General features: G+C 38.0%; 14 protein-coding genes and 1 long non-coding RNA gene across 25 annotated transcripts in view; 6 read left to right on the forward strand and 9 right to left on the reverse strand.

The window, feature by feature from the left end:
* Positions 1-12,538: 12,538 nt before the first annotated feature.
* Positions 12,539-42,179, forward strand: LOC143737026 (uncharacterized). Its single transcript, XM_077227930.1, has 5 exons — positions 12,539-12,626; positions 14,074-14,439; positions 40,041-40,160; positions 40,316-40,406; positions 41,375-42,179. Exons 1-5 carry the CDS (start codon positions 12,584-12,586, stop codon positions 41,751-41,753), a joined length of 999 nt encoding a protein of 332 aa, XP_077084045.1. The 5' UTR covers positions 12,539-12,583; the 3' UTR covers positions 41,754-42,179.
* Positions 42,131-47,323, reverse strand: rasl12 (RAS-like, family 12). Its single transcript, XM_077227931.1, has 6 exons — positions 47,106-47,323; positions 46,890-47,002; positions 46,395-46,451; positions 45,563-45,636; positions 45,200-45,390; positions 42,131-42,828 (listed from the first exon to the last, which is right to left on the reverse strand). The coding sequence occupies exons 2-6, from the start codon at positions 46,999-47,001 to the stop codon at positions 42,495-42,497; spliced, it is 768 nt and encodes a 255-aa protein (XP_077084046.1). The 5' UTR covers position 47,002; positions 47,106-47,323; the 3' UTR covers positions 42,131-42,494.
* A 1,242-nt stretch (positions 47,324-48,565) lies between these two features.
* kbtbd13a (kelch repeat and BTB domain containing 13a) lies at positions 48,566-50,702 on the forward strand. Its single transcript, XM_077227265.1, has one exon. The coding sequence runs from the start codon at positions 48,653-48,655 to the stop codon at positions 50,177-50,179; it is 1,527 nt and encodes a 508-aa protein (XP_077083380.1). The 5' UTR covers positions 48,566-48,652; the 3' UTR covers positions 50,180-50,702.
* Positions 50,703-56,960: 6,258 nt separating this feature from the next.
* On the reverse strand, positions 56,961-70,679 carry ubap1lb (ubiquitin associated protein 1-like b). Of its 2 annotated transcripts, none has more exons than XM_077227932.1 (6): positions 70,092-70,679; positions 67,277-67,419; positions 63,604-64,188; positions 60,942-61,139; positions 57,851-57,952; positions 56,961-57,395 (listed from the first exon to the last, which is right to left on the reverse strand). In XM_077227932.1, exons 2-6 carry the CDS (start codon positions 67,406-67,408, stop codon positions 57,261-57,263), a joined length of 1,152 nt encoding a protein of 383 aa, XP_077084047.1. In that variant the 5' UTR covers positions 67,409-67,419; positions 70,092-70,679; the 3' UTR covers positions 56,961-57,260. The 2 variants fall into 2 exon arrangements, with proteins under 2 accessions (XP_077084047.1, XP_077084048.1); XM_077227933.1 differs by lacking the exon at positions 70,092-70,679 and adding an exon at positions 69,048-69,161.
* Positions 70,680-70,718: 39 nt separating this feature from the next.
* Positions 70,719-74,221, reverse strand: pdcd7 (programmed cell death 7). Its single transcript, XM_077227934.1, has 5 exons — positions 73,182-74,221; positions 72,262-72,400; positions 71,935-72,165; positions 71,303-71,390; positions 70,719-71,208 (listed from the first exon to the last, which is right to left on the reverse strand). Exons 1-5 carry the CDS (start codon positions 74,139-74,141, stop codon positions 71,088-71,090), a joined length of 1,539 nt encoding a protein of 512 aa, XP_077084049.1. The 5' UTR covers positions 74,142-74,221; the 3' UTR covers positions 70,719-71,087.
* A 1,278-nt stretch (positions 74,222-75,499) lies between these two features.
* On the reverse strand, positions 75,500-93,840 carry clpxa (caseinolytic mitochondrial matrix peptidase chaperone subunit Xa). 2 transcript variants are annotated; one of them, XM_077227936.1, is made up of 14 exons: positions 93,306-93,840; positions 92,501-92,652; positions 92,236-92,353; positions 91,559-91,713; positions 91,281-91,443; positions 90,603-90,644; positions 83,394-83,570; positions 82,999-83,163; positions 82,806-82,894; positions 82,275-82,439; positions 80,663-80,965; positions 77,695-77,787; positions 77,471-77,577; positions 75,500-76,557 (listed from the first exon to the last, which is right to left on the reverse strand). In XM_077227936.1, exons 1-14 carry the CDS (start codon positions 93,358-93,360, stop codon positions 76,467-76,469), a joined length of 1,875 nt encoding a protein of 624 aa, XP_077084051.1. In that variant the 5' UTR covers positions 93,361-93,840; the 3' UTR covers positions 75,500-76,466. The 2 variants fall into 2 exon arrangements, with proteins under 2 accessions (XP_077084051.1, XP_077084052.1); XM_077227937.1 differs by lacking the exon at positions 90,603-90,644 and having other exon boundaries at positions 93,306-93,660.
* A 386-nt stretch (positions 93,841-94,226) lies between these two features.
* On the forward strand, positions 94,227-101,406 carry spg21 (SPG21 abhydrolase domain containing, maspardin). Of its 2 annotated transcripts, none has more exons than XM_077228061.1 (9): positions 94,227-94,337; positions 94,790-94,854; positions 95,067-95,228; positions 95,414-95,494; positions 95,573-95,718; positions 95,804-95,912; positions 97,915-98,022; positions 98,115-98,255; positions 100,164-101,406. In XM_077228061.1, the coding sequence occupies exons 2-9, from the start codon at positions 94,792-94,794 to the stop codon at positions 100,287-100,289; spliced, it is 936 nt and encodes a 311-aa protein (XP_077084176.1). In that variant the 5' UTR covers positions 94,227-94,337; positions 94,790-94,791; the 3' UTR covers positions 100,290-101,406. The 2 variants fall into 2 exon arrangements, with proteins under 2 accessions (XP_077084176.1, XP_077084175.1); XM_077228060.1 differs by lacking the exon at positions 94,227-94,337 and adding an exon at positions 94,364-94,419.
* Positions 101,407-102,167: 761 nt separating this feature from the next.
* ankdd1a (ankyrin repeat and death domain containing 1A) lies at positions 102,168-120,092 on the reverse strand. Of its 4 annotated transcripts, XR_013203614.1 has the most exons (16): positions 119,908-120,092; positions 119,275-119,378; positions 118,690-118,788; positions 116,817-116,915; positions 116,519-116,623; positions 114,015-114,113; positions 112,144-112,242; positions 111,969-112,067; positions 111,757-111,855; positions 111,044-111,142; positions 110,843-110,941; positions 110,649-110,744; positions 110,347-110,548; positions 109,442-109,573; positions 104,909-105,329; positions 102,168-103,430 (listed from the first exon to the last, which is right to left on the reverse strand). XR_013203614.1 is itself a non-coding variant. In XM_077228028.1 (15 exons), exons 1-15 carry the CDS (start codon positions 119,945-119,947, stop codon positions 105,237-105,239), a joined length of 1,557 nt encoding a protein of 518 aa, XP_077084143.1. In that variant the 5' UTR covers positions 119,948-120,092; the 3' UTR covers positions 102,168-105,236. The 4 variants fall into 4 exon arrangements, 3 of the variants coding, with proteins under 3 accessions (XP_077084143.1, XP_077084145.1, XP_077084146.1); XM_077228028.1 differs by having other exon boundaries at positions 102,168-105,325; positions 110,649-110,741; XM_077228030.1 differs by having other exon boundaries at positions 102,168-105,325.
* Positions 120,093-122,480: 2,388 nt separating this feature from the next.
* plekho2 (pleckstrin homology domain containing, family O member 2) lies at positions 122,481-139,561 on the reverse strand. Its single transcript, XM_077227938.1, has 6 exons — positions 139,238-139,561; positions 133,393-133,542; positions 131,551-131,673; positions 128,804-128,908; positions 128,503-128,601; positions 122,481-126,897 (listed from the first exon to the last, which is right to left on the reverse strand). The coding sequence occupies exons 1-6, from the start codon at positions 139,244-139,246 to the stop codon at positions 125,266-125,268; spliced, it is 2,118 nt and encodes a 705-aa protein (XP_077084053.1). The 5' UTR covers positions 139,247-139,561; the 3' UTR covers positions 122,481-125,265.
* Positions 139,562-142,873: 3,312 nt separating this feature from the next.
* arih1l (ariadne homolog, ubiquitin-conjugating enzyme E2 binding protein, 1 like) lies at positions 142,874-155,171 on the reverse strand. The gene is made up of 14 exons (XM_077227939.1): positions 154,742-155,171; positions 153,218-153,285; positions 152,081-152,225; positions 151,848-151,940; positions 151,702-151,757; positions 151,546-151,612; positions 149,749-149,855; positions 149,375-149,417; positions 149,178-149,249; positions 148,559-148,689; positions 148,420-148,477; positions 147,945-148,205; positions 147,639-147,751; positions 142,874-145,236 (listed from the first exon to the last, which is right to left on the reverse strand). Exons 1-14 carry the CDS (start codon positions 155,045-155,047, stop codon positions 145,152-145,154), a joined length of 1,605 nt encoding a protein of 534 aa, XP_077084054.1. The 5' UTR covers positions 155,048-155,171; the 3' UTR covers positions 142,874-145,151.
* Positions 155,172-157,961: 2,790 nt separating this feature from the next.
* dagla (diacylglycerol lipase, alpha) lies at positions 157,962-205,148 on the reverse strand. Of its 3 annotated transcripts, none has more exons than XM_077227993.1 (20): positions 204,431-205,148; positions 188,914-189,015; positions 187,402-187,613; positions 186,554-186,655; positions 184,467-184,605; positions 177,775-177,862; positions 177,537-177,671; positions 177,350-177,427; positions 177,146-177,270; positions 174,826-174,979; positions 174,590-174,673; positions 173,112-173,189; positions 172,952-173,032; positions 172,018-172,160; positions 169,844-169,912; positions 169,699-169,771; positions 167,474-167,682; positions 166,587-166,713; positions 161,616-161,779; positions 157,962-160,883 (listed from the first exon to the last, which is right to left on the reverse strand). In XM_077227993.1, exons 2-20 carry the CDS (start codon positions 189,006-189,008, stop codon positions 159,758-159,760), a joined length of 3,282 nt encoding a protein of 1,093 aa, XP_077084108.1. In that variant the 5' UTR covers positions 189,009-189,015; positions 204,431-205,148; the 3' UTR covers positions 157,962-159,757. The 3 variants fall into 3 exon arrangements, with proteins under 3 accessions (XP_077084108.1, XP_077084109.1, XP_077084110.1); XM_077227994.1 differs by having other exon boundaries at positions 157,962-160,715; positions 204,431-204,960; XM_077227995.1 differs by lacking the exons at positions 157,962-160,883; positions 161,616-161,779 and adding an exon at positions 162,330-164,606.
* A 2,210-nt stretch (positions 205,149-207,358) lies between these two features.
* On the forward strand, positions 207,359-210,330 carry LOC143737034 (uncharacterized). The gene is made up of 2 exons (XR_013203610.1): positions 207,359-207,523; positions 208,748-210,330. It is a non-coding gene; the product is annotated as an uncharacterized LOC143737034 (long non-coding RNA).
* A 3,217-nt stretch (positions 210,331-213,547) lies between these two features.
* Positions 213,548-214,875, forward strand: polr2l (RNA polymerase II, I and III subunit L). Of its 3 annotated transcripts, none has more exons than XM_077227940.1 (3): positions 213,548-213,658; positions 214,368-214,479; positions 214,565-214,875. In XM_077227940.1, exons 2-3 carry the CDS (start codon positions 214,385-214,387, stop codon positions 214,671-214,673), a joined length of 204 nt encoding a protein of 67 aa, XP_077084055.1. In that variant the 5' UTR covers positions 213,548-213,658; positions 214,368-214,384; the 3' UTR covers positions 214,674-214,875. The 3 variants fall into 3 exon arrangements, with proteins under 3 accessions (XP_077084055.1, XP_077084056.1, XP_077084057.1); XM_077227941.1 differs by having other exon boundaries at positions 213,550-213,795; XM_077227942.1 differs by lacking the exon at positions 213,548-213,658 and adding an exon at positions 213,909-213,933.
* An 861-nt stretch (positions 214,876-215,736) lies between these two features.
* sdhaf2 (succinate dehydrogenase complex assembly factor 2) lies at positions 215,737-218,594 on the forward strand. Its single transcript, XM_077227943.1, has 4 exons — positions 215,737-215,952; positions 216,441-216,652; positions 217,868-217,977; positions 218,162-218,594. The coding sequence occupies exons 1-4, from the start codon at positions 215,773-215,775 to the stop codon at positions 218,287-218,289; spliced, it is 630 nt and encodes a 209-aa protein (XP_077084058.1). The 5' UTR covers positions 215,737-215,772; the 3' UTR covers positions 218,290-218,594.
* Positions 218,595-235,205: 16,611 nt separating this feature from the next.
* Positions 235,206-288,358, reverse strand: part of syt7b (synaptotagmin VIIb) — a 136,094-nt gene continuing 82,941 nt past the window's right edge. The window contains exons 5-11 of the mRNA XM_077228082.1: positions 272,730-272,849; positions 245,010-245,127; positions 241,379-241,646; positions 240,274-240,443; positions 238,818-238,932; positions 238,264-238,463; positions 235,206-238,004 (exon numbers count right to left, since the gene is read on the reverse strand). Of these exons, the coding sequence (XP_077084197.1) occupies positions 237,900-238,004; positions 238,264-238,463; positions 238,818-238,932; positions 240,274-240,443; positions 241,379-241,646; positions 245,010-245,127; positions 272,730-272,849 (1,096 nt within the window). The 3' untranslated portion in view covers positions 235,206-237,899. The remainder of the gene's footprint in view (positions 238,005-238,263; positions 238,464-238,817; positions 238,933-240,273; positions 240,444-241,378; positions 241,647-245,009; positions 245,128-272,729; positions 272,850-288,358) is intronic.

Raw genomic sequence — 288,358 nt, forward strand, 5'->3', positions numbered from 1 at the left:
TGTGATTTTCCCCAAAACAAAATTGCAAAATGTTGAACTTAGGTATTTGTTTAGTGTTTAAACGGAATTTTAATGGTGATGGGGTGTTCAAAAGTGCAAACATGGACTACAACTGAAGCTTCCCACTCGTATTTACAACATTGTGGTAGCGTTCATGTGCGTTCAACTCGTAAATACGATATTTACGAGATGATTTGAACGCACCAACAGTAGGCCTACTCGTAAAAGATTATAGTCAAAAACTACACAGATGACCTACTGCTTCAGGTGAGATTCTGCATTAGCCTAAGATGGATACTTTATTATCCAATGAGGCTGAATGGCAGTGAAGCGATGTAACTGACACTGGTTGGTCACATGATAATGACAGCATGGTGGATGTAGTAGTAGCAGCCTACATCCAGATTACATTCATACTACAAATTCATATACTTATTAGTTACACTATGAGTGACACAAGTTATGGCCATACATATTAAAAAAAAGCAGTGTTCGAAGGTAGACTATTTGAAAGTATTTAAATTGTGTAAATTGGCTGGCGATACTACTATTTTCCTCAAAAATGAGAGGTGTTAATTGTATTAAAGAGTTTTCCTTATCTTAAAATAAATCGCATGTAATTTAACAGAATTACATGATATTCCGATTAAACAGCCTACATAGGAGTTACTATACACAAAGATGAGAATGAACAGTGTTCTCAATTTCAAGCCTATTAACAAAACTAAAGCAAGGTTTAAAATCTGGCTTCAAAGAGATTTATCCTGGTGTCTTACTATCCAAAGCAGATGGGATAGAGATCTGTGTCTTTAGCTTTAGTTCCCTTTCGAGAGGTCTCTCCTATTGCGTAAGTAGCTTACGCTATGGGAAAACTCCTTTTCTCGAGAAAAGTGAGAATTGAAGTCTTTATGTAAAACGCATTGCAGCTGCACAGCTGACAGCAATGAACGAAGGAAGCTCGGTCATTGGCTGTGCTGCGGCAACTTGCTCGAACCAATGACGGGGCGACTCTGAATGCGCGACCAATGAGCGCGCTTCGCGCCCGCGCGCGTCAGAGCCTGCCAAGATGGGCGTGGCCAAGAGCTATTTATTGGGCGCCCCGTCATGAGAGTTCTTTAGATTTAATCTCCTTCAGCGAACACCTTCTTCGCTGGATCCTCCGGATTATTGAAGCCTTCGCCGCCGTCGAAAAGCATACCAGCGGGATTGATACGAGGACGTCGGCACCTTCAGCCGCCTTCGAACGCCATCCTACTGAGCCATCCGGCGTGCTACACACGCAAGTATCTTTACATCTGTTCGCCCCGCGACACTTGTAAAAGAGCAATTTTCTGAGGCGTTGTTTCAAATGCATTCCTGCGCGTCGTGCAGAGACCTTCTCCCGGACGGGGATCGTCACATCATCTGCGCTCGCTGCCTGGGCCGGGACCACGCAGAAGCTGCTTTGACCAAGGGCGGATGCCCGGAAAGTGATGACCTGGGTCTCTCCGCACTGCGGGCTCGCCTCGCCGCTTTCGCCGTGAGCGAGCCCATCGCCCCCACCCCTCTGTTTGAGCCGCGCACTAAGAAAAAGCGCCGCTCACAGAGGCTTCCTGAACCGGAGCTCAGTGACGTCCCGCCGAGCCAGTCTCCGCGTGCTTCACCGCCGCTCTTACCTAGAGAGCGGTGGGCCTTGTGACTTTCAGCGCGTCCGAGGACGATGGGGGAATGGATGACAGCTTGTCCATCGACGCTGCATCGGACGACTGGCCGGGCTCCACTCTCGACCCCGCCCCGTCGACGCTAGCTAGCACGAGCGGGGGCTCCACCATGGATACGGAGATTATCCGCGTCCTCTCGAAGGCCGTAGAGGACCTCGGGCTCGATTGGTCTTATCCCAAAGAACCAACCCGAAGCCGACTGGATGAGTGGTTTCTGCAGGGGCGCCAGCAGGCCCCTCGGCAAAGGCCTTCTCCCTTCTTCCCGGAGGTTCATGACGAACTCACCAAGTCATGGAAAGCCCCCCACTCTGCGCGTCTGAAGCCTTCTTTTTCTTTGTCGCTCTCCTCTGTGGACGGCGCGAAGGAAAGAGGCTACGAGGGAACGCCGCTCCTCGAGGAGGCCGTGGCCAATCATCTCTGCCCGCCCTCCACCACCGGATGGAAAGCCAAAGCTTCCCACCCATCGAAGCCCTGCCGCACTACTTCTGCTCTCGCCGGTCGCGCCTACGCCGCCGCCGGCCAAGCTGCATCAGCGCTTCACTCAATGGCGGTACTTCAAGTGTTCCAAGCTAAGCTTCTCCGCTCTATGGACGAGTCTGGCCCCGAACCCGAAGCCTTTAAGGACCTAAGCAGCGCAACTGATATAGCTCTGCGAGCCACGAAGGCCACCGCCCAGTCTATTGGCCGCGCCATGGCCAATTTGACTGTTCTCGAGCGCCATCTGTGGCTGACTCTGAGATTGTGCTGAACCCTGAGCCTCGAAAGCCGTCCTAGCCACAGGAATGAGAAGAGAGAGTGCGTGTCTCGCAAAAGCTGGACCACTCTCTCTGCAAAAGCTCAAACATTACCCAGTCCCCTTACAGGCGGCTGGAAATGTCCATACAGCAGTCAATGGGCCAGTCACAGAGCTCGCTCACCTGCAAACAAACGCCGTTTTTACGGCGACGCACAGAAAACACAAAAAGAGTCTTTTTCTGCCTGTGTCACTAAGGGTTCACATGCCCACAAAGTGTGCATTCCCAGATACTGTAAAAACAGTGCCAAATTCATTCCCAGCTCAGGCTGCGCGCCCCATGAATGTAGATCACGTGCCTACGGTCATGTACGCACCACTACACACAAGCACTGTTCACACAGTTATGAATTCATCCCCAGTAAAAGCGGGAAACATTATAAAAGTGACGCGTGTGCCTACCACTGTTTATGCACCCCCACTTATAAACACTGTCCTTACAGTGTCAAACACAACCCCAGCTCAGGCTGCGAGTTTTACAGACATAGCGCGCGCTGTTGTACGCACACACGCGCCCATTCACTCAGCTGCTCAGCGCGCGCCCGCGCCTCTGAGAGCTACGAGCTCAGGCGATTCGCTGGCCGGGTCCCTACGTCACAGCGGCCCGCCCCTAGCCTGTATTCAGCCCATATCTGTACACGCAGCGGCATGGGAAAACATTCCAGATATGCCGAAATGGGTATTGAATATAGTAAAGCACGGATACTCGCTCCAGTTCGCTCGCAGACCACCACGTTTTACGACTGTGGTTGAGACGAAAGTGAGAAAGGAGTGTTCACAGGTTCTACGCACCGAGGTGCGCAAACTAATAGAAAAAGGGCGCTGTGGAAACTGTTCCCCCCTCTATGAGCGAGGCAGGTTTTTACAGCCGCTATTTTCTCGTCCCGAAAAAGGATGGTGGTCTCCGCCCCATCCTAGATCTCAGACACCTGAACAAAGCACTAATGATTCGCTCGTTCAGAATGTTAACAACCAAGCATATCCTCGCGCAAGTACGCCCAGGAGATTGGTTTCTCTCAGTGGATCTGAAAGATGCTTACTTTCACATTCCAATAGCGCCTCATCACAGGCCGTTTCTGAGATTCGCTTTCGAGGGACAGTCTTACCAGTACACAGTACTTCCGTTCGGCCTGTCCCTGGCTCCCTGTACATTCACGAAATGTATGGACGCAGCACTTTCCCCCTTGAGACGAAGGGGAGTGCGAATACTGAATTATCTCGACGATTGGCTGGTCCTAGCACAATCAGAGAGTCAGTTAATAACACACAGATCTTGGATTATCAGCCGTTTAGAATGCCTGGGTCTAAGAATCAATTTTGCAAAAAGCATACTATCTCCCAGCCAGTCTCTCATCAGAGCGCGCGCTCACCATCCGGCGCCTTGCAACATCATTCAGGGCGGGCGCGCGCGCCCCGTCAAGCGGTTTCAGAGGATGCTCGGTCTCATGGCCTCAGCATCGTCCGTACTCCAGCTAGGATTGTTGCATATGCGCCCTCTCCAACGCTGGCTCAAGAGCCGCGTCCCTACTCACGCGTGGCATTCGGGCCACTTTTTAATCAGAGCGAACCACGGCTGTATAAAAGCCCTGACGCACTGGAAAGCTGCCGACTGGTACCAGTCAGGCGTGAGTCTGGGTGTGAACACAAGGAGAAAGATGATAACGACAGATGCCTCCAAAATAGGTTGGGGGGCCCTTTACGAGGGCAGGCCTGTCTCCGGCGTTTGGTCAAACCCGGAGAAGCGCCTACACATAAACTGTCTGGAGATGAAAGCGGTCGCTTTGGCTCTCAGAGCCCTGCTTCCACATCTAAAAAACGAACACGTCCTGGTCCGAACGGACAACATGACGGTAGTGTTGTACATAAATCGCCAGGGTGGACTCAGGTCGAGCTCCATGCATTCAATGGCCAGGAGACTCATTTTATGGTCCCAGCACAACTTGCGCTCGCTGAGAGCAGCGCATGTGCCAGGCGCCCTGAACCAGGGGGCAGACATGCTATCCAGAGACAAGATTCTCCCAGGAGAATGGGCTCTCAACCCGCTGACGATTCAATGGTTATGGAAAACCTTTGGCAAAGCGGAGATCGACCTCTTCGCCTCCAAGGAGAACGCGCACTGCTCTCTTTTCTTCACGAAGAGCACGGACGCGCTCGCCCAGAGCTGGCCGAGCCGCCCCTTATATGCCTTTCCCCCGATCGCGATGCTGCCACAGGTCATCAGTCGGGTCAGAGAGGAGAAAAACGCAGTGCTTCTGATAGCCCCACTCTGGAAGAACCAAACATGGTTTCCAGATCTGATGCAAATGCAATCTGCACCACGGCCGATTCCACTGAGGCCAGTCCTCCTCAGTCAGGCCAGCGGGATGATATTTCATCCCCGCCCCGATCTGTGGGCCCTTCATGCATGGCCCCTCAACGGGTTCCCAGGAACCTCACGAGCGGAGCGCTAAAAACCATCGCTGAGGCGCGGGCGCCCTCCACGAGACGCTTATATGCCCAGAAATGGAAAGTGTTCAGTGACTGATGTAATGCCAAGGGCCTGAACCCTGAGACATGCGAGATTACGAACGTACTCGCTTTTCTACAAGGGCTTCTGGAGGCGGGCCGCACCCCCTCCACGCTCAAAGTATATGTGGCGGCCATCACAGCGTCACACAACCCTGTAATGGAACGTCCATTGGGAAGAAACGACCTAATTATTCGTTTCCTAAGTGGCGCTAGGAGGATGAACCCTTCACGCCCCCCCTCAGTGCCGATCTGGGACCTAGCTACTGTCCTAGACGCTCTTAAAGGGCCCCCGTTCGAACCACTCCGAACCGTGCACCTTAAACAGCTCTCGCTCAAGACTGCGCTCTTGCTGGCACTCGCCTCGGTCAAGAGAGTGGGCGACCTGCACGCGCTTTCGACAAGCGCTGCCTCCCTAGAATTCGGACCTAACGACTGCAGGGTCGTCCTTAGACCGAAACATGGGTATATTCCTAAAGTGCTCACCACTCCCTTCAGAGCAGACGAACACGACGCTAATCTACTCTGCCCCGTTTGGGCTCTCAGAGTGTATTTGGAGCGTTCTGCCCTATTCAGACAGACAGAACAACTGTTTGTATGCTTTGGCGGCCGTACGAAAGGTTCCGCCGTTTCAAAGCAGAGAATCTCTCACTGGATAGTTGAGGCTATAGCGCTGGCTTATGAAGCTAAGGGACTTCAATGCCCCTGGGGAGTCAAAGCACACTCCACCAGGAGTGTGGCTTCTTCCTGGGCATGGTCGAGCGGGATACCGATCGAGGATATTTGTGTGGCGGCAGGCTGGGCCTCACCGTCCACATTTATCAGGTTCTACAACCTACAGGTCCCGACATTGCATTCCAATGTACTATCAGCATGATACTAGTTGAACTACGAGTTCGTATCTAGATTATGTATGTGCTTGTGTCACACTGAGCGCCTTCTAGCCGCTCTGTATTTTTCCCACATATAAAGCTCGCCTCTGCCAGCTAGTTGGATGATAACTTTGCTTTTCAGCTCAGGCACCTGCCTCTGGCTATCATAAGGCGAAGTTCAGCACGCACGGCGTTTTGCATGGTGTTCCCATAGCGTAAACTACTTACGCAATAGGAGAGACCTCTCGAAAGGGAACGACTCGGTTACTAACGTAGGGCGCGAAGCGCGCTCATTGGTCGCGCATTCAGAGTCGCCCCGTCATTGGTTCGAGCAAGTTGCCGCAGCACAGCCAATGACTGAGCTTCCTTCGTTCATTGCTGTCAGCTGTGCAGCTGCAATGCGTTTTACATAAAGACTTCAATATTCTCGAGAAAAGGAGTTTTCCCATAGCGTAAGCTACTTACGCAATACTCGTTCTCTCCTCTCAGGGAACCGAGGTTACGTTAGTAACCGAGTCGATATGCCATCTATGTTATGCGGATGAAAGATGAACCCAATCGCAGACAGCAAATAATACAAACAGGGGTTTATTAATGACAAAAACAGAAAACAAAACCCACGATGGGGCAAAACAAGACAGGATATACTAGACTAAGACAGGATAGACTAGACTAAGACTCAGACAATAAACTAACAACTAAGACAGGAACAAACACTTCTCTTAAACAAGACTTCCAACAAGTTACTCACAACTAGATTCACACAACGCATGTCACATCAAACAATGAACCGGCACAAGACAGCTAACACAAGGGGATTAAATAAGGAACACTAATGACGAGGACCGGTGAAACTGACTAGACAATGACAAGACAAGGGGAACAAGGGGCGGAGTTACATAAGAGACAACACAAGCACATGGCCCAAACAAAAGGCCATGTGCTTGTACACAAACTCACAGCAGGCGAGGAGGATTCTGGGCAGGAAGACTCCGATGCTGACTCCCACGACGGGTGCCTTCTACGCTTACCATGAAGACTGATGGACGCTAGGTGGAAGGTGTCTCAGGAGTCGCGGCGGGACTGGCCTGGTTCCCCTGCGAAACAACGGCCAAAACACGGCCCTCAACCACCGACTGTAGCCGGAGCCGAGAGGACATGCTGTCTGCTGGGTTCTTTCTTGGCCGGTTCATTCTGTTATGCGGATGAAGGATGAACCCAATCGCAGACAGCAAATAATACACACAGGGGTTTATTAATGACAGAAAACAAAACTCACGATGGGGCAAAACAAGACAGGATAAACTAGACTAGGACTCAGACAATAAACTAACTACTAAGTAGTGATGTGACATTTGAACCGAGGCGTCGGAGCTTGTGTCGAGAAAAAATGGGCGTGCCAGATGAAGCAGCGATTCGAGGCTTGTGTTGTTAACGTGAAAATCACGTGACTAATGACAAACGAGGCCTCGGTTTGTGTGGATACGTCATCGGTTCGGTCTGAGTGTCGCTTCCGGATAAAGGGGATTCGAAACTCGCGCCACCTTGTGGGTGTTGTCAGGAGTTCTAGAAGCAGTAGTAGTAGTGTCAGAGTCAGAGAGGCAGAGAACTCTCATTGTCATTGTCATTATTGTGTGTCATTATAGCCCTAACACATCATATATGTGTTAGGGCTGTATATTATTACATTATATCAGGTCAGAATACTTATAGTATATTGTTATTATTAATTATAGTAGCTATATTATAGTCTTGTTATATTAATTAGATAAGATTATTGGATTGCTTTGGATTTTTGGATCTGGACTGGACTGCTTTTTGTTTTGGATCGCCCTTTTGGATTTGTTTGCTTTTTGCGACTCTTCCTTTTTTCCTGGTAATCAAGAAAGAGGAGATCCTCCCCGTCTGGCTTCAACAGAAGCATCAGTATCCTCATACCAGCTGGCACTGGCTTTTTTATGTTCCCCTGCATCCTCTGTTCCTTGTGAAAGGATCTTTTCCAAGGCTGGAGAGGTTCTGTCCAAGAAGAGGAATTGTCTAAACCCCAACACACTTGAAAAAATTCTGTTTCTCAATAAAAATCTATTGTAATCCTTCCTTTACCCACCCCAAACTGCAGTGTTGCAGTTTGCTCCTCTAAATCCCCAGTCCCATAAACACAACACTGCAACTAAAACTAGTAACAGTTCACTGCACAAACCTCCCAGAAACAATTCTTAACTTTTCCCACCCCAGACTATTCTGTTGCAGTTTACTTTATTACACTCCCTCCACCATAAGCACTGCACTCAACATAGTCTCACTTTTGTTGTTCATACTGTCACTATCTAAACAATTTATGAATAATTAATTAACTGTGTGTGACAGTTGTCTCTGCACAAGTAAATTCAGACAGATAAAGATAGGCCAATATTTTATTCTATACCCAGGCAATGGACAAATGTCTGCTCAGGTATTTTTATTATTGTTAATGAAAGGTTACAGACATTAACAGTGAGAAGAAAATAAATAAATAAATAAATAATTTAGGGGGGGGTATAGGACATCATAAGTCTGCTCAGGTCATTGGTTCATAATTTATTTACTCGTCTGCTATTTCTTTGCACAGTAGCTAGGTGTCACTAGTGAGCAATGCTGAATGAAGCTTCAAGTAATGAAACTTTGGGTGAAGCAATGGGCTGTGAGGTCTCAGTGGTTCAGGAAGCCTCATTTTGCCATCACTTCTACTAAGACAGGAACAAACACTTCTCTTAAACAAGACTTCCAACAAGTTACTCACAACTAGATTCACACAACATATATGAACCAGCACAAGACAGCAAACACAAGGGGATTAAATAGGGAACACTAATGACAAGGACAGGTGAAACTGACTAGACAATGACAAGACAAGGGGAACAAGGGGCGGAGTTACATAAGAGACAACACAAGCACATGGCCCAAACAAAAGGCCATGTGCTTGTACACAAAACATGGGTCTGTCATGATCCTGCCACAAGACGAAAAATCAAGGACATGATGGCAGAATCATGACAATCTAATGTGTACAAAGAATTAGACAAAATGTTATTAATTTTTTTTATGGAGGAATATATGAGAAAGGACATTTTATGTAAACAAAACAACAAAGGTGGATTATCTGTGCTTGTTTTGAAATTTTAAACAATACATTCAAGGTTAATTGGTTAATTAAATTCATGAAAGAAAATGATAGTGTGTGTTTGATATGTTTGGTGGTATCTTTTGTTGAAATGTGATTTTAAAATTGATAAACTGCCTGTGAAATTATAGCTAAATTCCATACACGCTTTATTGGCCTGAATACTGGTGTTTAAGCACAATTTTTCCACAAATAAATATATTATTTGGAATAATAGATGCATTCAATATAAAAAAATTGATCTCTCTTCTATAATAGTTGGTATGAAAATAATAGTATATTAGTTAGACATCTTTTATAAACTCAAATGGTAATTATATTTTTTATACATTTTGTGGAAGTGATTCTTCTGAGGCAATATGTTAAAGACAGCAAGTTTCTAGGAGACATTGATATTCTGAAACACATTCTAATAAACATATTAGGAATATATTTACAGGTGAAACAGCTATACTCATAAAAGCTCATTGTGGACCAGTGTTTTTAGAAATATAAACTGGAATAAAGCTTGTGAAGCATACTGTTTAAATAATAAAGTAAAAGAGGTTACATTTAAAATTGTACACGGTACAATCAGCTAAAAGTGTGTTAGAGAGGTAGATATTGATTATTCATGTGATTTTGGTTCTATAGAAAAATATTCTACTATCCATCTGTTTTGTAATTATATAGGCTACAAATGTGGAAATGTGGAGATGTGGAAAATTTCATTAGAAGGAAAACAAATGTTACAATTAAATTAGATAGTTTTGATGTATTATTCCAATGAAAGTAATAATAATAATTTAACTTTTATTGTACACCTATTATTATTTTGGGAAAATGTTATATACACAAGAAAAAATGGTCAGGATCTAAGCCAAATTGTATTCATTTTATTCAGGAGACTAAGGATTATTGCACCAGCGTGGAGGACATTGTCAATATAAGGAAGCAAGAAAGACTCATATCTTTAATGAATATATAGTTTTTTTTAAATTAATTAATTAAGCAATTAATGGTTTGTACACCCTAGCATGTTTTTTTTTTTTTTTGGATTTTTTAAAAATATAGTAAGTACACACTTATTCAAAATATCTCAAAACGTAATAAAATCTTAAACTCATAAGCCTAGTGCTAGGGTCCCGTTTGGGAAAGGGCCTGTGTGTGTGTGTGTGTGTGTGTGTGTGTGTGTGTGTGTGTGTGTGTGTGTGTGTGTGTGTGTGTGTGTGTGTGTGTGTGTGTGTGTGTGTGTGTGTGTGTATTACGTTACCTGATTCAGCCAATGGCAGCACGGAGCAAAAGTTAAGCAAACAATTCTTCACTTTAATACAAGTTACAGAAAGAAAGAAAGAAAGAAAGAAAGAAAGAAAGAAAGAAAGAAAGAAAGAAAGAAAGAAAGAAAGAAAGAAATAAAGAAAGAAAGAAAGAAAGAAAGAAAGAAAGAAAGAAAGAAAGAAAGAAAGAAAGATTTTATTTATAAATCTTAAAATGTATTTCTGGGTTAAAGTGACTCAAAATAATGCATGTCAAAATCAAAACAAATTGAAGATAGCTTAATTACTTTACTCTTAATGGAATAGTTTATTTTACATAAATCTATTATTACATTTTGTGCTCACATTTATTTAAATTGAAAGATAATCTATTGCATTGATTATATTGTCATTGTTTCACTTATACATTATGTACTGGTATTACTACTTTATGAACTGTGATTACATTATAAGTTGCTTGTTCATAATATAATACATTTCTCACACAATAACCTATATCATTATGTGTAAAATCATTATTACATTGGAAAATCGTTATGAGCTCAAGACATAAAAAAATGTTGGACCAAGAAGGAAAACATTCTTACTATAAAGATACTACTGTAACGAATGGCGTTTATCGCTTCACCTCTGCAACAATGAAAGTGACACCTAGTTCATTCACCCTGAACAGCTCCAATCATTTGCTATAAGGAAATAAAACCCACCTCTCTGTCTACTCTAGCAAACATAGAGACATGTGACAGATACTTGACCGACAAGTCAAAGACTGCGTCCCTCTCATTTGTATTCTGCTGCGCTAACATGGCAAGGCTGGAGCAAGGCTATACAAACACTGAGAGAGAAAAAAACTCTGGTACAGAATGACCTTACAGAACACAACCAATCATAAACAGTGTCTCGAATGACTTTTACTTTGGTTAATTCATTTATTGCCTGTATGTATCTCAAAATAGCCTAGTTCGAATGCTGTATTTCCTGGCTGTAGCATGTCCTATTTCAGTCCAAGATTTGTACAAAATAAACAATAAACTAAATATACATACACTCAATAACTTCAGCTTCACCTAATTATGTAAATAATATTTGCTGCTCACTAACTCCCAAGTCATCATCATCATCTGAAACGCTCACCTCTGACTTCATAAATAAATCTAACTGCACTATAAAATGGAGAGGAATTGCAGTGTATCTCCTCCCATTTGAACTTTGGAAACTCTCTGCCGTAGTAAAGCGTTCCCAAGATGTATAGTCATTCTTTCTGTTTTGTCCCACATCTGCCTCTGGAGCTGCAGTGCACTTCAGGTGAGTTGAATTTATACATGTCCCCATTAATAAGCATAGTTCATACAGAAGCTCTGTGATCTAAGTAAGCCATTGGGTTATTCGTGTCTTGATAAAATTGCTGATAAGAATCACTATTGTGATGCATCTGGTCTTTTTTGTTACAATATGCTTATTATAGCCTGTTAACTGTCAGTGTCCCAGTAGCAGACACTTTTTTTATTGCATGTTTTCCTATAACATAACAGTAAACATCTTAAATTAGTTATAATTCAAAAGCATTCAAACTCAACATTCACAAATTTAGAACTCAACTTAGTTAGACATAGAGCTTTGATTGTCTCAATTTTAGAGTCCGAATTATTAAGTAAAATATAGATTTTGCATCAAATTAAAAAAATAATAATTTAGTATAGTTGCTTTCAGAAAACCTTTTTACACTTCATTTTTTGAAGTACTTCTGCAATAATCTGAGTGTCTTCTCAAAAAAGAGACCATTCCAAAGCATTCGTGAATTACAACCATTTACGTTCAGAGCTATGCTCAAATATGATATTGTACATATTTAACATTATGACTTCTAATTGATTTTCTGTAAAAAAAAAATGCATAAAACTACAAAGTAAAGGACACAAAAAAGTAATAAAAAAATAAAATGTATAATTGCAACTTTATCTATCTTGATTAAGGTGGTAAAAACAAAACTAGCTGGAATGAAAATATGATTTAAGGATTTTACAGTTTTAAAAGATTAAACAGCAGAAAGAAAATATTTCAACATTGAGGTGCGGTTCGACATCTGTTTTTTTGTCAAGGCATGATATCTCATTCTCTCATTAGGAACGTTTTAAATATTGCACAATGGCATCTTTGAGGTATTGTGTGTGTATGTGGGGGGAGGAATTCTCCCGAAACTTGATAAGTTGTTTTTGGATATGTTTGGAAGTATTAACACATGTCCTGGACCTCTGCATTGTGTTTTGTGTTTAAGCAGACTCAGTATTACAGGAGCGATGCTGCTGTTGCTGTGGATAGCGTTATTTCTCACATGGCCTGGTATAACACACTCTTAACCTCTAATATTCTGAATCGTACAAATCCTGCCAGAAATATGTCCAGAGCTGCGTCTTCCAAAAGCATTATAAACCTGATTGTAGAGACCTGGGGACAATATTTCAACAATCTATAGGCTTACAACACTTCTGAGAAATGCATTAAAAAAATATATAAATAATAAAAAATAAAAAAAATAATAAAAAAAAATATATATACAGTATATTGGTAAAACTTTACAATAAAGTTTCATTTGTTAACATTAGGACACTACATTAGTTAACATGAACCAACAATAAAGAATACTTTACTACATACTACTGCACCATTTATTAATCTTAGTTAATGCTAATCTCAACATTTACAAATGAATTTTCAAATTCAAAAGTTGTGTCTGATTAGTTAATGCACTATGAACTAACATGAACATTAATATTTTTTTATTAACTAACATTAACAAAGGTAAAAATACTTATGTTAGCCACAAGTATAATACTTTATGTTGGCCAATGCATTTAACTAAAGTTAGCAAATGAGCAGAGCCGTGGCGAGGCCAGAAATCTCTGAGTGGGTGAGTGGACCTTGGTGAAATAGGTGGACCTCTAATTTGTGTGTGTACACACGCAAACACGCAAGCAAGCAAGCATGCACGCACGCACGCACACACACACACACACACACACACACACACGCACACACACACACACACACGCACGCACACACACGCGCACACACGCACACACACGCAAACCCACCCACCCACTCAGTCAGGACCATAGTTGTCTGGGACAAAAACAATAGGAGCTTTAGAGCTTTTAAATAAAAAAACTTGAATACTGCTAGAATATTTAACTGGAATACTTAATAATAATTAGACCTATTGTTGAATTAAATAGCTACAAAACAGACCCGAAATGCCATATGGTACTCAAATCATTTAATATGTTCATTAAGTAAGAACCTTCCAAACAAAGCGATGCTCTAGGATGAATCGGACTTTCCAAAACTATATGTGTGAGAGAGAGGACTGTTTAAGACGAATCGATTCAATAGAATTAATCATATTTGCCAACGCTATATACGCTATTTAGTTTACCTCTGCTTGTTCGACAGTATACAAATATGACATTAAAAACAGAGATCGCTGCGTTTTCGAACTAATCGTTGGAAAAGTTGGAAAGCAGAGCTCCTCTCAAAGCTATTCTTATATAAGTGCAAAACCCTTTAAAACAGGCTTTATTCACTTATTGGGGTTAAATGTGACCTTGACCTATTTTTGAGAAATTCAGGGTGAACTATAGATCATATAATCTCACAAAAATAATATATTATTGGTTCAATTTTCTATCACGTGCGAGACAAAATTCCCATTCATTCTCTTTTTCCAGATATAAAAGCATGATTTGTATGATTTAATCACAATGTCTCACAGATATAATCTTTTTTCAAGGCACATTCAGCTTCACGATCCACAACATTAAGGAAGACCTGTGTCTAGAGGACTCAGCTGAAGGAGGAGTTGAGTTAAAGACATGTAGTCTGGACTCAGTCCTGCAGCAGTGGATGTGGACCGATCACTGGTTCCTAATGAACACAGGCACCCTGAGGTGTCTCTCTTCCATCCACAGCGACCCAGTCCAGACTGTCAGCTGTGATTCTGGTCAACATGTCAAATGGCAGTGCAAAGTTCAACAGCTCACCAGCCTGAAAAATGCCCTGGCGTCGAGCTCAGAGAGAGGAAATCTCAAACTCAACAGGGGTGAACACAACATCTGGAAATCTCTGGATGCGGCTGTCATCTGCCAGAACAAACTGAGTGAGTAGAAGCCGAAAAAACATCTGAATTATTTGATTCTTTTTTTGAATTATGTGTCTACGTTGTCACGTTCATTTTATCTGGGTTGACAGACATACACTCCCAAATCTGCATTTATTTGATAAAAAATATTAATATATTATTAATAATAATTAATTAATTCATATTAAGAATATAATAAGAATTTGTTCATAATTTTTCAGCATCATTACTCCAGTCTTCAGTGTCACATGATCCTTCAAAAATCATTCTAATATGCTGATTTGCTGCTCAAGAAACAATTCTGATTATTATCAATGTTGAAAACCTCTGTTGCTTAATATTTCAAACCATTAAATATTTTTCATTATGTGATGAATAGAAAGTTCAAAGGAACAACATTTATTTAGAAATATTTTGTAATATTACAATTGTCTTTACTGTCACTTTTGATTGATGTATCATTGATCAATATATATATATATATATATATATATATATATATATATATATATAGGCCTATTGTCACATGCCTGTCCTGTCTTGTGTTGCACATGGGTGTTTTGTTATTGTGGGCCATGTGCTCTTGTCCTTGTCTGATCCCTCCCCCTCGTTACCTGATTATTGTTTGAGTTCTTCCACCTGTCCCCTCTTGATTTGTTCCCTTCTTAAGTCTCCTCTTGTTTGCAGTCTTTGTCGGATCGTTGTCTAATGTTTTGTATACGTCTCCTGGTTTCCCGTGACCTCCGGTATGTTTGATTTTGAAGTTGTTGTTTTGTTTTACATTATGTTTTTCCCCCTTGTGGGTTTTTGTTTTACTTTATGTTTCTTTTATTAAATAAATCACTATTCTTTTGCAATTGAGTCCTCACCTAGTTTTCTTTAGTTGTCACGTGACATAACTGTAACCCGTGTCGTGGCAAGTGTGTTACCCTCACTCTCCTCAGTAAAAGACACAGAGGGAAGTGAAAGAAGACACTGCTTCAATCTATGGACCAGCGATCAGAAGACCAGAATTCGCTCAAGAGACTGTGTTAGCAGCAAAGAAGCACAGGGACACACTGTTTGAGTTAGAAAAACAGGTACGATATATTTAAAAGGAATAACAAGCAATTAAGGGAAAAAAAAGAAAATGTTCAAAAAGACAATAAAATTAAATTATTACCACATCACATAAAAGAAAATAAACCAGAAATAAATAAACTCTTATTTGAATCCTAATTGTAACCTTTTATTCTTTCTTTTTATCTACTATAATTTATACTTTCTATTTAGTTTTAAATCTAATTTCACCTAATTAGCTTTTATTTTGGTATAAGTAAGATATAAGGTTTCTTTAGTTATTTGAATTATTCCTAATTTGACTTATTTATATTAAGAATACTTTTCTCCTCTGGTCTGATTTAAATGTAACTTTTCAATTTCAACCTTTCAAATTACCTTTCAGTTCACTCTTATTACCCAAAAATAGAAATTATGAACACTTAATAGACAAATCAAAAGAAATAAATCACAATAGAATTGAAACAAAATAACAATAAAGAAAATAAATCACCGTCCAATTATCTCAGTGTTCACAGAAATCTCAATGTGATATGAGATTTTATCTCAGTTCTCAGCTCCAGTTCGATGTTCCTTCACGAGATCCTTCTTCCGCAACTCAAGTTAACTCACAGTTCAATAGCAACAGGAAGAGAAAACCTGTACTCAATCCTACCACAATATTCACAGTTCGATTCGCAGTTCGATCCTTATTTGGGCATGGCTCGCCAGTTCCTGCTTGCACCAACTCTCGAACTTTCGCTGTGAAGCAGGGACATCTCACGTGCAGCTTTCTCGATTCTCGTTCAGCATCCAAACTCAGCAAATAGAAAATATCAGACAAAACCAAAAGAAAATCCAGAAAGGATATAAAAAGAAATGGAAAGCCCAAGGGGGGGAAAGAAAAAAAACCCAACCTTGAAAAAACAAGGCCAAAAGTACAATTAGGCACTTTTCTCAAAAATACACATATTACCACACTTAATATCAATATATTCAACTATTAACATTTCAAACTTCACTTTTCATATAATGTTAACACATTAACTTCTCATTTATTTTCAAAAAACAGGATTTCAAATGACGCGCTAGGCCACATCTGCTCAATTTTCACGTGCGTCACACTCATCCGTTAGCTCAAACTCAGTTATTCGACGAAAACTACAAATTTACATTTCACAAATCATCAAAAATAACTTCTCCCTTTATAATATCACTTATTTAACACATTTATGAAGAAATCTTCTATTATTTTTCCCTTTTTTTACAGAAGGTTGACTCTTACATAAATTTAGCTAAATATAACACACATATTTGGCATTTGAACACATTTTATCGGATATTTATACATAAGAACCTTGGTAATAACAATAAAACGAAAACTTCACTTACCAAGAGTACTTCTAATATCAATTAGAAAAAGTTCGCGGCAGCTCTCTCAGCTTTAGGCCCGTACTTCAATGCACGTACAAAAGCTAGTTTCACTTTTACTCAAAATCAATCAATCACAGCATCAAGTTCTGTTTCTATTTCTCAAAATCTTTATGTTCTATATCTCTAAATTTCTCTAAACAAACTACTAGCTCGCTCAGTCTAATTCTTTCTCTTCTCAGATCGCGCTCAGTGCTTCTTTCTCCGTGCTTCTCTCGGAAAAAAAAATGATCATTGCATCATCTCTCGACTCCGATGACTCCACCCACTAAGGCGGCCAACTCTGATTCGTCTATTAGGACCAATCATTGTCTCATTTAATCAAATCACTCTTCTCTAATTTATGTATTCTTGTTTTCTCTTTTCTTTACAGATATTTAATAAAATAACTGTTTATTCACATAAGTGTCAGTTTCTTTCTTTTCTATTTCAAAAAATAAAACATCTTTAGTAACCTGGGTTACACCCTCCCCTCTTGAATACATGCACGTCCCGCTGCATCTACACATTTTTGGGATTGAATCAAAACCACAGGTACATCAACAGAAGAAGCGTTTACTTCCTCTAAGGCAGTACTGAATGCCACACTTAGACCTTGCAACAGAGATTGAATCACTACGGTAAGTGGGTTCCCTAACTGGGGATATTCAAGCCTTTTTGCAGGTTTTCGCTCTCTCTGCGAACGTCTGGGAATAGTTCCTTCTTCAAACTCTGTGTCGTTCTCTCGTTCACTTTGATCAAGTTCAACATCTCCAGCTTCAATCAAAACTGGACTCTCTTCATTTCTGTTCTCACCTTCACAACCAATTTCTGTTTCAGCTCCCTGGGAAGGAAACTCAGAACAGGGATCAATTTCTGGATCTTCTCTCACTGGAATCTCTAAATCAACACGAACAGGTTCTATCTCAACAGAAGGAGCTTCTGCTTCTCCAGATTCAGGTAAGTTCTCTCTCACAGGTTCATCCACAGTTAAGTCAACAGGGACGTTACAAGGATTTCGACAAGGCAAGTGCTCGGGGCTCACCAAAACTCGGGTTTCAAAATCAATTGTATCCCTAAATGCAGGATTAATGAATCGATCAGTGTCAGACTCATATTCACACTCAGATTCTGGCTCTTGTGAATCATTATCATCTGCACAGGCTCTAGTTCTGGGCCTGCGACCCCTTTGCTTAGGCTGTTTCTCATGTTGACTCGGCTGCAAAAATCCACAAGGTAACAACAAGTCACGATGTAATGTCCTGAGGGGACCACTCTGCCCAACTGGTCGGACAGTGTACACCGGTAAATCTCCCGCTCTCCTAACTACTTCTTGAACTCCTTGCTCCCACTTGTCTGCGAGCTTGTGCTTTCCTCGCAGCCTAACATTGCGCACAAGAACTCTGTCACCCTCTTCCAAGGTTGAATCAACCACACGTTTATCAAACCTTCCCTTGTTGCGCTTTGCTATCTTAGCAGAATTCTTCTTAGCTATTTCATAGCTCTCTCGCAACCGTTCTTTCAAATCTTTAACGTACTGAGAGTGAGATTTAGCTGGAGATTCTGCTGGCAATCCAAAAGCTAAATCTACAGGCAAACGAGGAAGACGTCCAAACATAAGCTCGTAAGGAGCATACCCTGTTGTATCATTACGCGTACAATTGTATGCATGTACCAAGGGCTTTACAAACTCCTTCCACCTAGACTTCTTCTCATTCTCTAGCGTTCCCAACATTTGGAGAAGCGTCCGGTTAAAACGCTCTACCGGGTTACCCCTGGGGTGATAAGGCGTAGTACGAATCTTGTGAATACCCGCTACATGACACAACTCTTTTATTGTACGGGATTCAAAATCGGGTCCTTGGTCACTATGTAGCTTTTCGGGAAACCCATAATGTACCAGGAAATTTTCCCACAGACACTTCGCAACTGTACGAGCCGTTTGATTCTGGGTCGGTACTGCTACGGCGTATTTCGTGAAATGATCCGTAATAACCAATATGTTACTGGTATTACTGCGGTCTGGCTCTAATGACAAGAAGTCCATACAGACCAATTCCAAGGGTCTACTGGTTTGAATGTTAACCAGGGGAGCGGCTCTGTCTGGAGGTCTTTTTCTACGCACGCAACGTTCACACGTCTTGATCTTCTTCTCCACGGCTTGGGACATTCTTGGCCAAAAGAATCTGGACCTCACTAAGTCTAAAGTCCTCTCAATACCTAAGTGCCCCATATCATCGTGAAGACTACGCAACACCATGTCTCTTAGTCCAACTGGCAACACTAACTGATAGTGAGAGACTCCGTTCTCTTGCTTCTTCCTATACAACACTCCGTTCTTCAACTCAAATCGACTCCATTCTCTCAACCACAATGCTAAATCAGATGGCTGACCCCTCAGAGTACCTGGCTTAGTTCCATTTCTCATCCACTCAACTATCACCTTGAGCTCTGGATCCTTCTCTTGCCATTCTGCCAATGCTGCCTCCGAGAGATTGGGAAGAACAGGCAACCCATGCTCAGTCTCATGTTGCAACTCCTTCGGCAAAGCATTAACACAATGAGCGAGAGACTCAACTAATGTAATAGAAGGGTGTGTCAAACTGAGACTTTCAGGTGAACTAATCACCTGATGCCTTTCACATATAGCTTTCACTACATCAGCCATGAGAACATCAGACTTGTTTTCAGGATCTGCAAGGTGATGAAGCGTAAACTTCTCAATTCTTTCTCGTTCTTTCTGAGAGACCAAATCATCTAAAGGCTCACCATGTGGACGCCGGGAAAGACCGTCCGCATCCTGATTCTGGCTCCCAGCCCTATATTGGAGCTTGAAAGTGTAGGTCGACAAACTAGACAGCCAACGGTAGCTGGTAGCATCAAGTTTCGCAGATGTTAAAACGTACGTCAAAGGATTACTGTCTGTTACAACAGTGAAGTCTGTACCATACAAATAATCACTAAACTTAGCTGTGACAGCCCACTTCAATGCAAGAAATTCCAACTTATGGGCCGGATATTTAGCCTCACTTTTTGTCAATCCCCTACTGGCGAACGCTATCACTCGCATCTGCCCGTCCTGCTCCTGGTACAATGCCGCACCCAGCCCCGTAGTACTAGCATCAGTGTGAAGCGTATACGGAAGTCTGGGGTCAGCAAAGCCCAGGACAGGAGCAGAGGTCAACTTTGAAATAACATCATCAAACGCATTCTGACATGCATCCGTCCATCGATCACCAAACTGCTCTTTCGTGTTAAAATACTCGCCCCCCTCTCGTTTCCCACTGCGGCCCCTGCGAAGTGGAGGGTACCCCTCAGTGAGTCCCGTAAGAGGTTTGACTATTTTCGAGTAGTCACTCACGAACCTCCTATAGTACCCTGCGAAGCCTAAGAAAGCTCTTAACTCTTTCAAGTTGGTAGGTCTCGGCCAAGTCTTTAAAGCTTCGACCTTAACTGGGTCGGTCTTTACTCCGTCCTTTGAAACAACATGCCCCAAATACTTGACTGATGTCTGAAAGAAACGGCATTTTTCAGGCGCTAGCTTTAACCCGTACTCCTTAAGCCGGTTTAGGACCTGTACCAACCGCGACTCATGTTCTTCTAAAGTCTTTGAAAAGACAATCAAGTCATCAATGAAAACTAAGACCTGCTTCCTATGGAGATCACCCATACACCGCTCCATTAACCTCTGGAATGTACTAGGCGCATTTGTGATTCCCTGAGGCATCCTATTGAATTCCCAGAAGCCTAGGGGACATACGAAAGCAGTCTTACACTTATCAGCTTCATCCATTTCGATCTGGTAGAATCCAGACTTCAGATCAAGTACCGAGAACCATTTGGAACCAGTAAGCACAGAAAAGACCTCCTCTAGATTAGGTAGCGCGTAAGCATCCTTAATCGTTTGAGAGTTCAACTTCCGAAAGTCGATGCAGAGCCGAACCGAACCATCTTTCTTCCGGACCACCACTATGGGCGAAGAAAAGGAAGACTCGGACTCGCGAATGACTCCGGCAGAAATCAATTCCTGAAGATGCTTTCGAACGGCATCGATGTCTTGAGGGTGAATTGGACGCGCCCTATGCTTAAAGGGTGTCTCATCTGTCAATCTAATCTGGTGCTTCACTTGACTTGTACAACCGAAGTCAAGATCATGCAAAGAGAAAACTTCAGGCATGGAATTTAGCCGGTTCGAAATTCGCTCTTTCCAATGTGAAGGCAAAGGAGAATCTCCAAAGTCAAAGGTAAGGTTGGCAGAGGTAGGTGCTGATGACTCTACTCCGCAATAACTCTTGGTGCTCTCTATCACTTTCTCTACAGCGTGGATCTCTGCAAGTATAGCTTTAGGAGGAATCGTTATATCAGTCCGAGTGTCATTCTTGAGCAGAACTGACAGCTGGGAGGATCGTCTGGATGGCAAAGTGTGTACACAACTCGCCACCGAAAGACCGCTGAACGCTGGGGTTGAAGGCGGTTCAAGAGCTATCAATTTCTCTAAGCAAGGTTCCCGAAGCTGAACATAACCATTCAAGACTACTGTGTTCCCGGCAGGCACAACCTCGGGTATACTTCCCATCAACTTCACATGTCCTAACGGTTCACTGCCAGCTTGTCTCCATCTCGCTTCAAGAACTCTAAGCACTGCTTGATACCCGTGAAAGTCTGAACAAGGATTGTTCTGTTTCTCGTTGATACAGTGACCATAAAGCACATCCAATGAGTTGGTACCTACTAGAACTTGCGACAGACTCTTGAGATCCGGAACTACCAAAGCTAAGGTAGGGATTTCAACTTCTGCACCCACAAACTCTTTCGGAAACTTCAAGACCAACTCTATGTACCCTAGATATGGAACTGCTTGTCCATTGGCCCCTTCTACCTCTAGTAGGTTTCCCAATGACTTCAACGAATGATCAGACAGATGCGACTTGTAAAACGACTGAGGAATGGTAGTAACCTGAGATCCTGTGTCTAGGAGACAACTAACTACTTTACCCCCAATAACAATCTGCGCTGTGCACTTTACTCCTACTAACCCCTCTGGCAGGTTCCTTAATGGTGATCTATTCTGGTTACTCGTGACGGCCGCTTGTCTATAATAGAGGATGACACGGGAGTGGATTTTCACTCCTGTCCCGTCCCACTCCCGTAGAAAGAAATCTTGTCCCGTCCCACTCCCAGACCAAAGTTTAAAAAATAATCCCATCCCATCCCGCTCCTGGTAAATTGACTCCCAATCCCATCCCGCTCCTGTTTAAACTGACTCCCGCTCCTGTACCGCTCCCATATACGGCAATTTTCGCTTGATGAACGAAGCGATGCTTGCCTGATTCTTTCCTGAATTTGCCTTGCAAGTGTGCTTCTTCCGACCGCTCGTCCCTGAATCACTTGCGTACTTGACTAAGACTAAGCATGTCTTACAAGCAGCGTACATTGTGCTATCACCGTCACATTCTACTCTCATAAACTTAATTAATATTTCAGACTTTCCGACCAGTTCTGTGAACTTAATAGACATGTCATTACTTCTGACTTTGCGCTGTAAATCATTTTTTGCCACATCGACTTCTCCGCGGCTGTTAGCTCCCTCCATCACTGCTCTTTGAATTTCGGCAGTAAGCCGTGACAAAAAGCACTGATGGCTTCTGGGACGGCTGGGTCGTGTAGTTATTTTTTAATTGCGTTACATTGTAGGCGTATTAAAAGGAAACTACAAAATGATGCATTTACTTTTTTCTTTTTTTGTCGTCTTTGCTATTGGTTGATTCCCGCTCCCGTCTGCTCCCGTTAACCATTTATCCTGTACCGTCCAAATCCCGTGATTGATAGCAAAGATGACTCCCATCCTGCAGGAATCCCACGGGAATCCCGTGACCCGTGGGATTCCCGAAAAAATGTCAGCCTCTAGTCTATAACACTTAGGGCGGTTCAAATTACACCTCGTCTCTGTATGCCCCGCTACAGAGACGTCCCTTGGTTTAAAGACAAGGAAGAATTCCCTTGCAGAGAGTCCCACTGGGCCTGCTGCTCTCTCAACTTACGACGCTTTTCTTCAACTCTCAAGGGGTTTGCTGGATTATCACAGGCAACAGCCAAATGACCATTCTCTCCGCATCGGAAGCAATATCCGGGACGAGGCCGATTGGTCATTGGTTGGGCCCTTCTAACATCTCGACCAGTATCTGTCTCTATTAAACTCTGAGGCGGAAAAACTCGAGGACTAGCAGTCACATGGGAGTGATCTCTAAAATTTCTCTGAGCAACATTCTGAGCTTGCAGTTCAGCTACCTGTCGTCGTAGGTTAGCGACTTCTAAGCTGTCTGAATCTTCACGTTTTGCTTCTTGAGTCATGGAAACTCGCATAGCGGCTATCTGAGCACGCAACTCTTCCACTACTTTTCTCAAAGCATCAAATTCTGTTTTCTCAGAACATCCGCTCTGGCGTTTCTGATCTGAATTTCCACCTAAAGTAACAAGTTGGGCCTGAGCTTCTGCAAGTTGCTTTCTTAGAGAATCTGTTTCAGAACTACTAGCATTTGGTGCTTCATGAGAATACACTGCCACTTGCTGGGTGGCAGCTCGAGGTTTCGGGTAAACAACAGGAGTTTTTGGCAACCCAAGGTGCTTTTTCATTCTTTCTTCTTTGGAAGTACGTTTACTCTCTTCTGTTCGAATTAACACAACCAACTCAGCGAAAGTGAGTGGCTGGGCTCCGCTTTTCCCTAACTGAAGGCTGTCAATGAGACCATTGTCCCAACATCCCCTTACAAATTGCTTCAAAAGACAACGGTCATGATCTTTCTCCGCGATGCCTCCCCTCTTAATCGTTGAACTCAGAAGAACTTGCAACCGGTGTAAGAAATCTGATGACTTTTCACCTTGGTTCTGCAAGGTGCCCATAAACTTGGCCAACAGTTCGTCACCATCCTCTACAGAACCATACACTGATTCTAGCAACTCAAGGTACACCGCAGGCAAAGCGGGAGGTCGTACATGCTTCACTACGTCTGCGGCAGGGGACAACAAGCTATCTAGGATCCTACGTACTCTTTGCAAATCGGAAATAGCCGGATCACTTAGCAGGAGTTCTACACTTACTCGCCAGGTGTCAAAGTCAGGTTCATTTGGAGGACGCGGGCACCTCCCTGAGAAATTCCTAAGACGGACTGACGTTTGCTGTAACATCGTAGCATCAGCCGACTTCACTATGTGCTCTACAACCATCTTCTGAACACCTGGTGGGTCTACAATGTTCATGGGGAAACCAGAACGAGTAGTCACTGTAACACCATCAACGGTGGTTTCTGGAAAGGCCATAGGGCCCGTCTGTCTCTTGATTGGGTTTTTGAATTCTAAATCTCGCATTTCTACTGTTTCTGCTTTCCTAGAATCATCACAGCTCACATTTCGCACTCTCTCTGGAGTACAGTTGGTAGAGTGAACTTCCTGGAGTTCATTCAACTCCTCCTGAAACACATTTGAAAGAGGTTTCTCACTGGTCGTCTGGTTACGGACACTAGCCAAAGCTCGTACTTGGAACATGACGCTTGGATTCGAAAGACTTCCCAAAGTTATGGGTAACATTGGCGCTAAGTCCAGCATTGCAGAGCTGTGAGCATATTCTACAACGGCATGCTGATGGAACTCAGACGTTTGATCGTCAATTATCAAATTACGTTTAACCGAGCCATACCTTTGCAAGAAAATACTCAGCTCATCATCCGTTTCGGTCAACGTGAGACCTTTGACAAGAAGCGCATTTGCTACGTCCACACTCTCTCTCTCAATGATTTCCATCGTCACAATGTAAGATCAACACTCTGAGAAAATTTCGGTTACTAATTAGCTCGTTTCCTACTACTATCCTTGTTGCTAAGCAACAGTCTCCTTGCTGGCTCGCCAACTTTCTGTAACCCGTGTCGTGGCAAGTGTGTTACCCTCACTCTCCTCAGTAAAAGACACAGAGGGAAGTGAAAGAAGACACTGCTTCAATCTATGGACCAGCGATCAGAAGACCAGAATTCGCTCAAGAGACTGTGTTAGCAGCAAAGAAGCACAGGGACACACTGTTTGAGTTAGAAAAACAGGTACGATATATTTAAAAGGAATAACAAGCAATTAAGGGAAAAAAAAGAAAATGTTCAAAAAGACAATAAAATTAAATTATTACCACATCACATAAAAGAAAATAAACCAGAAATAAATAAACTCTTATTTGAATCCTAATTGTAACCTTTTATTCTTTCTTTTTATCTACTATAATTTATACTTTCTATTTAGTTTTAAATCTAATTTCACCTAATTAGCTTTTATTTTGGTATAAGTAAGATATAAGGTTTCTTTAGTTATTTGAATTATTCCTAATTTGACTTATTTATATTAAGAATACTTTTCTCCTCTGGTCTGATTTAAATGTAACTTTTCAATTTCAACCTTTCAAATTACCTTTCAGTTCACTCTTATTACCCAAAAATAGAAATTATGAACACTTAATAGACAAATCAAAAGAAATAAATCACAATAGAATTGAAACAAAATAACAATAAAGAAAATAAATCACCGTCCAATTATCTCAGTGTTCACAGAAATCTCAATGTGATATGAGATTTTATCTCAGTTCTCAGCTCCAGTTCGATGTTCCTTCACGAGATCCTTCTTCCGCAACTCAAGTTAACTCACAGTTCAATAGCAACAGGAAGAGAAAACCTGTACTCAATCCTACCACAATATTCACAGTTCGATTCGCAGTTCGATCCTTATTTGGGCATGGCTCGCCAGTTCCTGCTTGCACCAACTCTCGAACTTTCGCTGTGAAGCAGGGACATCTCACGTGCAGCTTTCTCGATTCTCGTTCAGCATCCAAACTCAGCAAATAGAAAATATCAGACAAAACCAAAAGAAAATCCAGAAAGGATATAAAAAGAAATGGAAAGCCCAAGGGGGGGAAAGAAAAAAAACCCAACCTTGAAAAAACAAGGCCAAAAGTACAATTAGGCACTTTTCTCAAAAATACACATATTACCACACTTAATATCAATATATTCAACTATTAACATTTCAAACTTCACTTTTCATATAATGTTAACACATTAACTTCTCATTTATTTTCAAAAAACAGGATTTCAAATGACGCGCTAGGCCACATCTGCTCAATTTTCACGTGCGTCACACTCATCCGTTAGCTCAAACTCAGTTATTCGACGAAAACTACAAATTTACATTTCACAAATCATCAAAAATAACTTCTCCCTTTATAATATCACTTATTTAACACATTTATGAAGAAATCTTCTATTATTTTTCCCTTTTTTTACAGAAGGTTGACTCTTACATAAATTTAGCTAAATATAACACACATATTTGGCATTTGAACACATTTTATCGGATATTTATACATAAGAACCTTGGTAATAACAATAAAACGAAAACTTCACTTACCAAGAGTACTTCTAATATCAATTAGAAAAAGTTCGCGGCAGCTCTCTCAGCTTTAGGCCCGTACTTCAATGCACGTACAAAAGCTAGTTTCACTTTTACTCAAAATCAATCAATCACAGCATCAAGTTCTGTTTCTATTTCTCAAAATCTTTATGTTCTATATCTCTAAATTTCTCTAAACAAACTACTAGCTCGCTCAGTCTAATTCTTTCTCTTCTCAGATCGCGCTCAGTGCTTCTTTCTCCGTGCTTCTCTCGGAAAAAAAAATGATCATTGCATCATCTCTCGACTCCGATGACTCCACCCACTAAGGCGGCCAACTCTGATTCGTCTATTAGGACCAATCATTGTCTCATTTAATCAAATCACTCTTCTCTAATTTATGTATTCTTGTTTTCTCTTTTCTTTACAGATATTTAATAAAATAACTGTTTATTCACATAAGTGTCAGTTTCTTTCTTTTCTATTTCAAAAAATAAAACATCTTTAGTAACCTGGGTTACACCCTCCCCTCTTGAATACATGCACGTCCCGCTGCATCTACACATTTTTGGGATTGAATCAAAACCACAGGTACATCAACAGAAGAAGCGTTTACTTCCTCTAAGGCAGTACTGAATGCCACACTTAGACCTTGCAACAGAGATTGAATCACTACGGTAAGTGGGTTCCCTAACTGGGGATATTCAAGCCTTTTTGCAGGTTTTCGCTCTCTCTGCGAACGTCTGGGAATAGTTCCTTCTTCAAACTCTGTGTCGTTCTCTCGTTCACTTTGATCAAGTTCAACATCTCCAGCTTCAATCAAAACTGGACTCTCTTCATTTCTGTTCTCACCTTCACAACCAATTTCTGTTTCAGCTCCCTGGGAAGGAAACTCAGAACAGGGATCAATTTCTGGATCTTCTCTCACTGGAATCTCTAAATCAACACGAACAGGTTCTATCTCAACAGAAGGAGCTTCTGCTTCTCCAGATTCAGGTAAGTTCTCTCTCACAGGTTCATCCACAGTTAAGTCAACAGGGACGTTACAAGGATTTCGACAAGGCAAGTGCTCGGGGCTCACCAAAACTCGGGTTTCAAAATCAATTGTATCCCTAAATGCAGGATTAATGAATCGATCAGTGTCAGACTCATATTCACACTCAGATTCTGGCTCTTGTGAATCATTATCATCTGCACAGGCTCTAGTTCTGGGCCTGCGACCCCTTTGCTTAGGCTGTTTCTCATGTTGACTCGGCTGCAAAAATCCACAAGGTAACAACAAGTCACGATGTAATGTCCTGAGGGGACCACTCTGCCCAACTGGTCGGACAGTGTACACCGGTAAATCTCCCGCTCTCCTAACTACTTCTTGAACTCCTTGCTCCCACTTGTCTGCGAGCTTGTGCTTTCCTCGCAGCCTAACATTGCGCACAAGAACTCTGTCACCCTCTTCCAAGGTTGAATCAACCACACGTTTATCAAACCTTCCCTTGTTGCGCTTTGCTATCTTAGCAGAATTCTTCTTAGCTATTTCATAGCTCTCTCGCAACCGTTCTTTCAAATCTTTAACGTACTGAGAGTGAGATTTAGCTGGAGATTCTGCTGGCAATCCAAAAGCTAAATCTACAGGCAAACGAGGAAGACGTCCAAACATAAGCTCGTAAGGAGCATACCCTGTTGTATCATTACGCGTACAATTGTATGCATGTACCAAGGGCTTTACAAACTCCTTCCACCTAGACTTCTTCTCATTCTCTAGCGTTCCCAACATTTGGAGAAGCGTCCGGTTAAAACGCTCTACCGGGTTACCCCTGGGGTGATAAGGCGTAGTACGAATCTTGTGAATACCCGCTACATGACACAACTCTTTTATTGTACGGGATTCAAAATCGGGTCCTTGGTCACTATGTAGCTTTTCGGGAAACCCATAATGTACCAGGAAATTTTCCCACAGACACTTCGCAACTGTACGAGCCGTTTGATTCTGGGTCGGTACTGCTACGGCGTATTTCGTGAAATGATCCGTAATAACCAATATGTTACTGGTATTACTGCGGTCTGGCTCTAATGACAAGAAGTCCATACAGACCAATTCCAAGGGTCTACTGGTTTGAATGTTAACCAGGGGAGCGGCTCTGTCTGGAGGTCTTTTTCTACGCACGCAACGTTCACACGTCTTGATCTTCTTCTCCACGGCTTGGGACATTCTTGGCCAAAAGAATCTGGACCTCACTAAGTCTAAAGTCCTCTCAATACCTAAGTGCCCCATATCATCGTGAAGACTACGCAACACCATGTCTCTTAGTCCAACTGGCAACACTAACTGATAGTGAGAGACTCCGTTCTCTTGCTTCTTCCTATACAACACTCCGTTCTTCAACTCAAATCGACTCCATTCTCTCAACCACAATGCTAAATCAGATGGCTGACCCCTCAGAGTACCTGGCTTAGTTCCATTTCTCATCCACTCAACTATCACCTTGAGCTCTGGATCCTTCTCTTGCCATTCTGCCAATGCTGCCTCCGAGAGATTGGGAAGAACAGGCAACCCATGCTCAGTCTCATGTTGCAACTCCTTCGGCAAAGCATTAACACAATGAGCGAGAGACTCAACTAATGTAATAGAAGGGTGTGTCAAACTGAGACTTTCAGGTGAACTAATCACCTGATGCCTTTCACATATAGCTTTCACTACATCAGCCATGAGAACATCAGACTTGTTTTCAGGATCTGCAAGGTGATGAAGCGTAAACTTCTCAATTCTTTCTCGTTCTTTCTGAGAGACCAAATCATCTAAAGGCTCACCATGTGGACGCCGGGAAAGACCGTCCGCATCCTGATTCTGGCTCCCAGCCCTATATTGGAGCTTGAAAGTGTAGGTCGACAAACTAGACAGCCAACGGTAGCTGGTAGCATCAAGTTTCGCAGATGTTAAAACGTACGTCAAAGGATTACTGTCTGTTACAACAGTGAAGTCTGTACCATACAAATAATCACTAAACTTAGCTGTGACAGCCCACTTCAATGCAAGAAATTCCAACTTATGGGCCGGATATTTAGCCTCACTTTTTGTCAATCCCCTACTGGCGAACGCTATCACTCGCATCTGCCCGTCCTGCTCCTGGTACAATGCCGCACCCAGCCCCGTAGTACTAGCATCAGTGTGAAGCGTATACGGAAGTCTGGGGTCAGCAAAGCCCAGGACAGGAGCAGAGGTCAACTTTGAAATAACATCATCAAACGCATTCTGACATGCATCCGTCCATCGATCACCAAACTGCTCTTTCGTGTTAAAATACTCGCCCCCCTCTCGTTTCCCACTGCGGCCCCTGCGAAGTGGAGGGTACCCCTCAGTGAGTCCCGTAAGAGGTTTGACTATTTTCGAGTAGTCACTCACGAACCTCCTATAGTACCCTGCGAAGCCTAAGAAAGCTCTTAACTCTTTCAAGTTGGTAGGTCTCGGCCAAGTCTTTAAAGCTTCGACCTTAACTGGGTCGGTCTTTACTCCGTCCTTTGAAACAACATGCCCCAAATACTTGACTGATGTCTGAAAGAAACGGCATTTTTCAGGCGCTAGCTTTAACCCGTACTCCTTAAGCCGGTTTAGGACCTGTACCAACCGCGACTCATGTTCTTCTAAAGTCTTTGAAAAGACAATCAAGTCATCAATGAAAACTAAGACCTGCTTCCTATGGAGATCACCCATACACCGCTCCATTAACCTCTGGAATGTACTAGGCGCATTTGTGATTCCCTGAGGCATCCTATTGAATTCCCAGAAGCCTAGGGGACATACGAAAGCAGTCTTACACTTATCAGCTTCATCCATTTCGATCTGGTAGAATCCAGACTTCAGATCAAGTACCGAGAACCATTTGGAACCAGTAAGCACAGAAAAGACCTCCTCTAGATTAGGTAGCGCGTAAGCATCCTTAATCGTTTGAGAGTTCAACTTCCGAAAGTCGATGCAGAGCCGAACCGAACCATCTTTCTTCCGGACCACCACTATGGGCGAAGAAAAGGAAGACTCGGACTCGCGAATGACTCCGGCAGAAATCAATTCCTGAAGATGCTTTCGAACGGCATCGATGTCTTGAGGGTGAATTGGACGCGCCCTATGCTTAAAGGGTGTCTCATCTGTCAATCTAATCTGGTGCTTCACTTGACTTGTACAACCGAAGTCAAGATCATGCAAAGAGAAAACTTCAGGCATGGAATTTAGCCGGTTCGAAATTCGCTCTTTCCAATGTGAAGGCAAAGGAGAATCTCCAAAGTCAAAGGTAAGGTTGGCAGAGGTAGGTGCTGATGACTCTACTCCGCAATAACTCTTGGTGCTCTCTATCACTTTCTCTACAGCGTGGATCTCTGCAAGTATAGCTTTAGGAGGAATCGTTATATCAGTCCGAGTGTCATTCTTGAGCAGAACTGACAGCTGGGAGGATCGTCTGGATGGCAAAGTGTGTACACAACTCGCCACCGAAAGACCGCTGAACGCTGGGGTTGAAGGCGGTTCAAGAGCTATCAATTTCTCTAAGCAAGGTTCCCGAAGCTGAACATAACCATTCAAGACTACTGTGTTCCCGGCAGGCACAACCTCGGGTATACTTCCCATCAACTTCACATGTCCTAACGGTTCACTGCCAGCTTGTCTCCATCTCGCTTCAAGAACTCTAAGCACTGCTTGATACCCGTGAAAGTCTGAACAAGGATTGTTCTGTTTCTCGTTGATACAGTGACCATAAAGCACATCCAATGAGTTGGTACCTACTAGAACTTGCGACAGACTCTTGAGATCCGGAACTACCAAAGCTAAGGTAGGGATTTCAACTTCTGCACCCACAAACTCTTTCGGAAACTTCAAGACCAACTCTATGTACCCTAGATATGGAACTGCTTGTCCATTGGCCCCTTCTACCTCTAGTAGGTTTCCCAATGACTTCAACGAATGATCAGACAGATGCGACTTGTAAAACGACTGAGGAATGGTAGTAACCTGAGATCCTGTGTCTAGGAGACAACTAACTACTTTACCCCCAATAACAATCTGCGCTGTGCACTTTACTCCTACTAACCCCTCTGGCAGGTTCCTTAATGGTGATCTATTCTGGTTACTCGTGACGGCCGCTTGTCTATAATAGAGGATGACACGGGAGTGGATTTTCACTCCTGTCCCGTCCCACTCCCGTAGAAAGAAATCTTGTCCCGTCCCACTCCCAGACCAAAGTTTAAAAAATAATCCCATCCCATCCCGCTCCTGGTAAATTGACTCCCAATCCCATCCCGCTCCTGTTTAAACTGACTCCCGCTCCTGTACCGCTCCCATATACGGCAATTTTCGCTTGATGAACGAAGCGATGCTTGCCTGATTCTTTCCTGAATTTGCCTTGCAAGTGTGCTTCTTCCGACCGCTCGTCCCTGAATCACTTGCGTACTTGACTAAGACTAAGCATGTCTTACAAGCAGCGTACATTGTGCTATCACCGTCACATTCTACTCTCATAAACTTAATTAATATTTCAGACTTTCCGACCAGTTCTGTGAACTTAATAGACATGTCATTACTTCTGACTTTGCGCTGTAAATCATTTTTTGCCACATCGACTTCTCCGCGGCTGTTAGCTCCCTCCATCACTGCTCTTTGAATTTCGGCAGTAAGCCGTGACAAAAAGCACTGATGGCTTCTGGGACGGCTGGGTCGTGTAGTTATTTTTTAATTGCGTTACATTGTAGGCGTATTAAAAGGAAACTACAAAATGATGCATTTACTTTTTTCTTTTTTTGTCGTCTTTGCTATTGGTTGATTCCCGCTCCCGTCTGCTCCCGTTAACCATTTATCCTGTACCGTCCAAATCCCGTGATTGATAGCAAAGATGACTCCCATCCTGCAGGAATCCCACGGGAATCCCGTGACCCGTGGGATTCCCGAAAAAATGTCAGCCTCTAGTCTATAACACTTAGGGCGGTTCAAATTACACCTCGTCTCTGTATGCCCCGCTACAGAGACGTCCCTTGGTTTAAAGACAAGGAAGAATTCCCTTGCAGAGAGTCCCACTGGGCCTGCTGCTCTCTCAACTTACGACGCTTTTCTTCAACTCTCAAGGGGTTTGCTGGATTATCACAGGCAACAGCCAAATGACCATTCTCTCCGCATCGGAAGCAATATCCGGGACGAGGCCGATTGGTCATTGGTTGGGCCCTTCTAACATCTCGACCAGTATCTGTCTCTATTAAACTCTGAGGCGGAAAAACTCGAGGACTAGCAGTCACATGGGAGTGATCTCTAAAATTTCTCTGAGCAACATTCTGAGCTTGCAGTTCAGCTACCTGTCGTCGTAGGTTAGCGACTTCTAAGCTGTCTGAATCTTCACGTTTTGCTTCTTGAGTCATGGAAACTCGCATAGCGGCTATCTGAGCACGCAACTCTTCCACTACTTTTCTCAAAGCATCAAATTCTGTTTTCTCAGAACATCCGCTCTGGCGTTTCTGATCTGAATTTCCACCTAAAGTAACAAGTTGGGCCTGAGCTTCTGCAAGTTGCTTTCTTAGAGAATCTGTTTCAGAACTACTAGCATTTGGTGCTTCATGAGAATACACTGCCACTTGCTGGGTGGCAGCTCGAGGTTTCGGGTAAACAACAGGAGTTTTTGGCAACCCAAGGTGCTTTTTCATTCTTTCTTCTTTGGAAGTACGTTTACTCTCTTCTGTTCGAATTAACACAACCAACTCAGCGAAAGTGAGTGGCTGGGCTCCGCTTTTCCCTAACTGAAGGCTGTCAATGAGACCATTGTCCCAACATCCCCTTACAAATTGCTTCAAAAGACAACGGTCATGATCTTTCTCCGCGATGCCTCCCCTCTTAATCGTTGAACTCAGAAGAACTTGCAACCGGTGTAAGAAATCTGATGACTTTTCACCTTGGTTCTGCAAGGTGCCCATAAACTTGGCCAACAGTTCGTCACCATCCTCTACAGAACCATACACTGATTCTAGCAACTCAAGGTACACCGCAGGCAAAGCGGGAGGTCGTACATGCTTCACTACGTCTGCGGCAGGGGACAACAAGCTATCTAGGATCCTACGTACTCTTTGCAAATCGGAAATAGCCGGATCACTTAGCAGGAGTTCTACACTTACTCGCCAGGTGTCAAAGTCAGGTTCATTTGGAGGACGCGGGCACCTCCCTGAGAAATTCCTAAGACGGACTGACGTTTGCTGTAACATCGTAGCATCAGCCGACTTCACTATGTGCTCTACAACCATCTTCTGAACACCTGGTGGGTCTACAATGTTCATGGGGAAACCAGAACGAGTAGTCACTGTAACACCATCAACGGTGGTTTCTGGAAAGGCCATAGGGCCCGTCTGTCTCTTGATTGGGTTTTTGAATTCTAAATCTCGCATTTCTACTGTTTCTGCTTTCCTAGAATCATCACAGCTCACATTTCGCACTCTCTCTGGAGTACAGTTGGTAGAGTGAACTTCCTGGAGTTCATTCAACTCCTCCTGAAACACATTTGAAAGAGGTTTCTCACTGGTCGTCTGGTTACGGACACTAGCCAAAGCTCGTACTTGGAACATGACGCTTGGATTCGAAAGACTTCCCAAAGTTATGGGTAACATTGGCGCTAAGTCCAGCATTGCAGAGCTGTGAGCATATTCTACAACGGCATGCTGATGGAACTCAGACGTTTGATCGTCAATTATCAAATTACGTTTAACCGAGCCATACCTTTGCAAGAAAATACTCAGCTCATCATCCGTTTCGGTCAACGTGAGACCTTTGACAAGAAGCGCATTTGCTACGTCCACACTCTCTCTCTCAATGATTTCCATCGTCACAATGTAAGATCAACACTCTGAGAAAATTTCGGTTACTAATTAGCTCGTTTCCTACTACTATCCTTGTTGCTAAGCAACAGTCTCCTTGCTGGCTCGCCAACTTTCTGTAACCCGTGTCGTGGCAAGTGTGTTACCCTCACTCTCCTCAGTAAAAGACACAGAGGGAAGTGAAAGAAGACACTGCTTCAATCTATGGACCAGCGATCAGAAGACCAGAATTCGCTCAAGAGACTGTGTTAGCAGCAAAGAAGCACAGGGACACACTGTTTGAGTTAGAAAAACAGGTACGATATATTTAAAAGGAATAACAAGCAATTAAGGGAAAAAAAAGAAAATGTTCAAAAAGACAATAAAATTAAATTATTACCACATCACATAAAAGAAAATAAACCAGAAATAAATAAACTCTTATTTGAATCCTAATTGTAACCTTTTATTCTTTCTTTTTATCTACTATAATTTATACTTTCTATTTAGTTTTAAATCTAATTTCACCTAATTAGCTTTTATTTTGGTATAAGTAAGATATAAGGTTTCTTTAGTTATTTGAATTATTCCTAATTTGACTTATTTATATTAAGAATACTTTTCTCCTCTGGTCTGATTTAAATGTAACTTTTCAATTTCAACCTTTCAAATTACCTTTCAGTTCACTCTTATTACCCAAAAATAGAAATTATGAACACTTAATAGACAAATCAAAAGAAATAAATCACAATAGAATTGAAACAAAATAACAATAAAGAAAATAAATCACCGTCCAATTATCTCAGTGTTCACAGAAATCTCAATGTGATATGAGATTTTATCTCAGTTCTCAGCTCCAGTTCGATGTTCCTTCACGAGATCCTTCTTCCGCAACTCAAGTTAACTCACAGTTCAATAGCAACAGGAAGAGAAAACCTGTACTCAATCCTACCACAATATTCACAGTTCGATTCGCAGTTCGATCCTTATTTGGGCATGGCTCGCCAGTTCCTGCTTGCACCAACTCTCGAACTTTCGCTGTGAAGCAGGGACATCTCACGTGCAGCTTTCTCGATTCTCGTTCAGCATCCAAACTCAGCAAATAGAAAATATCAGACAAAACCAAAAGAAAATCCAGAAAGGATATAAAAAGAAATGGAAAGCCCAAGGGGGGGAAAGAAAAAAAACCCAACCTTGAAAAAACAAGGCCAAAAGTACAATTAGGCACTTTTCTCAAAAATACACATATTACCACACTTAATATCAATATATTCAACTATTAACATTTCAAACTTCACTTTTCATATAATGTTAACACATTAACTTCTCATTTATTTTCAAAAAACAGGATTTCAAATGACGCGCTAGGCCACATCTGCTCAATTTTCACGTGCGTCACACTCATCCGTTAGCTCAAACTCAGTTATTCGACGAAAACTACAAATTTACATTTCACAAATCATCAAAAATAACTTCTCCCTTTATAATATCACTTATTTAACACATTTATGAAGAAATCTTCTATTATTTTTCCCTTTTTTTACAGAAGGTTGACTCTTACATAAATTTAGCTAAATATAACACACATATTTGGCATTTGAACACATTTTATCGGATATTTATACATAAGAACCTTGGTAATAACAATAAAACGAAAACTTCACTTACCAAGAGTACTTCTAATATCAATTAGAAAAAGTTCGCGGCAGCTCTCTCAGCTTTAGGCCCGTACTTCAATGCACGTACAAAAGCTAGTTTCACTTTTACTCAAAATCAATCAATCACAGCATCAAGTTCTGTTTCTATTTCTCAAAATCTTTATGTTCTATATCTCTAAATTTCTCTAAACAAACTACTAGCTCGCTCAGTCTAATTCTTTCTCTTCTCAGATCGCGCTCAGTGCTTCTTTCTCCGTGCTTCTCTCGGAAAAAAAAATGATCATTGCATCATCTCTCGACTCCGATGACTCCACCCACTAAGGCGGCCAACTCTGATTCGTCTATTAGGACCAATCATTGTCTCATTTAATCAAATCACTCTTCTCTAATTTATGTATTCTTGTTTTCTCTTTTCTTTACAGATATTTAATAAAATAACTGTTTATTCACATAAGTGTCAGTTTCTTTCTTTTCTATTTCAAAAAATAAAACATCTTTAGTAACCTGGGTTACATAACGATCCGACCAAATGAGGACTCAGCGGAGAAGAGGGGCCATGCCAGGGACTGTTCACGCTCCGTTTGCCCAGCGAGAGACTGTTCACGTCACGTCTGCCCAGCGAGAGACTGTTCACGTCACGTCTGCCCAGCGAGAGACTGTTCACGTCACGTCTGCCCAGCGAGAGATTGTTCACGTCACGTCTGCCCAGCGAGAGACTGTTCACGTCACGTCTGCCCAGCGAGAGACTGTTCACGTCACGTCTGCCCAGCGAGAGACTGTTCACGTCACGTCTGCCCAGCGAGAGACTGTTCACGTCACGTCTGCCCAGCGAGAGACTGTTCACGTCACGTCTGCCCAGCGAGAGACTGTTCACGTCACGTCTGCCCAGTCAGAGACTGAGCACGTCCAGTCTGCCCAGTCAGAGACTGAGCACGTCCAGTCTGCCCAGTCAGAGACTGAGCACGTCCAGTCTGCCCAGTCAGAGACTGAGCACGTCCAGTCTGCCCAGTCAGAGACTGAGCACGTCCAGTCTGCCCAGTCAGAGACTGAGCACGTCCAGTCTGCCCAGTCAGAGACTGAGCACGTCCAGTCTGCCCAGTCAGAGACTGAGCACGTCCAGTCTGCCCAGTCAGAGACTGAGCACGTCCAGTCTGCCCAGTCAGAGACTGAGCACGTCCAGTCTGCCCAGTCAGAGACTGAGCACGTCCAGTCTGCCCAGTCAGAGACTGAGCACGTCCAGTCTGCCCAGTCAGAGACTGAGCACGTCCAGTCTGCCCAGTCAGAGACTGAGCACGTCCAGTCTGCCCAGTCAGAGACTGAGCACGTCCAGTCTGCCCAGTCAGAGACTGAGCACGTCCAGTCTGCCCAGTCAGAGACTGAGCACGTCCAGTCTGCCCAGTCAGAGACTGAGCACGTCCAGTCTGCCCAGTCAGAGACTGAGCACGTCCAGTCTGCCCAGTCAGAGACTGAGCACGTCCAGTCTGCCCAGTCAGAGACTGAGCACGTCCAGTCTGCCCAGTCAGAGACTGAGCACGTCCAGTCTGCCCAGTCAGAGACCGAGCACGTCCAGTCTGCCCAGTCAGAGACCGAGCACGTCCAGTCTGCCCAGTCAGAGACCGATCCGGAAATGCCCATTTGTGTGGCCGCCAAGGCACTTACGGACTATCTGGAGCGTCTGGCTCGGATCCTGGACATGCCCGTGTCTGCTGTTCCAGAGCCGGAGCCAGTGTCTCCTGTTCCAGAGCCGGAGCCAGTATCTGCTGTTCCAGAGCCGGAGGCAGAGCCAGTGCCTGTTCCAGAGCCGGAGGCAGAGCCAGTGCCTGTTCCAGAGCCGGAGGCAGAGCCAATGCCTGTTCCGGAGCCAGAGGCAGAACCAATGCCTGTTCCGGAGCCGGAGACAGAGCCAGTGCCCGTTCCAGAGCCGGAGGCAGAGCCAATGCCTGTTCCGGAGCCAGAGGCAGAGTCAATGCCTGTTCTGGAGCCGGAGACAGAGCCAGTGCCCGTTCCAGAGCCGGCGGTGGAGCCAGTGTCTGCTGTTCCAGAGCCGGAGCCAGTGTCTGCTGTTCCAGAGCCGGAGACAGAGCCAGTGCTTGTTCCAGAGCCAAGGCCTGTTCCAGAGCTGGAGCCAATGTCTGTTCCAGAGCCAGCGCCTGTTCCAGCGCCAGAGCCAGTGTTTGTTTCTGTGTTTGTGTTTGTTCTTGTGACTGTTACAGTTCTTGTGTCTGTTCCTGAGCAGGTGTCTGTTGTTCCTGAGCCGGAGGCAGAGCCAAGGCCTGTTCCAGAGCTGGAGCGAATGTCTATTCCAGAGCCAGTGTCTGCTGTACCTGAGCCGGTGTCTGCTGTACCTGAGCCGGTGTCTGCTGTACCTGAGCCGGTGTCTGCTGTACCTGAGCCGGTGTCTGCTGTACCTGAGCCGGTGTCTGCTGTACCTGAGCCGGTGTCTGCTGTACCTGAGCCGGTGTCTGCTGTACCTGAGCCGGTGTCTGCTGTACCTGAGCCGGTGTCTGCTGTACCTGAGCCGGTGTCTGCTGTTCCTGAGCCGGTGTCTGCTGTTCCTGAGCCGGTATCTGCTGTTCCTGAGCCCGAGCCACCGTGGTGGCCACCCGAGGGGTCTTCGCCGCCCTGGCCGCCCGATGGGGGGTCTTCACCGCCCTGGCCGCCCGATGGGGGGTCTTCACCGCCCTGGCCGCCCGATGGGGGGTCTTCACCGCCCTGGCCGCCCGATGGGGGGTCTTCACCGCCCTGGCCGCCCGATGGGGGGTCTTCACCGCCCTGGCCGCCCGATGGGGGGTCTTCACCGCCCTGGGCGCCCGAAGGGGGGTCTTCACCGCCCTGGCCGCCCGATGGGGGGTCTTCACCGCCCTGGCCGCCCGATGGGGGGTCTTCACCGCCCTGGCCGCCCGATGGGTCGTCTGCTTCGCCCTGGCCGCCCGATGGGTCGTCTGCTTCGCCCTGGCCGCCCGATGGGTCGTCTGCTTCGCCCTGGCCGCCCGATGGGTCGTCTGCTTCGCCCTGGCCGCCCGAAGGACTGTCTGCTTCGCCCTGGCCGCCCGAAGGACTGTCTGCTTCGCCCTGGCCGCCCGATGGGTCGTCTGCTTCGCCCTGGCCGCCCGATGGACTGTCTGCTTCGCCCTGGCCGCCCGATGGACTGTCTGCTTCGCCCTGGCCGCCCGATGGACTGTCTGCTTCGCCCTGGCCGCCCGATGGACTGTGTGCTTCGCCCGGGCCGCCCGATGGACTGTGTGCTTCGCCCTGGCCGCCCGATGGACTGTGTGCTTCGCCCTGGCCGCCCGATGGACTGTGTGCTTCGCCCTGGCCGCCCGATGGACTGTGTGCTTCGCCCTGGCCTCCCAGGACTAAGCGTTCTGTCCCTCCCGTCCGGCCCTGGTCTGTCCCTCCCGTCCCGCCCTGGTCTGTCCCTCCCGTCCCGCCCTGGTCTGTCCCTCCCGTCCCGCCCTGGTCTCTCCCTCCCGTCCCGCCCTGGTCTCTCCCTCCCGTCCCGCCCTGGTCTCTCCCTCCCGTCCCGCCCTGGTCTGTCCCTCCCGTCCCGCCCGTCCCGCCCTGGTGTTTCCCTCCCGTCCCGCCCTGCCCTGGTCTTATGGAGCGTCTGGTAGCCGCTCCGTAGGGAGGGGGTAATGTCACATGCCTGTCCTGTCTTGTGTTGCACATGGGTGTTTTGTTATTGTGGGCCATGTGCTCTTGTCCTTGTCTGATCCCTCCCCCTCGTTACCTGATTATTGTTTGAGTTCTTCCACCTGTCCCCTCTTGATTTGTTCCCTTCTTAAGTCTCCTCTTGTTTGCAGTCTTTGTCGGATCGTTGTCTAATGTTTTGTATACGTCTCCTGTTTTCCCGTGACCTCCGGTATGTTTGATTTTGAAGTTGTTGTTTTGTTTTACATTATGTTTTTCCCCCTTGTGGGTTTTTGTTTTACTTTATGTTTCTTTTATTAAATAAATCACTATTCTTTTGCAATTGAGTCCTCACCTAGTTTTCTTTAGTTGTCACGTGACACCTATAGTATTATTAAATGTATATAATTTCAGTAAGTCAAAGAAAATTCAATTGTGTTATTTAATATTTATTTATTTATTGCATTATAGTAATGTGAACTATATAGGGAATGTGCTTGACAATAATGTCACAATTTCTGGCTTCACAATCATAAGAGTGTAAAGCAATTTCTGCCACATTTTAGAATATGAAAAGAAACTCCACTGACCTTCCTCGCTCCGACTCTTTATTGTCTCATGCTAAAATATAAATCTCATCTTCACTCATTCTCACAGGACCCAGAAGAGACAGTGATTTAGAGGTCGACGAGTTTGACTTTGCTGAAGGGCCGCCTGCACAGGGAATGACAGAGGCACAGATGAAGTTTTTACAGTGGTATTACCGCACAGAAGACCGTGAGTGTCCCAAGCTTGCACTTAAAGTCTTTCTAGTTTCTCACGTTTACAGAATTTAATTTCCCCATCCATGAAATGGCTTAAGTGCACACATGGTTGTGACGGTATCAGATTAATACTCATAGACTGTCCAATACCCTTTTCTTGTTTAACAGCAACATCATGGAAGTTTGGCATGATGGCATTTGCTTTTCTGGGTCTTCTGATTGGTGCTATGCTGTTGGTCATGGGCATGATGGCTAATAGGTTAGTACAAACTAGCATTACGACCACAGGTAACAAACAGCAGTCTTATAGCAACCAAATTATGAGCACAGGACGTCTTCAGAATATATATGTATATGTGTGTGTGTGTGTGTGTGTGTATTATGGGGGGCAAATAGGAAATTATTATATGTAAATCTCAATATATAGATACAAATCTGAATATATAGTTATACGCATGAATATATAAATCTAAATCTGAATATATAGTTATAACTCTGAATATAGTTACAAATCTGAAAATATAAATTAGTATATAGTTATAAGTCTAAATATATATATATATTTATATATATATATATATATTCAGAGTTATAACTACTGTATATCCAGTTATAACTATATAATCGGATTTGCATTTATATAATCAGAATTATAATTATAAATTCTGAATTTATAAATATTCCGTTATAACTATATATTCAGATTTTCATTTATATATTCAAAGTTATAACTATATATTCAGAATTTATAAATATATATTCAGAGTTATAACTATATATATTGAGATTTACATTTACATATTCAGTTATAACTATGTATTCAGACTTTACATTTATATATTCAAGTTTCATGACTATATATTCAGATTTACATTTATATATTCAGATTTTAACTATATATTCGTATTTATATATTCAGATTTGTAACTATATATTCGCATTTACATTTATATATTCAGATTTACAACTATATATTCAGATTTACATGTATATATTCAGGCTTATAACTATATATTTAGATTAGTATCTATATATTCAGATTTACAAATAATTATTTCCTGTTTGGCCCCCAATATATATATATATATATATATATATATATATATATATATATATATATATATATATATATATATACATACACACTGTACATACATACATATATGCATACAGTATATTTATATATATATGGAATATTTTTCCATAACTTTCATGTCTCCCATACAGGAACAGGAAGCAAATAGCCAAGTACAAAGCAGCCACAAAAATCACAGAGTTGAACCCTGAAATGGAGAGGTTGGAGGTCATTGTCACTGATAAGGTTACACAGGTCAAAGAGGAGAAAAGCCTTTCCACCTCATCCGAACACATCACAACACACAATAGCCAAAGAGATTGGGAAGAGCCTTCAACCAACAGCAAAGCCTCAGAGGAAATGAAGCCTGGAGAAATTGTGGTTACCTGGAAGGACGGGAACGTGTCTACTTTGTATCCTGAACCGGTATCGGAGGGGGAAGGTGAACAGGACGTCCACAACACAGATGAGGAGACTCTGTCCCAAAACTCCCCCCAAGTGATAACTTCATCTGAGGCGATTGCATTTTAATATAGTCCTACTGTTTGTGTATTACTCAAATTATTCCCTAGTCCAAAATATATGCTTATAGCCTTGGGTCAAAAAATCAGTGTCAATATATGTACACATAATTTTATATAGTTTTATAGGGTATATTTCAAAAGGCAAATTGTACTAGTTATAACAAAATTAATAATGATAAAGTTTTGTGTGAAAATGCAAAAGAATTGGTCATGAGCTGAAACTTGAAAATTACTGATTTTTTCCCCAAACCATAATAGTGTACCATACAAACCTCTATTATATGAATTAGATCAAATATTTAATCTGTATATTTTCTTTGCAGCCCATACAAAGCATAGTAAGTTATTCTCTTCTATCTCCCTTGATGAGATGCAACATAATAAACGTTGTAATTATGTGTTTAATCAATATTAAAACTTTTTTTTTACAGTTTAATGTTTTATGTTCTGCTGTGTGAAAAAAAAACATGTCCTCATGAATCCTTAAAATCCTGTAAATATCCAAATATCCTGTAAAATACAAGTATACTAGTGGTGCAAAAAGCACCTAAATTATAACAGAAACATCAGAAGTGCTAACAAAGATTAATTGGAGCTCTGATTGGCTATATTTAATACATTGTCCATTCTCATACAATTCTGCATTCTCAAGTATGTGAGAGACGTTGTTCAGGTCCTGTTACATAACATCCAGACAAGCGTCCCCTCTTGTAGATCCTCTCCAGTGTCAGAAGAGGGCAGCATCACATCAAAAGATCTTAAAGCCCTTGAGCAGTGTAAGCGTGGGGGCTCTGCGTTTGCTTTGAGCTCTGGAGGACTTCACCGTAACCAGCTTTGCGGTGGCTGGAGTGGGCAGCTCTTTATAGCAGGCGGTGAGGGGAGGAGCAGAGGACAGGCTGATCGCGGACTTGTCTTCGCTGATGAAGAGCGGACGGATACTCCTATCTGTCTCTCGCCTCACTTCCCGAACGACTTCGTAAAAGATGTGCTGAATGGAAAGGAAGTCCAAGCAGGCGGAAACTTCAAAGAACCGGCAGCCGAACCGCGAGGCCAGGGCCGCACCGTCTGCCTTGCTCACCTGTCTGAGAGAGAGAGAGAGAGAGAGAGAGAGAGAGAGAGAGAGAGAGAGAGAGAGAGAGAGAGAGAGAGAGAGAGAGAGAGAGAGAGAGAGAGAGAGAGAGAGAGAGAGAGATTATTGCACAAATGTTTAAATCTTAAATGTACCTCTTACTAAAATCAAAAATAAATTCTGAATAATAATATAGGCTAGCCTATATAGGATCCTTTTCATGAATCCTGAGGGAAAATAAATGTTTTAAAAATGTATTAAATTATTGTAAATAATAATAAGTGTAGTTAAATGAGTCAATAAAATCGGCTAATAATATAATACATACATGTAAAAGAACAATTCAACTAAATATATTTAAAAAAAATATTTAAATAACAGATTAATTAAATAGATTTTTTCTTTACACAACTACCATTAAAAAGTTTGGAGTCAGAATGATTTTTTTAGAAATAAATAGGTACAGTATATTTAGCAACAACGCATTAAATTGATGAAAATCGCCACTTAAGACATAACGTTACAAAAGATTTCCATTTCAAATAAATGCTGTTGTTTTAAACTTTCTATTTATCAAAGAATCGTAAAACAAATGATAAGTTTCCACAAAAAAATCTAGCAGCACAACTGTTTTCAACATTGATAATAATACTAAGAAATGTTTCTTGAGCAGCAAATCAGCATATTAGAATGATTTCTGAAGGATCATGTGACACTGAGGACTGGAGTAATGATGTTGAAAACGTTGCGTTGCATCACAGGAATAAAGATCTAAAATCTAAATAAAAAGTGTTTTTGATAACTGCACCCTAAGGAACAAAGGGTTAAAGAAAGTCTCTATGGTAATAGGAATGGGACGGCAGAAAAAAACTGAGGATGAGCAGTTAAAACATGTATTTAAAGCATGGCTGACAAAGAAGCACACATAAATCTGTAGTTACATAAATAGATTTGATTGAGTCCAGCTGTTATGTGGTCATTTTATGCACTGTGTTTGCATAATGAAAGGAAAATAAAAAGGCAATAAATGGTCGTTTCCTGGACCAATCGAATCCTTACTTAAACATTTTAGGATCATGAAAGATTGAAATCTAAATAACTTGCGGTAGTACAGGGCATAATTGCTGTAATTTAGCTAGTCACAGGTCATATGTTCTTCCAGTTAAACTAACAAAATGACATTCGTACAAATATGTAAATGCACTATTTTACTATGTTTGGTTACTGTTTTGACTAACACCCACTCTGACACAGGAAATTTGGCTGTTTAAGATTTGTGCTTAAAGGGGTCAATTGACATTTTCAACTTTCAATAATGTGTAATGTTGCTGCATGAAAAAGGTCTGCAAAGTTACAAAACACAAAGTCACTCAAAGGGGAGTTATTCTCTATATCCGTATGCACTGTTTCTGAACTCACTGAAACGCCTCCATTGTAGTCTTTAGTTTTCTTCCGAAATGTACATGTCAAAACATTCCTAGTTTACATAATTCCTGCCCAAGACACACGCAAAAAAGAGGCAGAGGCCTGGCTGAGTTGCATTAGTGGTGTGTTGGAAATCGCGGGTATGGTAATAGACATTTCCAAAACATGTTCAAAGCGGTTGACCAATCACTCACAACATACTGCTCCAGACGACCAATAAGAGCAGATTGCGCTTTTCAAAAGAAGAGACTTCGTATAGACAGGAACTAACAGGGGGTTACCAAAAGACTGGGAAGAGAGGTGCTGAAACTATGTGAAAAAAAATGTGTTTTTTTGAAAAAGTAGACCCCAAAATAAAATAAATAAAAAGTCATTGTGGCTGTCTGAAATCGCCCCCTATGCCCTAAAATAGGGCACTATTTGAGGGGACAGCCATTTGTAGTGGTGTCCGAAACCATTATCAATGTTATCAAGTGCACTAATTCGATTCCATAATGCACCGCAATAATGAGTGTACAACTGATTAACAACCAACGGCTAGAGAATACCCATAATGCACTGTGAGGGTTGTGCAGAATGATTTCCCGCGTCTCGCCAGAAGATGGCGGTGCAGCTGAATCATCCATCCATCAATTTTCTAAACAGTCCAATGTGGGTAAAGTGTAATACCATACAGGTATAAATTCCTTTTTAATTGATTATTAAATTGTTTAATTAAGGTAACTTGTTTCCAAACAGAGTTCAAGATAAATCTTTTCATTACTACTGGAGCTGCCAGTTTGCTAAGGTTTAAATGATTATTAAACAGCAAGCACAAACTACGCTAAAGCGGCAGCCCTTCTGGGTCACTCAGTGTCAGAATTCACTCACTCTTCGACTATATTAGTGGAGTAATGTAGGGAATAGTAAATGAGGGTATATGAGGGTATGAGTTTGAACAGGAAGGATGTTTAATTCACCTGTATCTCTCCATGTCCACTTTGTTGCCTAGAAGAATGACAGGAGTGTCTGGCTGCAGGCCTTTTGAGTAAAGGGTCACAGTCTCTATGTACTGTTGGCAGGCCTGAAAGCTATTCCGGTTGTCAATGCTGTAGACAATGATGAAGGCATTGGCCCAGCTTAAAAAGCGCTCACAGTTGACTGGTCCATCCTGATTTAAATAAAGACAGATTTGTTCGCATACTGTAAAGTTGCCAAGGTTATGCAACAAACTTCCATTACATGAAAGTAAAACACCAAGGATTATGAGGAGATAATCAAATATCAGGTGGCAATCTATATAAAGCAGAATATTCTCAAAAGAGACAAATGGACATGATTACCTGATCAGCCGTGTCCATCACTTTGACTATAACTGGCTGCTGGTCCACAACTTCTTCAGAAGAGTAAGTATCTTCTGAAAATGTAATGTGTAAAAGAAGATAGTGTTTTTTTTTTTTTAAAGAAACTAACCAACAGAACTGGTATTCACTAAAACATGAAAAATTTCACACCAGCTCAAGTTACATGATAGTTGCATAATGTGTTTTGTCTTAAAGTTTTTCCATCCAGTTCTTCGCTAAATAAAACAGGACATTTCTGTTCCTGCCATCCGTGTGCATTTTATACATTTTATTATTTTACGTAATGATTTCATGAAATTATTAAATTTTAACAATATGTAATTATTGTTTAATATTATTTACATTATACACAAATTATTAAAAATTTGAAAAAAACAAAATGGTGTTAGAAAAAGACTTAAGACTTAAAGTGGTTTGGAAAAGCCTGCAAGTCTTAAAATGTTGAATGCTAAAACCTGTCATTTTAGTAACATTAAAGCTGTCAGGACAAGGACTTTTATGTCTCACATTTTACAATCACCCATCTGGGTTCCTATTGGTTATATCTATATGAAACTAAAGTTATCAATAATGCTTCGGTAAGATAAATTATCTGTTTGATTGATAAATCACTTTCAAATAGTGTTGTGTTAAGACCAGGACCATAACCACTATAGACGTAGAGAGGTACACGTCCCCTCCAGATGTTCAATCACTCATTATTGTACTCAGTGTTTTCTAATTTGACCGTTTATTAAACTTTTACCCGTGATCCCCTCAATATTTGGTTACATTCTTGGTGACAACAGTAAGAGCTGCATGGGAAACTCACCAAGGTTTGGGTCATATTCACTGATGAAGCGCTTTGTGAGGAATTTCACAGTAAGTGCTGCGGGGGGACAGACAAACTTCCTGTAAGTCTAAGTTCAGAAATATTTTCAATTACATAACAGAGCATCCCAACATGACGACGGAAAAGTTCTGCTGTTTCAGTGTCGTCTTAAAACTAAATCTCTATATGTTATCCAGGTAAACATATACAATATATTTTTTTAAACATTCATTAATAAAATAAATCAGATCAGTAATTTCAATTATTTCAATCTGAGAGATATGAAAATATATATGGGGAAATAGAAATACAAATTCAAAACGATTTACAGTGCAATCAAGGCACATTATATCAGTATAACTCTTCCCTAAAAATTGAAGACACCTTGATTTTGCAAACAAATCTACCAGAAACAAAGTGTCATGACAATTTCAGTGTGCATTTGTGATTATGAACATGACGAAGATATTCCCCTGCAATGTATGTTTATCATACCTGACTTTCCAGATCCCATAGCTCCCAAAATCACTATGTTACACTCCAAGGGCTCATTCTCAGGAACTGTGACAATGTTGCACGTTCTTGCTTTACCAAACATCAGAGACATCCTGAAGAAGTGATAAGATAGACGAATGAACACATGAAAAAGAAGATCCGAATCACGCAGTCCTACACACGGTATACATGTGCTTTGATCTTCTGAGTTCATACCTGGATGATGCTGACGTCTGATTTCTCACCAGCGAAACAGCTGGCTCGCCTTTTACTTCAATATAAACGACATGTCTACAAACACGCACAACAACATTTGTCCAAAATTGGAAGCGTCTTTTCTTATTTTCTCTGTGCTTTGTTTGGAAGTCTCTTGCAGCCGAAGAGGATTTTGCGAGACGGGAATGAACAGTGAAATAAATAATGCAGGAATATTTTGGTTCGGTGGGCTGGAGCACATGACGGGCTGGATGTATCCAGTGAATCCGCCTCCCATGAACATAAAAATAATCTTCAAAGATCACACTGTAGGCAACAGCAATTGTAAAATTCGCGTTTGGTTAATCAGTTCCACTCCCTTTAACAGTGTGCGAATTACTCAATTAATTTTTCAGGGAAAACTTTTTTGACGTCGAGGTTGACTACCTAGCAACGACTTAAAGACGTTTAAAACAAAAAACACGCTTTTGTGATGTTTAAATCTAAAACGAAATGATATAATAATTTGTTATGTCAAACGTTATTTCAAAAAAGAAAGACAAGAGCTCGCTACTGTTGCCATGATGTAGACAAGGGTATTTTTTGTCGGCCTCATTCATTTTGTCATTGCTCAAATAAACGGTACCGTTTTATATTTTAAAAAGTAGCCTACTAAAAATACCCAAATGTAAGAAATTAATTGATGAAAAATTATGATTAATTGTTTGCTGACGACGTTCAAACGGGTTTGTCAATTTGCTTCATAGTAATCGATCACGAGAGACGATGTTCGACGTCACTGTTTCTTAAGGTTCACAACATTCTTCAAATTATAAATGGGAATTATCATTGTTAAACACAAACACACAATGTATGGCAATTTAGAGTTTTAGGGCATTTAAATTGCTTTAAGGATTGAAATATCTTTCAATTAATTTGTAGGCTGCTATTTTTATAAGAATTATATGCTATTTGGGCTTGTGTCCACATATGGTAAAAGTAAGATAAATAGCGATCCTTTACTCAAAGATGTATAATTTGGAGTCACTGGCAATTAAACTCGTCTACTAGCCTGTATCTGCTAGCTTGTGTTTTGAAATGAGCATCCCCCAGTAGGCCTACCCATAGTTCTGCTTGGTTTTATTTTATATTTTAAGCAGTCCCATGTTCACCTGGAATGCTGACCCGCAACAAAGAGTGACCCTTACAGGCATACCATTGTTACAGCTTTGGGCAGTTCATCTGTTCATCAAAGAGAGAAGATGAAATTTTCTGCCTGCTTTTCATGCCTGCCAAGAACAAAAGGTAATAAATAACCATGATGACGGCTGCCCTCTATGGTGGTGGCTATCTGCCATTGCTTTCAAGCAGCATAATGCTACCATACTTTTCACCTCTATGTATAGCTGATTCTATTCTTGTAGTTGTTAGTAATACAAACAGTGCACACTCGAGTCAATTGCATCTGCTTCAACACTGTCACTTTAGGACACATCATGGAGAGTCAATGGTGCTGTGAATGTCTTCACAGACAGGTTTGACTGTGTGGGCATTTCTCTGGAGTTCAGATGAAAATGAGAGGAGGTAACCTGATGGAGACAAGCAGCTGTGCTGGCTCAGAGATCGACGTTCGGAAGGCGGTTTACCAGCCAATGGGTTTCATGGAAAAAACAGTGAAAGTGAAATTTGCCGAAAGTGTTTTTACGGTGGACAGAAGCCTCCTGGAGGAGCATTGTGAATACTTTCGAGCGCTTTTCCAGTCTGGCATGAAGGAATGCCAGGATGATGAATTTTTTCTTCAGGTGCCGAGCGCTCGTGGATTCCTGATCGCCCTCCGTGTGATACATAGTGAAAGACCCATGCTGAGCGGTGATGAAATTGTTGACGCCATCGAGTGTACTGCGTTCCTTCACGTAGAGCTTCTAACTGAGCACCTCATAAACATTATCACTTCAGACAACTGCCTTCTTATGTATCACACAGCGGCGACCTTTGGGTTATTGAAGCTCTTCAGGAGTGCAGCTTTGTTCATTCGAGACATTTATGAAGACCTAAAAGAAGATGTGAAGGGCTTGCCAGAGGATTTGATTGAATATATAGAGCCTCTTGTTCCTAGTACGTACATCATGGTTGGTAGTCATTCGCCCACCATCAAGCTGTTGCAGGACTTCATGAGGACTGTTTGTTATCTTGATGAGGACGAGAAAGACTGGAAGGTTCTCACCCATTTGCCTCTCAATGCCAGCACCACCATGGCAGGGGTTACGGTTTTAGAGAACAAGCTCTACATTGTTGGAGGAGTCTATGATATTACCAATAAAGTTGTGCAGTCTGGTTTCTGCTATGATGTATCTACTGACACTTGGAGCACATTTTCCAGCCCTCGGCAACTTCGCTACAACTGCACCCTTGTTAGCCATGTGGGCGACCTTTTTGTCATTGGTGGAGAGTATGAAAAGAGCATAATGTCCTCTGTGGAGAGGTACAAAGTCTCTTCGGACACCTGGAGCTTTGCTGCCAATCTGCCAAGACCTGCATCCACCGTCGCTTGCGCCAAAGCCATGAGAAGACTTTTCATATGCCTCTGGAGACCTAAAGATGCTACTGAGATTTATGAGTACATAGCCAACAAGGATGAATGGATGTTAATCACAACACTTGTTCGGCATCAAAGTTACGGTCATTGCATGGTGGGCCACAGGGACAATTTGTACGTCATGAGGAACGGGCCATCTGATGATTTTTTGAGATGCATGATGGACTGTTACAATCTGACCTCAGGTCAGTGGACGGCCATGCCCGGGCAGTACGAGAACAGTAAGGGGGCTTTGTTTACCGCGGTAGTGCGAGGGGACTCTGTGTTCACGGTGAATCGCAGAGCGACAGTGGAATATGCCATTGAGGACAACAAATGGAGGACAAAAAAAGAAATGACAGGGTTTCCAAGAATCGGCTCCATGTGGACTTTCCTCTTGAGACTGCCAAAGAAAAGCAGAGAGCTTTTACAAAAGAAAAATAATGGAGCTGAGATCTCATCTGACCTCAGCTCAAGTGTTTCTGTACCCATGTTGCCAACTATTTTCAGTGGAAAGTAGCTAATGGCTGCAAAAGCTGCGAAATGTCTCTAGATGATGTCACGCACCAACTGTCGGCACTTTGCAACTGTTTTCTCTCCTAATCAGTGCTGCTTACTGTATTTTAACAATATATAGCCGAATGTCCCATAAAGCTGTTCTCATTTACATATTTTTTTGTCATACAAAGGAACACGTGCAACACTGGTCTGTTCTTTGTGTTGATAATTAAGTTTCCTGGATTCTTTGATATATTGCAACCTTTTAAAGAGAAATCTTTGTAACATTATTTGTTTAATGATCAATTTAATGGGTCTTTGCTGAATAAAAGTATTAATTTCTGTAAAAAAAATACTGACCCCAAACTTTTGAGTATAAAGTGTACATATTTGGATTAAATACATGATGTCATGTTGTCAGTATTTCTAATTCTGTATAAATTCTATATGAATTCACACCAAACAAACCACATCCTTACACTCTATGGTTGTTTGTAGCATCAAGCCTCTCTTTCCTTCAATAAAAGGTTGATCAAATCAGTTCATTCGATTAGTCAACTAATGCTTAATTTGTGTTAAATGTGAGTAACATTTAATTTCTCAAACACTGCCGAACAATAGAGAACCATTTGAAGGCAAATGTGATTTGATCGATGGGATAGCCCTATATAAATATATAGCCCTATAATCTTCACCATTGTTTTATACATGACTGATGGTCATTAAAGTGCATGTTGCCATGGTTCCGTAAGACCAAAATATAGAAACATTTCCTGTTTTATATCAAACAAGCCATCTGTAAAACTCAATCCCTGGTGTATCCATACCAGAAGCGCCAGGGTCAGACAAGGCCGCAAGGAAAAGTGCAGAACCTTGAAGACTGTGAAAGAAAGTTTAAGATCAGCTGGGAGGCAAAGGAGAAACACGATCATCACAAATGATGCTTTATTCATACAATCATTTATGACCTCAAAAACTGTAGCCGTGTGGAGACTCTGACTGCTCAAACCAGAGATGGGGGACTCGAGTCACATGACCTGACTCGAGTCGCAAATTTAAGGACTTGAGACTTGCTTGACTAAATTAAGAAAATTACTTGACTTGACTTTGACTTGAGATCAAATGACTCGAGACTTGACTTGACTTGAACTGTATGACTCGAAAATGACTTCATACACATTTTTATATAAATCATCGCAACATAGCCTATATTGATGAACAAAATTAAAGCAACGGAACCATTGACGCCAGTCATCAGATTCTGCGCGATTGCGTGACGCACAGAGCACAGAAAAAACATAGGCTACACCTTAGTGAGCGCGCTAAATACAAAAACATCTCCCAGCATCGTTTCTTTTTGGATATAAACACTAGAAATTGACCATATTCATACAAGACGATTTGCTCTACGCATAATAACTGGCAAGGGATATCGGATACGACCATCACAACCTCCTCGAACTTCATTCACCACGTCTAAAAGTAAGCTATGGCTTGTTTAACCTGTTTGTTATAGTTAATTTGACTAACGTTAAATCTAGAGAGAATAGTGGTTAAAACAGCATGCCTCTTTATAAAATATTATGTTTTCAAATATAGCTTAAGGCTGTCAAAATGATAATTAATGGTGGCATATGTTTTGTATAACGTGCATAAATTCACGCAGACATTTGCAACACAGTTTCTTTCAAATCATGCTTTAAAGCCAAATATGTCGCTCTTTCCAATGACGAAAAACAGCATAGAAAACTGTTTTAGCGTGTTTTATGTTTCTCTTGAAGCAGAGTCAGATGTTATAAGGGGGTTGGGGGGCAAAATGTGAGCAGAATTAATATGCACCCACAATTCAAGATGTGGAAAAAATGTCCCTATATGAGTTATTTTTATATTTATAACATATGATATTAAAAAATATTTCCAGAATATTGGCGTGATTGCAAATGTGATATTGATTTTATACAACAGTCCAGTAAACAAAGGGTGAATATTGTGGTGTGACATTTTAGACGTAATATTGTAAATATTCTCTGTTTTTGCTCTATTTCTCCAATGACAGTAGTTTCAAACAAGCCACAGAAAAAGAGTAAATCCAGGGTTTTTGTGATTGAGTGACCTAATGGCTTATTTCCGGAATGAATTTGCCGCTTTGAACGAATCCGTTGAAAGAATGCTTCTATGACTCGTACAGTAAGACGTTGATTTGGCGCCACCTATTGGCGGTTTTAATTTCATAATTAAAAAAATATAATTTATTATTTTTTAGCATCTAATTTTTTCTATATTAAAATGATTATATTTAAATAATTAATCTCATAACATTATTTATGATGTTGTAATTGCAGTATAAATGCATTGATAGAAAAAAAATGGTTAGAACATAGTTAAAAAAATGCCCCTGGAAATCAATTTAAGGGGTCAAATATGGGCTATTAATGGGAAAGTTAATGTCTGGGTGATATTAAATAAAAAAAAATATGTAAGCAAAGTTAAACATATGACATTTACTATAAAACCAATATAATTAATGCATCACACTTGTGAATTTGCCTTCAAATGTTTTATCTTCAACATTTTTCGTATAATTGTTATTATAATCATAATAATTCCAAATTTTGATAATCATAAATACATGCTGTAATAAATTATACGAATATTATTAATATTACGATATAAATGTATAAGAAAGGTAATCAAGGTAATCAAAAATAAATAAGGCTGAGGCCAATATAAACTTTTTTTCTGTTTGGTATTGTAACTTGACTTGGACTTGACTTGACCCTTAGCAGGACACGACTTGACTTGCTTGAAGTGAACCATTGACTTGACTTGACTTGACTTGGTTGCGTGTACATGCGACTTAGACTTGTTTGAGACTTGATGGTATGGGACTTGAGACTTACTTGTGACTTGAACATGTGTGACTTACTCCCACCCACCTCTGGCTCAAACACTCAGATTATATCCAGACATTCCTTCATGCTTTCGTAACTATTGTAGAAGCTCCACTCATTACATGGGAACCTGAAGACACACTGATAACTAATCATGTTACCACAATGAAAACACTGTGTCCAACCTTTGGCAGCCGAACAACAGAATGTATAGATCTTGGCAGGACGTCGCTATTCACTCATGGTGTCTGGCTGCAGCTGTTTAACATTGAAGGTAACATTTTACAGGAGCATTGCCATTTGATAATGTTCACAAATACCAAAGTGAAACTAACAGATGAAAGCATGTGTTGACCTCACACAGATTTATAAATATCTTTCTGAAACGTGCATGGGTATTGTTGTTTAGATTTGTTTTTTCTTCCAAACATTTGACTGAAATTTCATATTGAGTTGTCATTTTTTTGTTTACAGTGGTAATCTGTAAAGTGTTTACTGATGCCATTGTTGGAACTCAGCAACAATCTGAACACACTGAACCACTTAAATAATTGTCCGACACATACATAAGACATTTAATATTTATATTCATTGCATAAGGGATTCCCAAACGTGGGTTCATGAGTTGATGAAAAGCTATTCATTAATTAAATCATAAAATAACAGTAAAGTTAAACCCAAAGTTTTCAGCATTCAAGTAAACACAGACTGAAAGGTCTCCTTGCAGTTTTCCACCAAAATAAAAGCTCAACGGTTTAATTTAGTATTTTAAAATATTTAATGATCACATATTCATGTTATTTTAAGGTACAATTTTAATTACAATAGTATATTTGCCTTAATTTAGAGCAGATAAATGCATAAATAGATAAATAATAATGCAAAAACAATTATTTTATTTATTTTTTTCTTCTTAATTCTATCATTTCTTAGGAGTTTATCATACTGCAGTTCAAATCATATTCCTAATATATGCCAAAATAATCACAATATATTTTTGACCAAATTGTGCCTAGACTGTAAATAAATAAATAGCCTAAATAAAAACACCTACAAAAAGATGAAATATTTATTTGTTTTCCTGCATGTCATTTGACCATTAACAACATTAAAAGAACCGTAAAAAAATTAAATCTATTGTTAAATTGAAATACTAACTTAAAATCTCATGGGGTATACAGTCATGGTCAAAATTCTTGGCACCCTGGGTCAATATAAACAAAGGAACCTGTAAAATGTAACAATTTGCAAAAATGTAACCTATCATATAAGTAAAATAATTGAAAATATGAGGAAAATCACTAAATGTTTCTGTATTTGCTGTATTCTGTATTTTTCTCCAATAGATACATGTTGGCCACAATTAACGGCCCCCTTTGTTTCAATACTTTTTGGTCACGGCTGAAGCTTTATTTTGTCATCGGTGACACATTTTTGTGTTGATTTTGATGTTCTTTTTGTTTTTTTTGGTGGACCATTGTCCTAATAGAAGATCCAACCACGGCACATTATATGATTTCTAGCAGAGGCCTTCAGGTTTTGCCAGAATCCATTGGCGCTTTTCCACTGCATGGTACGGTACGGTTCGGTTCGGCACGCTTTGGCGCTTTTCCACTGCATGGTACGGTACGGCTCGGCCTCGGCACGGCTCACTTGTGGCGCTTTTCCACTGCATGGTACGGTACGGCTCGGCCTCGGCACGGCTCACTTGTGGCGCTTTTCCACTGCATGGTACGGTACGGTACGGCTCGCTTCGGCTCGCTTTAAATGGTACCATCTCTGTTGAGGTTCCAAGCGTACCGTACCGATACTAAAATGTGACGTAGAAGCACTGTAGATCACTGATTGGTCAGACAGACAGAAGCGTCATTGTATTTGCGAGACATCAAACCCGCTAGATTTAAATAGCCAGTAACACCCTCCAATGTTTTAAAACTACTTGCTTGACTTGCTTGAAGTAAAAAAACTTCCAAAAAAGAAATGGCTGAATCGTGGTCAGTGGACGAGAAGCGCAGACGTTCCTCTTGTTAGTTGCCGAGGAGCGGATAAACTATAACGATCAGTCATAATCCCACCCACTTTGAAGCGGTACTAACTGCAGTGGAAAAGCAACCGAGCTAAAGCGAACCGAGCCGTGCCGAGTCGTACCACGCAGTGGAAAAACGAAGCGAGCCGAACCGTGCCGCGCCGACCGAACCGTACTGAGCCGTACCATGCAGTGGAAAAGCGCCACATGATACCATGTATCTGAACAAGTCCAAGACCTCCAGCAGAAAAATAGGCCCAAAATTTCACAGATCCAGCAGTATATTTAACCGTGGGTAAGAGATACTTTTTATCTCTGTTAGCACTAAACACATCTGTTGGGGTTGCTGCCAGAAAGCTCTTTTTTAGCATCATCTGACCATAGAAACAGGTCCCAGTCATGTGACTGCCATGGATACCTGGCGGGCAACAACCGCTGACAAAATGGCCAATACTACAATCAATTATATAATGAGGCTATTTTGTTTCCATAGCACATTAACAAAACGTTTAATGACACTAATAACACTAAAAACAATACAATTACTAAATATGAATAATATCACTAAAATGATATAGGCCTAAAAACAGTCTTTAGTTCACGAACAGCACTGCCATCAGTGAAAATTAAAAGCAGCTTCAAAAACTTGTTTAAAAAGAAATATTCTTCAAATGTTTTACTGTCATTAATGTAGGTCCACAAGAGAAATATTAAGCCATTAAATTAAGATAGTCGTCGCTATACCGTAATATCCATCGTCGTATCTGAGAGAACGCGCCGTTAATGCAGCGACAGATGCTGAAAGCTCAGTCCGTTTCTACTTTCACTTTCGGGGAATGAGCGCGTTTACATGCACGTTCTTAACCCGATTATGCTGAATAATAGTGCATGCAATCGAACAACAACTATCTAATCCGGCATGTCATTTACACCTCAAAACACCAACTTTTGTATATTAAAACTGGCGACGTCCTGGCAAGATCCTTGATTAGTTTACTGGGTTTCGTTGCTAGAGAACGACGTTCTTGCCCGCCAGCCAGTAGGCCTACTTGTGACGTCACGTGCAAAGTATGAATTTAATTTCCAGCCGTGTTTGACAACTGAATATGCTGGAGTATGTTTTTGGAGGAGCGAGGAGGATTTTTCTTGAAAACCTCCCAAACAACATTTTGGTGATTATTTTTGATACATTTTTTAGGCTTTCTGACCCCAAGACTCAACTAATCTCTGCAATTTTCCATTTGTGATCCTGGAGAATCTTTGGCCACTCAAACGTCCCTCCTCACCGTGCATTAAGACAATATAGACACACGTCCTCTTCCTGGCAGATTCGTAACATCTTTAGTTGATTGGAACTTCTTGATTATTGCCCTGATGCTATTAAGCATTGAATGTTTATTAAGAATTCTTATACTTGAACTATACATTGAATCTAAAATTCAATGCTTTTGTTATTTTCTTACAGCCACTATGTATTCTGTGAAGCTCAACAATCTTTTGATGCACATCAGAAATATATTCTTTGGTTTTACTCATTTTGATGGATGATTAAGGGAGTGTGATGGTGTGCATTTTTTAAAATCTGAATGGAAATATACTTCAGAGATATTTTACTCATAAGAATTTCTAGGGTGTCAATAATTGTGGCAAATGTGTTTGAGAATTTTTTTTTCATAATGTGATTTTCACACACTTTCAATTGTCTTCAATGAAAGGTTAGATTTTTTTGCAGATTTATTGATTTATTTTTACAGCCATCTTTGTATATATTGATCAAGAGTGGCAACAATTCTGACTGACTATATGCATATATATATATATATATATATATATATATATATATATATATATATATATATATATATATATAAACACACATCCATACATAAAACAATGCAAAACAATTCTAATGCATTTCTCAAAGTCAATTAATTTTTATCAATTATGTTTGTTTAACATTTCTATAAATAAAGCAAAAGTTTGACTGGTATGGAAAACACTATAACAATGTGTTGTTACAGAGTCATTCTCTGGTGCAGATTGTCAAACTGTGCTTCTCCCCAAGGCCTCAACACATCATGCCAGAATGCGCAACGAATAAACACAGTTCAGCATATGATAAATAAGCAACAACTATATGATCTCTGTGAACAGCTAACATTCACTTCATCATATCATCGACTGGATCAGGCCACGTGGGTCATGAGTTCCTCCAGGGCTCGCTCTCGGTGGTTCTCATGCACGAGAAGAACCTCTTTAATGGCGTTCTGCTGGAACCCCATTTCATTAAACTGAGCAAGAAGGTGAAGGAACTCCTCAGCCTAAAATAGAGGAAAAGTATTTGTTAAAATATACAGTTCCAATCATTCAAAAATTTGGGGTCGGTAAGAATTTTTAAAAATGTTTTTGAATGAAGTCCGAACAGTAATATTGTGAAATATTATTACAATTTAAAGCAACTGTTTTCTATTTGAATATATTTGAAAATTGAATTTATTCATGTGATGTAAAGCTGAATTTTCAGTATTACTCCAGTCTTCAGTGTCACATGATCCTTCAGAAATCATTCTAATTTGCTGATTTTCTGATTATTTTCAATGTTGAAAAGAGAAAATTCAAGCATTTATTTGAAATTTTAATATCATAAAAGCCTTTACTGTCCTTTTTGATCAATTTAATGAATCTTCGATGAAAAAAAATGTAAAAATCTTACTGACTCCAATCTTTAAAATAGTTCTTTCTGAAGAACAAAAAGTTCAATTGGCTCAGTACATACCTTGGTCTCACAGTTTTGAAACATCTCGAGAGCTTCTTCAACCTGACTTTCATCATGGCCGAGTTCACATAACCGATCGCACGCCACCAGATAACTCAAGATCTGCAAGAGAACAGGCAAAAATCCTTCGTACTGTATATATGAACACAAAAACACTAACCGAGAATGGACATCATATATTCTTATGGGCTTAACAGGACAGACGTTTCATGTTCAGGATCAGACGATTTTGTCTGAGAGGAACGAGATTGAAGAAACGCCCTCTGAGATTCTCAGACACTTAATCAAAACAAGGACAAGTTGTAATGGACTTTGGGGAAGACTGGTTTATCCTGTAACACTAAGTAATTAAATAAACAGATCGGGTTATCAGTCACACTGTTGACGCAACAGTACGTCATCATTGATATGGACTCATGAATTAGCTGAATCTGAGCCATCACAAGTCATGATAAGATTCTCTGTCAGGTTCAGAGTGGACTGAAAGCAGAGCGGTGTGAAACGTGAGAAGCGTGAGGATAAGAGCGATGGAGGACCGGCTGGTCTGATTAATCTGTGTAACAAGATGAGCTCGGTTGATTCAAACCTGATCATCCGTCCCACCAGCTGTCTGATGTTGTCATGGGCAACTGATGACACTGACAAATATAAACTCATCAAGTCTCCTCACCCAGTCAGTCAATGACTTCACAGACACATCACATCCTTTAAGGGCTTTCAAGTAATATAATGATCTAGAACAAATTCAAGTTAGTTTTAATTTAGATAAAGCCAAGTAAATATTTAATGACTGCCATGCTTAATACTTGATACATCTTGATTTTTTTGAAGTTTTAAATGAATAAATAAAAAGATTATTAGAGTAAGTTTTTAAAGAAAAAACTATTCCAGCCTTTCTACTTCCGAATTTCATTGTTAAATCCGATGTGTTACTTGTCATTCCTTTGTAATTGTTTAATTTACTAGCAATTTAAGAGTGACAATTGTTTCAACGTAAATCCTAGACCAATTTTTTCTCAGTATCGAAATGGAATCATAAGCTGAAAAAAACCCCATCTTACGACATCTAACGATCAGATATCATATACAGTCAAAAATGAATCAAAGCTTCTTAGTAGACAAGATGTAATGCAAATATTGAATATGTATGGTATTGGATTAGTATTGGAAACCTATCCAAACACTTAAAGGAATAGTTCACCTAAAAATGAAAATGTTTTCATTATTTACTCACCCTTGGCCTCAAGTTGTTCTGTTGAACACATAAGAAGATATTTTAATGAATATCGGTAAAAAAAAAACCGTTGATGGACCCAATTGACTATCATAGTATTTTTTTTCCATACAATGGAAGTAAATGGGGTCCATTAACAGTCTGGTTACCCACATTCTTCAAAATATCTTATTTTGTGTTCAACAGAAGAAAGAAACTCATACAGGTTTGAAACAACTTGGGGTGAGTGAATGATGACAGAATTTAAATTTTTGGGTGAACTATCCCTTTAATATAATTTTTACATAGATCAATAAAAAGCAGAGCAGCTTTTAATGTCTCTTCAGCAAACTTCTCAGGTTGTATTTAACTCCACTGCGACCGTCAAGCCCTCATACACTGATTTACTGTAAGTCTTTTCTCATGGACCCTTTTAAATAAACTTCAATGTAATTTTCCCACAATGCCCAACAACATTAATGAAATTGGCTTCATGTTAATGATTAAGTGTTTTCCTGAGGGAACCTTTGCTGTGCTGAGAACTAGATACTAGCACATTTTAGAAACTACAGGGGGATCTGGTGTCTATTTTTGTTGATTTTTTTCCCCTCTACTCGTAACCAGAATCAGATTAAAGAGGATGGAACCAGATGTTTTGCTGTGACACCGAGCTAAAACTGAAGCACACAGGGATTGTGAGTAAAACCTCTGGCAATAATATCTGGTGTTCCTTAGGTTTGTCCAGATCAGTACAGAATATCTGAATATTAAAAATCACAGAGCAGGTGATTTCCAAACCTTCTTCATCCTGGAAGGACATATGCCTTCACAGAAATTATGTTGCGAACGTTTTAGTAGTGAACTCAAAGAATAGAATTTAATATAATAGAATTTAATGTATCTAAAAAAAGCCCCAGATGTGAGTGACACAAAAATATTTGCTTTAGTATTTGAAATGCTCTTTTATAGTCTACCATCATGATATGTATGGACTCAATATCGCACGGTATATACTTCACCATTCAAAAGTTTGGGTTGGTAATTTTTTTTTTTATGTTTTTGAAAAAAAGCTCATGCTTGAGTAATATAAAAGTCATCAAAACTATGAAATAACACAAATGGATTGTATAGTGACATATACATTAAAAATAATAATAAAAAAATAAATAAAAATAATAATAAAAAAATGCACTTCAGAAATTGACTAAACCAACTTAAGTTGTTGATTGCTGCTTCATTAATCAGTTCAATTAATACATTTCAATGTAGTGTTGGTTTAGTTTTATTTATATACTATTATAGCATCTATTATTATATTTAAATATCTTTTATTCTGATATTTTAATTTTATGTGCATTATTTTTAGGTTTTTTAAATTTATATTTAGCTTTAATTCTATTTCAGTTTCAGTGCTTCAACTGATTTTATTTTATTTGCTATTAAGTCATTTATATTTTAGTTATTTAAGGCAACATTTGTAATTTCCATTAATTAGATTTTTTAATTTAATTGTAATAAGATTTTCATCTATTTATATTTATATTGCATATCAGATTTAATTCAATTAAAATATATATATCAAAATATGAGTTTTATAAGGCATTTAAAACCTAGGCTCAATGTATATTTACCTATACAAATAATTTCAAGCATTTATGCATTAAGTTTTTTATGATTATATGAAAAATAAATGTGGTCGGGTGTGTCCAACTGGTGCGTGTTCTTTCTTGGCAACCCAGCATGCACTTCATTGACCTTCCCCAGTGACACACAGGGGAGAAACTCTCAGAAGAGAATCTCAGCATTGCATCTTAAGCCCCAAACGAATCCCAGCTCACATTTCACAGTGAAGCCCAGTAACAGATCTCCCTCACTGACCTGCTCTGGACTTTGCTGGCCAGTCTTCTGGAGAGCGATGATGGCCGTACGGAGAGGGTAGCCCTGCTCGGTCACGGCCGCCAGCAGCTCCCTCTCTTCTGGGCTGAGAGCGGAGAGAAGCTCCACCGAAGAGTCCAGGACGGCAGCGTGGGAATTGAGTGGCCGTGATGGGGCCAAGGGGGAGGATGAACCCTGGGCCTGGAAAAAACAACAACAGTGCCTCATGGTCACAGTACTCTTGAGAGATGAGGGCAGGAAACACAATACTAAGAAAATCTAGAATGATAAACACACTCTTGCTGGTGCAAGTTTTAAACCAGACTTTAAAACAAAGTTTTAAATATGTTCTGAAACATTAAGCTATACTTGGGGACAGATTTAGTAAACAACGCAATCCCATAAAAGTGCTGATGGGAGTGGAAAGTTCTGCAGGGGATTTACTGACAACGTGCGAATTAAAGAACACAGACGATCCGGATCATTTCCATAATGACCAACACAATCTAGCAAGAGCAGAGCAAATTAGCGTCTGGTTTAAAAAAACCCAAAAAAAAAAAACAGTAAATTGCCTAGCGCAAACCTTGCTAAGTGATTCATTAAAATACTCTCCTGCCATAAATTTTGTATCTGAAAGGAAAACTCCTACAAATGCAAATGTCAACCGTAAAAACAACCTTCCATGCCTTTCCAGCGCTCATTTTCACTGCGTGTCTTTAGTAAATCCTGACAGTTGTTTTTTAACACCATAAGGGTGTTTGCGCTGGCGCGAGCTGTTGGTAAATCTGCCCCTTAGTGTATTTAAGATATCCATTTTATCAGTATGTGTATTCCTTGAGAATCAATCCCATGACCTTGGTGTTGCTAATGCCATTCTCTACCAGCTGAGCTACAGGAAAAAAAAAAAGAAAAGAAGAATTAAGCATACCGTGGAAGAAATATCTAACCATGGGGGAAAAAAACAGCAAAAGCCAGGAGACTTTTCTGGAAAATGCATTTAATTCTTTTACTTTTCATGTAAAAACAAAAAACCAAAACTCTAAATGTAATGAAAACCTAGAAGCCCCCTGCCGTATTCAGTGCACCGTGACCGCGCAGCCTAGCAGGAGATGATGTCATGGGCATTAATAACAAGTTGGATTAGACTGTCAACAAAGGCATAACCTTGAATCGTTGCTTTGCTGAGAAAGACATTTCCCGAGCACTTCCACTCGCTAATCCAGATGAATTTGTTGCAGCTTGGGAAGATTCCAGGAAAAGACTTAGCACTCACTATTATTAGCCATTTCATCTTCTGAGACATTAAAGAAATGTGCACCAAAAAAAAAAAAAACACAGAAGTACTTTGGAGAAGTCATTCATGTCTAATATCTGAATGAATTGAGATGCTCTGGCGGTCATTTCATGAGGAGCAACAAAATACCTCGCAGTCACAGTGTGATATATCAACACAGGATTTTCAAAGAATCCGTATGGAAAGTGGTGAGAAGTGACTAAATGCTTCTGGATCACATCTCTGATGTCTCTTGCTTAAGTGATTAAAATACCTTTCTGGAGTTAATTGGAGGCATGCCAGTTAAAATATATTTATAGTAGGGTCTACAGTTGCCTTCTAAGGACATCTCTTATTGTGGGCTCTGAACTATTAACAACTTCAGTGAATTGACAACTATGAAAAGGTCTTCTTCATAAACATACATTTTTTTTTTTTTTGCAAATAGATTAACAAAATGAGTTGTCTCTGTCAGGTTGTCTGTGTTTATAGCCCTAAAGAGTACAAACTGTAATTTCTGGTACATCAAAAAACGTACCCAAACAAGTCCAGTAAAGGGAAGTGTTGCTTATTTAACGTGTTTATTGTTTCAGAGCCACTAACGACCTGCTATTTGCAGTAAATTTGAAACACACCTTTTGGCTTCCAGATGAACCATGTTTCCGTTTTTATTTCATTACACTTGGTACTCGACTGTGCATTAGCTTGCAGTAAAATCTATACAGATGTATCAGATATACAGATGTTTTTGAGATTGAAAAAGATAGGTGGGTACAAACTAGTGTCTTACAGTTGAGTTCATTTAAAAAAAATAAAAAACGGTAAGAAATTTATTTTGGAATAGAAATCTGGGCAAAAGTCATGAGGAGTATTTCTGCCTTTAATACTATGGCTAAGGTCCCAAATGGTTTAGGCCTACTTGATTTTTTCTCTTGTGACCTTCACTTATGCGCAATTGTGAAGTCTACAAGACCAAAGGGTGTCCCATTTGTAATTTTAGGTTTCAAAAAGAGTGCTCACAAGCCCTTTGCATTAACTATGCGTCATTTGATGCACCCTATTATTATACCAAAGTGTAGACTTGTAGTACCGCAAGATCTGATCTAAAATAGCAGTAAATACACAGGTGAAGGGCAGTTTAAAGAGGCCCAATTATGCCTTTTAACCTTTTTAATGTTTAGTGTGTAATGTTGCTGTTTGAGCGTGAAAAATATACTCAAGAACCATTGCCACCAATGTTCTCTACGATCAACTTCACGAGAGAAATGCAGCCAAGAGCTTAACTGACAGAAGAGATGTGATGCAACAATGTAAAAATAAGATGTTTTAAGGCATTCAAGCATGAAAACCTATTCTAGTAGTCCCCAAAAACAAAATCAGAATATGTTGTACCTTTAGAGCGGGTCTGTTGATGCATTCAGATAGCAAGCAGTTGGTGTTTTTTGCGGGACAAGGATTAGTACAGCCAGCAGAACTCTGGCTCCTCTGGACGTTCCTTCGGGATGAGTAAGGCCCGCAGAGGGAAGACCGTCGGAAGTTCCCCAGACGCTGTGCGGAGAGGCCGCAAGGTGAAGGCAGGTTGAGGAAGTTTGGTGATCCACAACTGTGCAAGTCTTTCAACCCTGGTCCTTGTCTTGGCAAAGCAAAATCACTCCGTTTGGGCTGCGCTTCACCCTCGCCAAGATTGGCCCCATCTTCTTCTGTAAATTCTTCGTCTTCTGAGTCAGAAATGGTGAATTTGACCCGAGCGTTCATTGCGCGGTAGTGGTCCGCGTTTAAGCTGCGGCTGCGGGGACGTGGGTTGGGTTCCCAGAAGTCACTGCTCCAGCGGCTGGCTAACCTGCTCTCCTGAGGACTGCTGAACATCATCCAGTACGGAGGACAGGTCGCCGTCAGCTCACAGGGAGAGCGGGGACTGAGGGTTGGATAGCCGCCCTGGAGACCCGTGAGAACCCAGTTCTCCAGGCTGAACTCATACTGAAACAACAAAACACAAAAGAGACGTCTTTAGATTTGAGTTTCCTGTCAAGTCAAGTCACCTTTATTTATATAGTGCTTTATACAATACAGATTGTTTCAAAGCAGCTTTACAGAGATAAACAGGAAAATAATGCATTTTGGCAAGTCAGTTCAGTGACTTTCACACACTAACATTAATGTTCAGTTTCACACAATAATATTAGTTTCAAACATCATCTGATAATATCTAAACCAATGTTTTAAACAGTGTTCACACACCAGATCTACATACAAATGGAGCCAAATAGGAACATGCCAACCTTGTTCTGACTTTTAAAAAAAACACCATGTATATTTAACTTGCAAGCCTATTAAAGATATCAAAAATTTGTATGGAATGTACAGACCAGAAAAAAAATGTTAATAACAGTATCACTCTAGACATCATAAACACAACTTTGAAAGAAAAACAAATAGTTGTTCAGTATGAGCCTTGGCTTTGCTAAATCTATTGGCCATCTGCATTAACTGCTTAGACGGGTCTTACAAGTCAGTCATCAACTTTTTTCAGTTACATGAAAGGGTAGATTGGTCCGAAATCCGAAAAATCTGACTGAATTCCCCCTTGGCTAGCTGGTAGTTCGTCAAGACAATTCTTAAGACACTGTCTTAACATTGTGTGGGTGTTTATAAAACTGGCCCTATAACTGTTATAGACAAATAACAAACACTTGTACTTGACTTGGTAAATAAGTGAATCATGGCTGACTGCTCAGTTCATGGACAACACTGGTTACTAAAAACAAGCTTTTGTATAGTTCTGCATCCAGACCACTAGGTGGCAGTATAAAGTCAAAGACCGCTTACATCGACATAAAAAATAAATGCTTACATGTTTAGGTTCAACACAACAAGGAATAATTCCCCATAACTGCATAAATAATGGACTGACAAGCCCCAAGATTTGTCTATAGCAACATATAAATGTCTGCTATGAGCTATTGCAATGGGAATCCTTATGAATATTAGTAACATCTGCCATTATCAGCATTATGGATCATAGTGAACATAAAACAGATGTGAAAAACACCACCAGCCAAATATTACATAAAAATTTGCATTGGATTCAAGTCCTTAACGCAAAAAATAAGCGTGCAATGCTCCAAGGCAGGTACACAATGTTGTTCTTGGAGAGAAGTGTGACAAATGACTAAGAATTTACACAAACTCAAGTTCAGCATATAGCCATAAAAGGTCTACATTAGCTTATTTCTGATTAGATTGTAATAACCTTTGACAGCAATATGTTTTCTTTACAAATACCTTGACCAGTAACACACAAACCCTTAGGAATGTTAGGCATTTTATCCCAATGGATCTACAGTGCCAATTACAATAACAATATTACATAGATTGCTGACAGCCAAGAACTTTTTGAACCCTTACTGTTTTAGGTTTTGTAATCAGAGATATAATTATACTGTATTTTTTGACATGGTTACTGTTGACCGCACACCTCCAGGATAAATAAACAGCATGCTAGAAAGATCATGTCAGTGAAATTAGAGAGTAGCCTAAATCACAGATGTGAATGGGTTAGAGGTAGCAGGGAAACACACCAAGTGTCTTTGTATTTTCTCACGTCCTTTTTAGTGACAGCCTGCACTCAGTAAATTACAAATTACATTGAGCCTAATGCGGTTTATGGACGTCGCAGATGCTCTGTTGGGAATGGCCTTGAAGATATCACAAACACATAGTAATGTAGTATTAGTTCAGAACTCAGAGTTCCTAAGAGAAGTGCCTCCTCTCGATCTGTTCAGCATCTTTAATGTGATACAGACTACAAAATGTACAGTACCTTTGAAAGTTTGGGTATTTTTGTATATGTACATTTCTGAAATACACAACTTAGTTACCTCTGATAACAGATCACTCTAAATTGTAATGTGGACTCATGCATTTTCTGTGAAGCTGCTTTGAAATAATGAGCATTGTGAAAAGCACTTGAATTGAATATATTTTTTTAATTAATACTTTTATTCAGTAAGGATGCATAAAACTGATCAAAAGTGAAAGAAAGGCATTTATAATGTTGCAAAGAATTTGTATTTCAATCAAACGTTCTTTTGAAATTTCTATCTATTAAAGAATCCTGAAAGAAGGATCACGGTTTCCACCAACATTTTAAGCTGCACAACTTCTTTTTAACATTATAATCACACAAACAATACTAATAAATGTTTTTGGAGCAGCAAATCAGCATATTAAAATGATTTCTGAAGTATCATGTGACACTGAAGACTGGAGTAATGATGCTAAAAAAATTGGCTTTGCATCACAGGAAGAAATTTCATTTTCAAATATATTCAGATCTTTTTTTATATATTAAATTGTAACAATTTTTCACAATATTTCTGTTTCCGCTGTATTTTTGATTAAATAAATGCAAATTTGGTGAGCAGAAGAGACTTATTTCAAAAACATTTCAAAAATGATACCGACCCCAAACTTTTTGAGCAATGGAGCATATAGACAAATTCTTAAGCCACATTTAAAATTGTCGCTGCCTCATGAAACAAATATCAAACTAAACCATTGGTGGGTGGGGGTCACTTCTCAATATCTTAATCATTTCTACAAGACAGCAATGGGATGAAATGAGTTTGACAAAATCAAAGTCCACAATAAAAATTCCAAGATTTCAATATGAACTCAATGTGAGCATTTCACATCCAATTTTCCCAAGAGCAAATTATCTAAGCTTCCATCCAAATTTATTTTATGGATATAATCATACTGCACATCAGCAATTTGTATCTGTTTATTTCTCCCAAGGAATCTGGTAGAAAAACTGAGACGAAGTTGATATGATCTTCTAAAGGAGGATATTTGGATGCTTTCATGTTAGTGGAACAGTTAATGTGAGGTATTGAACTGACGAGAATTGACTTTATACATAGACCAGCTAGCGAAAAGTAATCCCAAAACTGGCTTGGGAAAAGAATAGCTGTAATTTGTTTGAAGATGCTAAAAGTGTGATAAGTGGCCAAATACTTTTTGATGCCACCTGATAAGGTCAGTTCAGAGACAGGAAGTATCAGACCTCAGTTTCCTGCAGTATCTTCAGGTAGTCGGGCAGAGTGATTTCTGGAGCTGTGAGGAGCTCGACCTCTTCCTCTGCATCCTCGAGGACGCCGAGTGGGATCTTGAAGGGCACCTCATCCAGACAGGACATTTCACCCAAATCTGAAAACAGAAATGGCATGCAAATAAAAGAAACGTCTGAAACCAAACTGAACAATCTCACACAGTCCACTATTGATCAAAAGTTTGGAATAATTAAGATGTTTTTGAGAGGAACATGTCATGTTCACCGTGACTACATTTATTTGATCACAAATTCAGTAAAAAAATTATTATTGTGAAATGTTATTACAATTTTTTTTTTAAAATTGTATTGTTTTTAAATGTAATTTTATTCCTGTGATGGTAAAGCTGAATTTTCAGCATCATTACTCATTATACATCATTACTGTACATCATTAAAGTGTCACATGATCCTTCAGAAATCATTCTAATATGCTGATTTGCTGTGCAAGAAACAATTATTATTATCATCAATGTTGAGAACAGTTGAGATTCTTCATATATATTTTGGTAACTTATGCACAATCATTCAAAAGTTCGGGCTATGAATTATATTTTTAAATTAATACTTTTATTTAGCAAGGATGCATTAAATTGATCAAAAATGACAGTAAAGTGATTTATATTGCTACAAACAATTTCTATTTCATTTAACTTTTTATTCAAAAGTTTCTGAAAGAAATGTTAAACAGTTTCCACAAAAATATTAAAAATGGGTTTCAACATTGATAATAATAAGAACCCTTATTAATAGATAAGGACCAATAATAACTGCACACCAAATCAGCATGTGCTTTCTGAAGGATCATGTGACACTAAAGACTGGAGTAATGATGCTGAAAATTCATCTTTATAAATAATAATAAATTACATTTTAAAACGTATTCAAAGAAAAAAAACAGTTATTTTAAATTGTAATATAATTTTATAATACTACAGTATTTTTGATCAAATAAAAGCAAAAACATTTTTAAGACTTTCAGTATTGTAACAATGCATGACAAAACCCCACATAGTTGCATGTCCCCAATACCCCCCCCCTGTTTTTTGTTTACCTGTCCCTCAATAGTAAGGAGACTAGAGGATTAGGGATTAAAGATTACGGAGACTTGACCACCTGACCGTCTCAACGTCACCGCCATGTGCAAGGACACATGCTCTATCATATGTTTACCTGTCAGAAACCTTAGTGGGAAAAAAGCATTTTTGTCAAGACTAGTTATGGTTTGTCAGAGTGGTTATAGAAATTCTGTATAAATTCAGACCCAAAGTTATTGGAAAAGTCCTCGTTTCCTAAAGTAGTCTGATGTGTCCTGCACCGTATGGCCTGCTGAAGCTCTTCACTATGGCAAGGCGCTGGGACAGCAGCTCAGATCTGATCCTAATATGCTGCTCCGCACCTTTTTCACCAGATGGTTTTAGATTTTCAAACTGAGCCGAGTCTTAACAGCCAGATGCTTGGTAAGCTCTTAAGTTGTTTTCCTTTTTGTGTAGGAAAGAACGGTGAAAGGTTCAATAAGTTGCGGTATTCTGCCTAAACTAGACAGAGGTGTGAGCGAATAATCTGCCATGTTGCTATATGAGGACTTCCATTAAAGATGAAAGATCTGGTCTAGTACGATGTGCTTTCCTGACACTTGAAAAAAAACCTTTCAGCCAAAACCTATACTGAAATAAACGCTTAATAGTTCACCCCTAAAACGAAAATTCTGTCATCATTTACTCACCCGCAAGTTGTTCCAAACCTGTATGAGTTTCTTTCTTCCGTTGAACACGAAAGAAAATGTTTTAACGAATGTTGGTAATCAAACAGTTGACTGTAACCGTTGACTTCCATAATAGGAAAAATACTATATAGAGGTCAATTGGGTCCATCAACTGTCTGGTTACCAACATTCTTCAAAATCTCTTCTTTTGTGTTCAACAGAAGAAAAACTCATACCAGTTTGAGCGTGAGTAAATGATGACAGACTCTTTCATTTTTGGGTGAACCATCCCTTTAAGTATATATACACTACAAAGATATTTCAAAAAGAAAATTTAACAGATTCATGTTAAATGTAAACAAATAAATAATAATATATATTTATTGGAAATGTACATGTATATGTATATATATATATATATATATATATATATATATATATATATTAATTCTGGAATTTTAAAATATATACTTATACTGTAATGCTGTAGAAAAAACATGTAAAACTGTATTATGTTAAAACGAGGATGGGGTATAGTAGTGTAAAATGTTTGTTTTATATTATATTTGAAATGTTGTACATTTCTTTATTTAAGTACTATAAAACAGTTATACATGTATAAAATAATTAAATAATATATTAATTTTATATTAGATACACTGTAAAAAATATTTTTTTTTAATTGTAAATTGAAGTACGTTTTACAAGAAAAAACTATTTCCGTCTTTCCAAATTTCATGTTTAATTCAATGCGTTACTTGCTGTTTCTGTGTAATTCTTTGTCCGGGTGAAAACCATTTCAAAATCTCACTCAATTTTTCCAATGTACACTGAAATCTAACAGCCTTCATTGAAACTGATAAACAAAGACATTTATGAAAATAATGCATGTAACATCATTAAAACGTACAAAGAATTTCAAATTAATTAATACTTTTTAAACAAACATCCACATTAAACAACCACCACTGAGTCGATCAAATATTCTTTAAAATAATTGTTCTTTAAATATATTAGCCATTTCACTGAACTCAAAAACAGAAGTTTTAATAAACGTTTCCTCACCAGTCTCCTGTGCGTGTCTCGTGTTAGTTGTGCGATGAGGACAGTGTTATCATCACTCTGTAGAGACGTGTGTGTGTGTTGACTACCTCTGCTCCACTAATCCAATGACTAAACACACTGACATTGGCTGTTAACCTGAGCCGCTCACACCTACAGGAAGTCTACCCGAAGCATCCACATTTAGAAAACCTTCATGGAAACACTTTATTTTACTCTTGACAAGTAAACTATTCATTTGTCATGTGAAATATTACACACAAGTAATGTATCTCAACATATCTAGATGCGTTTTCGTTCATAAAAACAATGAACATGGCTCTATTAAGCAGATCAAAGAAAATCACTGTGATGTAATCAGTCTTTTGGCTTTTTCACTGAAGTCAACATGTGACATGTTTGTAAGGACTACTAATAGATGGATCATCCTCCAAATAAATGGATGAATCTCAGTAAATAATCTGTACAGTTCATATATGACCCCAAAATAAATTATTATAGTTGCTATAGTATAGTTGCATTGTAACATTATTTTCATGAAAATTAAGCACATCACCCCATCCTCATTACTAATGCATATATATATATATATATATATATATATATATGTGTATGTATACACACAGTAGTATTTGTTCTACTGCGTTTAGTTTTAAGGGTATTTAAATAACAAAATATCATTATTTCAGTAATTTCGGAGTGTAATATAGTATTGCAGCAATGAGAATCTAATGAAAATTGCCACTGAGAATAATGAGTATTACAGAAAAATATGAAAAATATCCAAATACATTAATGCGAATTTGGGGAAAATGCAATTAACTGTCATGAAAAAAGTGTCACAATGTAAAAAATCTAAATGGTCCTCAAAAAGCTTTTTTTGGGAGAAATGTTTTCGTAAAATTCACTAAAATTAGCATCACTTAATATGGCCACACATTTTCCCAACCAAAGGGTTTTTTCCGACAAGTGATTGAACAGTCTTTGGGGTCAAAAGTGTCATTTCTCCAGGGCCGTGGCCCAGATGTCGTCGGCTGGTGGGTCGGGCAGAACCCATCCTTGAGGAACCGAAGTCCCGTCAGGGTGCTCGACAGACACCAGGAACTGATCCCACTCTCTCCTGTCGGGGGAAATGCAATAGGAACACATTCTTTGAGCTTTATCACATTAACTCAGAGTTATTTTTAGAGGTTACTTCTGATTTGAAAATGGACCTTATTTGAATAAGAGCAGAAAGGGAGCGCTCAGCCTGTGTGTAGTAATCATGGAACGGTTGAAGAGGGTGATCAGGTGACAATTCAGCTAAAGAAAAAAGAAAAGAGTTTACAATCATGTCAATGAACAATTGCACATTTTAGAGCATATGAATGAACCTAAAAATAAGGTAACAAGTGCCATATAAATACCACTGAACAAAAGATCTAGGTTTTTTTTAGATGTGCTGCACCACATATACTCACTGTACATCGAGTGAAGCACACCTTGAAATAGTACAGGGACAGAAAACTGGCTATACTGCCAACTTGTGGTGTCCTCAGAAAAAAAAACAACCCTAATGGATTAAGGATCAGGAAACTTGCTTAGGACCGGGATGTGTTTGTCTCATTAGAAGATATATACACGCACTAACGGCCACAAGTTGGGAATCATCACGATTTTTATGTTTGCTCTTATGCTCACCATGGTTGCATCTATTTTATCAACAACAACAACAACAACAAAAACAGTAATATTGTGAAATATTTTTTAAAATTTAAAATAACCGTTTTCTATTTTAGTATATTTTAAAATGTAATTTATCTACCTGTCTGTCTTCCTATCTATCTATACTCAAACCCAGTATTACCTCCAAACAGCATTGCGTCCACCTCTCGTTTCTTCTGCAAGAGCTTCTCTTTTTCTTTCTTCAGTCGTTTCTCGCGGTCTCGTTTGCGCTCCTCTTCCTGCTCTCCCTCCAGCATGACTCTCAGAGCTTTCTCCTCCGTCGCGTAGATGGCTGTGCGTTTACGGATCAGACTCCTCAACCGCTCCAAGTGACCGTCAAATATGTCATCACTCGCTTTTCCCGGAAACATGCCTGTTAAAATCGGAAAAATTCAAGGAAATTAAGCATTAAAGATATGGTTATACAAACTTTTAAATTAAATTGTGCAATCTTATTTTTATGTTTTACCTTTCCTGGCTGCCGCCTCTTTCCTGAGTTTCCTGAGTTTTTCCAGTGATTTGAGGATGTCCAACATTCTCTTGGCATCCGCTTGCTTCTTTCTGACCTCTGAGAGAACAGCATCTGCCGCCTGTTTCAACTCTTTCTCCTGAACAACAAAACTATAGGATCAGGCATTACTGGATGTATAAACTCATACTCACAAATGTTCAAGGTAGAGGAAATTCACATATTAATACTGTATATACCTGGGGAGTTAAATATCTATAACTAAAATTGGTCAAAATATTTGTGGTCAAATGTTTATTTTTATTTTTACAGGAACAAGTCATTAAGAGATTTTTGTTAGTTAAAGTGATATTAATAAAGACTAGCTAGCAAAATGGAAAGTAATATTAAGTGCACAGGGAAAAATATAAATTAATTATAAATCAATATTCCCCCTCAAAAACATGCCTGATTTGAAATGTAATGATTGCAGGAAGGTAAAAATAAAGAAACACCCATAATATTCTTAATATCCGTTCATACCAAAGTAGGGAAATTATTTAAAATGCACAGTATGTTTTATTTATTTTCTCTTAACTAGGACATTTTGAAAAAAGAAAAATAATTATATAAATAATATAATTTAAAAAAACAATTATAAGATGTAATATAACATAATTATCAATTAATTAATATTATATTTAATTTTAAATCATATTGTATGATATTATTAATATAGAATAATGTATCATCACAGAATACATTTAAATATATATATAGTATAATTAATAATAAAACTAATAATATAGTATAATACTAATTAATATCAGTAACAATAATATTTTATATCATCAAAATGCAATGCTTAACGGACAACCCAAAACTGAGCGTGTAGCGCCCCCTATTGGACGACACTGATATAAGCTGTCAGTCTTCCTCACTCTGTTCTTCTCCTCCACTTCTTGAATGCGTTTCATCTGCCATTTATCAACCTCCGCCTCTCTTTCAGCTCGTCTAGCCTCCCGTTCCAGCTCTTCCTCCTTCAGTTCCACCTTTCTTCTCCTCATCCTGGCTCTCTTCTTGTTGATCTGCAGCACTTTCCTCTTGATGCTGCGAACACAGTCTGGGTCCTTCAGCTCGGCCAGTCTCTCCTGTATGTGGTTCTTTAGTTCTGCTGCTTTAGACAGCGTAGTAGTCCAAACATCTTCATTCTCCAAATTATCCTTCAGCATCTGGCACACGATATTTAACTCGGACAGCATTTTAACAGTCCCATACAGCTTTTCTTTGAACTGAGAGATGGGTGGGTTGGATGCGGTTCGCTTTGGTTCACTGGGTTTACTGGTTCTTGAATGCAAGAAACGTTGAATCCACTGCTCATCTTTCAACATCTGCTTGGATTCTTCATCGCAAGCTGTCGTTGAAGTAATTTTACTGTTGTTTTGGTTGTCATCTAGCCAGGATCTATTCGCAGACTGGTCGGTAAATGAGTAATTTTGGCGGTTGGAGGTGTACATGTGAGCTGAATGATCCGGCCTGATGTTGGACTGATATGATGGTGTTGCTGAATTTGGATATTGATGTTGATTTGGTGGGAATTGTCCACTGTAATGATGTTCAGGTTGATTCCACTGGTTCTGGAGCCAGGATGGAGGGTTCTCAGTGTGTTGAGGAGGCTCAAAGGTGACTGGAGGCGGTCTGCTCGGGTCGAAGGGTGGGAACTGGGGCCAGTGAAATTGTACTGGTGGTGTTGGATGTTGATACATGTTCCATGTGTGTCCCGCTGCAGGTGGAGGAGGCATTGGTGGTGGTCCTGCATAACTCGCGCCGTCTGTATACGCAGGAGCATTGAAGGGAGGAGGCGGAGCGCCCATGTAGCCGTACTGCTGAAAGTTTTCCATTATTTCATGCTAAAATCAAATCAGTGTTTGTTGAAGCGCACAGTTGTGACCGGTTGCGAACAGCGTACAACCGGAAGTTATGAAGAAAGAACTTCCGTTTGGGAAGCCTTCAAAATAAAATCCCCTTCAAAATTAAAGCAGGGTGGAAATGAACATTGACCAAATGTATAATCTTATCATAAATTAAAGGAAAAGTTCACTGAAAGATGGAAATTATGTCATCATTTACTCAACCTCAAGTTGTTTCAAACCTGTATGAATTTCTTTCTTCTGCTGAACCCAAAAGAAGATATTTTGAAAAATGTCGGTAACCAAACAGGTGATGTACCATTGTACCCCATTGACTTCCATAGTATTTTTCCCCTACTATGGAAGTCAATGGGGTGCTTCAACTGTTACCGACATTCTTCAAAATATCTTCCAAAATATGTGTTCAGCAGAAGAAAGTCATACAGGTTTGAAACAACTTTCTGAGGTTGAGTAAATGATGACAGAATTTTCATTTGTAAGTGAACTATTCCTTTTAAGCAACACAACTGTTTTCAACATTGATAATAATATGAAATATTTCTTGAGCAGGAAATCAGCATATTGGGATGATTTCTGGAGGATCATGTGACACTGAAGACAATGATGCTGTTCTCCTCAACTTCTTGAATGTTAAATTATATTAAAATAGAAAACATTTTAATTTGCAGTAACATTTCACAATTCATTATTGTTTTTCTTTTTTACCAAATAAATGCAGCCTTGATGAGCATAAGTGACTTAGAAAAAATTACATATAGCATTCTATTCTGTTCTTCTCTATTCGATATAAGAAAAACTTATTTTGCTAATATTATTGTATCCATTAATTGAAACATTTGTTAGTATATTTAATTATGCATTTATATATTTAATTTGGTCAATAATATCCCTCTTTATTCAATAAATAAAGAGTATTGGCTGATTTAATGCATTACTCTAACATTTCATTGCACTGTAGTAAAACGAATAGTTTAACTACAACTGAAAATTATGTTATCATTTACTCAGCCTCATGTAGTTATAAACCTTTAGGTCTTTCTTCCGTGAAACACAAAAGGAGATGCTTTGCAGGATAACAGCCTCCATTTTCATTCACCTTTCCATACAGTGAAAGTAAATGAGTGAAAAATAAATGGTTCCATGGAAGAAAATAATTATGCTAGATTTGACCATGAGTGGGAATAAATGACTTTTTTTTTTTTTTAGTGAACTACGCCTTTAATTAATGCTAAATTTCATAACGTATTTTATGCTATGCTGTACGTATTTTGATTGTCCATTAAGCAATGTCACATTTAGTTATTTTGTTGGTCAGAAGACCTGCATTGTTCAGTAATAATATTTACATTTTATTCATTCATAAATTTTTTGTACATATATCCTTTGACATGACGGGTGAGGATCAAAAACATACCAGGTTTCTACTCTCTCTATGTAAAAAGTAACCCCTTCCCACTTTGCATTAATGTGAGTAAACTCTATAACAATGCAATTCAAAAGAAAAAAAAGTTAAAAATGAATTACAAAGGGAATACAACACAGATTAAATCACTGTGTAACTTCTGCAGTTACTGATGTGCAACTTTCTCAAAGAGACCAGTCACTTGGTTGTTTCAAACTGGCCGATACAAATACATCTGGTCCACTTTGTGAATAACAGGAGAAATTATAAGACGACATTGATCAGGTGACAATAGGCAAGTCCTTGAAGTTCCAGCCAGTTACTAATTTTCTTGACACTTAATATAATGCAAATAGCAGCTTGAGAATAATAGCAAACTGGACATCTAAAAATCCCACTTCAATCCACAGCATTGAGTGAAAGAAAAAAATAATTAAACAGACCTTTATCAAATACATATTCTGGTGGGGTTCTAATTATTATTCATGTGGTACAGCTACAGAAATGTTATATTGGAGACTTTATTTCAATGTCTGCTACAGTAACTATAACAAGCACATGACCAGTGTGACACAAATATGTAATTTTATTCCAAGCAGGGCAAAGAGAAACTAAAATGAAATAAAATAAAATAAAATTCTTTATATTTCACATCTCTTTAGGAGGATAGGTTCAGGGGAGACTTCCCACAGACTTGGCAGACTAAACTTATTTCTATGAGCCATGATTACATTAAGTGAGGGAAGAGATGGCATAAGTTCACAGAATATGTTTTTTCCAAAGTGAGTAAGAAATCATCACAAGCGTACAGTGAGAAATGGACCCTGAGGACAACGGAGGATGCAAACAATCAGCTACAGAAAAGTCTTGATTTTAAACCGGGTTTGTAGTTTTTAGTTCTTGGCGGCATCAACCTGTCTCGTCCAGTTCTCCTCCTCGATTCCAGAATCATACTCCTCCTCAGATGAGTCTTTAGCTGCAGCTCTGAGTGGACAGGGCAAAAGAGTCAATGAGACGAATTCAAATGACTACCAAGTTCCATTCAAATAATTAGGCAGTAATTTCAAAAGGACAGCAATGTGTGTTGGTCAGTTAAGCGGACAGTTCAGTAAGTAATTTAATAAACCCAAAATGAGGAACATTATTTTATGTCTACAGATTAATACATATTGTTTAAAAATGTTTTGATAAATTTGCAATGTGCATTACAGTTCAAAAAGATAAATAAAAAATAATCTAAATTTATTCTTTAAATGCATGATATACTTTAATTTGTAAGCTTTCATTAAGTAACTACATTAGTTGACATGAACTAAGAATGAACAATACTTCTACACCATTTAATAATCTTGGTTAATGTTTCAACATTTACTTATACATTTGATTTTAATTATATTTATTGAATATTAAAAATATTGTATAATTATTATTATTTTAAATTAAAAAAAGATGTTTAATTGCAATGTGCATTACAGTTTAAATAGGTAAATAAATAAAAGATCAAGGCATCTTCAAAATAGATTCTTCAAATACATGATATACTTTTGATTAACATGAACTAAAAATGAACCTAAAACCAAAGTTGTATTTTGTGAACATTAGTTAATTCAACGTGAACTAACAAACAAAGAACACGTGTTTTTATTAACTAACAATAAGATCCGTAAATGTTGTAAAATAATATATTGCTCACTGTTAGTTTATGTTAGTTATTTCATTAATGAATGAGACCTTATTGTCAAGTGTTACTACTTTATCTTAAAATGGCCCACTCCGGCTCAGAACAGAAAGAGAGAGGAAAAAGAATAACTTCAGCCCATAGTTCCAGGTGAGTCAGAATAGGTTTTAAACTTAATCGTAGACAGATAAGATGACAACCCCTTATGTATGTACTCACCTTATGTACTGAGCTGGTGCTTTTCCTTGAACCACTTCCTTGTTCACCTCCACTGCCACAATATCTGAATGCGGTACCTCAAACATGGGATCAAGCAGCAGTTTTTCCTGTTGGGAAATAGTGGCAGCTTATGACATCACAAGAGCACACGTTTTTAAACCAGCATGCCTTTGAGGAACGGAAAACTGAATACAATACAAGCAACAAAAACAGCATTCTCTTACCATTATGGATCTAAGCCCACGGGCTCCGGTTTTACGCTCCAGAGCTAATCTGGCGATCGCTCTAAGCGCATCAGTCGAAACGTTGAGATCACACTAATACAAAACAAAGACACAGCACATCCTTAGAGAAACACTTGATGATTTTCTTTCAATTTATGCCACATTTGATCATATTACATTATGTATTATATATTTACTAAATTTGTAGCACTGTCTATAAATCATGTGCTTATATTAACAAATTGAATAAATAAATATAATATTATATATATATATATATATATATATATGTATATTATAATATCGTTAAATTTAAAAATAACAATACTGATAATAAAAGAAAGAATGTTCAAAAGGAGATGAGATAATAAAAAAATGGCGAAAAGTTTTATTATTTTATTTTTAATAATTTTATTTAGTAATTTTAGGGGTTTCATTTTTAATTCGCTTAATTTAAAGTCAATGGGAAGTTCCTATTTACACAGCATACAATTCAAATTCAATTCTTAACATCTTAAAATAATGAAACGCTAAAGACTGAAACACGCGGAACTGCGTCATTAACGTAATTTATTTCAAACCGATTATGTGTGGTCTCAACACACTGATCACACATTGTATTTATCCGCACACATTTCAGTACATTCACATTGTTTCCACACACATTCATAATGTTATTAGGATAATATTTTTATCTGTCATGTGTATGTTTCTGTGTTTAGTAATTCTGAATGTACTGTAGTAGGCATATAATGCAGTCATGTCAAGACGTTTGGTTTCTCCATGTGGTCCTGTTCAGTACTGCAACTTGACATGTCCGAAATGTAAACTGTACACTGTACACTCAATTCTGAAAAGTTTTGTTTGGTAATGTTTTTTTATGCGTGTGTGTTTTGGTGTGAATAAATGTATGAATTATATAGACTTCTGATATCATTTGGTTTTTAGATATCCTTTTGGAGTCTCCATGTGTCCTTTTTTGGAAAGTTTACAATAAGCTTGCAGAAAATCCAGTTTTGTGAGAATAATCCTACAATCTGATAGTTTCATTTGATGGATATAGCAAATGATGACAAAATAAATGCGTTTCACAAGATAAATGAAGTATGCTCAATTTCACGTTGAGTATATGTGTAGTATCGCGATTAATTGCACAAAAAGGGTGATTCGTTGTAGTGATCGACCGATGTATCGGTTTACCGATATTTTTTTCCGATACTTAAGCATTTTCCCATAATCGGGTATCGGTTTTGTAATATCGGATTTGCCGATTAACGGCGCCATCGTGTGGCCGTTTTGAGAATTCCGCCATTGCAGCCCGCGTCTGAGGAGATCAGTCAACAACAACTGTGCACATGTAAAGTATATGTTCTACTTGCTTTGCTTTAATTATTCAACTTTATTTAACATAAGAGGCATGCAGAAATGAGGTTTGAGACATAAATGCCTGATATAGTTTATGCAGCTTGGTTCTAAAAAATTGAGACGAACTCATGGAGTCACGTAGCGTAATCCATCATGTCCTGCCCCAATAAAGACGTAACTTTAAATGAATTAAATAAAACAGACATGAATGAGTTCATGTTGAAAATAAAAGCGCTGAATTAAAATCTTTATCTGTTGTATTTGCTCACCATTAGTCTTGAAAAAAAGTTCTTTCATATTGCTGAGCACTCACTGGGTTGATGATCAGGAATGCGCAAGCACGGCCACTGAATGAAAGTTTTGACAAGATTATCTTGTTTAAACACCCTAGATTATATTATCATTTACTACATAGCAATTATTTCGCACATCTAAATATACCGCTTTGTGGAATTAATTATTTATTATCTGCATGCGCAATCGCGGTTGAGTAGCCTATATATAGTTATGTGTAAATGCATACATAAAGAGCACTTTGTCATAAAGCATTTCATGATCTAGACCTACAAAAATATTATTAATAATTAATAACATACAAGTTGGAAAATGCAATGATGTATATGCTGTTTTGTCTGTTACTTTCCTGACAATGTTATATTCCAGCTAATATTATTCAGTGAATTAATATTACCCAGTGAATTATTCCTCACACTTAGTTTAAACCTATTAAACGGCACATAAACCTTCTAAAACTGTTTCAAATTAATTACATTTCTGCAAAGGTGATATGACTCCCCTGTCAATTATTTTCTTCATATGAAAACATTAGACTTTTAACATTTATTTTGCCTATTGTCAACATTGTTGCTGCTGATGCTCATAAATTATATGTATCATTTAGATATAAATTATATAATGTAATAATATAATGTTTTTATTGTAATTTGTTTATTTACCATTTATGAAAACAAACGAAGCAGGATTACAGAGCAGAATGCTGAAAGACTCTGTTTTCTACACTACAACCTAGTTCTGCTTAACTGGGAGTATTAAGTAACACTACTAAAATAGCTACTAAAATTCATGTAATTTAGATTCCCCCCCCCAGTATGTTAGAATAAGTTTTGTGCTTTATTTTTTACCTCATCAAAGCTTTTATTTTTAAACAAAGGCACTTTATTTTTTGGACTCAGACCCCTCTATTTATTTGTGTATAAATATAAAGTTTTATATTTATATATTATATAGGAGGGATATTATATAGGAGGGAGTGATTATATATATATATATATATATATATATATATATATATATATATATATATATATATATATATATATATATATATATATATATATTATATGGAGGGAGTGATTGTTATAAATAAAATGGTTTGTGCAGTTCATTTGTGTTGTAATAATTGTGTCAAAAACAGAAGTATAACAGTAAATAAATATCGGTTCTGCATATCGGTTATCGGGCACATAAACATGCAAATAATCGGTATCGGTTATAAAAAAATCAATATCGGTCGATCACTGATTCGTTGTGATTAAAAATTTAAATCTATTGACACCTCTAGTTATATATATTAGGTACCAACCTTGTCCATGCTAAAGAGAGCCTGATACTGCGGCACAACAGCATTGCGAGGCTCTGTAAGGATGCGCACCAGCGTCTCCTCATCCAGACTGTGCAGTGGAACAACAACGGGAAGACGGCCCACAAATTCAGGAATCATGCCGAATTCAATGAGGTCTCTTGCCTCCACGTGTTTCAGAAGTCGGTCTTTCTCCTCGATCTCGGCCACTGCGTCCACCTCTCCCCCTGTGGTGTTAGCCAGGTCAGCCGCTGCTGCCGCCCTTCGACCTTTCCCCATGTTAGACGGTGTTCCAAACCCAAGGTACTACATATGGAATATAAAGACAATGGGCACATTATATATTACATATTTTTATTATTTACTTGATCATAAATACAGTAAAAACATGCAAGAAATATTATTACGATTTAAAACAGCAGTTGAAATCCTATGGTTCCCAAGCCACAACTGGCGCTTTGACAAAAATCAGGTGGCTCCCCAGGTCTCTCACCCTTTATAATAATGGATTTCAAATTGAACTGGCCAAAGTGCGTGTTCAGTGTCATGACAGCAATCAATGGCAAACCACAGATAAAAAGTGTATAAAAAATGTGACTGAACATATCCTTTTATTGAAACTGGTGCTCTGCCGTGCCACGAGACATTTCACCAGTTCTCTTTTGCGGCATAGACCTTTTATGTCCTATGAATGTGTCATATTTATGTCCGTATGATAATCCGAGCAGCTTTCAGTGGGTGGGACTGTTTGAAGTTATTAATAAAGAAACATGGATTACTGAGAAAATAAAGAACAGGATGTGCTTGATATTAAAAATAAATATTACAAGCGCAATAAGCCGAGAAAGAGAACTGAATCCGCAACTGACAGGATGCTTTCTGTGCGCGCGCTCCGAGCGGAACACGGACAAGCATAGAAGAAGACTTTGTCTTTGGTTGCACGCTTAAACAGTTAAATACACACAGAAATATGACACACACACGCGACTCTGTAGAGCATTTATGCTCCTCAGGGTTAACTCAACCTCGCAGTGAAAGCCCTGCACAATTAATTCCAAATTACAACTTATTTATTGTTTTTAGCATGTTTGTTTGGTTTATAGTTGTCTATGGACCTAATAAAGTTACTATTATTGAAGTATTATTGAAAACAAAACATGCTTTTTTAATGGTATTTTATTTTTTTGCTGTGGCTCTTATAGAAAAATGCATTTACCAAAAATTAAAGAAAAAAATGAAAAAAATGTGGTTCCCTACCCCTGATTTAAAATAGCTTAAAATAAATATTCCTGGGATAGCAAAGCTGAATTTTCAGCAATTACTCGTCTTTGAAACAGATATATTTTGTAACATTATAAATGTCTTCACTGCCACATTTGATGAGTCTTTTCTGAATAAAAGTATTAATTTCTTAAAAAATTAAAAAAAATCTTACTAACCCAAAACATTAAAATTGAAGTTTATGTAATCCTGACAACCCCATACAAAAGAATAAACACTTCTTAAGGACGTTAATCCATTGATTCATTTATTAAAATCATTTAGCTGAAGGAAATTAAATATGCAATTTAAAATAACCAAGCTAGTCTTTCAAACTTAGTCTTTTAGAACTTACCTTCTCATTCTTTCTCCTGCTGATGATACGGTCAAGTCCATTAAATGCTCCAGATGCTACAAACAGGATGTTGGTGGTGTCAACTTGCACAGTTTCACCTCTCAGCTTCCTTGTGTTCTTCTCAGGAACATTAACAATAGTGCCTTCCAGTAGCTTAAGTAAACCCTACAAAAACAACGTAACGTTATTCATCACAACAAAAACACTATCACAGTTTAGGTTATTTTTTTTTTTTATCTTTCTGTAAAGACATCAAAATTTTAGGTATGACTAAAATCTGTTTTCTGTAGTGATAAAAAATGATTGTCAGATTTGGCAAAATTTGGTACATCACAAGTTTTTGTTAGTGATTAAAGAAATACACTAGAAATACAGAAGTGAGATTTCAAGAATAACAGACTGTGTTTCTGTAAATCTTTAACAGCCGTGTGAGCGTTCTTGTGATTTAGGTCAAAGTTTAGCTGAATATCAGTGACACATCTGAGGTGTGCAATCTAGGACAGAGAATCTGCTTCATTTTTAAAAACAAACCTGCTGCACTCCCTCTCCTCCCACGTCCCTTAACTGATGGATACCGGGAACGCTGCCAATCTTGTCCACTTCGTCCAAGAACACAATACCTGAAACAATTTCAACATCCAAATCGAACTTTAATTGAAGAAATTATTTTTGAATATTTCATACATGTGGGTAAACGTCACAGGAAGTTTCCCACAATTGTTACCTTGCTGAGCTTTCTCGATCACATAGTTGGCGTCCTGCAGAAGCTTTGCTATGACTGACTCTATGTCCTCTCCCACGTACCCCGCCTGGGTAAGGGTGGTGCAGTCACAGATTGCAAAGGGAACATCCAGGCATTTGGCCAGCGTTTGTGCCAGAAGTGTTTTTCCTGTCACACAACTCAAGGTTTCTAGTTTTTCCATATTACCACTCAAAACATACACTAACGTTCAAAGGTTTAGGGTCTGCAAATTGTTTTTGAAAGAGGTCTCTTATGCTCACCAAGACTGCCTTTATTTGATCAAAATCAATTTAAATATCAAAATCATCTTTGCTCCGTTTAATAATTAAGCCTTCTATCAAATCGGACACAACACTGAACGTGTTTTTTGGTCTCACCAGAGCCAGTAGGGCCCAGCAGCACTATGTTGCTCTTCTCTAGTTTGATGTCGGTGTGTGTGGAGTCCAGCACTTCTCCTCCTCTCTTCTCTGGAGCTGCCTGCTGGTTCAACTGCTGCTGCATGGAGGCACCCAGAGCGTTTCCATGAGGACTGATCCCTGCGATCTGGAGCAGCTCTGGACAAATTAAACATCAGCAGCAAAAACAAACAAAAAAATGCATAAATTATGAATTTTTTAAGCTTGGTGCATGCATGAATGTTTCCGGATTATGCATCTTTGAAAAACTCATCTTAAAGAATGTTTATTTTCTTATTTCTTATGTAATTAGTCCAGTTTACATAATATTTTTTAAAAGCAACGTTCCAGGTTCAAAGTTCAAGTTTTTGACCTTTTGAGTGGCACACTGTTAATTACCACAATAGTTTCAACACCTCACTTCATCATAATTACAAAATACATGTTTACAGTAATGCACTTACAATGGTCTACAGTCTATAAGGCAAGGCATTCAACGAGGGTTTGAATCAAAGCATCCAAAGCTCACATTTTTGTTAAACCACTTGAAAATACTTTGATACAAAGATGTGTATTATTTAAGATTTTATATAAATTTGCACAGGCAAAATTAGAAGGCAATTTTAATCAAAATGATCAATCAACTGAGAGATGGGGCCCAAAAATATTTTTAGGTAATTGACAGCATGCCACACATGATGTCCATTCAGCTTCAACTTGTATCGAACAGTTCTTTACGAGTCACATGGTAAAAAAAGTTATAATCAAAACTCTATACTTACATATACTTGCATATATACTTTCTATATAAAGAATAAAATATAAAAACACGGCAAACATGAAAAACTTTTAAAAAACGTAATAAAATAAGTTTAATTCAAAGTATTAAAATGAATACAACTAAAAATGAAATAAAAATACATTAGAGCTAAATAGAAATGAGTAAAATGACTAATAAAATGACAAAAGCACATAATATTAAAACTAAATCTAAAATGAAAACGTAAAAACAAAATCTTTTTTTAAAACAAATAAAAATGTTTTGCAAATCGCAATTAAGTACATGAATAATACTAAGTTATAACAGCACCGAAATGTTTACTCTTTTCTTTAGTAAAAACGACTCGGTTACTAACGTAACCTCGGTTCCCTGAGAGGAGGGAACGAGTATTGCGTAAGTAGCTTACGCTATGGGAAAACTCCTTTTCTCGAGAATATTGAAGTCTTTATGTAAAACGCATTGCAGCTGCACAGCTGACAGCAATGAACGAAGGCAGCTCGGTCATTGGCTGTGCTGCGGCAACTTGCTCGAACCAATGACGGGGCGACTCTGAATGCGCGACCAAAGAGCGCGCTTCGCGCCCGCGCGCGTCAGAGCCCGCCAAGATGGGCGTGGCCAAGAGCTATATATTGGGCGCCCCGTCATGAGAGTTCTTTAGGTTAAAACGACTGAAGCGAACTAACCAAGCACAAGCACGGCAGCTTACGCAATACTCGTTCCCTCCTCTCAGGGAACCGAGGTTACGTTAGTAACCGAGTCGTTCCCTTTCGAGAGGTCTCTCCTATTGCGTAAGTAGCTTACGCTATGGGAACACCATGCAAAACGCCGTGCGTGCTGAACTTCGCCTTATGATAGCCAGAGGCAGGTGCCTGAGCTAAAAAAGCAAAGTTATCATCCAACTAGCCGGCAGAGGCGAGCTTTATATGTGGGAAAGAATACAGAGCGGCTAGAAGGCGCTCAGTGTGACACAAGCACATACATAATCTAGATACGAACTCGTAGTTCAACTAGCATCATGCTGATAGTACATTGGAATGCAGTGTCAGGACCTGTAGGTTGTAGAACCTGATAAATGTGGACGGTGAGGCCCAGCCTGCCGCCGCACAAATATCCTCGATCGGTATCCCGCTCGACCATGCCCAGGAAGAAGCCACACTCCTGGTGGAGTGTGCTTTGACTCCCCAGGGGCATTGAAGTCCCTTAGCTTCATAAGCCAGCGCTATAGCCTCAACTATCCAGTGAGAGATTCTCTGCTTTGAAACGGCGGAACCTTTCGTACGGCCGCCAAAGCATACAAACAGTTGTTCTGTCTGTCTGAATAGGGCAGAACGCTCCAAATACACTCTGAGAGCCCTAACGGGGCAGAGTAGATTAGCGTCGTGTTCGTCTGCTGGGGACGATAGCGCAGTTAGGGAGATAACCTGTGCTCTGAAGGGAGTGGTGAGCACTTTAGGAATATACCCATGTTTCGGTCTAAGGACGACCCTGCAGTCGTTAGGTCCGAATTCTAGGCAGGCAGCGCTTGTCGAAAGCGCGTGCAGGTCGCCCACTCTCTTGACCGAGGCGAGTGCCAGCAAGAGCGCAGTCTTGAGCGAGAGCTGTTTAAGGTGCACGGTTCGGAGTGGTTCGAACGGAGGCCCTTTAAGAGCGTCTAGGACAGTAGCTAGGTCCCAGATCGGCACTGAGGGGGGGCGTAAAGGGTTCATCCTCCTAGCGCCCCTTAGGAAACGAATAATTAGGTCGTTTCTTCCCAATGGACGTTCCATTACAGGGTCGTGTGATGCTGTGATGGCCGCCACAAATACTTTGAGCGTGGAGGGGGCGCGGCCCGCCTCCAGAAGCCCTTGTAGAAAAGCGAGTACGTTCGTAATCTCGCATGTTTCAGGGTTCAGGCCCTTGGCATTACACCAGTCACTGAACACTTTCCATTTCTGGGCATATAAGCGTCTCGTGGAGGGCGCCCGCGCCTCAGCGATGGTTTTTAGTGCTCCGCTCGTGAGGTTCCTGGGAACCCGTTGAGGGGCCATGCATGAAGGGCCCACAGATCGGGGCGGGGATGAAATATCATCCCGTTGGCCTGACTGAGGAGGTCTGGCCTCAGTGGAATCGGCCGTGGTGCAGATTGCATTTGCATCAGATCTGGAAACCATGTTTGGTTCTTTCAGAGTGGGGCTATCAGCAGCACTGCGTTTTTCTCCTCTCTGACCCGACTGATGACCTGCGGTAGCATCGCGATCGGGGGAAAGGCATATAAGGGACGGCTCGGCCAGCTCTGGGCGAGCGCATCCATGCTTTTCGTGAAGAAAAGAGGGCAGTGCTCGTTCTCCTTGGAGGCGAAGAGGTCGATCTCCGCTTTGCCAAAGGTTTTCCATAACCACTGAATCGTCAGCGGGTTGAGAGCCCATTCTCCTGGGAGAATTTTGTCTCTGGATAGCATGTCCGCCCCCTGGTTCAGGGCACCTGGCACATGCGCTGCTCTCAGCGAGCGCAAGTTGTGCTGGGACCATAAAATGAGTCTCCTGGCCATTGAATGCATGGAGCTCGACCTGAGTCCACCCTGGCGATTTATGTACGATACTACCGTCATGTTGTCCGTTCGGACCAAGACGTGTTCGTTTCTCAGCTGTGGGAGCAGGGCTCTGAGAGCCAAAGCGACCGCTTTCATTTCCAGACAGTTTATGTGTAGGCGCTTCTCCGGGTTTGACCAAAAGCCGGAGACAGGCCTGCCCTCGTAAAGGGCCCCCCAACCTATTTTGGAGGCATCTGTCGTTATCATCTTTCTCCTTGTGTTCACACCCAGACTCACGCCTGACTGGTACCAGTCGGCGGCTTTCCAGTGCGTCAGGGCTTTTATACAGCCGTGGTTCGCTCTGATTAAAAGGTGGCCCGAACACCACGCGTGAGTAGGGACGCGGCTCTTGAGCCAGCATTGGAGAGGGCGCATATGCAACAATCCTAGCTGGAGTACGGCCGATGCTGAGGCCATGAGACCGAGCATCCTCTGAAACCGCTTGACGGGGGCGAGCGCACCCGCCCTGAATGATGTTGCAAGGCGCCGGATGGTGAGCGCGCGCTCTGATGAGAGACGCGCTGTCATTTGCATCGAGTCTAGAACTATTCCCAGGAAAGAAATCCTCTGGCTGGGAGATAGTATGCTTTTTGCAAAATTGATTCTTAGACCCAGGCATTCTAAATGGCTGATAATCCAAGATCTGTGTGTTATTAACTGACTCTCTGATTGTGCTAGAATCAGCCAATCGTCGAGATAATTCAGTATTCGCACTCCCCTTCGCCTTAGGGGGGAAAGTGCTGCATCCATACATTTCGTGAATGTACGGGGAGCCAGGGACAGGCCGAACGGAAGTACTGTGTACTGGTACGACTGTCCCTCGAAAGCGAATCTCAGAAACGGCCTGTGATGAGGCGCTATTGGAATGTGAAAGTAAGCATCTTTCAGATCCACTGAGAGAAACCAATCTCCTGGGCGTACTTGCGCGAGGATATGCTTGGTTGTTAACATTCTGAACGAGCGAATCATTAGTGCTTTGTTCAGGTGTCTGAGATCTAGGATGGGGCGGAGACCGCCATCCTTTTTCGGGACGAGAAAATAGCGGCTGTAAAAACCTGCCTCGCTCAGAGAGGGGGGAACAGTTTCCACAGCGCCCTTTTCTATTGGTTTGCGCACCTCGGTGCGTAGAACATGTGAGCACTCTTTTCTCACTTTCGTCTCGACCACAGTCGTAAAACGTGGTGGTCTGCGAGCGAACTGGAGCGAGTATCCGTGCTTTACTATATTCAATACCCATTTCGGCATATCTGGAATATTTTCCCATGCCGCTGCGTGTACAGATATGGGCTGAATACAGGCTAGGGGCGGGCCGCTGTGACGCAGGGACCCGGCCAGCGAATCGCCTGAGCTCATAGCTCTCAGAGGCGCGGGCGCGCGCTGAGCAGCTGAGTGAATGGGCGCGTGTGTGATTACAGCAGCGCGCGCTGTGTCTGTAAAACTCGCAGCCTGGGCTGGGGTTGTGTTTGACACTGTAAGGACAGTGTTTATAAGTGGGGGTGCATAAACAGTGGTAGGCACACGCGTCACTTTTATAATGTTTCCCGCTTTTACTGGGGATGAATTTATAACTGTGTGAACAGTTCTTGTGTGTAGTGGTGCGTACATGACCGTAGGCACGTGATCTACATTCATGGGGTGCGCAGCTTGAGCTGGGAATGAATTTGGCACTGTTTTGACAGTATCTGGGAATGCACACTTTGTGGACATGTGAACCCTTAGTGACACAGGCAGAAAAATACTCTTTTTGTGTTTTCTGTGCGTCGCCGTAAAAACGGCGTTTGTTTGCAGGTGAGCGAGCTCTGTGACTGGCCCATTGACTGCTGTATGAACATATCCAGCCGCCTGTAAGGGGACTGGGTAATGCTTGAGCTTTTGCAGAGAGAGTGGTCCGGCTTTTGCGAGACACGCACTCTCTCTTTTCATTCTTGTGGTTAGGACGGCTTTCGAGGCTCGGGGTTCAGCACAATCTTGGGCCGAGGACCCCGTCGCTCAGAAGGCGGCTTGCGGTTGTGAGAGCGCGAGCGGCGTCGAGCGTCAGCCTGAGGCGCGGGCTGAGTGGCGGTGGGGGCTGTTCTAGCCCGCTGCGGCTGCCTCTGTCTGCTCTGCGATGAGCTGGAGCGCTTGGGCAGGAAATGCCGCATAGCTTGTGAAGCATTCTGGGCCTCAGTGAAGCGTTCGGCGAAACCCTTAACCGCCGGTCCAAACAGCCCGCTGGTGGAGATAGGCGCGTCGAGAAATGGCGCCTTATCCGCGTCCTTCATCTCAGTCAGAGTCAACCACAGATGGCGCTCGAGAACAGTCAAATTTTTTTTATTTATTTTTTTATTTATTTATTTATTTGATATGGACATAACAACAGCATTGGACGAACCAGATACCTTGTTTTCAGTGTTATAGCAAAATTGCTAATTTGCAACACTTGTCCATAGGAGACAACACATGTCACCAATCACAACACAAAAAAGTAAAGTAAAAATAAATACAGTAGTAACAAAGATTAGCAATACAAAACATCACTATACATGTTATACAGCATTAGCATGTGTGCAGCTTTGACTTGACTTTAGCCACTGTTTTAGACCTCTATCGAAGCTGGGCATGTCTGTCTGCAATTTTAAGTCAGTGGGCAGAGAGTTCCATAGTCTTGTACCGTTATAAGAGAAACTTGACTGACCGATAGATTTCATACATTTTGGAAGAACACAGTCCAAATTAGCCATGGCACGGCCGATAGACTGGGCGGTGGCCTTCGTGGCTCGCAGGGCTATGTCAGTCGCGCTGCGTAGGTCCTTAAAGGCTTCGGGTTCGGGGCCAGACTCGTCCATAGAGCGGAGAAGCTTGGCTTGGAACACTTGAAGTACCGCCATAGAGTGAAGCGCTGATGCAGCTTGGCCGGCGGCGGCGTAGGCGCGACCGGCGAGAGCTGAAGTAGTGCGGCAGGGCTTCGAGGGGTGGGAAGCTTTGGCTTTCCATCCGGTGGTGGAGGGCGGGCAGAGATGATTGGCCACGGCCTCCTCGAGGGGCGGTGTTCCCTCGTAGCCTCTTTCCTTCGCGCCGTCCACAGAGGAGAGCGAGGAAGAAAAAGAAGGCTTTAGGCGCGCAGAGTGGGGGGCTTTCCACGACTTGGTGAGTTCGTCGTGAACTTCCGGGAAGAAGGGAGAAGGCCTTTGCCGAGGGGCCTGCTGGCGCCCCTGCAGAAACCACTCATCCAGTCGGCTCCGGGTTGGTTCTCCGGGTTCTTTGGTCGCGCATTCAGAGTCGCCCCGTCATTGGTTCGAGCAAGTTGCCGCAGCACAGCCAATGACCGAGCTGCCTTCGTTCATTGCTGTCAGCTGTGCAGCTGCAATGCGTTTTACATAAAGACTTCAATATTCTCGAGAAAAGGAGTTTTCCCATAGCGTAAGCTACTTACGCAATAGGAGAGACCTCTCGAAAGGGAACTAGTTGCATCATGCATTGTGAACTGGTAAGGTCAATTTGCTTAGTGTGCACAGCTGCTCTAATCACAGGATCTACAGGGATTTCATGTGACAAGAACCTCTGAAAGCTGCATTTGACAAAAGCGACACATGAACCAGCAGTCAAACGTAAAACATGACAGCATTCTTTCTGATACATGCATTGGCACTAACGTAATTATGCAATGATATAAAATTTCAACATTGAAAAAGGGTAAAGGAAATTAAGAAAATTGACTATGTGATTTTTTTTGGCATTTGTACAACACCCAACATAAATCAAAGCAACTGAAGCAACATAAAACAGACTTGTTTCGAAAAATAAATGGTTTAAATGACATACTGTATGGACAATAAGATTATGGATGTTGACATACACTTACTTGTAAACCTGTATTCGTCCTCTCGTCGTCTTAGCTCTAGCTCTACAGAGAAAGGAGGACAGTTACAAAAAACCCTGACCAATTAAGTCAAATCTGCTGCAAAAATGCTTCTGAACTGTACAAATGCCAAAAGATGAAAGATATCATAAAATGCTGCAGTTGGATTAGATACTAATGGACAGACTACACATCACAATGGAGGTAGTTTTGGCTTCTGAAGGACAAGATTAGAAGATTCAAGAAGGTACACAATGGCAAACTGTCATATCCTTTTTTTGAAACTCTGCATAACCAGAATGCTTAAAAAGACAATTTAACGTAACTAATGTGGCATATTTCTGAGTAAAACAGTATATTCAGTGGAAATTAATGTAGAGTAGAAGTTGTGGCGACCATCCCTACTATTGCTCATATTATTGCCCAAAGGGTCACTTCTTCATTTTGCTTCCAGCTGACAGAGTGAAACCTGGCTTTTTTGAGGACACGAATTTAATCTGTATCCTGTAACAGATTCATTTCCTAATGCCTGTGATTATCTTACATAAGACCCGTTTAGTGAAAACCACCTGCTCCTACCTTCTATGTGCGTTTTACACACACACACACACACACACACACACACACACACACACACACACACACACACACACACACACACACACACACACACACACACACCTCGAGGAGTGAGGGAGGCCTGTTTCTCCGCCTCCACCTGCTGCTGTCTGGAGCCTGTGGGCATGTTGTTGTAGATGCGTTTATAATGGTTGTAAACGGCCACTGCCAGAACCTTCTTAGCATGGTCCTGACCCACAACATACTTATCCAGATAAGCATAGATCTGCGAGAAAACAAAAACAGAGAGATTATATATGAAGATGGAGACAACCAGCTAGATAACCATGTCACATGGTGTTATACTGCTTTAAAACCTCCAAGTAAAATGAATAACCAACTTTTTTAGGTGGTGGAGGGGGTTTCTGTTGGAAAGCCAACTTGACAGCTTCTGCTGCGGATTCCGGGTCTTTACTCAAACTCTTCTTAGTATCCGTTTCGGAAAGCACCACGAAAAAGTGGTGGCATTTTTCACATTTCACAAAGCGAGTTGATGCTACACAAAGGAGAAATAACATCTTAGTGTAATTTTATTAAAATAATGGGACTGTTACTCATTCTACTCACTTTTAACTAGAGCCGATGATTAATTGAAACCGAAATATTGTTATTTAATAATAATAACAATAACAACATTAATAAAATAAAAAAGCAAGCAAGAAAGAAAGAAAGAATTTCTTATATCACAATTTAAAATGCAATCTCAATTCTTTACTTTTAACTAAGCAACTTTTAAACCATGTTACTAATTAAAGCACCAGCAGATGAAAAAGCAACTTGTGTGTGATTTATTTTTAGCATTGAACAGTTAGTTCAGTTAACACTCTGGCCTACTTAAACAAGCACAAGGCCAAAAAAAAAACATAACTCTTTGGAAACAAGGTCAGTAATAAAAAAAGGTGATCCTATAGTTATTTATCCCATATTACACACATAAACAAACAATTAGGTGGAAAAAAATTAACAAAATGAAATCATTTATTTTCTATGATTTCATTTACTATTACCAAGTACTCACAAACAAATGTTTCTACATGTGTGCAAGGATCTCCACATTTAGGGCATCTCAGCTGACTTCCTCCTTTGCCAGAATTATTTGAGCTGGATCTCTTTCCACTTCCTTCACCAACAGATTTCTTAAAAGGAAGACAAGTATATATATAAAACAAACTCCTAGAAAGAGGATGAATTTAATTACATTGGCAAGTTGTTATTTCCTTCTTAAACCCTTGTTGTCAGGGAATACTTGTATGACAAGTAACGCTGTATATCTATCATCGTACCTTTCCACCATCTCCATCTTTCATCCCATCTTTTGAAGCGAAGTACACAGAAGTCTCGGAGAATGACCTGACGGGGATACGGCGTGCCAGACGAACTTCACGAGATCCCGTGAGGCTCAGTGACAGGAATTGGACTCTGGAGCCGGATATTCCTGTGTCACATACACAAACTTGAGATCTTCAGGAGGAAATTCCCTCAAAATAACAATTACATGATGCCAGTTACGAAATCATTATCATGTTGTTTAAGAGTGCCTCTACAGGACATTGGCAACAAAATGTACACTTTACTAGAACAGAAATCAAATATCCAACCACCAAAATAAAGTTTCTTATCAGACTATAGGTGTCTTGACAAAGAACACTATTAATTTTTCATTTTATGAATCTTGAAAGCGATTTTAAATAACAAACAGGCAAAACTAACAGCCAAATAAATAATGACAATTCCTAAATTAAATCACAATTGTAGGTGAAAATTTTAATAAACAATCTGGCTAAAGACAATTCTTATATGTAGGCTAAAGTTGCAGCAATAGATGAACTTGTCAACAACTGTCTAATGTTTTTTTGTTTTACTTTATAAAGCATTTAAAACTACTTTTCTATATGAGGGTGGATGTAAATGTTTGTGTATCACTGAACATAATTTGTGGTTTGTTTGTTTGTATATATATATATATATATATATATATATATATATATATATATATTGTTAGCGCACCAGCAGCATCGCTAGCAAAACTAACGTTAACTAGGAAACAAACAAACATCAATATTTTTCAAAATATGACTTTCTTCTTACCTTTATGAGCAGAATTTAAGAGTTTTCTCGCTGCTAAAGCACACGTACACGACATGTTTCAGAGTTGTTGTTTTTTTTGACGAACTGAATCGGTTGATTTTGAGGAGCGCTGGGAGGATAGCGCTAGCTGAGAGCTAACCCACTGAAAGCCATTCAATATAGGCCCAACAATGATAAATGACTTGAACAGAATCTGTGAATTGAATAAAAATCAATTAAACATATTAATATACGAAATGCGTTATTTTTTTAAAGCTGCTATATGCAGCTGAACTAAACACACTCCTGTCGGAACTAGGCACTGTGATACAAGTAAACAACAACTGATGACACTCTTGAATCACTGAATCATTCTGACAAAGAATCATTTGTGTTACTGAATCCATCTGCGAAGATTCAAACAACCGGACAGTGCATCACTTAGTCAATGGATAAATTGCGTCACCAGTGAATCAAATGAATCGATCAATCAATTGAATCAATATGTAACACTGAATTACGACACTGCGCACCGGTCCAATTCACACTCACCACCACAGAAATAAATAACTGTTCTGTAACTGTTCTGTTCTGTACAGAGTGTACAGAGAAAAGTACAACGTGTACGTGTGATTGCACACTTGCTATCTGGGTACTAAAAATAAATTAAACTTTTCAATCTAAAAAGCATTTAAATATTACCATATATATATATATATATATATATATATATATATATATATATATATATATGTGTGTGTGTGTGTGTGTGTGTGTGTGTGTGTGTGTGTGTTTGTATGTGTGTGTGTATTTTTTTCTTTTTTAAACAACATGAGAGTGAATCAAAGATGACAGAATTTTTTCTGTTATTTTTGGATGAACTATCCCTTTAATAGCGCTCTCCAATGCGCATGCCCGCAGTGAGCAGTCGCTGATTGGCTGGTGTGATCGTGTACAGTCAATCGTTTGCTTCTGGCTGCGGAAGCTGCTATCATGTGATGTAGCGAAAGGATACAATGTTTTTTCAAACCTGTGGATGAAAGGCATTAAAAGGTGACTTTTTTCATGAATCGACACGGTAACATTTTCTCATCTATTGCTCGAAATGGTCTCCTGATTTACGTCGCTGTAAAACGTACACAAACAATAGTTTTGTTGGGTCATATGTTGTATTTTTTAGCATCTTAAACACTCTTATGACGGTTTTAATAATTATTTTAGAGATACCATCATTTGTATGTAGTGTTAGGCTATAATTACGGTAATTGTGTATGAAAGCTCAGTTTTTCGAGTTAACTCGCTAGACCATTTTGTACTCTAGTCACGTTTTCTATGGTGAAATACATGAAAGGGGTGTAAAGTCAGTAAAGATTTACTTAATTTTTATAAATGAAATTTCACTGAATACCTCTTATTTTCATCTAAATTACAAGCACTGTGTTGATCATGTCAGTTATTCTGAGAGGCTTGCACTTATTTAATCAAACATTTAATTTGCATTTCAGCAATGGAGGAGATAAGAGTATCTCCTGATTATAACTGGTTCAGAAGCACTGTACCTCTTAAAAGAGTAAGTCTAGCTATCTATCTATCTCATCTTTTTAATTTGAATTAAGGCAGAAAACAGGATGCTAACTGTCATTTGTTATTGTTAATTTTCAACATTCAAGAAAGTAGAATTTAAACGAGAAAAAAAATCATAGAACTACTGTACCAAATGTAAATTATGTTTTTTACTATGTGTCATACTGATGTACCTAATTTCTGCCTTTGTGTCTTTAGATAATTGTGGATGATGATGACAGTAAAGTCTGGTCGTTGTATGATGCTGGGCCGAAAAATATCAGATGTCCCATCATCTTCCTCCCACCCGTGAGCGGCACCGCTGAGGTTTTCTTCCAGCAGGTTCTGGCTCTCTCCGGATGGGGCTACCGCGTCATTTCAGTATGTTCTCTCAGATATCAACTAGAGATAGGTCTGGCTGCTATAAAATATATTTGTTAAATAATAGGGTTTATTCGGTTGCTTGCTATTTCTAACATGTAAATTTGTGTAACCATCATGCCCTTGTGCTGCTCTTCTGATATTATTGCATGCTTTCTTACGTAACTTGATGTTGCTTTACACAGCTTCAGTATCCTGTCTATTGGGATCTGTTGGAATTTTGTGATGGATTTAGGAAGCTTTTAGACCACTTACAACTTGACAAGGTATGGGAAGTTGATTATTTTATGCATTCAAGATGGGACATCACAAGTCTCTTTCACAACCTGTTTTTCTCTGTGCAGGTGCACTTGTTCGGTGCTTCTCTGGGTGGATTCCTGGCTCAGAAATTTGCTGAAGTCACACATAAATCTCCCAGAGTTCACTCTCTAGTCCTGTGCAACTCATTTAGTGACACATCAATCTTCAACCAGACATGGACAGCAAACAGGTAAAGACTTACAGAATACTGATAACTTTTCCAGTAGTAATGTCTCCATCCTTGTGGACTTTTTCTCATTCTCTTTCTTTTCTAGTTTCTGGTTGATGCCTGCGTTCATGCTCAAAAAGATTGTGCTTGGTAACTTTGCCAAAGGACCCGTGGACCCAAAAATGGCAGATGCAATTGACTTTATGGTTGACAGAGTGAGTACTTCTACCATACCGACTGTTTTGGAAGTTTTGATGACATAATTTATTAGTGTAACTATGTGTGTGTGATTCTACAATTTTTGACCCACCTCCATTAAAAAATGGCCACAGAAAAAATTCCTAAAATTATCCATGTCAATTTTTTGCCATAAGGACATTTAACATGAAAAACTATCCGGGGGCTGGTTTCATAAAGATAGACTTTGACTATAGATATAGTAGATAGTCAGACTTCAGATAGACATTTAAATCAGACCATTGCACAAAGCAATGAAGAGTCTGACTATCTTAAAGGGTAAGTTCGGTATTTTACACTTAAAGCCCTGTTTTAAGATCATTTCTGATGAAATAGAACGGTTAAGATTGAAATTTGGACAAATGCTGCTGTCCCGAGAATTTTAGGTTTTTGTGTTAGCACCCCCCCCACCTATACAATGGTTTCATAGGGCACTGGAACAATCATTCATAAAACCCATTAAACTTTAGTTTACAAAGACGTGAAACTCACCGAGTGGTCTGGGGTGTTCACGGATATGCTCACACAAAAATCGCTGCAAAAGATGCTTTCCAACAGGTGTTTTACCATTCGTTGTAAAACTATGGACCTATTTTTCCAAACCCCTCACAACCGGACATTCCTCCGTTGAGAGCTTGAATAATAGACACTCCAGCCCAGTTGGTGGCGATAATGCACCTTTGCCAATGTTTGGATAGCGTAGCCTACGATACCGCGACTGCATAAGACTACAGAAAGAATACAAACAACCCCATTTCCGTTTCCGTCGGCGGAGTAATACCGTACCGCACAGAACATCCAATACAAGTCAAAGGAGTTGGACAAAAACTACGATAAAACCTGTTGGAAAGCATCTTTTGCAGCGATTTTTGTGTGAGCATATCAGTGAACACCCCAGACCACTCAGTGAGTTTCACGTCTTTGTAAACTAAACTTTAATGCGTTTTATGAATGATTCTTCCAGTGCCCCTATGAAACCATTGTATAGGTGGGGGGGTGCTAACACACAAACTGAAAATTCTCGGGACAGCAGCATTTGTCCAAATTTCAATCTTAACCGTTCTATTTCATCAGAAACGATCTTAAAACAGGGCTTTAAGTGTAAAATACTGAACTTGTCCTTTAAGTAGGACTACTGCACTGCAATGCATTCTGGGTAAAATACGACACTTTTCAAAACAAAAAAACATGGCGGATCGAGTAAGCGCATTCAACCGCTCAGTGCAGTTTAAATATTTGTTTGTTGGAAAAGTATAACAGTTACAAGGACATTTTACTTGGGAAATTTAGCGGAGAATGTAGTAACAAGAAGAAATGTTTGATTTGGAAAAAGATTGCTACGACAGTTAATAGCGTTAATCCGACCGTTGAGCGGAGCGTTAAAGACGCACAGAAAAGATACAAAAACATGGTACAAGATGCCAAAAAATAAATATTTTAGAGGAAATATCCTAAAAACCCTTTCCCTTCTCATAGCTCTCTCCATAACGTCGTCAGCACACCACAAATTATGAGTCATGTTCCCTTTTCTTTTGGCCGTTTGTAATGTAACTGATTGTTACTGCTGGTTGCCAAGGTAACAGAGTCTTAGACCTGAATAAGCCTGGGGTAAGGTGTCTAATTTGGTCTAAATTAAGTCAGTCTTTATTTTTGTGAAACAGTCTAACTTGCATTAGACTAGTCTTTGAGCAAATTTTAGACTTGTCTAACACTATAGACCGGTCTAAAATGGCTTTGTGAAACCGGCCCCTGGATTTTGTTAAACGTGTAAATGTGTTAACAATCATTGTACTGAAATATTTTATTGGGTAGTAAAAAAAAATTGCACATAAATCAAGCCAAATCTAGTGCTTGTGCTTGAGCTGGATTGATGTAGTTAGTAATAGATCTTGTACTGATGTGTGAACTTCTGTGAAGGTAAATTTGTCTCACTCTTTGCTCATTTATCAACAAAACATGCTTTGTTTATTTGTGCTTCAGCTGGAAAGCCTGAACCAGAGTGAACTGGCTTCTCGACTCACGCTGAATTGCCAAAATTCCTACGTGGAACCTCACAAGATAAAGGATGTTGCTGTCACCATAATGGATGTAGGTCTTTTTTATAAATAGGCTAGAAAATTTAAAAAAATTAGTGAACTGTTAAAGACAGTTTAAATGATTTTGACCTTCTTTTCTGTTAGGTTTTTGATCAGAGCGCCCTGTCACATGAGGCAAAGGAAGAGATGTATAAGCTGTACCCAAACGCTAGAAGAGCTCATCTCAAAACCGGCGGAAACTTCCCCTATCTGTGCAGAAGCGCAGAAGTTAACCTGTACATACAAGTGAGTCCAATGTTTCAAGTTGTTTAAAGGAACATTTCGACCTAAATTTTTTTTTTTTTAAATTATTTACTCACCCTGGTGTTGTTCCAAACCCCAATGATTTCCTGTCTTTCTTCTGTGGAACATGTATGAAGAAAATTTGAAGCCGCAAAAAAAGAAGCAAAACCCTGTAAAGTAGTATGATTTGTTTCTCAATCTTAGCCTCATGATAGCTTTGTGTGAGAAACAGAAAGTTATTTAAGTCTTTGCTGTCCTTGATCTGTCACAATGTCCAATTCTACAACAAATCATTATTTTTATCTAATTCAGAAAGCTGGTCTAAATGATTAATTTAATGATCTGGTTGCAGCAGTTTTTTTTTTTTTTACTGGAGGGGAAGACTTATTTTACTATAAGTAGCTTTGTTTCCATCCACCTATTTTAATGCAAATTTTGGATTATCGCATTTAAAAAAAAAAAAGAATCCAATATGAAGACATGCTCATATACTACAATGGAAACACACTTGCTGAGTAAATCCCTCGATGTGTAGCAAAAAACTCATGTGAATTTCCTCAACAGAGGATGCGATTGGACTGGACTGGATTGCTGGATTAGATAAGTGGACCAATTTCATTGCACAGCATCTTAAATGTTGGTTTGATCATTCTGAAATGCCTGAGCCAAAGTCTGTCATCCGAATGATTTGGTATAATAACCTTCCAGTAGTGTCCCGCACGATTGCGTTCTCAAACACCAGTCAATCGCCTCCGAACAAAAGATAACATGACAGCGTTTATTGCATTTCATCTGTGCTCTGAGGCGAAAGTCATTCATAATGTTGGAATAAATAGTTACAGTGGCTTTCCCCATTCCAGCAACTTCTATTTTTATTACAGATATTGTGCCAATTTCTCAGGAAGTGATGATTTTGTTCTCTTGAACACGGGATGGAAATGTTGCTTTATTCGCAGATGTTTTATGCGATATTCCAGTTTTGCACATAAGTTAAATTTGCAACTTTGGATGGAAACAAAGATATTGAATAACAACATAAATCTGTTTTGAAGACATATGGAGCACTTTTATGATACTTAAGCTTAAATCTTTATTGAGTAGCAATAAAAACAACACATCTAGCCCTAGGGCCCTATCATACTCCCGCCGCAATGCGGTGCGACGGAAGTGTTTTTTGCTAGTTTCAGCCTGACGCGGTTATCATTTTCAAGTCCTGCGGCACGATGTTTAAATAGCAAATGCATTTGCCCCCATGGTCTGAAAACGAGGTGCGTTCAGGCGCATTGTTGGCACGTTGCTATTTTGAGGAAACTGAAATAGACTGCATCATCGACCAACTAAAACCTGGTCTAAAGTCAATGGTGCAGTATTTATTTATTTTTGTTATTTAAAGTGCACATTAGTAATCTGCACAACGCACTCTGCGTATTACACACACATGCAGCAACACACAAACATCCCAAATTTAAAAAATAAAAGGATAACAATGTAAAAGATTATTATTGTGTACATAAAGATATGGTGGAATGTAGATGGTCTGCTTGCTCGCTTTAACCTCACGCACGAGCAGATCCGTTTGCTCTCTGGAGAAGCGTTCAGTTTTTACGCTGGCAAATTCCGCCATGTGAAAAGCGAATCCACCATGGCAAGAGCACAACCGGCTTTTAAAGGGAATGGGAGATGAGACTCTGATTGGTTTATTGCATGTTAATGTATGCCCAAAACACACCCATTACTCATTAAGAGAATAGGGACAACCCTTTTAGACCATTTATACCTCCGTCAAACTAGCAAAAGTGGATTGGACACGTGCGCTTTAGACCATGTGCTTAGATCGTTAAAATAGGGCCCTTGGTGGTGTTGTGATTTCAGGTGCTTAATTTGCACTGTTACTCTGGTTTTAATCTGTAGATACACCTGCGTCAGTTTCATGGGACACGGTACGCCGCCATCAGTCCAGAGATGGTCAGCGCAGAGGAGCTGGAGGTGCAAAGGACAAATCTGAGCAACAACCGTGAGAGTGATGATGAATCATAGAGGCTTCATGCAAACATTCTCTGAATGATGAATGGATGAATCAGGACCTGAATTTGACTTGATTTAGCTACACAACATTTAGAGATCACGTTGCGGAATTCTGTTTTTCTATTACCTTTAAGTCAGTTAAATGTGAATTGACTTTATAGAGCCTATTTTTACCTTATGGAAAATAAACAATATTTTGATATAATATTATGACTGTAAATAAGTGAAATTGACTACATAGTTAGGGTTTTCATATAATGCCGTATTTTGACCCGGTTGCCTTACACAATATACGTAAAATGCACTTTTTACTCCTTGAATTTAATTTTCTGCCTTTTGTATGTTGGTGTTATTTTCTGTTTTGCTTTTGTTTTTTTTCGTATGAATGTTGTCAGCATCGTTATCTCTGTTTGTTTATTTGAGTCATGCACTGATATAAAATGAAACTAATTTCAACACCAGATTGTATAAATTTTGACTTTTTCCAAATGACCTATGAGGAGTCCTTGATTTGGAAACAAATCAAAATGAGAAATTTAATTAAAATAAAGCCTTTTAACCACAAAAGCCAGATATTGATAATTTTTGTAGATTTGCAACTAATTTAAATGACAATAATTCAATTACAAGTTTTGCATTTGCTAAACTCTTACTTTTTTCTTTCTTTCTAATAATAATTCTGTATTGGGTGCAAATCTGCCTTTTATGCCTGGTTTGTAATGTAATAATTTGACCTTATGTTTATTAGTATTTTCTTTCCGTTGAGAAGGAGCATTTGTAAATACAAGTCTACAGTTATAAACCACAAATGAACCACTAAAGCATTACCATACAATTCAAACTGTTATGGCTATACAGTATTAATTATTTAAGATTTATCAGAGTGTTTACATTAGAATCAGATCAATGAATTGGGATTTTATGGCATGCAAATAAATTCAAGTCTACAACACCGTAAATTAGATTCTGGATCCTATTTAAAGTATAAGCAGCATGTTTTTTTTTTTTGGACCAGTATCATCTGAATATCCTGGTATATGTATATAGTATTCATTGAGTACCATGATATTTTGATCTGATCCAGCACATTAAAGTCGGCATGAAATAAAAATGAATATTTTTTTTAAAATGGAATATTGCAGTGTTTATTATAAATGATTAATCCGTGCACATTTTTTTCAAATTCATGTTCCTTTATAATCTTTAATCAAAATAACTTCTCCCTTTTGCAGCGTCATCTCTTCTCTTCTGTGATGATGTGTTTACTGGCGTGAGGGCGGGACAACCTGTCACTCACATGACATCCACCAATAGCAAATCACAACCAATCATCTCCCCATGGACAAAATCAAGTCCTGCCCTACATTTTTTCTTGTTCAAGAAGCCTTTTTACTCTGATATACATCACAATAGGGAAGAAAAGACAATTGTAACTTCCGTTTCATGCTGTCTTTAACTTCAGCATATGTTATAGACACTCAGAGCACCTTTAAGCAAGTTTAATACTCATGATTAGGAATGATTGTTCAAAACCCTAATAATGAGCAATGCCTTGGCAAACACCACTAATACTTCGTTGAAGGAAACCTTCTATCAAGAAAAATAAAGGAACAGATTTTTGTTTAATGAGCTAGTTGCTTGGACAGTTTGCAAAATCATTCCAAAAGAAAATAGCTAAATGTTCCTCGAATACGGTTGCTGTTGATAGTAGATTGGATGAGAACAGCACAGCTTCTTTTAAAACTGAGAACAGTGATGCACTTGACTAGGTGGCATCACAACACCTATCAGTTGGGTTTGTGTACATAATGAAATTAGTACGTATTGTGTAGTTACTATCCGATAACCACGGGTGTCTGGTCTGCCAATTTGCATCTTACCTCAAAAACATTTTCATATGTCAATATTAACTTTTATTAACAAGACCTGTTTCAGTTCAGCACTGAATTTCTTGTTCAGTCACAATCCAGTAAAACGCTTAAAAAAGTCATTATAGCTACAACAAAAATACTTGATATAGTTTTAACTGCAATCTACAACTACAATTAATTAAAAAACAAACAACAACATTGCTGGTCATGCTGCATACTGTGACTCTGCCAATACAAGTACACTTACAAATCAAACAGTTTCAGTAAGATTATATCTTGCACTTTTGCAGGCTTGTTAAACATTACAACCAACATTTACATATATCTTGCTTAGGCAGGCTGAACATATCCAGAAATTATGAATAATTAAATATATCTGCATTAGGGCTGGTATTGACACAAATTCCATGATTCACGATAAATTTTGATTCAAATTTCCAAGTTTGAGATTCGATTAATTTCCCATCTCGATTCAATATCGCTTTGGATATCAGGTACAGTAGCCTACGTCATTATTTCTCAAGGAAAAAAATCTCTCAAGTAATGCTGTAAAAACTATACAGGGAACCCTGTATTTTGGTATTACTATAATATTGAAAGTTTTCCGTCTTTCCGCTTTTGACTGATTGAGCGATTACATGAGACGTATATATATTTCAGTAAGTTATCTTTTAACGTACCTAATGATGATCGGTTCATTAGCTACACCAATCTGTCATGGCTCATTTAAGAGCACCAAACGAATTTTATAATAAAATTGACATCATTTGAAAGCTAAAATTTTGTTTCGTATGGAATTAACAAAACAAAGCTTATTGGATGGTAGGCGCGCTACAAATAGGGCTTAGTGAATGGATATCAAAATGAGAATGATTAAAATCGAGATATTAGTATTGTTAACCTAACTATAATCTGCATAAAATACTATGGTGGTTTATTCTCTTAATTTCATACCACAGACTTCACTCTTTTTTCCCACAATCATAAAACAACATTTGCACAATAATCAAAAGTTCAGGCTTTCAGTCTGGCGAATCCCATAATAATCAACAGGGTGTTCAATCAGGAGGGACTCAAACAGTACTGCATATTAGACACATTTAAACACATTATGTATAATTATGTGTTTCCCAGTATCCTGGGTAATGCAGCTGTGTTAGCATTAGTTTTGCTTTTATTCTTAAAAATAACAATTTTAGCCGAAAAATGTCTCGGTTACGTATGGTAACCACCGAGGAGGGGACGGAGACGTAAGTCAGAAATGATTCTGACGAATGGGGATCTCGCTTCGAGAGCCTATCTACTTCGAGTGTAACTAAACAAGCCAATGCACACCACCAAGGGTAGTGATAGAGGAACAACTTTTTCTGCAGATTTTGGCATGTTTGGCTTGACATATTGGCGCCAAAATGCTTCCATACTGCCAACGTTTTTCACACACATCCGGGCAGGCACGGGGGCTGGGGCAAGGCGTTTATGCGTCGCACTGCACCCCCAGAGTAGCCTGGGAAAGTGTGGCTGTCAAGTCTGAATCTGATTCAGCATGGGCACACACACCATTACAGTAGGTGTCATCTTCATTTCCAGAGCGTAACAGCCCTCTCTCCAATGCAGCATTCGACATCTAATCCTCCCCTGGAGCCCGGAATGAAATGCTAAGGACCAGTAATCCCATCGAAAGCTGCCAGGCATGCGAGACAGTGAACGTAGCTGTCAAACTCGATGGCACACGACACGCTGAGCGCTCAAGCCCTCGTGAGAAAGGCAAGACGAACAACGTGCGAACATGGTCATGCTCTCGTGAGAGAGCATAAACCACCCACGAACACAGTCTCAGCATGTTTGCGATGCGCTAGAGGAGTGAGGGGCCCGAGGAAGTGGTCTCGTCGGGGAACGCTCACTGTAAACCTCAGATCACCAGTGCTATTAGCCAAAGTAGCCCTTTTCTGGTGGCCACCAGAACAGGATCTAGATCGGGGAATAGGCAAAGGGACTCCACCTCGTTTGAGGCACTTGAGTCTCGACCGCGCATCTAGAGCGCCGAACGACACGCTCTGGGTTGCTGAGACAACCCGCGCTGTCAGCCGGCAGCTCGACGGCACAAGCCTTTATGAGAAAGAGGAGACGAACAACGTGCTGATTCATGTTCATGAGAGAACATAACCCACGAACGCAGTCTCAACATGCTTAAGCCCAGGAATGTGAAACAGTGATCGTGGCCGTCTTATGGGGATAGGAAACGACCGCATCCCGTAACACATGGTTTGAATGACGTCTTGAAAAAGACGCAGTGTCAAACCGTGTATGCTCTTTCAGGAAACTGCTCTCTCTGGTGCTGAAACACCCAGAGATGACCGTAGCTACACAAAACAGGACGATAGTGCAAGCCTGCTGTGACCACTCATATTCTCATTGAAGGCGCAACATTCTGAGCTGTGAAAACAGCCGTTTTGCTCTCTGTGAGATCGCGACCAGTGCTGTCTGCGCAGACTCTTGTCTTTTGAAATTAAAACACTGTCAGATAAGATTGCAGAGCAGGAACAGCATTTACCGTCTGGCTCCTAAGTGAAAGACAAGGATGCGAGGTACCTTCCGCTCATTATATGCTCGCGCCGCGATGCACAGCAACTGGTGCAATTATCGCATGCCAATGTGCATTGGCTCGTTTAGTTACACTCCAAGTAAATAGGCTCTCAAGCGAGATCCCCATTCGTCAAAATCACTTCTTATGTACGTCATAGTGAGTTGACGAAGGGGAACTGGATCTACAAATAAATAAAGGACAGAAAGACATACAGAATTAATCAGAAATTCTTCAATACAGCATGACCTAAGTTGACATGTTATTGCTTTGTGAATTTTTCGACAAAGAAAATAAACAATATCTACCTGTTCTCCTAAAATAACGTATCTGGATCAACAGAAACATATATTTTCAATACAAAGTCTGGTTTGCTGTGAATGTTTGCTCTTGTTGTGAACAGGCAATGTTTTCTTCTGAGTCACATCACTGAGTTTGTATTTTAGGTAGTATTTGTGCTTCTTCAGTTCTCTGTGTTTCAAAAGCAATCTTCAGGTTGGTTTGCTCTCAATCCAGACTGATCTCAATGAATCTCCCATCACATTGCAGTGCATTTTTTAGCAGAAGACGGATCCGCATTTGCCTGGTGTCGCATGCTTTCTTTATGGAAGAAAACAAAGTTATAAATGAGGGAAGGTGAAAGACAATGAAACTTTTAAAAATACTAATAAGTACTCAGAAGATCTGTTACAAAACCCAGAGTGTTTCATCTCTCCCTACAATCTTCTAAGGCGTAATCCTAATCAAATTGGCATGTAAAACTTTGGTTGGTCCTAATATGTCAAAATTTTCCTTTCTAAATTGTCAGTTCTTGGCCAAAATAAGCGAGGCAGATTTTGAAATCAAACATCCAACTCAACTGGAAACCTTCTTTATACACTCACCTAAAGGATTATTAGGAACACCATACTAATACTGGGTTTGACCCCCTTTCGCCTTCAGAACTCCCTTAATTCTACGTGGCATTGATTCAACAAGGTGCTGAAAGCATTCTTTAGAAATGTTGGCCCATATTGATAGGATAGCATCTTGCAGTTGATGGAGATTTGTGGGATGCACATCCAGGGCACGAAGCTCCCGTTACACCACATCCCAAAGATGCTCTATTGGGTTGAGATCTGGTGACTGTGGGGGCCATTTTAGCACAGTGAACTCATTCTCATGTTCAAGAAACCAATTTGAAATGATTCGAGCTTTGTGACATGGTGCATTATCCTGCTGGAAGCAGCCATCAGAGGATGGGTACATGGCCATAAAGGGATGGACATGGTCAGAAACAATGCTCAGGTAGGCCGTGGCATTTAAACGATGCTCAATTGGCACTAATGGCGCTTTTCCACTGCATTGTACGGCTCAGTACGGTTCGGCTCGTTTCACTTTTCCACTGCGTGGTACGACTCGGCTCGGCGCGGCACGGCTCAGTCCGCTTTAGCTCGGTTGCTTTTCCACTGCAGTTAGTACCGCTTCAAAGTGGGTGGGATTATGATCGACTGATCGTTATAGTTTATCCGCTCCTCGGCAACAAACGAGAGGAACGTCAGTGCGTCTCGTCCACTGACCACGATTCAGCCATTTCTTTTTTGGAAGTTTTTTTTCTTCAAGCAAGTCAAGCAAGTAGTTTTAAAACAGGTGCTACAGCGGTGGCTGTTACTGGCTATTTAAATCTAGCGGGTTTGATGTCTCGCAAATACAATGACGCTGGTAGTGACGATTCTGTCTGTCTGACCAATAGTGATCTACAGTGCTTCCACGTCACATTTTAGTATCGGTACGGTACGCTTGGAACCTCACCAGAGGTGGTACCATTTAAAGCTAGCCGAATCGAGCCGTACCGTACCATGCAGTGGAAAGTGTGTCAAGAAAACATCCCCCACACCATTACACCATCACCACAACCCTGCACAGTGGTAACAAGGCATGATAAATCCATGTTCTCATTCTGTTTACGCCAAATTCTGACTCTACCATCTGAATGTCTCAACAGAAATCTAGACTCATTAGACCAGGCAACATTTATCCAGTCTTAAACTGTCCAATTTTGGTGAGCTCTTGCAAATTGTAGCCTCTTTTTCCTATTTGTAGTGGAGATGAGTGGTACCCGGTGGGGTCTTCTGCTGTTGTAGCCCATCCGCCTCAAGTAGCCCATCCGCCTCCGGCTTCACAAATGCTTTGCTGCATACCTCGGTTGTAACGAGTGGTTATTTCAGTTAAAGTTGCTCTTCTATCAGCTTGAATCAGTCGACCCATTCTCCTCTGACCTCTAGCATCAACAAGGCATTTTCGCCCACAGGACTGCCGCATACTGGATGTTTTTCCCTTTTCACACCATTCTTTGTAAACCTTAGAAATGGTTGTGCGTGAAAATCCCAGTTACTGAGCAGATTGTGAAATACTCAGACCGGCCCGTCTGGCACCAACAACCATGCCACGCTCAAAATTGCTTAAATCACCTTTCTTTCCCGTTCTGACATTCAGTTTGGAGTTCAGGAGATTGTCTTGACCAGGACCACACCCCTAAATGCATTGAAGCAACTGCCACGTGATTGGTTGATTAGATAATTGCATTAATGAGAAATTGAACAGGTGTTCCTAATAATCCTTTAGGTGAGTGTATATGACTGTACTGACATAACTTTCATGTCTGTGTGGCAAGTATTCGCTGAGTTTCAGTTCATTTTCTGAAGCGTTTCAGATTTGACCTCCCTGAGAGACACAACAGAATGCCCATCCTGTTTGATTTTGGTATTTTGCAAAAAGCACAACATTTTGTTATTTTTGTGTGTACTAGGGATGTCAATTTTCACAAATTCCCATGATCGATCGTCGTTTAAATTAACGTTCAATTAATCGATTAATCGTTAGCCTTAATACTGCAATATGTGTCTACTGCATTGGCATATGGCCAACAGCATGACAGGGTCTGCAAATGCTGCTCAAAACTACATGTTCCTCACCAAATGAATCAGTATGATTTTTAATCTAAATAAAGGGCTAGTAGGATTTTAAAATGTTTTGATGTGATTGAACATTTAATTAAATTAATTATTGAATTATCACATAACGACTAATACAATGTGCCACCAACGACGTCTCAGATGCGTGCTTGTCAGAATGTGTGACTGTCGTGGACGCACTCTCCCTGGAACAACGCGCTGAAAACAGCAACTAAATCCAATGAATTCACAACGATTTAATAAAATGGTGTTCTCATGTTTTGTAATATGACAGTCCCAATCATCGTTAATATCAGCCATGCTGCATTGCTGTTTGAGCTGCATGTGCTGAATGAATACCGGTAAACTGGAAAACTTTGTTAGCGTGTTATTTTACTCAAAGAAAAGCATCCAATGTGAGATTAATCAGATATATACAAAATAAACATAATATTACAAATTATATCTGCACAAAATTACGAGAATGCATAAGTGAATTTGAACTAAGTTAGTGCCATTCAGAAAGACTCATGTTGTGGATCGCTCTTCCTGGAGCAATGCGACACAGCAACTAAACCAAAATAATTCAGTGTTTTATTACATTATTATTCTCCTTATAATGTTATGTAATATGACAGTCCCAATAGTCATTATTAGTCATGCCTTGCCGTTTGAACTTCGCGCGTTGAAGCTGAAGAGGATCACCGTACACTTTACTACATTAATTTTAAAACCAAATGCATCCTATATGAGATTAATCAGATATAGATAGGCCTACACAAAATAAACACAATATTACAACTTACATTTGCACAAAACAAAAGGCTGCGAATGCACACGCAAACTTATAGCCATTATGGTGTAAAATGCTCCCAAACATAACTCGGCCACGCTCGCTTTAAATGTTTCGCGGTTGAGCAACACGCACGTCCATGAACCTGCTTAATCGATGATCGATAAATTATATCGATTACATATATTATCGACAATTAATCGATCGTCGATTAATCGCTAACATCCTTAGTGTGTACACAAATAAAAGTAGACACTTAACAGTTTCGAATGATGTATAACACTTATCTTTATGACAAAAATCTACTGAGTTATTTGAGTCTCTTTTGCACCGATAAGAAAAAAGCGAGGTGGTCGCGACCATAGACATAATAAATACATAGATGCCCTATTGGCCACTGGAGCATATTTCAAAGGTGCCACCATATTGCGGAGGGCAACTTTCCCATACCTCTCATTATGGGAATTGAGAAAAATGCCTGCTTCGTGAGCTGCTTGGAGCTGTAAAAATCGCCACACAATTGAAAACAGGTCGGGGAATTACCTTTCACAAACAAGACTGACCATTTTTCTCAGGTTGTATTTGGTCATTATATAATTAGTAATAGTAACGTACACCACGTACAAACCACTGAAATCGGTTGATAAATGTAAACGTTATTATTGTTTTTATCCAGGAAAACCGCAGCTCATCCGTTTACTTGCATTTGATAACGGTGCAGTCTTGCCCTGAGCAAAATGGCAGACGCGTTGACGTATTGCAGCAACGTTCCAAAGCGGCCAATAGGGCGTCTATGTATTTATTATGTCTATGGTCGCGACGCCCGACCCCAGAGGGTTAAAATCTAACTCTAGGATTGCCTTCCAAAAAGACATGCAAATCTGCCTAAAAGATTGACAAAGCGAGTCTGAAATAATGCACATATGATGCATTAGAATAGGTTTAGGAACAGAGCTTATACACATGATCTGTAATGATGAATTCACCTGCCAGGTCGATCCTTGAGATTCCGATCAGACCTTCGTACAAACCCTTGATGGGGTTTTGTCCAGCGGTGATCACACCGTGCATCCAGATGAGCAGCATTCTGTGCCCGTGCTCCTTGTGGCTCTTTGTACCTTTTAAAGTTCAGAGCTTGTCATCACTAAGGCAGATATCTATCACATTGAAAACATTTGGGCTGACTGCTCTATGATCCTAGAACAATGCACTACATCTGGGAAAATGATGCAAATTAAAGCCTAGTGTAACTGTTTCTGTAATCCATTTAGTCTGAGTTGTAGTGGTGAGGAAGACTTCCGAGCAATATCTATCCAAGATTCCAGACATCACATATTTAGATACATTTTTAATTTTTGTGCATATTTTCAAATAAAAATATTTCAGGAAACTATTTGTATGCATTATCTGAGAATATGCACAATTTACATTTGAATGTCACTTTCTTTTCAATCCTGGTATGCTGTGACATTTGATAATTTTTTTGTACAAAAAAACCCAAAAACATTTAAAAGTGTTGGCATCGATCTAATTTTGAAATGAGTCTCTTGCTCACACCAAGGGTGCAATCATTTGATTTATTATTTACTCCAGTCTTCAGTGTCACATGATCCTTCAGAAATCATTCTAATATGCTGATTTGGTTCTCTAAAAACATTTCTTATTATTATCAATGTTGAAAACATTTGTGCTGCTTAATATATTTGTAGAAACTGTGATACCTTTTTCATAATGATTTGACGATACTTTATTTGGAATCTAAATCTTTTGTAACATTTTAAATGTCTTTACTGTCAAATATCTTTACCTTTACTGTCATGATCAAGCACCCTTGCTGAATAAAAGCTTTAATTTATATATCGGCAGCAGATCACAGCATTAGATGGTGTACCTGTCCACTGGTGCTCTATAGCTCGAATATGTGCTTCAGAGAACTTCCAGTGCCGAGCCAGTGTTTTCCACTCGCCTGGTTTGAGATACTTGGAGGAAAGTTTCCATAGGACGGATCGCATATGTTGTGTCTCCTGTTGATGGTCTTGCTTAAAGGTAAGACTCGTTCCCACCAGAGAGTCAGAGTCACTTGTCACATTTTCCTGGAGGGCAAATTAACACATTAAAAATAGCACACAATCTTTAATTATGATAGATAACAATTAAATAAGACTAATTTCAGCTTAATGTACATGAACATACCTTTTCCCATTTGTAAAATCTATCAGCTTTGATAATCATGTCAACAACATTCACATGGTTGCCTCGTGCTGCAACATCAAGTGATGTCTTCCTCTGCTGTAACATTTAAAGTAAACATCTTTTGTTTGATCAGAATTGTATTACAATATGAAAATATATTGTCCACACCCATGTATGATAACAGGAAATTGCACCTTGTCGAGTAGATTGAGGTTGACTCCAGATATCAGGATCATCTCAGCGATGTTCAGCCACCCGTGTTCTGCTGCTATGTGCAAAGCAGTTTGAAGCCGCTGTAAGGCACAATTGTTGAGCCATCTTCAAAATCTCTGAAATCATCACCGTTTGCATTTGTAAATGTGAAATGAACCACACTCAAACTCAACCACACTCACATTGTCAAAGATGTCCAGGTCGCATCCTGCATTGATAAGATCCTTCACTATTTCTGTGGAGTTGTTGAGGACTGCCAGGTGTAGAGCTGAAGTATGTTGCTGCCAAGGAATATGGTATAGAATAATGAAGTACAACGGGTAGTAAAAAGCAGAATCTTAGGATCTTAGTTTTGACACTAGCAGTTAAGTTCGAAATGGGGCACGGTTTGGAAAAACTGGTAATGTGAAAGCTGTCATGCAGACCTGGGTGCGCACAGGGGTCCTGAACCCAAGACTACCTGAAGGAGGTTGTCTGAGTTCGGTTGCACTCGGTTCGGTTGAACTGTGGTACGATTCACATGAATGTGTAAGTGGCTCGGGTGCGCACTTGTTCAGCAAGAAAAGTAACCTGTGCATACGTTAAATTTCTTTTTATATAATTGTAGTCTTGTGACGGTTTAGCACCTGATTCACTTATTATGTAAATCAGATAAATTCACAAATACACCCACACAATTAGTGCTGACCACAATTTCCACAACACAATTCCCCATCACATGCTCCTCATCATGATCATGTCACTTTTTGTTGTTGTTGTATAAAGTGCTAAAGTGTTTAATTAACCATAATGAATTTGGCCCTCAAACATTCTCTCCCACTCTACAGTAAATGTTATACTTCTTGAAAAGCAGGTTGTGGTGTTGGAATGTCAACTGAATTTTTTTTGTACTCACAGTGTCTACTGAGTCCAGACTGATCCCAGCCTGTACAAGCAGTCTGACCTCTCTACCCGAGCCATGCCGGGCCACCAGATGAAGAGCCGTTCTGTTGCTCTATAAGAAGCAGCACATTAGCATTATCATTAATTTGCTGTACTGATAACACATTGAAAACCTCATTTGTTATGATGAAGACTGCTGATGATAATATAAAACATTGTACTCACATGAGTAAGTTCATTGACATTGCAGCCAGCCTCCAGCAACAGTCTGATACATTCATAATGACCCCCTTCAGCTGCCAAATGTAAAGCAGTCATGCCGTCCTGATAAAAGATGAAAATGTGGAGCAAATAAACGACACTAAACCAAAAAATCTATTACAATTGGAGTGAGGCTTACAATGTTTCTTTCATCAATGTTCTCCCCGGTCTCCATAATCTTCTGTAGGACGTCGCTGTGGCCTTGCTTAGCTGCCAAATGCAGTGCAGTGTTCTCCTCCTGCAGTTCATGAACATATGACAATGCACACGTCTTTGACCTTGTATCAACACCACAGGGTCACACCACTTAAGTCTACAGTTTTTACTTGGTTTACTTTAGCATGTTTGGCACACTTTGGTATTTTGCATCTAAACTCAGCAAAAAAGAAATGTCTTTTATTTCCAGCAAATGTCTTAAGATGAAAACATTTGTGTGAACATAAAAAGATTCAACAACAGAGGCATAAACTGAACAATTTTCACCGACATTTGACGAACAGAAATAGAATAATGAGTCCCTGGACAAAGAGGGGGGGTCAATATCAGAAGTATTAGCCAGTATCTGGTGTGGCACCAGTTGCTTTAAGTGTAAAATCTCATCCTCATGGACTGAGCCAGATTTGTCAGTTCTTGCTGCGAGAGCTTACATCACTCTTACACCAAGGCACTTATTGCCTTGTAAGGTTTATTGATCTGTCCACATCTACAGTCCTCATGCCTCCCAGCATCAGGATTATGGTATGTTCACACAGGTCAGCAGGGACCCTAGTAGGCATCGTTCTTCTGGTGTTTTCAGAGTCAGTAGAAAGGTCTTTTTAGTGTCCTAATTTATTGCAACTGTGACGTTAATTGTCTACCACCTGTAAACTGTTAGTGTGTTAAAGGGGTACTTCGCACTAGCAAAATGGGCTTTCAATAAAACTTGGCTGCCTATGCATTTGAAAGGTGACATTTTAAAAACAATTTGGTGCTACTTATCAAGAGAAAGTTGATAAGTCTTCTGTTGTCTTCCTTTTTTCCAAATAGGTAGCAAAACTTCCAACACCCATAATGCACTGGGCATATTGCTATCCAAGGCCACTCCCACCAGTCTGCTATGGATGCAGAGTCAAATACCACCGTGCTTTAGTTGGAAATACTTAGTAAACTTTTAGTCATAATGGTTTCGATTTTTCTATTGTTCCCAGGTGCAAGAAGAGTAAACGTTTAGCGGGACAGATTTACTTTCGGTTTCCAGTGAAGGATCCAGCGCGTTGTAGGCAGTGGCTAAAGGCTGCAAAGAATCGTAAATATGGAGAGAACGCCACGGCAGAAAATCTGAAAAATCTGTTTTTCAGTGGATAAAACTAAAAGAAACTGCCGTTCCGTCAGTTCCACCCAACACCTCGAAGCAAAACGCTGTTGCGTACAGATAAGAAAGCTGATGCCATAGTGTTCCATTTTAACCATAATGCTGTTTAAAGACTAGACAAAGTACGATACAATTTTCAGTGATAAACCTACTCTTACAATAGCTCTTTTGTTAATAACCCTGTGTCAATGCGAATGTCCGTGGGCGAGGATACAACAAGGCATAAGTACTATCTCTAGTTGTAATGAAAGCCCTGGAGCTGTCAGAAGTATGCTATTGATGAGATATTTTTCGTCATCCGACGGACTTTTGCTAACAAATAAACGTGAATTTCTCGGCCCTGGTAACACAGAGAAAGAGTAAACATTGTCAATTTACATATACTACCAATATATCAATACAAAGCAGGTTAAAATAACTTAATGTTCCACCAGTGCATGTGCAATAATTGTTTATGGTGCATTAAAGAAGCATGAAAAACATTGTTTAAACCGTTTACAGTAAAGATCTGTAGAGCTTATTTGGATTTTATGAAATTATTTTTAAAATACAGTAACCTGAAAAAGGGACATTTCTATTTTTGCTGAGTTTAGTACTAGAGAAAATCTAATTAGCAACTGAGGAGCGTCTGTGCATTTGTGACTCTTGCTGTCCCTCACCTTGTCCTTAAGATCATGAGCACAGCCCATACCAATGAGAAACTCCACCACCTCCAGCTGTCCATGCTCTGCGGCTAAATGAAACGCTGTCTTACCTGACTGACACAACAGATAATAAAAAATTAATTACATAGTGCTTTTCAGTATATAGCCAATCAGTATATAGGTATGATTAGGAGGCAATGATGGACAGAGGCCACTGGGCAAATTTGTTACATCCCAACTCTTTCGAAAGACATCCTGGGATTTTTTGTGACCACAGAGAGTCAGGACTTCGGTTTAACGTCTCATCCGAAGGACGGAGACACTTTAGAAAGGATATGTACTAATGTCCATAAATGTTTTACAACTGTTAAAATTACATTTCATTGGGTAATAAAAACATTTTGACAGAAAGTACAATGAAACTTACTCCAGAATATTGATCATGTGATATTAGTATTAATGATTTAATCATCATCATAATCTCATCATAAACTTGTGTGTAACAAATAGCAGTGTTGGAAAAGTTCACTTTCTACATGAACTAGTTCAAAGTTCAGTTCACAAATTTTTTAAATTAACTAGTTCAGTTCATAGTTCTTTTTTTTCAAATGTTGCTGAAACTCTTTACATTTATTTGTGGATCTTAATCTATTTATTTGTGAATTTGATATATTTTTGTGAATCTCTTTACATTTATTTGTGGATCATAATCTATTTATTTGGAATAATGCAACAATTTTACCCCCATAGGAAGGCTCTATAGAAATCTGGCACCCTTTTGAACGAAGTTAAACTTAGAGAGCGTGCTGTTCACAGACACCAGAATGAACGAGTTCACAGTAACATTCATCTGGCAGTAATAAAGTACGTTCAGTTCACGTTCGCCCAAAATAAGAACGAATTCATGAACTATCATTCAATGAATGAGTTCAGGCACAACACTGACGAATAGCATAATTCATAAAAACTGGAAAAACTTAAATCTATTTTTAAAGACAACATGACATCACAATTGACATTCAAAATAAATGTCCCAAAATCCATGTTGACTGTGTATGATTCATTTATTTTCCTCAACTCTGTATTGAGTAACAAAAGCCGTAGAGACAGAGAAAAATAATATAAGTGAATACATTTGATATTAGCAATCCAAACAAAAAATCCACACGTAATGGATAAAATGTTGTCATGTCCTACTATTTATGAATTACATTGAACAAGAAAGAAGTCTTCGTCCTTTTTATGCTTGAAAGTTCCTGTTTACAGTCTGCTTTTTAAGTCAATAAAACTCTTCCTTTAGTCAATTGATCCTCAAAGTCATTCTTTGAAAATGTTTAACTGATATTTGAATGAACATTGTGCAATCATCATGGTCGTTATCACTCTCAAACGAAAAACAGCTCTCTTCTACTTTCGAGACATGAATCGATTCATAAAACTGAGCCTCAAAAAAGATTTTTAGCACTTACAACATAGATCAGAGAATGCTGCAAATCTTTGTTTTAAAGGGTCTGAGAATATAGTATGTTAGAAGAAAAACCCGATATTTTGCAAAACTGATCAAAATTTCATATGATCAAATTTTGCAAAACTGATTAAAATGTCATGTGATCAAAATATGACAAACTGTGTCAACTCTTTCCACACCCACAAAAACTGCTCTTACACATATCAGTCAAATGCTCTTTCAAAACATTCCCTAGTGTAAAAGCACCTTAAAGTCACCATGAAATAGAGGCTGCAATAGTCTTTTCTTCCCCATATTCCCTATGGGGAATCCCAATAGTCATTTCTTCCCTATATTCATCCATATATACGAGTGAAACTGTTTCAAGAATGAGAAAAAAAAATGTAGGGCGGGACTTGATTTAGTCTTTTCGGAAATTGATTGGATTGTTGGAGGTTGGGTGTTGATAACTAAATGGCGGCGGATCTGAATGCAAGTTTGCAGTCAGTAGTGGAGGATGTTTTGTCCCACCATCCGCCAAAACAAACGTCATGAACAGGGATGCCATATGATAACCAGAGGGCCCTGTAATTATTTTAGCTTCTTGTCAATTATTTATTACGTCGGTAATTTATTGTGTTGATAAACAGGTTAACATTCACAACACTGTGTGCGTGCTGCATAAAAAATATTGCTCGAACATAGATTAATATGTAAATTCACTCACTGTCAGTAAGTGGCGCTATGGAACAGCAGGATTATAGATGTATTCACTTACACTGGCAACCCCTGTAAACAAACTAGCGCTGCGCTGATAAACACTATGTTATTAGGCATTATACGGAGGTAAGATGCCATCGACACTTTCCTGGTCGAAATATGACGAGTTTACAGGTATGATATAAACACGATAGATTACACATAAAGTAGTCATAATTTATCAGCACTAGATCAAAGCAATTGCTTAGCATATATGTAGGCTATTTGGTGATTGTAATAAGATTTCTGAAATAAAATACATCACACATCAAGATCATGGGTATTGGGGAGGAAAATAATAAGAGATTCTCACCTTGTCGACTTTATTAAGCTGCACATTTTCAAGATCTTCCATGATATACTCCAGAATACTGATGTGACCCCTCTGGGCAGCACAGTGCAAAAGATTCAAGCCATTCTAAGGACAAAAGAAACGTGACAGTTCAGTCACTGAGATGCATTAAAATTAATGTTGAAGTCTGTATCTAGGGCAGTACACAAGTACAATCCCATTTGAATGGTGAGTGAGTAGAGCACATTGAGTGAGATGCTACCACTGTCTTCATATAAGATATCTGAAACTCTTCGAGGATTTTTACCAAGAGCCTTACTTTGTTTTCAGAGGTGAGCTTCGCCCCGGTTGAGACCAGGATCTTTAAGATTGACAGGTGACCAAACCACGCCGCCAAGAGCAGAGCATTCATACCAAACTGGAAAACAAGTAAGAATGTCTAGTCACACGACTTTTGAAGAACAAAATTAGCCTAAAGCAGGGTTATTATCGGCACTTAAAACTAAAACCATAAAAAACATTTCCATTACTTGAAATAAAATAAAACAACTTTTTTTAGTTCACTTTAAGTTAAAATACTAAAACAACTAAATCTAAATAAACTAAAAGTTAATAAAAACTATAAAGACCTTAAAAAAATTAATACATTTGAAAAAAAACCCACATAAAATTACTAAAACTTAAACTAAAATTAAAATGAAAGCAGAAAATATCTATTAACAAAATATTAACAAAAAACTATAAAAATGAACAAAATCTAAAATAACACTAGCCTAAATTGACTTTTCCTTAAAGGTGCAGTAAGCAATATCTGAGAAACACTGTTGATATTTGAAATCAACCCAAAACAAACACTTCTTCCCCTCATTGCTCCGTCCCCCAAAAGGCACGAACACGCAATGCAAGAGTGGATGTCTCTTTATCATAGCAGAAGCGAAGCAAAATAAAGCTTTGCGAAAATAAAGTGAAGATGATGAACATACGACAAGAAAAAACATAAAAATTAAACATACTGTACACAAGAGTATACACAAGCAAGAGTTTGTCATTAGTCGCCAGCAGCACACAATCAAAACCAATGTTACTCACATATGGAGCAGAAACAGTGCAACCTCTGCATCTGATTTCAGGCCATCCCGTTTCAGTCTCTCCAGTGCTGGAAAGCTTTTCTAACATTAACAAGGGTCCTAAAGCTCTTGCCTGATCATAACTCTTCTTTTTCCAGAGATATTCCTCTGACCTTTTCATTTTTGTAATGTCTCTCAGACATCTATCTTTCTACAGTCTTTCATGAGTTCAGATCTCCCGCTTGCTCACTTTCTCTCCTCCCTCATCATGAGTGGACACGCCCCCTACTGCTGATTGGCTACAAGTGTCTTGTGGTGCTAGGTCCGATCCACTTTCAACAGCGTTTCTCAGAAATCGCTTACTGTACCTTGTAAGTATTTCATGATAATCCCATTCAGGTAAAGTTCACCAACGCTGTAAGAACAGCACTGCATGTGTTGAATATGGATATGAAATGACTCTAAAATGCTTTGACAGACTGTAACTGGCCAGTTGATGTGACATGCTATAACTGATCTAAATTTATTTTTATTATAAACTGTATTTTTCAGATCATTTTAATTCTCTGTGTAATTTTATAAAATAATTTAATTATTCTGCACATAATTTTTATGATCTCCTAGGTCCTAGGACATGGACAATTTTTACTATAAAAAATAATACGTATTGTCCCTCAGGGGGACTATTTATGTGTACTTAAAAAAAAAGTTATATAAAAACGTTGATCAGTTACAGTATTTAAACAGTTTCTATATGCATTCACTTTACATTATATATACACTGTAATCTAAACAAATTAAATGTATTTTTATTAAAGAAAAAAAAATCCATCACTCACCAATCTACTCAATTATCTAGAAATGTTTTGCCTTGCACTTCAGGCCCGCTCTTTGTCTCTTCAACTATTGTTGTAGGTGTAACAAGCTCATAGCCTCCAGTAATGTACAGGCCACAATGAACAGATGCCCATTAAATAATTACCAGGTGGAGCAGTATTTCTCTCATTTGTGCTCATACAGTAAATAAACATAAAACTTTATAAAATATTCAGCCAAAAATATAACTAAATTTGAACATGTTCCCTGTTTCAGTTTGGCAGCAGACAGAATGCATTTGACACATACGCTGTCCTTATCATCCACATCCATGTCGTGGTCCAGCAGTAGACGCAGGGCCTGTTCACTGCCAGCTCCAGCTGCCCAGTGCAGGGCCTTACGGTCCATCTGTAAAATGAAAATCTCATATTAAATGAAACAGTCACACTGACTCACGAGCCATGCTTTGCCATGGTTAAAGGTGGTAAATAATACTGTTTTCTGGGGTAAAATACGGGTCATATCCTGTGCTGAGGACCACAAAATGTGTGTTTCCGACACTCTGGTGTATAACTGGGAAAAACAAAACATTCCAGGCAGTTGGCATGGTGAAAGGCAACATAACTTCCTCTGACACAGCTTCCTGTACAATTTGTTCAGCGTGCATTGCTGTGTCACCATGTTCAGAAGTGTACACATCATAGTTTATTTAGCATTTTGACAAATTTGGCCGGATCCTGGGGCATTTATAAATATATTTTACTAGAAGTTAAATGTTTAATATAATAATGCAAATAACCAACTGTGCATGTGTCAGTCCTCAACCAGCTCCTGTAGATTTGCAATGTTCACTTCACATATGTTTCTGTTGGTTTAGTATTGGCTATATCTCACCTTATTTTTGACTTTGATGTCCACCCCTCTTCTTATCAGCTCCTGCATTCTGACAGTGTCATTCCTCTTCACAGCATCATGAAACTCCTTCTCTGAGCAAAGCACTAGAGAGAAATGAAAGTGGAAGGTGACAGGAGTTATACAGGTAGGCTACAGTACAATCAGCAGCATACATGATGTTCACATGCATCAACAAAATTCATATATCATGTCTTTTTCCAGATATGATCTCTTTCTCGATTCTAAATTATATTACTGTACAATTTAAACATAATTGTAGAGATATGTGCTTATTGAATCACTCAACTATAGATACATCTCAAGCAGGGAGTGGCGTCATTGTAAAGGTTTTAAAAATATATGGGTCACAAAATATTTATATTACAATTTGAATACAATTGAATACGAGCTGGTTGTAATCAGCCCAGCCTATACTAAACGAGTCTCTTTGGTCTTTTAGGCTATATTAATAGTAACTATTTAGTAGCCACAGTTGGTTTTATAAGCCACCTCCTCATACATTGAGATGATACATTTTTAGCCATTGAATATATTTCTCTCACTTGCCCCAGTTTCTGTCTGTACCGCACTAACACTGTCACTATTCTTTCACTTCACTGTTTTAACACTCACATATATCGTCTTCGGACACCAGTCCGTCCTCCATTGTCATCGATTGATGGTGTGTTATGTCTCCGATGTGCGCATCTTCTGATATGTCTACATTTTCATCTTTTGATGTGATGTTCGGCTGTGTTTCTGAATCCTCACTCAGCAGTGCTCAAGCCTGCCGCTTTGGGAAATGACGAATCCTGCCTAAGGAACGAAGGGTCATGAATATTAAATAGGCCGTGCTGACGTTTCTTCGCGTCCGTCAAATGGCGAAGCCTGTGATTCTAAATATTAATTACATTGGGCAAAAGTTACGTCGAATAGCAGCGAATTGTTAGTTAATGAATATTAAGTAGGTTGTGTAGACGTTTCTCTGTGACGTTCCAAAGACCAAATGTTATGTATTTTACTACATTCGTTGCCACTTTATAGCCAATATTGTTTTGTTTTTTTACTATGTTAAGCATCTTACCCCTTAAATGTGCATAAAATGAAAGTATCTTATAGTAACTCCTGATTTGCTTTTTAAATAAAATAATATTGTAAGGACAAATACATATGATTTCAAATACATTATGAGATATATGAATCTACAAATGCTGTGCTACACCATTTTATGGGCTACTCTTTCTGAGTTGATTTGCTTATGATATTATTCATTTACCAGATCTCATCATTTAATTTTCTGTTCTTCTCCGAATAATTAAATTCATTACTCACTGTGTTATCAGACTCTTCTCATCGATAGCTGATTCTTCATTTATGATGCATCTATTTCCTTATCAGATTTGATCTGTGTTGTGTAACAATAGGCAATTGAGCTAGTTTTTCTGGCTGTTGGCTTTGAGTAAACTAACATGAATGCTGGACAAACATTGACCTGTTTGACCACAAAGAGCTGTGACCCATTATTATGAGAAACTTCCACTAGAGAGAGCTGCAGACTCACTTACTGCTTTGTGTGTCATGATAACTGGTTTCTCGCTAGCTTCACTTTCAAAACTGGCCCATTTAATTTTCCATGCACAGCTGTTGGGGCTAATAGGCCATTTAACGTTTGAGTCACAAGATGAGTTGATTTGTTGCATAGTGGCATAACTGTTTAAGCAATGCATGCTGGATAGAGAAGCAATCCAACATTCAATGTGCAAATATTTAAAATGATCAAAATGTTTTATGTTGCACATAATAAAAAAATAAATCAGCAATGCATAAAAACAGGTAATTAAAAAAAAATGCTGTCATACTTGGAGCATTATGCTGTCCAATACTGCAAACTTAACAAGCCTTTTAAAAAATAGATTTTGCATACAGTTTGCATGCAACAATAAACATTCAAAATAGTAAGCATGTTTCAGTTATCATCTCGAAAATATCAGTTTTTTGGTTAAATAGTCACGTTAAAAATCACATTACTTCTAGTTACTTCTGTTCTATTCTATTCTATTCCTTCTAGTTTATTCATTACTTCACACATAATTTATACTGTATGCATGTGTGTGTGTATGTGTGTGTGTAGATGCATACCGTGTAAATATTTAAAATATAGGTAGAAACTAGAATAGTATGCTGTTTCAAATGTGGCTTCATGTGCACATTGTAGAATGACAAAACAGTCACTATAGGGAAACAAAGCAGACTTTGTTCCTAAAAACATATCATGCCAGCAGAGGGAGACGAGTGAAACTCAAGGCCTGTTATCTACACTGTATTTTGATACTAAGGAAAAGAACAATACAGATCACTTCTATAAAAGGAAAAGAAAAAAAGAAGAAGAAAAAAAGACTTCTATAAAAGGAGGAAATAGAGGATGCTATGTGTAACAAAAAACATTATACCAACTCTAATGAAAAATTCTGGATATTAAAGGCTGTAAAGTTCTGGATCATATTGGTCAACAGGCCTACATGCTCCTGATATCTTAATGTAACATTTTCAGATTGACTTTTGACATTGAAAAGCAACATTGAAACTTTAGCCTAGGGCTTTTTAATGTGTAAAAGGGGTAGGCTATCTTTGGTGTGTGTAGTTTTGGTAAGCAGACCGCGTTCTGTTGATCAGTTCCACATTTTGCAATTTTAAAGCATAATGCAGAACTGATTCTTTAGGCTAAAAGACAGAATACCTGGCCATTTCTACACACACACACACACACCCAGTAGACTGATTCCCGTAACTCACATTTACTCTGTTTATGCAATCCGTTTAATGACATTACAAAAAAAAACAACCAAAAAAACATGGTAAAAGCAAAAGGCCCTGTATATAAAACACTTCCTGTTTTAGTAAATTCTAAACAGACCAAGTATTTGTGTATCACTGTGCATGCATACAGCTCCAACACTGCATTTGTATTTCAGTTGTTGCAGCTCAGTTGATTTAATTAGAAATACACACAAACATTGAAAATAGTGTGTATAAAAGAAAGAAATGTTAATAAACTTACAACTAGAAAGACTAATCCAACTCCGTTCTAGTAGAAAGTCAAACAGTTTTGGAGAAACAGAAAATATCATTCATTTGAAATATTCTTTGATTAATTTAATGCACGTGATAAAAGCACCAATTTCTTTAAAAAACAAACATGACAAACATTTCAACGGTACTGCATATAATATTTAATATATTAAAATGGACAGAAAAAGCCACAAAGAGTTTGACAACACAGTGAATATTAAAGACATTGTGTCTTTATTTAGAAATGCCTTGCAAAGCAATTATTTCCCATTTTTGCACATTTAATATGCATTTAGATTAAAAAAAAATTAGTCCAGTTAGTGAAGGCAATTAACAGATACTGTAAGACATAATATAACCATCACCCTCTTCAAAATTCAATAGTAAACATTTAACAGTAATTCTAAATTTGTTCTTAAGCTTTTATTTTAGACAGACAACAAACATGAATATGTCAGAACATTAATAACTTAAATATTAAGCATTTCACTGGCGGCAGTGTTATTTACAACATAATGTTCAAATATTCACCAAGCATTAAAAATATGAGTACAATTCGAAACGTCAGAGGGAAATTAAACGCTGAAAGAAATGTACTGCGCAAAGGACAAAGAACTAAGATGATTCTCATTATCAAAGACTATACTTTATATCAAAGAGTATTTACATGTAAGATCATATCTAACAAAATGGTACCAAAAAACACTTTTCATCATGGCAATATTTTATTAGGTCTACAATAATTTGTAGTAAAACTAACTTGATGTTACCATCTCCTACACAAGTTGGTTTTGCAAATACTCAACCCCGTTTAACTATAAAAAACAAGTGTATTTATGGGCTGTGGTAAGACAGCTATCTCTGCGTAAAGAAACTAAAGGTGACATGCCGATTGGGCTAGGCAGCAGGAAGCTAGTATCTGTAGTTTATTAATAGACTGTGTGTGAAGAGTGCACCGCTGTGGCCACATCATCAGTATGACAGAACACAATGGACAGATTATTTACTTACAGTGTTTGCATGATTATGTGTCTTTTCGCAATGCTACCATGATGTGCAAACACTTTGAGAAGAAGAAAATGGCAGAAAATGAAGACAACTGGGTGAAGCTACATCACAGTTACAACTTCAAGTTGTGACTCCTACAATATCGTTCCAAAGTCTGGGGTCAGAAAGATTTTTTAAAGAAGAAATTACTGCTTTTAATCACCAAGGACACGTTAAATTGATCAAAAGTGAAAGTAAAGACATTTATGAACTTTCTATTAATCAAAGAATCATGAAAATAAAAATCTATTAGGGCTTCAACATTGTACAACTGTTTTCAACAGATAATATCAAATAATTTCCATCACAAAACTAAATTACATTTTTACATTTATTAAAATAGAAAAGTTATTTTAAATTGTAATGATAATATTATTTCACAATATTCCTGTTTTTACTGTATTTAGATCAAATAAATTAGTCTTGGTGCGCATAAGAGATTATGAAAGAACATTTAAAAAAATCGTACCGATCCCAAACTTTAGAACTGTACTGTATTGGTAAACATTTTAAATTGTAAAATGGATATTCTTTAGATTACGTAGTCATTAGATTATAGAATAATGTTTACTCTTTTATGTCATAATCATTCAACTTTACTATGATTTCATATCTGATACATTTAAAATGAATCATTTTAAATGTGATGAAAACATCTCTGAATCATTCAGAACTGAATAGTCATGATGCTAACACAAAACAGAAGACTAACTGTAAACTCTGGCCTGCACTTTCCACAACAGACATGGACCAGGAAATATATACTTATGTTGTACACTACTATCCATGTGCTATATATTTTGTTTTAAACTGTCATTAACCATTATTTATTATATTTTAGGTATTTATTTTATGATCAACAAGTTTTAAAGGTGCTGTAATTTATTATTATTATTTACAGATATCACTGAAATGGATGTCTTAAGAAAAAGTCTCTTTGCCTGTAAAAAGCAAAAAAAAAAAAAAAAAGTGTCAGAAGAGCAGCCAATCAGAAAACTCCCTGTGAATTACCACGCACATTCGGGTTGGCTGAGAAGGCTTTGAAAGGCGGAGTTTTGGAAAGAGGATGTGTGGTTAAATGGACGGGTGGTCTAATACAGTTTAGTTATCAAAATGGCTGCACTAGCTTACAGTATTTAATATATATTAAAGTGGGAAATTAGGGCTTGTGAACAAAACATACTACAACTTTAAAAAGCACTTCGGTATCTCTCCTCGATTTCTCACTTTCACTAGCTAACTTATTGTCTACTGTCCCTTCACACATAATTTAAAATTCTTTTTACACAGGAGTTGCAGTGCAAAATTCAAAATACAACATAAACCGTTCCACAAACGTGTTAGCGTAAAAAGCCAACTTATCCCAATAGTGGTTATGTGCACATGTTATTTATGGGGATTTGTCACCTTATACATAAGGCACACATTTTGTGTACAACAAATCTTCAAATCTATAGAACAAAGTGCGATATATAACAAAGACCAAAATCATTAGGAAATTGATGGTATAAGAAACACATCCTAAAGCGAGTCTAAAGCAAGCTAAATACACACATGACATTACAGCAGGTGAGCTAACAGCTGTTTCTCCCCAAAATAAAATGTAGCATGTACAAATTTAGCTCTCGAGTTTTTACTTATTTTCGAGAGAAAATGGTTTGTCTGCCTTGCAACAATACGTAGGCCTGCAGTATCACCAACTAGAGGCTACGTAGCTACATTAGCAAAACTGTAAGGCATCTTAGCTTTGCGAGGTTTAAATAGTAGCTTGGAGATTTGAAAATGGTTGGGGGTAAGAATCGCATTTGATCATAAGCATACTGTACATTTTTAGCATAGATCATCCCTATAGGTTCTTTCCACCAACACTTACCATTACAAACTTAATCTGTTGCTTTTGTTATGATCTTTAAGGCTCCTGGCTTCCCGTAAGAACTGGTCAGCTTTCCTGAGCTTCTCCATTGCTTCATTGAGCAAGATCTCGGGTCTCGCTTCCACCTTCATTTCCGCCTCTCCGCCCTGTCCAGTTGCGATTGAATTCAGCAGCTCTCCCGTCGCTTCGATCTCAAAAGACACTTTGCTTTGCAAGTCCTTCACATCACTTCCATGCCGTTTAATTGGTATCTCTTTTCCCTTGATTTCCACCTTCTCTGCGTTCTCCACAAGGAGGTTTCCTAGGGATGCAGAGCGAGCCTTGGAAGAATGGTTGAGAGGCATAGAGAGAAAAAGGGACTTGTTGGCACAATGGCTTGGGGTTGGATTTGCACCGGGAACTGAGGTCTCTGGGGTGGTGGACGGGTTTTTTAACAATGGCTCCTCCAAACTCTTCGCTTTGCTGTCGGATGGTTCTAGATCATCCTCGCTGGTCTCTAAGTCTAGTACCTGGGAGCTTCCTTTGAGCTTTGGAGAGGACGGCGTAACTTGGTCACCAGTCTCAGACTCTTCTCCTGAGTGTTGACCACTGTCTAAAGACTTCTCCTCCAACTCTTCGCTCGACACATCACCAACAGGCTCAGTTTTGGGTTCTGGAATCATCAATTTGATGTCATCTGTTTTTAAAGACTGCTCAGAGACCTTTTCTGAAGACAAAATGGTGGTGTCGGTAAGGACCATTGGATCACTTTGTGGAGGAGTGTCCTCCTTTTTGGCAGGTGCCTTTAATGGCTTCTTCTTGGGTGGAGCAGGGGGACCAGGACTCTTTTTTACAGATTCAGGGGTCGAAAGAGGAGTGAGATTAAGCTGGTGAGGTTCTTCCGAGGATGCTACTTCTACAGTGGCAACTGAGGTTTTCTTTGAATTTTTCACTTGTTCAGCACTAGGTTCTTTTGATGGCAGAGAGGGTGAGTCCCACATTACTACTTGGGGTTTCATTACCTTTTTGGATACAACAAAGGTCTCTCCCTCTTCTGACTTGCTCTGGTCTTCTTTGTTGTTTGAAGCTCCATTCACTTTGGTACCTTCACCGTCAACCTCCTCATTTTTCTCTTGAGGTTCTTTTTCCTCTATTGTGACTGTGGCTGGTGTTACTGGTTGGTTGGGCTTCATATGTTTTGATGGAGGATTAGGGGGCTGGATGCTCTTGGTGGAGGGGGTTCGTTCAGAAGTTTCAGTGCTGTCTGCTTCAACCTCTACTTTACTGTCTGAGATATCCTCCTCAACAGCAGCCCCATCAACAGATCCACAGAGTTTAGCTTCCTTTGATGGAGGCATCGGTGGCAGTAGAATTTTCTTTTGCGGTTCAGCTTCCTCATTTTTTGGCTCATCCTCTTTATGGATTTCACAGGGTTTGTTGTTGTTCGATGGGGGCATGGGTGGCTTTATAACTTTCTTCTGAGGTGTGGACTCTTCATCGATGTCCTCCTCTTGAATGCTATTCATTGTCACAGATGGTTTAGAAGATTCAGTTTGTTTATCCTCTTCTGTATTCAAGCAATAAGTTCCATTCAAAATGGTAACGTCACCATCAAGGTCCAGTCTCAATATTCCATCACTTGAGATATTGGCAACCTGTAAGAATAACCAGAATAGTATATTTAGATGATATTGCTGGATTATTATACTCAGGGATTCACAATACATACATTTCCATTCAAAAGTTTTGGGTCAGTACGATACATTTAAAAAAAAAAGTAACACTTATTCAGTAAATGACAGTAAAGATATTGAAAATAAAAACAAATGTTTATTGAGCAGCAAATCAGCATATTAGAATGATTTCTGAAGAATCATGATGTGACACTGAAGACTGAACTAATGGCTGCTGAAAAAATGTGCTCACCCTCACAGGGAAATAATGCACTTTAAAATATAATAAAATAGAAAAAAAATATTTTCAATTGTAATAATATTCTTTAAGACTGCTCATTGTTCAAATAAATGTAGTCTAAGTGAACATAAGATATTTCTTCAAAAGCATTAAACAACTCAATATTGCATTTTTAATTCTGCATGCTCATTTCCATTATTACCTTATATTACATTATGCTGTTGTGACGTCTAAATTAACTTAATGCATTTATTAATTCACTAAAAGATTTATTTTATTTTTCAGTGTTTTTGTATTTAGTAGTTTTAGATGCATTATAAAATTTTAATATTAGCCATTTATTGGCCAAAATTGTATCTATGTATCCCTAATTGACCCTTCGCTAAGCCATTCGATACCGCCACTGGCCAATCGTGTCTTAGCAACCGTAACTAGGCGCGGGGGGTCTGGCAAGCTTTCGAGCGAGGAAAACATGCCGAAGCGTTTTGCGTATGGATTGTGCAAATCTGATACCCGGTATCCTAAAAGTTTGGACCGGGAGTGGAATTTTTTTCCTTCCCGAAAATCTAAAAGCCAAGTGGAGAAATGATGTGCGTGGATCAAGCAGTGTGGGAGACCCCATTCACAACTACATGTCCACAGGATAAACAAAAACACCTAAGTTATTGCTTGGAAATAATGATGGTTCTTTGTTCATAATGCTTATATTTTAACGTAAAATAAGACGATTAAAGACAAGACGGAGGCTCACTGACATACTTTAAAATATATTTCAGCATTTTGTTAATCGACAGCCTACTACCCCTGACTGAGTAACTTTAACCCAATCCGATCGCGGCTCTCCCGGTGTTAGTGATATTCCACAAGATTTATGGATAAGATGTTTGATTTATAATTATTAGATTATTTTCACATTTCACTTACACTGCTGTGCACGAACATAGCTATTCCTCAATTTGTGTGTTTGCCATTTGAATGGTCAGTGTATGAGACGGCTGCTGCTTGTGCTGGGACTAGGCTTTTAGCTTAAATTTTAATTAAATATTCTCTAATCGGTTGCATATTATGTCGTGGATATATCCCTCGAATGCATACTGCAGTCCCTTTTGTCTTGCTCTCTCAGATATTCCACGTTCGCCAAAAATTACGAATTATCTCATTGGGAATGTCTGACACCGGTGCAAACACACTGTAATAGACATGCCAGGCGCGAAAGCTTGTCAGGCGTAGCAACGGTAACTAGGGAGGGCGGGGCTGAGCGAAGGGTCAATTATCCTCCAACAGGGTGGATAAATGTTAAAAAGGCTGTTGTAAATGTTTGTATGTTTGAAACAATTATATCGTACCTCCTTCATGTGTATCCTTGTTGGCGGTCTTCTTCCATGGTTCCCCTTAGGTCGGGTCCGAGTAACATGTTCTAATGAGCAGCTTTCATCAACTTTTACCTGAGATATAAAACATAAAAAATAAGCAGCTACCTTGGTATAAGTAACTGAGTAACTGTAATTATGGTCATTCATGCAACACAATGTAGGGATTGGTACGTTCTTAATATATATATATATTTTGCATGGCATGGCACTATTTATATAGAAGTGTCTTCAAATATCACACAGTAAAGTTCAACAGTTGAACAATGAACAGTACCTCATCAAACATTTTGTTCTTTGCCTTATTGATTCCTTCACCGAGTGCCTTTATCCAGGCTTCTTTTTCCTCAGGATTTTGTGCCTGAAGTTTGACATCTTGGACCTAAAATGAACACAACAAATTTAGATGAAGTCTTTGAAAATAGAATATGCATACACATAAATAAAACATTGAAAAAATTACAATGCAATTGCACATGCTAAACCTATTTTACTTTTCTTTACGAAAGGAAATTCTGAAATAACCCTGGATTCAATGTCATGTTGCCCGCACCTAATATTATGGTGGACCACATGTATTACCTGCAGACCACATATCAACAAATATATTCAGTACTCTATGAAGGTGTTATCTAGTATCCAGTTTATGTTTTGCAATGAACATCCCTAAATACTGGAAACATCATCAACAAAGTGATTTGTCCGTAGGATGTTTGTTTTTATGTCCCATTGTTAAGCTGTGTTAGGTTTCTATGAAGTGTGTCTAGCATCCTGTATTTTGCCAGGCTCAGCATGAGCCTCGGAAGTACTAGTCGCCTAAAAAAAAAAAAAGTGAAAAGATTTATGTTCTTAGAGTAGGGTGTGCCTAAAATATTCATAAAAAAGTGAAACAGGAGTGTTTGGAATCTCTTAAATCTTTAATATCTTTTCAAAAACTACAGTACTTGAAGTTTAATTATAAAATAAAACACTAGGCTGTGGTGTCTGACTCATTCAGCTGGCTGGACAGAATATTCAGGAGAGGAAAATGTGACAAGATGGTCTGGCTGTTCTTAAAACACACACACACACACACACACACACACACACACACACACATTTTCTCTTCTAGAGAAGTCTCTTGACATCTGCTGAGCTCTTTGCAGTTCGCCAACGCTTCGCTTTCGTAATCTGTTAGTCATAAAGCGTATTTCATCTGTTAGGTATCTTCCGCATTTCTAAAGTCCTCTCCCCAACTCCAAGACACTCTAGATTCAAAGCACATGGATTCACGTATAGTAAACACTAAATATACCGAACATGGTAAAGAATTCTACCAATATTAACAGAATAAATTAGATCTTTTGTAATTGATATGGGCTCATAGAGCAGTATGACAAATACTGTGTATGTCCAAAAGTTATGACATATCATGTGCATTTCACTCCCTTAGGATGAAGTCATCATTTACCATCAACTCTAATGCGCCAGGAAACAACAGTTTGACACACAGTAACACAATCCAGCAGTCTACAAGCATAAAGTGAATCTAATCTTTAAAAAAAGAAATATATACATTTTTGGTCAAAACTAAAAAATCTTTGAATGCTTATATATATATATATATATATATATATATATATATATATATATATATATTTTTTTTTTTTTTAAACAAGAAATGCCCTTAAAACTGTATCTGGGTATATTATGTGACATTCTTTTTCACACATTTATTAATTTATTAAAAAATACATTAATAATGCAAATAATACAAACAATGACTTCAATACACCTTTTTTATTATTAACAAGCTTTAAATTTTTGAATTAAAATGCATTTCTGTGGGGCTTAACATTAAATTATAAGTTGGTTAAACCATCTGAAGTGCTCATTAAAAGAAGTAAAAAAAAAAATGATTACATTATTGTTATTTTAAATATTTACTATTATATTTACAAGTATTTACATTATTACGTACACTATTAAGTGAAAACTTTTAAACTTTTAAAGTTGCCAACTAACTGTAATAACAATAAGTTGAAGTACTAAAATTATTGAAACTAAATCTGAAATAAAAATAAAGATAAATAAAAATTTAAAAACAAAAACTAATTAAAAAATAACATAAGCACATTATGTTTACCAAAATTGAAAATATAAAAATAGAAGCCAATTCAAAATATTAATAAATACTTTAAAAGTATATAAATAATACTAAAAAATTTTTTTACAATATACATACACTTTACATAAGTCTATGTGGGGAAAATCCACTTTTCACTAGAAAGTGAAAAAATGATGGTTTGCGGCTGTTTTGATATACCACAAGTATTTGCAAGGTTATACAGGAAATCTTGCCTCTGCCTTTTGAATATTTAAACACTAAGACAGGAAGTGATGCTCTGCTAAAGGTTGTCTTGCTTTTCTCATGATGACTGGGTAAACATTTGAACTTTTTTTAAACCTGAGTTGAGACTTTTTAACAAAACGTTAGAAACTGGGCTATGAAACCTTTGTGGTGCTAATCGTGAAGTACAGTGCCAAAAAACATACTGTATGGATTACAAACCCAAGCTAAAATTTGAAAAATCTGAAACATGGAACAAGATATCCCTGGATGAAGTCCTGTACCACAGGATGTTTATCAATTTTTATAGTACATTTTATAAGTGTCGCAATATTTGAAACCAAGGACAAAGACAAGCACGACTCAGCTGTTTTGAACATGCAACAGCCGACCTTTCATATATGCTTTCTGTCATTATTTACAGTAAGTGTGAAACCAGTAAAGTGGCTCAGAGCATGAGGCATGAGTAACTGCCTCATCATTGGTCAAGTGTCCGTTCATTAGAATCAGTACAATGACCTAGTGTGCCTCTAGTGCATGCCATATTGAACTAATGACGTCACAACTGCAAGCCAGCCATCGACAACTGTGTATTGCATTGTCATCCTAATGTGAGCCACTCTTTATATCACATACAAAAGGAATGGTAGACTGATGTATTTGACATTGTACTGTGCTGAAATGTTAATTATTACCTTGTTACCGCTCTTGGGGCTTCGTATTAGTACCAGTCTGTGTTTCTTCTTGAAAGGACTCTTTAACTCATGACAAGTGACATAGTTCTCCAAGTCCACTTTCTCCAGGCATGTTGATAATTCCTGCACGACAGGGAAAAGTGTTCTATTTGTAAAAGTATAAACCAAATTCATGAAGTTTTAGCAATATTCCATTTAGAGGGATAGTTCATTCAAAAATGATAATTCTGTCATCATTTACTCACACTCATGTTGTTTCAAACCTGTATGACTGACTTTTTCTTTTTTGAGACTATTTGTGTGCGTGTTAAGAACAGATCCAGAAATCTGACCACTGTGGTCATCATTCGCTTTTACTGTATGAAAAAAAGATGCCTGGACATTCTGCTAAAAATAACAGATGAAGGAGAGTCATACGGATTTAAAAAGATGGTGGTAAGTCCCCCTGAGATGAAAATCAAGTTTTGTTTATGTCTATGTGGTGTTTTTGATGTGCTTGAAGACAAACCATGTGCAAATTCATAAGTCAACAGCATTGCTGAGTATTTTCTCCTTAAAACTGCAGTGAACCAAAGACAGTCTCAAAAACACGGTTTGAAATCTGCTGGTGTTTCTGACGTCACAAACTACCTTGTAACCAATCACGTCAACGTGTGATCGTCAACGAGTGGATCTCTGAGCTGGTGTGAGTGAGTTTTTTAAAACATTTTTAAAAAACGTTTAAATATGTAATTTTTAAAATGACTAAATTAAATAAAAAAACAAATACAAAATAAAACTGAAATACAAATTAATTAAACATAATTAGTCAAATTAAATTCCTTATAGACTAAATGGAAAGACTAAATAAATCAGTTCATTGTCACATAAGAGTATTGAGCTATAAAATTCAGTCTAAGAGAAAAAAAGACAATAAAGTGAGTTCATTTGTGATTGTGCATTCTTACAGAGTCTTATGTCTTCATTCTTCAAGTGAAGATAGATGTTTTAGTACACTGTTGTGAAACTTTTTATTTCACCAAAACAACTCAAAACTTGCCAGAGAAAAGAACTCAATTTAAATGACTTGATAAATCATAGATGGCTAATCATAAATCTTAATTCGTTCTGTTTTGCATTTGGGATGGAAATCAGTAAAGATCCATCCAAAAAAAAAAAAACTAGCTTTCTAGAAAATGTGTGCACATTATTCTTATGGGGGCAAAATCCATTTCCATTTCCCATATTCCATTTCCGTTGACACAGGAGGCTATTGTTACATAACCAATGTTATGCTTAAAGGGATAGTTCACCCAAAAATGAAAATTCTGTCATCATTTACTCACTCTTATGTTGTTCCAAACCTGAAGAAGTTTCTTTCCTCTCCTGAACGAAAAATAAGTTATTTTGAATAATGTCAGTAACCAAAGAGGTGATGGGACAGGCCCAACTGACTTCCATAGTATTTTTTTTTTCATACCAAGGAAGTCAATGGTCCCCCACAACTGTTTGGTTCCCAACATTCTTAAAAAATATATTCATTTGTGTTCAGCAGAAGAAAGAAATTCATACAGGTTTGGAACAACTTGAGGGTGAGTAAATGATGACAGAATTTACATTTTTGGTTGAACCATCCCTTCAAAGTTAACAAACAGCCAAATACTGTAGCTACAAATAAAAAATTGTTTTAGCAAAGGGAATGAAAACTTTACAATCCAATCCATTTCCCAATGGATATACAATCAAGTCCCAGCCCTTTTTCTTGTGCAATATTATATTTTACTCAGAAATACATCACATTATGTAAGTACGACGGAGTTGTTGTTTCATAGTCTAGGTTTCATCTTGATTTAGCCAACTTACCTCATTCTCGTAGACCTCAATCACTGTTCGGTCCAGCTGAATGTACCGGTCCTTATAGCTGCTCAAGAACTTCCCTGAAGACTTCTTCAACCAGCCCGCCTTCCCAACACTCTTCACCTCTTTAGGCTTGGCTGGCTCCTCTTTCACACCCTGTTTTGCCAAGGAAGAAGGAATCAGCATTTCTTAGTGAACCAACATTTCAGTTTGACTTGGCATGCATTGAGATCTGAGTCCAGCGAGAGCATTCCTGAAATGGGAGGTTTGCATGTAGCGGATAGATAATCATTTTTGGCAGGTCTGGGTTTCATGTGACCTTCAACACCTTTTCAGACTTAATAAAAGGGACGGATGACGCCTTATTTCCACATCTGTTGCGTTTCATATTTCACAGCCTTTTCACGACTTTTGAGGGTCTTATCTGGTTTTATCATTCAGCATACTTCTAACATTTAAAATGAATCTTTGAATGTGCAATATTACTTGTGAGAACACCCTTAAAAATAACATTGAAGCAGGTTTATTATCATTGACTTAAACTAAAACTATTGAAAACTATTTTAGTAATTGAAATAAATCAGAAAAAAACACATATTAGATTAAAAACTAAATGAAGACTATCTGACAATTATAAATGTTGCCTTGTTGAATGTCAAAGCACTACAAATACTATTTGGAAATATATAAAAACTAAAATAGACAAATAAAATAAAAATTGTCTGAAATTAAAACAAAAACTGAAAACACATTTCTGGGCAAAATATTGGCCAAGCCAAAACTGGCAAAATATTTAATGGTCTTTTAATGGTCTGAACCATTTAAATCACAAATCACTAGTCAGGAAATTAGCAGGAATTGCACAATTCTGTCAGTGTTTTTCCACTCAATGCTAAAGGCTTCAAACAGTTCATAAATTGAAAAGCGTCTCCCAGTTAATTTGAGTTTAATGTGGAACAAATATTCACTATACTATTTATAGGGTGCAATAGGGATTATACAAATCTAGACTCTGACCAGGCCAAAACATGAGCCTGATGGACTTCAAGAAAGTTCACAAACCACTTCCTGATTCTCATCGCAATTTGGGCAGGAACATTGTCTTGTTAAAAAAGAACATATGATAATTCTATAGATAACTTTTCATTTGTGGGAACCAAGCCATTCCTAGTTTATGAAGCCAAATCTAGTTCTTACCATCATGACAAGATACACACAAATAGTTGTACGCCTTTTGAATAAAGTTTTGCACATATTATTAGATTAATAAAATAAAATCCACCCCACTGCAGCTGTATCTGGACTTCCCAGGAATTTTCAATGCGAGGAAATTCCTCAGGATGTCTCTTTAGAGGGCCATTGAGCTGTTTTTCCACTTTCACTGAGGGCCTTTGGAAAGAGCAGCGTGTGCTATAGAAGGTACAGGTGTCCGAGGGAGGAAAATGTGAAGAATGGGGGTGGTGGTGGTGGACTTTCTCACACTGCCCTGTCTGGGAAACCAACATAGGCAACAGGTCATTCATGCCCTCACACGGTCTGTGCTGAGGGAGGAGATTGAAGCGTGAGGGAGCCTCTTTGTTTTTCTCGTTCTGTTTGTGTGTAAATTGGAGCAGAGCGCACAGGAACATCACGACACGCTTGATGGAGAGAGAGAGTGAGAGAGAGAGAGGGGGGGGGGGGGGGGGGGGGGAGTCTTTGGGTGGGACGGAAAAATCCATATTGTGAAAAAACAGAGTAGAGCCCATTTGGATCCGAAAGCAGAGTGAGGCAGAGCATGCAGAGTTTTACAGAGCAAAATAAAGCACGAAATAAGCCAAGACGTGTTAACCTCACTTTAGTCAAACAGGAACTTGCAGTACTAGATGAGATCATTTAAGAAAGCGAGAAGTTTCATTAGTGGTCTCTGCTGAGGCTACCATCAGTATTGCTATTGCTCATACTGGGGTTGAGCAGATCATTAACACCAGCTACATTTTGCAGTATAACTTGTCAAACATTTGTGCTAATGAAAACGTGAGAAAATATGATTTTCACATGGTGGCTGATAAAATGAGACAGAAAAATCGAATAATGGAGGAACTCAAGCCCTATCTAGAGACCAGAATATCATAGAGCCTTTTAGGCTCTTCTGACTTCTGAAAATTCTAAACATTAATTCATATAATAACGTTTTTAATGACGTACTTGATAGAAATAGGAAGAGCCATTTTATTGTGTTTGGCTTGCAGTGTAAAAAATTATATGATCAGTAAGTCATGGAAACAGAAGTTATACAAGTTATACGAGATTCAACTGGATTTAAGTCAGTTTTAATATATAACTTAAGTTGAAATTACTTGTAACAGCTAATTTTATTATACTTGATTTAAAAAAGCAACAGAACTCAAGTTAAGACATTTTTTACAGTGTCATTTTTATAGGTTGTTGTTTGCTGTTTTGAAACTGTGCTGAGTTACACTTTGTTCTTGGTAATTTGGCGTACAGTTTTCATACGCTTTGCACACTCTGTGAAGGCCTTATGAAGGCCCACCCCCTTGAACATTTCTGGCCTCACCCTCGATTTATATAATAAAAGTAATTCATAATAAGAATTTTAAGCTTCTTTAAAGGTAGATTCTTAAGGCAGTTTATGTAAGTCAAGATGACAAAAAAGAACACACTATATATTATAATAATATAAAAATAGAATAATAAAGCTACTTTAAAAGTAGCTTATTGCAGTTAACAAAGACATAAAAACAATAAATAAGTGAATTTCAGACACTGAAATCTACACTTCCAAAATGTTCCAAAATAAAAAAAACTTTAAAACTGGTTTCTAATGCAGAATATGCTAGAAGCTTCATGCACAACTTCATAAAACTACTATACTCTAGATTATTATATAGTGCAGTATAACTTAGTAATCATGTGTTTCATATACATACAAAAAGCCATGCATGCACAAAGCTCCATCTGGGTGAAATATCAGAGCTCTATGCTGTGCGCTGACCTGGCTGGTGTCGACTCGCCACACATCTAAATATGGATCATCTGTGCGGTTCTTCTCAAGACCAGAGCGACTGAACTTGTTCAAAGACTCAAACTGCAGATTTTGGCGAGCATATAACTTTCCATCGATAAATAATAGTTGTCTAAAGACAAATGGAAACCTGTCAGTGTCTACTCATTAAACTGTTGCAGTATCGTTGTAGTATATCTGCAAAATCTCCAGCAGGGAAGTGTAAAACATGAATACCAATCAGAGAAGTATAAAAGAGGAAATAGTAACCTAAGTTACAGATTTTACAGGAATAAAGAATTCTTGCTAAACTAGTTATTCTTACCAATAGCTTAACAGAAAGGGACAGCAGGGACAACCGTCAGTGTGAAACCAGGTCAATCCTAACAAAGGAGAAATCAATTGGAATGCGCAAGTGCTTTGCATCTTACTGCTTTTAGTGGGTACATGGTGTGGCCTAGCAGCTCAAACTCAGAGCCAGAATGTATAAGGCTGATGGTTTGAGCCCTGCAAGGAAATAGGTGCAGCGAGTTTTTGTTTTGTATTTATACCATTATATAAAGAGACCAACGACAGCTCATTTTGTTTTTATGTGCTATTTAGGGGCTGGTGATACCACAATAAAAAGTCATTAAAACAATTGCACATCATTATAAAAAAAATATTTGTAGAATATTTCAAATTTCTGTCTATCCAAAAATAATACACTACTGTTACATGTTTGGAGTCAGTACATTTTCATAATACTTTTATTCAGCCAGGATGCATTAAAATGATCAAAAGTGTCAGTAAAGACATTTATAAAGTTACAAAAGATTTCTGATTCAGATAAACGCTCTTCCTTTTAACTTTATATTTGTTAAAGAATCCTGAAATTTAAAAGATGTACAGTTTACCATGGTTTTCACAAAATTGTTATGTAGCACAACTGTTTTCAACATTGATAATAATAAGAATTGCTTCTTGAGCAGCAAATCAGCATATTAGAATGATTTCTGAAGGATCGTGTGACTGAAGTTTGGAGAAATGATGCTGAAAATTCAGCTTTAAATCAAAGGGATAAATTACATTTTAAATTGCATTAATATTTCACAATATTTCTATATTTTATACTGCATTTTTGATCAAATAAATATAGCCTTGGAGTTAAAACATTTTACCAACTCCAAACTTTTGAATGGTGTGTAATGGCAACTTTGAAATCTGAATACACTATTCTGCTAATGCATACATCTTTATTTGCTACTATGCGTTTCAAACAAAGCCGTTTAAATGTTTGTGCGCAAAATGCATCAGATGTTTAGTGAACGGACTGTGGGTGGTCTGAGTCCTGGCGGGATTTGGATGTCTTGCTCAAGGTTACAATGGTCGAAGCTCATGGTGTGATGCAGACATTAGGCTGATGGTGAAAATCTAAATGACTAAAAATAATATACAAGTGCTCTTTTACTAGTACTGCTTTTAAATGTATACGACAAGCTGAAAAAGAAGAGGGCAGCCTCATTAAGAGGCGAACACAGGGTGCTCTTCATAAATTTTTTCAAAAAAAGTGAAAAAAGTATTTCTGAAGTATATAAATCACAGATGTAGTCCCACACACAACAACCAAAACTTACTATGACCACAACAGCAGATGGTCTTTGTCTTAATGCCACATTAAATTGGGAATTTTTTTCCATGCTGTCATTAGCTTTAGATAAATAAGGCATCAAATTGGCTGTGATTTACACAAGTGCATTCAGGCTGCATTGAAGACACAAATGGATTCCTTGACACACATATCTGTCACTATTCATCTTGATTCCCATTTCAACTCAAGACACTTCGGCTCTAATAAATGATCACCTAGATGCCATACTAATGTCAAGGTAATGCTGTCTCATTATGTCAAAAGCTAAATAAAGATTCCAGCTATGTCTGTGTACACAACAATTCTATCCAGCAAAAGCCTTCCAGCACCACTGACCAATTTACTTCCTTATTTCAGTAAACGTTTCCTGAAACTACTTCAAATAAGAGAATCTTTTTGACAGAAATCTATGCTTTTGTTTCACTTATAGTTAGTTTAGTACAGTTAGTTTATAGTTAGTTAAAACAAAATATAGAGACAGCCAGACAAATAGATAGACAGACCCCAACAGACAGACAGAGATATAGATAGATAGATAGATGGATAGATGGATAGATGGATGGATAGATACAACTGGATGGGTGGAACAGGATCAAAAACATGCCAATACTATCTATCTATCTATCTATCTCTGTCGTTCTTTCTGTGAGTCCATCTATGCAGCCTATTATCAATCTGTCTGTCAGTCTGATGCTCTGTCTATTTATCATTTATCTGTCTATCTATCTATCTATCTATCTATCTATCTATCTATCTATCTATCTATCTATCTTTCAACAAACACAAGCTTAGACTTAGAGGGGCGTTGGATGCTGCTAAAGTAACTTACTTCACTTCCTGGTACCGATCTAAACGCTACATCATCTCGATTTGATGAACAAAATATTAATACTTCTTAACATTAATTCTGTTGGACCATTTACAACGTTTTTTTTTTCAGTGCACAAAGACGCTTCAAATAAACAAGTGATGCAACGCACAATTTTAACACTTATTTTCCGAGAGAGAATAACAGTAACAGCACTAAGTCAAGTACGCCTTACTTCAAAAAAGTTCAACTTTAAAGTGAGTTTGACTTCACGCCCGTCGCCAATAATGGGGGTTAAAAGTTGTGACATAGGTTGTTTATTTTAAATAAAGTTTATGCATTTATAAATTTCACTTGTAAAATACCATACGTAAGAGTTATATCGAAAAAGAAAGCTATATGAAATACTCACATCTTCCATGATATAAAAACAAAGATCCCGTTATGCGAAAAAGAAAACGCTCGACGCAGTACTTTATCTCGGGTTAAAACTGTTGATCTCTCTTCGTCTCAACTTTCTCACATCCAACATGACGATGAAAAACAAGGAACTGTGTATGAGTCTGAAATGTAACGGGACTCTGCAGCTCTTTTCCTCTTTCGACTTCAACAGTTAAGTTTGAAAAAAAAAAAAGTTTGGTTTCCGGTAAGTCCCCAAAAGCCTCTGTCGCTGCCAAGAGACACACGGCTGCGTCTCAAAACAACAGTGAGCTGCCTATCTAGATGGCCTTGGCACGCCAAGAATTCGATCTCTAAGCTTGGCCTCTTACACAAATCCATTGACAGACTCGGTATAAAATGCCATTTTTGAGGGGACAGACTTTTAAACGTGTGTTAGACTATTTTCGATTCATCTCGCGCACCATTTGGCGTCCTTAACACGCAACTATTTGAAAGATGTTTTAAACAAAACTACTAAGTATTTTATTAGTAGCCCTTATATTAAAAATGAACAATGACGTGATAAATAATGACAGTATTCATATTTAGTCAGATTAATTTATATCAGTGTTGTTCCCCCCTGAAATTAATGCTGCTTTCACGCCATGTCACCTTAAATAAAGCTTCGAATGGAATCGTATCGCTCTCGCGGTACTTTGACATCATACACCCGATCGGTCTGCACAGCGCCGCTTCAAGTCGAACACACCTTAAATATGAAGTGGCCACGTGGTACCATAGCCTACAACAAAGCTCTCAGATAATTAGTATTTTATAGGTTGTAGCATACTTTACTACGGTAATTACCATCAAGTAGGCCTAATTACTGTAACAATTCTGAACTCTAAAAAGTAAAAAAAAAATATATATTTCTACAATAATAATTATAATTTCTAAAATAATAAGTTCTACAAGCACGTGAAGGCTTTTTACAGTTCAGAATCGTTATGTAATAATGTCATGGTGTGAACGCACCATAACGAAAAGAATTGGGTTGCATCCGAATATAGCTTCTCTCTTGGGTAGGTTCTTATTTTGAATACTTACTTTTCCCTACTCTTTTATGAGTACTTTTTACATACTTCTTTTGTCACATACTGTTTTTCACCTATTAGGCCTATAGTAGGCAAGTAGCCTATTTAATTTCAAATGCAGCCTTTGAGTTAGCTCGAGTGGTTACTTCCTCGGTCAAGCGATTTATGAGGTTACTGAAATGTTATAAAAAACTTTTTAAAGTGAATATAAATCTATAGGCCTACGTAATATAAACAAGAACTTCCAATTATATGTTTTTAACGGCTTTAGCAGGCCTCAAATTAGGGCCCCCAAAAACTCATCATAATTCACACCCTGACAACTTGCTAAGCTATAATGCTAAAGATGCTGTCTTTAGGAAGCACACTAACTCCAGATAGACATACAAATTTGACACGTTTTTTTTGTATCAATTAATTATATAAATATTATTAGAAATGTTCATGTTTGCATTTGCTTCAGACCTTTAATTTGAATTTGCAGACAGATTAGTGACATATAGGCTGTCTACAAATAAATGAATGTCATAAATAACAAAACAAGTGTCACTGGTAACAACGAAAGCTGTAAATATACTCTTACAAAGCATAATTGTGTTTTGCATTATGCAAATGCAAGGTAAACTAGTACAACTAGTAACTACATATGCACAAGTATAAATGTAACTATTCTATCCGAGTAAAAAAAAAAAGTGCCAAAAAATGACAGTTTGTGAAAACACTGATAGAAAAAATATAATTGTGTATGTTGCACACACAGTATGAAGTAAACCAACTCATGTAAAGTGCAAATACTGATATTCTTCTGATATTTTTAAAGATGCCCAATTAGTTTCTGATCTGGGTAAAAGGCTTTAGGTTCAAATAAGATTGTCAGATTGCTTTTATCTTGACCTTAGTACAAGCTGGGATATTCATTTTGAGAACTAACCTTTATTCGCTGCTCGTCACTCAGAAGTCGCATTCTGGTTTACAAATGTCATCAAACCAAAACGGGCCTTTAAATAGTACAGTGTATCACACTTCTTGTGAAACTCAAAAGTAGCTATAAGTATAAATACCCCATGTTGCAATATGCAACATTCTGTCTGCAAAAAGCATGCTTAAATCAAACTGCATGGAATATTTACAAATCTCAAATACAGAGCCTTTGTCGCTTTGTAGTCAATACCACGTTTCCCACAGCATAGAGCCACACCACTCAAACCACACACTTTTCCCATTGTGCTGCGTTTAAAACCACACAGCTCTGTTTTTAGCCACGAGGCTTCATTTCTTGAAGTGTCTGAGTTTCTCTGATGTATTGCTATCAGGTAGGTCTTTTTTAAATGCATCCTTGCCCATTCTCGACATTGTTTAATGCATTTGGAGAACCACAAAAGAGGAAGTAATGGCATGGCTGATGATTGACAACTAGTCTACAGGCTGAAGTTAATATTTCATTAACATGCTATGTGGCTTCACATGTAGAGTGTGTGTGTGAAGTAGTAGTTCCTGTTTCATATAAGAACACAGCATTTATTAAGATTTCAACAACCCAATGGAGGATCTTCAAAGCAGCACTTATTACCACAACATTTATTTTTTTCTTTATACTTGTTGGTATATAAACATTTGAATATCTTTACATGCAAATTTTTCTTATACACGTTTCCCAACCTCAAACATTAACCATTCATCCTCATGAGGGATGCGTTTTTTACACTCTACATTTACATTACTGTGGAAATAACACAATGCTTTTAACTAGGCCATTTCATACGGTATGATAAACATAAGCATGCATGCATTAAAAGGATGTGCGGTGAATCTTGCAGTGAAGTGAAGCCGCACCCATCCGCAGAGGACAGGGAAGCAGAGTAAGACCGAAAGACCCTCCTTTATTTTTCTGGCTCGGGTTTATGAAGCATATTGCGCCGCCTACTGGTACTTATCTATTCATGATTCATTTAGGAGTTTGACAGTTGACGGTATAGCCATTGACTTCCATAGTATTTTTCCTAGACTATTAATGGAAGTCAGTGGGTGCCGTCAACTATCTGGTTACCAACATTCTTTAAAACATGTTATTTTTTTGTTCAACAGAAGAAAGAAACAACTTGAGGGTAATTAGGCTTAATGATGACAATTTTCATTTTTGGGTGAACTATCCCTTTAACAATAACTCATCCTTCTCTGCAACAGTTTTGAGCACGTTATAGTATTAACTAGCGTAGAGCGATACATTTTTGTTACAGGATTGATTAATCTTTGTTAATGTTAATTAATACAAATAACTAATAAATAAGTTCATTTTTCATGTTAGTTCACATTGCATTAATGTTAACAAATACAACTTTCGATTTTAATAATGCATTAGTTAATGTTGAAATTAACATTAAGATTAATAAATACTGTAGAATTTCATTCTCAGTTCATGTTAACTAAAGTAGTTAACTAATGAAACCTTATTGTAAAGTGTTACCCAATAAATATACAGAAGTAGTAATACATATATAGATTATTAATTAATTATAATGACCATGGATGACTAGACAAACTGAGTACCAAATAAAGCAATGATTCCACCCAAATACTTTTGAATGAGATTTATTTAAATAGGACATTTTTTTTATAAGAATGTGTCATAACGCAGGAAAGCCACCGTAGATTAACATTTCTCTAAATTAGAGACTGTTCATTTTTAATCCATATATTCACACTTTGGTGAAGAAATCTCATCTGTCAGCACAGGGAACATTGCTGTTCCTCATTCCCAAATGAGGGTTTAATAAAACATGAGCACAAACTCCAGGTGCCAATCATGGAGTCCATAAAATGTGACATTAGAATTAGTAGAAGCTGCTGTAAACCGAATTCAGATGCAAACATGTTTGATGCACTGAGAATGAATACAAACAATGTGAATAATGACATAAAGGAAGTACAAACAGTGACTTGCTGGTAAACTCTTACAGAAAAAAAAAACCAAAAAAACCAACGAGTGTCACATCTGCTCACGTTCTGTCCTAAACTTGATGTCTCTTGCCATTTCTGACATTAGTGTAAACACAGCGCTCATATTTGCCTTATAAGTTTGCCAGAAAGGGCCAACTTTTTGTTCTTAACAGCCAGGCTCATCAATGCAAGGCTTCAGTTATATCTACTCCACATAGTGCTTGATAGTCAGTACCAGTAAGTCTCATAACCACTTGGCAGTCATGTAAAGAAATACGACAGTGCTTCCAATATACCATCGGCCTTCTCTCACACTAAAGGTGCGTGCGTACATTTAAAAATGAAATGAAAAGTAAAACAGGTAAAAGCATTTGAGACTTTAGTTGTTAGTGAGTGAATGTCACTCAAGTTTGCTCTCATGGAACATCTGGTAGTGTGTGTTCGATATAACAGCTGTTTTAAAGAGATAGACGCTCAACTAAACATCAACTAAGACGAGATGGTTCATAAAAAGGTATGAGTGCATGTTCTAGTCGATCTTAGCTCAAACCAAACATCTAAAATGTTCACTTCCAAAACTGCATTAGACAATGAGAGCAAGATGTTGAATCTCATGTAAACGGTCAAGAACATTTCTGGGTCATATTTCACCATCAAAACAAATGTAAAAAAAAAGTTTAAAAAAAAGACGATGACATTGCATTTTGAATAAAGATTTTGTTGTTGTTGGTAAATATATAAAATATTTGCACTGACATTTTCATGACAATAAAAACGTCAAATTCTCATTTTTATAATGTAAACAAATTAGTAAATAAAAGTAGATCAGCTGTACTAAATTTATGCTGATATTTTTAAAAAATCAAATTAATAAGACTGGATAAGAATTACTGTAATACCTAAATTAATGGGTTGTTTTGCATTAAGTTACTGAGAATTTGAGGTTTAATTTTCATGAATTTAGTGGAGCATAATTGTTATAATGTAAAAAAAATATAAATAAAATACTGGTTCTAAAATGAGGCTATATTTTCTTTATGCAAAATATAATTAAAAAAAAATATTTTGCTTTCAGGGTTAAATATGACCCAGATATTTCCACGTGAGATTCGCCCAATTCTACTTTTTATTCATTGTATGTATGTATGTATATATATATATATATATATATATATATATATGTGTGTGTGTGTGTGTGTGTGTGTGTGTGTGTGTGTGTGTGTGTGTGTAATTAAGGCTACAGTTACCCTGCTGTTACTAAGCCTCTGATTTGGGTGAGCAACTTTCTGGAAAGGTTTTCAACCTCCAAAAAAAAAAAAAAAAAACACGAGGCAAAACTGTCATGTGGCCTCTTCTCATGTTGTTTAAACACATTCTTGAATATCTGTAAAGAATAAATATTTTGCAAAAAAAACAAACAAAGATGCATCCCACTCCATGTTACATGCAAGTGTGCTATTTACAGCTTGAAATACACACTTCCGCCCAAAACACAAAGCCACCCAACCAAGCATCCCCAAAGCACAACATGGCTCAGACCTGTAAAGCTACGCTTAAGACAAGCCAATCTGAACTATAAAAACAACTTCAGACGAAAAGCACTTAAAAAATAAAAACAGACTACTGAAGAATCTCCACGGAAAGCATGGAGAATGGAATACATTTTCCGTGCCGTGTTGACAATCAACTCTTAAAGACTGCAATACTGACGTAGGAGTTTTATTTGAATATTCTACCTTTTCAGTAAAATGAACAAACTCTAGATAATGACAAAAATCCAGATGCCACGTAAAAAGGATGCAACATGGAGAGGGGCTGCGGTGATGGCCGACACCAAAGCTGTGACTGGACTGGAGACCACAGCACTTCACTGCTTTTATTTGCTCCAATATGCTTGTGATGCAGCAGTTTTGCTCAGTCTTCAATGTACTCCCACAAGTCTTTCTCATAACCCTCATGAACGTGCTGTAGCAGCACTCGTCGCCGGCTCTCACAGTATCTAAAAAGGAGGAGAAACGCAGAAAAGTCCTCAAATGTGAGAAGCTCAACACATTTTTGAGAGGAATGTTTTAATAATGTTTCCTATTAGTAATTGCTTTATAACATTTTGGATTTGTAGCGGAAATCATTCCAGTGCACACGGGTTTCTATAAAGGCATTTCACTGGAGAATACAGAATTCAAATGGGTCTGTACGAGGGATACCCCAAAATTACAGCCGTTGGAAATAGCATAAAACATTTTCATGAAGTTAGTGTAATCACTTAAAGGGGTGGTAAAACACCATTTCACTTGTTTAACTTTAGCTAGTGTGTAATGCTGTTTATGCTCAAACAGCAACATCTACAAAGTTACAACGCTCAAAGTTCAAAGCAAAGGAAGATATTTGCTTTTAAAGAAATCAATTTCTAAGGACTACAGTAAACGGCCGGTAGGGACTACACGACATTCCTCCAGGGTTGCTGACATCACTAACCCCAATATTTACATAAACCCCTCCTCCGAGAATACTAAATAAGGGGGTGAAGCCATTTTATATTGCTAGAAGAGTTGTTGTGGTATAACGTTAGTAGGCTGATGTTGCCGCAATGCAGTCAAAACGCTGTTATTTTCATCCGGATTACAGGTCCACTTTGTTCAGCCTTCCTAGGGTCGCGGGAGTTAGGGATCAATGGTTAATTATTACCCAAATCTCGCTTTCTGTGCTGCACATTTTACGGAGGAAAGCTTCCACAATCTTCGCGAGTTCAATGCATGATTCGCACAACGGCTTGTCCTCAAAGATGGAGCAGTTCCAACTTTAAAAATGAAGCTGTAGTTTACGGGCCACAACCTGTAAGTATGATTTATTTTTCGTCAATGTGTTTTCCTGTAATAGTTCGTATTGTTAATTGTACGTTGCAGCAAGGAAGTAAACAAATGACAACGCTGTTTGGCTTATTCATACATGCTTATTCATACATAACGTTATCCGACAAACACCTAACGTTACAAACTTTTTTTTAATCTCAATAGCGAACTTGGAATTAGTGTAAATTATTCTTTGATTAGAGCTTTTATGTTTATCTACAGGCATGCTAAACATGGTTCGGTGTTTGATTTGGCTACTGTAGTAGATTCGATGTTTAGTGTTCGTTTTGTGTTAATAGTTCTGGCGACAGATATTTGGCTACAATCGTTCTAAAAATACAAAAGTAACGGTGCCATACAGTCAGTAACTATCACTATAGATCCGCAGTATTTACTCAAAAAAATTCCCTTTGAGGACTGTAATATAATTTGTTAAACCGATTATATGAAATTCTTGTTTATGAAGCTTATTTTTTGTAATAATACTAATTAGGACAATTAAATAACAGCGCATCTAAAAAGTAATGAGACAACAAAAACCAAACCTTTCTGAAACGTCGTTTAACAGCCGTTCTTGAACATGTTCTGCTCGATCATCTTCACTAACATTCTCTGGGTCCGATTGACACCATTGTTTATAATACACCAAAGCACAAACTATCGGTAAAGGTACGGGGCGTGACGTTTCCGGAAAACGTGCACGACACGGTTAGCGAATCACAACACACTGGGCCAGCTAACCAATCTGAGCCCAATGTGTAGTTTTGAGGGACTGGCTTCATAGAACCCGGAAAACATCAGACCGTTTTTACAAGGAGGGGCAGAGCAGTGTAGAATAAAGGTCAAATATAAGCATGAACACATGTTACAGTGCACCCCACAAACACAATCAAGCCTTTGAAAAAATGTGTTTTACCACCCCTTTAAATTTTTTTTTGAAATATATATATATATATATATATATATATTCATCATTAGGATTGGTAGTCATTTCAAATAAACGCTAATTTATAATGAGAATTTTCAACCCAGTGTCTCCAGAAATCACCAGTTTCTTTTTCCGCCAATAATTTTCATTTCAGTGCATCACTAGAGTGTACATTTCATAACATTCAGTGTAATAAGTATCCAAATCATCATGTGTCCTCCCCTTTGCCCTCTCATTTTCCATCCCATATATCTGGGTGCTTGTGCTTTACACTTTCCCCTGGAATACAAGCAAGAATCAATGGCGTTTTGCCATTAATGACATCAAACTTGCCCGATGTGTTAGATTAAAAAAAGGTGCTTTCTCACAGCTTCATGGAGGGGAATATATATATATATATATATATATATATATATATATATATATATATATATATATACACATATACATACTTTAAAAAAAAACACAAAAGTACATAACAAAATTACTAAAACTAAAATAGAAATGAAATCTGAACATATCAAAATAAAAGATAATTAAAATATTAATAAATTATATAATTAATACTACAACAACACTGCAGCAGTCAACACACAATGTGATGCATTTGGAAAAATGTCTCACCTATACTTATCCTGAACTTTCTGTTTGATATCTTGCAAAGAATCCTGGGAGATATCTCGCTCTAGATAACCCGAAAGCACCTCTGTAGCGTTCTCCAAATCAGCCTGATTGTTCTTCATAAAAAAATTAAATAAAAAAGTATTAAGACATCGCTATGTTGATTTCTATGAAGTGTAAACAGTGTAATGCTATTACAACATAGTCTGAATGTTAATCCCACGAATGGCAAACAGAGTGGAGTGTTTGGTAAACCTGATCTACCACATGGTTTCGTGAAATTCAAATGAAACACGATTTCCTTCTCACCTCGAAGATAATGGACTGGTTGTTCTTTTTGAGGTAGAAGGCGAAAACGTATGTGAACATAAGCGTGGACCGACACTGGCACAGCACGTCCACGGCCTTCTTCAGGAACTGCACCTCGATCCACGACATGTTGTGTTGCTGCATCTCCTCCATCTTCTGTTTCACCTGCGCGTACAGCTTGTGCTCGAAGCGCAGACTCTGCATGTGGTTCATATAGCGGTTGCAGTAGAAGAGGTAGCGTTGCAGGGCTGCACGGGAACGCTGCAATATGGATACAACATGTACTCATTCCAAAAGAAAACAAGTAATAGGTCCATGAATTGAGCTCAGAACAGAGACCGTACAAGCATACACGCCACACCACTACAAAATAAGTCCTGCTATCCTGCAAGAGCTAATTCAACTTAGATAGATGAAGGATGACATGTGACTGCTGTATATTGGAGATGTCGCATCAAATGATGACTAAAAGTACCTCCTGAGCATCCCTGGCTGCCTTTGCATCATCTTCATTGTAGCGATTGCAGTTGTACCTATAATCAGCACACATGTTATTTCAATGTATCATATGTATATAAAAACATAAGCATTTATAAGAGGTGAAGTAGACTCACCAAGCAGAGCCATGGGGCTCCCAAGGGCCGAGACAAACCCAGCAGAACTCTGCTTTACAACTCTGGTTTCGACACACCATGTGATTACAGCCCCCATCTTTTTCAATGGTCACATGACATTTGGGACATTCCTGAGAAAAACGGGAATACCCAAATTAAACCGGAATATTCTGGGTTAATTACAAGTAAGGTTTATTGACATCTTTATTGAGCAATTGTGGCCTGTTGCAGATTACAAGCAAAAATATACTTGCCTTGTTCTTTAAATTAAAAAATATATATCTGGCAGTACAATTTTCAAAACGGGAAGCTTTTCTATTCTATTTCTATTTTTCCTGTGTGTCTGTTTGCTATTGCCAGTAAAATAAATGTAAATTAATTTGTTAAACAAATGGCCAGACCTGTTTAACGTAAAGATCCTTTTCTCTTTGGACAAAGTATGGACTCAAAATAATACTTTCACGTTTTCCATAATTCAGCACACATGAATTTTATGGACTCAATATCGTAAGAGTACACATATTAAATAAATAAATGTGTGTATATAATATATATATAATATATATATATACACACACACAAACTTCATATCAATAAACTGTTCAGGGGTCTTTTTTACCTTGGTATTTGCTGCAATCCAGTTTGATGTTTCACTGTCATCATCACACTTCTTTATCCACTTCCTCAACCACTTGAAGAGAAGAGTAGCAACATTATTAAGGAAAATGAAAACCTCTCATGACAAATCTAATCTAATAATATCAATATCAACAATGGAAATAATCTAATTCTAACCTAATATGAGTGCTAACATACCTTGCATTTAACAGGGTCATGCCAGTTCTCTCCACAATTGAAACTAGTTATTGACAAAAGAAAAGAAATTAAAGGGAGTAGTTCACCCAAAAATGAAAATCCTGCCATTATATACTCAACTTCATGTTGTTTCAAAGAAATATGGTGTTATTACATATTAAAAATAACAACAGCATAAGGCTGACATTGAGTTAATAATGACAGAAAAGGGTGCGCAGCAGAAAAAACGGTGTATACTAACATAATTTCATGAAATTGTTAAGCTTGATCACTTGTGATGTTATATTTTTGCAGAAGTGACTTATAAAGCTACAAGATGCTGCAAATCCACTGAAGCACGGCATTACATTCTGCATCAGAGATCAGACACTTACCAGAACTGTCTCCCGCATTTGCAGCGAACTGGTTTGGCATCAGGATACTGAACTTTGACCACATGGTGGCAGTCAGGAGCCGGACACCATTTCAAAAGTCTGTTACACTGTAGAAGAGCAGACAGACAACCAGTGAGAGAGACTACAAAACAGTTCACTGCATGCATATAGACATTTACCCAAACGTCACATTCATGCCATTCGAAAGCTTAATTACAAAGACAACACACATGTTTTATAGATTTAGCATCAGCTAGGGGTTTACCATCAAAACGGTTAATCTATCATCGTTGTTGAGTGGTAACCTTTTTTCTTTTTTTCTTAAATAATTACTGTTGGTCACTCTTTATGTGTGTCTGTGAGTTTTTGCAATTTAAGCAATGAAAAGTATTAAAAGAGCTTGACTAAACTCCACTGGATCCTCAAACTGTCAGTCAAACCTCCCTGTCTCGATCTTAAATGAAGTGCAGCACACATTTTTGCACACATTTACATCTCTGCTTGTTTGCAATGCAACGGTAAATAACAAACTGTTTGTTTGAATAAGTACAATATTTAATTTACTCAATACGCACAATATATAAATGCTAATGCTTTATGTATTTGAGGAGCAGAAAAGAATGTCTTAGTCTAGAATTTGTTGTCGAGTCACAGCCGATACGGTCTTAAATAGCCTGTGCGAAGCACTTCATCTCTTATAACATGAGATTTTGGGCAAATGACAAAAAAAAACTGAGTGCCCAAATAGCTACAGTAAACTTTATAATCTGTAAGTTGATGAAAACATAAGTGCGATGCACTTATTGCCTCAGTTGTGGTCGTGATAGTGAGAGATTGATGTTGGTCAAATGTTAATAATTTAATGACACATACAACTGTCTAAACACGTATAACACCACAATATCGTCGCAAAGTTTAATTATTAAAAAAATACAGTGTTTTTTTCCATTTCCAGAAAATTAGCAGACTTGGGCTACCTTCACACTGCAGGCTGAAACGACCCAATTCCGATTTTTTTGCCCCTATGCGACCTGTATCTGATCTTTTCATGACAGTCTGAACGACACAGATCCAATCTTTTCAAATGCGACCCAGGCCACTTGGGTATGTGGTCCAAATCCGATATGTATCCGATCTTTTGAAATGCGACTTCAATCTGAACGGCCAGGTCACATGTATCCGACCCGCACGTCATTGATATGCGACAAACGTCATAATTCTGCATTGAAGTAGGCGGGAATGAGAAGATAAACAACGACTATGGCGTACGATGCTGAGACCAGTCAATGGAAGGGAAGCGAGGTTTCTGATTTAATTAATATTGGGGGGGACAGCTCTATTCAGGCCATGTTTAGCTACTTCCGCAAACAACAAGTGACATCGTTGACCGTTGAGTACTCTTCTGCGCATGCGGGTCACTTCTGGGTCATTTCACGTTCACGTTCACACAGGAGATCACAAAAGGTCGCATTTAATTGGAAATGTGAGCGGCCTTGCAAAAAAATTGGATTTTTTCAAAAAATCGGAATTGAGCATTAAGCCCCTGCAGTGTGAACGAGGCCTTGGACATGCAAGGTTTACGCCCAACAGCAACAAAATATTTTATTTATATTAGTTGGATAAGCGATGAACACACAAAAGTTAGTTAGTAATCAGTTAACTGAGTTTATAAAAACAAATTACTTGTAGTACTCGGAATCTCTAGATTATTCAGGGAGTTGCAAATGTACTTTTTGCACGATGTCATTTGCATTTCAGACACACAACTTTTTGCAACCAACATAAAGAACTTCTTACCTCTACAAAACTATTTGTGATTAAATGCTGATACTTCAATTTCACTTTAGAATCTGTGATCAGTCGCCTGCCAAAACAACAACAACAAATATTTAAAAAATAACTTAAAACAGATAAATCTTAAAATAAATAGGTTAAATTCACAAAAGCACTCACATTACAGTGTTATCGTCAACCAAAATGTCACAGTTGTGAGCAGGACACGAGATGGTCTGGACAAAACAAAAGAAAAAACAAAATTTTACAATTGTAGGAGCAGAATCCAACATCAGGTTACAATGTCGAGCTGAACAGGAACCCACCTGTCCCATCCCTTCCTCAATGATTTTGGTAGTTAAATAGTCACCCCAGCACTGCACACAGAACTTATGTCCACACTCTAGACCTGTGAAATACTAGGTAAGGAAACACACATTCCTTCCGAATAAGTCAATAGATGGGCAAAATGAGTCACTTCAATGGACTTCACAGTTTTGATATAATTGCCTTTTCTAAGGAACTGATGAAGAGACATTTGGCTCTAACTGACACTGACCGAGTTTGGATAGTTGAGATAGCAGATCTGGCAGGGCAAATCCTGACTGGAGGACCGTGTGCTCATTGGTCGTGTTTTGGCCTTTTTACTGGGGTTTATGACGTGGCACTCTGTAAACAACTTGTCCAGATTTCCATCGAAGTACCTGCGCCATTTAAACATTGAGAGGAAGAAGAAGAGATTTTTCAAACAGCAAACAGATAGGCTCATTTAAAAGTTCTGGGGATCTAGGGATGCACTGAAATTTCAGCTACCGAAAATTTTCATTATGTCTGAATAAATCTGTCATGACAGCAAGTTATTACAGCTTATTGTCATTTAAATATTTATATTTCACCAACAAACTGAAGTAGAAATAATTGTAAATATAATTTTGTTTATTGATTTTTGATATAAAATCTGCCTTGTGCAATTTAAATGTTTGTACAACTCAGTTTTAGCTGATTTATTTATTTAGCAGTTTAGCTTAAAGGACAATTCCGGCCAAAAATGAACCTAGGGCTAAATAACACATGGGTACCGAGTCGACCGTTCTCTGGGATGCGTTTTCATGATAACCGAATGTACCCAGTTTTAGCTTTAGTTTTAGTTTAACCACAGATTAGTTTATAACGCTAGTGTATGGGGCATCGAATAAGTAAAAATAAAAATCGCTAGTTAATACCACTAACAAGGCTCAAAATAGCCCCACACTAACACGTTAGCATAATTAGGGTCTCTACCTGCAAACCGAAGCACTGAGAACTTTGTAAGTGTACAGACCGTTTAATAAGAAGATACTTTATAAAGACAGCACACTTCGCGTATACAAGCAGGAGCCATCTTTGGAAAACAGTCTCGACCAGTCGAACCACGAACGCCGTGCTACGTGAGCTGAACTGTGACCATCGACCAGCACGTGTGTTATTTAGCCCTAGGTTCATTTTTGGCTGGAATCGTCCTTTAATTGATTATTCATTTATTTATCTTCTGTTTTCAGTCAACTGCACCCTGAACCTTCGGTCTCGGCCCAGAATTTTCATTTCGGTGCATCCCTAATCATAACGTCCCTTTAACCAATCTATGCAAATTTGTGCAAATCTATGACAACGTTAAAATAAATAAATACAGTAAAATAAATGAAGAAAAATGACATGCCTCTCCATAAGCTTCTCTTTGTCCCAGTTGAAGTGACTAAGGAGAATTCTGGTTATCGTAGCTGGGTTCTGAAAAAGACAATATTGAGTTAAACCAAGTCTCAGTTTAGTTGGAAAAGATTCTTTTTAATCTGGCTGACTCTATGCAACTTTCTGGGCTTCTGCAGAGGTTTTACATGGTGTCTTTCAAAGTACCAACTTGACACAGTCTGCGCTTTTCAGGAAGAACTAATAACTGGATTGATCAAATTTTAGGTTTTTGTCATCAAATCATCGAAAGATATTTAGAGTTTTGAAAGAGGAATTTAGTCACAAGAAACCCAGATTTATCTGTACTTATTCTTGAAATATATTTTCAAGGGATGCATGACATTGGACTTTTGCCAATATACATATATTTTTTCCTTTGTTTGGAAACAACACCAAGTTTAATGGAAGCTTGTTTTGAGAAAAATAACTGTACTTTTACATTTCAGTTTCAGAATTCTCAGGTTCATTCAAATGCCAACCTGAGACTGAATGGGTGCGCATCCAAAACAATTACCGGTACACATTTTAGTTTCACTATATTGCACCATGAAGCCTTTCAACAGCTCAACTTAGGGGTGATATAAGACATCAAGGAAAACTGGTATTGTTTTGTCAGGTTTATCTTATAAACTCCCAACACAACACTAATATTTAAGGTTTTCATAAGCTATACAAATGTATACTCATCATCATTGTCCAATATTACATGATTAACATGTTGTTATTTTGTATAAAATGTGTGCCAGCAAATGATGCAGCTTTATTTTTTGAGTAGGAAAGCCATTAAAGTTCATGTGTTTTCCATATAATGCTGGTCCTGATCTAAACACTTACAAAATACACAACAGGAACCACCCAATGTTATTCATCCATGTGCAAATAAACATTTGACATTTTTCACCAAAGTTTTCTGATCTTCACTAAAGTTGGATCCTAGTGTGCTTGATGAATGTGCATTTGAGTTCAAAACATTTAAACCCCCCAAACCCTTTTAAAGTGTATTTGTGTTTGGAGAACCAAACATGTTTCACAAGCTTAAAAGCTGTCAAATTTAAAAAAAACAAATGTGTCAAGTAGCATTAGCTGAAGTGACAGCTAACAGCCTAAACTTTAATCTGCTTCAAAAACAACAACAAATCACATATAAACACAAAGATATTTGACTCATACATAGGATTTAAGAAATGCGTTTAGATATGCTTGAAAGCTGTCAAATAAAGTTCAGTCTCTGTAAACTGGGTCGCGCTAGCAGAACTAACGTTAGCTAAATCTAGCTCATAAAAATCACTTGAATTCACTAAAAAAACACCAAAACGCAAAAATAAAATAGTTAATGCAACACCAATGAGGGGAAAAAAACCCGCTTCATTTCGCATCAGTCGGCCTCTCGTATCAGTTATTCGCTAATGCTAATGCTAACAGCATCAGTCATCCATATAAACAAACTTATAAACTCGTTGGAAAAAACACAATAAAACGGTTTGCTGCTATATACCTGTATGACCTCGTTGACCTCCCTGATGCACTCCACCATGTGCTGGAGGATCTGCTCGGTGGTCAGAACCTCGAAGCGGTAGTCCTCATCCTCCTGCCCGGGCCCCAGGCCGCCGCCGCCGGTGTCAACGCAATCGTCGGGCTCTCCTCCGGCCACCGCGGGGTCCAGCAGCTCCACCTCGCCCAGGTCCAGCGTGTCATCCTCGGCCTCCTCCTCGCCGCTGTCCTCGCTGCACTCCTCCTCCTCTTCTTCCTCCTCCTCTTCATCATCAAACTCATCATAATTGTAGCCCTCGTCCGAGTCCATGTCTCAGTGTTGTATAGGTTGACTATAATAAAGTGTCAGTGTGAGAGTGTATTGCTGTTTGACCTGCGCTTTACTGACTGAGCGGATGCTAGAGACCCACCGCGTCACTGCTGCGTCACTCACTACATCCTGACCAATACATAATACATTCGCCGATTCTCAATTGTCATGTCTGTTACTGTAATACTGTTATTTCTCGCATTGTAATTATGCTATATCATATATAGGACATGTCAGTATTTTATTGGCATTTTTTTATTCATAAATGTACATTTTCCTTAACAATACCCACATTTAATAATTTCCTTCATGACTCGAATCGCTTATGAAATAATTCACAATAAAAGTGTCAAAATTGCGAAATTGTATGACGAACTTTTGAATGTAGCGTAGCACTAGCGTAGCCAGAAAAGCGTCTCTGGGTGTGCATAAGAAAAATTGCGTGTGCCACATTTATTGTAAAATTAATGTGCAAAAAAACTCGGACCCGGCTTATCACTAACTTTACAGAATAGACTGGGCTGATGTGTAAAACTGGCTTGCCACATAAACATAATACTAGGCCTACAGTATATAAAATATAACTCAGGGATCAACATTAAGGCTTTACATGTGCTTGTTGTCCTTCGAACAAGTAAATCGGCCATTCTCTTGTCCAAGTAAAAATCCAGAAATCGGTTTAAATGTATGCTCCATCTTTCATTTTAAATTCTTAGATTTGATCAATAAATTCAATGAAATAATAAGACACTATGCTGTTACCAATCAAATTAATTAATTTACACTGAAAAATTACAACTGCATTAAATAATGTTATGAGATTGTTTTAAAAAATTTTTTAAAGATACAAATATGACATATTGGAAAGAATGATAGCCTACTTTTAAACTCGAAACTAAACCACCAGTAGGGGGCGGCAGGTGACCGTCTTGAGGAGTGAGTTATTGAGTCATTTATTCAAATGATTCGTTCAAACGGCTGAATCATTCAGGAATGAGGCAGTTATTTAATGGGTCATTGAATTTTTGACTCAATCGATTCATTCAAAGCGCTGAATCATTCAGTAATGCGGTTATGTTTTCAGGTGAGCTGCGCTGTGGTTCTGCTGTTATCTTTGTTTTGAATTATTTTCGCTGCTCAAATAGAACAAAAACAGTCAATATTGTGTCTAAAATGTTAGTGACTTGATATTAATTACTTGTTTATTGAACTGTCATATGAAATCAGTGTCATATTTTCAATCGTGATGGTATTCACCACTCTTGGTCACTGTAATGTTGCTTAACTGTATCATATCATATGTTATAAATATAAAAACATAAATTTTTTAACCGCTTTATGTTCATTAAGTTTCTTTGTGTGATCTGCGCTCATTTGTTTCTATTTCTCCTCATGAGGCGCGAGCCTCAACAGCACAACCGTATTACCAGTCAGCGGCTGTTTACGGATTGGTTGGCACTTGGCAGTCAGAATGTAGGCAGATATTTTTTTTAACGATAATTATTTAAAAATTAAAATACATTTTAAATGTACAAATATTTTAAGTAAACAACAATAGTCCAAGTTTAGGAAACGTTTTTATTAAAACTTTAAAAAATAATTCTGCATCTATTTTAGGTGTGCCAGCTGCCACTGTGGGTGGCACCGGCACACCCCGGCACACCCGTGGCTACGCCAGTGTAGCGTAGTTTGATTCATTGTCTCTTAATATTTAATTTCAGATAATTCTAAAAATTGTGGTCCTTCATGTGACAAAAATATTTTCTCACTAATATAGTAAAAGAAGTCTCCTTGAAATTAATTCATATTTTACCCTGTCAAACATTTTGAATCAATATCAGTTTTATTTTTATTCATGAAATGTTCATTTTGCCAAATTCACACAGAAACTGTCATTCATTTATTTTGGGCCTGACACTATAGTGAACACCTAGTAGATTACATTACTAACTACAATTTTTGTAAGTAATCTACTCAGGACTGCCTACAAAGAGGACTTCAGTTTTACTGCGATTGAGTTTTAGAAAATTATCAGAAAGCCAGTCTCTAATTTCAGCTAAACAGCTGGACAGAGAGGGTGGAAGAAAGGAACCAGAGGGCTTGGAAGACAGATAGAGCTGGGTGCCATCAGCGTAGCTATGAAAATGGTTACCCATATTTCCTAAAAATACAACCAAGAGGAAGTATGTAAATAATAAATAGAAGAGGACCCAAGACAGAACTCTGAGGAACACCAGCGGTAACTTTAGATGATTTTGATTGGAAATTCTGAACGAAGAAGATATGATCTAAACGAAGACAGGGGGTGCCAGTAACAAATGGTCAGTGAAATGAAGTGCTTAACCAACAGGATTACCTGTTGTTTAGTAGCCATTTATTTTCTTATATTTCTCATAAAGTCAAGATTTTGTTTTGAACTTCTTCACATTATGTGAAAGAGTCCAGATGATGAGGAATATTTTTTATTCTTTATTTTTTATTTTAAACATGGAGAAAGGGGGCACTGCGCTTTGTGACCCTTTAATAAATTAAAATGAATTACATTTTGTATTGTCATTATCTAGTAAACTTTGTTAACTAATTTCATGAACAAACCCAGTTGAGTGTCATTAATAGCTTAATAAAGAGAAACAAAGTCAGTCTTAGATCCATATGTTTTATTCTATTACAGGCAGGGCAGTGTAAGTGTGTACTTTTAAATACATTCTCATTCTTAAAAGTTAAAAGACTGGCAGGGTATTGTGACAGACATGAAAAGAGTTATTTCTTTTCTTTTTTTAAAAGAATGATGGTTCAATCATTTTATATATATATATATATATATATATATATATATATATATATATATATATATATATATATATATATATATATATATATAAATAAAAGTAAACATATGGCCACAGTCTCAGAGTTTTGTTCCTGAATAGTATTTATTTTTCTCTATTTATAATTTATACTGTAGATATATCAATATAGCTATACATTTGAGATAAAGTCATCACTATGGTACATGATAGAGCTTTTTTTATTGATAAGTCCCATTGACTTTGTATCTATTTTTTGAACACAACAACTGAAACAAGACAGTATTTACACTCACGTGAAAAGGCAGTGCTCAACCCAACTTTTGTGAAAAAGTACAGCAGTCACAGTTTATGAAGTAATGAGTTTAGTAAAGCAGCAAGTAGAGAACAGGAAAATAAGTACTTAATATGCCAGACTTTTGATAATTTATTTTACATTTACATCAGAAAAAAAGCCAAATTGGCAAAAAGCTAAATCTGAACCTATAACTATATAACAAATTATTGCATGCGATCAAAGCATGAAAGCATGGGAATTGTGGTAAAAAAAATTTTTTTAAACAATCAATAGCATACAAAATAAAATACTTGTCACTCGACACATTTGTGACTTGCGAAACTGTTGTGACAAACCGCTGTACTTTTTAACACAACCACCCAAAAACTCAAACACTTCATCCTAAAACGATATATAAAAAGCAAGTCTAAGTTATTAAAATAATTTGCCGTTGAGATAAACCACTTTTTATTATAATATAGCAACAACAGTAGAAATGATTTTTTTAAAAAAGCAGATGAGAAGAAATCTCTTTATGCTTATTTTGCTACTGATTGCACTCCACACCCATACCGAATAAGACTTTTCTTGAAGGACATGTACTGCATCGCAGATTCAGGCAAACCATTTAAAGGGCGCATTTTGTGACTGGTGCATGTCCTGTACCATTCAGCTATTCCTGATATCATTTGCATTTATGGGCAGTGGTTTGTAAAAATAAATAATAATAGTAATTATCATTATATATTAATTTTACAGAGTTCAAACATTTGACTTGTATGAAGTTGGCTTTTTGGCAATCAGGTGAAAAAAAAATGATATAAAACTTGCATGCGTAAATTCAAGTGGATTTATGTAAATAAGAGATGACAAAAGTTAGCAAAAATTAAACGTTTTACACGAGCATACAGTATTTTCTCATGCACATTAAGAACTCATAGATGTCCACCAATCGTCAGTGCCACCAATTACACATACTCAGCAGGATATTCCACACAATCTTCAATTAAAAAATGAAAAAGTACAATCCAAAAAAATGCATTATCCTTTGCCTGAGACATCTTTGTCCCATTCTTCATTCTTGAAAGTCCTGAGGAAATATACCCCACAGCTTGTTGTATGCTCCCCTCCCCGTAACTCAGTCTTGACTTTTTGCCTATCCCAGCTTTTCCCTTATATGGAAATGCCAACCTTTGTTATAGCGTGGTGTTCTGTGGCGTCAATGTAAACATTACCGTAACATTAGTTTCAATGTGAACGTATGGTCATTGTGCAAGCTTCTTTATATGCTAGCAACATCTTTCGTGTTCAAAGGAGCCTCTTAGCCCCTAATGTGTTGCAGGCAGAAATTAGGACACTTCATAATGGTGATGCACAAGACACAATGCATTCAGCAAAGACATGTCTTACAATAGTACAAAATGAGGTCTTCTGTTCTTGATGAATCCTTAACGGTCCATAAGTCTGGAAGTCTCGGACTGGCCGCGTTGCTACGCATGCACGTTTCTACAATCGGTTCAGAAAGAGCAAAGAAAGTGGACCCACTGAGGGTTGGGAAAGGAAACCGTAGGGTAACTGTAGGGTAAAATAAATAAACAGAATATGTTGAGGTTTGACAGTGGACCACTACACCATTGATGACAATGCAGTTTCCTTGGGGTTGGGGCAAGCAACGGAAGTTCGTAGCATTGACGCATGGTTGGTGGGTAGCACTCCATCAGCAGGAGAGAAATCGTTGAGCTCTCCAGAGGACGAGAGTGGAAAGGACGGAGAAAGAGAGATGCCGGAGGAAGGGTCGGCCGAGCCAGCAAAGGTGCGAGGGGGCTTGGGAACCAAGTTGGGCTCTACAGTTGCTCTGGCCAGTAGCTGCCTGTCACTGTCTGCGTTTTTCACACACTGATCCGATTGGTGTCCTTCCGCCTGACTGTAAGATCCCCTTCCAGACTCGGACTCTGCATCGGACAGCTCGAGAGGTGGAGAGCTGCTGCCATCGAGCCTAAACAGAGAGTCCAGGTATTGGGCGAACTCCAGGACCGCCTGACTGGGAGTGCCATTGGACAGTGGCGAAACTGATGGAAGAGTCTGGGACCGGCCACTCTCAAGCTCAATGTTGACTTCTTCCCCTTCAAACTCTCTATCCTTGGGTGTTTCGCAGAGCTTTTCTGGCATAGAACCAGACCGGGGTGCTACAGGGCAGGATTCTTGACTGTTACGAACAGCTGATGGCTGGCAAGCCACAGGTGTTTCTGAAGACCGCCGGAAGTTCTTGCCCTGACTGGTCGTTTGATCTACAGTAGTTTGTCCAAGCAAGTGTGAAGAGAAGTGCCTGCCGTTGTGGGTGTTGACAGGGAGATGATGGGCGTCATTAGAGGTTACTTCTAGTTCCGGAGGAGTAGGGCAGTACGGGCCGGTTTCCCCCAGCTCAAGGTCTACTGCGTCCTGGCTCAAGCCGTCTGCGGCCAGCAGCTCTGTGCGGGAGCACAGCGAAGGATTCTCTTCTGGGATGGGAGCATCCAAAGGGAAAGGTAGACTCCCCAGACAGGGTGAGCCCTTCAGGGCGGCAGATGATCGCCGAGAGTCCAAGCTGTAGACAGATTCAGCGTCAGATAGACTTTCCATGATGGCCAGGGGAGCTTTTCGCTCCCGCAGCTCCACGGCCAATCGCTCACGAGCTCCGGTGAGCACTACAGGAACAGGAGGAGGCGGACACTCCGAGAAGCCATCCAGTGAAATCTCAGAGCGGGCACAGGAACTACAGCAGGACAGGAAGTGGGCACAGGAATAGAGTAGCATGTGGAGAAAATAAATGGCCAGCATGGAAGAAAAGTTTGATGACAAATAAAATAAGGGAATAAAAAAGTGATTAGAATAAAAAAAGAGCATATTTAAAAGATGCCATAAATGGGGGGGAAATAACAAGTGTGATGTAAGACAAAAAAAAATCCATAAAAATATGAATGTAAAAAAATTCAACATATCAAAAATTATATAAAATAATAAAAAAGTTATGTAAATATTATAGTATATAGTATGTTTTACATGCATTTACATTCAATTAATCAATATATCAATAAACAATATATATATACAAAGATGACAAATAATATAAAACGTGTTGTAAAGTGTACAAACAAATAATTAGAATAGTAGAAATAAAATAAAAAAATGACGAGAGAACAGGGAAAAAAAGGAGAAAAAATCAGAAAGAGGGGAAGAGGATTATGGTTAGGCAACACTAACGCGACTAACGCCTAGGCTGTGCTGTTCTACTGAACCAGAGAGGACGAGGGGGGAACTGTATACTACCATACACAGTACCTCTGCAGTCAGCATGAGTGAGAAGGACAGGCGATAGTGTTAAAATCAAATGATAAGAAATGCTTAAAAACACCTCAGGAAAATCTACATAATTTATCTCTCATTGGCATGGACTGATTGGTCAGTCAGCTTGTTTCAAACAGTGATTGGCCCTTGCAGAACTCACCGGACACTACTGTTTCTGCGGTGATGTGTGGCAGGCGTGGGATTTGGTGAATTAGAGGCATCGAGGAAGATCGTTTCTGGATTCAGGTCCACTTCTGTAGGACTAACCATTATCTTAGCAGCAGACAGTAAAGCTGTCTTCCCTTTATTATAGTTTTCCAACACCTACATGACACAGAGGGACAGAGAAAGAGAATGCAAGAGTGATAAAAACAAAACACAAATAAGGATAAAATGTACATGAATATATGAAAAGACAAAAACAAGCAGGTCTCACAGCCTACTTGACATTGTGAAAAGCGTTATTTATATAGAAGGGTGCAAAAAATACATAATTAGTGGTGCAATATGAATGCACCTTAATACATTTTTATAAGACAAAGTGACATTTCACATATTAAATAATTGCGATGTCAACATGCAGATTAAGCATAATTTTCTTTAAATAAATCACTAGGAAAATAATACACATAATTGTACACATACTAGGAAGATTCCATGCTGTAGAACTTCTTGTAAGCCCTTCTAGAAGGTTTTTCACTTTTTATTTATTTTTGTTGTGAAAGTGAAATTGAGCCATCAAGAATGGCACACATGTCATATTGTAACCAAAATGTAGTCACTTTACATAAAAAAATATTTCAGTTTCAAATCAGCAAGGACAAAGTTTAGTGGAAAAAATCAAGGTAAAAACACCAGTTACACAACCACAAGGTGATGATGCTGTTTTCTTTATTAATGTACGTAAACATGAGTATAGATAAAGTTAGAGACAATAATAACACAGATATCAGTAAATGGATTCAATGAAATGCAATGGACGAAATGGTGTGAAACAAACAATGATGTACAAGTAACATGCATATACCACAAACGCCAATAAAGTAATTATACAGGACATAAAACCATGTACTTGAAATAAAAGCAATTATATAAACTTAAGTCAATTTGAGCCTTATACAACCAAGTAAAGGCTGTTAGAGATAGATGTAAGTGTTAATTTTCCTCTAAGCGTATATATACTATATATAAAGCATCTTGAATGAACAATGAACTGCAAGTTATGTCATTTTGGCACTGATTGGTGAGTAAACATGTTTTCTATTCCAATGGTTAGCACATTATCTGCAGTAATTCAAAGATTTCTCCCCAATATTAGTGTAAATAAGTCATTCCACGTTCTTCTATGGAACACAAAAGGAGATTTTAATCCAGGTCATACGTTTTAAATGTACCGTCTTAAGCAGAACTACCACCACCCAACACGCAGCGTAAATAAACAATGATGCCCACCACAAGAACCGGGCTAAATCCAACTCCAAGAGTAAAACACAAAGCATTAAAGACACAGAACGGTTCTTTTCCAAACCACCAATGTGACAAACTCAAGGCACATGCAGAGGGATAGAAGCTCCAATGGAAATCCTGCTGCAAACTGCTTAAGCTTAAACCAGACATCAAAACAGGAAGTTAAGAAGAAGTGACAGAGACCAGGAACCTGCAGAAAGAAAGACAACGACACCACAGATGCCCAAAGCTGGAGCTGAGGGATATTTCTGGTAGTGAGGAACGTAGATTATTAGCTGCAAAGGAAGAAGGCACATGCATATTGTTGTACATTGTGTAAATTATACTACTATTAAAAAATTTGGGGTGTGTAAGAAGTCTCTTATGCTCACCATGGAAGCATTTATTTAATAAAAAATACAGTAAAACATGAAATACTATTACATTTAAAATAACAGTTTTTTATTTGAATATCATTTTAAAATGTAATCTATTCTCATTTTTATTTTCAGCATCATTCATGTCTTCAGTGTCACATGATCATTCAGATATCATTCTAATATGCTGATTCAAGAAACATTTCTTATTATCAACAGTTGTGCTGCTTGATATATTTGTGAAAACTGTGATAAATTTTTTCAGTATTCTTTGATGAATGGAAAGCTCAAAAGGGCAGTATTCATTTGAAATATGTATATTTTTATAAATGCCTTTATCACTTTTGATCAATTTAATGCGTCCATGCTGAATAAAAAGTATTATTTTCTTTCAAAATAAATCTTAATGACCCCAAACTTTTAAACGGTTGTGTATATCAGAGGCTTGAGACATAACATGTGGCACTAGAAGTGGTCGAGGAACTATCCTGGGGAGAAGATAAAGGTGTGTTATCAAAGATTGATGGTTTTGTAAAATGGTTCTCCGTCGAGAGTTCAGCTGATGTGCCTTCACCCATTAGACCGGCTGAGGGGATCTCTGATAAGACTGGATTTACACTGGTTTTTAACAGGAACTCTGGTGAAGGAGGACAATCTGATGTGTTTGGGAATAGAGTGCTACTTGTGGATGTTATCTTATGGAATTGAGAGCGGGACTCATCAAGAGACACATCAGAGGAGGTATTTGACATTTTGGAAGATAAAGAGCCATTAAAGGGGATGGTTGAGTCTTGGACAGATGAGGTTATTTCTAACGTTGGCAAGTCCAACTTCATAGTGGTCAATGTAATGTTCAACGGGGCAATGTTTTGGGGATCACATGCAACCGTTGGAGATTCAGACTGAGATGTTAATGATTGTGGAAGGTCAAAGGAAATGTCTCCTGGCTTTGTATCTGACCTAATGGAAGATGTATCTACAGTAACAGACATTGTAGGTGATGGGATTGGAGTGAGAGTTCCTGTATTTTGAGTGTTTGACGTCTCTGGACGATTGCTGGAAGTTGCCGTTAAAAGACTGACAGTATTATCGAGTGATAAACCGTTCCTGTGAATGTCTGAACCTTGTGGTTGGACAGAAACTGTTTCGCTGGGAGTTCGAGAAAGAGAGCATATTTCTGTAACAATAAAACATTCATCTGAACGAAGAGGCATAAGAGAGGGATCTGGGAGTGAGTTAGTAACAGATACATGTGATTGGATTCTAGTTCTCTGGCTTCCAACCTGTGCAGCAATCAGTTCTGAAACTAAATATGGGGTTTCCAGCACCTGTGAAAACAAACCAACACATTACCATACAACAGACATTCAGTATGAACAAATTAACATACATTCAGAAGAAACAAGTCAGTATGAAAGCCCAGTTAGAGAGCTACTACACTCTTAAAGGTTCAAAAAGATTTTTTATTTTTTTTGCAGCGTTCCCCAGGGAACCTTTCATGTAACAGTTCTTAAAAGAACCACTTTCTTTTTAGGGGCTGTTTACATACCGTTTTTTATGCGTTTTGGCCATTCATTTACACGACAATGGTATTTTGGGTGCCTGAAAACGCCATCTTTTGAAAACGGGTTTCAAAGTACAAGTTATTGAAAATGGTCTCCGTGTAAACAACAAAAATGCGAATCTCTGAAAATGATGATGTCATGCACATGCTATTACATATTCAATCTATAGTGTTTCATCACCATGCCCGTCGGCAGAATACAGCGTTTTTAGGATCCGAATGGGGATCGTTTTGACAATGGTGTCATCTGTACGTGGAAAACTCTAAGGAAAAACTTCTCCGTTTTAAGCATGTTGTTGTCGTGTAGACGTACCCTCAGCGTGTAGAACTTAATAATCTGAAGAACCATTTTCCAATACAAAGAACCTTTTGGAAAGGTTCCATGGATAATTAAGGCTCTTTTTCATGGAACCACTGATGGCAATAAAGAATCTTTATTTTCAAGAGTGTAGACTTGATGTAGTGATTTGAGGTTTCATTCAGCGATGCCAGAAATGCTTTTATGCACATGTAATTCCAATGAAGGCAGTTTCAGGGGACAAATACAAATACAGACCTTTAAGTACAGAAAAAACAGACAAAAAACACACTATGGCAAAGATGTTGCAACAGACCAGCAACACATATACCTGGAGTCCACCGAAGCATTACAAAAACATTACAAGCAATTGATTCTTAAGCCAGCAGTCACAAACCCAAAAGCCATGGCAGATCTGGGCACACCAGAATCCTTTGGTACTTATGCTATGCATTATGTTACAGGGCTGGGCAATATACACTACAGTTCAAAAGTTTAAGATTTCTTTTTCTGAAAGAAAGTAATATATTTATTTAGCAATGATGCATTAAATTGATCAAAGTCACAGAATGATTTCTAAAGAATCATCTAACACAGAAGACTGGAGTAATGATGGCGAATTCAGCTTTGCCATCTCAGAATTGAATGACATTTGAAAATGCTTTTAAATAATGATTTTATTGATAATTTATAAATAATAAACCTTTCAGAGAGTTGATGTTGATCAAATTTAAGTTTTGAATGAAATGACAAATGGACAGTCTAATTCAAGGAAATCGATCAAACTCCATTTTTGTTACTGATGTTTAATTGTAAGCATTATTAAAATATCCTGATCTTAATGCTCTTATGATCACAGGCGTAAGACAAGGAAGGATTGTGGAACTAGTCTAATAAGCTTTATGGAAAATTAATGGCCAATTAAAAAGTACACAATACACAATATTTATGATTATATTTTTATATCACCAGCAAAATCATTGCATACATATTGCAAATATTTAAAATATTGTCCAGCCCTAGTGGGACATTTAAGGTTGTTCTTAATATAATTATTGCATTAATATATGTAAAGATTCTGGATCCGGTGATAAGGCTTGTTCACACCAAGGACGATAACTATATCAATAACTATATTAGTGTCCACACTAGTGAACTATTCATTCTGTTTATTCGAAGCTTGCGCTGCAGTTACATCGTCTGTAATTATCGTTACAGTTGTGGTGTAGATTCTGCTATTCTTTAGTATTTAGAGTGATTTTTAGAACTATATCTTTATCGTTATTGTCAGACCAATGCAGTGCATTGTCAAAGTTATCATCCTTGTTGTGAACAGACCTTTACTCAGATTTGCCCAGAATGCCATTTCATTCGCTACCCAATCACTGACTTTGCATTTTAGACAAAAAAGCGTGCACACAAATGCGCGCACACACAACCACACACCTTGTTGAGGCCATCCATCACCACATGGGGCAAGTGTTCATTCAGCATGGCTGGAGAAATGATGACCTCATCAAAGGCCTTGTTATCCCCCCACAGAGCGGAGTAAGTGGGCTCTTCCTGACCACAACTACAGACAGGGAGAGAGAGAAAGATGGTAAGACAAATCTCATACCAAAAAATAGCTGTACAGACACTTGCACAACTTTGACAGATGCAGGATGTGACGCATTCAGAGTTCATTACTGAAAATGACATGAAAAAAGTCCCAAACTTCATTGAGGCACAAAATAGAATTGAGAAATGTCTAAGAACGTATGACAAATAAAGGAATAAACAGTTCTACATTAGATTTAATTTCTATAAAACGTCTTTGTAAAGAACAACTTTCTAAACACTGCAAGGTGGCTGAAAGATTTGCCAAAGAGAAATAGGTTTCACAAATTTTGATCATTTGATTGTGTCTACTATTCAAAAGATTCAAACTTGTTATTTTAAATAAATAATTTTCTTCAGCAAGGACAGATTAAATTGATCAATAGTGAAATTAAAGCCAGTAATAATGTTACAACATATTTCTATTTCAAATAAAAATACTGTTCCTTTGAACTTTCTATTCATCAAAGAGCCATGAAAAATTAAGCAGTTTCCACAAAATTAAGCAGCAAAACTTTTGTCAACATTGATAATAATCAGAAATGTTTCTTGAGCAGCAAATCAGCATATTAGAATGATTTCTGAAGGATCATGTGACACTGAGGACCAGTGTAATGATGCTGAAAATTCAGCTTTGCATCACATGAATTTGCATCACATTAATGTCTAAAGAGCAGATGCTGTCAGATTGCCTTAATCCATTCATCCATTTCATTTATTTCCCCTCCACTCACCACATCTCGGGCGGGTGGTTGTGCACCACATGAATGACCCGTCCCGGTGGGTACAGTGGCGTGGAGGCTGACAGGGCGATGCTCAGGTCACTGGGGTGCAGCCACAGGCGAGAGTTAGAGGGGGTCACGCCCTGAGAAACAGGGGCTTCGTCGTCCAGCGGCAGCTCTGATTTAGGGATGCACTTTGTTCCCCCAGCAATGATCCGCCACTGATGGAAACAGAAAGAGAGAAACATACAGGCTCTGTTCCAAAACCTAGTGAGCAGCCTACGCAGACAGCATTTCAAATCAACAGTTCCTGCTGAGAGCAGCTAACCACCAAAGTAGGCAGACTGATTATGCTTATTAATAAGCCAACTGTGCTGGAGCTGCAGAAATCTGAGGTACTTCACATTAATGCCAAAACTAATCAGAGGCTGTCAAAAATTAAGAGAGACATGAGACACTAATTTGACATACTTGCAAAGTTACTTTCAGTCAGTAGAATATCTGTTTGGGGAGCATCAAAATAAAGTGTTATCAGATATTAAGCAGACAGTTACTAACCCAAACCCTAACGGCCTACTAATACTCTCATGAGAGTTGGTTGACATGTAGTTGAAAAGTTACTATAGAATGTCTAAAGTGGACTATCAAAATAAAGTGTAACCAACTAATGTTAACTAATGAAACCGTATTGTAAAGTGTTACCATCTAAACATTGACCTGTCAATAAGGTAACTACTTTTCTGGAAAAGTTTATGCTAGTTTTTTTTTTGCTATGTTTATGCTATGGAAGTTTATACAAAAGTTGTGTCTGTTAATATTATTTAAGAGACCAGAGCTACCATGAACTAACAATAAACAGTTGTATTTTTAATCAAATACAAAGATTAATAAATACTGTAACAAATGTATTTCTCATTGTTCATTAATGCTAATGCCTTAACTGCTGTTAACTATTGAGACCTTATTGTAAAAGGTTACCACTTAAGTCATGCAAACCCTTATACAAAGTACACTTCCGTTCAAAAGTTTTATATTTAGAGTTATATTTTTTTTAAAGATAAAATAATACTTTTATTCTGCAAGGATGCATTAAATTGGTCAAAAGTTACAGTAAAGAAATTTATAATGTTACAAAAGTTTTCTATTAATGCTGTTCTTTTGAACTTTCTATTCATCAAAGAATCCTGATTTTTTTTATCATGGTTTCCACAGAAATATGAAAGAGCACAGTTATAATTTTTTCAAAATATTAGAATAATTTCAGAAGAATCACGTGACAGAAGACTGGAGTAAAATTATGCTAAAAATGCAGCTTTGCTCACAGGAATAAATCACATTTTAGAATATATTAAAACAGAAAACAGTTCTTTTAAATTGTAATAATATTTCAAAATATCACTGTTTTTACTGTATTTTTGATAAATAAATGCATTCTTGGTGAGCACAAAAAACATTTGATCAATCCAAAATCTTTGAACAGTAGTGTAGATTTTTAAACAGCAGAAAGTAAACTACAAATGTGAGGCTCGAAGCAACAACCTTGAGAATAAGAGTTTAATGCTCCACTAACTGAACTAGAATAGGGATGTAGAAAAAAATTTATAATTTGCATTGCATAAAACCCCCCACAGCTGCAGTTATAATTAGTAAAATTACAATTTAGCTTTTACTTTATTTGCCCAAAGGGAAAAGTTCATGGGGAAAGCACAACGTGACTAGACATAATGAGGGCAGATAATTACTGACACAATTCAATAATAACAAATACTACAGCACCAGCACCCACATGCATGGACTATCTATAATGCTTGATTCTGATTGGTCAGTCTAAATTGTGCAGCCAACTATTATTTTAGAATGATGCTAAACTGCATAGTTGACCGCGGTCACAGGCAAATGATTTCCTGCACAGCCGTGCTAGTTTCAAGTCACTTCACACTATCTTTCCTCTCACATAATAAAATAATTTCAACTCAAATGAACAACTTCAATTTAATTAAAAGCTGGTCAAAATAAACCGCTATGAATTAATAAATAAAATTCAAACCTGAGAAAAAAAAACATTGTAGGAAAACATTTATCAGAACGGAGTCTTTTTTTCTTTGTAGTATTGTTTAGTTTTGTTTCATTGGAATTTGATCACATTGACTGGAGTGGAATCAATGTAGTGTCAGTAAACAGTAAACGGTTCATTTCAGCGATGCTGATGGTGGAACATCGATACTACAGCAGCTTACCTTTGGTTTATCACTCTTCTGTAAGACTTCAAGTAGGTGGCGACGGAAGCCCTCAAGCTGAGAGAGGCCAATCCTGAATGAACATAAAAGCATAAGATAAACGTTCATCTGCTTAGACTTACAAATATATACAACACTCAGTTACCTGGGGACCAGATCTTTTCCCAACACGACTGAGGTGACAAACTCTTTCGAGTACTCCATTGCATCCTCACTGTGAATTAAACAGAAACAGAGGTTTGTGGTTAAACACGTTCTATAAATGTCAACATGAAAACTGTTCAAACCTTGTTTTACTGTCATAATGTGATGAATATCACATTTCAATCTGATATCTAACAATCGATTTAATGCTGACTTTATATTTAAATTTATAAGGAATATGTTGTTCATCTTAGCGTTCCAATCTTTTCATGCAAAAAAACCTGTGCTAACGGTGTAAAGTATATTTCAAGAATGGCAGGCAAGAATTTATTTAATCTGTAACTGACAGCATTAACAGCATAAACATGAAAGAGTAGTTGTGAGACATTACCTACCGAATTAAACCAATAACTCTGTTTCAGAAAAAGTTTTTGGGGCGAATCTCAATTCAAATAATATTCTTCCAAAAGATTAGTGCATCCGGTGGATTTGTGCACCATGTTTGTGAGAACTGTAGTTTGTGACTGATCTCCTGAGAGTTTTTTTAAATTTATGAAGCTGAAAGTCACACTACCTTTGAAACGTTTGGTCAGGTCGGTAAGATATTTTTCGAAGTTTTTGAAGTCACTTATGCTCACCAAGGCAGCAATTATTTGATCAAAAAGACAGTAAAAGAGTAATATTGTAAAGTATTATTATGATTTAAAATAACTGTTTTCTACTTGAGTATATTTTAAAAATGTCATTTATTCCGGTGATGCAAAGCTGAATCATTACTCCAGTCTCCAGTTTCACATGATCCTTCAGAAATCCTTCTAATATGCTGATTTGTTGCACAAGAAACATTTATTATTATTATCTGTGTTTAAAAACAGTTGTGCTGTTTGTTTCAGGATTCTTTGATAAATAGAAAATTTAAAAACATTTATTTGAAACAGAAATCTTTTGTAACAGTATAAATGTATTAAAAGGTCCACTGAAGTGCCTTGGAACGCGCATCTTTGTATGATGAATTGACGTAATTTCCACTTAAACAGGAAGCTAATGTGGGACATATTGAATGGCTCCTCCCCCTTTTCAAATAGCCAATAGCGTTTAGTTTACCTCACAGACTGCAATTGGTACTTGACAGCACCATGGAAGCGAATCCGAGCGCTGATGATACGTTGGATTCATTCAATAGTAGAGGTGTGAATAAATTGTAGCTATTTCGTTTTTAACCAACGTACAGTTGGAAAACGCAATAAAACTTGAGCATTTGAGCAACCAAACACACATCTCCAACCCATATCGCTTTCAATGGTTGCTTTGGCCAGCTGGTATTAATAGCATAGGGGGCAGGACACTTTAGATTATAGAGAGCATTTGATTGGATAGAAGATGTGATGAGAAGCTGAAGTCTGCGGTGATGTCATAAAAATCCGTGATCCGTTTTAGCGGAAGTGAGGGACTGTACGTTTTGAATGCTTATATCTCCTAAATGCGAATTTTGTCATTGTTTTGGAACACACCAGCTTATTTAATAACTTTAAGGCTAAAATATTCATACCAAAAGCTAAAAAAAAAACGTACATTTTGATTTAAGGAGGGCTTTAATGTCACTTCTTTTGATCCATTTAATGCATTCATGCAGAATAAAAGTATTAGTTTCTGTCAAAAAATTTTTTTATACTGACCCCAAACGGTAGTGTATATCAAAATTATTTTAAGATAATTACTTTATAATACAATTCACTGACATCTCTGCCCTTTGCTGGAGCTCTAAATCTCAGTCACACACTAGTAGAAAATTGCCAGGTGTGACATCACTGATTTTTTTCACACGTCATGTGACCGATCACAACACTGCATGCAAGTATTGATTTAAGAGAACATAAGAATATGAAAAATGCTTCGTTCAACTATGGCATCCAAAGAATACTTTTATAGTGTTTTTTTTTAAATCACTTATAATTTATACAAGTGGAACGAGGCTGAGAAATAATGACAAAATGTTAATTTTTGTGTGAACTAATCCTTTAACACATGAGTTTAATCTCTGCACATGACTCTTATCTAATGTCATCATGCCTGCTGCTGAACACACTCTTTCTCTTAGAGGAGAACAGTATTCAGCTAAATCTATAAATGCAGTGCAAAACAGTAACAATGGGAAAACGGCAAGGTCACACTGACCTGAGGAGGCCGCCAGGAGGGGAGTAAGAATAGCACTGCAATGAAGGATACTCCGGCCGGAGGAGAAAGGACAAGATGGCGGCCGTTCCCGCACCCAGAGAGTGACCCACAATCACCAGCCCATAGTGCATCGTCCCTTTACCCTGAGACACATGGACATACAAAAACACAACAATCTTTTTGTGTCACATGATATCATGCACAATGAAAATGTTTGCATGCAACATGCAAATGTTGTCTGAAAATACTAGAGAGAATTTACTTAACAGTCGTCACGTTACCATGCTCAGGCCATCTGTTTTTAAAATCCATTTAAAGACCTTTTTAAGACCCCCACAATTAACAAACCCACTCAAATCGCAATATAAATAACGCATCTCAAATTTTTGTACTTAATTAAACTGGCACACATTCAACTGCAAAACAGGATAATTACAAGTTCAAAATACTATTTTTAATCAATATATACATGTATTGAAGATGGTTTATGTACTGATATAGCAATATATACAAATTAGTGGTCGATTGCTATTCAATTTTGCTCATGTGATAATAATGCGTTTAAAGCAAGGCAATAAACGGATCATTGTGTGAGACTGTTGCAATCTATATACTGAGTGTGATAAATAATGATGTTAGTCTGTTAGCCGCAAGATATTACATTGAATTAAGCACCAGGTAAAGTTAACTGTGTAATAACAATACCTAAAATAAAAGATTGTATGCATAATGCAGACTTTTATTTTTAACAAGCCCGTGAAATGTATATGCTACTATTACACCCAGAGAATACTTTTTGTGCGCCCAAAAAAATGTCTTCTTTTAAATTAAATTAATTAATAAGATTAAGCTTTGTAATTTATAAAATAGCCATGGCATAAAGTGTAGAATCAACCATATGTGTGTTTAAAATGTGACAAACGTTTATACTTACCAAATCCCTTCCAAAGGCTTGAGAGAGAATCATTTCTTGCTCTAGTTTCTTTTTTATGTATTCAGCTGAATACACCATTCCCTAAATAAAGGATTCACGAAAAGAAAGAATGAGTTTGTATTAATATCCATCAATATTATGTATCCTGTTTGTGTAGAACCTTGTGTCCGAGCCACGTGCCGTGTTGCTCTTCTAGAGGCAAACGCTCAGAATCGCCTGTGAGATCTGTTAAAGCATCCTGAGAAAGAGGGAGAAAGATAAACTTATTAAATGGTGAACCAGAGACTAACGTACAGCAAACCAGCCACTATCGCAAAAGAAAAAAACGATTGGGTTTATTTTGCAATCTTGACACTTGAATGTTGACTCTATACATTAGCCCAATGATTATATGGCTAATAATAAATAAATAAATGTACATGAAATATTGATTTATTCTATTATGTGAAAAGAAAGAGACCACAGAGTGATACAAGAAACATGAAACTAGCAAAGCTTTGTATGAAATCGATAGCTTGGTGTAATTTTATAAGGGCTTCCAGACCATTCAATTATTATTTTTGCCCTTAAAATGCTCTTGTGTGGGTAAAGTACTTTCTTATATCATAGCTTAAACATACTGCGTAGAAACAGCCTATATTTGAATGTATATTCAGTTTTTATTTTAGTTATATTATAGTTTTATTAAAGTGCCCCTATTAAGGTATTTTAAAGGTTCCTAATTTAGTTTCGGAGGTCTCCTACAATAAGTTTACATATCAGATATATGTATATATCAGATGGGCCAGTCTGTTGTGATTACAGTGCGTGTCGGAAATGAAACGCCCATTACAATATCTGAATCAGATTTTTATTATCTCAACCAATGGCATTGATTTTACCATATCAATTCTAGTGCGAGTCCTCATCCTTTGGAAATGCCTTCAAAGTGATTTGCTTTAGCAGTGCAGAAAACAGCGTCTTCTCGACAAGTCGACAACACGAACCAAACTCTTCCAGTCTCAGCAACAACATCAGTGTTTGAGGACAGGTCAAAGTATATGTTAATACGCAGGCAGTCAATGAAGACCATAGGCTGGCACCATGCAAATTTGTTACAAACCTACCTCGTTTCAAGCAGGAAGTGAGACTGGAACTACTGACGACTCGTTTTAGGCAGTTCAGAATCGATTTTTCTTATGGGAGACAATAACTCCCTTTATCGTGCTCTTTGAAACTTTGCATACCTTTAACATTCACAAATAGCTATATTACACGCTACATGAACATTAATATCCGAAAAGCAAAATGGGGCACTTTAATATTTGGAATTAGCTTTAATTTTTATATTTTTAGTATTTTTAGTTATAATTTTTAGTAATTTCGTTTTCGTTTTATTATTCATTTATTAGTTTTATATAGTTTTTATTTATTTCAACTTAATAATTTTAGTGCTTCAACTAAAGGCAATATTAGTTTTTCAACAAATATTTATTTATTTATTTCAGCTTTATTTCAATTAACAGAAATGTTACTAATAGTTTTAGTTAACGATAATAACCCTGTTTTTATTTTTTTTAACATACACATAAGCACATGAGGTCCGGGCTCAATGTAAAAAGAGAAAGAGCTGTTACCGTCCATGCGTGGTTGACTAACCTTAGGGGACAATGTCCCTCTGATGCTGATCACAACTTTTTTCTTTGCATGATCCACTGCTACAAAGAAGGGTGTCTCATAAACCTACAAATCACATCAAAAATATGGACAATAATTTGTCGCACACGGCTTCTCAAATATTTTAGTCAGGCAATGACTCACTGATGTGAACAGACATTAATTACACAAGATTTCAAGGGTAAGGGGAGTTAAAGAATTAGTGTAAGATGCCATACTGCGTCATGGCAGGATGTGTAGACAATTTGGACTTCTTTAAGGTCTCGGTCTAAGAATTGCCGTCGAATGGCAAGAACGTTACAGCCACAGCAGTTATCCTCCTCAACGGTGACAGACTGAGAGAGACGAGAACTTGAAACTGAAGTATTACAGCTGACGAGAGAAAAGGAAGAGACACAAAAAGAGAAAAATCTAAAGGCATTCAATTTCATCCATGTGTCCTAAATGGACATTTGTTAACCATGAGAAAATGCAAAAAAGGTAGATAATTTATATATATATATATATATATATATATATAAATTATTAGGGCTGTAACGATACGCAATATAAAATCGAAATCGCGATACTCAGGTCCACGATCCTGTATCGCGATGTGAGAAGGCAGAATCGCGATCACACCCCTTCCAACTCCCAGAGTTATCCTTCCTGTCCAGAACCAGGGCTCGAATTTCGGCGCGGGTATTGCGCATAATTCTAATCATTCCCGCAGGTCTCCCATTTATAATGTGGGAAATTCCCGCAATCGTAATCCACACAGATAATAAAATAAAATCATTCTTTTAACAACTATCTTCCAGACGCAATTTCACAAACAGCGTGAGTGTTCAGCGGTGCCGCGCGTCTTCTATCTCTTCTCATAATGTTTTGTGCAAGGCAGGCATCAAGCGCTGCGGCGATAATACACACTCGCGTTTTGGAGTCGGGACCATAGACTGTAAGGTCGGGACATGACGGAATATTCACTTGCACAATCGGGCCAGCAGTGCATCGTGACTGAAGTCTTTTTAAGTCTTACCAGTTTAAACATTCAAGCGATTTTAAACTAATCAGTGCTCGCGCGCTCTCTGAGATTATTTTCTATGCGCACATTCATAGAAAATCCGCCTCAAAAACAGCTGGCTAGTAACTATTTTTCGCGGATTATATTGCTTTAACACGCAAAATTGTCAATTTCGGTCTTTGTGAGTAGGCTATACTCTAAATAGGCTATAGTCGGTTTTGTCTTTAATAAACATAAAACGCATGCCAGTATAATGAACACAGGATCCGTGCACTAGCTCTTAAAGTGACGGCAGCCATATGTGTCTGTCATTAATTTTGTTGTCAAAACAACAAAAGATGGCTTTAAGTTAAAGGAATCAGGATTAATAGCCTATGTATTTAATTTATTCAGGACTAAAATACTACCCAGTGTTATTTTCCATTTGATTACTTTATTCAGTATCTGTATATAAATACTAGTGTTAGACCTATTCAAAAACTTTTCTCTTTAATTGTCTTTATTTGTATCTTTATTCTATTGTATTTATTTGTGCTACTTTTTTCAATTTAATTAAACAATTTAAATCAAGCTTCCTTGTGATGTGTAAATTCTTAACAACAATAGGCTATTACCCCATTGTAAAAATGCAATGAGCGCAAACATTTAGGCAAGATAAATGTAATAATTTTGTTTGGAAAAAATGCCCCCCCTTTCTCCCCTCAAACAAAAAAAATCCCCCCCATGAGAATCATCTAAAGGGGGGATCCCCTTTTTTTCTTCTCTCAAAATCTCTTTTTTTCACCACAAGCCCCGCCCCCTCAAGCCCCGCCCCCGTGATAGAATCGCGATACGAATCGAATCGTGGGTCAAAAATCGTGATACGAATCGAATCGTGGGTTTGGTGTATCGTTACAGCCCTATAAATTATCTACCTTTTTTGCATATATATATACACACACACACGCACAAACAATTGATAATAAATTACATACATTTACACATACATTTGTATGTGTTCTTATCGATGATAACTTATTTGTTATGTGCATAAATGTATAATTTATTAAGAAAAATGCAATTAAAATATAAAAATAATTATTTAAATCAAAAAGGATTATATATATATATATATATATATATATATATATATATATATATGTATAAAATAATAATACAAATTATTACAATTTAAAAGACCTGTTTCCTATTATAATATATTTATAATATATAATTTATTCCTGTGATGCAAAGCTGAATTTTCAGCAGCCATTACTCCAGTCTTCAGTGTGGCATGATTGTTCAGAAATCATTTATTTGAAATATTAAACTCCTGTAACATTTTAAATGTCTTTACTGTCACTTTTGATCGACCGAATGCATCAGCTGAATAAAAGTATTAACTACTTTCTTTTTTACTTTTAAATATTTTGCTTTGCCATCAATGGAATAAATTACATCTTAAATAGAATATATATTTAAATAGAAAACAGTTCTTTAAAATTTTAATGATATTTCTCAATATTACTATTTTACTGTATTTTTTTGTTACTTACGAGCAGGTGCTGAGGAGTCTGCAGAGTCCACACCCTGGCTTTCTTAAAAGATATACGGGCCAACCATACGCCGCCATGGCAAACAGCATGTAGTAACACACTTCCTTATACATGGCCATCTCAGACTGTAAACAGATGAAGAGCATTATTAATAAAAAACATATTTCAACACAAACACACACCTTTACTGTATTCTTAAAATACCGAATTCTTGAGGTCCAAGTATTTAGTGTTACGAGTTACAGGCATCCCGGACAGAAAGGCCAAAACATCATTGTTTGCCTACAAACGAATAGAAAAACATTTTTTTATTTTATTATTTGGACAGTGAGGAATATTCGTCCAATCGAAAGTAATGAAACTGATAATGTAATGCCAAGATTCTGTAAACCTGATCCAAGATGGCCGATCTCTTAGCTCGTTGTCTCTGTCGGAGGAGCACCAAGCCAGCGATGATGTCACTCGGCACGATGTCCAGATCCCGGAAAAACTCGGCAAACAAGCTGGCCACCTCAGAGTAAGCATCCTGCGAGAGAAAATCTTCTACTGAGAATGGTGTGTGTGTGTATGTATGAGATGCTCTCACAGTAACTGGCATGTGTGTATTTGAGATAGTGCTTGAGTCTTACAGATTGTGTATCTTTCGCTCTAGTGCAGCACATGAAGAATTTGAGCCTTCTGCTCCAGCTGCTGGCTTGACCCTCTTCTAGCCTGTGTCTGAAAGAGACAGATGAAACCCAACTGAGCAAACATCATGAGAAGATTTGGGAATTATAGGTCAATACATACTGGAATGGCAATGACGCAAACACATCTGTGAAATCTGTGCAAATTTTGTGTTGCATACCCTGATAGGAACCAAACTAGTTGACAGCCGACATAATGGCAATATGTATACACAATACAAGTTAATGTTTGCAAATGGGATGTGCACAATATTGTTCAAATTAAACAAACACTTCATTTACACAATATTTACTCAATTTATTAAAAAAAAGTAAAGAATAAAATATGCATACAATTCAGTTAATTTAGTATTATATATGTACTATTATATAATTACACACATTTATATGCTATTATACATCATATTTATTCATATTTTCACTTTTCATTTTAATATTAGTTTAAGTTATAGTAATTGTTATGTGCTCTTGTCATTTTTAATCATTTTTTCTATTTCCATTTAGCTTTCATTTATTTTTATTTCAGTTTTATTGCAGCACATCAATTTCGGCCTATTTAATTTCAGTTAGTTAAAAAACACAAACCGTTTTTTTTTTAAAGTTTTAGTTAGCAAGAACAACACTGAGACTCTACAAACACTTAATTCTATTCAATATCTTTTTCAATTATATATTTGTTTTTATGTATTATGTTGTTCTGATTTTTTTATTGTTAGGTATTTTATTTTCGTCATTTACGTCACCAGATGGAAAGAAGCGTAAATGGATGGAGAAGCATAGGTTACTGTAAAGCTACGTCTTAGTTGGTGCTTATCTTGGCGAAAGCCGAGTACAAATCAGCATGAAGTTTTAACATCTACTCTCGTGTAATGGAAATCATGAAGATCTGGATACGTCCAGTGACTGCGGTGAATAGTGCTGCTGGCAACAAGGGAAAGACCTTGTGACAGCCTGGAGAGACAGCTGACAGGAGGAAAGAGACCCCAATGGGGCTGGTAAGGGTTAGCTACCCTTGTCGGCAGTATCCAGCTCTGTGTTTACAGGATGCTGGAGACACCCGCCCAAGGCTTCTGAAAAATTCAAGAGGAAAATACCCCTAGAGTCTGCGAGAGCAGGGGCGGAAGATGACTCAATGGTGGACAACATGGTTAACGACTTTGGAATGGAAACGGATATGAGTATGGAGAGTACTTCACAAAAGACTAGTTCAGGTTAAGCAGCTAGCAAAGCCATTGAACTCCAAGCTTGTGTCTGTGGCTGGAGCAAGGCGACAACGGTCAGGGGTTTGAAGATTCATCAAGGGAAAATGAAATGCTTGAGGGAGAAGGGACAAGGGCCTCGCATTGATCAGTACTTCTTATGGAGTCAGTCAAGTCAGTCGAATGAAATCCAGCGACAGGAAGCAAACCACAGTTCGCAGGATATCAGCACCCCTGTCATAGAGGAGATGAGGGTTTGCACAGTTAGTGATGAACACATTGATTCTTGTGAACCCGGTCAGACTAACCAGCATAAGAGAGAAAAGAACCTCAACGGGCATAGGCCTGGAGTTAGATGGGCAAGAGCTAGTGAGAAAACTGCATGGGACACGGTAAACACAGATCTATGCTTTGCATTGGAAAGATTAACTGGTACAGTTGAAAAAGAAGCTGGATAAATTTGGGGACATCATTTACGCATATGGAAGTGAGAGGTTTGGTGTGGAAAAAAGGAAGGAAAAAGTACAAACTACTCCTGGATTGTCTAGACGGCAGCAGAAAATTGAAGGGTTAGTAAGAGAAAGGAGACAGCTGAGGAAGCAATGGAAAAGAGCGGAACAAAGTCAGAAGGAGGGACTCAATCTCTTACAAAGGGCCATAAAAGATAAGCTTGCAACATTACGCAGAGCTGAGCGCCTACGGAAACGCTACAAAAAGAAGGAACGTGCGAGGGCTAATTTCTATAAAGATCCATTCAAATTCATAAAGAAGTTATTCACCAGTGAGAAGAATGGCACTTTAAAAGCATCTAGGGTTGAGCTAGAGAGATATTTGGAGGAAACGCATACAGATGCAAAAAGGCATGAGCCTATGTCAATTCCGTCAGACATCCCACCTGTCAATCCACCAGAATACCAAATGGAGGTCTGTGCACCTAAGTGGAAAGAGATAGAGCAGGTTGTGAGAAAGGCAAGGGCTTCATCATCTCCGGGGCCTAATGGAGTTCCGTACAGAGTGTACAAGAGTGCTTCAGGAGTTCTAAGGATTCTGTGGAAATTGATAAAAGTGGCTTGGGAAAAGCAGGTTGTACCTAGATCATGGCGCCGAGCAGGGGGAGTCTTTATACCCAAAGAAAAAGATGCTACAAGCATCAGTCAGTTTCACCCTATTTCACTATTAAACGTCGAAGGCAAAATTTTCTTCAGCATTATTGCTCAGAGATTGTCAACCTACCTATTAAAGAATGGCTTCATTGACACTTCAGTTCAAAAAGCGGGCATTCCAGGATTCTCAGGATGCTTAGAACATATCAGTGTTATCTGGCAACGAATACAATCAGCTATAAAGGAGAGGAAGGAGCTCCACGTGACATTCCTGGATTTGGCTAATGCATATGGTTCAGTGCCACATGAGCTTCTTTGGGCATCATTTGATTTTTTCAGGGTACCGATGTCGATAACAAATTTAGTGAAAGCCTATTTTGGAGATTTGCAATTTAGTTTCTCAACTCCAGAATTCAGCACTACATGGCAATGCTTAGAGGTTGGAATAATGGCAGGATGCACCATTTCTCCACTGGCTTTTACCATGGCAATGGAAGTAATCATTAGGGCATCAATATGGGTAGTAGGAGGAGAGCGCTTGGCTTCTGGGATGCGACTACCACCAATCAGAGCATACATGGATGAAATGACAACCATGACTACAACGGTAGCCTGCACTAATCGGTTATTGGGGAAGTTAACAGATAATATTGAATGGGCACGAATGCAATTTAAGCCCTCTAAATCAAGGAGCATCTCAATAGTTAAAGGCAAGGTAGTAGATAAAATATTCTTCATTTATGGTGAGGCAATACCAACAGTTTCTCAGAAGCCAGTGAAGAGTCTAGGGAGATGGTACGATGGGGATCTAAAGGACACAGTTCGAGTGGGAGAAGTTAGACGACAAGCAGTGGAAGGGTTGAAGAGCATAAACAGCTGTGCTCTACCAGGCAAACTAAAACTCTGGTGCTTTCAGTTTGGTCTACTGCCAAGGTTGCTGTGGCCACTGACTGTGTACGAGGTTTCTTTGACAACAGTGGATAAGCTGGAAGCGTTAATAAGTTCATACATCAGGAAATGGTTGGGAGTTCCACGCTGCCTCAGCAGAGTGGGACTTTATAGTAAAGGAGTATTGCAGCTGCCAGTCTCTGCTTTAACCAAGGAGTTTAAGTGTGCCAAGGTCAGACTGGAAATGACTTTAGCAGAGTCACGCGACAAATGTGTAAGGGAGGCAGCCCCTGTGGTAAAAACTGGTAGAAAGTGGTCAGCAAAGAAATCTGTAGTAGAGGCAAAGGCTGACCTTCAAATTGGGGATATCGTGGGACAGGTACAGCATGGAAGAGGGGGTTTTGGGCTCAGTTTAGCTCCTCCTAAATGGCACAAGGCAGGCCCAGCTCAAAGGAGGAACCTGTAGTCAACGAGGTGCGAAAGCAGGAGGAGAGGATGAGATGTATAAAGGCCATTTCCCAGGCCAAGCAGGGAGAGTGGATGAGATGGGAGAGTGTGGAACAACGAAAAATGGGCTGGCAAGACCTTTGGTCAATGGAAGAGAGTAGGATCAGTTTCCTTATTAGGTCAACATATGATGTTCTCCCATCACCGCAGAACCTAAACCTCTGGGTAGGAGAGGATCCCTCTTGTCCTTTGTGTTCATCACCTGCCACATTAAGGCACATTTTGACAGGATGTAAGGTGGCTCTTAGCCAAGGTCGGTTTACTTGGCGCCATGACCAAGTATTGCGATGTTTGGCTTTAGCATTGGAAGGCAAGCGTAGTATGACCAATAAGTTGCCACCTGTTCTAGCAAAACATTACAGGCAGAAGACAATATTCCTCCGCCCAGGCGAGCAACCACCAAGAAAAGGTGCTAACACCAATTCTCGCCCAGGACAACTGGAAGCTGCTAGGGACTGGAAGATGCTGGCTGATCTTGATCAACGGCTTATTTTTCCACCTGAGATTGCCACCACCAACCTACGACCAGATATTGTTTTGTGGTCTGGATCAGCACGCATTGTTCAACTGATAGAGGCAATCCAGGACTCCTAGACAATCCAGGAGTAGTTTGTACTTTTTCCTTCCTTTTTTCCACACCAAACCTCTTAACAGTGCCATGGGAGGATGCGGTAGATGAGGCATATGACAGGAAGAAATTGCGGTATGCTCATCTGGCCACTGAAGCAGAACAGCGAGGATGGAGGGTCCAGGTTTATCCAGTGGAAGTGGGTTGTCGAGGTTTTGTGGCACACTCTACAACCCGGTTCCTCAGAGACGTCGGATTCAGTGGTCAATAGTTGCGTCGCACAGTAAAGAACTTATCTGAAGCTGCAGAAAGGAGCAGCAACTGGCTGTGGTTGAGACGGAAAGATTCTAGCTGGCTGAGTACAGGCCGCCATGCTACGGTTTCGTAGAATTCTTGAAAACTTGAAGGGTGTTGGTTTATTTGTATAGGTTGTATAGTATTTACAGTCATTACGTTCCTGTGTATATTGCGTGAATGACGGGAAGTTGGGCAGATATTGTGTTTTGTGGTAGGTGGTATGCCATACGGAACCGTTGCCACTGAAACTGCATATTAACGCACCAGTGGGGCTCGACAGCCTTAGTCAAACGGGTTGGCGCGTATGGTTGGGTTGCGGAGAGATTGTGAGATTGTGGTTAGGTCTCAGCAGCACTGTTGGTTTACTTGTAGAGGTTGTATAGTATTTACAGTCATTACGTTCCTCTGTATATTGCGTGAATGACGGGTGGTTGGGCAGATATTGTGATTTGCGGTAGGTGGTATGCCATACGGAACCGTTGCCACTGAAACTGCATATTAACGCACCAGTGGGGCTCGACAGCCTTAGTCAAACGGGTTGGCGCGTATGGTTGGGTTGCGGAGAGATTGTGAGATTGTGGTTAGGTCTCAGCAGCACTGTTGGTTTATTTGTAGAGGTTGTATAGTATTTACAGTCATTACGTTCCTCTGTATATTGCGTGAATGACGGGTGGTTGGGCAGATATTGTGTTTTTCGGTAGGTGGTATGCCATACGGAACCGTTGCCACTGAAACTGCATATTAACGCACCAGTGGGGCTCGACAGCCTTAGTCAAACGGGTTGGCGCGTATGGTTGGGTTGCGGAGAGATTGTGAGATTGTGGTTAGGTCTCAGCAGCAAGAGGGAAGTAGAGGTCAGTAAGCTGGGCTGAGTTGAGTGGGGGACGGAGGGGGGTGACTCTGGGACGCCAGAGTCACTGTCGAGCCCTCTTGAGGTGTCGTGGGCTAGTCGACGAAACACTGAGGACGGAAGGTGCCCACTTGAAGACCCTAGAGATGTTCCCTACTCCGCTCAATCCAGAAGGTTGTTATGGGGGGACCGCACTGTGGTTGCAGCCGTTGTGTGTGCTGACGCGCAAATACACTATTAACACCAGACAGAAGGAGATTCACTTCACCAGATGGAAAGAAGCGTAGATGGATGGAGAAGCATAGGTTACTGTAAAGCTACGTCTTAGTTGGTGCTTATCTTGGCGAAAGCCGAGTACAAATCAGCATGAAGTTTTAACATCTACTCTCGTGTAATGGAAATCATTTTATTGTTTTATTGTTTTGCTAGTCAAGGTAATAATTTTGTGGAATTTGAACTTGTGACACATGGGTTTGATATCTTTACACCTCTAAGACTGCAAAAAATGTGAATTTTCTGTTTAGATTTTGGCTAAACACCTATGAAAAGGATTTAAATGGGTAAAATGACTAAGGACTAATATTGCCCAGAACCCATTGCACGTTGGATGAGGATTCGATTAGAACTACGAACACGAATAAATAAATGAGATTTATTTTGCAGCGATGCCATAGAAGATCCATTTTAGGTTCTTCAAAGAACCTTTAAAGGGGTCATCGGATGCAAAATTCACTTTTATATGGTGTATGCATATAAATGTGTCTTTGCAGTGTGTGGACACAACCACCAAACAATGAAAAAATTTCCCATATTAGCATATTTCCCATATTAGCATATTTCTGCCTTCAGCCATTTGGAAACTGTCCGTCAAGGGTGCACTTTTCGATTTTGTGTCGAAACGCCCCACAGAAGAGAGGGGTGGGCAGTTGCTCATTATCATTTAAAGAGACATGCACCAAAACGGGTCGCTGTGAACAGAGCTGTTTTTGACAAGGTAAAAAGGGTGTTATTTTACACAACCATTGAGGAATTTTAACCAAAGTATGTTACAAACTTTACATGAAGACCCTAAAGAATCATGCCAACTTTTGGAAAATGGGCATCCGTTGACCCCTTTAAGTGTATAGTTCTTAAAAGAGCCTTTTTTAAAGGTTAAAGTTTCTTCATGGAACCATTGATGCCAATAAAGAACCTTGTAATGAGGAAACAATAAAGCGTTGTACCTGAGGGTGTATGTCGTGAGGTTACGCTGACGGCGGCGAGTTGCTTTCAGCTTAACAAAGGTCCGTCCGGTGGGGTCAAAGGTACACATCATGGTGAAACACACGCTGAAGATGACCAACCAGTTACACACCACGATTCCTGTTCAAAATAAATAAATACAGTTTTATTTAATATTTTACATGTGCTGTAGACATTTTCATTTGACGTTTTTAGATTGAGTACAGAAGGAAGCTCTCCACTGTAAAACAAACTAATTGTCTCTTTGTCCTTCAATGTCTTGTATAGACAGATGATCGGCATGGAAGTGAAGTGTGCTATTATGGGATGGGGGTGGACAATGAGCGACACTGATTCACGGTCAGCACAGACATGTGGAAAGCTACACTAGGCGTATTGTTAGACACTGTGCGTTAAGATTCCAGGACATAAACGGCTATAAATGGCTATCAAATTTACAAGAATTTGTTGAGATTAACAAGGGGAGGTTTCATGGGATTTTAACATGCCTGGACTGCCTCATGCCGCAAGGACATCACACGCCAATCTCTCTGTGTTTTTGATCTTGCTGCTGACAGCGGTGCCGCACGTTGTTGAGGCTTTATTCAGTGCCGTGCAGCAGTGTAAATGTAGAGATTTTTGTATACATTGGTAGATATACTTTATATCTATTAGTGCACAGGTCTGCTGTACTAGATTTATATATAAGACTGACTGTACGGGTAATATGAAAATGTAGAGCAGTTGTTGTCCCAGTCAAGATGTTGTTTACTGTTGTTGATCGATGATGCAATTTGAAACATTAATACAGAATTTAAAACGGCTTCAAACATGGCTGGTCCCAGACGTATAACACATTTTTTATGAATAATCTTATCTTTTGTAACCATCCAAGTAAAAAGAGAGAACAACTTTTATTTTTCAAGAATTTAAAGGTAGACTATGTAACACTTTTTGTTCTAAATTAGCAAAATTAAAATAATACATCATCGATTCTTCTTCAAAAGGGTGTTTTTGTCTTACCCCGATTCACTATGGTAAGCCTATTATAAGTGTCTATATATGTCAGGATGGGAATGATGGTTTTTGCGGGAAATTGCATACATATGTCACTCGCCCGTGCGTGTCTCTTCATATCCGTAAATAGAGAAAAGTTGCTCCAGCTACTTTGAAATGTTTATGGTGTGTGAGTGGAATGGGTTAGTTGTCACAACGAGTGAGAAAGGTTGACATGGATCACGCTAAATCTCGAACCTTCGGGGAATCACTCGTTTTAAACAAACGCCGAACAGAGGAGAGTCTGCTGGCAAAAAGAGAACGAGAAAGCTCGTAACAAAAAAAGAATCAACATTATTATACATCTTGATTATATATTTTATTTTTATATTTTGCTTTGTATTGTTGTTGTTGTTTTTGGAAAGCACTTTGGTTCACCTTGAGTGTTGTAAAGGGCTGTATAAATAAATGTTGATTGATTGATTGATTGATTGGCTTAGCTTTTCGGAGAATGCGAGAACTGAGAGATTTGAAATGTTTCAAAAGCGACAGAGATATTTTATTGAACAGATAAATTGCCATATGTAGCTCTCTAACAGAGTTCATTGTAAAGCATTAGTTATTGTGAAGGGTCATTATACCGCTGTGCTGGAAATTATTTTCAAGGAAGTGCCATGTCTATTAACGGGTGTAGCTACAGTAACATCTTCAGCTTGTCAGCTTGAGATCCTTTCCATCTAATAATAGTAAGTAGTGAATGTTTTATGAGCAGTAGGATAATCTCTCTTTTAAGTTATGAGAATGAACCATATTCATCCGCTCAGCCACGCAGAGCAGAAGCACAACCAACACAATGTTCTTCTGCAAAATGCATGCAGTTTTGTTTTTAACCACTATAGTTACAGGGTGTACCTTTAAATTTACTGGATTATCCAAAAATACAAAATAGGCATTACCACGCATTCAAAAATAAACAAAGGTTTAATTTCATTGACTGAAAATCTAACTATATTATAATATTAAAATAATATAAAATTACTCATAATGTCAAAATATATTTCACACCCTTACATTGTTTTTATTCATGTCTTACCCAGGGCGAGGTTCTTGGCGGTGATGTCGGAGCAGGGCCGGTAGTACTGCACCAACCAGACGATGCCCACCACCGCGTACACCAGCTCCACCAGCAGGATGGCTGCAGAGAGAAGGAGCAATGAATGCCAAGTTTTGATTTAAGGCCTAATTATTAGCCTAATTATTAGGCCTTAAATTATTATTATTATTATTATATATGACAATTATTATTCCTCATAATTTTCAAATCTCTAATCATTTACAGATAAACCATTTTTGTGTCAGAAAAGGCGCAAATGTCCAGAGTTACAGTATAAAACAGGATTTTAACCCTGAGCTCATTGCAATGCATTCTGGGATTGCTTTCTCCACAAAGGATATATGCTGCCTTAAAATTTGGAATAGCATTTGCTTCAGAAGCAATGAATGTTGAACTCAGAATGACAAATTGATAATTCTTGCATTATTAACGATTTATCTGTGCACATCATTTATTTATTTTTTCATTTCATGTGCCTTTAATTCCCTCCCGCTTGCAACGACATCTCTTCTCTTCTCTGATGATGTGTTTACTGGCGTGAGGGCGGGACAACCTGTCACTAACATGAGATTGACCAATAGCAAACCACAACCATCCAATCAATTCCCCATGAACAAAATCAAGTCCTGCCCTACATTTTTTCTAGTTTGAGAAGCTGTTTCACTTGGATATAAGTCACAATAGGAAAGAAAAGATTATCGCAACTTTCCATTTCATGCTGACTTCAACAGAGCTGACATTTGAGATCCAACGTACTGAGAGAACTAATGGACGTTTTTTTGTGGTATTCTTTATGCAGTCTTAGTGCAAGTGTGCAAGAGTCTTACCCAGCCGTATATAGAGCACGTACTGCACTGCCTCTCTGGGTTGTGTGTACAGAATGCTGCCTCTCATGCTCAGCCACATGATGGCGCTCTCACAGATCAGACAGCTGACCAGGATGCCAAGGTATCCACGACCGTGATCCACTAGTGTGACCGAGCATGACTGCTCTGAACTGTACGGCAGCCCAAAGAGAACAAAGGACAGAACCACAAGCCTGCCGAAAGAGCACAGTCACAACATCACATAAACATACAAATGATTCCACACACCTCAGTAATGCGATATTTATGACAGCATGTGCATTAAAGGGATAGTTCACTCAATAATTAAAATTCTGTCATCATTTATTCACCCTTAAGTTGTTCCAAACCTGTATGAATTTCTTTCTTCTGCTGAAGATGACATTTTGAAGAATGTCGGTAACCAAACATTGACTTCCATAGTATGAAAAAAAAAATACTATGGAAGTCAATGGGGCCCATCAACTTTTTGGTTAACAAATACAATTTTCTTTGGGTGAATATCTCTTTAAAGTGATTTTTGAAATAAAGCTGAACATGTTGGACATGCTAAACAATTTTATATTTCTATTTTTTTTAAACTAAAACTAAATTTAGTTCCTTCAAGGAAGAATCAATATCAGTTGAAATTAGAATTGATTAAAATTGAGAAATCAATATTCTTTACCCAGCCCAGCGTTTATCGTTATTATTCATTAACAGTGCACGAAATGTGTGTGAAATAAACAGTACTGTCAATATCAATTCCAACTTATTTTGGTCAATACCAACAATTAAAATGACTCAAGTCAGGGCTTAAATAAATAGGGCTATCCATAATATTTAATCCTGAAAAACTTGAAATCCGTCTGTTTGTGTGTTGTTGATGCAATTCCATGAAGTGGACCAATTTCATAAAGAACGAGCAGAACTGATTTGTGTGTAAACAATTTGTAAAACCACTTCTTCTCCCATGTAATATTACAATTTTAAATTTTAAAGTTAGGCAACAATTTACGTAAGGATTGATTTACGAACAAGTCAAACTGTTCAACATTTCATCTGTCCAACAGACATCTTAACAAGCAATCATTTTTTTGATATTTTATAGGGTTTCTCAAACAGGGGTTAACCTCGAGTGAGGGAAATGCAGGGGATAGTTAAATCTAACATTAAAACTAAATTAAATTAACAAAACAATTGTAATTTAAAACCAAAATTCATACATTTAATTTTTTATTAGAATTCATTTTCTATTTACTTTACAATTTTATTTAGTAAAAAGTACTATTTTGAAAGCTTAACATTACTTAAAATTTTGGTGTACGTCAAATAAATAAGTTACATTATAATAAAACTCATAAAATCATAAAACTCAAAAAACCTTTAAATTCACCTCTTAATACTTCTACTGACATCAGGTCTGGTTATAAGAGCTAATTTTCATACTGGGTTGATCGTTTCATTTATGCACAAATCTGGAAGAACAAGCTGTGCAGACAAACATAGACTCACCATATGCAGTGCAGTATGAACAGGAAGAAAGCCGGCAGCACCAAGTCATCACTGCCGACTGACCAGCGTCGCCGAAACAGTACCATGCCCGGCATCACTGCCCTGAAACACACAAACACACTCCAGTTACAGACCGCCTGACACACGCACAGAAAGACTTATTATTACCCACTTCTTCATTTCTGCGTTAAAGACGAGAGAGTAACACAAGGCCAAAGTAAAAGAAAACAGAACACATGCACACACTACTGCTGTTGCTGTCTTCAGCTTTGCGTTACTTTCAAAACAGAAGTCAAGTCAAATCACCTGTATTTATATAGCGCTTTTTACAATACAGATTGTTTCAAAGCAGCTTTACAGAGATAACTGGAAGAAAATGTTGTAATAAAATGCTCATCCTTGCAGAAAGGACAATATTCCTGTAATCAGTCAGTGACTTAAGAGAAATTTCATAAAATAAAATTTTGCTATTTACTCTCCCTCACCATCAATATATGAAACCCTTCAAGTATTATAATGTAGTTCATTTTTGAGTGAACTATTTTTATAATTGTGTATAATTAAAAGAGAAAGAGAGTGGAGATTATTAAAGAGGAAAAAAATTCAAAGAGGAAGTAACCCAAGTGAATGTTAACAGAAAAAGAAACCAATATTTGGTAACTGTAATGAGAGTTAATGCATGAATGAGAATGAGAGTTTAAGCATGGTATCTTAAGCATACTTGCGTACCAAATTTATTTATTTATTTTGTACAGTTTTTACTTTTGAGTGGATTGTTCAACAATATTTTTCCAAGTTGCAAATAAACCAAAAATTGATGTTTAGGTGGTTGCCAGGGCATTGTTATGCTGTTGCTAGGATGTACTTTGGGGTCAGTGCATTGCAATACTGTTGCTTGCAATGGTGTGTGTGGTTGCTTAGTGCTTAAGTTTAGGGTAAGGGTTGCAAATAACAAATACTTTGTTAATTGATTAATCTGTTTATTATTTCCTCGATTATTTGGTTAATCAGATAAAGACAATCCAAATTATATATCAGAGTTGCACGATTAATTGTGAAAAGATCACAATCTTGATTCAAACACCCACGCAATCTCAATCCTAAATGACAACGATTCGCCTGTCTATTAAACCTTTGATAAAATTACACCGCAACATTTAAAGCTCCAGTCGGCAAGCCTGCAGATTGAGTGGACTTTTTGAATTGATTGGAAAAATTTTGAATGTTTACAACTCTCATGCCCCTCCCCCACTATCAACGAATACCCTCCCACCGAGTTCGTGGCTTCGTCCTCGTCAGTGCCAGTGCACCAGATTTTCTGTGAACGCGCCCGTCTCATCAGCATCCATCAACACCATTAAGTATTTTGTTATTGTTGTTTTGTCATTTTGGAGTAGATTGTTACGAAATGGATTACCCACCAATTAAACGTAAATAAACACCATCGTCTGTCTGAAACGCTATTATTGCTGTATGTGGCAGACATGGTCATTGTACATTTTTCTACTGCTTATATATCAGAGCTAGTAAGATATCACATACAATAACAGTAGCTTTACTACTGTTCTTACTCTCGTAAGAAAGATAGAGTAGCATTGATTCTTCCCAGAAGCCGAACTTTATCGCTTCATCTGGACATGTTTATCCACCTAACGTTACATTCACACGGATTTCAGTGCAAACAAACGAACCTGCCCAACAGGTGCTAACGTTAGCTATCCATACCAACACATTAGTCGCAACCATACTTAGATTACTAACATAACACTAAGAAATAAAGTAACTGGTTGATAAAGCACAATTACCTGTCGAGAAGAAATGTTGCAAGCTCTGCATCCAGCTTGAACCCAATTAAATCACGTAAATCTCTCCACCTTTCTAATGCCGATCCGATGTTGATCCTGGTTTATTTACGCACTTTCTTTCTTTACTTCTTTATTTTCAGCAGGTGTTCTCTTTTCCTGTGTTGTTTTTGACCTCCTAGCTCTTGAGGTTAACCGAGGAATTGGAATATTTTCCGCCATCACTCTTCCTTGCTGCGCGAACTTCAGGCGTGTGCATGTGATTGTAACGTGCGCGAGGGGTGGCGTGTGCACGACCTGTGATTGACAGTCAGATCTCACACCCCCCTGCGCTAATTGGACCCGATGATCCGGGACGGGTGGATTTTTCCAAAACAAATAACACGCTCCAGGTGGAGTTAGAAGCTCGGTCTTTTTTCTAAAATCACTTTATTTATGTTGTTCTGTCGGATTATAGTGTCGATTTCACTGAATATGATCAAAAAAATGTTGCCGACGGGAGCTTTAACGTTGGATCTGCGCTGGTGCTGCCGCTGACCCAGAGAGAGAGAGAGCAGTTGTCATGTGTAGCAATGAAACAAACAGTTTTTTGAATAGCTTGGATATAAACACTGGTGTCTACAGTAGCGATCAAAATAGAGCTAATCACTTTTTGAAAGTAACTTGGCACTTCAAATAGTGAAACATAGATTATATCTTCACGCCACCAGGTGATTTATCATTGAATCATTCATTCAAAAGATTTGTTCAAAAACGCTGATTCATCCAGTAATAAAACAACTGATATATGAGTGAGTCAACCATTTTGTCAACCTCTAGTAAATGACATTATTTTGTTTAGTTTGTTTAGCGTCTGTGAAGTGGAGCAGGACAACGTCCCACCAGTCCTTGTTTCAGACTCATCCACAGAAGACTGGTATTGGGCGCGGGGTTTTACTGCGTGATAAATATAAGCAGCACGGGAAAACACTGTTAACATGCTCATTGTCTCCAAATCATGACCAGAGATGGATAAATATTAGGTTTGCTGTTTAAAACAAATAAAGAACCAATAGAGGAGAATAGTTATGCGCGAACAGCGGCAGTATATTCGTGCAGTGTGCGCATGTCAAAAAATCAATTCCGATTTGAAGCTTGTGACATATAAAAGCGCACATCAACTCGATTATCTTTCAAGTAAACAGTGTTCGGATTCATTTCATTCCGATTGAACCAAAAGGTGTCCATGTAAACATAGCTATTGATGTACGGCTCTGTAAATGCTACTCCATCTGAAAGCACTGTAAATTTGAATCACTTATAATGTGCATTTGAAAAAGCAACACGCGTCAAACAGCTTTCTAAGCGATGTCGGGTGACGTCACTTCTTGTTGACGTTTAAAAGTATTGTCAAACAAAACGGAGGCTAATCCTTCTTGTCGGTTATTGGCTGGAACAGTTTGTTATGTTTCGTGGTGCGGGGTAACCCAGTTTGTTTTAGTTGTCGTTTGTGGAGCCTGGGGTGTCTGCAGAGACCGTGTTTTTTTACAGTGTGTTCAGGGGACAGACAGCTAGCGGATAGTGAGGAGATGTTTGCTGTATGTGACAAAAAATGTTTTGGCCTAAAAAACGCGTGACATCGCTTAGAGCACCTTCAATAACCTCTTGTCCAACAAAAGACAACATTTAATAACATGCTTTTACTCCAAACTCCCTTCATAGTTGAGCATCCTTCTGTGAGAAGATGTGGCTTCTTACACAGAATAAGGCAGTTGTTTATCGGTCATGTTTAATCAATCAAAGCACTTCAATCTCCTGTTTATTCAGCAACAGCGATAGGGATTTCCTGGAATGACGGTTTCATCATAGACATAATAAATACATAGACGCCCTATTGGCCGCTGGAGCGTACGTCAACGGCGCCGCCATATTGCGGAGGGCAACTTTCCCATACCTCTCATTACGGGAATTGAGAAAATTACGGGAACTGAGCTGCTTGGGGCTCTACAAATCGCCACACAATTGAAAAAAGGTCTCGGGGGAATTACCTTTCACAAACAAGACTGAAATTTTTTTTCAGGTTGTATTTGGTCATTATATAATTAGTAATAGTAACGTACACCACGTACAAACCACTGAAATCGGTTGATGAATTATTTTTACGTTATTATTGTTTTTATCCAGGAAAACCGCAGCTCACTCGTTTACTTGCATTTGTTTATAGCGCAGTCTTGCCCTCAGCAAAATGGGGGACACGTTGACGTATCGTAGCAACATTCCAAAGCGGCCAATAGGGCGTCTACGTATTTATTATTTCTGCGGCGGGGCATATTTGCAGTGTCTGCGTGAGAGCGCCCTCTGGTGTTCAGTTGGAGCAGCATTTACTACCGATCAGCCGCACTGCAATGACAAGCTGCGCATAAAATAATCACAGCCTTTACTGCGTTCGGTTTCTGTGCGATTAATTGTGCAGCCCTAATGTATAGCCTATTAATTTCGCCGTTGATAGTGTTGACATAGAAATGCATAAATCCGAGTCTGAGGATGTGAACCGCTCCGAGTAGAACATCACAGTTGTCAGTCTCTAAATTACGGCGTGAACGCAGCATAAGCTCATTGTTTTGGTTCGGTCTACAACCCGCTGATGACGTGTGATGTGTGAGGTGCGCAGAAGTTTGGAAATACATATGTTGACAGGCAGGTAGGATGTCAAAACATTGCATTCGGACCGAATGATTGGAAAAATATTTTTTGGTCCTGAGACTTCCACAGAAGATATATGTACATGTTTTAACATTTAGACCTCTTCTATTTTTGATTGCCATCAGGATGTGAAGAGTGTTTCAACCAGTTTCAACAAAAGCCGTTTATAAAACAAATTGCCTACCCTACCTTTATGGCTTTCTTTCTCAAACCTTTTCCATTAACTACAAGACGATAACAAACAGAGTGAGGGCTACTGATGGTTGCCATGGATACCAATTCCAGTCCAGACACTAAACGCTCTGACCAGCAAACTTTCATTGTGTGGCAAAATTGCTCTATTTACACAAATCTCACTCAAAGCATTTAATCGATCAACAGGTACTTTCAGAGTAAACAGATGATGATGTCCTTGTTTGACTGTGTTGTGGAGACAAAACTAGATGGCTGATGATAAAACAGGATGTGACGGCCATGTGTTTTGTAATCTTTTTATGGATCGGGGTAAAGGAATACGCCCTGGCAAAGCACTTCCACAAAAAAATTGTGCTATTTTGTTGGTGGTGTGGAGTAGAGGTTAAAGTCAACATGAAGTCAACATTTACTTCCATTTTAATGGACCATTCAAGTTTGTTAAAATCCCCAACCCTATTCTACAATAGTAATTGTGATGCTTTGACCCCTGATAATGATCCTTTTTAAACAGGTTTACCAATGAGTTTTGTCATCATTTGTTTAAACAAATAGTTTGAGCCAGAAGTTGACATGACAAACCCCTTAAACAAATATAGCAATAATTCGAAAGCTCTCTTTTGGAAAATCAACACGAATGGTGGACTTTTTAATATCAAAAATTACACTTTACCTTTAAAAGAGTAATCTTAAGATACTAATTAATCATTCTCCTTCCCAACAGACCAGCCTGATAAAGCGACAGATTGCAAATGGTTTTCACAGCAGCTGTACAAAAACACAGTCTATCATATCACACTGTTAGCTGTTCATCAATCTTCCTATTTCTCTTCACACCTTCGTCTCTCCATTTCTCTCTTTCCTACCATCCATCTATCCATGGAGACACATCCCTTAAACCAAACACAAATATGAAGCCAGTCTGGAGGACACAACAAACGGCTAAAACACTTGTTAACTTAAAGTAAATACAAAGTGACATTCATTCTAATCATACAAACATCCTGCTCACATCCTCAGGAAGGTAAGAATAAACCCATGGGGCAACAGAGATCTTGTATCCTGCTACGAAAGTCTGCGCACACGCTGCATTTCTGTCATCTGCTAAATGCTCGAGCTCTTAATAGGTTGGATTCTTACTGGCTGTCAATGTCAAACGTTCATCCGCTGGAAAGAATCATTATGAAAGTGATTCCAACGATATTGTTTCTCGGTGTTGTTATCGTTATAGTTGTGGCGTGGACTCTGCTATTATTTTATATTTAGAACCATTTATAGGACTGTGTCTATCGTTATAGCTATGATCCTTGGTGTGAATGACTCTTAAGACTATTTATACAATAAATAAAAACAAAAAACACTCCCATTATAGTCAAAAAAGCTATCATGCAACAATCATGTGTTTATTTATTATAATCAATTGCATTTGTTACATATTTAAATGAATTAATCTGCAAGCAGTGTTTCAGTAGTAATGTGTTTATTTTAAAAGAAATTAATGCTTTTATTCAGCAAGGATGCATTAAATAAAAGTAAAAGGAAAGGAATTTCTATTTTAAATATTTACTGAAATGTTTTCACTTTTAATTAAAAGAGTTCTGAGAAAAGCACTATGGTTTTCACCACAATATTAGGCAGCACAACTGTTATCAACATTGATAATAAGAAATGTTTCTTTTTAGTGATCATGTGTCACTGAAGACAGGAATAATGACAAAGAAAATTCAGCTTTGCAATCAATAAATTACATTTTAAAATATATCATATGTTATATTTCAGAATATTACTGTTTTTTTAATTATATTCTTGATTAAATGGCGCCTTGGTGAGCTGTGTATATGCGTTTCAAATTTACAGTTTTTCTATTGCAGTAAAATATGACGAAAATACAGTATTGATGTATTAATACTGTATCTCCTTATTCTTTTGGTCCAATCACATGCTCTCTAGAACATTAAATGTCCCTCCCCTTAATACCACCTGCCAGAGACTAACAAATCCAAGTTAAGGGGTAGGGGTTAAACTTCATTTTGTCAGACTGTGACATAAAATAAAGGCTACTAAAAAATGTGGACCTTTGGTAAGTCCCGCCACGATTTCTTGCTTCAATTTAAAATATAATACAATCTGTTCATCCTTCCATTTTAATGGGTCTTCTAAAGACAAATGGCTCTTATCATTACTTAGTGTAAAGCGAGACATTTTCTTAAGACAGGCAATAAAAAGAAAAATCTTAAACCACAAGGACTACGCGGTTGCTATAGTGCCCATTAACGCTCAAGGCTGGGAAGTCTTTTAGAATATGCAGAAACTTTCTTTTCCAAAGCCAGACTTTGACTGTCAGCATAAAGGGCAACACGTTTTACAATTTTAAATCAATTTGGAAAATTTCACCCCAAAATCAGAGTAGAAAACATGAAAAAAGAAAAAGACAGCGTGCTCACACTTACTCCGGCATACACACTCATTCGTAGCGGACATGAATCCAGCAAACACAAGGACACACGCACACTGCAGGTGGAGCTGGAAGATGTTGAAAGGATCGAGTGGGCGGCAGGGAAAGTGAAACATGATGAGGATGCAGGGAAAAAGAGGACTAGCGTGAAATTTAGGAGGAAAAAAGACAGAAGGCAAGAGAGAGCAAGGGTGAGTGAAGGAGGTAGAGAGAGAAGGAGGGAAGGAAGAATCTGGAGCAAGAGATGAGAGGCAGGGGAGAGTGGGTGTGTGTAGCACATGGTCCTCAATCTAAAAAAAGGATGAGAGCAGTAGAAGCTAAACTCAGAGTATGGATGAGCGAGATGAAAAGGAGAAAAGACAGAGAAAGAGGACTGCAGCTATGGTGAAAACACAAGGACAGTTCACTGGAGAAATGAAAAGGAAGGAAAATTAGTCAAGTACGGATGAATCCTGATGATTTAAATCTGGTTGATACAATAAATCAAAAAGTAACCTTAACGCGTTCACATTAAAGTGCGAGCACACAGTCCATACACCCAGAAATCTGCATCTCAGACAGCGCACCAATACTGAACTGAGCTCTTTCACGTCATCATGCGTTTGAAAAGCCCGTATTGGCGAGTATCCTCATAAACATAGTCAGTTAGCCTGTGTCTTAAGTGAACATAAACATTTGAGAAAGAAAACGCATATGTTAACAGTATGCAGGTCTTAAAGTGACAGCAGCCTAATAAACCTGCTGCCGTCTGTGTCCTTAAAGGGATAGTTGCCGGCCTCGAAAAGTTATTAAAGACATCGTTAAAATAGTCCAAGTGACTACAGTGGCTCAATCTTAAGTTTATCAAGTGATGAGAAAGCGGTCTTATCTCTAACATTTTGGTGTCATGACTGCTTGTTTTTCCAAAAAGTTTCATGGCTTGTAAAAATATTTATGGAAAATATTTATGTTTGTACTCCAGTTCGCTGTTGAAATATAAACATTTAAACCAGGGGTAGGTAAGTTCGGTCCTAGAGAGACGCTGTCCTGCAGAATTTAGTTACAACCCTAATCAAACACACCTGAACATGCTAATCAATGTCTTCAGGATTACTAAGGCTATAGGCAAGAAGAATTATGTAAGTGGGATCAACAACTCAAATCAAAGACATAAAACAGTAAACATCTGTTAAAACAACTATCCCGACTCTGGAAAATGTGCCATCAGAAGTTTATCGTAGAAGCCAAAAGTTATGAAGAACAAAATCACTGTGTTTGTGATTAACTGTAAATGAAAGTCCATGTGATTTATAATGAGAAAGACTGCATGCAAAACACTATTAGAACTAAGAGGCGGGTGAGGAAGAAATTTACATGTGGTCGAATCTGGTCTTATTTCTGGTCTTGAAATTATTCAAACGCTGGACAAAAAAATAAAAAAAACAATAGATGATTTGAAGGTAAAAGTAAGGGAAAATGGTTATAAAGTGGAAACACATTTAGTGTTTGGCCCTGAAATGCATCAAATTAAATGTTGACTTCATAATGGAAAAGAGGGATTATGTATTGGCATGCTGAGGAATGAGTAGGGGTGGAACATAGCGTGTTGAAAAATAAATAGGGCATGACAGGGGAAAAAAGTGTTGAGCGTGTAGCAGGGAGAATAGAAAGACACCACAGAGCAGAATACAGTCAGCTGTGTTCATGCTGTATCCTTGTATCAATACTGTACTTGCTGTAGGATTGAACATTTGCCTCTGTGCGCTCTGGAGACATTCACACGGGACGCGTTCTGTCTGCACTACCCTGCAAACGTCTTTGGCTGTTTTTTTTTTTCAATGTCTCCTGACATAAGCACGTCACATAAAATTATGAATACTTAATAATACTTAAACTTGGGACAACCAGCACATCATCTCAATTTGGGGGTGCAGCAAATGGGGCGTGATAAACATCTCCAAACATCTGCATTAGGCATAGAGAAACTGATTTTTAACAATAATGTATAAATCTTTCAAGACAGACTAAATGTGATCTTTGTTGAGGTTGGTAAGCAATGATAGACAGTATGTATTACATAGATAACAAAATAAATAAGGGGTATATATATATATAAATAAACATACACACACACAGTATGTATATACATACATACATATACTGTGTGTGTGTGTGTGTGTGTGTGTGTGTGTGTGTGTGTGTGTGTGTATAATCTTGTATTGGCTGTAACTACACCAAACAAGATGTTAAAATGATACATTATTAAAAAAATTTATCTTTATACATTAATTTAACCATTTAAATATTTTTTTTTATAAAATGCTATAAAATATAAAAGTATTTTCTATAATTAAACATTCTTAATATATAAGATTTATTAAAAAACACTTTTAATAATAAAAGAATGTAGGCTATATATTTTTCTAAATGTTTTTATTAACTATTATAAGTTATATGATAGTTAAAATGATTTTTTAAACATGTAACAAGATAAAAAGTTGTTATAGTATATATATATATTTTTTTTTTAATGCTTATCAATGTTTATAAGTAAAAGTTTAGTATAGTATAGTATAGTATAGTATAGTATAGTATAGTATAGTATAGTATAGTATAGTATAGTGTGATGTGGCATAGTATAGTATAGTGTGATGTGGCATAGTATAGTATAGTATGACTATCTTGTAGTGTGATTTTGATTTAAATTAGTACGTCATTAATTGCTTCATGGGATGATTACCTCATTTAAGTGCACATACCCACGGTGATGATACACAGGGCAACTTTTTTGAGCATTGTTGCTTGGGCACTTTCCAGAATGGGCAACAAAGTTCTATCTGGTTTCTTTAGATTGGACGTGGGCCCTGTTGCTCAACTGGTTGCCCGTTGACGTCAACATTGCTCAAAAAGTTGCCCCGTGTATAATCACCTTTTCTCATGTGTTGTAGCTTTGTCTTTCTTCTGGTTTTCAAACATGATCCAGCTTGAATACTTGTGCTTCAAATGAAAGCTTGTAACATTATGATTAATCTCGGAGCTAGCCTGGGTTAGAAATTCCTATGGAGAAAAAAAAACAGGAAACATCTAGAAGCAAAGCAATAAAAAAAGGGCGGCCACTGCTGTGCTCTAGTGAGTATGTAAATTGGCAACAGTGAATAACTTTGTAACAAAAGCACAAGTCTTGAGGCTTGTCAGTATACCTTCAGACTGCTACGCCTCTAAAAACATTTGCCTCAGCCATGACCATGCTAACGTCCCGAATCATCTACTGCTGCTGTGGTTTAACTTCACTTATGAATAGAAAATCTCATGACTAGTTTGTTCAGCCAGATGACACATATTTCAAACAACCATCCTGTTGTAAGATGGTGTTTCAGATGACTTCAATGTCATGCAGTCCTAATAAAGCTTTAGTGAGGTATTGGTGGGATGTCAGGACGCCCACTTACAGAGGCCCTGAAAAGTACTTGAGGCACACTTGAAAACGTCTGAATGGCATTGCATTAGGTAGCAAAATAATGGCTTGTAAAATGCTTGTAGAAGTACATGCCTCATTCAGTGGCCTTATTAATATGAATGATATGCTAATGCCTGTATTATGAGATTGTACATCCATAACACCTCATACCAATGAGTCATAAATTAAAGCAGCCTGAAGTGAAGAGAAAATATTTTACCTCTTTTTTTTTTTTGGTCTGGTAGCAGTTCACAGGGAGATGATTTTTAGCATATAACAGAATAAATGTCATAACATTTTATGATAGCAAATGATGCACACAAAATTGAACTGTACCCAATATTTATTCTAAAGGGTCACATACTAATTCATTAAAGTAGCAATTGCTTCTGGGCCAATTTTTTTGGTAACATTATGCTGCAGAAACTTGCAGAAACGCAGGTGGCACAAATTAATCTTCAATACAGTGTCATAAAAATGACACATTATGCAAGATAAGAAAAACAGCAAGATGCACAATAATCGGTGATGTCTGTCTGACACGTGTATAAACAAAAAATTACAAACAATTTTTGCAGATAGAATGCAAAAATGCATGGTCTCTTGTTCTGCTCACTGCAAGACATTTTTTGCTACTATTATTAGAAGCTGAATCGATCATGAACGCACTTTCACACATGCATGATGACGATAGAACCAAAGAAAACGTCAATCAATGGACTGATTCATAAATGAATCACTTAATAACTCAAGACTGAAAAGCCTGACCAGAGATAGAAGACTCAGCGCTGATGGGAATCTGAAATAATCTGAGCCCATTATAATCAATGTGAGGTTATGATTAACTCCCAGAGTGAATTTGTTTAACATAAAACACAGATTTGCCCGAACAGGAACCACGTGTTGAAACAGACTGATTATTAAACCTGTTATTATTCAAACAATGACCCACATTAAAATTACCCATATCGGTCAGTCAACCACTGAATGGAATATAGGATGCAATCAATCATTTTAATAAACCTAGTTGCTTTTATTCAGATAGATCTTTATCAGACAACTTTTGCATGGTTCTGCGAATTTTAAAAGGCACATGTTTTGCAGTGCCATAAATAAAGAAAAGGAAGATCTGCGATTAAAGTTATCTGAGCTTTATGATGAGCGCCCTGAAGATCTATGCATTGCTCAATAATGTATTAGAGAAACTAATGCAATTTTAAACAATACAGACGCTATATTTCTTTAGGCTACATACAATCTCTTGATGTTCTTTCTTTTTTTGTGACGGATTGCAGGATGTTGAGGGGACAATGTGCCTGTTGTTGTTGCAGAGAGCTGTATTTTGCTGAACATTCGCCATTTCTCTGTAGCAGAGACTGGATATCATGTACACATCTTATTCTGTGCGATCCATGTTTTATCAGAAAACAAATTTTTTTGACTGCAAAGTGTAAAGGCAAAAATACATTAATGCAAATCTTTTTGACTGCAAAGTGTAAAGGCAAAAATACATTAATCCAAATCTGGAAAAGTTTTTAAACAGTTAAACTTAAGATCAGACACTGACATGACAAAACAATCATGTCAAAAAAAACAATCAATTGTTCATAAACCATTCACATGTAGATGGCTGCATCTAACGTTTTTACGCATAAATTCATTCTACTTGAGTTTAAAGAATTTAAAGATAAATAGCCTAGTTTTTAACAATTTAATATTCTTTTATGTACATTAGTTGCTCTCGCTCATTTAGCAATCCATTATAAATGTATACACTGATATATAGATAGCCTATTTATATCAATATATCAATATATATATATATATATATATATATATATATATTACACACACACACACACACACACACACACACACACACACACACACACACACACACACACACACACACACACACACACACACACACACACACACACACACACACACATACAGACACACGTTTGTATCAAGTTGATTTTAAATCAGATTAATGATATTTTCAATGGCCTAAATCAACCCCTACCCCTAAACTTACCCATCACAGAAACATGTGCAAACCACTAGATTTAAATAAAAACATGATTTGGACAATTTCCAACCCCTCTACACACTAGTTGACTGTCTTATAATATTTCACTATATAAGTGAGCTCATTTGGCCCTCACAACAAGCATCGGAAAACTCTCGAACTACAGATATCGGTAAAGAAAATAAAACAAATGCATTAAGGCACTGTATTGCCTCAATCACTATTTCTGCAAACCACTGTATGGACACATCAGATAGGAAGTGTACTGCAATCTGCAATCATTTCTCAACTCTATCTATTGCATCACTGTGAGAAAAGAAAGACTCAGGGCAAAATAACAATTACTCTACATGAACATAATCCCACAAATGACATCCTTGTGAGAGGCTGGACTAGACAGTCATAAGTCCAATGTTGAGTATTACATTAGACTCCATTAGACACTGCTTTAAAAGGCCAAGTGAAGCCTCCAGGCGAATCCAAGACCCCCAACTACACCTCAACATATCACACAAGACGTTCAGCATCTGAATGGAGAATAGTATTGTTTTACTTGTTAGTCAAGGAGGATGATGGAAAATAGGGTTTTCACAATAATTGTTAAACTGTTAGTCCTGATTATTTGCTCAAAAATTATAATTGTGATTATTAATAATCACAATTGTTCTTTTGAGAAATCTGTTTTTGCATTTCATAAGAATTATTGCACTTTCACATAAACACAATCAAGATAATGTCAACTAATACTCAGAGTTTATTTTACCACATGGCCTGAGGGTGAGTAAATTAACAGCAAATTCTCATTTTTTGGCTAACTATCCCTTTAATGGGCTGGAAATATATCCATTTAGGAGAAAAGCTCTGATTTGGGGTTTTTAACTCTTAACATCGGGCAACCCTAAGCATGAATGCCTGTGAGGTTTGTTACCAAGGCAAGACAACGCAAATGTCAAATGGAAAAAAATTAACAAGGCTAAATCAGCGAAATCACAGATGATTGCGATTAAATTAAGTAGTTAATGAGTTAATTCATCGTGCAGCCCAAGTGAAGATTATCTGATTCAAAACAAACATATCTGAACAATCTCATGCAGTCTAGCAGACTTCCAAGTCAAATGAAGCCTTTTTGTAGGCTACATGAAATAATTTTAGCAACCCATTTTCTTGCATAATGTGATTTATGTCTGAGTGAAACAAAAACAAACAAACAAACAAACAAAACAACAATATGGCCAGATTTGATTTTATCCAACGGGTATTAATTGTATAAACTCGGTGTTTCATATCAGAATGGAGCCAGACCTGAATGAGAGTTTTCAAAGAAAACAAATTCAAAGAAAAACTTAATTTTTCTCATTTTGGAATTATACACAGATGAATTGAGAATGAAGCACAATAAGAACAAGAACGTGTATTAAAAATGTAAGGTCAAATTTGATTAGTCAATTCTTTAAATGCACATTAGCAGCATACAATTATTGATAGAACCATGTACCAGCCCGGCAGATTAATCATTCTGCATAGTTTCTCCAACAGTTGTTATCAATGGGGATTGTGTTCATTGTCTGTTTTTAAATATTTTAAGTTCTTATTTGCAACTTATTTATCACTTCTCATTAATGGTCATCAGCCACCCTGCACACTAGATGATGACATCGGCCACTAAGGATCCCATATCGGTCCATAATATGTTCAACCACTTAAGGTTAAATCAGCTAAAAGACACATCAACAAAAATGATCTTTGTCCATATACAAAAAGCAGCACTTTGTAATTAACAGCAATTTCCTCTTGCATTTGCTGGCTCCTTCAAACCACTGATGATCATCCAGCCTTGAAGATGCAACCACAACCTCTCCATTAAGAATTAAAAGCCTCTGGTTCTTAACTTTCCTGTCCTTTCACACTATGTGTGTGTGTTGTAGACAAGATCTGCATTACTGCTGTCATATATAAAAGAAGCTCAGATATTCTTAACAAGTTTCATAATGAATGGTATGACATACACCGGAAATGAAATTAAGTAATACACTCTACTACACCACAGTATACTGTAGGCACTTGGGCATGAACCAGAAATGATGGGTGTGCTCACATGCCTGCAGCAATGCAAAAACGCACTGTTATTCCTACAGGTTGTAAAAGGTATGACCTTAAAATGACACAAATGTAATATGGTTTCCATAGGTCATTTCAAAATACCATAGTTACAAACATCAATACATATTTATATTCAAACAATTCATCAATATTCAAAGAAAACCTTGTAACAGTTATGTAGCCCTACCACGTTCAAATAACCTTAGGAATACTATGATACATTTTGTGCAAAAACTTCACTGGTGGAAAAGCTATGTTAAAAGTAACATATTTATTCACTATTTAAGGCTTCAATGACCATGTACTTCCAAGAATACCATGTTAGTACCGCGGTAACGCTACATGCATAAAAAATGATAATACCATGTACTCTTTTTTGACTCAAAACCAAGTGCAGCACAATATGCCATCAAATGGTATAACATATCACCTTTGTAAGAGAAATATCAAACAGAATGATTATCATATTCACATACTCAGAGTAACTTACTTCAAAGAATACCATGCTATATGTGCAAAACATGGTAAGTTACTTTTTCGTTCGTGCAATAACAGTAATACCAAAGGATTTCTGTGGGAACCTGTGGTTATTGTGCTCCAATGTTGTATTACAAAAATCACAGACACATTGCAATACAATGGTATTGAATGTACTCAGAGGTATACTTCAAAAATAAAATCGCAATAAATGTACAATTTACACAAAAAAACCTTTGTGTTTTTTCGATAGCGCACTAACTGTAGTAACAATGGTATTCAGGCGGAAACTGCGGTTACCATGGTAAATTTTCATAAGGGTCGCCAGTACAGAGACTCACCTGATGTATGAACGCGTCTTCCCGAGACCTTCTTCTGCATGGACTCTCTTAAATCTCCCATCCTCCGCAAATACACGCACACAGAACCGCAGAACCGAGCAAGATTACAGTTCTGAACCAGCCACAGGTCCCAGAACAGCAACAGTCCGGTAAATGCGTCCCGTCTGCATTCACATGCACATGAAGGAGTGGAGGTGTGATAAATTCGGGTTGCTTCGGAGGTCCATAAACGGATTTTAAATTATATCGATCGCCTTAGTTTCATTGACACTCCGCCGTAACGTCACTGCTATTTTCACGCCTTTCCGAGCGCGCGTCGCTTCAGAAGCCGCTCCATATTCCGCAAAAATAGCTATTCACGTAACGTTACACGCGAATCTAACATTTATTCCCCATGCTTGCTCGTGACATTCCCTCTCCGCGTAGTAAAATCGTGTGGTAATTCCAGACCCCGCACTGTCCGCAGCAGGTCCCAGTCAGATTGATTGCTGTATATATCTTCCCTACGATCTTTTTTCCATATAAGCGCCGTCGATGCGATTCTCAATTCCAGTTGCGCATGTTGAAGCCGCATCCCGTTTTCCATTTGCGCTCCTAGCGTATCTCACGTCATCCATTGGTTGTCGTAAGAGGCGCTGCGCTACTGACGTACGACGCTGCAATTTTCCGCTGCTTAGGAACCACAGGCACACTGTGCTGGGACGGGCTTGGTGAATACAGAGGAGAGGAGACTCCGAAACAGTATTATGCCATGCGTGGAACTGAAACGACGTCATTTCCTGAATTTCTGAAGCCTTTGTATTCAGCAGGGTGTGCCAATAGAAAATGACAAATCAATTAATCAATAAAAAGGCTACATTTATTAAACATTTCACTGCTAGGCTATAGATAGATAGATAGATAGATAGATAGATAGATAGATAGATAGATAGATAGATAGATAGATAGATAGATAGATAGATAGATAGATAGATAGATAGATGATGGTATTATCTTGCTCTTCAATTATATAAATAGGTCCCAAACAGTCTTTGAGGTGTGTTGGAATTTGACGTAATGCTTCTTGACTGGCATTACACTGCAAGTGAGCTGAAGATTTGGAGAAACCTGGTTTGCAGAAACCTGTTCTAGCACTCCCCAAAAAGGTGCCATCTGTTTTTGTAAGGGAATGATTGCCCCAGCATAATAACTGTCTGTTTTTGCTTCAGACTAGCACCTATATATGGTGTTTATAAAATAAAATAAATAAAAGGGAATGAAAATAAATAAAACTATAGGCCTATTTCGAAGCTGTGTACTTCAGCTAAACTACTTGAGAGCCTGATTGCTGAGCAGCTAAAGGAATTTTTAAACATAAATGATATCTTATCACCTTTTCAATCAGGGTTTAGGAAACAACATAGCACCATATCTGCAACATTAAAGGTGATAAATGATATTGCTGGGGCTTTGGATAATAGGAAAATATGTGCTGCGCTGTTTATTGATCTTTCGAAGGCGTTTGATACGGTTGATCACTGCATTCTTGTGAATAGTCTAGTGAACATTGGCTTGTCTAAGCATTCAGTAGATTGGTTTGCAAATTATTTGTCAGGTAGAACCCAAAGTGTTCGGGTAGCTGGTTCTGTGTCTTCATTTTTGCCTATTTACAAGGGGGTTCCTCAAGGCTCAGTATTAGGTCTCATATTATTTTCAATTTATATAAACAAACTTTGTGAAAATTTATCGAATTCTATGTATAATTTTTATGCTGATGATACTGTTATTTACTGTACTGCATCATCTACTGCACAAGCCTTTGAACTTTTGCAGTCTGCATTCAATATTGTTCAGGAACGTTTAAAACAGTTTAAGCTTGTCTTAAATGTACAAGTCAAAAATAATGGTTTTTACAAACTCAAAACAACTTCCAGTTTCGTCTGCAAGTATTTTAACTTTTGAAGGAAATGAAATTGAGTTAGTTAACAGTTATAAATATTTGGGTATAATCATTGATTCTAAATTATGTTTTAGAAATCATGTTAGCAATCTGGTTTCTAAGCTTAAGATAAAGCTTGGCTATCTTTACAGATCAAAATCATGCTTATCCATCCGCGCAAGAAAATATCTGGTGATGGCCACTTTTCTTCCCATATTAGACTACGGTAATTTGATATATATGAATGCTTCTGCTAAATGTTTGAAGAAACTGGCTGTTGTGTATCATTGTGCATTACGTTTTTTCACTGTTTGTGGTTATAGGACACATCATTGTATCCTTTATTATACAGCTAAATGGCCTTCTCTTTATGCAAGAAGGTATACACTCACGGGCTATGTTTCATTTACAAAGTACTTCTTGGACTAGCTTCTACCTACTTGAGTTTAATTTTAAAAAGAAATCACGGCCATTATGGATTACGTTCAAACGATGTATTACACTTGTTGGTGCCCTGTGTCAAAACAGAATTAGGCAAAAAAGCTTTTATGTTTGCAGCACCTTCTGCCTGGAACCTTCTTCAGGAATTGTTAAAAATGATTACTTTTATTTATTATAGACAGTTTGTTTCAGCTCTAAAGAATATGGAGCAGGTAAACATTGGTGAGTGTAATTGTTCATAAAATTGTATTAATTATTTTTTCAGCACAGGGTCTTTGTGATATATATGTATGTGTATTTGATGTGTTTTTATTTGTTTTTATATATATTGAAATTTGCCCTTTATGTGTTTTTGCTGCATCATGGCCAGGTCTCTCTTGTAAAAGAGATTTTTAGTCTCAATGAGTTTTCACCTGGTTAAATAAAGGATAACTAACTAAAACTTCAATGCAAGAACCATTATACCAATTCAAGCCATACGAAAGCACACACACCCTACACTACGCACCCCTGTTTTCACAGATGGAGTGGTACATCCCAGTGCCTCTCCTCCTCCTCCTCCTCCTCTTGCTGCTGTGTCCTCCATCTCTCCATTTCCTTTGATTCTATTTCTCCTTGAGGACGGACTCAGGCCTTCTTGCAGAGCGTATCTCTTGGTCTATCATCCTCCGTCTCTCCACCCTTCTTTGAAAAGAAGAAGAGGTGAGCAAGGATCAAGAGGCATCGTAAAGAAGGTAAGCTCCATCCATCATGATGTTTCTGAGTAGATGTATATCCATCAAAACTGGGAGAATGTGATGCGCTGCTGTGGCCTGTGCAGCCATCATAACTGCATAAGATATCACATCCATCACATGCTCGATAAACCCATTTTTCAGTCCGTCTTTTATGCATTCTCTGCATGGCTTAGTCAGTCTCAGACCTCTTTTTAGCGTTAATTTATTTTTAATGTACATTGCTCCCCTCCCTTGTATGACTCATGCAGATTCACAGGGATATTTCTGCATACTGCAGATTAACTAAATGTCATTCTGATGTTTAATGCTACTTGTCACTTTTGTCTCAGATACTATAAAAAGAGCTTTTACACACTAAAGACACGTGCTTTTTAAGGAGGCAACGACTAATGGATGCTGCCCTTTGGCTGTCTAATACAAGCATTTGACAGACTCAGTCAGTAGGGCACTGCATATAATGTCATTGCCATATCAAGGTCAAAGATTCAAATGTTTCATGTGATATAATTCTGTTTGGGCGACAAAAATAAAACGAATGGTTAATCCAAAATATGACAATTCTGTCATTATTATTTACCCTTATTTACATTCCAAACCCATGTTGGGTCTTTAAAAAATAATAAAAAGACGCTTCAGCAGTTTTTTTTTTCATATAATGACAGTTCAGTCCAATAAATAAATAAATGAAAACTAATTATAAAAGCAGTCCAAATGAAAAACTGTCAATTAGAAACAGTAATTATATTCCTCACCAGCAAAGCTCTTACATTTCATTTACAAATGAGAAAAATTAAAAAATGGTGCATCAGCATGTGAGACATTTGTGGTGTTGAATTAATTTTGGTTCTCACATGTGTCATTAATAAAAATGACGGACCAGTTTAAATATAGTACACAAGACCTTTATGGTATTTTTGGTGCATCACATAAACTAATGTGAAATTATTCTTTAGAATTTTTCCAGGATGTGGCCTTTATTTTTTGTTACTCCTTTAACTTCTCTGCATATGATTTTTTACTTGCAGTACACTATCATTTAAAAGTTTGGGGTCAGTAAGAAATTAATACTATTATTTAGCAAGAATGTGTTAAATTGATCAAAAGTGACAGTAAAGACAATTATAATGATACAAAAGATTATTATTTCACACACATGCTCTTTTTATAGTGTTAATGTATACATTTCTCTCTCCCTCTTCTTTATAATTGTATTCCTAAAAGAAAGCCCAAGAACACCTGCCGGATTCCTTGACTCCTTGACCCCACTCCCACATGGAAGCAAAAGCTAAAGGAGCGCCGAAGTCTGCCTCCAAAGCAGAGAAGAAGGAGGCAGCCCCACCGCCCAAGCCAGACCCCGTCTCTGCTGAGCCCGCGGAACCCGAGAAGCCCGCGGAAGATGGAGCCGCCAACCAACAGGGGGCGACGGAGTCTGCAGGAAGTAGCTGTGAAACCTTAGAAAGTTTGAAGCCTTTCCTGATTGGAGGAGCTGTCATCGCCCTAGGAGCTGTATTGGTGGGCGTAATCGTACTAGCCAAGAAAAACTGACCCGAGACCTGTGATTGGTTGTTAAATGCCGGGGGTTGATTAGTTCACAGACTATTAAAGTTTATATAAGGGGGGTGTTGAGTCACTAGGTGTCTTAATTTTAAGCTGTGCTTTAATTTCAGAGTTTTTTCCCGCCAGCTAAAGCTAGAGATGCATTTAGGGCAAACACTTTTTCACACAGCATTCATCACAGTTGCATATCTACATCCTCAACTAGTCACTTCTACCTGCTGTTTCAATGGTCAAATTACATCATCGTCCGTGCCATAATGCTGACGTGAATACAATTATCCAAATATTTTTTTAGTTTTTCCAAGCTGGTCTCAAAACCCATAACTGCCAATTGTAAGATAAGACTATATTAAAGTGCATGATTCAAGGTTAACAATACAGAAGTTTTCTGGAGTTTATGGAAATTAAATGCTATTTATATAAAGCAATTGGTTTCATATTCAAATACTAATGCAAATCCATATGTACAATGGCTCTGACATCTAATTGCAGTTAGGCCTGTATTGTTGAGAGATGGTGTAGAAATGTAAAGAAAATTGCATTGTAATAATATTAGTTCAAAATGATCTGTGTTCAGTTTGTATTTGTCATCGCCTGTCATCATCCCCTAATCAAAAATAAGTCATTCTATAATTCAGTAACCTTGCCTGTGGTTTGCATAGTGCCATTTCAAAATCTAATTTTTTTCGTTTGTTTGAACGATGTTGACGATTTTCTGAAGCTGGCCAATGGAAATAGATGTGTGATGCAATATAGATGCAACGTAGTAGATTATGACGGCTTTTGTCCAACAGCTTCAATTTCACAGTTACACTATGATGAGCGCTCTACACAACAGAAACAATCCCTAAATGCATGCAGACACGAACAATATACACTTACACGTCACATGATATACTGTTACAGAAAATTACATTTTCTTTAAAGTGCGTATATAATGCAATAATTCCAACAGAACTCTGTATTTAAAAGAAAGAAGACCATTTATTAGTTGTGATACCGATGGTAATGATGTTGATGATGATGTGGCAACATGGTGGTTGTCTTGGGGGTGGTGGTGATGGTGATGAGGATGAATGATTATGATTTTATTTGTTGAAGTTTATCCTTCTAATGTGTCCCTTCCCTCCTGCCATATGTATTTTACACACACCCTCGCCCGCTGCCTTTCTGCTGTTCCTTGTGTAAAATAAAATAAGATGGCTCCCTTGTGACTTGATGGCCTTATTAAAGGACAATGAACTATACTTTCCCAGTCTCAGTGTTTTTTTCCGTTAGTTATTTTTGTTCGTTTTTTGAAGGCTGAACTCAATGCTTGCTTAGAGCATATTTTTTTCATACTTGGGACTGATTTCTTTGCTATTTTTCCTTTATTGTATTTACTAAATATAGCAGTGGATTTTAACAGGGAATTAGTAAATCTGCTAACGTAGACATGTTTCTATCACTTGAAAAAAGAAAAGAAAACATCAAAAACATACAAAGGTCTGATGTGATACAACAAAAACTTCACAAAAGAGTAAACAATAATCAAAGGAAAAAGAATATCAAGTGACTTGATGGATCATTTCAGGGGCGCAGATGGCACTAGGGACGGGGGGGACATGACCCCCCCAGATTCATAGTGACCCGATCCGTCCCCCGCCCTCACTATCCCTACGAAAGGCGACAAAAATCGGTAAAACAGAGGATTAACCAGTGTTTTCGCCAAGTACATTAGCCAAAGTAGTGTCCCGGCCCGCCGCTGCTTCAGAATCGGGTCGGGGCAGACGCGGACTGACACACAATAATAATCTACACCGGTCACCATTACTTTGTTTGTACCCACGTTCTCACAACACGCTGTTCTGTTGTCAATAAACACACGATGCCATCATGCCACCGACGTTTACACTCTCTTCTGGGTGTGTGCTACGACTTCTGAGTGACGTCGCCGGGGTCCTATGAGGAGCTGGTAGCTGCCTCAATCGTGCCTGTAGGGGCGGGCCGGTAACCATAGTGATCATATACAATCTATGACTGAGCTGAGTCGGTGATTTTCTGAACTGAAAAAAATCGACTGTATAAATGCCACATAAAGGCAATGAAGAGACAAAAAACAATCACCTCATTTTTTCAAAAACCAAACAATGTAAGTATCCTATGCCTGTTGACTTTCCCAGATGTGGCAGATTAGATTTGTTAAGGGGAATAGCTAGTCTGACAATAATGGCAAGAAGGCTTTTGCACTTAGTAAACACAGCAAAATGTGGAGACCATAACTATGCATTTAGGTGAGTGGACAGAGACAAATAACGAATGAACACAAAAAGAATGGTTGGATAAATCAAACAATGTATCGTCATCAGGAAATAATGTTTTATCTTATCATCTAACCCATTGTACTGTATAAATTGACTGAGGTATGTTCACTGTCGTGTAAGCCACTATAAAAATAATCATAATAAGTAAATTTGTGTGGTGCAAGGTTTATGCAAACAACAAATAAAGGCCTACATAAACTTTTGACATCCTCTTATAGCAGGAAATCAAGTTTTTTCTATTGTATGGACTGGAGCAACGGAGGATATAGATTCTTAAATTATGGGCTATGAAAAACATTTCTTAATTTGTCATACATCATTTGAAAGATATTTCTAATCTATAAATTGCAACAAACTTGTAATTAACACTTAAATTTAAAATTGAGTTATTCTTAGACATTTTTGAAATAGTAGTTTTAGCCATTAATTCTCAGGAATATGTTGTATTTCACATTGTTGTGAAATTCTATAGAGGTATAGAGGGTTAACTGAAATTATAAGATTTAAAACGTTGTCCTCCTGGCCTGCAGGCGATTTCTGATTACAGTAAGGCAGGCCCTAGTCCAGAGGTCTTCAATCCTGCTCCTGGAGGGCCACAGTTTAGTTCCAACCTGCTTCAGCACACCTGCCTTTGTATATTCAAGCGATCCTGAAGAGCTTGATGAGCTGTGTGTTTCAGGTGTGTTTGATTAGGGTTGGAACTAAACTCTGCAGGACAGTGGCCCTCCAGGAGCAGGATTGAAGACCTCTGCCCTAGTCAGGCAAGTGAGGATCTGCAGGAGGGCAGCCACAAAACATACTTTGCTGAAGACATGAAGTTTTGGTGGGTGATTGGCATACTAGTCAAATAATAGTATGATCATGCATTGCTAGTGGTGATCAGGTAGGCCTTTGTTTACCTTTGTTCATTGTTGTTTATCCATGATTTCAAATAAGAATCCCCCAATGGCTTTTTAGTGCAAATCATTGGCCCAAATTACGCAAAGTAACTACTTGAGCACTAGTTAAAGCCCAAATTACGCAAAATAACGAATTTAGTTTAAATCATTTGCTGACAGCTTGATCCCCCCCAGTTAAAAAATCCTATCTGCGCCACTGGATCATTTTGGTAACTGTGGTTTTGCTGCAATCCTACTTTTTTCAAGAAAAGATAATATTTACTGAATTGACAATAGTTTTTATCAGTAAAACACTACTACTTCTATCACTACTTTTACTACAACTAACAACAATAACACCTTATTTATTTTGAAGTGTGCATTGAATGGTCATATACACATTTGATGGTCATATATTATGTAAGAGTTTTAATTTGTTTTACATTCTCATACTTTCATTTGTGTTATTTCAGAGATTTGGTGTCTTTAATTTACACTGATTTTTGGAGTTTGACCAAAAAACACATTTAAGTAAATGTTAAGTTGTCAAAGTCAGAAGGAAAACGCATAATATGAAACCATTAGAGAATGGCAACAGCTAAAGCTACAGAGAGACTAAAAGAGACATTTACAGTATACAAAATATAGTTGGTGCTGTGAAGAATAGAGAAGGGACTAGAAAAGAAGAAAGAGTTATGACTAGATTAAGAATAGCTCACAGTAATTTGAATAGTAGTAAGTTACACTATACATTACAGGGAAGCACCCAACTGTTTTTTTTATGTGTGATTATTGTCAGGTGCATGTGCTTAGATTTACAGGCTGTATGATGGACAGATGAAAAGCACGATGAAAGAAACAGAAAAAGCTGGATTAACAGGGTCAGGAATAAAGGATATACTGGAAAGTGATGTGAATGAACAAGGCAGAAGATGTATTTGCATTTTTTTTTAAACAAGTACAGGTCTTCTGAGGAGAACTTTTCTGTAATCTGTTTTTTTTTATATGCAACAGTAAGGACATCAGTTTTTCCTATAAACGTCTTTAATGTATTTCCTCAGAAGTATCACTTTCATAAGCTCTTACAATATGAACGTGCTGAGATATAAATGAACAAATTACCGTTTGAATTTAAGTTAAGAAGATGTCTGACAAACACAATAGTGTTTTCATACCAACTTTACAGCAGTGCAACACATCTGGATGCAAGCTGCCGTTAAATCCCGAAGAAGAAGAAGAAGAAGAAGAGTTTGACCTTATTTTCGCGGAACGCTTCTCATAACCTTGTTTCCGCCCGTGTGTATTTGACAAACGCAATGCGGAATTTACGCATTTGAAATCCGTCTCGTTTAAGCGGCACAAGTGAAACGTGTGTAGCGTGTGAGATTGTTTTGGTAATATTTCTTACATTTTTGTTCAATCTTTAATAATAATAAAGTAAACTAATTGTTAAAGTTTAGTCGTGGGTTTGTAACTAAGGAAATTACCTCGCGCTGAACCTCGATATTATATATTTTTCTACGAGTTGCTAGTAAGTCTGTAAGCTTTCTGCGCTTATTGTTATAGTAGCATTACATCACGTTTATATCTCAGCATGCATTACTGTGGTACATGTTTATCTTTTCAGCATTGTATTTTTTCCCGGCGTAATTCAATCGAGAGAGAGAGCGTGTGAGTGAGTGTGTGTGTGTGTGTGTGTGTGTGTGTGTGTGTGTGTGTGTGTAACTTACAGTAACGTTATATATTACAAAAATATCATAATTATGACATTAAATTAAAATGATTATGATTGAGGTTGTCATAATTCATATTTGGGATGTTAAAAAGTTAAAATTGTGGGTTTTCAAGTAAGATTTGAACTATTTCAGAATTTCAACTTAGGCTTTGTATTATAGTTATGATTTAAGTCATAATTTCGACATTTTGTCTCATGAATATGACGTCATATTTTGTCATAATTGTCATAATGACAAGCTGATTTTCTTATGTGGCAGAAACAGGATTCCATTTGACTAAAATTGTCTAGTCATAGAGAATCACAATCTATGAACAGTGGAAACCCTGTGTGTTTTCTAATAAACACTTACTTTTTCTTCTTCTCAGGCCTCTCGTCCTTCACAATGATCATCCCTGTTCGCTGCTTCACTTGTGGGAAAATCGTTGGGAACAAATGGGAGGCGTATTTAGGTCTTCTTCAAGCGGAGTATACAGAGGGGTGAGTTCATGAAATGTCCATCAGTGTCTGATTTCTCTGCATGTCTTACGGTCAACTGAATCTCATTCTTTGGTCATTTTCACAGTGATGCTCTTGATGCTCTGGGTTTGAAGAGATACTGCTGTCGCCGGATGCTTCTGGCCCACGTGGATCTTATCGAGAAGTTGTTGAATTATGCACCGCTGGAGAAATGAGGAGCTTTCTGTACAATTTAAGATGAAAATCCCGCTCGGCCTCTTGTATTTTCAAAGACTTGATCCTAATGGAAGATTTACAGACGTGGGCTTCGACACGAACACGGCTGGTTCATTAGAATACATCTGAAGAAATTTATTATGTGAAATGTTTATTAGCATTTTGTCTGTTTGTATTTTGTTAAATAAAGTTTGAAATATATCTGTTGTACAGTTCATTACATTTCTAACTGAACCTGTGTTTAACTAGTGCTATTAAAATGAGGGAATCCAGAAAGGGAAGATTTTCCAATCGTAGAGTGAATCTTGATATTTGAGTTACTGTGCATGTTTGTTTGTACAAAAAAAGGATATTCGTTCTAAAATGGAAGTTGTCATTATTTACTCAGCCTTGTGTTTTAAACCTGTGTTGTCATTTTTCTGTTACACAAGAAGAGAAGCTTTTTTTCCCCACAGCTTTTTACTATATAACAATGGTTCACAACTTTGCAATGACACATCTCTCAAGTGTTAGAAGAACCAGTGTTTGGGTTAATGATTAAAAGTAATGAGAGTTATGTAATCAGATTACTTTTTCAAGTAACTAGTAAAACGACAGATTTCTTTTAAATGTACAAAAACAACATAAAAATGAAAGCTAATTCATAATATTATATAATTCTAAAATAACACTGCTGTCAAAATGGTTGGTAAAAACATTTGAAGATTAAAAAAAATCCATGTATTTAAGTAGCCTACTTTGTTAACTTTATTTTTAATTAGACATTTGTAATCAGATTTTGTGCTTATTCTAGGTTTAATGAAAGTAAAAGAAATGAACAGGAAAATTACCGTTCATAATTAATAACACTGTCCCTTTAAAATAATTATATAAAGCTGAAAACGTCCATCCGCTTTCACAAGTGTTCACTGAAATATAGTCCCTGGGAAACAAACAATAGTTTTTATTTATTTATTAGGATTTACCCTTTGAAACTTAGACGTGTCCGCCCAGTGGTCAAAGATAAACTTAAGATTATAATACACACTTGTCTTGTCTAGACGGCATAGAAAAAAATAACTATTTAAAGCAACATTCAAAATATATTCAAATAGGAAAATGATATTGACCTTACCAACATGGCGCCCGCTCCACTACGTTTCCTGCTCTTCTGTTGTGAAACAGTTGCATAAACTCTCCTTCAAAATAAAACATTGTCAGCCAAGCAAGCACTTGATCAGTTATACATTACTGCAGGTACTTCTCGATAACATGTTTTCAGCAGCTATTGCAAGAAAGGTAAGTTTATTTGCTTTGCATTCATATGTGGCGACAGGTTTTAAAGATCGAATTTGACCTCTGTCTGAAGTGGCATAACAAGAACACCTTTCTGAGCCCATCACAAATTAAATATCATACAGCTAATATATACAATTAAAATTATAGCAGGGGGTTGGAAAGTTGGATACTTATCCTGTCGTTTTGTTTTGAATGTCTGAGCAAGGACAGATGAGGAGATTAACATCTTCATCGTTATTAAACTAACCCCTGAATTCACACACAAGACTAATTTCAATCTTTTGTTATAATAAAGTTTCCTAAACAATGCAACAGATTCTTCATCTCTTGAGATACAGTAATTAATTTTGCTCACTGTATTGATTTAAAACATTAAAACCATAAAAAAATACCTAGAAAAAAAAAACGTTTATGTATATGTATATATACATAATATATGTATATATAGAGGAGATTTTTATCATTGTTTGATTTTGATTTATTCCCAGGTTGTTAGTTCGGTTTGCCGAGCATCACTGCGTCCAGCTGTTGGCACAGTGATTTCTCGAGGTTACCGTGGTGATGCCCCAGAACCAACCCTCATTGAGATCCCACTGCCACCGTGGGAGGAGAGGACAGGCGAGTCCCTGGAGATCAAGAAGAAAAGACTCCTGTATGAGAGCCGCAAGAGAGGCATGCTGGAGAACTGCATCCTTCTGAGGTTAGTAAAGTCCCCCTGTAGTCAATCATTTTATCCCTTAAAATTCATCTTTGATCACCAAAATTACATATTTATGCGTTTTTTTTTCTTGTGAAAAATGCCTTCGTGCCTTAAAATAGCTTGAATGTAACTCTATACCCTTGTTTCATTTAGTTTATGTAGATCCATGAATATGCTCATGAGCCCCGCCTCCGCTCACTCACACCAGCTCAGAGATTCGCCCGCTCATCTTTACTGTAGTAAACGCTGCACAATGGCAATTGGAAATACTGGTTTAATTCAGCCATATATGTTTGAACCAATTAAGAAGGACTGAAAGAGTGAATTATACAGGATCGTCTTCAAGTTTCTGTAATAAAATGGTAATGCGTATTATGTATCGCTCTCTACAATGTTGGACACATAACGGTAATTGATATGATCAGCCTTTGGCTTGACTACGTTATCAAACAGCTAATAATGTGTTGCTAATTTTACTAAAAACATGTTCTCGTTCACCATCTCAGAGTCAGACAGCTGCCTTCTAACAACCAGCATCCTTAGAAACTCTTTGAACAACATAACATTGTAACATAAACCCGTTATTGCTAAATGTACATGATTTTTCATATCAACAGAAAAATATACTGAGATAACCTGGCTTCTCTTGAGACTCATGTTGACGTGATTGGTTACTAGGTAGTTTGTGATGTAAGAAACACTGAGGTTTCAAACCGCGTCTTTTTTTCACTGCAGGAGAAAATACTCAGCAATGGTGTTGACTTATGAATTTGCACATTTGTCTTGAAGCATATTAAAACACCACATAGACATATAAACAACTATATATATATAAACAATTTAACATTTTTGGGTGAACTATTTTGAAGTAAAATAAAATATAAAAAACAATAATTGCCATTGTTTATGTAATTACTACAAAAATTACAAAAAATTAGTTGAAAATTATAATTTGATGTACTAAAATACCTAAAACTGAAATAATTTTTTTATGAAAAACTATATAGACATATTTTTTTTAAATATAAATGACAAAAATACAATAAAATGACTTAAACTTCAACTAAAACAGAACATATGAAAAAAAAAATTGTAAATATTAATAAAAAAATATAATAATAGTATCTCTGTGATACTAAAATGACTCTGTTCCATATTATTCAAAATCAAGGGAAAGCTACTCTGACTACTTTTTTGTTTTTGTTTTGTTACCAGCCTTTTTGCAAAGCGGTACCTGAATACAATGAGTGAATCACAGCTAAAGCAGTATGACAGACTCATCAATGAACCCAGCAATGACTGGGACATCTACTACTGGGCTACAGGTATGAACAGACACATAAGACAGATATTCAGTGGTGTAGAGCTCTGCTCAGGCATGAAATTGACTTTGATTTTATTCATTGAATATTTTTCTGTGGAGTAACAGTAGTGGTGTATTGTGCACAATAAGACCAGGAACATGTATAAAGGAATGAAATGAGTTTGCACACGTCTTCCTCCCGTCAGAGGCTCAGCCGACACCTGATGTGTACCAGGGCGAGGTGATGGACATGCTCAAAGAGTTCGCCAAGAACAAGGACATGGAGCAGCGTCTAGATGCCCCTAATCTTGAATATCTGGACAAGAGCAGTTAAAACTCAGCCTTCTGCCAGAGACTGTCATAGAAAACCAGAACTGAGCTCATAAAACCACCTGAGACTCAACAGACATCATAAATATGATATATATTATCACACACACACACACACACACACACACACACACACACACACACACACACACACACACACACACACACACACACACACACACACACACACACACACACACAGACAGACAGACACACACACACACTTATCAATAAATTATACATATAAACGCTGTACAGTGACTGTGATGTGAAAATAGTAGTTGTATTAAAGTTTGTTCTTATCGATGACTGAAGTGTTTGTCTCAATTGGTTTATAACAACCACAGGAAGAATATTTCTAAAGATTATTTCCAATAAAATATATTATTTCCGGTTATCTTTCTGATGTGACATGGCATGGATGGAACACATTTGTGTCATGAGTACATCCATTAAGAGGTTATAGAGTACTTTGCTATATGCACTGAAAAGCTCAAAGTGTGATTCATGTTATTTACTTGAGTAGCTTGGTTAACAACACATTAGTGTGTATTCAAAGATTAAACAGGGTCGTGCTAAAGAGATCTGAAATGTGCTAAAGACACTTCAGACAGGAATGTTGTTTAGCTTGTTTAATGTGGCTGGTCAATTAGATCAATATCATTACAATGCAATGTCATTCATATATTTTTATGTTTTGGAACCAAAGCGTACATGCATTTTGAAAGATCTCAGCCAGAAGATGGCAGACTATTCTTTGCTAATGAGATGAATGAAAAGAGGTGTGCAGCGACTGTTGAAATGCTTCCAAGTATTTTGACTAATCGAGTCTTTTAACATCATACTCAACTAGCGGTTTTTCCCCGCAGGAGCGAGTGCACTTTTCTCCAAAACAGATCCGACACTGTCCTGAATGCTGAGGTACACAGACGTCAAAGGGTATGCGATTTGATGGCAGTGAGTTTTTAGTCATGACAGTTTTCTCCTTTAAGCGAGCAATGTCCCAGATATGTGTCCTGTGTACCTGTGTAGCCTGTCAAAAATGACTAAACAGGCGTTCTCACTGCTAAAAAGCACAGATGCCACAGGGCACAGTTCGCTCACATGCTGGGGTTTTCAGTGTGACTATACCAATATATCCGTTTCTTTGGAAAAAAGAAAAAGTAGTTCTGCTTGGCTTGCTAAGGAAAGATTGACTATTTCTTTTTGCTCAGTGGGTTTTGGGATTTGAACAAACTCCCCAAATCTCATCCCGTTTGTGCTACAGACATTAATTATAGCCTACCTCAGATCACATGGCTTCCAGTGCAGTTCACTAGAAATGTCTGAACACAAGGGAGTTGACTGACACACACCCCTATAGACCTTAGTTAGGTCAGGCGTTATTAAAACAAGGTTGTGTGGGGAAACTTAGTTTTGGAGTGTTTGTCTACTGAATTTTTTTCTGAGAGATGTTTCATTAGTTACTACAATCCATTGAACACTCCAGGCTTCTTTCCCTCAGAGCCTCTTTCATAAGTATGCCGCTACCCTGATAAAGGTCTATAGCAACCGCATTGCAACGCCATGGCAAACATCCACAATACCTTAGGCACTGAAAATATGCAAGCAACAGGCAGTCACCTGTTTTTTTATTATTATTTTTTTACCGTTATTCTGAAATAATGTATGCTGTACACATCACCCTGAATCCTGGACAAGAACATGAAGGGAGGGTAAAATTGTCATATTCAAAAGGAACTGATAAAACTGTTCACAGAGCCAATCCACAGAACCACAGAAAAAGGAGAAGGGAAATTAAGCATATAAAGCAAAAGGAAACCATATAAAGGAAAATGATAGAGGAAGTTTCTGATTTTCAAAGGGAGACACATATACTGCCTTTCAAAAGTTATAGATTTTGAATGTTATATTTTATGCTCACCAATTAAGGCTGCATTTATTTGACCAAAAACAGTACTTTTACAATTTAATATTACTGTTTTCTATGTTAATATATTTTAAAATGAAAAGCTGAATTTTCAGCAGCATTACTCCAGTCTTCAGTGTCACACGATCTTTCAGAGATCATTCTAATATGCTGATTTACTCCAGAAACGTTTCTTATTATTATTATCAATATTGAAAACTGTTGTGCTGCTTAATATTTTCATGGATATTGAGATCAATTTGGAAAACAAAGTAAAAAGAACAAAAAAAAAAACGCTTTTATTTAAAATAGCAATCTTTTTTAACATGTAAATGTCTGTAATGTCACTTTTGATCAAATTCATTCGGATTTACTGAATAAAACTATTTATTTCCCTAAAAAAGAAAAAAGACACATTGAATGGATATGTACTGTCCTGTAGTTTTCAGTTGGGTTTTACATTGGCATCAACTGCACACAGCATATTGTTTATCATATAAATGTAAACAAAAAAGTCCTTCACAAAGGGTTCACAAACAGGGTTTAGATTAATCCAGGATTAGGCCTTAGCTCAAGGACATTTAAGTAGCTTTTATAAATGTAAAAAAACATTACTAGTGTGCATCTTAAAACAAAACAAATGCACTGACATTTTAAGATATGTCTCAAACATTTTAGTCTGGGACTAGATTTAAACCTTGTCTGTAAAACAGGTTTAAACTTATTAATATTACCATAATCTGCATAAGACCAACAAAATGCAACATTATTAACATGACAAAGACTGAATATGAAAACTGACCGTTGTAAATGCAGAAAGTACAGAAGAAGTGTGATTTACCAGCCAAACATAAACATAAATGAGACTCAGTGCATCTTGACTGCTACATTATAGCTTCATTTTGCTCAGTGTCAAAACATTTTTGAGAATAGTGCATAACAGACAAGTGACTGATGAATTGACAGCAAAACACTGTAAAGTTTGATTGGACAAATGCTATAACCAACATATCTTTGAGCCGTTGGTCCTGACCTGCCAATTGAGCAATACTGTACAGTGTAATATCCTGCTAACTTGTTTGTCTTTAACATGTTTTCACTGTGAAGAACATGATCAGAGACTTCTTTGTCTTTTAAAGGACACACTCAGATTTGCTCTTGTGAGAGACTGATAGACAGACACACACACACACACACACACACACACACACACACACACACACACACACACACACACACACTGTGTGATACCTGGCTCACAGGTGAGCTCTGCCTTTATATAGCATTGAAAGAGCCTGCTGCGTGATCTCACTGACCTCTGCCATCTGTCTCTATGGAGATGAGGAGAAACGGAAACTGGCCAGAGCTGCTGCATAACACATCCAACACTGCAAACGTTCCCGATATAACCACTGAAGACATATACACTGCAGCCCACCTGACTAACCGTACACAAAAATTGAAACAAAAAGAGTGTTATTTAAAGGTTATGTTCTGACTGCTACATCCTCATCATTTTAGGAACAAATTACATGATCACAAAGGATAACAGAAGGAGTCTTCAATAGTAAATTCCACATAGAAGAGTCACAGGGAAGAAGCTCAGGAAATAAACACACTTTCACATAAACAATGCCGGAGTATGAAACAATGCCGGAGAATGAAACAAAGGAAACCGAGGGCTTAAATACAAGGGACAGTAATCAACTGAATAGAAACAGGTGCGTAGAACTAATTAACAAACAAGGAAACTTACTATGGAACATGCAGGCAGGCAAACCAGGGGCCCGTTTCAATAAGGAGGTTCAACCAACTCTGAGTTGACTTACCCTGAGATGGGAAACTCTGAGTTTTCGGTTACAGAACAGCTGAAATGAGTAAGTTCAATCAACTCTAAGTTGACTGACTCTGAGTTAAGCGCGTGCACGACAACTATAAAAAGGCATTATCAATGGAGCACAGATATTATGAGTCACCATGGTAACAGCGCCAGACAAAAAGAGGTCTGCATATTTCTCACCAGCAGTACACAAACATTTTTTTTAAGCAACCAAGGCAGCAGCGGCGATCGAGAGGGTTAGTTTGGGAGAAAATAGTTGCTCGAGTCAATGCGTAAGTTTACATTTTAATTACTGTTATACAGTGTTGGGTGTAATTACCAAGTAATCTAAATACTATAATTTAATTAAAGTGATTACTCTTAATTCTTCTGTAATATAAAGTAAAATATGATGTCATTGCATTAAATACTGCATAGACTATAGAACAATTCTGTATAAAACAACAGTGGATTTAACATAACATTTTTTAAAGGTATATTTTTAATGTAACCTTCTCTCTACACACTTTGGTCAATTCAAGAATAATTCATGTAATTGTATCTTGTTAATTTGATAGCATTAAAAACGCAGTTTATTGTCTCTTTTTGTATTGTTCAAGTGGTTGAGGTTGATATGGGGATTATAAAGTTATTAGTAATAAGTAGACCAATACTTTCTAGAGATAGTAATTATTACATTAATCTAATTACACTGTTGAAGATGTCATTTGTAGTTAGTAATTAATGACTATTTTAGAGTAACTTGCCCAACTGTTATAATATCAGAGGTGAAACTAGAAGAACAGTAAGAACAGAGGAGATGGAGATGCAGTAGAGGAGGAGATGGAGATGGAGATGCAGAGGAGATGGAGATGCAGAGGAGATGGATATGGAGATGCAGTAGAGGAGGAGATGGAGATGGAGATGCAGAGGAGATGGAGATGCAGTAGAGATGGAGATGCAGAGGAGATGGATATGGAGATGCAGAGGAGATGGAGATGCAGAGGAGATGGATATGGAGATGCAGTAGAGGAGGAGATGGAGATGGAGATGCAGAGGAGATGGAGATGCAGTAGAGATGGAGATGCAGAGGAGATGGATATGGAGATGCAGAGGAGATGGAGATGCAGAGGAGATGGAGATGCAGTAGAGATGGAGATGCAGAGGAGATGGATATGGAGATGCAGTAGAGGAGGAGATGGAGATGCAGAGGAGATGGAGATGCAGTAGAGATGGAGATGCAGAGGAGATGGATATGGAGATGCAGAGGAGATGGAGATGCAGAGGAGATGGAGATGCAGAGGAGATGGAGATGCAGAGGAGGAGGAGATGGAGATGCAGAGGAGATGGAGATGGAGATGCACAGGAGATGGAGATGCAGAGGAGGAGGAGATGGAGATGCAGAGGAGATGGATATGGAGATGCAGAGGAGATGGAGATGCAGAGGAGATGGATATGGAGATGCAGAGGAGATAGATATGGAGATGCAGAGGAGATGGAGATGCCGAGGAGATGGAGATGCCGAGGAGATGGAGATGCCGAGGAGATGGAGATGCAGAGGAGATGGAGATGCAGAGGAGATGGAGATGCAGAGGAGATGGAGATGCAGAGGAGGAGGAGATGGAGATGCAGAGGAGATGAAGATGGAGATGCAGAGGAGATGGAGATGCAGAGGAGGAGGAGATGGAGATGCAAAGGAGATGGATATGGAGATGCAGAGGAGATGGAGATGCAGAGGAGATGGATATGGAGATGCAGAGGAGATGGATATAGAGATGCAGAGGAGATGGAGATGCAGAGGAGATGGAGATGCATAGGAGATGGAGATGCAGAGGAGATGGAGATGCAGAGGAGATGGAGATGCAGAGGAGGAGGAGATGGAGATGCAGAGGAGATGGATATGGAGATGCAGAGGAGATGGAGATGCAGAGGAGATGGAGGAGGAGATGGAGATGCAGAGGAGATGGAGATGGAGATGCAGAGGAGATGGAGATGCAGAGGAGGAGGAGATGGAGATGCAGAGGAGATGGATATGGAGATGCAGAGGAGATGGAGATGCAGAGGAGATGGATATGGAGATGCAGAGGAGATGGAGATGGAGATGCAGAGGAGATGGATATGGAGATGCAGAGGAGATGGAGATGCAGAGGAGATGGATATGGAGATGCAGAGGAGATAGAGATGCAGAGGAGATGGATATGGAGATGCAGAGGAGATGGATATGGAGATGCAGAGGAGATGGATATGGAGATGCAGAGGAGATGGAGATGCCGAGGAGATGGAGATGCAGAGGAGATGGAGATGCAGAGGAGATGGAGGAGATGGAGATGCCGAGGAGATGGAGATGCAGAGGAGGAGGAGATGGAGATGCAGAGGAGATGGAGATGGAGATGCAGAGGAGATGGAGATGCAGAGGAGGAGGAGATGGAGATGCAAAGGAGATGGATATGGAGATGCAGAGGAGATGGAGATGCAGAGGAGATGGATATGGAGATGCAGAAGAGATGGAGATGCAGAGGAGATGGAGATGCAGAGGAGATGGAGATGCATAGGAGATGGAGATGCAGAGGAGATGGAGATGCAGAGGAGATGGAGATGCAGAGGAGGAGGAGATGGAGATGCAGAGGAGATGGATATGGAGATGCAGAGGAGATGGAGATGCAGAGGAGATGGATATGGAGATGCAGAGGAGATGGAGATGCAGAGGAGAGGGAGATGCAGAGGAGATGGAGATGCAGAGGAGATGGAGATGCAGAGGAGATGGATATGGAGATGCAGAGGAGATGGAGATGCAGAGGAGATGGAGATGCAGAGGAGATGGATATGGAGATGCAGAGGAGATGGAGATGCAGAGGAGATGGAGATGCAGAGGAGATGGATATGGAGATGCAGAGGAGATGGAGATGCAGAGGAGAGGGAGATGCAGAGGAGATGGAGATGCAGAGGAGATGGAGATGCAGAGGAGATGGATATGGAGATGCAGAGGAGATGGAGATGCAGAGGAGATGGAGATGCAGAGGAGATGGATATGGAGATGCAGAGGAGATGGAGATGCAGAGGAGATGGAGATGCAGAGGAGATGGAGATGCAGAGGAGATGGAGATGCAGAGGAGATGGATATGGAGATGCAGAGGAGATGGAGATGCAGAGGAGATGGAGATGCAGAGGAGATGGAGATGCAGAGGAGATGGATATGGAGATGCAGAGGAGATGGAGATGCAGAGGAGATGGAGATGCAGAGGAGATGGAGATGCAGAGGAGATGGATATGGAGATGCAGAGGAGATGGAGATGCAGAGGAGATGGAGATGCAGAGGAGATGGATATGGAGATGCAGAGGAGATGGATATGGAGATGCAGGGGAGATGGATACGGAGATGCAGAGGAGATGGAGATGCAGAGGAGATGGATATGGAGATGCAGAGGAGATGGATATGGAGATGCAGAGGAGATGGAGATGCAGAGGAGATGGAGATGCAGAGGAGATGGATATGGAGATGCAGAGGAGATGGAGATGCAGAGGAGATGGAGATGCAGAGGAGATGGAGATGGAGATGCAGAGGAGATGGAGATGGAGATGCAGAGGAGATGGAGATGCAGAGGAGATGGATATGGAGATGCAGAAGAGATGGAGATGCAGAGGAGATGGAGATGCAGAGGAGATGGAGATGCATAGGAGATGGAGATGCAGAGGAGATGGAGATGCAGAGGAGATGGATATGGAGATGCAGAGGAGATGGAGATGCAGAGATGGAGATGCAGAGGAGATGGAGATGCAGAGGAGATGGATATGGAGATGCAGAGGAGATGGAGATGGAGATGCAGAGATGGAGATGCAGAGGAGATGGAGATGCAGAGGAGATGGATATGGAGATGCAGAGGAGATGGAGATGGAGATGCAGAGATGGAGATTCAGAGGAGATGGAGATGCAGAGGAGATGGAGATGCAGAGGAGGAGGAGATGGAGATGCAGAGGAGATGGAGATGCAGAGGAGATGGAGATGCAGAGGAGATAGAGATGCAGAGGAGATAGAGATGCAGAGGACATGGAGATTTAGATGCAGAGGAGATGGAGATGGAGATGCAGAGGACATGGAGATGCAGATGCAGAGGAGATGGAGATGCAGAGGAGATGGAGATGGCCCTGAGCCTGAATGCTGGAAGGCCAATGGCTGAGGGAATTCCTGGAGGGACTTCATCAGAGCCAGTCATTCCCGAAGATTCAAGTGCCTTCATAATATGTAAGAGGTCTCCATATGTGTTATTTTTTATATGGGCTGTTTTTGATATTTCCATATATTTCACTTTGGGTTGGGTTTTTTGTTGCTCCCAACAGATTCTGATGGTAATATCTGTCTTTTGGAGCCTCCTGTCCCAACAGAACCACAGAAAGTTGTAAGTAGCCTACTCAATACACCAGAAATTATGACAAATAGTATTATAAAATGTGCTCAACCAAATGCTCATCTTCACAGGACGATGAGGATGAAGAAACAGTTTCTGCTGCCACAGAGAGGCCTACAGAGGAAATGTTAATATTATGTGTCTACACATCAAACAATCTACACATTCACATTTCTTCACATTATTTATGTGGAGTAGCCTATAGAGTCTAAGTTTATATCTATGTATAAACGGATATTCTTATCTCTCCCCCGTCCCCAGAGTGTGGAAGAACAGCAGGAGGAAGGTCCATCAACTTCTGGTGCACAGATGAACACAGTTCAATGATTTTCAGTGAATGCCAGTTTAATTCTGTAGAATTTGTTTAGAACTACATGATGTAACACTAATCTACTGTATTTTCAGTTGCCAGTTAAGAAGTCATATAGACTTCATCTTATTAAAAAAATCGGGGGGAAAAACAGCAATGAATAAATGTACCAAAAGAATGAATGAGGTGTTTAAACACTGCTTCCTCTTTAAAAAAGGGGAGGAGACCGAAATAAACTCTGGGTTTACGGAAGTAAACCTGCTCCTGACCAGGCTAGGTTCACAGAGTAAGTTACCATGGTAACTGACTCTGAGTATAAGTTACCTCTCTTTCAGAAACGGGCTTGACTTACCCTGCTTTCTCAGGTTTTACTTACCTCCCAATCTGAAACAGAAAACCCAGAGTTTCCCTCATTTCAGGGTTAACATACTCAGAGTTTCACTTAACCTCCTTTCTGAAACAAGCCCCTGAACAAGGGGAACAGAACCGAAACACAATAAACCTAAACCAAAACAGAACATGCATGTTACTGATACTGGATGTTTATCATTAACTAAAATTAAAACCATAAAAATAAAATGAACATTAACTTAACTTATTTTATTTCAGATAGGTGCCAAGGTAACATTTTTCATTTAGTTTAAGAACTAAAGTGAAAATTAATAAAAACTATATAGAAATATATATAAAAAAGACTAATAAAAATGACAAAAACAACAAAATTATTAAAACTTTAACTAAAATGAAAGTAAAAACAAAACATCAAAATAAATAATGACCAAAAACTATAATAGCATATCCATGATACTAAAACAACAGCCTTCAATATTAAAAAGGCATAATAAACAATACAATCTTAGCAACATTACTGATTTCATTGACGGCAAAATGGTGTTGAATGATAAGTTTCATGTAATAAAGAATGGGTGGATTTCATATGGCCCTGTTTACAACAGAGTAAAACTAGAGAGATGAGATCTATTTGAGCTTTTTTCATTTGAAATGATGTGAATTTGCTTTCAATCATGATGTGCTAAGCTGCTTTATTACCTGTGAGACCTGCCGCTGAAGTGCCAGCCATCGCAAGATCTGACTGATGGTTTCTTGAAGCTTTGAGCGAAGATTGTTCTCGCTAGTGAACCCCATCATGAGAAGTGTTTTGTGTGAAGTTGTACTTGTTATAGATACTCTGTAATGCTGGCAAACTAGATTTTCTATAAAAGTTGTATATAATGACAAGTGTAGGAGTATTAGTATTTTGTTGGAACATTGTTGGACACGCTGCCAAAAATTTCAACTTAAAAGCTTATTTTAAGTTGCTGCCTTACATTAAGTATCAAATCTGTACTGGACAATTCTTCACACTATTTAAAACCTTAGTTGAAATAAATTATTTTGCCATGTTGCAATGACTTATTGGTCATATATTTTTTTTATAGTGAATGCTATTGGAGAGTTTTCTCATACTACAAAGCATTTTATTAGACAGAAATTTTATAAATAAAGGATTGTGTCTTATTGTCAAAGTAGTTTCATTGTCTGCCAACAAAAATGCCAACATATCCAGTGTTTTTTCGTTAATTAAAACTATTAAAATCATTTTTGTTAATTTAAATAAAGCTGAAATTAAATAAAATGTATCTATTTGATACTGAAAAATAAATTAAAGCTATAAAGAAAAATTATAAAAATTAAAATAAAAAAGTTGTAAAAATCATAAAATGATTAATGAAATTAAATGTTTTTAAAATTAAAACTAATTACAAATATCAATAAATAAAATAACAGAATATGAATAATACAGATCAGATTACTTTGAAAAGCCACATGATTGGAAATAGGCTACGTAATACTTAAAGAGATAGTTCACCCATCATTTACTCATCAACATGTCGTTCAAGACCTGTAGGCTATGACTTTCTTTCTTTGCAAAAGAAAAAGAAGATATCTTGAAGAACATGGGTTAAAAAAAACAACACTGGATCCCAATTAAGTTCTTTCCTCAAAATATCTTCTTTCAAGTTCTACTCAGAAAGGAACTCATACAGGTTTGGAACAACATAAGGATTAGTAAATGATGACAGAATGTTTATTTTTGGGTGAGATCCGGTTTAATGGCTTATTCAAATCAGTAAACCTACATATGAGCAATAATAACAGCTACTTCCAATTTTAACGTTGTCTCCAAGATTTCAGGCTGCCGTCTTCATGGAGCTGTAGACATCAGCTGGTGGGCGTCTACTCAAGACAAGTTAGCTTCTGCACAAACAAACTTAACACAATCTTGTGCGCAAACTCGCACATAAATGTTCAGTATCCATGGAGAATGCCAGCTTGTTTGGTGTGTGGATCTGCCGTTCGCCCACACATCTCTCTGACATGTTCCTGTCATCCCCCACCGCGGCGAGCATGTGCGTGGTCTGTGTTTGAATCGTGACAGCCGTATATTCCATCGCTGGCCCATGCTCTCAAAACTGATCCTCTATTCCTCTCTTTCCACAAATATGCAGCACTCTTTGCCTGTTTGACTGGTGTAAACTGTGTTAATGCTCCTCTAGCGCTCACAAAACATGACGTGGGCAAACGCAGCCTTTTGTAAATTTCCTCTCCATGTGCAAAGACTGCGTTTCACACCTAAAATCAACATGAAAACAAAATGGACAAAATGCTCTTGGTCTTATTGTCCATAATTCATGAGTCCACGTTATTCCAATGAAAGAAGAAAATGTTTGTGGAATAACATGCACTTGTTCAACTCTTAAAACGGCGTTCCTTTTTGATTGACATCATGAACTGTTCTTACTTTTTCTAACCACGTGGCTCCAGTCTGTCTTGGACACCCAATTTTCATGACCCAATCAATTTTCGATGGATAAAATCAAGTTTTTGTAGGTAACACCAAATAATCAGAAATATTATTGATCTGACTGACACTATGAGAACAAAACTATATGTATGCAACTATATAACAATGACACAATTGCCTTGAGGTGCTTTACAGCAGAATTTTTCTCATATTTGTTGAAGTTTGCATATTGATTGTTAGTTCCCAGTCTATCGCTGTGATGCTGCTTTGAAACAATCTGTATTGTATATAAATAAAGGTATATAAAGTTTTTTATCATTGAAAATACATTCGTTTTTGGATGTATACTATATTGCCATTACATCTTTGCAGGCCAGTCAAGTTCCTTTACACCAAACTCGCTCATCCATGTCTTTATGGACCTTGCTTTGCACTGGGGCACAGTCATGTTGAAACAGGAAGGAGCCATCCCCAAATTGTACCCACAAAATTGGGAGCATGAAGTCTTCCAAAATGTCTTGGTATGCTGAAGCATTAAGAGTTCCTTACACTGGAACTAAGGGGCCAAGCCCAACCCCTGAAAAACAACCCCACACCATAATCCCCCATCCACCAAAATTGACACGTGGCACAATGCAGTCAGGCAAGTACTGCTCTTCTGGCAACCGCCAAACCCAGACTCATCCATTGGATTGCCAGACAGAGAAGCATGATTCGTCACTCCAGAGAAAACGTATCCAGTGCTCTAGAGTCCAGTGGCGGCGTGCTTTACAACACTGCATCCAACGCTTTGCATTGCACTTGGTGATGTAAGGCTTGGATGCAGCTGCTCGGCCATGGAAACCCATTCCATGAAGCTCTCTACACACTGTTCTTGTACCAATCTGAAGGCCACATGAAGTTTGGAGGTCTGTAGCTATTGACTCTGCAGAAAGTTGGCGACTTCTGCACGCTGTGTGCCTCAGCATGCGCTGATCCTGCTCTGTGATTTTACGTTGTCTACCACTTCATGGCTGATTTGCTTCATGGCTGGTTCCCAACTGCTTCCACTTTGTTATAATACCACTAACAGTTGACCGTGGAATATTTAGTAGTGAAGACATTTCACGAATGGACTTATTGGACAGGTGGCAACTATCACAGTACCATGCTTGAATTCACTGATCTCCTGAAAGCGACCCATTCTTTCACAAATGGTTGTAGAAACAGTCTGCATGCCTAGGTGCTTGATTTTATACAACTGTGGCCATGGAAGTGATTGGAACACCTGAATTCAATAATTTGGAGGGGTGTCTCAATACTTTTGGCAATATAGTGTACATTGAACCCCAGGTTGCACATGTCGCTTCTTGTTGATATCTTCTCATTAACACTGCTGTGTTTGTAATACAACGACTGAGGGTGACGGCAAATTTGACATCTTCCTATCTTCTGACCAATTTAATCAATCACTCTCTTCTTCTCCTCTTTTGGAAAGTCATATAATGCTATAGTGGGTCTTTTCTTCTATTAGGGGAAATGGAAATGCAAATTTTATAGTTCCAGTTCGCCACTACAGAAGTTTACCCAACTGTGACGTCTTCCACTTCTGAGAATCCCGGAAATGTGCAAAGGGTACATTGACACAGAATTCCAAAAAATGCATCGTTCAAGTTAAAAGAAGTTCAACTTTAAAACACGTGTCTCTAGAACTTGCTTTTTTTATTCCACTGCCCTGCGTCTCTCATTTTAAAACACAAAAATGCATTTTTTGTGTGAATGGCCCCTTACTCAGTCAACTATTGTCTCACCTGTGCCTACTTTTACTGAATGTCTCCCAAGGAATTTTAGAACTTAGACATTCAAGGTGAAATGCTTTTCACAAACCATTTTATATCCATAATTTAACGAATTTCCAAATAAAACAACAGAATATTCACATAATGTAAGATTAAACTTGATTTTATCCATCTACCCATCGATTGAATTGTGAAAAGTGAATGTTTCAATATCAGAATGATGTCAGATGGTAGGAGAAGAAGAGTTTAAAACTAAGCATTTGTGATGTCAGAAGAAAGGGAAAGTTGTTTCAGGTGCAAAGTAAGTAATTTCATTTTGATAAAAGATTATGAAGACTTCTTTATAATGTCCACAGATAAATAGCAACCTCTGAGCAATAAAGCTTTCCTATTGAGGTTATTTTATACTTCTGATGTGCGTCATGGCCATCATGAGATGAAAGCCATTCCTCACAAACTAAAAGAGGATGTGTGTTTTCCACCAATTTCCGTTTATTGGTATCAATTTTATTCTCTTTCAACAAAAGACAGACAAAAACTCTCACTGTTGAGGGGTTACAGTTTGGGTCATTGTAAATTAATCATAAGAACTCAAGAGTCGATTTACGGAAAAAGGTGGTGGAACATCGCAACAATTGTCTTTGTTGAGTCAGAACACACACACACACACACACACACACACACACACACACACACACACACACACACACACACACACACACACACACACACACACACACACACACACACACACACACACACACACACACACACACACACACACGCACACACAGAGAGGAGAATTTCTTAAACTGAACAAAGGTTTTTTTTTTACTATAAATCCCCTACAGAACATTCGATCTGTGCAAAGATGAAATCAAATCACACAATAACAAAAACAAGTCAAAGGAAAAGCAAAAACCATTCTATCATAGAATTACTATGTAACTGCCTTTTAAAGCAAAGTGAGCTCATTCTCTCAAGAGACTCCAAGAAACGTGTCAGTATCCTTTTTATATACAGGTTTACATCTATTTACACTGTACATTTATGCCAAAATAAATCATCAGTATGTCAAATCATATTGTGCACACCACAGCAATGCTAAGAAACATCAGGGGTCTTCGTCAAAACTCCCCAGGTAACATTAATTTTTACAAGCACACACAAGTTCACACAACGTCTTTAGATGGATTGTCGTCGACACATCAAAGTTCAGTTCCGCCTCCTCATTCTGATGTCCGAAACTGCCTCTGTGATGACAGACGTGACCATTCAAATGCTGGTTGTTTCAAACCTGGTTTGGCATTTTGTTTCATAAGGCCAAAACATCTGCAATCCAACAGCTGAGAAACTAATTCAAACAGAAATTTGTGGATACAACAGTATAACAGACAAGCTCACATTAGCCGCCTCAGTGTAGTGAGTCACAGAACTAGACGAGACAAGACAAAGCATGCCGCTTCACCGGTGCATTTATTTCATTTTCACGTCAGGTGCTTGTCGGCTTTCAACTTGCAAAGTAAAACTCACTTAAATTTGCATCCTAAAAGCAGGACCGTCGAAACCTGGGAAGTTTCCAACGACAATTTGTTTTCATTCGAGAAAATGTTAAGCGATGAGACACAATCATAGCCAAAAAAAAATATATATATATATATATTATGGGTTCAGTATAAGTTCAACTCATATGGGGCACAATGTGATTTTTTTGTTTTGTTTTTAAATGTAGTCATCTATATGTTTATTATTTTTATTATTATACATTTTTTTAAATAAATGAATAAATATATTAAATAATAATCAAAAATAACCAGTCAGAAAATATTTGGTGTTTAAAGACACCTAATATAAAGTGTGACCATTACTGTATTCAGAACACACAACTTTAAATAAAAAGTTAAATAAAGACAGATTTGGACCAATAAGATTGCACTGTGGGCAAGACTTCACAGTATGACGGAATAGCAAACAAATGACAAAAATTCAGAAGAACATGTAACACAAATCTTTTATCAATCGATGCTTTCTTTATCAACCATGAATTCAAGCAACGACCCTGCTTACAAGTCCAAATAAAAGAATCCACACTCATTTTCATCCATCCTTTTAGTTACTGCTTTAAATCACCTTCAACGTCTGAGAAAGTACACTAAGTTTTGAATATTTTTTTAGGTCTTGCTCTCACTTTGGTCTGTTTTTGCTCTCTGAACTCTTCCCTCCCACTCTCTTTGTGTGTTTGAGGCCTCGTCTGTCACAGCGTGTTAGTCGAGGGGGGAGGACAAGCTGCGAGAAGCGTCTGGCAGTGATATTCACGTCTAACGTCTGCTTTGACACTAAGAGCACATGCATATCGAGGGGAGAAAAGTGATGGATGTCTCACTTACTGAAGGACTGCCTGTGTGAATGAATGTGTGCTTCAAGTCGAACAAATATGAACGGATGTCCTAACCCTGAAGTTAACCCTTAGCCTACATTGACCTAGAAACGTTTTCATTGTTGTACATAAATATTGCTTATCTACAGTACATTGCCTCGTAATTTCAAGTAAGGAGTTTGCTTCTTCAATGAAGATTTGTAGTCTGATATAATAAGTATAGTTATTTCTCCTAATTTAACTGTTGACATGGTAACAATTTGAAACCTTCCCTTTCTATATTTGCCTTTTCTCTGTTACATAAGTAACACAAGAGGCGACAGAAATCCCAAGCAAACGCAGCATACAAAATGTTATTCGGAAAACAAAATGTGATAGTATTGCTATTATATCCTGCAGACTTGCCGTTTATAACTCACATTATATTAACCTCGACGCCAGGCTAATGCTGCCTTCAAGTCATGCTGGAATGATCGTGTTTACGAGATGAGACCGTATGAACAAGATCGCAGTGCCGCAATTAGCATAATTATTTTCTTTGAGCACAGACTTTGTGAGTTGAGGACATGTTGATTCAAGAATTTTGCCAGAAGCAAATTGCTATCATAATAAGCTGTAATTGGGAATGTTGATGGCACAATTTAGTTTGTACACATTTTGTTTACTGTTGATAAGGAATAACCAAAATACTACTTATTAACCGGTTCATGAGCTGACAAGCTTGTGGAACTAAACTACATTGCACATCATTCTCTAAAGCAGAGATTCACAAACTTTTTTTTGTTGGTTTATCCCTTATTTACCTAAAATATTTACTTGAAGTATCCCCTGAGATTTTAAGTTAACATTTCAATAATTTAACAACACATTAGCATGTTCATGGGTTCTCTGATGCCGGTTAATTTTCAAATGATATGCAGGTAACACGTAATATATTTTATATAAGTGTATATTTAGTGTTTTTTTTATTTTATCATTATTGTAAATATTCATTACTTATTTTAATTTGATTTATTTATCATTAGGTCTTCATTAAACAAATACTCCATGAAGTTACCCCATGAAATCCTGCTCAAAAGAATCAATTACACACATTTCTCCAAGGTAATTTATGGCCAAAAAGCGATCACTGCAAAACCAATTTTGAACAAAAATAGTGGAGAACAAAATTATCACTTTCAAAGAAAAAGGCACACAAATAATAGAACTATGGCAGTTTTCTGAAATTAAATAAATTAAATACTAGATGAATGTTCTGATGCATATCTATAGTACATGTTAGTAAATAGTTTAATAAATTTAAGCAAGTCTTTGTATCAAATAAAAATGTATCCTCTTCAGTTGAGCTTTGAAGTTTCCATTCAAGAATTTAATGCAATATCCCAAATTTTGGGAACCTCTGTAACATTGTAAAAAACAAAAAAAAGTTCAAAGTTGTAAATAAAACAATGATTTACTGGAGTACCCTTTTCAAGAAAATATTATATCAGTCTTTCACTAACATTTTGTTTAATTTAATGTTACTTGCTGTTTCTTTGTAATTATTAATGAAAATTGTTTCTACACCATTGTTTGTGTGAATTTGACTTAATGCTGTTGTCTATTTTATTTCAGCCATAATCCTGCTGTAATTATGATTTCTCAAACTTGGCATTAAGACTTGAAGGCAGCATAAGCACTGTAAGGAACCAATCGTATGATCGTTGTGATCCAACCATCAACACATACACAAATATAGACAACAACAAACGCATACAAACACACACACCAAGTCAAAGATGCACAAACAATCACATGACTTACATTATATTTTCTGCTTCCACTCTTTTTCTTTAGTTAAGTTCTAAATTGCACGTCTTACTTAAGGGAACTTCTTCAGCCCTTTTGGAAATGAAAAGAAATGAACAGCGTTTTGGCAGCGTTGAATTCACATAGGCAGTGTCATTGCATACTGGTTAAGTGGTTGATGCAATCCTCTGCAAGATGTGTATGTTACATGAAGAATGCTAGTTTAGATAAAAGGATTTCTGTGGTTCTGTTTCTACAACAAAGGTGTATATGTCGACACACACGCTTCAAATGCACACTCCTCTCTTGTCTATCTCATTTTGCTTTGGAAGAAATTTAGTAACGTACTCTACGCCAGCACACAAATGCTTTGGCCAATGCATTGCAAGCGTTCCATCCTGATGTACATACTTAGGACGTGTTCACATTTGGCAGCTTTGGTTCCATTAAAATGAACTCTGTGTGGTTCATTTGAATAAGTGTAAACGCTACCATCAGAATCTTGGTGTGCACCAAACAAGCGGACTGAGGGCCCTGAAAATGTGGGTTTCTGTGCACTTCCAAATGAACTGTGGTGGAAATATGAACACAACACAGACCGAACACATCTAAACTAACCCAAAACAGGATGTGATGTCACAAGATGCGACCCTTAAAAGGAAAGAATCCTCAAGAATACTTGGTTCTTCTCGTCATAGTAGCTACGTTGCCTATTACACTTCGGTACAGGTGTCGGAAGCGTCGTCTCTTTCGAGCAGATCTTCGTTTGTGTGTGTAATGGAGGAATTCCTGGTACAGTTACACATCGTGAGTTCTCAGCTGGTAAAAATTCCATCATATGTACGTACGCACATACAATGAGTGAATTTAGCGAATTTTAATTTCATTGTTTTAGATGTTCTGTGCCAAAATATACGTCATACAAGTTTTGTATCTTCAGGTTTGGTGTAAACACACCCTTTTGCTGGGTTCTGTAGTGGTACCACTTCAAGGGGGTGATAAGAGCTCCCTTCATATGTCTGCGGCAATAAACCGTACGTGAAAGGGAAATCATACCATAGCGCCTCTAGTGGTCACACTGAGAATTCAACACTTTCTTGCATTGTGTTACCAAGTCCCCGTTTACACCTGATGTTAAAATGCATTTTTGTCAGTCTAAACACAATTAGAAAAAGCTAAATACAGGTATAAATGGGGTCTAAAACATTTCGAGCAACCAGGTTGCTTTTGTAGTGTAGTCGCTCATGTGGTCAAACACGTTCAGACAGCCACAAAAGCGTCAGCATAACTGGACATGTTTTGAGAAAGCCCACCAAAACAATCAATTCAAACTTCACTATGTTGTACCAAAACAATTGAAATCCCTGTTACCATTTATCTCCTTTTCAGCTCCTAAGCACCATAATTCATTCATGCAATCGTATTCGTGCACAGTACTTGGCGCTCCTCAAAAGTGATGTAGAATGTGACAAAATAAGAGGGGAAAGTTTTGACAAAATCCAAACACAAGTGGATGCATCTTAATACCAGGTGGAAACAGGACTTAATTGTGCTCTGACGCAACAATGCATAAAATCAAGCTTACATGGCTAGAAACAACAAGCATTCAAGTACTTGCGTAGACCCACTAACAATTCTCGTTTTTTGTCCATATTTTGTTTTATACACTTATTGGAATGTCCTATAATAGTTTAAACATATTTCCCCTATGCATTTGAACTGATCCAGTTAATTAAAGTGAGCTTAAATGATTATGTTTTCCCATTTTTTTTAACAAGACCTCTTTTTTTTCTGTCACATAACAGCACCCACAGTACATACAGACGACAAAGAGTTCCAACGAATTTCTACACTGTTCCGAGAAAAAACATCAAGAGGTGACGAAGTCCAACACATAACAAGTTCATCCCTCCTTCAACTAGGTATTGCACTGTGGTTGCGATCCTTCCAGATCTTTCCGTACGCTCAGAGGGATGGCACAGGGGAGGTGAGACACAAAAATGGCAATATAGGGGTCTGTTAAGGAGATTGTTTTCAGCCGTTTCAAGTTCAGCGATTGAAGTTGATAGAAGACACCCTGTTCCGCGGTCCAGCTGTTCAGAGAACAGTTGAGTTGTCAAACTTTTTCTCAAGAAAGACGAGTCTGTTTACCTCTCTCAGTTACGCAAGACTTTCTCTCCCAGTCTTCTTGGCAGTGCTTAGCCTCTTTTTGGTGGGAAAAAATAAAAGCAGTGAATAAAGGAAGAATCTCCATAAACAAACTGCAGGAAAAAAATTGAGAAGGGATAGACAGAGAGAGAGAGAGAGAGAGAGAGAAAGAGAGAGAGAAAGAAAGATAGTTGGATGGCTTTTGGTACCCGTGTTTAAACTTGTGCATATCAACAGGGTTTTGAAGGTGTTGTTTACTTTTGGTGGGCGGGTCCTTCAAGCTTTGAGAGCGTGCCATTGGGCAACAGCAGTGCGCGGACGACTCATCATGTCTTTCCAATGTTTTACCTCTGCTGGGCCACTCTTCCATGAGAGATAGATCTAGAAATATGGCATGAAAAGAAGAGAAGAAGAGAAGAAGAAGGTGGAAGAAACCAGAACAGGAAAAAAAAATAAAAAAAATTGTTTGTAACACCAAAAAAGTTACAAACTGAAAAACCGCAACATTACATATAAATATATATGTATATATGTACATATATATATATATATATATATATATATATATATAAAAATGTAGAATTTGGTTTTATCCCTAGCCCCAGTGTGTATGTGTGTGAATGTCCCCGTGACATCGCACCTTGCCTATGACATCATTGCGGCTCAGTCTGTCCTTATCCATGACTGTGATGACGATGGTTGTCTCTCTAAGGACGTGAGCCGGGACATCAAAGGGGAAGGACTCATTAAATACTGGGTTCAAACACCTCTTCATCACCACCGTCTTCTTCTTCTCCACTCGTTTATCTTTGTTCATCAGCCACACTTTGACGTAAGGGTCTGTAACGCACACAAACAGGCAACAGTCCACAGTGAGTTGCGTCTATAGGGAATCAGAATTCCTGTGATGAATTCTAAATTTCATTCGAGATAATTATAGTGCAGACGGCATCTTGACAAGGACACTTGATTTCCACAGAAATCCCACATGCACAGAATATAACTAAATTATATTTGCATTTATTCACTTAGCAAAGGCTTTGCAAAATAACTTCCAGTGCATTCAAGGTAAACACATATACAGTGTGTGTCGTGAGAATTTAACACATGATGGTGTGCTAGTTTCATATTGTAGCAGCTGAGCTATAAAGTTATATGATTCATCTATGAGGTTTTATGGGTGTATGTTCATACCGGATGTTCCCCCGATGTCCATGGCTTTCAGATTGCGTGCCTTGACGATACTCACAGTGATGGTGTTGGCAGTGGGATTGTAACACAGAGACAAAAGGAGGTCTCCTCGACTCCCCTGAAGAAATGAACACAGTAAGGTCAGTACCGGACCGGTTCATTGGTCACGCAAGCAGATGGTTCATATGAGGTCCCCATTTTATATGTGAAATAACCAGGCAAACCCAAACCTCTTTTTATTTTTGTAATTTTTTAGAGTATTTTTTCAATAATTTATTTAAATTTTTATTTAACATTGTTGTATCTCACACAATATGGTATACCATATAAATGTAATTTAATTACATTTATATGGTATACTATAAACACCATATTAAATATATTTAATTCTGTTTGTTATTAGTTCTGGTTGTTATTCCACTCATTACATCTATTTCATATATCACATTTTCATATATCCTTCATATATAGCACACTATTTCACACAATGTATTGCGTGCCTCAGATTTATAATTTTTTACCATCTCTTTTTGTGTCTACCTGTTAGAATAAATAATATACATATATATATATATATATATATATATATTTTTTTTTTTTTTAAAGTTGTATTCGACACCCATTCAGTGGAATAGACCATATACACATATAGCCTACTGTACAAGTTAATAGATGCAAATCAGACACACAATAGCTTAAATTATGGTTTTTTTTTTTACACAAAAAAATTTAAATGTGCACTGTGATATTTGGTCAAGCTTTTGCTGAAAAAAACTAAAAATCATCATATATCAGCTGATTAATCAATCTGAAACATATATTGCCTATTAAAAAGTGTTTCAAATAAAATTCCTCTAATTCCAACTTCTACATTGATCACACATGCAGTTCTATTCACCTCATACCAATCGAGTGACTTCATGAAATATTTGTACTCATAACAATGGATTTGTCACATGGCAGGACCATTTCAATGAACTATGAAGTTTTTGTCGAAACCCTGCAGCTTCAAACACTAACTTCATCACATGCGACGGACTTTTCACACCGGAATCAATGAATCTGTGTGTGATCTTTTGGACGCCCCATGCCAGAAAACTCTTTCAGGAGAACTTCAAAGACTCTGTGCAAACGACACATTTGTGCCCCTTTTGTTCTTGTGTAAAAGGGCGAAAACATTTGACAGCACCCAGCGTGTCAGTACTTGAGGCATGACAAGCTCTGCACATCATAATCAACCCACTCCACAATTAATGTTGTATTGTCCCTGTCCCTTCTCCCTAGCCGACCCCATTCCGTCACTTCATCTCTGCTTTTCTTTAACTATTACTGGCATCTTTTGTTCCTGCATTGGTGTCTTTGGCTCCTTCCTCCTGCCCGGGCAGAACTCTGCAAAAGCTCTTCAAATTTCATAATGCTAGAAAGGTAACTGAGTACAGAAACACACTGATCTACTCACACTTCCATCGCTGCAGGGTTTCAGCTCCTTCCAGAGGGTCTGCATGTGGGCCAGATCCATCTTGTTCAGGGGGATGGAGACTTCTCCTATAGGGTCATTTCTGCTAAAACGGTCATAATCTAGCACCTGCAGGTACAATGTGCGTTGCACCACCTTCTCAAATGGGAACCCTGTGAGAGAAATGAGAGGAGGATAATTTTAGCCAAAATTATTTACAGCTCACTATGGGATCCAAAAATACTGTGGACCGGCTCCAGGGTGTTCATTGACCATCTGATGCAGACTGCATACAACACTGGAAAGCCTTTTGTTTGCGCTGGGAAACAATTGCGAGGAAGAACTAATATATAAACTATCATTTATTTAATTTGGTTTAACACATTTGTTTGGGGTAATTGTTGCAAACCCGATGGAAGACGTGAAAATGATCATTGTTCTTGAGCAGCAAATTAGAGAATGATTTCTGAAGGATCATGTGACTGAAGACTGGAGTAATGATTGATTTTTTCACAGAAATAAATTCCATTTTAAAATATAGTAAAATTGAAGAGTTATTTTAAATTGTAATAATATTTCACAATATTACAGTATTTTTGATCAAATAAATGCTGTCTTGGTGAAAAGATCTTACTCACCCCAAACTTTAGAATGGTAGTGTATGTTTGCTTGCAATACATTTTATCTTAATGAATATAATAAAAAAAATTAGCTAATTATGAATAGCTGTCATGGTGGTGTTGTTACAACAGGGTCTAAAAAGTAAATGCTAACCAGCCAATTGTAATAATATTTCACAATATTACTGTTTTTACTGTATTTTTGATTAAATAAATGCAGCCTTGGTGAGCATAAGAGAATGTTCAAAACATTTTCAAAAACATGAAAACATCTTTTGAACAGTATGGTTTGAATTTGATTTGAAAACTCCATATTTTTAGTCTTTTCACAATATATATAAACAGACTTGTGCACCATTTACCTGTGATGTGAATTTAGTTTTTATGCCGACTCAAAAGTCTGGCTACACAAGGAAAACCACCAAATTACATAAAGACAAGGAATTCAAAATACATAATAATGTAGTGAGATGTAAAAACAAACTGACCTTCAAATAGGAAGGTCTCGTTCCAATGAGGGTTGAGGTTCTTTCTTTTGACCTTGGTCTCAAGTTTGTGCTTCTTGTCTGGCAGAAGGTAGAGTTTGACAAATGGGTCTGAAGTTCCAGAAAAGTCTTTCGCAGGTAGATCCTGACCCTTCAGGATTTTTACTGTTAGTGTGGAGTCCTGAAAACTGTATCCCACGCTGAACTGGATGCGTCCCAACTTCTCGCACACGGGTCCTTCGTGTTCCTCTTCCTCAGATCCTGGGGACAACTTACAACCAAAGTGGACAAAATTGTCATTAAACGGTCGCTTTAAATCGCTTTACGTTAAATCATCCATCTAATAATAAATCAAAAAATTATTAACACAACCAACTATTGTGCTTTCAATGACTATATGAAAAAACAAACAAAGCACAACCAGTTCAATTCGACAAGTTTTATTATTGTTACATAAAACTAGAACTATTAAAAATGTTTTTTGTTAATTGAAATAAAGCTGAAACAAAATAGAATGTAAATATTAGTGATCGCTGGCTGTCTTGTTATTGTTAATTAAAGTCTTGTTAAGTCTTGTAACTGTTAACTAAAACTATAAACAGAACTATTAAAAACAATTTCCTTAAATCGAAATAAATCGGAAATAAAATACAATGAAGATATTTGATGAAAAACTTAAATATAGAACTGTTAGAAATTGCCTCGCAAGTCCAGAAAACACTAAAACTAAAAAGAAATATATTAAAAACAAAAGCTAATAAAACAAATGCACATAACAACAAAATTACTAAACTGAAAATATTTTTAAAAAACTAAACTGAAAATATGAAATCAAAATATTAATAAATACTAGTATTTAAATAATAGTAAAATAAGATTAACGGGTCATTTATATAACATCATTTTCAACTAAAAACATAAAACTTTTTATGCATTTTGGTTGTTCATTTACATGACAACTGTTTTGGGGGCCCAAAAACGCAAACTTTTGAAAACAGGTTTAAACGTGCAAGTTTTTTACACTACAAAAACGTGAATTTGTGAAACCGCTGACATCAGGCGCATACATATTACGTGTTAAGTGGCACGTAGTGTTTCTTTATTAAGTGACATCGCCAACTACTGGCCTGGCATGCATAAAACAGCGTTTTTAGTCATTTTCACAGATCCGTGTGAAAGGGGATAAATTTGACAATGTTTGTACGAAAACAAATAAAAACAAATTACATCGTTGTCATGCAAACGTACCCCTGAATCTGATTCATGACTTTTAAGAAACAGTTCTTTTTATATAATCATTTATAATCACTCACAAACTCATTAGTTATCAAGTTTAAATACAAAAACATATACAGTTGCGGTCAGAATTAATGGCACCCCTGGTAAATATGATCAAAAATGGCTGTAAAAAAAATAATCTTCATTGTTTATCCTTTTGATTTTTCATTCAAAAAACCTTTCATTGAAGTAAAAATATTGAAAGTGTGTGTGTGTGTGGGGGGGGGGGGGGGGATTTGAATAAAATCAAATCCCCTTGATTTTATTAATATATCTTTATATTATATTAATATTTACCTTTTTTGTTAGCACACCAGGGTGACTAGGAACATGAAATTGTCTAGCTATGAGCTCTTTTCACAGGAGTTTAAATATGAGGAAACAAAGGCCAAATTCCCTTAATCATCCATCACAATGAGTAAAACCAAAGAATATAGTTCTGATGTGCATCAAAAGATTGTTGAGCATTAAAAAATAGAAAGGGGCTGTAAGAAAATAGCTAAAGAATTGAAAATCCCCATTTTGACCATCAGGGCAATAACTAAGAAGTTCCAATCAACTAAAGATGTTACGAATCTGCCAGGAAGAGGACGTGTGTCTATATTGTCTTAATGCACGGTTAAGAGGAAATATTGAGTGGCCAAAGACTCTCCAAGGATCACAGATGGAGAATTGCAGAGATTAGTAAGGTCTTGGGGTCAGAAAGCCTAAAAAAATATATCAAACAACCCCTACATCACCACATGTTGTTTGGGAGGGTTTCAAGAAAAATCCTCATCACTCGTCCAAAAACAAACTCCAGTATATTCAGTTGTCAGACACGACTGGAACTTCAAAAGTGACTGGATTCTATGGTCAGATGAAACTTAAAAAAATAGCTTTTTTGCAGCAATGCCATCAGATGTTTGGTGCAACCATGGATAACAAGTACCCCATACCCACGGTTAAATATACTGCTGGATCTTTAATGTTGTGGGCCTATTTTTTTGCTGTAGGTCCTGAACATCTTGTTCAGATACATGGCATCATGGATTCTATAAAATATCAACAGATAAAAAATCAAAACCTTCCCGCGTCTGCTAGAAATCTTATAATGGGCCGTGGTTGGATCTTCCATCAGGACAATGATCCAAAACAAACATCAAAATCAACACAAAAATGAAGCTTCATGACCATCCAGTCCCCTGACCTGATGAGTGGAGTGAACTGAAGAGAAGAAGCACCAACATGAACTTGTGAATCTGCAGGATCTGGAGAGATTCTGTATGGAGGAATGGTCTCTGATTTCTTGTCAGTTGTTCTCCAAACTCATCAGGCATTATAGAAGAAAACTCAGAGCTGTTATCTTGGTAAAAGGAGATTGCAAAAAGTATTTAATAAAAGGGTGCCAATATTTGTGGCCAATGTGTTTTGGAGAAAAAACATTTATTTCATAATGTGATTTCCCCTACACTTTCAATTCTTTTACTTCAATGAAAGGTTAGATTTTTGCAAATTTTTTGAATGAAGGATCAAAAGGATAAACCATGCAGATTTATTTTTTACAGCCATTTTTTACTGGGATGCCATTAACTCTGACCACAACTATACAAAGATATTTCTAATTGTAAATTCAATATTTGTTTTATGTATTTGTTTGCTTATGAGAGCATCAAAGAATTAGATTAATAGCATGCTAACGTGCTCAAAAGTCGTGCTTCACAATACTCATGTTAGCTATTGGTTTGAATCACGCTAACTTATGAAACGGACTACCCTGCCGCCTAAACATGATTAACAAAACACTGAGACAAAAATGATGGCAGGATTTTTTCTAACGGGTTGTGATATTCTAACATTAATATGTGGTGAAGGGCGAAAAGTTGGCGACCGGCTGGTGGTCTTTACAAACACCTGAGTAATCCATCACTTAAAGTGGTCTGACAAGCAGCGGCATATCGAATTAATGAACTCCCATCCGTGTCAGGACCTTGGGCTGAAAGTTGGGCTTAATTTGACACGCCATGCCCCAATGCTTGGATCCCCCCCAGTGGTACTCAAAGCTCTTAAAGAGGAAGCACCATCATTAGCCCTCATCACTTCTCTTTAAAAAACGCCTTACCACCCACGTAATGACACACAGACCCTGTGAAGGCCGTCATCCGCGGTTCCTTCAGCACATTGTACCAGTTCTAATTACCGGCTTTTTAGAGGTAAGTTGCCTTTGACACATCTGTCTGTGTGAATGACTGCAGTAACGGAGCGCACCAATTACACACAATGCATCCCTGTGTTTAAAGGATTCCCATCAAAACTAGTGCTAGTTTAGAGAGGCAAAACAAAAAGAACACAGTCCACAGCCACAGGTTCACATTACCATCACCAGATCACTCGTGACGGAGTTGGCCAGGTCCGAGACGGAAGAGTTCGCGTCTGTCCGGCGGTTGCTCTCATCTGGGGTCTGACCTTTGGGGCTGCTGCCGGGTTTATTAGATCTGAGGAAGAACCACAAGAGAAAAGTGTCACTTTTGTAGCATGTAGCAATAAAATACTTTCTCATATTTTACTACTTAATTTGCACCACCTGTAAAGCTGTCCATTGCTTGACTTTGCTTAAGTGTAGCTCTGTGGAGACAGGGTTCGGCTGGTAGAGGCTGTTACAACACCACCATGACAGCCATTCAAAATGAGCAAATATTTTTATGATATATATTTTTAGACTTATATATATATATATATATTTATAAATATATTTTTATATATTTTTTTATAAATATATATATAAAAATGTATATATAAATATATATATATATATATATATATATATATATATTAAATGTATATATAAATATATATATATATATATATATATATATATATATATATATATATATAAATAAATAAATATATATAAACATATATATTTTTAAATATTTTTAGACTTAATGTTAAGGTTTGAATGGAACCCCTTTAGGCTACCCATGAACATTAATACATAGAGGCAGGAAGAAGTAATTTAGAAACCAGCTTTTATTAATTATTATTGCTTTTTAGAAAATTTCCCCTTCTAAAATAAAATGTATTGCAAGCAGGATACACTTCCTTTTTAAAGTTTGGGGTCAATAAGAATTTAAAAAATGTTTTTTAAATAAGTCTCTTATGCTCACCAATGCTGAAGGCTATTTGATGAAAAATACAGTAAAACCGTAAAAATTGTGAAATAGGATTACAATTTAAAATAAATGTTTTCTATTTTATTCTATTTAAAAATAATTTATTTCTGTGATGCAAAGCTGAATTTTCAGCATCATCACTCGTCAGTGTCACATGATCCTTCAGAAATCATTCTAATACGCTGATTTGCTGCTCGAGAAACATGTATTATCCTCAATATTGAAAACACTTGAGTCGCTTATAATCCAGTAATTTTAAGCCAAAATGGGGGTCAACCATGAACAAATTGCAACAGAAGCAAACTCAACTGATTTTGTATCTTCAATATGTCCTAAGGAAAAAAAAGCCCAGAAGAATCCCATTAGGGGAAAGTTTCGAAAAAGACCCAAATATATCCCATTCCTGCGCCTATTCATTCTTTTTCTCACGTGAAAAGGGTAAAAATTTTAACCTTTAGATATCACCATGAAAATTACTGAGTTGATTACTTACATCAAGACAAACAAAAAATGTATTACAAGTTTTTTGAAATTGTTTGTTAACATGGACAAACGGTGCATAATATAATTACATATGTGCTAATTTGCATAAATACCCAAACAGATCTAAACATTGGGTATAGCAGGTGAAAATGTCTTGTTGAATTTTGTTGACATATAACAGTAAAAGACTTAATGTTAAGGTCTGAATGGAACCCCTTTAGGCTACCCATGAACATTAATACATAGAGGCAGGAAGAAGTAATTTAGAAACCAGCTTTTATTAATTATTATTGTTATTTCGAAACTTTCCCCTAATGGGATTCTTCTGGGCTTTTTTCCCCCCTTACTCAGGACATATTGAGCATACAAAATCAGTTGAGTTTGCTTCTGTTGCAATTTGTTTAACCTTTATTCATAAAATGACTGGACTATTAATATTTGCATGGAAATGGAGACACATTTTGATTATGATTAGAAAGTAAAAAAAAACAATGCAAAATACTTTACTGGCCCGTTTGATTAATTTAACAATTTCTCTTCTTTGCTGAATAAATGTATTACTTTTCTTTAAAAAAAAATATGACCCTAAACTTTTGTATATCACAAATATGACCCTAAACTTTTGTATGTATCACTAATATTGCATTATCGTACAGCAGATTTTTTTGGATGAGAATCTTAATAGGGTGACCACCCGTTGTACCGCACAGCATTTTCACCCCTTGTCCCGCACATCGCATATTGAGAAAATGTGCCGCATTTTCATCAGTCTGTTGGTTTTTAATTATCATATTAAGACATATACCAAGGACATATACCTGGGTGATTTTTATCAGCTGAAAGGCAGAATACAAATGTTTTTATTAAGTTAAATAAACATTATAACAGTTTCAGGTTATGTTTTAGTGTTGGTAACATGTCCCACATTGTCCCACACAAACTTATATACGTCCCACATTTGGTTTGTTTGATGGTGGTCACCCTAGTTCTTAAATATCTTGCTCAAGGACTATTAAGCTGTTTAACTGTGGATGAAATTACAGATATATTGAACCTAATTCAATAAATAAAAAAAGCATTTCTAAAAAGATTAATCAAATGAAAAAAGAATATGCTTAGATAACTGTGCCATTAGCTTAGAAAAAAGCTAACAGCAATCTCTCTGCATAGTGTCCCAAATCACTCACTGATGAGGTTTCATTTCAGTTATGGATGCTGCCTATAGTAGACAGCAAGGCAGCTCACTAGGTTTTGGAACAGAGCCTGAGTGATGCCACATTGAGGTACTGTCAGACATTTGTCGTCACTGGGAAGCTAAAAAATTTAATATAATTTGTAATTGTAATAAATCCATATTTGTAATACAAGAACATTACAGTTCTGTGGCGATTTGGAATCAATAATAGAGACAAGACAAAGAACCTAAAAAATTGAAGCCAACAATGTTATAACTGAGATTAAGTGTATGAGGAAAAGACACAACAAAGAAGAAGGCAAGCTATATACTATAAACTATGCTACTATAAAGCATTACATTCAGTATTTACGTAGTTCAGAACAGCGAGGAGATAAAAGGATGGGAAAACAGTGAGATAAAACAGTGTTTTTCCTATTAAAGAATTTTCAGATCAAAAGAAAGTCAAAGCACGAACACGATTATAATCATAGCAAAAGAGTCTAACATATGAATTTTGAAGAGAAAACAGCAGTGGATGGATGAGTCTGAAAATCAGAGAGATTTCATAGGCCATGGCGGTAAGTTGAGCCGTGGTGCTTGTCTGGTTTGCATCATTGACTGTCTTTTTTCTATTTGCCCATCAATGGCCAAAATGCCATAAATAAAATAAAGGGAAAAAACTTTGTATAGCAGAATGTAAGACAACTGAAAGTATAGGTCAAATTATAGACTGAACAGATACATGGACAGATTAATAGATCAATAAACAAACACATCAGGATGGATGTCTGGGGGACTCTTTAAGGGTGGGAATTGTAATGAATTTAATGATTCTATTACATATTCCAATTTCACTTAGGGCCTAATCATTTCTTAATGGTTTTCAATGAACTTACCAGGTCCGTGATGACTTAATTAATGATCTTTTTGGTGTTTTTGAGGAACTACTAAACAAAACCTAGAGTGAATTGCTCTGACAAACATTGGGGCTTTGTCCCAAAACCTAGTTAGTGCTTATGTAATTGTCACGAATTGGCTGAGGAAGGATGAAGACGATTATCTTGCGTTGCCTTAGTTATGGTTTCGTTTTCGGTCAGTATACTGTATGTTTAGTCACCTGTTTTCCTGTGTTAATTTGTTCTCCTGACCTTTTCCCGCCACTAATCTGTTGTCATGGACACTCATTCACTATCATCATGGTGTATTTAAGTTCCTAATTTCCTTTCTTTCATTGTTGAGTATTCTTTGTGCTATCTATCTATTTATCTATCTATCTATCTATCTATCTATCTATCTATCTATCTATCTATCTATCTATCTATCTATCTATCTATCTATCTATCTATCTATCTATACAAACAATACTCTCTGCTGAATGTGTAACTGTAACTAGATACTGTCATAACAAACCACATAAAAATTAAACTGAATTACAGTGAGTGTCACGAGCCTTAAAAAACACAGTACACTAATGGTTGTAGTTAGATTTTTTTTAGCTGGATGTGATCATAAAATAATGACCTTCGATTCAGTACGATCATGCTTCATTAATTATAAAAGATGAGACTCAAGCAAACAATTCATTCCCAAATGAATGCGAGACACGTTTTTCATGTTCCTTTAAAATGATAACTGTACACATTCAAGAACACATTTTTTTAAACTGATATCAGCTCTTAAAAAGAACCGGTTCTTGATTTTCAACCCTACTGACACACTATATAGAAAAATCGGTGAGCAAATGTGTGCTAACAGTAATGGCGCCCCTCCGGTTATTACAAGTCACACTGGGACTGAAAGAGTCCAGCACTAATAGACCTATGATGAGTTTGAAGTTATATGGCTGCCAGAGGGGGGAGACGAATAGCCGCCTTTGACTTTCTGTCCCCGGGGAAAGAAAGGGAGAAAAAACAAGTGCTGTTGGCACGGCAACGGCTGGAGAGATGGCAAGAGCACTTGGTGTGTGGAATGCTGGGAGATATGGCTCATCGCTGGCTTGAGAGTGACAGGCAGACTCATGGAGGGGAAGACAGACACGCCGTCTGAAGAGTGATGATCCACTCACCCATAAACACATACACAGAAGACAGCGACAGTCATCATTTCTTTAACACCTTGTCTGAATTTGTCTCCATAAGAGAAATCCTGCAAGAGTAATTTCATCTTCCTGTAACGATGACTGGTACGGCACAGTCAGTGTCCGAGGGGTTAAAAGTGACCATAAAAGCTGCTTGTGAAACCATCTCCTTATTTTCAGATGACATGACTGTTCAAAAGTCAGTTGTTAATAAAGTTGTTCAAAAGTCTCAGATTAATCAGTCCTACGTGTAGTTAACTTTATGTGGATCCTTAAAGTCAATATTAAAGCGATAGTTCACTGAAATGTGAAAAATTCACACAGAAAAAAAGAGGAATTTTTCTCATTTATTCTTCCTGGTGTTTTTCCAAGTGTTTTTCCTATATTTTAATGAGATCTAATGTTGTTTTGGTCCCCACTGACTTTTAATGCATGGAGAAAAACACTTTGAATGATGATTTAAATGCTGACAGAGTTTTAATTTTTGACTGAGCTGTCCCTTTAAGAGTTTGCAACCTGAATGAATTAGGATCTACAACACACACAAAAAAAAAAACATCTGGACAAGCAATTTTTTTACTTGGACAAGTGAATGACCAATTTACTTGTTCAAACAAGCACATGAAAAGCCTTAATGTTGAGCCCTGAGTTATATTTTATATAGTATTATGTTTCTGTGCCGAGCCTGAGTAGCTATAGTTTTACACATCAGCCCAGTCTATTCTGTAAAGTTAGTGGTACGCCGGGTCAAGTTTTTTTTTGCACATTAATCTGACAATAAATGTGGCACACCCAGTTTTTCTTATGCACACCCAGACACGCAGGCTATAATGCAAATCGGTTTTCAAATTTGCAGATTCATCTATGGTAGCTTGATATTATAATATTGACGATATATGGCTATTACCTACCACACAAACATTGAATTGAATTAGCATATCCGTTATGTAAAACAGTAGACAATAGGCTACTATAATGACGCTGTCTTGTAAACGTGAGCTACGTGATCTTTTGACGTTTGAAAAAAAATAAAACCCATGAAATTATATTCATATGACATGCTGAAATATATGCCAATGTACCTGGGATGAAGAAATTTAACACGCAACACTGGCAGTCTGGCCAGGACGTGAGAACTCAAGGCGGTATCGGCTTGTCAACAAATGTACATGTATCCCCTGGTGTAACCATGACAGATTTTATGACAGTAGTAGAAGACAATTCTGTTTCCCAACTGTAGGGGGACCCCGAGAGCAAAAACCGCAAAAACGACATAGTGCTGCTCTAAAGGGGATACTGTAGAATTCAGAAACGCTTGTTATTAGTGATACCGGTGGCCATTAAGTGAACTGCAGCCAGCAACTTAATGCTCATGCTCACACTCAATGCACAAGAAAGAGACTAAATGTGATTCAAGGCCCCAATCTACTCATCGCAAAATTCTTTTTCGTTCTTCGCTTAGAAGTAAAAAGTAGGACATACAGCGAACATCCCGCCGCCGCTCACGCGGCTGAGAGTGACGTTATGTGCTGCGCGCTTTCCTCTCCTTTAACAAAATAAACACACAACAAAAAAATGACAGCGGTGAGAAAGCAGCAGATAAGAAAGCATTTGATCATTGCAATGTGGCCTGGCAGCAGAATACAGGTTTTTTAGCCGTTTTTGCGGATCCGTGAGAATGGGGATTGTTTTGACAATGATGTCGTCTGTACGCGGATGACTCAAAGGAAAAACTTTTTCGTTTTAAGCATATCGTTGTCGTGTAAACGTACCATAGATCTGACTATGTGAGTGTTACATGTCTGTTTGTTTTTGGACTTCCTTCTGTGTTCATTTTGTTCAGTTTCCCGCTACTCCTTGTTTTTATGACCACAGTCTTCATTAGTTCATTTGATTCAGCTGTGTCTTTCATTAACTTGTTAATCAGTCTAATCATTTCCTCCCTATCACCTGTGTATTTAAGTCCTAAGTCTTGTGCTGTCTAGTTGTCTGTTGTCGTTGATGTTCACCGGGTTGTGCTGTCCTGTGTTACCTAATCTCCCAAGCATTTGTAAGTTTAAAGGTTATGATTAATAAAGACTGCTGCATAGAGATCCTGTTTCCTTGTTGTTGCAACCAGACACTTAACATAAGACTATAGTCTGAATGAATCGCTTTTCTTAGCATGACAAATTATGACATTACAGTACAGAATGGCTCATTCGGCATTATCCTGAACATTGTATAAGCATTCATTTCAAATGTCATTGTACAGAAGAGAGGTTCTCATGAGTCCGCGTAAATGTCACATACTTTGGATTTCCCTGGTGAAGTTCTTCACATAAAAATCAGTATACAGGCTTTTGTGGACAACCTATAGGTAGTCGAGGAAGGTCTCATTTTTCACGTTTCTTTACAAGCTGTTCACACATTTGCAATACTAAAAGCGACTAATACATGGAGATTTTTACATATAGCCCACTGAAAATGTTCCTTTCAGACTTTCCAAGACAAATATTTAGATGCACATCAGTGTACTGAACACGTCCCAAGTCCCTATAAGTTTCCTCCCACTATATCAATTATGCAATATCCAAGGTTTCCTGTGGATTTTTACATAAGCACGAACGAGTATCTGTAGGGCAACTTGGAAGAGAAGCAGCCTTTATTACTTAAGGTTTTCATATCTAAACTCCTTCCATTGGTGTAAGATCAGGAGGTCATTACAGCCTTCACTGCATTAATGTCTCCCGGAGGGTTGGATGGAGATTGTGTAAGCATCAGATTTTAACTAGCGCACTCTGCTTAGGTTGTTCTAACCTTCGAGAGACTGTTTCAGGGGTTCTATTGTGATACTAAGGTCAACATTAGACTAAAAGCAAAACAAAACGATTGCATTTGCATTCATATTCATTTTCTTGGCGGGTGGTTTCTTACCAAAGTGACCTACAGGAATGTGAATGTATTGTACCATGACAATTACATCAGGTGCAAAATACAGTCTGGGTCTAGATTGACGTAAGCCTCTCTGGGTGACAGGAGATGGCCAGCTGGGTGATTATTTATAACCTGTGTTGTGCACAAAAACACACAGAACAAGCCAGACATTATGACACTGCCATTTTGTAAATGCTTAACACTGATAGAGACACAAAATAGTCTGAAACTTTTAAAGATAGAAAACATGCAATTAGAAATATTTACAATAATTTAACAAATGGTTGGTGAAGGAGGCACTAAACCTTCAAGAAAATATTGATCATCAACCTTGGGTACTTAATTTACAAATTAAAAAGTATATAAGCCCTATAAAAAACAACAACTGGAAAACATTTTCCACAAAAAAATGATATAGATTTGAAACAAAATGAAGCAGAGTAAATGGCTTTGTTGAAATAGCACTTTCATCTCAATTCCAGGATTTAATTGAGGCCTGAATCACAAAAATAAACCGCATGCACATACGACACACCTAGCATCATTTCCATCGAAATCTGAGCACTAAATCTCTCTACAAAACAACAACAAAACAATATCAACGCATGGCTGCTATTAACTCAGTTTTAGCTTTTAGTGTCTGACAGATACAGGAGCTTTGAGATAACATTGTTCTGATGATAAATCAAGCTCTTCTCAGCTTCTGATGGCGTTTGCAAAAACTTCTAGACAAAAAGTCTCTTTAAAGGGACATTAAGTAAGAATTACTCCCATCTAGCGGTGAAATTGTATTTTGCATTCAAACGAATTGTGCTCTCCAGCGCCTCGCGTTTTCAAATGCGTGTTGCATCTACGGTAGCTGTTATGTACCAAAAAGCTATGACAGGATGTCTTCTAATAGCACTTCGTCGAGTTTTCCTTCAGGTGAACAGGTTTGTTATTTCAAACAAACTTCAAATTGACACAACGAACAAACGAATGTTACAGTATGAAGTAATGAGTGTAAAAAACATGAGCTATTGTAATTATTAGTTATGCCTTGTTTACTCGTTATATTGTTTTGAAGTATGTGCATTGTTAGATATCATCATCAGATGATTCAACAGTAGGGAGAGGAAGAAGTAGAGGTAGAGGAAGAGCACAGATAGGCAGTGGATCAGTGGGATCTAGGCGAGAAGGTGGACGACGAGGAAGAGGAGGAGAGTGAGAGTCAATACAACGACGACAAAGATACCCTGCAGCTACAAAAGCTAACGTTACATACAGAATTTATTTGTCTGTATTATCCAATGCGTCTGTTTAACTTTTAACTGTAAATGTTCTTCTGTCTATATAATAAAGGAAACAACCAAGCAATTAAAAAAAATGTAATTAAGACTGTAACATTGATTTACCTGTCGAGGAGAAAGCAGGACTTCAGCGTCTCTTTTGAATCCTTTCTCCTGCATTAGCTCTTTCCACCGGGAAAAAGCAATCCCGACATTCACTCGTGTTTTTTGTATCCTCCGGTCACGTTTCCTTTTACGATCATATTTTGGTCCGTTTTGGCGAAGAGGATTTCTCATCCAGTGGCTCGGCATAGGTATGGTCCGCCATTAAAAATAAAAGTGACAAGCGCCTCTCACTGGTCTGCTCCTCCGTTTCTGCTGCTTTCAGTCACATCACGCTGGCTCTGAACGAAAACGCGTTGTGGAAATGCGTTGGCGTACTTTTTGTCCCTCTCTGCTATTATAGTTTTCAAGATTGTGGAACTACATGGAACCCTCCGTGGACTTACCCGTCCCATGTATATAAATATAATAAATTCTGCGTTTACGAGGATAAATCAGATAATTGGCAGAGGTACTTGTACACCATTGGGGACATATTTATGAATAAAAATATTGATTTTAGATTATAAATTACCTAAAAAGTTACTTATAGTCCCTTTAAGTCAAGTGCGAATATCAGGGGTGGCGAATGTTGCAGTTTAGCTCCAAAGTTTAGCTCCAAACCTAATCAAACACCTGAACCAGCTAATCAAGTTCTGAAGGGTTACTACGGCTACATCTACATTAATCCGGATACATTTGAAAACGGCATTTTCATTTAAAAACGCTCTCTGTCCACACTAGCGTTTTCCGACGTTTCAGTGTGGATGAGAAACTTTTGGAAAACGCCTGTAAACGCTAAATTCACCTTCCTGCGCATGGGTAAATCCACACAAAAGCTCACAGAGATGATATAGACGGAAAAATAAAAACATTCAGTATATTTATAAAAAAAAAAAAAAAATTATTTAGCAAAATATCTCACCATTCACTGATGTGTCCAGTTCGCACTGAGTCATCATATGTTTGGTCTAAAACACAACTACTCTCATGTATTGCCTCAGTCCTTAATGTGTTAACATAATTTATGTCATAAACGTAATTTACATCACGCAGATAGATGATCTTGAGAGTCGGGATTTTACCAAACTGAGCATCTACAACGACACAAGCACCTGTAACCCTAGGAGGAAATTTCTATTCTTTTTTTTTTAAGATATGTTTTTGGCCTCTTTGTGCCTTTATTGGATAGGACAGTAGTGATTTTGACAGGAAAGCATGGGGTAGAGAGAGAGGGGAACATGATCGGCAAAAGAACTCTAGCTGGGAATCGAACTCGGGTTGCCGGAAGCACAGTTGCGCTTTATGTTGACACACTAACAACGAAGTTATCGGAGTCGACTTCTCTAACCCTTTAACCCGATTTCACTTCTTTACAATCGGAACATTTTAAGCCGGTAAACTTTGAAGTTTTCAGTCCAATGATTCAGTAAGCAAATGCATTCAAACAATAATTCCAAAACAGCGCAAATGTACAAGAAGAACAGCAGAATCTCACTACCATAGTAAAAGAAAACTCAATTCTGCCATTGGCTGGTATGACAAAGTTAATTTCAGTGCCTGTCTGCACCTTTTAAAGACTGTTCCAAAAACATACCGAAACCAGGCCGTGAAAGTTGTTCCATCCCAGGGATATTTGGCCACTCTTCAAATGTTGTTTCCCTGACATTCACTTTAAAGTAATGCTTCCAAGTACCCACCAATCATTAATTCAAGGGAGTAAATCAGTCTGCAATTATCATCATCATTACTGGCAATTCGGCCACACAGCAGAAAGGCGATATGATTTCTCTGAAACAATTGTCAGAGAGAGTGGGTGAGACAAACAGAGGAACAAACCAGAGCATCATTAGAGTAGCCAGCGCTCTTCAGAGCAGCAAATCGTGCTGATAATTGTGTGGATGGTGAAGAAGTGTTAAGGATGTGTGTGGGAGGAAGCGCTGTGTTTTTTTTGTTTTTTTAAAGAATATTCTAGCTTTTAAGCACATGGGCGTTTGCAATAGAATATGGGATTCATTCTCGTCTTTGGACCAAAATATCAAAGCGACATTTTTAGCAACAGGCTAGAAACATCCCTATTGGCTTTTGTGTTTCAAAATCACTGAGATGTTTCATTAGACACTAGACTTTGTCATTTTGGTTGGTCTTCTGCTGCTCCCCAGAGAAACATTTTTATTGCTCAGATGTTGCTCTTTCAGCATGTCTTTCTTTACTAGAGATAAATCTAGAAAGATTTTGTTGTTTTTGCTTTCTTCTACAACAACCCTTTCTCCTCTCAGTCCGCAGTGGGATCGCCTGAATTTGCTCAGTGGTCCGATCTGGCCCTGCTGTCTAATTGAATCAATGTAACAGGGTCTCTGTTTACCTTACCTACACCACAGTGAGGGAGAAAAGGTGCCTCCAGGACTAGAGCATGATTTTGGATGTAGTGGTGGACAGCCCTGGAATTGCAACTTGTAAAACATACAGCAATGGACACTCATTAAGAACATGGCTACTTAATGTGCATGTGTCGTGCATTTCTTAACCACAACCAGTAGACTAACTGGGTTTCATTGTTACTAATTTGGGGGTTTCTTTGGTTCGGGACACGACAAACGGCCCAGAGTTTGAGATGGGACGGCCACGAGACGATCTGTCATCATTTGAAATGAATAACTGGTTTTGTGTTTATCAAGTTCCAAAGACCAAGTTTCCAAAGTTTCACCAAAGCTGCATTTATGTGATCAAAATACAGTAAAAAAAAAAGAGCCATAGTAAAAATAATTTACCATTACTCATTATTACTCCAGTCTTCAGTGTCACACGATCCTTCACAAATCATTCTAATATGCTGATTTATTGTTCAAGAAATATTTCTTATTATCATTAATGTTGGAAACAGTTTTTTTTGGAAACCATCTTATATTTTTTTCAAGATTTTTGATGAATGGAAAGTAAAAAAAAAGAAGCATTTATTTAAAATAAAAATCTTTTGTAAGTTTATAAAGGTCTTTACTGTGTTGTTGTGTTCAATTTAATGCATCCTTGCTGAATAAAAGTATTATTATTATTAACAAAAGTATTTCTTAAAAAAAAAAGTCTACTGCAAAACAGCCAGAATCTATCATTAAAGTGAATGACAGTCAATGAATGTAGTTTATGATTAATACATATTACACAGTGTATATAAAACTAGCCGTGTGTTTTTGTGGCCGTCAGGCAGGTTATTTGTAACTGTCATAGTAGAAGAACCATGTAAACTAATGAGGTGTTTACTGTATCAGTGTACATATGTGTGTTTGTTTCCTCAGAGATGTTTGAGTGTCCTGCTCTGAACTGAAGATAAAGATGAAATGTTCTTCATCTCATGGGCCTGACACTCATGTGGCCTGACAGCTCACTGCCACTCAGCGTGCCAACAGACACCACTTCAGTATACAGCACAGACAAAAACCTTATAGCACTGTACACCATTTTATATCACTCTACTTTTCACAATATATTGTTATTCATGCTGGATCTTCAACAAATTATTGAATAAACTGCTTTTTCCCCCCCTGAAAAGCTGAATTTTCAGTTATTTATTTCTGTATCATTGCTCCATTCTTCAGTGTCACACATGATCCTTCATAAATCATTATAATATTCTGCATTGAACAGCATTTATTTGTAATAGATTTTTTTTAAACAATGTAAAAGTATTTACTGTCACTGATCAATTTAATGCATCTTAGCTGAATTAAAGCATTAATTTCTTTTAAAAAAGAAGGTCATGACCCCAAGCTTTTGAACAGTATGTTGAACTTTTGAACTGTATGTTATGTCTGCTTTTGGATAATCCAATAAATTAAAAACCAAAATAAAAAAATGATTCACATCAAATTCCCATTAATTGTCATCGGAGCAAAATTTTAATGTACTGTACTTCAGAAAGTGAAACTAATGTTATAAAACAGATGGGTCATTCCGTGTCGACTCAGCCAGAGGTCCCCGGCTTAAATTTTTTGGATTTTGATCTTTTTTTTCCCCCCAGTGAAAGAAATGCATAAATGAAGAAGAAAGCCAAAATAGAAAATGTCATATAAGGTATATAATCTACTGTTTTGTAGATTGCACAAGAATTGCTTTTTCCCATTTTTGAACTGTCACCGTTAGCAGATTTTACTAATAGACCTACCCATCTCAGTGTAAAAATAAAATAATGAAGATGTCATCTTTTTAAAGTTATTTTTACCCCCCTGTAATTTGGCTCCAAATCTCAGGTGAAAATTGTCATTTTGACCTACTCTACAAATTAGTGGATTAATCAGTCATTAAACATTCATGACATTTAATATTTTGGCTTTCTTCTTGAATGATGTTTGTCTTTATACAGAAAAAATATTAACAAAATTAAGCCGAAGGAAGTTTCTGAAATTTGGTTGATTTGACATGAAAAGCCCCAGATAACTTTTTGGTTGAATGAGTCACATTTGAAGCTGTAAAATAGCTGACACACATCAACATAAATCTTTAATGTGCCACGTAGCAACGTGCTGTGAGATGGGAGAAAATGATATAAATTTAGAGGAAGGAGGAAGAAGACCAGGATGGATGACTGAAGGGAATGCTGGGGCAATGGGCTGGGAGGAAATGAAAGCAGTGAACATATGAGGCAGGGATGGAGTGAGAGATGAGCATGACAATGTGGAGGCGTGTTGATACACATGTGCATGATGCATGGAGCTAAACTGTCAACATGTGGACAGACTGGAGGAGAGACGCCAGAGCTATCGCTGCATGATCGATGATGTTCGCATGAAAATCCAACCGCCTGTGGAGAACTGAAAGCCGGACACATATGAGTGAGCTATTGGATCCACTGGTGCTAAACCACGTTTTTTGCTTGATGATGGGATGATATGTGTAGAGTTTGACTCCCGTTTCTTTCATTGCGCGAAAAGCGTAACACTAAACGCATAAAAGAAACCATGTTCTGAATTTGTTGAAAGCAACCAACCAGAACACCCTAGAAACTACAAAGCAACCTCTCAGAAAACTTTAGCAACCACATAGCAATCACCTATAACACCCTAGCAACTACCCAGAACATGCTAGCAACCACATAGAACACCCTAGTATCCACATAGAAACCACTACCTAGCAACTACTCAGAACACCCTAGCAACCACAGAGCAACTACCTACAATACCCTAGCAACCACCTACAACACCCTAGCATCCACATAGCAACCACACCCCAGCCACAACCCAGAACACCCTAGCAACCACAGAGCAACCAACCAGAACACCCTAGAAACTACAAAGAAACCTATCAGAAAACTCTAGCAACCACATAGCAACCACATATAACACCCTAGAAACTACCCAGAACACCCTAGGTAACCACAGAGCAACTACCTAAAACACTCTAGCAACCACCTAGAACACCCTAGCATCCACATAGCAACGGACACCCTAGCAACTACTCAGAACATCCTAGCAACCACATAGCAGCCACCTATAACACACTAGCAACTACTCAGAACCACTTAGAACACCCTAGTATCCACATAACAACTACACCCTAGCAACTACCCAGAACACCCTAGCAACCACAGGGCAACTACTCAGAACAATCTAGCATCCACATAGCAACCACACCCTAGCATCAAATTCAATTCAATTCACATTTATTTGTATAGCACTTTTCACAATACATTGTTTCAAAGCAGGTTTACAGAAAATGCATGTCTACATTACAATTTAGAGTGATCTATTATCAGAGATGATTGAGTACAAGTTTTGTATTTCCGATAACAGCACACCCATGTTCTGCGTCATATTTTATGTATAGTTTCATAACATCCACATAGCAACAACACCCTAGGAACTACCCAGAACACATTAGCAACCACAAAGTAACTACCTAGAACACCCTAGCAACCACCCAGAACACCCTAGGTAACCACAGAGCAACTACCTAAAACACTCTAGCAACCATCTAGAACACCCTAGCAACCACAAAGCAACCAACCAGAACCCCCTAGAAAATACAAAGCAACCTCTCAAAAAACTCTAGCAACCACATAGCAACTACCTATAACATCCTAAAAACTACATAACACTCTAGCAACCACCTATAACAACCTAGCATCCAAATAGCAACCACACCCTATCAAATACCCAGAACACCATAGCAGCTACAGATAAACCACCCAAAACTCTCTAGCAAACACCTATATCACCCTAGCAACTACCTCGAACCCCCTAGCAACTACAGAACACTCTAGCAACCACCTAGAGCACCCTAGCATCCAATATCAACTACCCAGAACACCCTAGCAACCACAGAGCAACCCAAAAACTCTCTAGCAACCATCTAGAACACCCTGGCAACCACAGAGCAACCCAGAACTCTCTAGCAACCACCTATAACACCCTAGCAACTACAGAACACTCTAACAACCACCTAGAACACCCTACCAACTACAAAACACTCTAGCAACCACCTAGAACACCCTAGCAGCTACAGAACTCTCTAGCAACCACCTAGAACACCCTAGCATCCATATAGTAACCACACCCAATTAACTACCCAGAATCGATCAAAAGTGATACATCCATGTGCTGCTGTGTTGAGCGTCAAATTTTATGTATAATTTTGTGGCCACGTCTCCTTTATTAAATGGTGTTGGATGAAAGTGTCCAGAGAGCAGGTGCAGACGCCGCTGACTGACATCTCCCCGTCTGCTGTTTTCATTTGATCACGCTTTACTGTTAGTTAGCTGGACAGCTGCTGCCCGCACATCTCATTTTAAATTCAATTCGTCTATGTTCCTCCACAATTAAACGCCCTCTGACACCAACACAAATGCAACACACAGAATGCAATTTTTACCCCTGGAACACGATTGGGTGAGTTCTGAATAGCAATTGGGATGGTTTTGTTACACAAACCTGGCAACCCTGATACAGGGTGAATTACATTAAAAAAACATACTCGGTCACATTTAATTTTCTTTCATAAGGTAAGAAAAGATAGAATTGATAAATTAAGCCTATTTTAAGACCACTGAGGTTTTTTACATTGTGGAATTTTTTTAATTACTTATGCACATTTTCCATACAATTTCTAATTACTGTAATACAACACCAATATATACAATACCAATAATATTCATTATATATTATTATATTTTATATATTAAGTGGGATCATTATATCATTATATATTAAGTGGGATTCTACGGAAGCTTGTTTCCGTAATATAAAGTCGTAATTGCGAGTTATAAAGTCAGAATTGTGAGATATAAACTCGCAATTGCGAGAAATAAACTCGCAATTCTGACTTTTTTCCTCAGAATTGCATGTTTATATCTCGCAATTCTGACTTTATAACACGCAATTGGGAGATATAAAGTCAGAATTCCATGATATAAAGTCACAATTGCATGTTATAAAGTGGATAAAGTGGTTCTAAAGTGGAAAAAACGTTACATCTCACAATTCTGAGGAAAAAAGTCAGTATTTTTTCCCTTAGAATTGGACTTTATAGGCCCTATTTTAACGATCTAAGCGCATGGTCTAATGTGCAAGGGCGCAAGTGCAGTTAGAGCTTGTTCAAATCCACTTTTGCGCAACGACGGGAAAAATGGTCGGCGTGCCTGGCGCATGGTGTAAAAGGGTTGTCCGTATTCTCTTAATGAGTAATGGGTCTGTTTTGGGCGTAAAGTGCAATAAACCAATCAGAGTCTCATCTTTCATTCCCTTTAAAAGCCAGTTGCGCTTGCGAAAACTAGCAAAAAACACTTGCGTCGTGCCTGCATGGCGCTCCATTGTGCCGGGTGTATGATAGGGCCCTATAACTCGCAATTGCGTGTTATAGGCAGAATTGTCAGATATAAACGCATAAACTTACGTACAGTTTATATCTCGCAATTTTGACTTTATAAGACGCAATTGCGACTTTATATCACGCAATTCTGACTTTATATCTCACAATTCTGAGAAATAAAGTTGGAATTGCGAGATGTAAACTCGCAATTTGTGAGATAAAAAGTCGCAATTGTTTTTAAAAATGTTTTATTCTGTGTTGGAAACAAGCTTCCATGGGGATACAGTAATAAATAACAAAGAAATGTAAGAGACTACAAAATGCAATTTATAGGCGTACAAATTAAACTTGCTCTGTTTAATAAAAATATTAATCGATTTGTACAGTTTATTTATTTTCTATTTAATGCATATTTTCTAAAAAAATCTGATAAATAAGATTAAAAACTGTACTTTTTATTCTATTGAAAATTCTAAACTTTTAAAAAAAGTAAAAATGTAATGTTCATATCTGCTTTGTTTTGACACAAATACATTATTCATATAAGAACAGTTTGCATTTGTGCTTCTGTTGTGGATCTTTCTAGGGAGTTTCTCCTTGCCGCGGTTGCTTTTAGCTGCTCATTTGGTTACAAGGCAATATTCTCTGTTAAATTACTTTGAAATTTATGTGTACAGTTACTTCTCACAATAAATATTGTTCCAGTTAAGCTAAAAATATTTTTCATCAGATTTATACAGCTAATATTACTCTAAAATTAGAAAAAAACAATGCTGTCAACAATACAAAATCCATATCTTGTAGATAATTTTGTAATAATTTGTTTCGGCTTTAGTACAATAACAGTTAAAATAAAGTTTACACATAGAGGTCCTTCTCAAAAAATTTGCATATTGTGATAAAGTTCATTATTTTCCATAATGTAATGATAAAAATTAAACTTTCATATATTTTAGATTCATTGCACACCAACTGAAATATTTCAGGTCTTTTATTGTTTTAATAATGATGATTTTGGCATACAGCTCATGAAAACCCCAAATTCCTATCTAAAAAAATTAGCATATTTCATCTGACCAATAAAAGAAGTGTTTTTAATACAAAAAAAGTCAACCTTCAAATAATTATGTTCAGTTATGCACTCAATACTTGGTCAGGAATCCTTTTGCAGAAATGACTGCTTCAATGCGGCGTGGCATGGAGGCAATCAGCCTGTGGCACTGCTGAGGTGTTATGGAGGCCCAGGATGCTTCGATAGCGGCCTTAAGCTCATCCAGAGTGTTGGGTCTTGCGTCTCTCAACTTTCTCTTCTCAATATCCCACAGATTCTCTATGGGGTTCAGGTCAGGAGAGTTGGCAGGCCAATTGAGCACAGTAATACCATGGTCAGTAAACCATTTATCAGTGGTTTTGGCACTGTGAGCAGGTGCCAGGTCGTGCTGAAAAATGAAATCTTCATCTCCATAAAGCTTTTCAGCAGATCTTTATCTCCTGATAGCTAGCTGCATTGACCCTGCCCTTGATAAAACACAGTGGGCCAACACCAGCAGCTGACATGGCACCCCAGACCATCACTGACTGTGGGTACTTGACACTGGACTTCAGGCATTTTGGCATTTCCTTCTCCCCAGTCTTCCTCCTGACTCTGGCACCTTGATTTCCGAATGACATGCAAAATTTGCTTTCATTCGAAAACAGTACTTTGGTCCACTGAGCAACAGTCCAGTGTTGCTTCTCTGTAGCCCAGGTCAGGCGCTTCTGCCGCTGTTTCTGGTTCAAAAGTGGCTTGACCTGGGGAATGCGGCACCTGTAGCCCATTTCCTGCACACGCCTGTGCACGGTGGCTCTGGATGTTTCTACTCCAGACACAGTCCACTGCTTCCGCAGGTCCCCCAAGGTCTGGAATCGGTCCTTCTCCACAATCTTCCTCAGGGTCCGGTCACCTCTTCTCGTTGTGCAGCGTTTTTTGCCACACTTTTTCCTTCCCACAGACTTCCCACTGAGGTGCCTTGATACAGCACTCTGGGAACAGCCTATTTGTTCAGAAATTTCTTTCTGTGTCTTACCCTCTTGCTTGAGGGTGTCAATGATGGCCTTCTGGACAGCAGTCAGGTCGGCAGTCTTACCCATGATTGCTGTTTTGAGTAATGAAACAGGCTGGGAGTTTTTAAAAGCCTCAGGAATCTTTTGCAGGTGTTTAGTGTTAATTAGTTGATTCAGATGATTAGGTTAATAGCTCGTTTAGAGACCCTTTTCATGATATGCTAATTTTTTGAGATAGGAATTTTGGGTTTTCATGAGCTGTATGCCAAAATCATCAGTATTAAAACAATAAAAGACCTGAAATATTTCAGTTGGTGTGCAATGAATCTAAAATATATGAAAGTTTAATTTTTATCATTACATTATGGAAAATAATGAACTTTATCACAATATGCTAATTTTTTGAGAAGGACTTGTAGGTGCCGAAAAGTTTGAAAATGGCTGATCAACAGCACTAAAGCTGTGAATGATGTAACATCATTGTATATCCTAGACTGATACAGTCCAGTGCACTAGACCATCATCCCTTATAAAAGACGCCGATGGCCTGTCAGACACATATGCTTCGCGCACCGGCGGAGCTCTGAACCATGTAGGCTAGCGGCCCGTCTTCTTCCGTCAACCCTGTCGCCAAACAGGCAGGAGAGTGTTACTGTTAAAGCTGTATTTATGTCCTGTGTGCGTGTGTGTCTGTAGGCACAAGCTCACTAAGCCCAATGCTGTCATGCTTGGCCGGTCTTTATTTCCATATCACTAGGAGGATGATATTGAGCCGGCCCGGCCCTGCCTCTCTGGCTCAGTGCTTCCATCGCTATCTGTGCGCATGTGTGTATGTGTGTGAATGCGAGAGCTGTCCGTCTCAGCACGATGCTTCTGCTCTGAAATGACACACAGCAGTGAATCTGGCAACAATGAGGAAGACAGCGGTGAGGAAGATTCTTGGAGAGGGGCCGATTGGATATGTGTGGACAGTTTTCATGAAATCTGTGTTTGATCTCCTGTAAGCTGGATATTTTACCTTCATTAACCTTTGGGATGACTGATCGGATTGCCAAAGCAGACAAAAGTGTCGACATTTAATATCACTTGAGGTAAAACTGTGAGAGACCAAAGTTATGACTGTCATTCTGTCATCATTTACTCACCCTCATGTCATTCCAAACCTTTATGGCTTTCTTTCTTGTAAGAAAGTAAACGCTGTTCTTTTAAACTTTCTATTCATCAAAAAATCCTAAATAAAATTGCATCATGGTTTCCACAAAAATATTAAGCGGCACAACTGTTTTCAACATTAATAATAAGAAATGTTTCTTGAGCAGCAAACAAGCAGGAGTAATAGTGCTGCAAATTCAGCTTTGCATCACAAAAATAAATTACACTTTAAAATCTATCCAAAAAGAAAATAGCTATTTTATTATACAGGTCATACAGGTTTGTAACAACATGAGGGTGAATAAATGATGTCAAGGTGTTATTTGTGGGTGTTATCTCACTTTAAATCGCTCAGAAAGTATCAATGAAACCACAATATAGTAAAAGGATGTGTGTTATCAACCCTTTGTTCTTATCCCTTACTAAATCCTACCTTCAGTTTGCTCAACAAAAGCAGGATATCTAGGGATCATCACTTGTACCCAGCCTCCCGTGTACAAATCAGTGTGTCTCCACTGCAATGATTCCAGCACCACAGACAAACAAAAATACATGACAGGAACAGCAAACTGGGATACGACACACCTTAAAACACTTCATATCCATTATGTCATGATGCAGTCGAGGGGTCCACTTCAGGGACATCTTGAAGAGGAAACGTTTCTTGTTTTCTCTCACTCGTTCTCTCCACAGACACAGACCCAGGCTAAACCAGGCAGCTCTTTTCTTACCATTCACACTTCTGACTAACGGCATAAAATAGATTTTTCTGTGAAATTTTTACTGCCCTTTTATTGTTGCTGTACAAATGACTTTAATCGGCTGTCACGGACACTTTGCATGTAGTCCACGGGCGGTCGTCTGTGCCTGAGACTAGTGCCGCCCAAGTTTCTGGCTAGAATACCTCATTTCCTTTACCTACATCATCAGAGCATAACCACACATGTCTACAGGAACACGCCAACTCTGAAGATCATTGTGTCAACATCATACTAGGTGGATGTACATGAAATAAATACAGATGGTATTATAATGCCAGGATGAGTAACAAATCAACTTTAACAATAAAAGGTTGATTTGTTGCGAACTACAAAGTGAAATACAGTAAAACAAAAATGTAATTACAGTAACACTGCACTTGGACTATAAAGACTTCAGTTCACTTGTGACTGTCTCAGTCCACTTTGCATTCACACTGTTGTTTTGATAACACAAACAATAATAATAATGTAAAATATTAGTAATGAATTCAATATTTTAAGCATTATAATTATAATTTAAAAAAATAAATGTTATTATTTTAAGATTACTAGTGTAGGCTATTGTAAAATATATTAAATAATAATAATTCATAATAATAGCAATATTATAAAATTAAAAATAAGAGAAATACAACTTTTGTCATAGTATACTGTAAATTAAAATATTCATCAACAATTTCAATAATATGTAAAATATTAGCAATACATTAAATATTTTTAGCATATTATTATTTAAAAAGCATAAATGTTAATATTTAATATTTTAAAATAAAACTGAATGTATTATACTGTAAAATAAACATATTAAATAATAATAATTATTATTGTAATCTAAAAATAAGACTTTAATTAGGTTATATGTATGTATATATATATATATATATATATATATATATATATATATATATATATATATATATATATATATACACATACCAACATACAATATATACAGTATATATGAAAGAGAAAGTTTGTAATATTCATTTTACACTTTAAATTAAAATATATATTTTTTTATTATACAGTACAATGGTAATATGTATATATCTTCACTGTTAGGTGTCAAAGCCTCAAGATTTTATTTTGGTGAGAAACTGTAAATTTTTGACATGCTGTAAATCTCTGTAAACAAAAATACATAAAAATATATGTAAAAACCATGTGAATCTGTTGCTCTTAAGTTCCCAACTCAGATCACATATGTCACATGATTAGGACACACATTGTTTGAGAAAGCAACCAATGGTTAACCATTACCCAAACTGCCTGCATGAGTCCATCACTGTAGCTCAAATCCATAAATCATAAATCATATCACTGCATAAGCATACATGTGCAGCTCAATTGTGTGAACTGCACAAAGTCACACAAACACACACGTCCTGTAGTCGTGCACTGAAGACCAACAGCCAAGGTCAGGAATTTCGTTAAATAATACATTCAATTTCGTATCGTAAATTTTAATTCATATTCCTCAAGAAAAAAATACGACACGTGTCACATGGGATCAATCTATGATACTTTTGCATCATTTTTAGAAAGCTTGATGCTGGTCACTATTCACTGCCATTATATGGACGAGCGCGATTTTTGACCTTTTAAAAATTCTCCCTTTGCGGTCCATAAAAGAAAGAAAGCATACGGCATTAGAACAACTCAAGGAGTAATTTATGACTTGATTTTCATTTTAACTATTTCTCTAATAAGCTCCAAATGCATGAACACTCAGTAGGGGCCACTGGCTGTACAAGCTACATCTGATGCCACGCTGCTTGATTCACAAACCCAAATGGCCTTTGCTACTCAATGCCGATCCATAAACGTAATATGGCTCTCCTCTCATGAGCACACATCATCCGAATGAGCTTTCTACTATTATAATCATACTCATAAGTGGCTCACACAGGAAAATATAATGGAAATATATAATTGAGCTGTGGCAGGTGGATACTGATACAGATGCATTTCTCATATTGCACGAGCGATATGGCCACGGTGTTATGCTGATGAATAGCTTGTTTTTCAAACAGATTGATTCGGTGGAGCTCTTGGGGAGTGGCGGCGGTCGATGGAGAGGCTTCGGGGCGCTGTTACACCGTGATTCATTTTAAACTGGGCCACGGGAGGGCGGAGGAAAAAGAGCGAAGGATGAGAGCGTAAAGAAGCATGATTATTTTAACATGTAGAGCACAAGCGCTTTGATGAAGAGCTCGGGTATCAGGGGAGCAGGTTAAGACACCGTCTGAGAGGATGTTACTCACTCTTCCTCTCTGGTTTTATCCTCAGAGGACACAGAGTTCGGCTCGCACTTCTCTTTTTATATGACGTAGGCTTTTATGAGCTGTGTGTGAGAGAGAGAGACAGGAGGATATACTGTAATGGATACCAGGGTTGGGGAGTGACTAACTAAATAAACTGAAAGATCTTTCTTCGCAACACTTTCCCATCCTGCTGTGTCGATTAACAAAGAGTGTGGTTTATGAGTTATATGATCTGTGTTCTCATGTCCACTGGAGCTCATTGAAAGGCCAGGGGCTGGGTGGGTGTGACCCTGCTGTTGCCCTAGTGACAGTGGTCTGGATACTGAGTGGAATGATTGAAGGCAGTTATTAGTAGAGCAAGGACACTCTCCATGGCGACCATTCCAGACGGGCCCCGGAGGGCCAGGGTGAGCTTTGATCACAGTCTGATCCTTTGACAGGCTCCCTACCCAAACAGAGCGCGAGACAGCGGAAGAGAAAGACAGGAAGAGAGACTTTTTTTTGTATATCAGTGTTTGTGGATTGCAAAGATATTTAACAGAGCTTACTTATGTTTATTTTTATTTTTTGTATATTATTTCAAACAAAATTGTATAATCTATAGTCAGCCTAATATACAGTACCACTGAGAAGTTTGATGTTAGTAAGATATTTTTGAATGAAGTGTCTTAATCTCACTAAGGCTGCATTTGTTTAATCAAAAATACTGTAAAAACAGCAATATTATGAAATTGAAAATATCAGTGCGGTGCTTGCGGAAGCTCAAACGTGCTGCGTAACCTGAGAATGAACCTCATTGGTTCTTGCAGAAGCTCAAACGTGCTGGGTATAACGAGAATGAACCTCATTGGTTTGTGTGGAAGCTCAAGCGTGTGCGTAAAACGAGAGTGAACCTCATTGGTTCTTGCTGAAACTCAAACATGCTGTGTAACACACGAGAATGAACCTCATTGGTTCTTGTGGAAACTCAAATGTGCATAACACGATATTGAACCTCAATGGTTCTTGTTGAAGATCAAACGTGCTGCATAACACGATAATGAACCTCATTGGTTCTTGTGGAAACTAAAACGTGCTGCGAAACAGGAGAATGAACCTCATTGGTTCTTGTGAAAGCTCAAACATGCTGCGTAACACGAAAATTAACCTCATTGGTTTTTACAGAAGCTCAATCGTGCTGCGTAACACACAAGAATGAACCTCTTTGGTTCTTGTGAAAGCTCAAACGTGTTACATAACACGATATTGAACCTAAATGGTTCTTGCAGAAGCTCAAACGTGCTGCATAACACGATAATGAACCTCATTGGTTCTTGTGGAAACTCAAACGTGCTGCGTAACACGAGAATTAACCTCATTGGTTTTTATAGAAGCTCAAACGTGCTGTGTAACACACAAGAATGAACCTCATTGGTTCTCGCACGTTAAGCGAACATGCTTGGGCTTCTGTTTACCACAACTGATGTGAAAGTGATGAATGTTTATATGTGGTAAAAGCCTAAATTCAATCTGTTCATCATATAAAGCTGTCTTTGAGAGTACAGAAAGCTTTTCATTTGTGATCCGAAGATGAACGAAAGTCTTAATGGTTTGGAACGACACGAGGGTGAGTAATTAATGACAGAATTTTAATTTTTGGGTGAACTATCCCTTTAATTTCTTTAAAAAAATCTTTCTGACGTCCAACTTTGGAGCTTAGTGTATATAACAAAAGTACTGATTGAACATATGAGTGTGAAGGTTGCTTCCCATGTAGCCACATCAGCCAGTTATAAGGTTCTATTTCAGTCAGAAAGTGGACGGTAAGAAACAAGGCAGCTCAATAGGGTTCAGAACAGTTTTGTTTGACTGAGTGCAGCTTTCGAATCTCAGAGCAGAGATTGGAATCTTTAGAATCTCAGAACAGATGTAATCACACATTCTTCTGCGTGATTGGACACAGAAACTAAAAGTGGGCGTGTCCCAGTGATGCTCTTATGGATCTCATCCGGTTCATCTCACTCTGTGTCACCACAGGCCGCTGGGTGTTACAGTGTTGCTAGTGTGTCTCCTTTAAGGAGTCTAATACGTCAAAATAAGGCAGACGGACAGGCCATCGAGAGGCAAACATCCTTTGAGAATAAATGACTGTGCTTGTTAATAGGTTTGTGGAAAACAATAGCTGAGGGCAGTTGGCTCCTAACACACACTTTCTGTTGTGAAAAAGCACTAAGAAATGATGGAGCTAGTCAAGACTTCCAAACACTCACCAATTCTCATGGGACCACAATAGATTTGTTGTATGGGACTAAATTTATGATTCATATGCGGAAGGTATTCCGTTGTCGGCGGGAGAGTGGTTGTTATTTAGTTCGTTTTTCAATGAAACATACGAGAAACAAGTTCATAGTTCCCTGTAGTGTTGTTGAGACACATTTCTGTGAAATAAAATTTTTAAACTGTATATTTCAGTTCTTTTAAAAGGACAGTGCAAAAATGAACTGTCTGCCATGATTTACTCACCTTCATGTTGTTTCAAACTCTTTCTCCAGTAGAACGCAAAAGAAGATATTGTGAAAATGTTTCAGGCTTCTATATTTTTTGTCCTTACAAAAAGTCAGTGGGGTCCAATGTTATTTTAGACCCAATAAATATCTAAATTATCTTACTTTCTATTGCATTCCACTGATAAAAGAAAGTCTTTGGTTTTGGAACAAGAGGTTTGGAACAACAAGAGGGGAGTTTATGGAGCAGAGATGGTCAATAAGTTGAAATCTTCAGCGAACAACATGCTGTTTTCAGATGGTTGTTAAAATTATTCAATATTTTAAATAATTGAAATCGTTATGTTACCTTTTTGAGGAATATGAATGTAAATCTATGGTCCAAAACCTAGTGAGCTGCCTTACCATCTACAAAGACAGCTGCCATCTAAGGGAGCATCTTGAAATGGAACCTTAAAAGTGAGTGATTCGGAACACTCTATATCACAGAAATATAACTCCACACATTAACAATGGATTTGAATAGAGGTAAAGCAAAAGGAACAACACGCTACTCTAACAAGCATAAATATACAGTGCCTCCAAAACACTGTTTTGAAATGCCCTAAGTTGGGGTTTGGACAATATCAGCATAAATAATTTTTTTATTTGCCTTGAAAGGTGAAAACAAACTATCAAAACAAATGTTATTGGACAAAAAAATGTATAAATAGAAAATGGAAAATATACTTTTATCTATGCATTTATTATTATATTTTTTTTTATTATTAATTACAACATATAAAATATTTTTATATTTATATTTATACCAAGAAATGTCCAAAAACCTCACTTTGCTTGGGGTGTTTCAAAACATTTTTGGAGCAAATTTTTATGACTCTTTGATGGTTTTAAAACTGTATTAAAAAAATAATTATTACTATTATCGTTAATTACAATATTTGTGATTATTATCATTTAATAATTAACAATTATTTAATAATTATATATTTTATATAATAAATAATTATTTATTGAATATTATAAATTATAAATATTTACAAAAGTATTAAATTATTATTTAAGAGTTTTCCTTGAAATTACCATATAAAAACCACCTAATTTTTCCAGGTTTTCCCTGATCGTGGCAGATTGCAGGAATGGACCTTGTTTGAGCAGACGGGATGAAAATTATTATAAATTGGGAGCAGATGGACATGAAGTAAAATTCCCGGGTGCCTTCGGAATGAAACTTGCTGGAGTTGGATAGAAAAAATCTGTCCTGTTGTAGACCTCTATACTCCAGTTTAACTAGTCTGAAGCTGAGAGACTGAACTCCTGAGTGTGTCTGATTATAAAGTGCTGTGTGTGTATGTGTGTGGGTTGATGTGTGTTTAAAGAGTCAAGACTTATTCTCTCGGCAGAAGCCAGAACTATGTATGTGTGTGCGTGTGCATGATACGTGTCTCAACCAGACGGAGGAGGGTGTATTTTTAGTTGGGACTACACTCTCTTATAATGAGCACACCCCCACTGCGATGCCGAAAACCTCACTGAAACACAGATCACAGTGAGCGATAGTGAGAGAAAGAGAGAGGGCTACCAAAGGGAATGCAAGATGATAGCAAAAAAGTTCAAAATGACAGACCAAATAACCCAGACGAGGACACAAGAACAAACAAACCAAAAAAACTCAATAGGATTACTCACATGAATAATAAAAACCAACATTAGTATGAACCCATTTGAATATTTCTAGCACCTCTGTGATGTTAACCAACAAATTCCAGGAAAGCCACATTTGTTTCTTATTTCTGCATTATGGCAAGCGCCATTCTAACACTAAGACAAAGTCAACCGTTGCGAGCAGAGGGAGTTAACTCACTGGTACGACTCATTGACATGGTGATTGATAACTTGTTGAGCTACACAAGGACGACTGTTGATTTTGTGATGAGCTTGTGTGGATTGAGCACTTGATTGACAAAGAACAGATCTCGTGACTGTAGTTTTTATTGTGGGGGACAAAGCAATGCAATAAAATGATGAGATGAACAAATACATTTTCCTCAAAAGCAAGATGTATCATATTTAATCACTTTGTTTGTTTAATCATATTTAATCAAGTTGCAAATAATATACAATTATACTAAAAGGCCCTAAACTTGATCAGATGACGAAATGCATAGATTGTGTACAACAGGTTTTTCAGCAACGTTTTGATCATGTTGACAATTTAAAGGCCTTAGAAATTTGTGTATCAAATTATTTCTAGAGTTAAATGCCCAGCAATGGAGAAATATATTTTTCCCCAAATGGTGAAGTTGCATCTACCAGCAGGGGCAAACTGTCAAACACTAACAAATCCCTTATTTTGACACCCATGTAGAAAGTAAACTGTATGTTTGAAACAAGCCATTACCTTTTGTCAGTGGGAGGTGTTTCCTGGTTCGCTGGAACCTCCTGTAGATCTGGAAGGTTGGCGAAGTCATCTTGCTCAGCCAATCCGATCGCGAGGGACAGCACAACCATCTTCCCCTCTCTGTCACAAAACAAAGAGGCCGAATCAAGTGGTGAGCAGAACCCATTACAAACTAGAAATGAAAGCTTATCAAAATAAACTTGGATGTTGGCTTGACAAAGTATTGTAAAAAAATGTTTAGTACAATAACACTATGTTGGCATAATAATCTATCTTTCTATCTATCTATCTATCTATCTATCTATCTATCTATCTATCTATCTATCTATCTATCTATCTATCTATCTATCTATCTATCTATCTATCTATCTATCTATCAATCTATCTATCTATCTATATATCTATCTATCTATCTATCTATCTATCTATCTATCTATCATCAAATCATCATATGAGAATGATTTCTGAAGGATCATGTGACACTAAAGACTGAAGTAATGACGCTGAATATTCAGCTTTTTCCTCACAGAAATAAAAACATTTTCAAATATTTTGTAATAATAGTTTACAATATGTTTTTTATTTACTGTTTTCCCCTCTTCTATTCAATTGTTTTGTCAATCATAAATGAGTCCTCTCTACTATTTTGATTGCTTCTTCGAGACAAAAGAGTCTGGAATCAAATCTCAGAGATTTTGACATGAACTCAAATTTTCCAGTTATCTGAGATCCTCTGTCCACATTTACTTTAATGCTATGTTGCTATAAAATCCAGTAACTTTAGAAAAAACAACTGAGACAAAATTAATGCTTAAATGAAACACAATTGAGATCACCATTATGTCTCATTTTTTTGCAGAGAAAGTGGAAAGAAAAATCACTAATGAGTCTGCAGCTATGGAGAACTTCAGTCAAGAGCTCTATAAAGTCTCAAACTGTGCTCTGCTTTGTCAAAGATGCAAATGCATGCACAAAATAGATATCTATGAAAGAATCTTTCAAGAGACATCTGAGACAAAGTTGACACCAATATGAAACATAATAGCGAACTCCATTAAATCTTCTGAAGAATAAAAGACTAACCTCTGAGCAATACATTATCCGGTAGGATTCCCCTTTCTCTCTCTCTAACCATACATGTTCCCGCTTCTGTCATTAATCAACAGGTTTTATAACGATTTACGCTCATAAAGGGATTGGCAGACTGGCATGTAAAACATGCTTTGCTGGGGGCTACGACAGAATCAGTGTTACACAGGAGCGCATTAGGCCCACACACACACGCGTTTATCGATTACAGTGAGTCTAAAACATCACCCTTAGAAGGGCTGTAAATGGCCTTCACAAGAGGCATCGGCTCAAATTCACAGCCTGGTCGTAAAGGGAGATTCGAGTCTCCTCTCTGATTTCATCTGCAGATAGCAAGAGTGGTCAGGGCCGTGTGCATCATACAAAAGGATTGATTGAGCACTGCACACAAAATGCTCTTGGTAAACCTGAGTAGAAACAAAGGCCAGAGATGCATGGAAAAACTGCAGAAAAGTAATATTAATATTTTTCCATAAAAAATATTTTCATATACATTTTTATATAGGTTAAATTGGATTTAAATTTTTTTATACATAGTATTTTTATAAATAATTTAACTATTTTTTCTAATATAATTTTGCAACAATTTTTTAAATAAATGTTTTTTTTGTTGTTGTGAAATAAAACTCGGAAAATGTATTAAAACAATTTTTTTTTTTTTTTATAAATTACAAATACATCTATCTTTTTTGTTTAAAAATAATAATTGTAAGCTTCCCTTTTGTCTATATTCACAGAATATATTCATCTGTTCACCATTGATTTGTTGTTGTGTGCGTTGAAATCAATAAAGCGCAGCACTGCTAAGGTCCACTAGAGTAAAACCTCAGCACTCATGAGGCCAGAGCTTCACGGCTCCGGTGTATACAGCACAAATCACTCACGTCGCCTGAGCAGGCAGGAGCTTAATTGCCTGTCAGACAATCATGGTATCAGGGAATTAGAGCTGGAGCCGGTTACAGTTACACAATCCTGTAAAGTGAAAGATTATTGCCAGTGTGCTAAAGGATATTAACTGTGCTGGAGATTAAAATCGAAACTTGTGACACACAAATATTAAATCTACACGCCTCACACATTTACACTACCAGTCAAGAGTTTGGCTCATCCATATTCATATTTTATTACTACTTTCAACATTTTAGGATAAGAGTCATCAAAATAATTACACCATAAAAATTAAAGAATATAAATTATGAAGAGAGCATTAAATACATAAATAAATGGGCTTCTTATATGTATAGATTACAGCTCTCACAAATAAAATAAAATAAATGAATTCATGCACAATTTCTACTAAATAGGCAATAACCTTTACCCCGAAATGCTTTTACAATCATGAGAAACATACATTTACTCAAGTGTGTCCAAACTTTCAACTTTGGAGATTAAAATTGAAACGTCTCACACATTTACACTACCAACACAACCACCCATATTCATACTCTATTACTATTTTAACATTTTTAAAATAACAAAATTTAGAACAAATTATTATAATGATAACAATAATAGAATAACTCTAAACTTTTAATTGGTAGAGTAAACCAACAGGGAGGATAAAATGTCTTTTTGTTGGAGATGTTGTCTGGCAGGTAGAGCACAAGTTGTGCTTTTCACTGTTCCCGCAACAAAAATGGCAGAAACTCTAAAATAAAAACAAAAAAGGCAAGTTTTCTATGACCAAATGGAAATCACTTGCTTCCTTAAACTTATGTGAAGTGACTTCTCTCTCTCTCTCTCTCTCTCTCTCTCTCTCTCTCTCTCTCGACAGTTAATCATGCTAGTAATGATGGTGAGGACAGGAGATCAATGCTGTGTAGAGTTGATCTGCCAGCGGAGAATACATACTGACTTCTAAACCATTGACCACACACACACACACACACACACACAGACACACACACACACACACACACACACACACACACACACACACACACACACACACACACACACACACACACACACACACACACACACACACACACACACACACACACACACACACACACACACACACACAATCACCTATAGGGATTGTAAACTGCTAAATGACCTTGGTACAGATGCACGCTCAAACAGGCTTGTGTGTAAGATTGTAAACACACAGACAAACGCACACAATTGAATTTGTAAACACAGAGATAATAGAAAAGCAGTTACTTCATTCATTCTTCTCTTTTCTGTATTCACACAAGTGATGGGTTTCATGAAAGATATTGGATATTTGATTTAGTTGTTAAGACCTGATTCTCTCGGCTTTGCTTAGGTTCATCTCTTCTAACAATACGGTGTTGACTGCACCACTATTCCACAGCAGTAAAGAAATTTTAAGTTCATTTATTGGTAACACTTTACAATAAGGTTTCATTTGTTAACATTGGTTAATGTATTAACTAACAAACTAACAATGAGCAATACATTTGTTACTGTATTTGTTAATATTTATTAACTTTAGATAATAAAAATACAGCTGTTCATTGTTTGTTCTAATATACTAATATTAACAAATACAACTTTTGATTTTAATTATGTATTAGTAAATGTTGAAATTAACAAAGATTAATAAATGCTGTAGAAGGAGTTCATATGTAAATTGCGTGAGATTATTTTGTCTAATAGATTGAAAGATCTGAAAAAGCCCATACATTTACATACCCATAGACTCTCCACTAAAAGAAATCAGGACAGAAGTGGAAAAAAGAGACAAATTGAAACACCAGGTGTAAACGGGAATGTGTCTCCCTTGTCTATTTGTGATCTGATCGACCAAAAAGCATCTTAATACCAGGTGTAAACAGGGCCTCAGACGTGGATAAACACTGATCTATTATGTAAAGAGGTTCCCTCCTCTACGACGCAGATCGAAATTTGTGTCCGCTTAAAGATAAAGATAGACACAGTTGAATAATCCACGTCCTCTGGCTCTTCTTCCACCCTGCGGTGCACAGGTGACAGGTGTAGAGCCATGAAGAAGACGCTCAAAGCAAACAGATGGGCAAACAGAGAGAGAGACAGAAGGGCGCAGAGAGAGACAGGACGCAATCAGGCATGAGTAAAGCGACAGAGCACGACGAGAAACAAAGTGAGCAAGCAACAGTGCGTAAGAGAAGTCATGAATCAAGCATGACCAAGTGACAGTGTAAAGAAAGGACATCGCATGATCAGATGGGACACAGTCCTGCTCTAAAGACACATATTTGCTGTGTTTTGGATGCTGGTGTCTATATCAGGCTTCCTAACTAGCATAACCAACACAAGGGAGAAATTGAATCAATAACTCTAGAGAAATTTGGCTAGTCTAACACACCAGACAGACCTACTGTAAACTATCATCTAAATCTACTCTGGTTTGAACTGGTCTTTTCAGCAGAGTAAACACATGGATCCAGGGGTTATATGCTTGACACGAATATTACAAGGATTTGCTTGGGGGCAAAAACATCAATCATATTCTGCATTTATTAGAAATGGGGAAGTTACTATGGAAGCATTAATAAAGTGAGTGGTGTAGCAACCTGCAGTTCATCAGACAGACGTCAAGATTATAAACAGAGTAAAGATGGTGAATATTCACACAACAGCTGCACATGCATGGGCTCCAGAAACAGGACTATTTACAGCCCCTAAACAAAACAAAAAAACACTGATACAGTTAATACTTATACAACAAACACTAATACAACAACCAATACAATACCATATTTTTATATTATTGCTATATCTTGCTACTGTATACCTTTTTGCACAATATCCAGAGCAATATAAAATTCAGAGAATCAAAAACTCTTTTACAAACAAAACACTGACATATAACACATTAAATAAGAAATAACCTTTAAATCAAGCAATAAATGACTTAAGTCAAAAGTTATTTACGGACTCACAAAATAATACGAAAAAGAATTAAAAGATATAATAAATTAAATTAATTAAAACAATAAATAATTAGTTAAAAAGTAATTCTAACAAATCGAGACAGCGTGCTGTCTATATTTATTATTTAAATAGCTTTGGCTAGTAAATTAATATTAGTTTTCAACAAATAAAATGTAAAATTTTAATTTAAAATGTTTTATTTAATGCAAAAATATCAATATAATTAATATAATTTAATTTTGAAAAAACAATATGCATAAAAAATATTTTATGCAAAATGTATATTTTACAAAATACATTTTAATTTAAATAATTGATAGAAAATGAAACTGTCTAATGTCTAATCAAGCTGTGTTCCATATTTGAAGTTTATATCAAAAAAGCACCATTTCCATGGTAATGCAACGTCCAATTTCACAACGGTTTTCATAGGATGAAATTTGAGTGATTACTCTTTCGAATGATTATTTATGATGATTGCTAAAATATGTGCTAAAATCAAATAAAGCGCTCCCGGGACAATGAAAGTTAACATTAAGTTATTATAACGGTAAGTAAAGATTTTTAAAAAATGATTAGATTGGTGTTTGATACTCACAGGAATGACTTGACGTCCATGCCTCTTGTCCGGATCTGTCCCATCACGTGGTCAAAACTTCCAGGATTGGACCGCGATCGTGCCCCTCCACCCGACCTGTAGCGGGACGCCCCTGCCCCAGCCGGGCTACCACGCACCCCCCGCGGGCCCCCCCGGTGGCCCCCACCCACGGGCCCGGTGTGCAGTTGGCCCAGACTCTGGGAGGTGGCTGGGGGGTCGTTGGGGCCTGGCGGGGGCTGGTGGGTTAGGGGCTGCTGGAGGCTTTGCTGCCTGACCAGGGGCCTGGGGCGAGCTGCTGAGGACGGGATATGCTCCAAAGTGGAGGTGGTGGAAAGAGAGGGGTCCCCAAAACTGGCACCGAATAATATGAAAGGGGCCAAGTTGTGGGGCAAGACGAAGACGAGAAACAGGGACAGAAAGGAAGTCACAAGATAAAGGGAAGAGAAGGTAGACACGATTAATGAAGACCAAAGAGACCGAAGAGGACAAGGGAGAGGAAGCCAGACACGAAAAGACGACAGAATGAGGAAGAGTGTTGGGACACAGAAGAGAAACAAACAAGACCATTGAGTTGAGGGAGGGAGGGAGGGAGGGAAAGGTAAGAGAACGTAAAGAAGCAGACATTTTAAGATGTCCATTGGGGGGACAAAGGGACAATGAGGGAATGAGGGAAGAAAAAGAGAGTAAAGTTAGGCAGCAACATTAGCAAAATGGGCAACATTAACTTAAACACGCATTCGCCCATTTTCCACTGACAGGATGACGGTGCTGGTACCAGAGCCTCTGGACAATCTTGAACTGGATTTTTACCACAGAAAACGGTTTTGATTCATTTCAGATGTCAGCAACTTCAGATGTCATTAAAATATGTTCGTAAAACTCGCAAGACCTGTATACAGAACCACAATAAAGTCCAAAAAGGATAGGATCTTGGTTCTGACAAGATTCACAGTTCCTCCGGGACGAGCACCTGCACCATTTCAATGGAAAAGGGGTGATTGCTTTTCTTGTGGCAAGGCCTGATGAAGGATTATGTATTGTACACCCAACGTCTTCCCACTAAAGATCTCTCTACATCTACTTTGTTTCTATGTCTTCAAAATCTTAATTCAATTATCATTTCCCATTCAACCCTTCCCAACAGCTTCCTTTGCTCTGCATCATGTCTGATTAGAGTAAAGTCCCATTGAGCTGTTCTGTTTGATGCTAATGCTCTTCTGGAGGATTGACTGCACCAGGGTTAAGCGCCACACACCCTTATCAAGGTCCCAGTGCTGTAATTTCTCGCACGGTACTCAAGGGAGGCGTCCCAACTGACAGTTTTTGTGAAGGGAATGAATAGCAGCAGTAACTCAAACTCTGCCACTACACTTTTTATACACATGTCAAGGTTGCAAAAGGAACAGCGGCACATTAATGGATATGAATTCATGTAAATGAGTTAAATGAAAGAGTTACCACTGTAATTGTCTTTTGAATGTTACAGTAGAAAGCTAGTATGATTGCTGGTGAGTTGGCATTTCTTACTATAGGACATGACATGATTTAGCCAAGTAGGATGTATTCCTGGATCAACATCCTTTGTTGTTCTTTGTCAAAATGTTACATTTTGGCGATATATTGGCTAATTTGTACGATCACATTTGTATGTTTTCTGACAATCTGCTGACGATTACGTTTAGCGGTGGGGTTAGCTTCATGAATACTTTTTTTCAAATAAATCGTACGTTTTCATGGAAAATGCCACCTGGTGGAAGACATGTTTTCCCGTGAGATCGGGTTGAACCTTAACCATAACTCTAAGTAAGGGTTATGGTTATAGCCTAAGGTCAGCCCTAAAGGCCCTTTTACATGACTCATGTCAAACTTCCCAAATGCATTATGGAGTGAAGCCACACTGCGTGCAAATGACTACCAGTGTATCTAATGATTACCAGGCAATTTGCATGGTAAATCATGGGTGGTGCCAACACACATAATCAAAAAGAGATACATTGAGTTGTACAACACAACATAGGGCTAAAAATCAAGCATTATTTGTGGCTTAGCTAGTTAGTTTTTAACTTTTACCTCTGCATTTTTATATTTACAATAAAATTTTACATTTCCATTACAGTTTTTTCTTGTTTCCTTTGATTTACAGTTTGTTACTTTTTGTACAGTTCCATAAAGTCAAAAACACAGCTTCGCTGGCAAACAAGGGATAATGATGCAAAATATTTCTGGCTTATTTGTAGTGTTCAGCACCTTCATACCACTACTTCCAAGACAAAACTTTGTTACTTGTAGCTAACTATGTTAGCCAACAAGATACAATTATCTCATTGACAAATTGGTAGAATTATCTGATATATTCTAAAACTGACAGTAAAATAGCACAATATCTGGAAGTCAAAGCAGCGTATGGCTCTTGTTTTGAGTAAGTCATGTGAAAGTGTCTTTAGATTAACCCTCCCGCTAAAATCTGATTGATTGATAGCAATTTTGTTCTGAAAAGGAAGTTGGTACATGAACATATCCTATTTTAAATCACATTATGCCACAAGCATGTTGCGACGGCACTTGTTTCACACGTGACTTTTATCATATGATTCCATACATACATACATATATATACTGTATGCACATGTATGCAATGCAGTATATCACCCTGCACTTACACCCATTATGCAGCTTGAGCTGTCATTAAGGAACTTACGTTCCTCATCTACTCGTTTTCTCATCTCTGCTTCAGTTCTGTGTTATAAATAGGTTTTGAAAGCAAGGAAGAAAAAGAAGTGTGTGGGGGCTGCGGACTCAGTCGAAGCAATGATCAAAGTAAGAAAACACAGAGGCAAAAGAAAGCGTCAGAGAATGAAAAAATAAAGCTCCCCAAAAGAAGCATCATGGTTTTAGAGGGAAAAAAGAAAGGTTTTTCTGGTTGGATTCATCCAGCCTCTAGCCCTGTCCAGACATGAATACTGTGTGAAATTCGACATTAAAGTACAAACGCTTTGTTAAAGACCGGGCTCGAAAAAACAATTTTAGGCCAGTACTTCCTCAGATGAACTTAAAATATTCAGTGGCTAAAAGTGCATATCACATTAATAAAGCTTCTGTCACATCCATGTAACGCAGGGGCAATTTCATATTGGAAAGGTATAAGGATCTTATCCTCTCATGGCTAAAACTAAGTTTAATAAATCAATGTATTTGCTATCTCACCTTAAAGGAATAGTTCAATAAAAAAATAAAATACTGTCATTATCTACTCCACTTTTATTATAAAAACAGTGGCCCAAAAAAAAAAAAAATACATAACATTTATTTAATTTTTTTCAAATTAATTAAAAAAATAAAAAGCCAAACAGGCTATGGAACAGCATGAAGTTGATTAAACAATTTAATTTTGTGTGAACTATTCCTTTAACTTTTCTTTTTCACTGTGTTGAATATTTGGTTAGTGAGGAAATACCTAACATCTGCTGTCAAGAAAAATCTTTCTCAGGACAACTCTCAAAGCAATCCTAACAAACACTAACATTTGCATCTGCACTCATCCTAACAGGGGTTGAAGGAGAAGTGTTGGTGATTCTCAGAGTCCTCCAGTAAATCCTTAAGCTTTAGCAGAAACCTGTAGTTGCTTGTTATTACAAAGCTTCAAGACATCAGGTGCAGCTGATGGAAGATGTGTGTATAAGATGGCAAGAGGAGAAGTAGAAATCTATGAGGGGAAGGGAAACATCTCTAGAAACTATTTGTAGGTTTGGGATTGGATGGGAATTGGACGGAAACATGAAATGAGAGAAACAGCTTTGGAGGACTGAAAAATATCCGACTAAATAGAAAAGAACAAAGTAAACAAATGATTTGAAGAGTCATTCATCAGTGAAACAAAATGTTCTAAATTTCAGGTGTCTCCATTTTTAAAATGCTGATGATCACACAATAAAGCCCACTTGACATAACATTAGGCCTGGGCGAGATGATGATTATGCGGCAGATAGAAATAAGCATAAAAATTAAGTAACATTGTTAATATAATATTGTTTTAATGTGCTTTTAATTACTATATTTGCAAAAGGAAAATTTAGAAATATAAAACTGATACTTTCTACCTGCACACTAATGCAAAATAAATGAATAATAATAATTTTTGTGAAGCATCTGACATCATAGCATCATTTTCTTTATTACGGGCTATCATATCTGTTAGTCCTAAACTAAAAAGCTAGGGGTCAGTAAAAAATGTATTTTTAAAAGAAAATGTTTTTTTTTCATCAGCAATGTCACAAAAGATTTCTATTTAACATGCATGTTCATCCTTTGACCTTTTTGTTAATAAAAGAATCCTAAAGATATCAGAAAAAAAAACTGTTTTCAACATTGATAAAAATAATCTTGAGCAATAAATCAGCATTTTAGAATGATTTCTGAAGGATCATGTGACAATGAAGACTGGAGTTATGATGCTGAAAATTCAGCTGTGCTCCACTGGAATAAATAACATTTTAAAATGTATTCAAATAGAAAACAGTTATTTTAAATTGCAAAAATATTTCACAATATTACGGTTTAAAACAGTCTTGGTGAGCAGAAGGGACTTCTTTTCAAAACCATCTTACTGACCTCAAACTTTTGAAAGGTAGTGCACAACACATGTGTGAGCCAATGACATTTCATTTACCCTAGTGAAATATGTCAACTAATCTTAAGACCATGGGCGACTTTTATGGTGCTTTTTTGTCCTTGACAGTCGTGGTCACAGTCGTATGGAAAAGAGCATGGTAAAATCTCTTCTAAATTATTAAAAAAACAGTTCACACCCCAAAAACATTAACATTTAACTAAACCATTATGCTGGCTCTTTCCCCAAACTTCTCAAAAGGAAAACAAGTCATCCTCTGACACTCACTTGTTGGGTCTCAAGCTGCCGGAGTGCAGGTGACTCTGGACAGTTTGCCACCTCCCGGACTTGCTGGTCCCTGCGCCTATGCAGCTGTCACTGCGACTGGGACCCCCCACTGCCCCCCCACCCACCTCCCCCTTCTCCAGCGATCCACTGAAAGAAGGAAGAGAGAGATAAGGAGATACGCAAGAACAGAAACGACAGGAGAGTTTGAAGGAGAAAGAAAGATTCAGACAGAAGGAAGAGGAACAGATTGTTCAGAACCCTTCAGGCAGAGCAATAAGGAACAGTGGTAGAAAACAATCCCGCTCGAGTCCCAGCTGCAAAGCAAGCAGGTGTAACGGGAACCTAGACGGTAGGGGTCTGAAGGGGGCAGACGCTCGGGTGCTGAGAGAGCAAGCAGATGGGGCTGATTTACAGGGAACATGGGCGGACAGTTAAAGGAAGGCAGGTGTTGTTGGAATTGCATCCTATGTTTGCTATGTCACACACTTAAGAGAAGTAATATTTATGTATAGACTGTTCCTGAAAGAAGCCAAATAAATTGCAGGGCGAGAATTTGATTAAAATATCAATTTTTCTTGGTCTGAAAATATTATACACCTCAGTGTTCTATATAGTGCTGCACGATTTGGCTCTGAGTGGTTATTAAACAGCTTAAGGCTACAATTTAATACATACTAGAACAGAATATAGTTTAGCTGTTTAGAAACACTAAAAACGGCCAAGTAAAAGGACAGTTTTAAGAACAAGCCTCTGCCAAATGACTGCAAGCGGTAATCTTACTATAGTAAACGCCTTTTTACCAACATCCAGACTTTTAGTGAATCAGAACTACTATGACTCTCTAGGTAGCCTAATTAATATGCATGAGCAAGGATGAAAAGTTTTATAATTGTGTACTACTCCAATTTTACTGTATGAAATTTGTATTATGTATTAGTTTATTCAATTAAATATTCAAGTGGACTGCCCTAAGTTTGCTGGTCTTATCTGGTTTAAGCTAGTCTCCCAGCTCACTGTAGATACGCCAGTGTTATTGTTAAGTACAACTAAAACTATTACAAATATTTTCCTTTTATATTTATATAATAATTTCTTTTTCATTATCAAAATATGTTTCATATATATAACTTTCCTTAAAGTTAAAGACTAAAACTGATATAAAAATAAAGTGAAATAGGATTGATACAAAGGACAAGTCACAGAACAAAATGACTAAAACTTAAAACTAATATGAAAATATGACAATAAAATCTAATTCAAAATATTAATAAATACTATAATAGTGGATAAATAACACTAAAATAATGCAGAGCTGAGCCGGGTGACCTGGTCTGCTAGCTTGACCATCTGAAAAGCAAAACCCTTTTAAAACCTTGCAACAGACCTGACTTACCGGCTTAGTCCGGTTTAAGATGTTTTTCCAGCATAAAGCTGTGAATTCTAAGAAAGCTGAGTTGGATTTCATTCACTGCACTTCTGGGTCAACTGAACGAGAGAAGAAGAGAAGTTCAGCGTGAAGAGTAATCCATTCTATCATCAGCAGACCGTGTTTAACACACAGCTTAATTTACAGACAAAAGCCTTTGTGCGCTGGTTTGCAGTTTTTGCACGTGCTGTTTAACATGAGAGCTGCTGTTTCAATGACATTTTATACCCTTTTCTTTTGGCTTTCAAATCACAGTACTTGTCAAAATAATTGCAATATGATTATGTTTTTACCAAATCGTGCAGCCCCACTTCTACATGATATTCAAATCACTTGCATTATTCAAAAGTTTGGAGTCAATAAGTTTCGACAAGGATGCAGTGTGTTCAGGGGACAGGCAGCTAGCGGATAGTGAGGAGATGTTTGCTGTATGTGACAAAAAATGTTTTGTCCTAAAAAACGCGTGACATCGCTTAGAGCACCTTTAATTGATCAAAAGTGACAGTAAAAACATCTGAAATAGATCTAATTCAAATAAATGTGGTTCTTTTGAGCTGTCAATTCATCAAGGAATCCTGGAAAAATGTCTCTTTCTATATATGAATATAAACCAGCACAACTGTTTTCAACATTGATTAAGGAATGTTTCTTGAGCAGCAAATCAGCATGTTAGAATGATTTCTGAAAGATCATATGACTGAAGACTGGAGTAATGATGCTGAAAATTCAGCTTTGCATCACAGGAATACATTTTAAATGTATAAAAAATAGAAAATTATTATTTTAATCATATTTTACATATGTCCAAATAAACAAAGCCTTGGTGAGCAGAAGAGACTTCTTTCAAAAAAATTGTGTTTTAAAAATCTTACCTACCCCAAACTTTTGAAAGGTAGTGTATGTATAATTGGGAAAATACTACATTTGATCACATACATATTTTGACATTATTCATTTCTATCAGTACACACTGTATAAGCGGTACATCATGTATTAATCATTCTTGCTTTCCCTTCAAGTGAGACAGGGACTGACGTTCACTAAATCTGGACAGTACAGTGACAGAAGAACTGATTACACAGCGACGGCAGAGACAGACTAAAGGTTAACACTTCAAACACAGGTGTCGTGACTAGCATAGACGGCAACAGATCGACGACAGCCACTTAAGACACAGATGACCCATAACGCAACATTTGTGCATCAACCTCAGGGGGTGGACAGAAACAGAGGGGGCTTGACATTTGTTAAAGCAGATGGCAAGGTTGCTGACTGCTGTAAGTAGTGTCTCTTAATCCTGTCACTTTTTATTCTATAGTATTTAAAGATCTCCTTATTAGAGGTGTTCACACTGGCAGTGATTTGAAGTGACTGGTCAGCATCAAATAGATAAAAATAAAAATAATTCAGAGAAATGGTGGAACATTTTTACTGGTGCTCTCTGTAGGGGGATCTGCAAACTGCCACGTTTCCAACTATTAAATACAAAACCATTTTCATTAATTAAATTAAAGATTAAATAAAATAAAATATAAATACTAGATGGAAAAAAAACTTTAAAAACTTAAACTTAGAAATGTAGGAAATTAAAAAAAACTAAAGTTTACATTCAAAAATAAAAAAATGAAACAAATTAAATATATATAATGATATACTGACTATTTAGAGTTGTAAATAACTAGCTATCCTACAGTACAGCAACTGGACGACCTTTATCGATTTATTCGCTGTCAGTGTGAATGCACCTTCAAGTACAAAAGAGCATAATAAAAAGACACGGAAATGCTTCTACTCATTTATTTGATATGGTTAAAATGAAGTAAATATAAGATGACTCTAATAAGTAAGATGTCCTGTAAAATAAGTTATACCTCTTAAACGGCAACTATGAAAAGAATAATGAAAAACTGGTAAAAACTAAAATTAAAGAAGCCATCAGAAGCAGATCTCAAATGTGAAGATGTTTTGTTGTAAACTCCTGAAACTGCGTCACACAGGTACATACTGAGACTCAAACTACAAAGGGGAAGTTACAGGTGACATGAGAGACGAACCACAACAACTTCCATAAAGGCACAAAAAACACAGCAACACAGCAGAAGAGCTAACGGTCAACCCTCAACTTCAATCAGGACTAGATAAGATGGCAAGAAACCAAGACACTTCCAATCAAGTGTTCTTGAATGCATCTAAACCTTTCAGGTCAAAGGTCAGAGGTTTTGAGGGTTGTCCGTCTCCATGGAGACCATCCATGGGCTGGAGGTGAAATGTTAGCCGTTAGAAACATTAGTGCTGCTGGCAGGGCTGTAGAGAACAGGGGGTTGAGAAGTGTTTTAGCGATCCATCAGTCCTTTAATGGAACAGTTCACCTCAAAAAAATACAATTTTGTTCTCATTAACTCTTATTTTGTTTAAAGACTCTATTTATTGTACAGTAGTGCATACAGTATGACTCATGTGCTATATTTAAAGCATTCTGAAGTCACATGATAGCGTTGTGTGAGGAACAGACCGAAATTTAAGTCGTTAATCTTCCCATTGAAGCTCTCAAACTTCATTTGCAGATGTGTATTTCAAACTTGCCACATCAAGATCCGTCACGGGATCCGAAATGAAATTTGCGCATGAAATTTGAGAGCGGTGGAAGCACGGAAATCCCACATGGAAAATCTGTGCCTGCAGAAAAATTCAAAGAATGGTATATCTATCACAAAGTTTGCCAAAATCAGTGCAGAAAAAGTTTTTTTTTTATCCACATATGCATGACTTATAGATTGTGGCACATGCCATTTATAACATATAGTAGTCATATAGACTGCTTTTATGGTACCAGCATCCTGATCTCATGAGGTGGCGATTTTGTATGATTCATACGAAAATGTAAGATATTGAGAAACAAATTAAGCACTTTCATTACATATATATATATATATATATATATATTCAGTGGATGGATGACTGAATAGACATCTTACTGATCATATATTGAACACACACTGATGTTATGAGTGTGTGTTTGTGGGAGGGAATGTAGACTGTAATTATCACCATGTGGATGAGAAGTGGGCAGGGACCTGCAGTCTGTATCTGTCTCCTGTCAATTAGATTTTGATTTATCCTGGGAACGAATCCAGAAAGACTACTTTTTCTCAAAGATAATGACTTCAATTAAGCAATTAATTTAGAAGGAAATGGCAGACTGAAGCGAACCCCACTACCCTCTGTGGAACTCATCCCACGTTTCGCTGAGAGTGATGGGTTGACCTAAAGATTGGACATTTCATCTCGTTTCAGTCTGGATTGTGGTGTACGCTGAATGATAAAAAGCCATAGAAAATGACAAGGACTGCCCTAGACATAGCTCTTACAGATGGGGTCAGTGGGAAATATGGCTTACCTTTTGGTGTGCTTTGTGGGTCAGGCAAATTGACCCTAAAGTAGTAAGATGTTTAAAACAAGTCATCTACTTTTTCTGTCTTAAAAATGACATTTTTCATTCAAATGTTCATTACTGTTATACAAAACTGTAATGTTATTATTTATATAGTATATATATGTATATATTATAAATATTATCATTGTGTGTGTATATATATATATATATATATATATATACACAAAATAATATTTATGATATATATATATATATATATATATATATACACACACACACACATATATATATATATATATATATATATATATATATATATATATATATATATATATATATACGTATA

Source organism: Siphateles boraxobius, unplaced genomic scaffold, assembly GCF_051911475.1.
Source record: "Siphateles boraxobius isolate OS27281-9 unplaced genomic scaffold, OSU_SipBor_1 130, whole genome shotgun sequence".
In the NCBI taxonomy this organism is placed as follows: domain Eukaryota; kingdom Metazoa; phylum Chordata; class Actinopteri; order Cypriniformes; family Leuciscidae; genus Siphateles; species Siphateles boraxobius.

Excerpts from the sequence above, each read along its gene's own strand:
- pdcd7 (XM_077227934.1), bottom strand. The coding sequence starts at position 74,141 with ATGGAAAACTTTCAGCAGTACGGCTACATGGGCGCTCCGCCTCCTCCC. Across the intron at positions 72,401-73,181 it reads AAGTGGAGGAGAAGAACAGA|GAGAAAGAGTTGAAACAGGC; the intron begins GTGAGGAAGACT and ends TTTGTTGTTCAG. Across the intron at positions 72,166-72,261 it reads AGAGGCGGCAGCCAGGAAAG|GCATGTTTCCGGGAAAAGCG; the intron begins GTAAAACATAAA and ends CGATTTTAACAG.
- clpxa (XM_077227936.1), bottom strand. The coding sequence starts at position 93,360 with ATGTCGTGTACGTGTGCTTTAGCAGCGAGAAAACTCTTAAATTCTGCT. Across the intron at positions 82,440-82,805 it reads GAGGAGAGGGAGTGCAGCAG|GGTTTACTTAAGCTACTGGA; the intron begins GTTTGTTTTTAA and ends TTGTTTTTGTAG. Across the intron at positions 80,966-82,274 it reads GCAGGAGAAAGAATGAGAAG|TACCTTGGGTTTGGAACACC; the intron begins GTAAGTTCTAAA and ends TTCCATATGTAG.
- sdhaf2 (XM_077227943.1), top strand. The coding sequence starts at position 215,773 with ATGATATTGACCTTACCAACATGGCGCCCGCTCCACTACGTTTCCTGC. Across the intron at positions 215,953-216,440 it reads CAGCAGCTATTGCAAGAAAG|GTTGTTAGTTCGGTTTGCCG; the intron begins GTAAGTTTATTT and ends ATTTATTCCCAG. Across the intron at positions 217,978-218,161 it reads CATCTACTACTGGGCTACAG|AGGCTCAGCCGACACCTGAT; the intron begins GTATGAACAGAC and ends TCCTCCCGTCAG.
- polr2l (XM_077227940.1), top strand. The coding sequence starts at position 214,385 with ATGATCATCCCTGTTCGCTGCTTCACTTGTGGGAAAATCGTTGGGAAC. Across the intron at positions 214,480-214,564 it reads CAAGCGGAGTATACAGAGGG|TGATGCTCTTGATGCTCTGG; the intron begins GTGAGTTCATGA and ends TCATTTTCACAG.
- arih1l (XM_077227939.1), bottom strand. The coding sequence starts at position 155,047 with ATGGACTCGGACGAGGGCTACAATTATGATGAGTTTGATGATGAAGAG. Across the intron at positions 148,206-148,419 it reads CAGCCAGGGATGCTCAGGAG|CGTTCCCGTGCAGCCCTGCA; the intron begins GTACTTTTAGTC and ends TCCATATTGCAG. Across the intron at positions 147,752-147,944 it reads ACCAGTCCATTATCTTCGAG|AACAATCAGGCTGATTTGGA; the intron begins GTGAGAAGGAAA and ends TTTTTTATGAAG.
- plekho2 (XM_077227938.1), bottom strand. Across the intron at positions 131,674-133,392 it reads TTGAGGTCTACGAGAATGAG|GAATTATCAACATGCCTGGA; the intron begins GTAAGTTGGCTA and ends CCTGTCGTGCAG. Across the intron at positions 128,602-128,803 it reads AGAACAAAATGTTTGATGAG|GTAAAAGTTGATGAAAGCTG; the intron begins GTACTGTTCATT and ends TTTATATCTCAG.
- spg21 (XM_077228061.1), top strand. The coding sequence starts at position 94,792 with ATGGAGGAGATAAGAGTATCTCCTGATTATAACTGGTTCAGAAGCACT. Across the intron at positions 95,229-95,413 it reads GGGGCTACCGCGTCATTTCA|CTTCAGTATCCTGTCTATTG; the intron begins GTATGTTCTCTC and ends TGCTTTACACAG. Across the intron at positions 95,913-97,914 it reads TTGACTTTATGGTTGACAGA|CTGGAAAGCCTGAACCAGAG; the intron begins GTGAGTACTTCT and ends TTTGTGCTTCAG.
- LOC143737026 (XM_077227930.1), top strand. The coding sequence starts at position 12,584 with ATGCTGCTGTTGCTGTGGATAGCGTTATTTCTCACATGGCCTG. Across the intron at positions 12,627-14,073 it reads GTTATTTCTCACATGGCCTG|GCACATTCAGCTTCACGATC; the intron begins GTATAACACACT and ends TCTTTTTTCAAG. Across the intron at positions 14,440-40,040 it reads CATCTGCCAGAACAAACTGA|GACCCAGAAGAGACAGTGAT; the intron begins GTGAGTAGAAGC and ends TCATTCTCACAG.
- dagla (XM_077227993.1), bottom strand. The coding sequence starts at position 189,008 with ATGCCGGGCATGGTACTGTTTCGGCGACGCTGGTCAGTCGGCAGTGAT. Across the intron at positions 167,683-169,698 it reads AGAAGAGTGATAAACCAAAG|TGGCGGATCATTGCTGGGGG; the intron begins GTAAGCTGCTGT and ends TGTTTCCATCAG. Across the intron at positions 166,714-167,473 it reads AACCACCCGCCCGAGATGTG|TTGTGGTCAGGAAGAGCCCA; the intron begins GTGAGTGGAGGG and ends CCCTGTCTGTAG.
- rasl12 (XM_077227931.1), bottom strand. The coding sequence starts at position 47,001 with ATGTCTCTGATGTTTGGTAAAGCAAGAACGTGCAACATTGTCACAGTT. Across the intron at positions 46,452-46,889 it reads TATGGGATCTGGAAAGTCAG|CACTTACTGTGAAATTCCTC; the intron begins GTATGATAAACA and ends GTCCCCCCGCAG. Across the intron at positions 42,829-45,199 it reads GTGGACATGGAGAGATACAG|ACAGGTGAGCAAGGCAGACG; the intron begins GTGAATTAAACA and ends TCTCTCTCTCAG.
- kbtbd13a (XM_077227265.1), top strand. The coding sequence starts at position 48,653 with ATGAAAATGAGAGGAGGTAACCTGATGGAGACAAGCAGCTGTGCTGGC.
- ankdd1a (XM_077228030.1), bottom strand. The coding sequence starts at position 119,947 with ATGACAATGGAGGACGGACTGGTGTCCGAAGACGATATAT. Across the intron at positions 119,379-119,907 it reads GGTGTCCGAAGACGATATAT|TGCTTTGCTCAGAGAAGGAG; the intron begins GTGAGTGTTAAA and ends ATTTCTCTCTAG. Across the intron at positions 112,243-114,014 it reads CTCATGATCTTAAGGACAAG|GAGGAGAACACTGCACTGCA; the intron begins GTGAGGGACAGC and ends CATGAACTGCAG.
- ubap1lb (XM_077227932.1), bottom strand. The coding sequence starts at position 67,408 with ATGTCCTGTCTGGATGAGGTGCCCTTCAAGATCCCACTCGGCGTCCTC. Across the intron at positions 61,140-63,603 it reads TCAACAGACCCGCTCTAAAG|GCCCAGGGTTCATCCTCCCC; the intron begins GTACAACATATT and ends TGTTTTTTCCAG. Across the intron at positions 57,396-57,850 it reads TTCAAAACTGTGAGACCAAG|GCTGAGGAGTTCCTTCACCT; the intron begins GTATGTACTGAG and ends CCTCTATTTTAG.